This window comes from Capricornis sumatraensis, chromosome 1, assembly GCF_032405125.1.
Source record: "Capricornis sumatraensis isolate serow.1 chromosome 1, serow.2, whole genome shotgun sequence".
In the NCBI taxonomy this organism is placed as follows: domain Eukaryota; kingdom Metazoa; phylum Chordata; class Mammalia; order Artiodactyla; family Bovidae; genus Capricornis; species Capricornis sumatraensis.
In genome coordinates, this window is record NC_091069.1 from 81,177,968 (window position 1) to 81,449,327 (window position 271,360).

The following is a 271,360-nucleotide window of genomic DNA, read 5'->3' on the forward strand; positions in this document are numbered from 1 at the left end:
GAAAGAGAATCCATGAAGCTAATCTTCAGAATCAGAGACTCAAACATTAGCAGACCTCTTTTATTATTATTAATTTATTTTTATTGTTGGCTGCACTGGGTCTTTGTGGCTTCCTGTAGGCTTTCTCTGGTTGCGGCGAGCAGGGGCTACTCTTCATTGCGGTGCACGGGTTTCTCAGTGTGGTGACCTCTACTGTTGGAGAGCACAGGCTCCAGGTGCTCAGGCTCAGCAGCTGCAGTGTGCAGGCTCTAAGGTGCCTGGGCTCAGTAGTCGTGGCTCACGAGCCCTACAGTGTGGGCTCAGTAGCTGTGGCACGTGGGCATAATTGCTCCATGGCATCTGGGATCTTCTCAGACCAGGAGTCAAACCCACTCCCTTCACTGGCAGGCAGCTTCTTATCCCCCATTCCTTCCCTGGTCGGGGAACTACGATCCTACATGTTTTGCAGCCAAAAAAACAAAACATGAAACAGAAGCAATATTAAAACAAACTTAATAAAGACTTTTTTTAAAAAGACTGAATATGTCTACTCCTTTCATGAATATTTGAAAGAAAGTCATATATCCCTCTTCAGCCTGCTCTTCTCTGGGACCCATATTCCTTGGAGTCTCAATCCTAGTCATCACTGTTGGCTTATTGTTATGGGAAATAAGAGGAACATCTAGGCACTTGGATCATTAAGGTCAGGAGTCGTCAAAGGCTCCGTGGGGAAAGGCAGGGAGCCAAAAGAGGGGGACAGATCCTCACCCCACCAGGCTTTCGGGGTTCTGTTTCCAAAGGGCCCGCCAACCAACAGGGAACACAGAAACACTTAAAGAGAATTCAGTTTTACAGTTTACATTAAAAAAAACAAAAAACAGACAGCAGCAGATTAATAAATTTAGGATAAAAAGTTGAAAGAAGGCTAAGCGGAAATGAATGCAAAGACCAGGTATGAAGGGAAGGGTGTGTAATAAAAGTTAGAGAAGGAAATCTACTCATTAACCAGAGTATTTAAAAGAACGAAATAGTTAAGACAGAACAAATTTTTAAAGATAAGAATAATTAGGAAATATGAAGAAAATAAAATGATAATTGGCTAAATAAAATGATTTTTTAAATGATTGAATATTATAAAACTAAAAGGCTCAACAGAGATGGGTTACGCTGAAGGCAGCAGGGCAGCGTCTAAGGGTCAGAAGGTGGAATCTTGTGGACTTTTTCTAAGCCTGGGTTCTCTCCAGGGCAGCCCTGTAAGGTGAGGTCCTCGGCCAGCCATGCCTTATGTCAGGGCCTCCAGTAAATGCCACTTCCTTAAATAACCACTGGGGAGAGGCACTAAGTGGTGTCTCCCCTGGAACTGGAACTGGAGGACATGAAAATGCCCCATATAGCATCACTTGGCCCAGGTCCTTCAACCATTGCTCTTATGATGTGAATTCTAGTGGCGTCATACACATGGATCATCATATCATAAACCCTCTTTAAAGATAATTTTACATATATAATTTTATATACATATTATGCTTAGTTGCTCAGTCGTATCCAGCTCTTTGTGACCCTTTGGACTGTAGCCCACCAGGTTCCTATATATGTTATATATATGTATGATATTACATTTTATATATAAATTACTATATATAAAATTAAATATAATCATACATATTTATATTTTATAAATATCCAGTCCTCAGACCAACAATCCCACATATAGAATCTATCTCAAAGATAAAATAGCAAAATATTCAAAACTTTGTGAACTTTATTGCAGCATCATCTACAAAACCAGGAGACTGAAAACATCCAACTGTTCATGAGTAGAGGACTGGCTGAATAAACAATGCTACATCCACAGGAATAGAATACTATGCACTGTGATAAGGAGTGAGGAAGAGTCCTATTTACAACTTTGAAATAATCAGAATACACTACCTGTGGAATCAGCAATGAATATAAGAGCTTTTGAAAAAAGAAGGAGAGGAAGTGGAATACAAACACAGACGTGTCTTTGTTTATGTTTTTTAAGAATAAATAATGGAAAGATATATCAGTTCAGCTCAGCTCAGTTCAGTCGCTCAGTCGTGTCCGACTCTTTGCAACCCCATGAATCGCAGCACGCCAGGCCTCCCTGTCCATCACCAACTCCCGGAGTTCACTCAGACTCATGTTCATCGAGTCAGTGATGCCATCCAGCCATCTCATCCTCTGTCGTCCCCTTCTCCTCCTGCCCCCAATCCCTCCCAGCATCAGAGTCTTTTCCAGTGAGTCAACTCTTCGCATGAGGTGGCCAAAGTACTGGAGCTTCAGCTTTAGCATCATTCCTTCCAAAGAAATCCCAGGGTTGATCTTCAGAATGGACTGGTTGGATCTCCTTGCAGTCCAAGGGACTCTCAAGAGTCTTCTCCAACGATGTATCAAGAAAGCAATTTTTAAGTTATCACCTATACCAAAAAACAAACAGGAAAACAGCATTAGGGGACAAGGTTTAGACTTCTAGGAATAAACCTTGTTTTGTAGTTTTGAGTTTAGAAGCATGTAAATATTTTAGATAAATAAAAAGAAAAAAGGGGAGGATATATGTATACCTATGGCTGATTCATGTTGATGTATGGCAGAAACTAACACAATATTGTATAGCAATTATCCTCCGATCAAAAATTTAAAAAAAGAGATTCCTAAAAATGTAAAACAAACTCAATCAAAAGGTATTTATTGAGTATCAAGTTGATAGCATAGCCACAGAGAAAAATTACTTTCAGCTTAATACTTCAAATACTGTATTTTGAATATGAACTAAGGACAAAAGAAATCACAAAGGAATCTTAAACTGTAAGCAATAATCTTATTATGAGAAATAACATATAATAAACTATTATGTGGTATGATATAGCAAATAAATAATTATGTAAGAGTTGTAAAGAACTAGTATTTTTAGAGCAAGAGAAAAGCAGTACAAATATAAAATCAAAGTGTATAAATTCTGTAATCTTACATTTGAATTGGAAATATCACTATAAACTCGAGCTTTATTTTTCTCTCTTTTTTAAAAATATTTATTTATTTATCTAGGCTGCACCAGGTCTCAGTTGGATCTTCACGCAGGATCTTCGATCTTCATTGCGGGATATTTAGTTGTGGCACGCAGGATCTACAGTTGTGGTAAGTGGGATCTAGTTCCCTGACTAAGGGTCAAACCCAGGCCCCCTGCATTAGGAGTGTGGAGTCTTAGCCACTGGACCACCAGGGAAATCCCTACTTTTCTCTCTTCAAAAAAATATGCATGTCCTAGTTCTGTCTCTTGGAAAAGCTTGGAAATATGACAACCACAGAGTAGCAGTAAGGAACTCTAGCACACAGATTGTGCTCACCTAAATAACATTTCCCACCAAAAAGAACCACGCTCTTAGGAGAAATGGCCAATTCCAGGATTGAGAGAAGACAAGTACAAAATGCACTTTGAAATGTCTTGTTATGCCAGAAACATATCATATCTCAGACTTAAGATTATGTCACAAAGACCTAGGAGCCAACTTAATGGGACTTACCCTGGCCAAATATGGGACAAATTAAGCATCAACAATGGTAACAGGGTCAGTTATAGAATATAGGGTCAGGTAACAGAATCAAGAGTTCACAACAATTGTAAACATTTATAAGGCCAGTAACAGGGCCTCCAACAACATGAAGAAGGAAAAGATGGAACTAAATGGTGAAACAAGAAAATCTATCATTGCAGTTGGTTATTATCATGCCCTTCTCTCAATAATAGCTAGAACAAGTAGGCAGAAAAGTCAAAGATATGGAACGTTTGCAGAACTCTATAACCAATTTGATACAATTGATATCGACAGAACATGCTGCCCAACAGCAGCAGTCTACATTCTCTCCAAGTGCACCAGAATCAGATGAAAATCAGGAAAGCAATAGAAAAAAAAAATCTATGAAACAAAAAACTAGATATGTGAAAAGATAAATAAAACTGGAAAACATCTTCTGAGTTTCATCAGGACAAAAAAACACACAAATGATCGATATCAGAAGTTAGAGGGGACATCACTACAGATCCTAAAGACAAGAAGTAAATATTATGAATAACTTTATGCCAATAAATTCAACAAATTTAATGAAATAGATACAAACTTTTCTAAAAGACACAAAATGCCAAAACTCATTTAAGAATAAATAAATAACCTGCATAGCCCCCATATTTATCAAAAAAAAACCCACAAAAACAAAAACTGAATTTGTGGGGTTTTAAAAAATTTTTCCTACAAAGAAAACTGCAGGCCCACAGTACTTTACTAGTGAATTCTGCCAAATATTTAAGGAAGAAATAATACAACATTATAACACTGAAAACTATAAAACATTGTTTAAAGAAATTAAAGGCCTAAATAAGTGAAGATACACATCTTATTTATGGAATCAGAAGGTTCAACATGGTTAAGGAGGCAATTCTCACTCAACAGATTCCTTGTAAAAATCCCAGGATATTTTCATACAAATTGGCACACTAACCCTAATGTGTGTATGTGTATATATAGTGTTATGTGCTGATTACTATAATCATATAAATATATATAACTTTATATGTGGTATGTATGTATTTGATTACGGTAACCAATACGTGACACCACACTGACATATAGCTCATAAGATAGAATGAAGTCCAGCAAAAGACCAGTACTGCTGCTGCTGCTGCTGCTGCTGCTTAGTCGCTTCAGCCATGTCCAACTCTGTGCGACCCCACAGAGGCAGCCCACCAGGCTCCCCTGTCCCTGGGATTCTCCAGGCAAGAACCCTGAAGTGGGTTGCCATTTCCTTCTCCAATGCATGAAAGTGAAAAGTGAAAGTGAAGTCACTCAGTCATGCCCGACTCTTCGCGAACCCATGGACTGCAGCCCACCAGGCTCCTCCATCCATGGGACTTTCCAGGCAAGAGTACTGGACTGGGTTGCCACTGATTGCCATTCTTGACAAGCTATGAAGTCAGTTCAATCAGGAAAGGGTATGCTTTTCAACAAATGGTGCCAGAATTGGATATCCATACCCCAAAAAAGAAAAATTTAGACCTCTATTCACATCATACACAAAAGTGAACTCCTAAAGGTAAGAGCTAAAACACAGTACAATCTTGGTGACTTTGGGTTAAGCAAAAATTTCTTAGCTGTAACACCAAAAGTATCACCCATAATTGAAAAAAATGGACAAATTGAACTTCATCAAAATTTAAAAGTCTGCTTTTCAAGAGACACCATTTAGAAAAACAAAACTCAAATCACAGCTGAGAGAAATTGTTTACAAAACATATACACAACAAAGGAATTATATCTAGAATATACAAAAGTCTTATAACTCAATAATAAAAACATGAATAACTCAATAAAAAACAGGCAACAGATTTTAAAAGATAATTCACCAAAGAAGATATCTGAATATTTAACAAGCACTAGAAAAGCTACTCAACATCATTAATGCAGTTCATTGTATGTCAAACATACCTTTTTTAAAAAGCTGTGAAATAAAAAACTAATTGGTCACCTATGGGAATTGTTAGAGCACCAATAGATTATTCTAAAGATTAGTAGAAAAAGCAAGCATCCAGCAATATTATCTAACCTTTTCTATGTGAATTGTGCTTTAGGAAAACCAAGCATTCAATGGAAAAAAAGGTTTTTTGTTTTTTTTAAGGTATCACAGTCACAAATACAGAGGGAATAATAGAATTAGAAAACATTATTGAATAATCCTTAATATAATAATAAAGCTAGACAGAGCATCAACAGCTGCTAAAATCATTAGGTCAGAGGCTGATGTGGCATTTCGTAATGCATGGACCAGGCTGACCACACCTGAAATCGTCAGTAAAAGCAGAACAACCAGCCATTATGTACTTGCCCTCTTGTGATACAATAGTATATAGTACCACCTATAATCTTCTTTTTTTAATTGAATCTTAATATTACCAAGCTTCTAGATCTAAATGTCAGGGGGACTGAAGAACTTTTGAAATGATGCCTTGTTATTCAATTAGTCAAATTCTGTGGGAAATTCTATAGATCAACAAACAAATATCAGGGAATTCCCTGGAGGCCCAGTGGTTAAGACTCCAGGCTTCCACTACAGGGGACACAGATTCAATCCCTGGTGGGACAACTAAGATCCTACATGCTGCAGGGCCAATAATTTAAAATAAAATAAATAAACATCATAAAAGAGAATGGGTAATTAGTATAAACAAAAAAAGAGAGACAGATTTAGATATTTAAGATATATTGATCAAATTTAGTGTGTGAACCTTGCTTGGCTCTTGATTCCAGTAGACCAATGGTAAAAAATATCTTTCAGAGCTAAGTGCAGACATTTGAACACAGACAAGGTGTTAGATGATGTAGGGGCACTATTATTAATCTTGTTTGGTATAATAATGATACTGTGGTTATGCTCTTTTAAAAAGTGGCTACCTGTTGGGTATACAGAGTGAGGTATTTACAAGTCAAATTAAACTATAGCTGGGATTTCCTTTAAAATATTTTGGTGACTATGATAGGGGAAATTGTTGTGAGAATGGGATAAATGACAATTCTCAAAAGTAGTGATGGATGGATATATATTAAATATATATATATTCTCTACTTTTAAATATACTATTTTTTTCTACTTTGGATATGTTTGAAATTTTTCATAACAAAGAACTGGGGATTTTGTTTGTTGAATTTTAAATAGGTTGTGTTCACACAGGTTATAGCCATCAGGTTGAGTTCAGCATGAGTGTTCCCTATCTTTACCCACACCCTCAATGACTGTCGGTCACAAATGAGAGGAGTGAGTCAGTGGTGAAGAAAACAGCAAAGCAAGTGAAGTGGGGAGACCAGTGGCAGCTGGTACCCACCTCTGTGTTTGGGATGAGTGGGGAGTTATAGGACTGTGACAAACGGAAGATCACAAACATGCTCATCCAAAGGGGAGGAAAATGTTGGCATGTGGGAATAAGGGCTCGGGATGGACAAGTCTTCTAATTTTTCATCGAAAACTTGAAATCTAGGCATTACAGTAAAATCTCCGGATGTATAGGCAAATGATTATAATTTTTTCAACATTTTACAAGTCAGCGCTAGAAATGCAAACAAAACCTGTCTGGAGGCTAGATTTGTTCCACAGACTGCTGTCTTATGATCTCTGACACCACACCATGTAATGCATTATGTAGTAATGCGTTAATAATCGGATGATATTCTCAGCAATTGAATCACAGGGCCAGGACGACTGAGGCTGTGCATATCCGATATGCCCAGATTCTTTATATGCAAACAGCTGTCAAGCCAGGCACTGACCACACTGAACTCTGAACTGAACACAGGCTTACAATTATCTCTATCAAACTGCATCTTGTCACTTGTCAGAAACATTTGTCTCTTATTCTAGCTTCAAATTCTACTGAATTTGCACTCCCTTCCAGCTCTATCACACACAATTTTAATTAGCCTGTTCAAAGCCATCTACAAAGTTAATGTCAACCTGTGTGTATGGTTCAGTGGAGTTCAATGGGTGGGTCAGGCTTCCCTCCAGCTAGACGTCTACAGATATTCAGCTATAAATTCACCCTGCCTTCTGAGTTTATCCACCTCATATTTATCCATCTTCCTCCCTGCATACAGGTCTAATCCACTAGTTTTGTGGTGACAGGAATGCCACCTCCTTATACCTGTATATGTAGTACTTTATGGTTTTTATAGCATGTTTCCATAATTTTCTGACTTGATCTTTATCACTCTTCACAACCTTTAAAAGTCCTATCAACTTCACATTAAAGACACTGACCTACAAATCTGCCAGTGGTCTATTTGTTTGTTTGTAATCCATGAATACTCTATCTGGTGATTTCTAGCTTAAATAGAACAAAGACAACTAATTTAGCTTACCTTCCCACTTCACCGCGTCACCAGAAAAAGAGTTCCCCAAACCACCATCATTCCAGCAATAACCTGAAGGAACAGTAACAATATTTAAGAAGAAGAATGTTCTAACCATTAGAGTTGACAGAAAGTGGAACACATCACCTTGAGAAGAAATGGCATGCTGATGCTAACACTTTTCAAATAGGAGCTGGGGTTTTGTAGAAGGGATTCCCAATGTGGACAGGTGGTTGGGCAGAATGATCTTTCTTTCATTTATTTCTGTCCACCTTGGGGGCCCACTCCATGCTCAACTCTTGGCTGAGCTCTTGGAAATATCTGACCAGTGCTTGCAATGATAACCTCTGAAAGTTAAAAATTACACACTTGGCAAATGTGACTGTTTTTACGCTTTGTACATTTTAACATTAATATCCTTTTAAAAAATTTTTCAGCAAATGTTTTTAAAATGCCAGCCTTTTCTCTATTCAAAATTGAGAAGAATCCATACAATGCAATATTATCCAGCCATAAATTAAAAAAAAAAGAAAGTACTGATACAAGGTAGGACAGGACGAATCTTGAAAACATTGAAAGAAGCCAGTCACGAAAGACCACACATTATGATTCCATTCATATGAAGGTCCAGAAAAGGGGAAATATAAAGACAGAAAGTAAATTAGTGATTATTTAGTGGTGGGGTGGGGTCATAGCTGAAGGATACACGATTTCCTACTGAGTTGATAAGAATGTTTTAAAATTGACTGTAGTGATTGATGGTTGCACCTATCTGTGAAAGCACTAAAATCCACTGAACTGCAAACTAAGTGGGTGAATGGTAGGGTATATGAGTTTTATCTCGATGAAGCTATTTTTTAAAAAATAACCCAATTTTTTGTGTCGGGGTGGCGGACAGATATTTGTTTCCAGGCTGGCTAGATTTCTAAAGGGGAGCCCTCACCATCTGCAGAGGATGAGCCTGTGAGCGGAAGCGTCTGGTCCAGCCAGGTTAGGTGACGTGGGAAGACTTTCTCACATTCCAGGTGGTGTGGGGCTTCCCCTTCGGAACTGGGGGCTGGGGTTAGCAGTCGAGGAGACAGACAAGAGCTCCGCCCACTTTCTCAGAGCTTTCTAGGTCTTTCTTCTCAGCACTCCTGGTAGTATTTCCATCCCAGGAGTTTACTAGCACACCCCATAAAAACAGCTGAAAACACGCGTATGGGAGAACGTGTCCGGGAGGCCTCTCATCCCAGCTACTCTTGGTCTCCACTTCGCCCCACCTCCCGGGGATGTGGGGCGCCCCCCACCCACCCATCCGCAGGCAAAGCGGCCCCCGTGCCTCAGGGGTGCGTTCACGTGCTGGAACATTCCAAATCCAGCTGGCAGATATCCTGCTTAGAGGGGGTACTTCTGAACATGGGGTGTGCGGCGGGCAGGAAAGGGTATCCCTAGAAAACGTCTGTTCTCCCGTCTGCCAGCGAATTCCACCCGTCCTGTCTGACACCAGGGAGAAGGGGCACAAATAGGGAGGAAAACGCCCAGGCAGTTTTCCCAAACTCCGCAGATCCGCCCAGGGAGGCCTGGAGGCCTGAGGAGGGGAGAAGGGCCCGCCGTCTAGGGGCTCTAGATCCGAGGGAGGGGCGACGACTAGTTAGTAGTAGTTAAAAAGGAGGACAGCGACCGCTCCTGCTCTGGGCTTCGCGGGAGTGGTCGCTCGGCTCCCGCCCCGCCACCCAACGCGCACCCCGCCGCTCCTGGTCCTGGGTGAGGGGCAGCGCCCGGGAACCGGCTCCGGGAGCTCGGGCAAGCCCCGTAGAGAGGGCGCCGGAATTTTCGATGACGAGACCCAGGTAGGGCTCCATCACCGGTGCAGCGCCCCTGCGGTCCACATCCCCGGTACCGGGATCCAGGACTGGGTGCCGTTAAAGGAAATGCCTAGGGAGAGGGAGCAGCAGGTAAATGTCCGGGTTCGGGCGGCTGGATGGTTCGCGGGGGCAACAAGCAGCTTGGAAAGCAAGTAAGAGGAGCGGATACGAGCGGCTTCCTGCCTGCAGCGGAGCAAAACACGCAAGCAGAGCAGTCAAGAGACAGGAACCGAGGAGTGTAGAGAGACTGATTCGTTTCCTTGAGCACGGAGGTAAAAGTGGGGAAACGTGCGGGTATCCAAAAGGGTCATGCTCCAGGTGAGGCTCGAACTCACAACCTCGGCATTGCTCTGCATGTACTGCTGTATAAGTACCGCGCGCTAACCGATTGCGCCACTGGAGCTCTGCTTACCCCGCCTCGCGATGGCTCTATCAGGGTTTACTCAGGCCCCGTGCGGGCCTCTGCGGAGCATGCGCACCTTCGGCTCGGCACGGCGGGAACTAGCCGGGGCCCCGAGACCCCGCAGCTTCCGGTCCAGCAGCTCCCGGCCGAGTTAAGGCGGGGAGGCTGCGGAAGTCTCCGTCTGGAATGGCGGGGTCGTGTGGCAGGGCCTTGTGAAGAGCTCAGCCCGCCTCCCTGAGCAGCGCGGGAGGAGGAGCCCTGGCCGCGGCGGTCTGAAAACCACCTCCGAGTCCTCGGTGTGGAGCTTCGCCTGCCGGGAGCAGACCCCGCGAGGAGCCGGTCTCACCCAGGAGACAGGCTGCGGCCGGCGGGCGGGCCCTGTTGCGAGGGATGGGGCGGCCTGGGCTCCGGGGCCGTTTATGTCCCGGACGACTGTCCCTGCCCCCTGCTCCAGCCTGCCTGGTGAGCGGGAAGACTCCACCCCCTAACCTGCGCTCCCTGGAAGTCGGTGGGAGCCGGGAAACCCGCGAAAGAGCGAAGCCGGTTGAGGCTCCAGAGAGTGCCGGGGCTGAAGTGGCCTTCGAGCTTCCAACACCGGACGGGGCGGGGATTTTACCGTCAGACCCTTGTGTCCGGAAGGCTTTCTACTGCCCCTTACTCTGTCCTGAGTGGGGTGCTCGGGCACTCAGGCTGAAGAAGTGTCCCCGAAATCTAGTCAAGCCACGGACGTTCCGGGGACACGATGATAGCCCGAGTCTTCAAGAGGCTGCAGCCTAGGTTCCACGTCTTTTGTTGGGCCACACAATGTATGTTTTGTTTAAAGCGAGTTCCTAATATGTAAAATCAAGAGGTCTCATACAAATATCTGGATATCCATTTCTATTTTTAAAGCGGAAAGTGTAAACCGTACCCAGGACTGAATTATGACTGTCCCGCGCCTTATGCACTTCGTCTTAGTGGGCCCCTTTCTGCATTAAAAAAATTTTTTTTTTAAATTATGTTTTGCTGCTATAAAACACAAATATAATCCAGGCTGGATTTATCGTTACATTTATTATATTTTTTCTGATCTCAAATTTTAATGTAAACATTCTGGAGAGTTCTAGGCACTGTGTCTGTTATCCTTGATTGATAACTCTAGGGGGGACCTTTGGGAGTTTATCAGCAGCCTCCTCCACCAAGTCCCCCGACCCCTTCCCTCTCGGATTCCCTCCATCGATTGTCGCCGGCGCCTCTGTTGGCATGTTGGTCACCCTGTTTGATGACCTCTGCTTTCCTGGGAGAGCCAGGACAACAAACAAGAGAACACTATGTCAATAAATTTAAGAACCATCACGAGCAAGGGATGGGGGCAGAATAATGATCATGCATAATCACCGTGTTGAAGGGAAGGTAAGTGTTAAGTTGCTCAGTCATGTCGGACTCTTTGCGACCCTATGGACGGGCTCGCCAGGCTCTTCTGTCTTTGGGATTCTTCAGGCAGCAATACTGGAGCCGGTTGCCATTTCCTTCTCCAGGAGATCTTCCCAACCCAGGGATTGAACCCCTGGTCTCCTACCTTGCAGGCTGGAACCTTTACCATCTGAGCCGCCAGGGAAGCTTAATCACATTGATGGTGATGACTGTCATTAACAGGTTGTGTTTGGGTGATGAAGTCAAGAGTAGGATTGTAGAAAAGCCTTGAAATTGGAGCAGAAAAGACTGGAATGATCAGGCAAAGGCTGAGGTGACAGACACAGGCTCTGTGTAAGGGAGGGGCCTCTGAAGGGGGTGTTTTCAGGAAGGTCAATGCTTTGTGCATACTGTGGTGTGCACCCAGGGAAAGGAGATAGGTAAGCCTCTCCAGATGGTTTGTGAACTATGGGAGATATGCATCCAGAGCTCTGGAAGGATGGTGAACACCCCTGCAAGATCCCTTCAGGCTGATGGTGGATGCAGAGCTGTTTACAAAATGCCAGGATTAGGGCTCCTTGGAGCCAACTTTGCTGGGTCCTTGGTAAATCAAGGACAGCAGAGAGTGAGCCTTTGAAATAAGTTCCTCCTAAAACACAGAACAAACTCTCAAGGTAAAGGCATGATTTGCCCACAGGTGGGAATAATTTTTCCCCTAAATTGAAAGGGGTTAATTTCCTGAAAGACAAGAAAATAAGTTATGGACTCAAACACAGCATCTGCTCAGATCCAGTAGCATTTGCAGAGTCTGCTCTTTCTTGCTCCTAGCTCCTTAGGTAGAATATTTCTGGTGAACTATAAGGAGCAAAGATAGCCCCTGGTGGTCCAACTTCCCTTTCCATGCTTCACTTTCAGATCTTGTATTGGTTCACGGAGATACTGCTTTGTATGAGACCCTTTACAGTTTTGGTTCAGCAAATATTAACTGACCATGGTTGCACAGGAACGGAAGGCAACACCTAATACAGCCTTTTAGAACTAAAATAGTTTAATCCCCAAGGAAATTAGGGCTCTAACGGAGGAATCTGGTGAGGGCAGTGCTGAGCCTAGAGAGGGTAGTGTCAGAACCTGTGCTACTAGAGAGATTTTTCAGCAAGAACGAGTATACTGAGACCTTCAAATCACTTAACCTCATACACACCCATCCTGAAGAGCACTGAATGAAGAGTCTGAGTCTGGCCCTCCCCGGTTATGTGACTTTAAGTAAATCTCTTACCCTTTCTGGGCCTGTTTCCTCATTTGTGAACTGAGGTCTAAACCAGAGTTTCCTATCCTATCTTGACTGGAGAATTCCTTTTACCATGTATACCCTTGACAACAGCTTGTGCTGATTTAATCATGTAATAATTTGTGTGATGTGGAACAAAGAAGTGATTCTTAAAACTTATTTTAGATATATGTATGATATTAAAATAAACGAGTAATATCCATAGTATCATAAGACTAGTTTCAACTTCCCATTCACCATGTAATGCAAAATGTTTGATTTAATTATGTAAGGGAAAAGCATGCTTTGTTAACAGTCTTTAAAAGAGCATATACTGGTCTTAGGACAAATGTATATTAAAATGTATGAAATGTAATGACTCATTGTAGCATCGAAAATAGACACAAACTGCTTTCCTAACTGAATGTTTAGAATTTATGCTTTTTGCACTTTAAAAACTGGTTTATTTTTATTACTTTCATGTTTTTTTTGTGTCTAAATGATAAGCTAAAACAGAAGGGTTCCGGCTGCTGTGTGTAAGCACCATTCTGCAAATAACATGAAGCGGGCGTGGCTGGTCTTTATTCCTAATAATGAAAGACCAAATTGGATATAATGATCACCATATTTTGTCTTTTTGGTTTTTGCTTCTGACATACAAGATAAACATTTTGATTAGCCGAATGCAATTTGCACATCAAGTAAATGAAGACCATCTTGAACTAGATTTGTAGAATTTTCATTTTATGGTCTTCTTTTACTTTATTTCAGCAAACTTTTTATATTTTATGTTTTTAGCCAGCATTCCATTATGGTTGTATATGAAGCAATATATAATTTTAGATAGGTGCTACAGAGGAGCCAAAACTCACCACTTAGGACCCGCGACTGCTGCTGAATCATAAACACACATCTGGTATTCACTGCAGGTGCTGGTCAGCAGGCCTCAGATGTTCCCAGAGTGATCTCACATTCATGGGGCAAGAGGTTGAATGAAGAATTATTTTATTATTTTTCTAAGTAGAAATAGAGAAGATGCTCTATCACCTGTAACAGTGAGAACCATCTTGAATGTCTTTCAGAACTTCTAGGATTTGGCAATATCTAAAATCCCTTCCTATCCTAATAGTCCCTGATCCTTAGCAGCACCACATGGAGAATGACCCTTTATTTGCCCTTTAGAGGAGAAAGATGTATCAGTCTTATGGCCCAAGCTCTAGGGAAGTGTGATACAGATTTGAACCAATTAACACACAGGAGAGGAACATGATAATTTGGGAAAGTACAGATTCCCTTGACTCTGGATTGAAGCTGAAATGACATGGTGAGAGCCTGTCAGAGGAGAAAAACATTTAAAGACTGATGGCATTTCAGTGTTAGTATGGGGAAATGAACACTGTTCAGTTTTTTTGTTTTTTTAAGACAGTTAAGCGGAATCTATCAAATACATGTCCTTTGACCCAGCAGTTCCACTTCCAGGAATCTCTGCCATAGAGACATTCAAACATGGGAACAAATATACCATATTTCATCAAATCTAAGTTGCCTTATCCTATAAAATGTACCATGACTTTATGTGATATTAGAGAAAGAAAAGATGCTGCCATTTTAACAACACTGTGCTTTCATGTCAGACTTTTTATTTTGTATGTATTAAAAGAGCTCTTTTAGACAAACCCAGATGTACATTTTAAAAATCATATATCACTCTTGAGAACTGTTTCTTTTGGCTCAGCTTTTCAGCCTCTTAGTTTCTCCCACCTACAAACCGAACAATGCTTCACGGAGCAAAGCAGCTCAGGCTGCACTTCTTCCTGAATCTGGACCCCTCCATACCTGGGCTGTCTTCAGATTTGCGTATCTGTATCTATTGTGTTTCTAACTGTTACCAGTGGGAATAGTTTGACAGAAAATAGTATGTAAAGAGTTCGTGTGACCACGTTTTTATCCTCCAAACAGGGACATTCCTTAGAGTGAAAGGGGATGTTGTAATAACATCAGCGTGACGGTGACTGCAGCCGACCGCTAAGAGCACAGGGCTGTCCTAACCATAGGCTGCTATATACTGCCTGTTGTTTGGTTGCTAATTCGTGTCTGACTCTTGTCCTGTAGCCCACCAGGCTCCTGTGTCCATGGGATTTCCCACGCAAGGATACTGGAATGGATTGCCGTTTCCTTCTCCAGGGGATCTTCCCGACCCAGGGATCAAACCTGCGTCTCCTGCTTCGCAGGCAGATTCTTTACCACTGAGCTACCAGGCTATAAACACATAAAACACAAATAGAAAGGATTCCCTATGAAATGTCGTCTAATTATGAGAATGTAAACAGGGTGTGTGTCAGTTGTTAACTTAGTGCTTCTCTGCTCGAAACACACCATCTCTGCCCTGTGGTCTCGCCAGCCAGCGCCACTGTTGTGCCCCATCAGTGGATGGAAGGTGCCAGAAGAACGCTGAAGGGTCTTCTCTTCCTCCTTCTACAGCACAGCTGCCAGTGGGCGGCTTCCAGTTAGATTTTGCCATCCTCCCAGCGCAGCTTCCTGCTTGCCAACCCCAGCCTGCAGCGCCTCGGCAAGCTTCTCTGCCATCCAGTGAGCCCCCACCACGCACCCACCAGAGAGTTCCGAGCCTCAGCTTCGGTGGAGAGGGAGGGCCCTTTCCAAGTTTATCCTTCCGTGGGTTTTCTCTGTTATCTCTGGAGGTAGAGGCTGCTCCCTCTCTCCGTTATTCCTGTATCCTTTAGGATTCCTTTTACCCCACTTAGTAGTTAACAGCTCTTTATATTGAATTTTCCCTGTTCAAATTACTGCGTCCTGAGTGGATTCTGGCTGGATCCTAATTATTTCTTTCACTTGTCATATGAGAACAAAATCTTTCAAAGAATATGGAGAACATGGGGGCAGGTCAGTTAAAAAAAATAATAACACACAGTGCTTACCATGTGCCAGGCAGTGTTTAAGAACTCAATAGCTTATCAACCAGTTTAATCTTCATGCCAATCCTATGATGTAAGTAGTAGTAGTATTTTATTTTACAGATGAGGAAACTGAGGCACAGTGAGGTTACCTTAGTAAGTGGTAGAACAGGAATTGTATCGCTCAGGCGTCCATACCGTCACCACTCTACAGAGTACAGTGCTCACTGTGCCTTGGAGAAAGTCCCATGAGAGGGTCACCCTCAAGAGAGGTACCGATCAGGGCTCACAGAGTCATGGCATGATGGTGGCCAAAGGGTTCCAACTAGAAATATGGGAAAGACCAGGTAAAGCTAGGGACACTAGAGATGAAAACTGGCATCCAGGTATGCTGGGAACCCAAATAAATGCCCCCTCCAAGCCCTCCTGCGGAGAAGATGAGGGAGTTCCTCTGTCAGTTCTGGCAACAGCTGAACCCAGACCTACTGGACCAGGTACAGGATGTCAGGTCTTAGAAGCTAAGCACAGATAATGATGGGAGGCGGGGAGTCTTCCCTTTGAGAGGAGGAAGGGAGAGTCTTAGCAGAGGCAGCTGTGGAACTCTGGGGTTTCAGAAACATTCAGGGATATCCTTAGGTCAAAATTTTGGAGTTTAAGTAGGAAAATTCACCCTGTGAAGTTGAAAAAAGGTAAGGAACTGGAGTAAACCACCTTTGTGCATATCTCTGTTTAGCCACCAATTGATTGAGTGGCTTCAGTAATATTTCTTTACATATATACACCACAGTTGGTTAGCCATTCTCCTGTTAATGGACATCTTGGGTTATTTCCTGTTTGGAACTATTATAAACAAAGCTGCTGGGAACACTCTTTTACAAGTCCTTTTGTTTTCATTTCTTTTCAGTAAATAACAGGAGTGAGATTGCTGGGTCGTAATATAGATTTTTTGTTTTGTTATTTGGAAGATAATTGCTTTACAATGTTGTGTTGACTTCTGCCATATAACAACATGAGTCAGCCATAGTATACACATATCCCTTCCCTCTTGAGCCTCCCTCCCACCCCTCGAGCTCTTCACAGAGCACCTGGCTGAACTCCCTGGGAAAGGGAAAGTGAAAGTGAAGTCGCTCAGCCGTGTCCAACTCTTTGTGACCCCATGGACTATAGCCTGCCAGGCTCCTCTGTCTATAGGATTCTCCAGGCTATTCTAGGTGCCTCATATAAGTGGAGGAGAAGGCAATGGTAACCCACTCCAGTACTCTTGCCTGGAAAATCCCATGGGTGGAGGAGCCTGGTGGGCTGCAGTCCATGGGGTCATGAAGAGTCGGACACGACTGAGCGACTTTACTTTCACTTTTCACTTTCATGCATTGGAGAAGGCAATGGCAACCCACTCCAGTGTTCTTGCCTGGAGAATCCCAGGGACGGGGGTGCCTGGTGGGCTGCCGTCTATGGGGTCGCACAGAGTCAGACACAACTGAAGCAACTTAGCAGCAGCAGCAGCATATAAGTGGACTCATACACCATTTATCCTGTTGTGTCTGTCTTACTTCAGTTAACATAAAGTTTTCAAGGTTTATCCATGTTGTAGCATGTGTTAAAATGTCATTCTTTTTCCATTGTACGTATATACCACATTTTGTTTATCCATTCATCAGTCAATAGACAGTCAGATTTCCTCCGTCTTTGGATTATTGTGAATCTTGCTGCTATGAAAGTGGGTACACAAATACCTGCTCAAGGTCATGCCTTCACTTCTTTTGGATATTATTTACAAATATTCCCTATTTTGTGGTTTGCCTTTTCACTCTCTTAATAGTGTCCTTTGATGCACAAAAGTGTTTAATTTTGAGGGGCTGTGCATACTTATCAACACAGTATTGGCAATCTTTTTAATTTTAGCCATTCTATTGGGTGTGTAATAGTATTTCATTGTAGATTTAATTTGTATATCCCTGATGATTAATGGTATAGTGCATTTTTGAAATGTTTATTGGATATTGTGAATCTTCATGAAATGTTTGTTCAAATCTTTCACCCATCATTTTGTTGTTTTCGTTTTGTTTTTGTCTTTTTTTTGTTTTGGAGGTTTTGATCATTTTTTAAATTAAGTTATAGGAGTGGCTGATATTTCTGTTTCCTCTTCTGTAGGTAGTAAGTATGAATTCCTCCATGACACCTGGGCTACAAGAAATGCCAAGTTCAGCCACTGTCCACAGTGTCCTGGACTCATAAGAGCCCACATATGTCTATTCCTGTCCACGGCTGGAGATCCATGCTTGGAAGAATGAGGGAGATGCCCCAGGATGTTGGGGAATGGGGGAAGAGGGCAGTGGGAGTGTCTAACACAGAGTGATTTGAAAGGAGGCATTATTTGTGGCTCCTGGCAAAGAGGGAAAAGAAGACCCTGTGGAGAATATCATCTCCACAGGAGGAGGGAGGGAGGAAAGGGAGCAGGGAGAGCTCACTGGCCCTCAGTCAGAATAAGGAAATGCAGCAGCTATATAAGCCAAACTGAAATCTCATAGCAGAGCTGCCCAGTGAATGCCTCCCCGAAGACCCCGTCTTTGAGGTGACAAGGAGACACCAACTTCCTGCTCTGTTTGCAGCCCTGAAAACTAACAGTGACCACCATGCACTGAGAAGGAGGATTTTCTTCTCAGTTGCCTTGCCCTGCCCTTCCCTGTCCAGTGGGGTCTTAGCTGAGGTTGCAGGCTGCATCCCAGGGCCAACAGCCAGCTTTGATCACATTAGAGATGCACTATATTGGAGGGTTAGCCCCTTTAAGATCTGATGCCCCAATCTTAGAACCTAACCCTCCCTGTGGAGAAGGAAATGGCAACCCACTCCAGTATGCTTGCATAGAGAATTCTGTGGATGGAGGAGCCTGGTGGGCTGCTGTCCATAGGGTCACACACAGTCGGACACGACTGAAGTGACTTAGCAGCAGCAGCAACCCTCCCTGAGTTGCAAATCACAACCATAAAGAAGTCTTTTAATATAGAGAATGAGGCTTATTAAAGTATATCAGTCAGGAGACAGAAATCATGCCAGTTATTTAACAAAGAGAATGTAATACAGAGAATTGTTAACTAGGTTTAAACTTGCTAACTAGTAACTAAAAAGTAAAACAAAAAATCTGCAGTATCACAGAGGTAGCAACTGTAAGAAGCAGTTTCTATCCCCTAGGGCTGAGGGAACCAAAGAAGTTGAATTACTAAATCTTGGAAGGTGGAGGAAGACTTCCACAGAATTGAAACTCAGACCTCTGAGAGGTCACTCCAGCCTCTGGAATTGGTATCTCTGATGGGGTCACTTTAAAGCTGATTCTGTGAAAACTGGAAAAATTGCAAATTGGATTTAGAAACTGCTAAAGGAAGAAGCCAAGGTGATGAGCCCAGGAGCCACAGGCAGACCAGAGACAGACAGGAAGCAGTCAGGAAAGAGCGAGTCCCTTCTCCCTCCTCCATTCCCACAATCTCCCTCCACTCCCTCCACTTTGCAGTGGAGGTAAAAATAAAACCTAATAAATATCATCTCCACAAGAGGAGGGAGGGAGGAAAGGGAGCAGGGAGAGCTCACTGGCCCTCAGTCAGAAGAAGGAAATGCAGCAGCTATATAAGCCAAACTGAAATTTCATAGCAAAGCTAGCCAGTGAATGTCTACCCGAAGACTTTCCGTCTTTGAGGTGACAAGGAGACATCAACTTCCTGCTAATAAAACTTCCTTCCTAATAAAACCAGCTGGTAAAGCCTAAATGGAGTTTGCAGAATGCCAGCCCCTGTATTATAATGCAGAATATAGAAAGTGAATTTGGGGCTGAGAGACGATTAATAACTGGTTAATACATTCAGTTCAGTTCAGTTCAGTCAGCACGCCAGGCCTTCCTGTCCATTGCCAACTCCCAGAGTTCACTCAAACTCATGTCCATCGAGTTGGTGATGCTATCCAGCCATCTCATCCTCTATTGTCCCCTTTTCCTCCTGCCCCAAATCCCTCCCAGCATCAGGGTCTTTTCCAATGAGTCAACTTTTCGCATGAGGTGGCCAAAGTACTGGAGTTTCAGCTTCAGCATCAGTCCTTCCAGTGAACACCAGGACTGATCTCCTTTAGGATGGACTGGTTGGATCTCCTTGCAGTCCAAGAGACTCTCAAGAGTCTTCTCCAACACCACAGTTCAAACGCATCAATTCTTCGGCACTCAGCTTTCTTCACAATCCAACTCTCACATCCATACATGACTACTGGAGAAACCATAGCCTTCACTAGACAGACCTTTGCTGGCAAAGTAATGCCTCTGCTTTTGAATATACTATCTAGGTTGGTCATAACTTTACTTCCAAGGAGTAAGCGTCTTTTAATTTCATGGCTGCAGTCACCATCTGCAATGATTTTGGAGCCCCCCCAAAAATAAAGTCTGACACTGTTTCCACTGTTTCCCCATCTATTTCCCATGAAGTGATGAGACCAGATGCTATGATCTTCATTTTCTGAATGTTGAGCTTTAAGCCAACTTTTTCACTCTCTTTCACTTTCATCAAGAGGCTTTTTAGTTCCTCTTCACTTTCTGCCATAAGGGTGATGTCATCTGCATATCTGAGGTTATTGATATTTCTCCTGGCAATCTTGATTCCAGCTTGTGCTTCTTCCAGCCCAGCATTTCTCATGATGTACTCTGTTAAATAAGCAGGGTGACAATATACAGCCTTGACGTACTCCTTTTCCTATTTGGAACCAGTCTTTTGTTCCATGTCCAGTTCTAACTGTTGCTTCCTGACCTGTATATAGGTTTCTCAAGAGGCAGGTCAGGTGGCCTGGTATTCCTATCTCTTTCAGAATTTTCCACATTTTATTGTGATCCACACAGTCAAAGGCTTTGGCATAGTCAATAAAGCAGAAATAGATGTTTTCCTGGAACTCTCTTGCTTTTTCCATGATCCAGCAGATGTTGGCAATTTGATCTCTGGTTTCTCTGCCTTTTCTAAAACCAGCTTGAACATCTGGAAGTTCATGGTTCACATACTGCTGAAGCCTGGCTTAGAGAATTTTGAGCATTACTTTACTAGCGTGTGGGATGAGTGCAACTGTGTGGTAGTTTGATCATTCTTTGGCATTGACTTTCTTTGGGGTTGGAATGAAAACTGACCTTTTCCAGTCCTGTGGCCACTGCTGAGTTTTCCAAATTTGCTGGCATATTGAGTGCAGCACTTTCACAGCAGCATCTTTCAGGATTTGAAATAGCTCAACTGGAATTCCATCACCTCCACTAGCTTTGTTCGTAGTGATGCTTTCTAAGGCCCACTTGACTTCACATTCCAAGATGTCTGGCTCTAGGTGAGTGATCACACCATCGTGATTATCTGAGTCATGAATCTCTTTTTTGTACAGTTCTCCTGTGTATTCTTGCCACCTCTTCTTAATATCTTCTGCTTCTGTTAGGTCCATACCATTTCTGTTCTTTATCGAGCCCATCTTTGCATGAAATGTTCCCTTGGTGTCTCTAATTTTCTTGAAGAGATCTTTCCCATTCTGTTGTTTTCCTCTATTTCTTTGCATTGATCACTGAGGAAGTCTTTCTTATCTCTCCCTGCTATTCTTTGGAACTCTGCATATCTAACTATTGCCTGTATGGAACTTTTAAATAAGAATTTAAAATATCAGCATAGAAGTTGCCAGTGGGGAATTCCAGCAGGGAGTTAAATCTTGTCCAGATTCCTTTGTTCTTGTCTTGATCTAGGGGTGGATACAGATGCTTGTTAACAGTACATGTTAGAAATTACAAGTTTACATTCATGCACGTTTAGAGAATAACTACTATGGGACTTTCCTGGCAGTCCAGCAGTTAAGCCTCCCCACTTCCAATGCAGTGGACACAGGTTTGATCCCTGATTGGGGAACTAAGATCCCACATGGCTTGCAGCATGGCCAAAAAAACCAAGTTTTTTCAACTAAGAATAAATGCTAGACACATTGGAATAGAAGGTAGAGGGGGCAATGGCTCAAAGGAAACAGTAAAATCCAAGAGTAGCAGACATGGTTCGCTACCTTCCGAGCATCATTCCCTGCCTCTCAGTCATGAGCCTGACTGTGTGACTACCCCGCCCCTCTCATATGCACACAGACTTTGAGGGAAGCCAACTCTGCTTCCAGCTTCAAGTACAAATTTTAATTTGAATAAATCAATCAGAACATCCCTCCTCTCACTCCAGGAATTGGTTCAGGTTGGGGTATGTGAACCTTTATTGCCAATAAATACACCTGGTTCTCACTTGCAGGCAATTTCCCCCACCCCACGGGGATCTGGCAATGTCTGGAGACGTTGTTTGTCCTAGCTGGGGAGAAGACACTGGCGTCTGGTTGGGAGACACCATAAGTGTGCTAAACGTCCTACAGTGCAAAGGACAGCCCCCCACAGCAACTTTCCACGCAAAATGTCAGTGGTGCCAAGGCTGAAAACCCCTTATTTAAAGGAAAAACTGGATAGTTTACATCTCTTGACCCTTTGGGGGCAAGCCCTGGGAAGAAGCTATGCTGCAGATAGCAGATCTGAGGAATGGAAAAAGACAGGGTCTATGATGACACCACTAGGTCACAGGCTCATTCTGCCTCTGAGTATCCAGTCACATAAGTTTAACTTTCTCATGGTTAAGCCACTGTTTAACTGGGGTCCCTATTATTTGCACCCATGAGCACCTTGATAAATTAGGAAAGAGATAATTTGCATAACACAAAAGGTTAGGCTAATAGAAACATTTATAACTACATTCTAAGAAGAAATCAGTCCTGGGATTTCTTTGGAAGGAATGATGCTAAAGCTGAAACTCCAGTACTTTGGCCACCTCATGCGAAGAGCTGACTCATTGGAAAAGACTCTGATGCTGGGAGGGATTGGGGGCAGGAGGAGAAGGGGACGACAGAGGATGAGATGGCTGGATGGCATCACTGACTCGATGGACGTGAGTCTGAGTGAACTCCGGGAGTTGGTAATGGACAGGGAGGCCTGGCGTGCTGCAATTCATGGGGTCGCAAAGAGTCGGACACGACTGAGCGACTGAACTGAACTGAACTGAAGCAGAAAAAACACATTCACAAAAATTGACCATAGACTAAGTTGCAAAGGATATTTTAACACATCCCCCATCCCCAAATAATACATAGACCATCTTCAGTCACCACAATGCAATAAAATTAAAAATTACAAACAAAATGATAACTGAACAAAACACAACAAAAATCCCTCAAACCAATCATGTAACTAAAAATGTAAACGCATTTGTCAATAATACAAGTAAAAGAGACTGCAGGACCAGAGCCCAAATTTCCAAATAACTAGTACAATTCATGATCTAGCCCTCATGTTTGTTCTTAAACAGTTGCCGAATGAAAGGGAGGGAAAGCGGGAGACAGACAGAGACAGATCAAGGTGAGCTCAGATAGGATCGGCTGGAGAAAAAACTTCTGTTCATTAAGAGACTGTTAGCAGCAGTCAGACTTAGTAAAGCCTAGAAGCATCTACTGATTTTAGTGATCTGGGCAGGCAGCTGCCATCCAGGGGAGACCAAAGCCAGGCACCAGCAACCAGGAGAGGCTCTGATGAGCTCTGGTCCTAAGGCAGAGACGGCTTCTCACACCATGGTGCAATGAACTTCTGTGTGCAGAGGGGAGAGATGGCTGCTATGAGCAGGTAAGATCCAGAAACTAGAAGGAACTCATGGGTCAATAGCTGGAAGCAGTCCAGATGACCGTGACCAAACAATGCCAGAACACATAGATAAAATTTAAATTGTTGAAATTCAAATAAAATTTGAATGGTTGAAAATCAATAAAAATTGATTTTCTGAACATTGGATCAAATGGTGCCGAACACCCAAGCTAGGAGGCTTGCCAATTGAATGGACATGGTGTTTTATCTATGCAGCACAAACTAAATGGCGTATTTGACAGAAACCATGTGGCAAATTATCTAGCCTGTATTTAAGGTTCATTTCGATGGTTTAGACCTCAAACAATCAATTGTAGCCTCAATTATCCATATTGTTTGACTAGTTAGGTTAAAATGAGAGTGTGTTTCTGTTTTGTTAATAAGTTTATTTGTATGTCTTTTTTTTTTAGATTCCACATACAAGTGATATCAATTGACATTTCTCTTCATCTGACTTACTTCACTCAGTATGACAATCTCTAAATTCATATAAGTCCGTGCATTATTTTACTCTTCTAATGGCTGGGGAATTTCCCATTGTATGTATGGACTACGTCTTCTGTATCCAGTCTTCCGTCGATGAACATTTAGGTTGCTTCCATGTCTTGGCTATTGTAAACAGTCCTGCAATGAACATTGGGGTGCATGTATCCTTGCAAACCATATTTTTCTCCAGACACATGCCCAGGGGTAGAACTGCAAGATTGTATGGTAGCTCTATCTTCAGTTTCTTAAAGAACCTCCATACTGTTCTCCTCAGTGGCTGTACCAATTTACATTCCCTCCAACTGTACAGAAGGGTTCCCTTCTCTCCACACCCTCTCCAGCATTTATTATTTGTGGCAGTTTTGATGATAGTCATTCTGACTAGTGTGAGGTGATATCTCATTGTAGTTTTTATTTGCATTTCTCTAATCATTAGTGATGTTGAACATCTTTTCATGTGCCTCTTGGCCATTTGTATGTCTTCTTTAGAAAAGCGTCTGTTTAGGTCTTTTGCCCGTTTTTTTTTAATTGGGTTGTTTTTTTGATGATATTAAGCTGTTTGTAAATTTTGTAGATGGTTACCAGGGGCAGGGGAAGAGTAGTGGGGAGGGATAGTTAGGGAGTTTGGGATTGGCAGGTACACAGTGCTATATTTGAAACGGATAACCAAGGTGAACCTACTGCATAGCACATGTAAGTCTGATCAGTGTTATGTGGCAGCCTGGGTGGGAGGGAACTTTGGAGGAGAATGGATACATGTATATGTATGGCTGAGTCCCTTTGCTGTTTACCTAAAACTATCACATTTTTAATTGGCTATACCCCAATACAAAACAAAGAGGTTTTAAAAAATATTATATAACAAATGGGAAAAGAATTATAAAAAGAATAGATGTAGGTATATGTATAACTGAATCACTTTGCTGTACACCTGAAACTAATATAATATTGTTTATCAACTATACTCCCATATAAAATAAAACGTTTAAAAAATAAGATGCAGGAAAACTGTCATTGTTTTCCTTGAACTACATATCAGAACATCTGTTGGGCTGAAATCATGGAGTTTTTTGGGTTTTGCTTCCCCTTTTAGTGGGAATTCATTCATGCCTTTATCCACACACCCACCCACCCTTCCATTTAACAAACATCCAAAGCAAACCCCACACATCCTAGATCCTTGGTGTTTCACGTGTCATTGTTTACATCTCCTCTGCTTACTTGTAGATGAGAAAGATAAAGAAGATGGTTTGAGTTATTTTGGTGCCAAACAAGAGTCTAGAAAGAAACACTCAGCAAAAAAAAAAAAAAGGTTCTAAATAAATAACTAAAAAGAAAAAGGAGGGAGAAAGGGAAGAGGGTGCGTGGAGAGGAAACAGGAGGGGCCCAGCGGGGGAGGGCAAGAATCTTGCCTGCTACCTGACTGGGTTTTCATTTGCACCAGGAGCGCTGTGACTGAGGACACTGAGAAAACCCGCCCACCCTACGTAGCAGGGAGGGGCCAAGATGGGGTGCGGGACAGGAGTCGGAGGAGTTTCGAATTTCTTCTAAACTCTCCAGTCTAGATTCTGGTGTCAGCTCTGTTCCTTTCCTCTTGGCCACCACCACCTGCCCTCCCGGCCCTCTTCCAACGCGCGCAGTCTTCCCAAGAATTCTGGGTCTGGAAGAAAGAGAAGGAAGCAGGTGTCCAATTGGTCTTCCCCGCCTCCGCACCCACACAGGCAAGCCTCGCGTCTCCGCCCGCTCGCGAGGATCCAGGTTAGGCTGGAATCATCAGCGCATTAGGTTTGTCCGCCCTCCCCACCTCACCTCAGATTCCCGGTCCCACTGCCTGGGTCTGCATCTGTGAAACTCCTCGTAAATTGTGGTGTGACTTGAGTACGCCCCAAGACACGAAAGGAGCTCAGAACAGCGCCAGGCACCCTGTCTGCGCTCTGCCTGCCACCTGCGAGCGTAGGTGAGGGGCCGACCCCCAAGCCCGGCCTGGCGGGTCCCTGTCCAGCATCACGGTCTCCCAGCAGTGCGCCCCCTGCCTCTCCTCCGTCCTCTCTCCAACCAGTCACTGACAGAGCCGAGCAAATGGCACCCAACACATCTGCGGGCTCTGGCCTGATCTCTGTCCTAGTGACCGGACAGGGGACCAACATCAATCGGGGCCTACGGTGGCCGCTGTGCAACCCCGGCATTCCCAGTCTACAGATGAGGAAACTGAGGCCTCAATCCAGGGTCAGCAACCCAGTGATCAGGCGCTTGGGTTTCCAAACCCGCCTTCTCCTCCTTACAGGATTTCTTAGGGGGTCTCCCTGGGTCCCAGGCGGAAAGTCTGGGGACAAGGGGCCAGGAAGGTTCTGGATCCCGTGTCCTAAGCCTGGATCGGGCGCTCCACTCTCACGCGGGTGGGCAGAGAGCCCGGGATGTGGCGAGGGGCCCGGCGGGGCGGCACCGAGCGCGAGGTGGGGGGTGGGGGGTTCCCAGACCAAAGTCCGAGAGGGGCCACAGAGAGTCCTGGTTGTTGCCCCGCCCTTTGACCCTCAGGATGCTTATTAACCAGGCGGCCAATAGGTGGCCGGGCAGAGGCGCGCCCTTTCGACAGAGCGGAGGACACGCTCAGGAGTGCGGCTCCCGGGAGACCATGGAGCGCCCAGTGAGAGTGAAGGCGTGGGTGGAGGAGAACCGGGGCTCCTTCCTGCCCCCGGTCTGCAACAAGCTCCTGTGAGTCGCACGCACGCCCCCACCCTCCTGCCCTCTGTTCTCACTTCCCTGCCATCCTCCAACTGCTCCCCTCAACCTCCGAGTTCCTCCTCCCAGAAGCTTGCAGAAGGGGGATGCCGTCCTCGTGATGATCACAGGAGGGTGAGGACGGACTGTTACGGGTTTCCCCACCCTCTGTTCCTCTTTTTGGTGACTGCGTGGAGACGACGGGCCTTGTCGTCTGAGGAAGCTGGGTGACCTACCGAGACTAGAGAGATGCAGGTGCTAATAGCCCTGCCTTCCAGGGCTGAGAAGCAGCGCTCCAACCCCAGCTGCCTCTCAGAAATTGGGGGCCGGGGAGGTCGATACCCCAGAATTATAGTAGAACCGAGGTCTGGGAACTGTTCAGTGTTACACCCCTACTGGGCCCAGGAAGCTACAGGCGGAGGATGAAGTCAGGGTCAGCTCCTGGGGCAGGCTCTCTGGTGCTCTTCCTGGCCCCTTCTGCAGCTGGGCGCACACACAGACTCCCACCAGGCCTCCCTAGCCACCTCTGCCCCCAGCACCCAACAGGGCTGACCCTGGTCCGGCAGTCTTCCTCCAGCTGAGGCCTCAGGCCCTCCCTGTGGCCTCCTCACCTCCTCCCCCTCAGTCACCTGGGGTGTGGGGCCTTCTGCGCTCCCAGCTCCAGGGTCACAGTCTCGCGTTTGCTGGGTCCACAGAACATCAACAAGGTAGCTTTTCAAACCGCCCAGCTCCAGTCGCTAACACCTTGACTAGTTGGAGACTACCAGGCGTTTTCACATCGTCTCATGTAATTCTCCCAGTAGCCCTATGAGGTGGAATTTTTTTTCTTAATATTTATTTATTTGGCTGTGCTGGATCTTAGTTACAGCACTTGAGATCTGTGGCCTGCAGGATCTTTAGTTGTGGCATGCGAGATCTAGTTCCCTGACCAGAGGTCGAACCCAGGCCCCTGCCCTGGGAGCATGGAGTCTTAGCCACAAGGGAAGTCCTAGTCCAGGGCAGGGAATCTTAACAAGGAACTTTGCCAATGTCACAAAGCTAGTGTGGGGCACGGTGCAAGCCCATGCAAGAGTTTGACTCCAAAGTCCACCCTCTTGTGACTGCGCAATACTGCAGTAACAGTCAACATCCCCCACCCCCAAACCTTGTCTCTTCTAGTACTTTTGTCACCCCCAACTCTCTCCTCCACTTCATCTCTATCCTCAGTCGTCCACCTCTCCCCCTCATGGTGACTCACATTCACCCGCTCCTCTCCAGCCCCACGCCGCTGCTGTGGTTCCACCCTCATCACCCTGGGCACTTCCAGGCTGCAGCAGCCTCCAGGCCCCCACCGCGCTCTCCAGCACTGCCCTGATATTAGTAACCACAAAGTGCAGGTCCTCCCCTCACTCATTCAGCAGATGTGCGCATGTGAGCACCAACCACATGCCAGGGACAGTTCTGGACCCTGGAGATACACAGGAAGAAACTGGCGGAAGCCCCTTCCTGGTGGAGAGGACATTCTGGTGGGAGGAGGCAGCCAATACGTAGAAACAAACAAGGGGTGCAGGTAGGCAGGCAGGCAGACGTGGTGAGCCGCAGAGCAGAACGCAGGGGAAAGCCCACTAGGGCTGCTGTGTCCCCTCGTGCTGGGAGGGAGACGCTGCTCCGAGCTTCTCCTTGATCCAGGAGGTTTGGCTGCAGTCTTTGCACTCCTTGTCGTTTGCAGCATCACTCTGCTCTCTGCCTTTTTCTTCACATGGCATTCTCCTCATGAGTGTGACTGTGTCTAAATCTTCCAGTCTTCCAGACACCAGTCATATTAGGTTAGAGCACTCCCCCCACCCCCATGCCAGTATGATCTCATCATAGCTTAACTAATTACACCTGCAATGACCCTAGTTCCCAATTAGGTCATATTCTGCGGTACTGGGGTTAGGATTTCGACATATGAATGAATATAAGGCAGAGAAAACATAGGAAGCTCCTGGAAGGTTGCTTTTATTTATGTGGCTGCAACAGATCTTAGTTGCTGCATGTGGGATCTAGTTCCCTGATCAGGGATCAAACCCAGACCCCCTGCATTGGGAGCGTGGAGTCTCAGCCACTGGATCATCGGGGAAGTCCCGGGCTTGAGGGTTTTGAGCAGAGGAAGGACATGGGCACACACACGGTCACAGACACACACACACAGACCCTCGGATGCACACGCAGATGGAAACGGAGACTCGGGGACAGTGCCACAGAAATAGCCTTCTCCCTCTCCCAAGTGTGGGCCTCCTCCAGACCCCCACAGGCCCCTGCAACCCTCCTGTTCTCTCCCATGAGCCAGTTGAGGACCTCACCCCCCTCATCCATTGCAGGCACCAGAAGCAGCTCAAAATCATGTTCGTGGGGGGTCCCAACACCAGGAAGGACTACCACATCGAGGAGGGTGAGGAGGTAGGCCTGGGGACTGCCCCCTCCCTTGACCCAGCCCTGAGGGAGGGTGACTTCCCCTGCCGGGACCAGAGCCTGTGGATGAGGGGGAGGGGGGCACAACTGAAACCATGGTGCGGAACTGCTGCCTGGAAGTTGTGGGCACCAGCGACACCCTTGATAGCTCCGTCCTCGGAGGAGCCCCGCTGGGGAAGCCACAGGAAAGAGCCCAGGCTTTGCGGGTGTGAGAGGCTCCAGATGTTGGGCATCAGCCCCCGGACACAGGGGCCATCCGTGGTCCAAGGGGATGCCCAAGTCCCCTCACCCCCAAACCTGAATAATGCAAGATTGGCCTCCAAAATGGGACCCAGATGCTGAGAGGGACCTGGGCGCTCCACTCTGGTCCCAGGAGCCAAGTTCCTGGAGAAGGGTTAGGACTGGGAGGGCCCCCTCCTCATCTAGAGGGCGCAAGGCACATCAGTTGCTGGGAGCTATTTGATGAAGGGGTGCGCAGGTGGGAAGGGGGATTTGTACTGAATACCCTTTTGTACCTTGAATTTTGAGCTGTGTTTCTGAGTGAGTAACCAAAAGTAAATCAAAAGTAAAAAGATGGGTCCCCTTGAGAGACATAGATGGGTTCCCAGCTCTCAGAATCTCTGGTGGCAAAGGATCGTCATGATTGGGGGGCGCCTATCTTCTCGGAGGACCTGCTGCTAGGGTTCAAGGTCCAGGGTTCAGCTTGCTCACCAGACTCCACCCCACCCACTCTGGTGGACGAATATCCACTTAGGGGTCTAAACCAAGCCCTGACTGCTGGCTTGCTAGCTCGTGAGGAGGGATGACTTGAGCAGGTGTCTCACTCTGGAGGGACACTCAGGTGGCTGGGAGGAATTTGGCTAGAGGTTGTTTTTGATGGCTTGGTTCCGCCTCAGGTGAGGGAGAGGGCCAGCCACAGGTCAAACCCTGGAAGCCACAGGACTGTCAGTGTGCTGTCCCTGTCTGTCCTCACCCAGCTGGAACAAAGGAGACTCCAGGGGCCAGGCCTCTTCCCAGTGAGGGAAGGGAAGCCACTGAGCTGAATTTTTCTCCTGGCTGAGCTCAGGCCTCTGCCTTTCAGGTGCCCAGGCTTCAACCACCACACACGTTCCACTTAGCCCATTCCTTCCCTTGGAGTGAAGAGGTGCAAGAGAGCCTGGGCTGGGAGTCAGGTGGGCCTGGAGTCTGCCTCTTACCAATCATGTGATTTGGATGGGCTTCCTTGATAGCTCAGTTGGTAAAGAACCCACTTGCAATGCAGGAGACCCCGGTTTGATTCCTGGGTTGAGAAGATCCCCTGGAGAAGGGAAAGGCTACCCACTCCAGTATTCTGGCGTGGAGAATTCCATGGACTATATAGACCATGGGGTTGCAAAAAGTCAGACATGACTGACCGGCTTTCACTTTCACTTTCTTTCACCTCCCATCACCAGGAGGCTTCTCTGGTGGTAGCGGGATAAAGAATCCACCTGCCAATGCAGGAACTGCAGGAGACTTGGGTTTGATCCCTGAGTCAGGAAGATCCCTGGAGTAGGAAATGGCAACCCATTCCAACATTCTTGCCTGGGAAATCCCATGGAGAGAGGAGCCTGGTGGGCTATGGTCTACAGGGTCACAGAGTCGGGCACATCTGAGCACACCTGCACACCACATCTCTGAACCTGCAGGAGTTTCCTTGCAGCTGATGGGGGACCTCAGCCCTGCCTGGCAGAAGGATGCAGTGTGTATAGGGTATGTGCACAGAGCCTGGCACAGAGCGGAGGTGCCTGGGTTCTCGGCACCCTTAGCCCCTCTCTGGCCCCGCCTGCCTGTAAGGCCTTTCCAGGCTGTGCAGGCCAGATTTGATTCAGCAGCAGCTTGAGCCGGTACAGTTAATATTCTAGTTAGCCCCAGGCCCCAAACATCATTTACTTCCAAATAGAGCATCATTCCTTTTGGATTGCCTGTGGCTGTTTGGGATATTTTGCTGTTCAGGATCTGCACTTCTGCTGATGAGGCCTGTCCCTCACCATAGGTTGTGGTATTGTTTAGTTGCTCAGTGGTGTCTAACTCTTTTGTGAACCCATGGACTATAACCCACCAGGCTCCTCTGTCCACAGAATTTCCTAGGCAAGAATACTGGAATGGTTTGCCATTTCTTTCTCCAGGGGATCTTCCCAACCCAAGGACTGAGCCCAAGTCTCCTGCATTGACAGGTGGATTCTTTACTGCTGAGCCACCAGGGAACACCGCCCCCCCGCCCCTCCACCACCCACCGATGACCATAAAGTGAAGTCGCTCAGTTATGTCCAACTCTTTGCAACCCCATGGACTGTAGCCTACCAGGCTCCTCCCTCCATGGGATTCTCCAGGCAAGAGTACTGGAGTGGGTTGCCATTTCCTTCCCCAGGGGATCTTCCTGACCCAGGGATCGAACCCGGGTCTCCCGCATTGCAGGCAGACGCTTTAACCTCTGAGCCACCAGGGAAGCCCACCCATGACAACGCAGGCCTCTAAAATTCCACTTCCTTTCTATGTTTTTGTTTAATGGCCACCAACACCTTGTAGCCTGCCAGAAAGGGCTTGACTTTGGCCCAGCCCCCCACCCCCACCCCAATTCCTGTTTTCCCTGATGTTTGCAGGGCCTAAGGGCTACAGCCCTCTCTCTAGAATTCTCTAGGCTCTTCCTCCTCTCCCTCCAACCATGAAAGGACATCTCCCCACATACATACACATAGAGGTTTTCTCCTAGCTGAAGGGGTTTGAGGGAGTTGGCAGAATTGTTCCTTAAGAGAGACTGATAGGTTTTTTCTTATTTGTTTTAAATAACTTGCATGAATTATATTAAATAATAAGAGTAAAGATTGTTTATTGTAGAAAATGTGCAGAATACAGAAAAGACAAATGTAAATATGTACCTCATTCATAATCCCACCACTCATGGGAGCACCATGAACACAGCCTGGTTTACACATGTATTATACACTATGTAATTAGAATTCTCAGACACAGTCTAAACAATAACAGTAAATAGAATCCTGCTGGTGTCATTTTGAATCTTGCTTTAATTGGATAACTTTAGCATTTTTCCATTTTACTGACAGTTATGCAAAAATGTAGCTTTTAATGGCTGCATAATGTTCCATTTTGTCTCTATCATAAAATAATGTGATTTCCCCTGTTGTTATTATTAGCATTAGTTTTGCTATTCTTTCCATCACTAATATTAATAGCTAGAGATTACTGAGTGCTAACTATGCATTGTCTATTTTTGTATACAGCATCCTGGACAACATTCTGAGTAGATACTGTCATTTTATAGATAAATTAATGGAGGCATAGAAAGACTAACTGAATTGGCCAAAGGCCCATGGTGACTGGCTGAGCTGAGGACCAGGTGATGCCTTAAACTACCACACACCGTGATAAAACAGCCATGTATGTCCACCACAAGGCAGGTGCATTTCTGACTTACTGAAGCCACTTTTCTAGAGATGGAATGACTAGGTCAAGTTCCCAGTTTCAGCATGAAAGGTCTGGCATTCCAGAAATCCTTATAGAGGCATGAGCTGTGAAGGCTCTTTCTGCCCTTTGCCAAATTGCCCTTCAGGGGTGTTGTGTCAGCTTGCCTGTGTGTCAGACTGTAAAGCCACATTTCTCTAGTTTTCCTGAGCCCACTTTTAGTAGACTCTGGGACAAGAACCTCTATCTCCTCTAACTCCTTACATGATGATAGTAATCGTTATTATTAATAACAATCCTTCAACTATTTGGCTGGGGTCTTTAACACCCATGCAGTGTGTGACTGGTAGAGAGAAAATGTGTCTTCCTCCTCCTCCTCCCAGTGCCATGGGCGGTCTCAGTAAACACATCAGTTAGGGACTTAGGGTGGAGGAGGGCAAGCACAACAGGAGCCCTGCAGCGCCACCGGGCTGCACCCCAGGGAGACAGCAGGAAATGAGGGCTTCCATCCCCAAAGCCCCTGCCACCCCCACTCCAATATCCCAGCTCCCAGCACTGAGCCCAACATCTCCATGGCCAGCCGATGTCCAGAGGGGTTTGGACGCAGCCCAGCCCCTTTCCAGGGCTCACTGTGGCCAGAGGAGCCAGCCCTGGCTCCAGAGCTACACTCAGGCCCACACGGCTGCTCCAGGACTAACTGTGTAAAACCTGGGGCAAGTCACTTCACTCTCTGGGCCTCTCTTTTTCTTTTTTGCAGAATGGGGCTAACAATATTTTTGGAGGTTGTTATAAAGAGTTCTGATAATGTTCAGGCACACCTCAGAGATAGTGCAGGCTCAGTTCCAGACCACTGAAAGAGAGCAGATATTTCAATAAAGTGAGCCATGTGAATTTTTTGGTTTCCCAGCGCATGTAAATATTTATACCATGCTGTAGTCTAGTAAGTGTGCAATTGTATTATGTCTAAAAAAACGATATATATACCTTAATTTAGAAATAATACTGTTGGGAAAATGGTATCAATAGATTTGCTCAGTGCAGGGTTGTCACAAACCTTCAGTTTGTTAAAAAAAGAAAAAGGCAATATCTGGGAAATGCAATAAAGCACAGCACAATAAAACAAGGTCTGTCAGTCACGTGCTGGCCCAGCCCCGGGGACACAGTGAAGGGGCGGTTCTCCTTACCTGGGTAATGGGTCCCTAAATTACCCAGTGGGCATCTCAGCCAGCCTCCTGCCCCCGAGCCAGACACCACCTGTGATGTCCTGGGTACCTTGGTCATCACTTTAACGTCAGAGTATTAGACGCTTGTGTCCCCAGCATGTTTATCTACGGCCTGTGTCAGGGGAGCTGGGGCCTCAGGCAGGGGTGACCAAGCTGCTCATAAACTCTGAGGCTTTCGGGAAGTTTCTCAGGTTTTCTGGCCAGAACTCAGGCCAAAGACCCGGAAGAGGGAGTGGGGAGGTCAAAGCCTGTCCGCTGTCCTGTCTCACAGGTATTTTACCAGCTGGAGGGGGACATGCTTCTCCGAGTCCTGGAGCGAGGGAAACACCGGGATGTGGTCATTCGGCAGGGAGAGGTGAGGCTGGGCCCTGGAACAGGAGCCCACAGTGCCCACTTTCCTGGCTTTGGTGGAGTCTTGTCTTCCCAGACTTTCCTGCCCTCCTCCCTGCCCGAGCTGCCTCAGCCCCATCCTCAGGCGCTCCCTCATGCCCATCTCAGCCCAGCCTGACATCCTCTCTGGCTCCTGGGGTGGGGGCTGGGCCGGACCGTGGTCAGCTGGGGAGGCCCGGGGCGCTGCAGCACTGAGGTCTCCGTGGGGACCATACACTTGCTGGCACCTTGTTCCCACCCATGCAGATCTTCCTCCTGCCTGCTGGGGTCCCCCACTCGCCGCAGAGGTTTGCCAACACAGTGGGGCTGGTGATTGAGCGGAGGCGGCTGAAAACAGAACTAGACGGGCTCAGGTAAATGGGTCAGATCTGGGGGTCTGGGGCAGAGTTAGAGGGGAAAGGATCCTAGGCAGACCCAAGAAAGCCACTCCACCACCACTGAGAGGGTTGGTAGCAATGGAGATCCTGCATTTGCTGGCGGATGGGGAGGGATTTGGGTAGGTAGCAGGGTGGGTCTGATGATGCAGGGGAGGGTGTATTCTCTGTGATCCCCTGGAAGCCCATTAACCTGATACCTTATGGCCAGGCCCAGAACGAGTGGGATCTTAGTTCCCTGACCGGGGATCACAGCCACACCCCCTGCATTGGAAGCACAGAGTCTTAAACACCGGATGCCCAGGGAAGTCCCAGAGCCCATGCTTTCTGCACTGAAGTCTGCTGGGGGAGGGCCGGGGCCGGGACGCCAGGGCAGCCTGGAACACTGCTGCTTCTCCCAGCCTCCGGTTCCAGAGTTTAGTCTCCATTAGTGCGGCCTTCTGCTTGTTTCTCCACCCCAGCTCATTCCACACTCAGCGCTGACATTTGTATAACATTTGCTAACTGTCGGGCACCACTTTATGCTTATTCCTTTAATCCTCACAACACTCCTATCACCTTATCCGGCGGGTACTGTTATCATCTCTACAGATGAAGAAATCGAGCCCAGGGAAGTTGAGTTTGCTAGAAAGTGGCCCATCTGGAGCTGTAGAGAAATACAGAGTTTGGGCCAGGACAGACAAGAAGGCAATGTGAGTCAGCACCTAGGAGGGGACGAACGTGGGTACAGAGACGGGTGCTCTGTTTATACAGCTGAGTTCACACCTGGTTCCAGTCAGTTACCTGATTAATATCTTCTGAAAGGAGGACTAAACCTGTGGCTCATTATTCCAAAAGCTAAGCAATTTTTGAGGTACTTTTTAACTAGGAAAATTAAAATTTCCCAACAAGCTACTGAAATCAGGATACTTTGCCCCACATCTTCTGTTATAAAGGACATTTTTAAAAAATGTTTCCCTTTTTATAATTACCAAAGTCTTACAGGTTTGCCCTTGAAATCTGGAAAAATACAAGAAAGCAAAATGAACAAAATTTGAACCACTTGTCAGGAAAAGGGTAAATTTTATAGTATGTGAATGGTATCTCAATAAAACAAAAATAAAGAGAAGACACACAGAAAAAAAGTCTTCCCACCAATGAAACCTAACAAAGCACTTTCTATATCATCTTTTTTCCATGCATATCTGTTCCTTAAAACATTGTAGTTTTATCGCAAGTATGGGTTTGAGTTTTGCTTTTGTTTACATTAAAAAAAAAAAATCATGAGTACTTCTCATACTATTAAATGCTTTGCAAAAGCCACAATGTTAATGATTGCATGCAAACCTACTGCAGAATAGTCTTGCAGAAATAGCTGCCTGGCCTTAAATGTGAAAATAAAATTTTCAGTGGGGCTTTATATGGGAGTCTTTAGTAATGGAGAAGACAGCATCTTCGGGAACATTTTTACAGCAAAGTCAATAATAGATCTTATCTGCTTTTGACCTTTAATAAAAGCCAGGGGCTCAACATTAAAATGCCACTCTGAAGGCACTTCCTGGAGGGCATTGAGGTCCAGTTATGAGGCTTTCTGGTAGCCAGCTCCATCCCAGGATAGGTCTTAGCGTGTCAGGCGGGGTGGACGCACTGTGTGTCTATGAACCGTTGTCTGTAAGCAGAACCACTTCTCTTTTTGGGAGGAGCTTAAGAGCAGAGCTGGCCTGGTCCTGGGACCTAAGTTTGGGGATTAGGCATCCAGTCAGTAAAGGCACTACCTACACAGGGTCCTGAGGCCCGGCCCCAGTGCCAGATACTCCTCAGGCCAGTGGAGTTGCCTGCCAAGCTGGGCTGGGGGCCTGGGTGGGCTTCAGGGAGTCTTGTGTGCATGCTCAAGTAGCTCAGTTGAGTCCGTGGGTTTTGTGGGGTCTTTGTGGCCCTGTGGATTGTAGCCTGCCAGGCTCCTCTGCCCATGGGGTTCTCCAGGCACAGGGAGCCTGCTAGAGACATATGGTCCTTCCTCTGGAGAAGAGACACAGCACTTTGCTCTAGTTCTCAAAGGCATCCGTGATCCCAAAAGGAGACAGACCCCTCCCATCTGGGGGGCATCTGTGGCATGCTGGATCCTTGGGGTTTCGTGTGCTCTGACCTAGACTGCCAGCAGGCAGGTGGGAATCCAGCTGCAGGGCCAGAATCGGACTCAGCCTCAGCTTCTTCTTTTGGAAAAACACTTGTCACTGATGCTCTCTCGGCTTCTAGGACTGTCTCCAGTCCTGTTTTGGCCACTGACAGGTTGTGTAATCCCTGCCAAGTTGCACAGTTCCCCGCTGAACCTCAGAGCTCTATCTGCTTGGTAAAGGGTCATGTTTGGCGAACATGGAAGAGCTATGGGAGTGGGGTGGCTAACAGCCCTCCCACGCTGGGGCCACACAGGGCCTCCAGGGAGAGCCGGGTGTGGGTGGGCGCATCGGCCACTAGGTCGCGCTAACAGGATGCAGCAGGTGGTCAGCTCCGCGGAGCCAGCCGGGCCCAGTCATCCACAAGCAGAGCCAGGCCTCAGGGACGCTGCCCTGCAACGCCCAGGTGAAGAGCTGGGTGCCTGTCCTTTGTTCTGGCAGGTACTACGTAGGGGACACCACAGACGTCCTGTTTGAGAAGTGGTTCTACTGCGAGGACCTCGGCACGCAGTTGGCCCCCATCATTCAGGAGTGAGCCCCCAGCCCCTGCCCCTTGCTCTCCGGAGGCCCTGTGCTCTGGCTGGGGGCAAGCAGACCCAGCCCAGCAGGGCTCTGGGGGCGCATCCACCAGCCTGGCGTAATGATGCCCAGGATTTAGGGAGAAAGTCTGCCCCTCCCGGGATGGTAGGGCCCCAGATTGGAAAGCCCCTTGCGGAGTGGGGGCAGGGGAAAGGAGGGTGGATATGCAGCAGATCACGTGAGGGCGCCGTGAGTGTGTGTGGGCTCCTGCACCTCGGAGTGTATGTGTGTGCGTGTGTGTGTGTGTGTGTGTGTGTGCACACATATGTCTTTAGCCCCCTTCTCCTCCCCCTTTGTCCCTGCAGGTTCTTCAGCTCTGAGCAGTACAGAACGGGAAAGCCCAACCCTGGTGAGGCCCCTGGGAACCATCTTTCTCTCTCTCCCTCCCCCGACTTTTCCCAGGGAAGTGTGGGTCTTGGCCCCGGTACCACAGAGTCTCCTTTCGAGTACTCTGCCCTGTACTCAAGTCACAAGAAGATGGTATGAAATATACCCCCACATGGCTACTTGGTGCCTGGGCTGGAGACAGAGCCCGTTCCAGTGACTGGGAGCTGGGACCCCTGGGAACCCGGCCTGCTGGGACTGGGTGGAGCCAGAGGACACTGACCACATCTGTGCCGTGGGTGCAGACCAGCTGCTCAAGGAACCACCATTCCCCCTGAGCACACGATCCGTCATGGAGCCCATGTGCCTGGAGGCCTGGCTGGATGGCCACCGCAAGGAGCTGCAGGCAGGCACACCCCTCAGCTTGTTTGGGGACACCTATGAGAGCCAGGTAATGCAGCTTTGGGTCACCCAGGGAGTCAGCCCTGGGTAATGGAACTAATCAATCACACATGGACACAGACACACTCATACACAAACTCACACTCACAGTCTAGTTGTGGACACAAGCATAGGCCTTCTTGTTTCCTCCCTGACTCCGAGAATGATGGCTTTGCTGTGAGTAGAAGCCCATGGAGGCTACATGGTCCCCAGCAATCTTTCTTTGCCTTCAGAATAGGGATTAGGGGGTTGCCCAATCCACTGAGGGATTCCTGGGAGTCTGGGGTCATCCCCCTGCCAGGACCTCTGGGCCTTTGGCCAATCATAGCCTTGGGAGCCGGGAGGGAGAGAGATATTTGGGGGTGAGGGTTAGGTGGAGAGTTGCACAGAGACCCAAAGCTGGTCTCCCTTCATTCAACATTTACTGAGTGTCTATTATGTTTTAGGCTTTAGTAGGAAAATAAGATAGAGTCACTCCCTCAGAGTGTGTATGGTCTGATAAACGATCGCCATGATCATGTGATATGTTCTGTGGTAGAGAAGCTACAGAAGTCATAGGACGATAAAGGAGGAACCAGGCTGTGAGGGAAGACAGCTTCCTGGAGGAGGTGATGTCTAAACTGAATCTTAAACCTATTGTAGGAGTTTGCAAAAGGAAGAAAGGGAGATGGAAAGTGCATTCGAGGTGAAGGAGAAGCCTGGGTAAAGGCACGGAGGCTTGAAACAGGTTGGCACTGAAGATAGCTGAGGCTGGGGAACCAGGACAAGGGAGTAGGCAGAAGGCACAACTGCTAGATGGCCAGAGTAGCAGGCAGTGCCCATGTGCTGGCAGCTCCCCTGGGCTGGGCAAGGTGCAAGGACTATGCTAGAGACAAGCGAATTTTATCTAAGTGTGGAAGCAGGACGGTGATCAGACTGGAGTGGTAGTTCAGAAAGATCACTGTAGCCTGTGTGAGGCCCAGACCAGCAGGGCAAGTGTGGCAACGAGGAGACCTGCCAGGGGGCTCACACTTGCTCGTGCTCTACAGCTGGTCACTGTCACGTCCCTGGGAGGCTGCCTTAGACACCCCTGTGGAGGGACGCTCACTGGGTGCAGACCTGCCCCAAGAGGCCTGGCCAGCTCAGCCCTGAGCTCCACAGGGCCATGAGAGCCAGCACGCCCCACCAAGCCCCTCCCGCCCGTTCTCTCACCCCCTCCTCCTCCCTGCTTCAATTCACTCCAGCAGATAGCTACTGAGGCCCACTCAGGGCTGGCAGGAGCATGGCCCACACAGCGGTTGTGGGCTTCCAAGGTGATAGAGGTCCAAGAGGCTCAGCCTCCCTCTCCCTCTTGCTCATCCCCTCTCAACTCCCTCCACCTCCTTAGGTCAGACTCCTGGCATCACACAGAGGAAGGAGGAGGGCATCCTCTGGGGCTCTGCCCTTCGCCACGTTCACACACGAGCCTAGTGTCTCCCTGGTAGGCGTGCCTCTGTACCGGTCAGCAGTAGTTGTGTCGAGTGTCAGAGGGAGCAGATGTGCACGTGCGTGTGAAGGGCAGGCACGTGTGACCCCCAATAGCAGGTGGCTGGGACGGGATCGGGGTGGCAGGGCCTGTGGCCTGGGCAGCCTTCCTCTCTAAGACCAGGCCTCTGCTCTGCATACGCAGAGGCTGCGTTGTGGGCCCCCCACCTGGCCCACACAGGGCTGGTGTCTGGGGGCCAGGTTCAAAGCCCTCTCCTGCATGGGGCAGGATGCACCAGAAAGACTCGTGTCACTTCCCACCAGGTGATGATCCACGGACAAGGCAGCAGCAAAGACCTGAGACGGGACGTGGACGTGTGGCTGTGGCAGCTGGCAAGTGGGGTCTGGGGAGAGGGTGGCATGCCTCCTGCCTGCACCTGGGGACCGGGCTGCTCTGGGGCCTTGGATGCCCACAGTATGGATCAGTTCCCAGGGCCTCCTTGCCAAGGCTGACTCAGGGATGTTCGGACAGCCGCTGTGGCCCAACAGGCTCCATTTACTTCTCCTACTCCTCTTTCCCAGGAGGGCTCCTCAGTGGTGACGATGGAGGGACAGCGCCTGAGCCTGACCCCTGATGACAGCCTCCTGGTGCCAGCTGGGACTCTGTGAGTCCTCGGGGAGGATCTACCCCCTGCCGTGGACCTGGCCTCCTTTCCCTGGGGCCCCAGCCTTATCTGACCCTGCCTACTTGCATCTCCACAGGTATGGCTGGGAGCGAGGGCAAGGCTCCGTGGCCCTGTCTGTGACCCAGGATCCCGCCTGCAAGAAGTCCCTGGGATAACTGATCCTCCCACTGTGGGCCCAGAGCACCCACCCTGGCCAAGGAACTCTTCCAGCCCCACTGTTTCTACGTACACCGCTGCTCAGAGACTCAGCATCCCCTGGACTGGGCCCTGGAGACGATCATCACCTCTTCTCCTCCTGTCCTCTTGGCTAGGCTGCCAGGTTCCTGGGGGCCGCAGCTCCCCTTCTCCCCTAACAGCCCTCAGCCCACTGCCCTGCGTGGTTCTGCCAGGTGGACTGCTGCTGGGGGCCGGCCCCTCACCGCCCTCCATCCACAGGCTCAGCGCAGCTCTTGCCTGCCGCGAAGAAGCCCTCAATAAAGGCTTGCTGGCCGACAGGTGCCTGCGGGTCTGCACACACACGGCCTGTGGTCTCTGTCAGACACTGAGTGCTCCTATGACTGTGTGTGTCGGGGTCTGGGCACCAGCTGACCATGGGCGTGTGGAAGGTCTGGGATCGAGCCCCCTGCGTGTTTAGAGAAGTGCTCGTGCTGTGTGCGCCCCTCCATGCGTGCTCCTATGCCTGTCCTGGGGGCACAGCTGAAGTCTCTCTGCCTCTTTCTCACTTTTTCTTTTTACATAACTTTAAGAAATAGCATCTGTTAGGATTTTTCTCCCCAAGAACAGAAATGATTTGTGCTCATTGTAAAAAAACGTAGAAATACACAAAAACACAAAATCCCCTGGGTGGAGTTAACCACGGTTAATACATGAAGGTTGTGACGAGCCTCCGAGGGGCTTGGTGGTGGGGGAGGGCCACCTGGCCCCCTCCCCCTGCCTCCCCCTCACCATGTACAGGGCCCCATGGGGCCCAGGAGTTTGCGAGTTGAGGATGCAGCAGTGGGTCGAGATGAATCATGGAAGCTGCAGCAGGAGATTGGGGTTCAGTATCCTGGGGCTTCAAGGAGAAGTCGATGAGGGGTCACTTGCTGGGGGAACTGAAGCTATGTCTGGATGAAACAGGTCCCTGGGTAGAGTCTAGGCTTCCTCTGGAAAACCTGGGTTTGAACCCTGCCTCCCCTATCCCTGCCTCCCAGCTCACTGCTTGGATCCCCTCCACTGACAAACCGGCAAAGGAGACCCTGACTTTGCTGAAAGACCCTGAGGGGTGTCCAGACCTTCACCCACCACCCCTCTAGAGGACTTGCTCTCCTGCCACACTCTAGGGCAGTGACACGCTCCTCTGTACAGGAGCTGAGGAGGGAACATCAATGTCGCAAGAGGCACCCCCAGGCAGTGTGCCCAGATGGCCACAAGAAGGGCCCCCTAGTTCCAAGGATGTGTCTAATCCAAGACAGAAAATCATGAAAATTAGGTTCCCTGTTTTTCTGACCACCAACTCTGTGCCAGGGGATTTGCCAGAAGTTTTTACAGAAATGACCTCATTGAATCCTTACAACTGTCCAAGAAGGTGGTGGCACCACATTTTACAACTGAGGCTTAGACAGCTTTGGAAGGCAGGCAGCTCTGTTTCCAACCCAGGCTTGTCTGCATTCAAAGCTCAGGCTGGTGGTCCCACCACCCTACACCCTATCTGCCCTCAGCCTTGGCCAGTGGGAGCCCAGGGCAGGGGAGAGGCTTGTTGGGGTGTGTCTGGGGAGAGGGGCCGGCATCCACTGTCCGAAACCCCAAGACTCTAGACTGAGCTGGCAGCACGGGGCCTTCTGCTGACCACAGCCATTTGGCACAGGGGCACCGGGGCAGGGGAGGGGGAGTCAGATCGTGGAGCCTGGAACCATAGCCTTTCTTGGTGCTGTCCCATGTTACCCCATCTCTGCCCACAGGCCTGGCCCCATGGACTCATGGGAACACCACACAGTGGGAGAGCAGGATTTAGACCTTGTCTGAAACCAGCCCTAGCCCCCTGCTCCCCTCTCTGCAGTGAATACTGGGTGATGGCCCGTCAAGTGGGATGAACAGTGGCAGGGCAACTTGAGGATTCTCAGGATGGTTCTGTTTGTGGGAGAAGCCCCCAGGTCCCCAGGGCATGGCAGTAAAACTTGGCAGGGGAGCCCTCTGCGCATGGGATGTACTTCATCATGGATGTGGACCTGGGACCATCACAGACTCTGGAAGTGTCAGGAATCTGAGAATCAGGACAGCAGGCTGTTCCTACTAGGCAGTGAGCACAACGGTCAAGGTGTCAACTGGACCCCCGCCTCCTTCTCCCAGGACATCTTGTTGGCTCCACAGTCCTTGCTGCCAGAGTTGGTGGGGGCAAGGAGCCACCTAGTCTGTATCTGTGATGGGAGTGGGGTGGGGGCTCAGGGTGGCCTGCATGGTCTCCAGAGCTGTGCGTTGTCAGGACCAGCTCCTGCCTTCAGGCAAGCAAATGTCTGACCACTCAGGGCTGTAAACACACTCCCCAGCCACACCCCAGCCAGGCCTTCCTCCCGCTTCAGGGTTCCTCTGGGCCTCCACTCACCTTGCTGAGCCCTCATTCTGGTGTGCCAGAGGCAATGCAGATTCCAGTCCGAGGCTGGGCTTAGAGACCTCACAGGCTGGCCACTCTCTACTCTGGGGAGGTGGAGAGTGCAACTCTTCACTTGCAGTTGGAACACAGGGTGTTTCTTGGCTGCAAGGATGATGATGAAACCCCCAGGATACTGAGTCATCGTGCTGGCCAGCTGATAGCGAGCACTGACCCCTGTGCAATTGCTGGAGAAACGTCTCTCAGGTCCACGGCCCAAGCAGCCCATGGGATTTCCTAACCTGAGCCATCCCTCTCCCCTTCCCTCTCTCTCTCCCTCCTGGCTCCCTCTCTCCCTCCCTCCCTCTCCCCCCTCCTCCTCTCCCTCTGCCCTGACCACTGCCTTGGGGTCACCTGGAGAGGCCACTGCTTCTTGCCACCCGGCCTCCTCCCCCATAGTGTCTGCCATCCTGGCGCCAGTCCTGGTTATGGAGCTTGTCCTGGGCCTGGTGGGGAACAGCCTGGCCTTCTTCATCTTCTGCTTGCGCACGCGGCCCTGGACGTCCAGCACCGTGTTCCTGGTCAGCCTGGTGGTCGCGGACTTCCTCCTGATCCTCAACCTGCCCCTTCGTGTGGATTACTACTTCCTCCATGAGACCTGGCACTTCGGGGACACCGCCTGCAAAGTCAACCTGTTCATGATCGCCACCAACCGCACGGCCAGCGTGGTCTTCCTCACGGCCGTGGCGCTCAACCGCTACTTGAAGGTGGCCTGGCCACACCACGCGCTGAGCAGGGCCTCGGTTGGGGGCGCTGCCCGCATGGCCGGGGGTCTCTGGGGGGCACTCCTGCTCCTCAACGGGCACCTGCTCCTGACCACCCACTCCAGCCGGTCCTGCCTCAGTTACCAGCTGGGCACGAGATCCTCGGCCTCACTCATCTGGCACCAGGCCCTGTTCGTGGTGGAGTTCTTCCTGCCGCTGGCGCTCATCCTCTTTGCCATCGTGAGCATCACGCTCACCATCCGCCGCCGCGGCTTGGACGGGCAGGCGGGCCCACGGAGGGCCATGTGCGTCCTCGCCGCCGTGGTGGGAGTCTACACCGTCTGCTTCCTGCCTAGCGTGGTCTTCGGCATCGCCTCCGTCGTGGCCTTCCGCCTGCGTGCCTGCCGTGCCCTGGATGTCTGCTCGCAGCTCTTCCATGGCTCCCTGGCCTTCACCTACCTCAACAGCGTGCTCGACCCCGTGCTCTACTGTTTCTCCAGCCCCAGCTTCCTCCGCCAGGCGTGGGCCCTGCTGGGCCTCACCCAGGGCTGGCAAGGCTCAGAGAGCAACAAAAGCACCCACCATGCCGGGCGCAGGTCGTGCTCTGGGAAGGTGGCGGCCACAAGGAAGCTGCAGGTGGACGTCTCGGAGGAGGACTGACCAGGAAGGCCCCTCCCAGAACTTGGACTCTGCTGTGGGTGCCTCAGGACGGAGGAACGCCTGGCTCTGGGCTGGAGGGCCAGCAAGGGTCCCTCAACCAACCAGACAAAGGACCTCTGCAGGAGCCAGGTGGGTGGCAGGGAGAGAAGAGGGTCTGGGCTTGGAGTCGTGTGTCTGATGTTGTGGGGATGATGTCCCGACAGCACAGAGCACCTTGGCAGGTGGAAACAGCCAGGGACTGCCAACTCAGCAGAGGGCCACAGCTGCCTTGTCCCAGGTCAGAGCCAGGGATCTGTGAGAGCAGAAGTCTTGCTTTAGAAATTTTGTTGTTGTTCAGTTGCCAGGTCATGTCCAACTGTTTGTGACCCCATGGACTGCAGCACAGCAGACTTCCCTGTTCTTCACTATCTCCCAGAGTGTGCTCGAACTCATGTGCATTGAGTTAGTGATGCCATCCAACCATCTCATCCTCTGTCACCCCCTTCTCCTGTTGCCCTCAATCTTTCCTAGCATCAGGGTCTTTTCTGAAATTGTACAGCTGTTTTTTCTATTATCTCCAATTATTTTTTTTTCCAATACTAATAAAATTCCTTTTGAAAAATGCAAGCCTATCTCAACCGATCTAAGGAAAATTAGTAAGTATCTGCAGGTTCATCTGGCATCAGGAGGGTTCAAAGTGAGTTCCCCAAGATGAAGGGACACTGGGGACAGAGTGGAGAAGCTGTCCAGGGCACCATCCTTCCACAGGAATCCTGGAGCCCCATATATCCTTAAAGTCAGAACACTCCCCGGGAGAGGTCCCCATGCTCCCAGGATGGGCGGCCCACCTGGATCTCCAGAAGGCCCCCACCCTGCTATCCTCTGGGACGATGTGGGGATCTTCAGCCTGGGAGGTTATCATCTCCACCCAGGTCAGGCTCCTGGACCCCCTCCCCTGGCTTTCCTTAGCCCCAAGAACCTTCCCCTGGCCCTGGAACCTGTGGTGGCTGCTACCCACCTGGACAGGAAGGGGCCTCCGGTCACCAGAGCCAGCTTACTGCCCTCCCTCAGGACCGGAGCCATCTCGCCCACCTCTCCTCCATCCTGTTCTATTCGATATGCCTGTGTCAGCGACTGAGACCATCTGGGCTAACCCATCTGTTGACCTGGGGCTCCCCAGGCACAAGGTGTGTACCTGGCATGAATTAAGGGTTTCTTTTGCGGGTGGGGCACGTGTAGTGGTTTTCCCTACTGTCCACAGTGGAAGTCATTTTGGGTGCATGGCTTTCAAGGCTTCCAAAGGGCTATTCAGAGGTCACTAAAGCCCCAAATATGCCTCTCCTGAACCCCATGCGTCCCCAGTCCCAGCCATCTCAGGAGAATGAACATTTGCCCCCAGTATACACACCCTCTCCCCAACAAGGGGGACAGAAGGGCCTGGGATAGGTTCCCTACTCATCACCCCAGTCACGGACCCCTGGCCCTCAGATACAGGGTTTGACAATGGGGACAAGCCCCCTCTCCCCACCTGTTTTCATCCTCTCAGCCCAGCCCTCTGATATCATGGACAGGATGCCCTTCCTCAGTTAAAAGTTTTCAAGAGTGGTGGTCAGGCCCAGGAGAGTCACCCATGTCCCAGGAGGGAGGCACATGGATGCCATATGGATGTTGTGGTGGGAGATAGAATGTGTCGGGCAGGGGGAGATGGCCTGGGGAACAAGTTGGGTGGGTATTAAAAGCCACCTCCTGGTGTGTCTCCATCCACTTTTCCCATTCCTGAAAACTCACCAACTACTGTCAGAAACCCACAGAGATACTGAGAACCCAAACCAAGTGGTGGAAAGGGCTGAGCCACCTGGGTCCCTCCAAGGGACTCCTCGGGCATTTCTGCCCTACATGGACCCTGCTCCATTCCTCTGCTCTGCTGTTGCCTCTCACTGTAGAGCCACTCCTAGGAACTCCCCACCTTGCCACCCTCTGCTGCCACAGGAAGGAGCTGGCCAACCTTGGCCTGAGATTCGTCATTTCTAAGTCAGACCAAATGCTCCTGGAGTCTGGGATTTAAGCACTTTCTCGTGAAGCCCCCAGCTCCAGGGGGCATTAACATATACTGTGCTCTGAGTGAGCACCCGGCACCTTCCTTCTGGTACCATCTCTCCCCACGTTTGCACCTGTCTGGTTGCTGAGCAGTCCTAGTGGCCAACAGGGCTCTCTCTGCCTCCTTTTCCTTGGTCCTTCCTTCCCGGGACCCTTCCCTTCAACACCGCCATGCCTTCTCACCCCTCAGGAGCTGGGCTCACTCACCTGACTTCATCTAAGAGAAATGACCTGATGGTCCCTGTAGCCTGTCTCTTCCCCTCGAGGAGTCCCAGGTAGATGCTGATCACAAGGTTTGGGCCCACAACCCCGAATCTGCCCTGGATCCTCCCTGCCCCTCACCTTGAAGTTGATGACTGTTCTCCCCACTGACAAGGAACTCTCTAAAGGGGGTCTGGGTGTCCCCACAAGAGACAGAAGCAGGGCTTCGGGCTTCTTCCACAGTCTCCCTGCATGGAAGGACCCCTTGGTCCTAACCTTGGTCCCAACCCACAGTAAACCCCTCTCCTGGACTTGGTTCTCCATCTGTGAAATGGGAACAGTGATCCTGGCCCTTGCTCAACTCCAGGGGTTGGAGATGGAAATACCCCATACGCTGACCACTGAGTGAGTACAAGAGTTATTATGGGGGTGAAGGGAAGGGAAGGGGGGTAAGAAAGGATGGGGGAGGTGGGAAAGAGAGCACACTGTTGAAGGGCAGGGTTTTCTACAGATGGGAGCGTAGCCACCACGGTGGTATAAGGTAGGCTGGGGACAGGGTGAGTAAAGACCCTATTTCCTGCATTTGGGCTCCAAGCAGCATTTTGGTCCCTTGGGGTGGACTGCACTTTCCAGTGTACATGTTAGGCAGCACGTCTCGCTCCTCTTTCTCATGTGACCTGCTGACACCTTAAGGGATGAAAAAATGGCTTCCATGACTTTACCCCAGGAACTCGTGTGCAGGGGGCAGGCAGGCATGATGGGGCTCACAGGCCTGAAGCCACTTATCAAGCATTTGCTAGGCACACACCATGGCCCAGACCCTAAGCCACAAAGGCAGATGATACGCCTTTGACCTTGAGTGCCCCCAGGCCAAGCCTGGGAGAGACAGACTGGCAAACGGATCAGAGGCAACCCAAGCGAGCGGGATCCCGAGGAAGTAACACACCAATGACAGCAGACAGCACAGGCTTGGGGTGGGAGTGCCAGGAGTGAGGGGGTGCATGTGGGCTGAACGGGGAGGATGAGGAAAGGAGCTAAGGGAACACATCCACGGCAGAGGGAAGGGCGTGAACCAGGGCACGGAGCTGCGAGAGGAGCCGGTGGGCCTGGGGAGGGTGAGGGGAGCAATGAGCCAAGGGAGCAGGAAGCCTAGGGACGGAGTTAGGAGACAGCGGGAGAGGCGGGCTGGGCCCTGCAGGCTCAGGACAGTCCAGCAGGAAAGCAAGTGTGTGCGAGGTTTTCAAGAAGTCGACGATGATCAGCCTTGCTGCTTTTCCTTTTTGGCTGGGTCTTCAACGCTACACTCGGGCTTTTTCTAGCTGCAGCGAGCGTGGGGCTATCCTCTAGCTGCGGGGCACAGACTTCTGATTGCAGTGGCTCCTCTTGTGGAGCATGGGCTCTAGGGCATGGGCTCAGCAGTTACGGCTCATGGGCTTAGCTGCTCGAAGGATTTCAGAATCTTCCTGGACTAGGGATCGAACCTGTGTCTCCTGCATTGGCGGATGAATTCTTAACCCACTGAACCACCAGGGAAACCCCGGTCTTAACATTTTGATCAGTTACTCTGCTAACAGTGTGGACAGCCTCGTGAGGGGTAAGGGAAGACAACCTGAGTAGGAAACGGTCTGTGTTCCAAGCAAGGGCAGCGGCAGACAGGACACAGGTACAGAGGCACAGCCCAGGTCGGGAAGAGAGGTGACTGTGGATGATGGGTGGAGAGTGCACACTGAAGAAACAGGGGCTGCAGCAGGTTCAGAGGAGAAGATACAGTTAAGACACGTTGGAGGAGCTTGGAGGACCTGCAGGCAAATAAGTACAGCAGTGCGTTTAGGGCTGGAAACAGCATTTCAGACTCTTGTTGCTATCGGGAGCTGACCTCTTACAGGGAATGGATGAGGTCACCTGGGGAAGAGTGAAGAGGACAAAGAACCACCCTTTAAAAAAAAATCCCCACAAGTAAAGGACACACAAAGGAAGACCCAGTGAAATGCCCAGAAGAAACCTTTAAATAGGAAGAAAATCAGGAATGCAGCAATTTTAAAAAGAGCATGAAAGAAGTAAAAAAAAAAAAGAAAGGAATATCCTAGAGCCATCTTTTATGAGGGTAAAAGCCGAACATAAAATACCCAGACAGGCTGCAAAGTACCTCAGTATTTTCAAAAGTCCTAATTGCATGCTGAAGAAAGCTGATGTGAGAACCAACGTGTGTGTCTGACACTGTCTGGTCAAGCTTCCTGTACTGACACTCTGGATTAACACAGCATGGTCTGTGCTATTAAAAATAGCTTTTGGAGAAGTGATAGGTTATCATCTGCATAAAATTTAATTATATGCAAAATGTTCCATATTGGTTATGGATTCATACATATGTAGTCATTGTATAAAATCATACACTGGGTTGAGAAACACCAAATTAAGGAAAGTGCTCTCTTCTAAAACGGAGGAACATGGAAAGGCGGTACACAGGGGACTACTATTCTGAAATTTATCTTTGTAAAAAATCCTGGGAAATGGCTCTAAGTAATATCTGAATGTGGCTCAGTGTTGTTCTGGGTAGAGAATAAAGGAGAGAGTGTAATGAAGAATAACAAAGACAAGTAACATGATGGCAACCATGTCGAGTGCTCAAGAAAGCTCAAAGAGGGTGACTGCAAGATGGGCTGGATGTGGCAATTAGGAGGTCTCTGGTGACCTTTTGAAGGCAATCTCAGTGGGTGGCTGGGGTGGGGCAGAATGGAAGCGATTAAGGACTGTACTGTGTTGAGAAATTAATGAGACTTCAAGAAACGGACAAGTCTTTCTTCTTTAAACAAGTTTGCTAGTAAAGGGAGATAAGACAAGAGCTTCAGGCAAAGCTGAGAGAGGACCTGTGGTGGTTCGCCTGTTTTGTTCTATTGAGTGGATGGGGAAGTTTAAGTGGCCTGAGAAGGGAGAGAGGGTGAAGATGAGGGCAGCGGGCAGAGGATGACGACAGAGCAATAACAAACACTGTCCCAGGCCCCATGCGAAGCACTTTACACACACTAATTTAGTTAGTTCTGTGAGGTACATACTATGATCCCATCTTACAGATGAATAAACTGAGGCACAGAGAGGTTGAGTAACTTGCCCAAGGTGATCCAGTAATAAGTGGCAGTCTGGCCTGAGTCAGGACACTCTACTGCAAGCCTCTAAGGAGGTGGGGGCCAGGAAACGATCCAACATGTGGGTACCAGGAGGGTTCTCCAGAGGCCGAAGAGCACCTGCACGGGCTGGTGGAAGGTCCTGCAGTGAAAGGGGAACACAGGTGAAGGGATTCTTAGAAGACTTGGCCCTCAGCGGGTGAGAGCTTCAGGGGTAACCAAGGGTTAGAACAGCTGGTTCTGGGAATAAGAAAACAAGCTCCTAAAGGACATATAAATGGGCCAGCTCAGCAAGCAGCCCAGAGAGGCCTGGTGAGGGGGGCGCTCACATCTCTGGGGTGGTCCCTGCAGGCTAAATGGTTTCCTCCAGTGACCCCCTGCAGTTAGTCCAGGAGCAAGAGCAGAGCAAATGGAAACCTCTTAAGAAGTCTGACTGTGAAAACCCAGTCCTGGCAATGGATCTTCAGGCTCTTACCCCTTGAAAGACAGGGCACATGACACTCTATTGGTGAGCTTCCAGAAAGAGGGAGACACTTGAGTCAGGATTAAATCTTAATAAAAAGACACCAAGAACCAGGGCGTTAGGGATTTCACAGCGACGGGGCTGCCGGCTTGCACTCTGAGGGCCCCTCTGCTTCCACAGAGCCTGCCCTGTGGCATCCGGCCTCGCTGAGCCCGCTTCTGCCTCTTCTACAACCTTTTCCAGGGTCCTGTAACCTCGCGCATGGATGTCTTGCTTCTCTAATGAAACTCTTGAAGGAATTCAATGTCTTTTTTTTTTTTTTTTTACCTCTCAAATCTCAGCAAACAAGGGTTGCAAACAGGCACACTTTACAAACAGGCTGGAGGTGCCCAGGGAGCCTACAACGATGGCCCCAGTACAGCCACTGAGGCAGAGTCTACACCGTAGTCAAAGCAGTAAAATACTCAAGAGAGTAATTCCTACCAAGCTGGTTTCACACTCGGGGGCCTGGGAAACACTGAAGGATGCTAGGCATTCAGATCAGGCTCCCGATGCCTTTTAGGGCAACTCAGACATGTTGGTTTCCAGCTCTCAGAGCTGAGGAGGGTTGGATGTAGAAGAGGGCGCTGGGGGCCTTCCTGTCAACCCCCTGGATGGAGTGCAGCACACTCCCTTAGCTCACCGTGGGAGCGGCCCCACACTCGTCTCCGCCACCTGGCTCCAGCACAGCAGTGCGAAAGGGATTGATGGAGAGAGGTCTGCCTGCGGCTTCTCCCACCTCCAGGCCTAGAGGACACAGGGTCAAAGCCACCCCTGGTGCAGCTCAGCCTCATGAAACCGCCATGTGCTCAGGCTATGGCTTATGAGAGAGCAGAAGAAAGTGCCAACCTTGGGGAAAGGCCTCTGAGCACCTACCTCCATGTAGCTGGGGCGGGGATGTCAGACTCATGGGCCTGGCCCCAGAGCCACACGGGGAGGAAGCACCTAGGGCTGGGGACTGGGGTGGGGCCTGCCCCTGGGCCCAGCCTTATAGCTGAGCCACTGTCCCAGCAAAGGGCGGCATAAAACCAGGCAGAATTTCTAGAAGTTTATTGGAAACAGGATACAAATTGATCAGTGGATGACATCTACTTAGACAGACCACTCTGTAATAGCACACGCTCAATGAATTATCCTGGGGAAACACTCATGACCACTGATGTGTGGTCTGGGTGGGTGTTCTCCAGCAGGGAAACCAGAGACTGGGGGAAGAGGAATGGGCCAGGGTGGACAGAAAACTGGGACACAGCCTCCCTGAGGGGAAAGGCGAGGTGGGGCTGCTAAATGAGTAAATTCCCCCAAAGGAGAACTGGGATAAATGTTATGAATAAAACCCCTCCCCCACCTCCCCAAAGCACTTTCCTCCCAAGCAGAGTGACAGAGAACCTACAGAAACCCACCAGGGCAGCTACCTCCACCTCCACTCACCGGGGTCTTAGCACAGCACGGGGAATCCACAGTGGGCCTGGACATGGCAGAGAGGGGGCCAGGGCCACGCGTGTCCTGGGACTGCTTGGCCTCTGACCCACCACTCGCCTTCCCCTGCTCCGCTCTGGGGACTGACTGCCTGACTGCAGTTGGCCTATCCCCAGCTCCCAGGTCAGCTGGCTTCCAGCTGCATTAAGCTAACGCAGAAATCTGGAAGGCATGGGGAAGGGAGAAGCCAGGCTATTTGTGCTCCCGCTTTGCCTGGGGTGGGGTGTGGGGGGGTATGTTTCTGGCAGGGCCCAGGTCTCCTCATGGCTTCAGCTCCCACCACATAGCCCTCTGCAGGCCCAGGCTCCACCCAGTGTCCTGACCCCCAGGATCTGGTCCCACCAGCTCTGTGGTTCCCTGTTTCCAGTTACCCTCAGCGGCATCTCAGGTCTTCTTATTTCTCATTAAACAATTTCCTGGATTAAAACCCCTCTGTTTTAAATATATAGACTTTTCTGGTTTTCTTGGTTGGATGCTGACGGATAGAAACCAGGCTGTGGACAAGGCAGAATCATGAAAGGCAAGCTGAAAGCAGTTGGGGCCTCCCCTGCACCACCTCAGGGGGGGCGGGCGATGACGGGGGAGGACGACTCTCGGGCTTCAGTGTCCTTATCCGAGGGTGCACAGCAGCCCTGGGCACGTCTGCTGGGAAACGTGCAGATGGGCGTTGCATGTCACCCCACAAGCTCGCTGCTCACAGTGCTGACATGCCACTGACACCCACGACAGTGACACCGTGGCCCCAAGAAAGGGGGGCGGCCGGGAGGGCCTCTCGGCACCAACTGCTCATTTGGCAAAGAGAGATGCTAGAGGCTCCTTGGCATCCATCCTCCAGTCCCTGAAGGTTCAGTGCTGGGGGGACTTTCCCGAGATGAAGTGGGAGCCTGAGGCCTTAGCCAGCAACCTTCCTACAGGAGGGCGGGGCTGCAAAATTGGGAGTTTTCACCACACAGTGAAGGGAGAGCTGTCAGAGTGTGCCTGTCCCACAGCAAAGCATGGACTGGAGCCGGCCTGGGCCTCCCTGTTCTTCCTGCAGCCCTGGCCTGGCCCCAGTCTCCAAAGCTCCTCGCCTGGGGAAGGAGGGCCTCTCCCCAACAAGCTGGCAGAAAAGTCACGGGCAGCTAACGGCTCCTTTAACCACAAGTCATGGTTCCATGTGGGTCAGGAGAGGACAGGGAGAAGGTGAAGGAATCATTCCACGATCTGTATCCATCGCACAGCAAATCCAGGGCAGGGCATGGGGATACAGCTTGGTTGCATCTCTTTCTTTAGAAGACGTGGCGCATGGCTGGTGAGGCAAGAGCCGGCTGCCTTCTCTCTCCCTGGGGCTTTACAGAAGGAGCTTCTCTGTGGGACCCTGAGGGCAATGTCTGCCCCCCGACCCGGCTCACTGAGACCCACTCATGGGGCCCCAAGCCAAAACCTGGAACAGCTCCAAGAGTTGGCAGTGGTGAGAATGTCCCGGGGATCATCCCTCAAACACTAAGACGAGAACCAACCCCTCCTGGGGAGACTGGGGAGAGAAGCCACAGTGCCTGCGAGGCTGGAAAAGGAAAAGGCAGCTTGTGCTTTGAGCGTCACCCTCAGTGATCACGCATCACGTCCTCTGCTGAGCTGAGCCCAGCCTGCGACGACCAGACATCTGGAGCATCGTGGTCATTGTAGGGAAACCTCACTCGGCCTGGGGGGAGGGGGGGCACTCAGCTCACTCAGAGCCACTCTGTCCTGCAAGCAGCTGGCCGTTTGAGGCACCTGCTGTCAGCCACCCAGCTGTCTCCCGGCCGCACGCCCCAGGGACCACAGGGAGGCCACACTCCCACTGTCTTTCACGGTGCTGTGACCCTGTGCCCTGCAGCCTGTCCCTGCAAACAAAGGCAGGGAAGCAGCAGATTCACATCTGCTTGGGGAGCAAACGGGGCATTAAGGTTTTCCTGTCCCCACAGCTGTGTACACACAGTGGCAGAGTGGCCCACCTGTGACGCCAGCAGGGCCTGTACCAGGGCAGACAGCAGAAACAGGGTCACAGACAGGTCTCCTGGGGTCTAGGCACAGGTGCTCACAGAAACGGCTGGGTTGCCAGGGTGGCGGAGGCAGGGCTTCCACACAGACTCACCTGCAAACACAGCTCTCTCACTTCACCCTTACAGGCCACACAGACTCCACCTGCTTAAAATTAACCTGGATGAATGAGAGTCCTAGAAGGACCAACCTGGCTGCAGCAGCTGGTTTGGCTGTGAAAGAACAGGGCAGGACATGAGAGCTGGTCACCATGATACACACGCTCAGCTCACGTTACTATCTGCTCTCGCTGGACGGCCTGGGACTAAGCAGAACCAAGAGAATGCCAGCCTCTTTCCAACAACAAAGCACGGATGATGTAAAGAGTCCACAGGCTTCCCAAAGACGATCTGCTTATCTTTTGTCAGAACCGCAGGTAACTCTGTACCTGGGAGGGATGAAGGTAGGGGGACAAATGCAGGATGCAGGAGGTGGAGGACAAGATTTCCCCACTGAACAAATGGGGAATGAAGCCTACTGAGAAAACGCCGAGGGACAGTGACAGCTGGGATGGGGGGGAGCATCCTGAACTACATCAACACTGGCACATTTCTTAAGAAAAATCCGTGTAGAAACATGCCGTATCCCTCGAGTCCACACTGACACAGCCGGCGACAGAGAGAAGCTGGCACATGCAGGGCGGCAGCGGCTCTGAGCCTGCAGCAGCCCCACTGCCCCGGAGCCGTGGTGCCCGGGGTTCAGAGCGCCGGAGAAGGAGGTCTCGGAGTAGCTCCCCCAGCCCCTCAATTCCCCAGGCAGGTCCCGTTCTGGGGCAGCGAGGTCTCTAGAGGAAAGCAAGGGGACACTGATTCACAAGAGGAGATGCAGCTTCAGGGACGGGTGCTCCTGCGGTCTCTTCCCCGGCCTGGTCAAGGCTCCGTGGGGTGCACGAGGAGGTCTCCCCCGGGATACGCTGGGAATGGGGCTGCCTCCTTCCCAGGCATGGCTATGGACATCAGCAGGACAGTGTAGCAAGTCTTGGATTATAGGATTAAACAGCAATAGCTCAGTCTGACACGCAGCATGTGAGTTCTGGAAAAGGAAAGAAACAGGGTCGAAGTTAGGTGCTGACGGCAGAGGCGAAGGGAGAGGAAGGATGGATCAGACCTCCCACCACCATCATCACAGCCTTCAAGGAAAGGAGGCTGGGCACTGATTCAAATAACGCTCACAATGTCGTTGAGGGGTGGACCAAAGGAAAGTTTAACTGAGGCCACGAAAATCTGTGAGTGACACTGAGGTATCTTGAAAGCTGGAGTTGGGAAGGGCAGGTGCAGTGGTCAGCAGCCAGGCAGGCTAGTGCTGACATGCATACTGGAGCAACGTCGTGGAACCTCTCTGACCGGATGCTAGGGAATGGGGAACGCAACAGGCCTACAGGAGGCATGCCCTGATCTCAGGTAACCATAATTAATCATACGGTGCAGGCACTCGGAAGCTAAGGACGTGTTTTTCCGTAGGAGGGGAGTGACCCCAAACACCCACTGTGTCACAATGCCCCTCCTTCCCAGTGCCTCCACTTCCCCCTCAAACCTTCAGCTCTCCTGCTCCAGAGCTGCGCATCTAGAGACTCTCAAGGGAAACAGAGGAATGAGAGGCAGAAGTGCCGGCCAACTAGATTGGCACCATCTGGTGTCACCCAGTAGCTTGTGAAAACTTCTGCTTGTTTACTAGCTAAGTGGCTAGGAGGGAACTGGGGGGTGTCTGCTGAGACGGGATCAGGGGCTCGGGCCAAGGCAGGGCCTGGATACTCTCTCTGGTCACATGCTCTGCAACCAGGAGAGGACACGGGGTTAGGGGACAGGGACGCTCACCTTCACAGCTTCCCTCCATCCTGAGGAAGGGCTGCAGGATAGAGCACAGCCGCACCTTCACTTCATGAGCCTTTCTAGAATGGGGAGATATATGCACACAGCCTGGTATTGGAGAGGGCTCAGCAAGTATGTGTCCAATTAAAACCCAGCCAGTTCAGTTCAGGACTGGGCTAAGCTGTTTTATTCCATAGGTTATGGAACAAGCTTTCACCAGAACCTTGTGAGGGTAAGCAAGGTTAGGAGCTTGCTCAAGGCCGCATGGCGAGTAAGTTGAGGAGTCAGGATTTGATCTTCTTAATTTAGGTAGAGTTTTTCCCGCTACTCTAAGCTGCCCCATTCTCCATCCATCCCAGTGAGAGCACACGGCTCTCTTCAGTGTCTAAATTACAGGTTTTGTGTGTGTCAGTATCACCAGTATTTCTCAGAAGCCTCTCTCCTTTTGTGTGTGTGTGGAGGGGGGAAGAGGTGGGGGGCGGGGGCAACTCTGCCATTCATTTATCCACCCACCTATGGAATTAAGCCATCTGCCAGAAGAGTCACTTGTAAATAGCTCCCAAAGGTTCTGGGCTACCATGGTAAATTGTGCTTTCTTCTATTTGAGCTAAACTTACCTGCTCCAGGCTTGAGAGCAACCCTCTCCTCCCACCAGCTCAGGATCTGGCACCCAGGTTCACACCTGCTTTCTCCACACTGGCCATGGTTTTAAGCTGAGATAGGGCACCTCTTGCATTCTGGGCTGAAGCATCCCAGTGCTTACCACCTGTGCTTGCAACACCAACATGTCCCCCTGCTCAGAGCTTCCTCAGCCCCACTGCATTTCCTCGAAGCAGGGAACCAGAGCCACATGAAGGGTCCCAGGTGCACAGGGCCCCAGAAAGAGATCGGCGCCCATTCTCAGGTCTCCTTCCTGGATGATGTAGCCCAGATCATTTCGGTTTACACTTATAAATAAATTATCATATGCATCAATCCACATTTGCTACTTTTGTCTATACTAACTCCAATTTATAAGCACTTATTATTTTTACAAAAATTTCCCTTTTGCTTTGACTATTAGTAAGTACTTGAAGGGCTTCCCTGGTGACTCACATGGTAAAGAATCTACCTGCAAAGCAGCAGACCCAGGTTCGATCCCTGGGTTGGGAAGATCTGCTGGAGAAGGGAATGGCAACGACTCCAGTATTCTTGCCTGGTAAATTCCATGGACAGAGGGACCTAGTGGACTGCAGTCCACAGCGCAAAGAGTTAGACACAACTGAGCAATTCACACACACACACACACACACACACACACACTTGGAGGTTCTTTACTCTAACCAACTGCTGCAACAGAAACAATCTTTTTTGTTTTGTTTTGTTTTTTTTAAGGTTTCCAGCTACCAGTATCTGAGTTAATTTCTTCCTCTTCTGAAACCCAGAGGAGAAACCACCATCAGGATTCTGGAGTCTGGAAAACAGATAAACAAGTGATAACAGCCCACGCATTCAAGAAAGCCAAACCTGAAGCTGGCAGTGTGAAAAGCTGCGAGTCCAGTGTGCACAAAATAGCTCAGGAATGGATACCAGACACCTCGAGGGGGGCGGGGGAGGGGAGACTGCAGCAGAGATCAGTTGAAGGCTGAGGTTGCTGGACTCCTAGAAATGCTCCTGACTCCACACCCCTCAGCAGCTGCCCACCTCCCACAGGTCTGGTTAGTTATTCTCTAAAGAGGACCAAATAGGGGGTTGCAGGCCTAGGGAGCACAAGGCGCCAAGCAGGGCTGCCAGTCCCCAAACTGAGGGATCACGTGAGCGTATATCCACTGAATGGTAAGTGCTGGGAGCCAGTGTGAGGAATCCCGCCCGTGACAAGGTCATGAGGAAGGAAGCTGACATACGCAAGGCATGCTCAGACTTCAGGGACCCCTCTGGAAATTCCTAAGCATGTACCCCAACAAAAATCTGCTGGCTTTTGTGCTCTGCTTTTCCACTTTTCTGATATTCTCTGGAAAAAAGTCAATTCAGGGTTTTAGTCTTCTGCATTTGAAAGGGATGTTTCAGTTAAACCCCTCTGATAGCTCTCTAGCCTGCCTAACAGGTTCCCCAGACCTCTTGCAGCTTGTGAATTGCTTACAGCCCCCTAACCGCGGGAGGCACAAAGCTTAAAAGCATCTTAAAGATACAGAGCCTTTTCTAAAGAGTTAAAAATTATATTGGTAGAGGGTTTTCACTGTTGACTCAAGGATTGCTGCCAGACCTCCTTATTCTTTATCTTTTAGGCACCTGGAAGGATGTTAATGTAAGCAGGATGTAGAAAAAGATACATAGTAGTTTTGATGTTAGCAACACTAGACTTTTGAGTTAATTGCTTCTCTTTTGCTGTAAATCACTGTACTCCCTCGACTTGTTATAAGTTGCTGTATCCTTGCTGTGTAAGAATGTAACTTTATTTAGTGCTTTCTGAGAGTGGCACCAGACCTTGGGAAGATCAACACAAATAAGTCTTGTGGTTGACAAACCCTTATCAGAAAAAAGGCTGTAAAATGTTAATTGGCCCTTTTGGCTGGAAGATGATGTAAATTACCTAAGACTTGTGTATACAATTAGGTATGCAGAGAAAAAAGCCTGGTTTTGATAAGAGTCTGGACTGCTAACGCTGCATAACTTTGTGTTACCCATTGATCTCCATGTTTTATCAAAAGTATAAAAGGCCTTTTGAACAATAAAGGACGGGACCAGATTCTCGGACCAGTTTCTCGGACTAGTCTTGGCCTGGTTTCTTGGAAATCTGGCTCCCCCCGTGTCTCTCTCTCTCTCTCTTTTTCTCTCCCTTTTCTTCCCTCTGCTCTTTACTTTAATTTCAGGCTGAATTTCCATCTGGGGCGCGGAGGCTCGCCAGGTCTACTTATTTGCCCTGGTTATTAAGATCCGCGCGAAAGGGAGCTTAAGGCGAGGCACCCTTAGATATTCAAGCGGGCACCGGTGGCCCAACGTAGATGGTGCAAATTCCTTGTCTGGAATTTTATTGGTCTTCCGCGTAAACCAAGCTATTCAGCCCTCTTTCTCCACTTAATCTTCCTACTGCACTATAGTTTCTTAATCTAATCTTATATTAATAAATAAACAAGTCTTTCCACGCCAACGCCGTCCACCCTTCGAATTCCCTGGATCCACCGGGGCTGGACCCCGGCAGGTAAGACCTCCAGCCTTCTTCCCCTTGAGCTCCCAGAAAGCAGGTAGCCAAAACTTTATCCTCTGAAAAAGAGACTATGCTGTGGTCTGAATGTTTGTGTCCCCACAAAATTTATATGTTGAAGTCCTAATGCCCAATATGACAGCATTAGAATTCAGAACCTTTGGGAAGTGCTTAGGTCATGAGGGCATAACCCTTATGAATGGGACTGCTGTGCTGTGCTCAGTCATATCCAACTCTTTGCAACCCCATGGACTGTAGCCCGACAGGCTCCTCTGCTCATGGAACTTTCCAGGCAAGAATACTGTAATAGGCAGACTTCCAGGGTGGTCCAGTGGTTAAGACTTTGCCTTCCAATGCAGGGGGTACAGGTTCCATCCCTGGTTAGGGAGCCAAGATCCCACATGCCTTGCAGCCAAAAAAACAAATGGAAGTAATATTGTAACAAATTCAATAAAGACTTGAAAAAAATAAAAGAATGCTGTAATAGGGCGCCACCTCCTACTCAAGGGGATCTTCGCGACCCAGGGGTAAAACCCCTGTCTGTGTCTGCTGCATTGGCAGATGGATTCTTCGCCACTAGCAGCTCCTAGGAAGCTCATGAGTGAGATTAATGTTCTTATAAAAGAGACCCCATATGCTCCCTAGTTCCTTTCATCATGTGATGACACAGCAAGAAGACAGCAGTCTGCAACCCAGAACAGGCCCTTCATCAGAAGCCAATTATGCTGGCACCCTGGTCATGGACTTCCCTGCCTTTAGAACTGTAAGAAATTTCTGTTGTTTACAGTACCCATCTGTACTATTTTGTCACAGGAGCCTGAATGGACTAAGATAGATGGAAAGCATCTCTGGGAAATCTGCCCAGCCCACAGAAAGGACCTGAGGATACCGACCCTCGGGCCACTCAACAAGCAGCCTGGTCTGATATCCTTTCTGTGAGGTGCACTGCAGGCTGAAGCACAGAGCTTTCATCCGATTTTAGTTTCCTACTCTTAAACACTATTACACAACCAAAGGTCATCAGGAAGAAACCTCTAACACAAACGTTAGAGACCAAAACAGAGAAAAATGCAAATTGGAAGAAATGGATTATTCATGGAGAAGAAAACTCAAGAAACAGAAACCACTATCATTAATATCCTCAGACAGGTAAGGAAAGATACAGTGTCCACAAGACACAAACAGTATTGTATTTCAAAATAAACTGAGAGAACCAACAGAGCTGGCAGGGAGCCTAGAGAAGGACTGAAGAGTTCTGCTTCCTATTGTCGTTGTCCAGTCATTCAATTGTGTCCAACATTTTGCGACCCCTTGGACTACAGCATGCCAGGCTTCCCTGTCCTTCGCCATCTCCCAGAGCTTGCTCTGATTCATGTCTATTGAATCAGTGATGCCATGCAACCATCTCATCCCCTGTTGTCCCCTTCTCCTCCTTCCCTCAATCTTTCCCAGCATCAGGGGCTTTTCAAATGAGTTGGTTCTTCACATCCAAGTGGTGTGAGCCAAAGTAGTGGAGCTTCAGCTTCAGCATCAGTCCTCCCAATGAATATTCAAGGTTGAGTTTCTTTAGGATTGACTGGTTTGATCTCCTTGCTGTCTAAGAGACTCTCAAGAGTCATCTCCAGCACCACCGTTCAAAAGCTCAATTCTTCTGCTTCCTATAATGGTGGGCTAATTTATATTGGGTTAACCCTCCAGCCAAAAACAGTGATAAATTCTATATAAAATATAAAAGCAAGTATTTGAAGATAGTGGAGAGCAACCAAAATCAAGCATAAACTGGAAGAGAGATGACTTGAAAAAAGGCGAGACTAGGTGAGATTCACTGTTAACAGTACCCCTGTGAGCAGTTCCATGCCGTACAAGAGGGATATGGTTCCAGCAGAAAGCTGCAGTCTGACTGAGCTAAGGAATCAGGAACAGATCAGAGTTCAAGGCTGCCAATACAGCTGGAAATTGGGGGAAGAGATCCTAAAAGGAAGGACACAGGTAAGGTGGAGTCCCCAGATCAACATACACACCCCTCTCAAATCATTGGCCGATTTCAGAACTGCTCACACACAAAATGAGACTCCAAGAAGCCCACTGGAAAGGTTAAAAGAGGCTAAGCAACAACCTCAGCAGCTGTCCAGTGCTGGGAAGACAGAGTTCAGAATTCAAATTCTACCAAGTTAGAAGGACAGGGCAAACAGCTTGGTCTTTCCACTGAAATCTCATGGAACTAGGAGCATAACTGAAATAGACAAGCCCTAATAAAGCCAGGTGGTGCTAGTGGTAAAGAGCCCTCCTACCAGTGCAGGAGACTTAAGAGGTGACCATCAAATTTAATTGCTTGCTAGAAGATATCTGAATACTCTACAGAAAAACAAAACCAAAAAACTCCATTGAGGAAAATAACAGAATCCTGAGTCTCCACAACTTATCATCCACACTGACCAGTACTCATTAAAAACTGTTAGACCTGGGAAACAGGAAAATGCAACCCATAATCAAAAGAAAAAAACAGTCAGTAGAAGGTGATTAATGGATGATTCAGTTGTTAGAATTAGCAGATATGGACTTAAAATATTTACTATGTCTTAAAAATACATTGGAAAAGATGGATGTGTGGGGGACAATATGGTATATTCAAGGAGAAATATCAAAGACGTAAATGCGAATTCTAAAACTGAAAAATACAAAATATGAAATGAATAATTCATTGGATGGATTAACAGAAGATTCAATACTGCTGAAAAAATAATCAGTGAATTTGTAGATCTCCAAACACTATTCAAACTGACAAATAAAGAGTAAATACTGCATGACTCCATTTAATAAAATTCTAGAAAATGTAACCTAATCTATGGTGCTAAAAAGCAGATCAGCAGCTGCCTGGGATGACGTGGGGGTGATAGGGAGGACAAGAGGGCCAATTATAAAGGAGCAAGAAAATTTTTGAGGGTGACAGGCAAGTTTATTATCTTGATTATGGTGATGGCTCCTGGTATGTGTGTGTGTGTATGTTAAACTTATCAAGTTGAATATTTTAAATATGTATAATTTATTGAATGTCAATCATGCCTCAGTAAAGCTGTTTTTAAATTCAATGATAATGGAAAATAGCTTAATAAGGAATTTAAAATATGTGCTAGAACAACCTGTGCTGACTTTAGAGATGCGTTAAGAATCATTATATTCTGAGTTTACTAAAACTAGAAACATTTTCTAGTTTTAGTTTTTTTAATTCATTTAAAACACTAAAAACACAGGAGAAAGAAAACTGGTACATTCATTTTAATATCAGACAAAATAGAGGAACATTAACAGAAGTAAAAAGGATCATTTCCTAGTGATAACAAGATCAAAAAGACATAAAAAAGTCCAATGACATATATATCCAATAACAATTTCAAAATTACATGAAGTAAAAATTGGCAACTTTTAGGGAGAAATTAGACAAGCCTGGTTGGAATATAAAGTAGGGTAAAGTAGTACTCTGCAGAAAGTAGAGTAAAAAGACACCGGGGAAGAAAACTAGAGGAAAACAAGAAGAAAATCAGAAAGCAATGTAGGAGGTCCAGTATCCAGTATCTTGATCCTTTTTCCTGCTGTCTGGTCCCAGATACTTTAAATGTAACCGCCCTGTTTCCCCAGGACTCACTCATGGCCTTGCTCAACAACTGCCCCCAAAGAGCTCTTGTAGGCACTCAGTGAAGCTGCAACCAGACCATCGTGGGAAGGGTCTTTGCACACATCTTAGGGAGCTCATCTAACAAAGCTGCCTCCAAGCTTGTTCCTCAGTTTTACATGAGTGACTTTTCATATTCATGTATATGTAAATAGTTGCAGATAAAAATAAATATTTGGTTGAGGGAGGAAAATGCTATACGTTATAACTCAGATGTTTTCTGAGCTTAGAGAATGCTCAGTCATCTGGAAGGGAAAACAAGAAACACTGAACGAAAATAATGAGCAAGGCTGGGAAGCTTCACAAGAACCCAGTGGGAGTCTCCCAATCAAGAAGGCTGTGAGTCGTCTGGAGTCATTGCCCTGGGGACTCTGCAGATTCGGAAGACCTCTCCTCCCTTCTTCACCAGGATCTGAAGAGGCTGGGCAGGGGGATGCCTAAAGCAGCTGGCTTCTGGAGCTGGGCTTCACTTTCCTGGGGCATCTAAATCTAATGCTGACATCCCGCTGGCTTTCACAAAACCAGCATCAAGGAGCCTGGACTGCTCCTCAGGTGAACGAGTCCACTCTCTGCTGAGGAAGCTTCGCTTCTCAGGGACGAAGCTCCCTCCCTCTGCTGACTTCCTCCCTCTCCTTCCCCAAGCATCTACCATTACCCCTCAAAATAGGGACTGTTTTTCAGTCGGAGGTTTACTTCCTTTCTCAGAGGTTACCCCTCTACGTCACTGAGGATGGGAGCTCACAGGGATAGGCTGGTTACAAAGGTAACCAGCTGTTTACCTGAAGGTAAACAGACTTCCTGAGGGAGCCAGAGCTGGTTCTCACACCCGCTGACCTCTGAGTAACTACCAAGGACTTGGGTCTCTCTTCTAAAATCTCCATATTGCTGGTGGTGGTTTAGTTGCTAAGTCGTGTCTGACTCTTGTGACCCCGTGGGCTGTAGCCTGCCAAGCTCCTCGGTCCATGAGATTCTCCAGGCAAGAATACTGCAGTGGGTTGCCATTTCCTTCTCCAGGGGATCTTACCAACCCAGGAATCAAACCAGGGTCTCCTGCATTGCAGGCAGATTCTTTACTGACTGAGCTACAAGGGAAGCCCCCCATATTGCTGAAAGGGTCTTAAACCTAGACCACTTATAGGCTCACGCACTAGCAGTTTCCTCAGGGGCAGGATAGAAGAGTATTCTCTGGGAGAAACTGTGATATTTACTAGTAAACCCAGCAATGGACCCTGAGGTGGCCAGTTTGCCATCATTCCAGAATACGCCAAAACACCAAGGTACTGATTACTCACACTTAAGGTACTTGGGCCGGTCTTCCTTCAGAACCCCTACTCCTATGAGAGAGAACACCCGCTGCCCTCACATAATGCTTTAACCGTCCTGAGACTCTCCAGACACATTAGATAATCTTCTATAACTGCTTCACGTTCAATAAACTGGGCCCATAATAATCCATTATAAAAACTGAAGAAAAAAAGAAACTCGAAGGTCCTTTAATATATTTAATCAGGTTTTAACATTATAGCTTGAGAACAGAAGACCAGAGGTGAGTCCAGGAGCACTCAACGTTCTTCCATAAAAAAAAATATTTCGGAAGATTCGAAAAAAATCATAGTCTTTTGAAATGACATAAAAATGTTTGACAGAAGGCAGCCAGGGCCTAAGCATGCCTAGGAGTGCCATCAGCTGCTCCCGGCAGCCTATTTTTATCGGGATTTGTGAAGACAGCAGATGCATTTCCAGAGCTCTCTCACTGGTACAATGGCCTCACCTCCACCCATTTCCCAGGGTGGGAAGCAAACAGTTGGAACTCTTGAATCACTGATTTCAGAAGTAAGTCATCAAAAGGACAGTCTTCACATACCAGATCATAGTATTATACTTAGAGGCATCCCCATCAGATACCCCCTTCATTGCATAAAGACATTGAGAAATGATATTACTCAACGCAGCAAACAAATAAGAAAGATAACAACCTGCGGTATACTCACAAACCTCAAGGGAAATAAGCCAGAAGAGAGCAGATTAAAAAGAAGTTTATTGTACAATTCATCATTTCCTTGGCTCACATGCCCTGACTCTGTCCCACTGAAAACTCACCTCTCTTCTGAGCCTGCTGCTTTGGTTTTACTGACACACTGAGTCCTGTTTCCGTAGTACCCCTGGGACAAAAGCCATGCCATCTCAGAAGAAGGTTAAGAGCACCTCCAGCTGACGCTCCCCTGGTCTGTGTGACTATACAGCAGAAGCTGTTCTCAAAGCTCCGCATACGATAAAGATGGAGACACAGGAGGAAGTCCCCGTGTGCCCGTGCAGTGCAACGGAAGCTCTGCTGATACACCAACACACAAACATCTGAGCCTAGGCAGGGAGGGGGTCCTGGGGCGTCTCTTGAAATACCTGTACAGTCCTGGAGTCCTTTCTGACTCAGCCTTCACTCTGAGAAAGATTTCGCTGTCTCAGGATGATGCTGTTCTATCCCCTTTGCTCTAAGGCCTCTAATCACAGGAACCCACAGGAAACTAAATGAGCCCTCTTTATAAACTAAATTTTATCTTTAATGCTTTTCTAAGTAACTTAAACAAGGGCAGTTTTTCTTTATAAATACTGGCCCTGTCTATGTGCAAATATACACTGGAACATATCCATTTACCTTTAAGCAAATCCAAGAGTCATCGTTTTGAGAATCATACCTTTAGGTAAGAAATGAACGTAGTTATAAGGAAAGCATTGACATTATTCATATACAATCACATATGACTATAAAAACTTTGATTGGTAACTTAACAGTTTTCAAAATAAAACAATAACGGCTCTTCTTTAAAGGAGGAGATGAAATCTTCATGTTATGTGTGCGTGCTCAGTCGTGCCCAACTCTCTTGCCACCCCATGGTCTGTAACCAACCAGGCTCCCCTGTCCAGGAGATTTCCCAGGCAAGATGCTGGAGTGGGTAACTATTTCCTACTCCAGGGTAACACTTAATGAACACTCACTATGTGTCAGAGTCGATCCTGGAAATATAACTGAAACACATCTCACCTTTAGGTGACTGTGGGTTTTCTCTATTTCTTTTTTCTCCCCTCTCTCTGACACTAATATAGCTCCTACCCCTAAGTTCCAGAAAAAGGAGGGAGCAGCATACAGGCAGAGGAGCTGTGCAGAAGCAAGAGACAGAGCTGACGGCTTTGCTTATAGTTCACAATCTGAGCAAAGAAAAATGCCCTCTATGTTCCTCTCTGTGTTTACAAATACAAACCCAGCTTTGAAACACACACAAAAAAAACAGAAACGTCTCCCAGGTACGTGCTGTACTCAACACACAGATCAGGGATCCTTATTCACCCAGTGGAAACAACCTTAGATTTGGGATTTAAAATCTCATCTCTGCTAATTGCTAGCAGGGTGACTTTGGGCAAATCCCTTCACCTCTTTCAACCTGGGATTTTCTATTATTAAAATGAGGGTTAAAACATCTACCTCATAAAGTGTTTGGAAGACCGAGTGGTATAAAGCAGGTGAAAATTTTAAATCATTATAACAATTCGGTTAAGGCAAATTAAATCTGTATTTTACAGAAGAGAAGAAAAAAAATGGTTATGGAAACCAAATGATTTATCCAAAGCCACACAGGAAATTATCAGAGATGCTAGCAATTCGTCCCGTCTCACTCCAAACAGTCAGATGTTCTTTTTTCCACGGCAGAGACAAATCCCATTTCCCCTGCTGCCCTCCCTTTGGGGCTCCCAGACATGGAAAGTAAGGCCTCTTCTCTCCCCACTGGTCTTAGGGCCTTCTGTTCTCACAGCCCCTGGAGTTCCCCAAGTCAGCTGAATGTGGCAGGCGTTTGGCTTGCTGGCAATAAGACTGTCATCTCTAAGTCAGAAAAGGGGGCAGGATTTGGAAGGCACTCTGATGGCATGTGGCCACCACTGGAACTACCGCCTGACAACAAAGACTAAAATAAAGGGACATTGATATGGATCTGGGTAGGTCTGTACTGACTCCAAAATATGAGGCTTTTTATGTGTGCAGGTTTTGTTTTCACCCTTAGAATCTAAGTTCCATTAGGACAGTCACAGAGGTTTGTGGGTGGCTGGGTACCATGGGTTAAGAAGATACAGAATGCTGACTCCAAGGCCCTAGTCACACCAGGGCCTTTAAGGGGCCAAGGCCAGGTGAAAGACAGTGACTTTCAGAAGATAAGAAGAAGCTGCCCACTTGTGTTTGTTTGTTTTTTTTTTTTAAATGTCAGGTAAAAAACTGCCATGAGTTTGAGCAAGCTCTGGGAGTTGGTGCTGGACAGGGAAGCCTGGTATGCTGCAGTCCATGGGGTCGCAAAAAAGTTGGACACGACTGAGCAACTGAACTGAAAAAACTGTCTACCAGCAGGAATTCAGAGACTCTTCCCACCATGAAGAACCTCCAACTGAAGGTGGAGGCTGAGCAAAGGGAGCAAGAAGCAGAAGGAAGCAGCAGAAAGGAAGCCCCAAAGCTGAGAGGCCTGGCTGGATATTTCAGAACAATCAGGTTTTGCTCCTAGTTGGACTAGTTCTGTCCACCAGCATCCTGTCTGGTGTGCTCATCTGTCTGACATGCTGATAATTACATAGCAGTGCTAATTGATTTTATTATTGAATCACACAGGGTAAGACTCTTCCATGAATTTCTGCCTATCAATTCCAGTGTATAATGGTATTAACTCTCCCATGAAAATTCACTATTAGCCTAAGATTTTTTTCTAGTACTTTAGAGTTCACCTTGGAAACTCAGGTTAGTCAGTGTCTTAAATCCTAAGGAAGTAAGAAATAGACCCATTATCCCACGGAAAACGTCCACTGGGAATAAAAAAATGGGGATGTTTTCTAAAGTATGTATTTCTGTTACCCTCTTGCCTCTCAGCTACACATCCACCTACTTAAACTCGGCCTTGTGATGCGGGGTGGAGCTGGGACTCTGCAAATGCTTTTCTCCTGTGACATTCAGATCCCTGTTACACCAGTGGGGGCGGGGTGGGGGTGGGCTAGAGGGCACCTGCAAGGCTGGGCAGGAGACTTGCTTCTTCTTGTTCCTGTCGGCAGCAGTGAGTTTCAGTTCCCAGTTTCACTTCACACTCCCAGAAGCAGCCTCATCGCGGTTGCTGAGAGATGCCAGCACCAGCAGAGCAGTGCTCTTTCCTCAAGGGTCTGGGTCCCAGCTCCTTGGGCTTCTAGCTGTGATGACCCCAACTTCTCCACTTTGTTCCCCCAGCTCTAGTGATGGTGGCTGTTTCCTCTCCCCACCCCACTGTCCAACAGTGTTCCCTATTTACCCATTCTGTCCTTCAACATCGATCATATTGATTTCTCATATTAAATGAGCTGTTAAAATAACTTATGTCATCTCTACTTTGCTAATACAGCACATTTGAGAGCCACAACTTCATTTATAACAGTGGGTAAAAGAGCAGACTCTGAAAGCAGTCACACCTAAATAGGAACCCCAGCCCATTTATGCAACTTTGGTAACTTTGGAAAATTTAATTCACCTCTCCAGGTCTCATTTTTCTCAATCACTTTCATTCATTCAACTAACATTAACTGATTACCTGCTAAGTTCCAGGCACTATGCCAGGCAGCAGAGATACCATGGTATGCAAAACAGTCAAGGCCCCTGACCTGGAACCTTCTGTCAACTGAATCAGATGAGATAATGCAGGTAAGGCACAGGTAATCAGCCTTCCTCTCTGTACCACGACAGGGAAACAGACACAAATGGGTCTTGAGAAAAGTGCAACGGCTACGTTTCCTCTGAAACTGAGACAAGTGTCTTTTCCTTAACAAGGCTGAAGGTCTCGAGCAACATAACCCCGGGGATTCACTGGGCGCGCTTGTCTGTGCCTCCTGTTCAGAGCAGAGAATCAGTGCCCTCACAACAGTATCCATTCAGAAGGAAACGGGACGAATGACCCTAAACAGGGAATACTACATGGCGGCACTTTCTAGAAATTCCAAAGAGACAAGGTCCTGTGATACAAGGGAAGAACAGAAGGAGCTACAACGCAGGGGTAGGACTGGGGCCCAGAATGACCATCACCATGGGGGGTGAGTGGAGAAAGACACTCAAGAGCCACTGTTCCAACATCAGCCACACAAGACTTTTTACCATACAGAATATATAACTATAAAATAAACAAGAACTTACTTTCTGCAGGAGGACTACATACCTAGACTGTCCAGGGAGATGATAAGATGGAAAAGAAAGATTCTTGATTCCATTTAAGGCTGAATCTAAAGGTCCCATGCTGCAGGCAAGGACAAGTTGGAACGGAATCCCGTCTCCACATTTTGACACAATCCTTCCTTGGACCTCTGCTGACTAGACATCAGGCATATTGAGGCAAGGATGGCTGATGTTCTCATTAACAAGGAAGTATTTCTGCAAGACTATTGTGCAGCTAAATTCTTGAAAGCCATATCTGCAGCACATTGATACCCTATAAATGCAAACTAAACTCTTCACCCTCAATTTTTTATTCATCTTGACATCACTATGACCATCAAAAGTCATACAGAAGGAAAACAACCATGGGAAATTATTACTAGAAGGTCTCCTCCACATCCTTGCTCTAGGGCCTCATTATAAATAACTTACTGCCATTGACGGAATTTAGAGTCCCACAAGGCATGAAAAGCCTGGAGTTTTACTCATAAATAAATGCCAACATTTAAACAATCAAGACAGCTTCAAACTCTAGGACTATTGAAATGAACAATATGTACTGCCCAGATGATTTATAATGCTTGTGTTTATAGTCCGAATGGGAAGATAATTCAATTCCACCTGAAAAGTCATTATATGGCCAAGCCCAGGAGAAGTACTTTGGATAAGAGGTGATATTTCTCAGTTTTCCCATTTCAAACAAATTATTATTTCTGTATTTAGGACATCACCTAGGTAATTCTTTCCATGACTTATAGTACTCTTGAGCAATTAAGAAAATTTATAAGGTGAATGAAGTCAGGGACAAATGCCAAATTCAAAATGATCCGCAGAACACCAAAGAACCCCCCGGAGAGCATTGCTGTCTCAGACACGAGGCAAAATAATCCCTTCTGCTCAAGAAAACAGAGGTGAGCAGTGAGTGTGCATCACAGTGAGAGCATTATTATCCAGCAGAGGCAACCTGCTAAATACAGACTTCATTTACCAATCAGCCTCCTAACAGGAAATGGGAGCAGAAAGGTCCCTTCTGAGAAGATGGAGAAATAGCAGTTGGCAAAATGTCTTCACTGTGGCACACAGCAGCTTTCCCTTATATCCCCCTTTCCACACAGTCCAATCAGAGGGAAGAAGAACCTGTCTGATATACATTCCTGCACATGGCAGCCGACACTCCAGAGCAGTCAAGGGCAGAGAGGCCCTGGCCTATGGGATCAGCCCCCAGAATTCCTGGGCTTACATACCATCCAGGCCATTGTGATGACTGTAGTTTCTTTTCCCCAAAATGCTCAGAGACGTGTGATTCGGGGTGGCTAGCATCCGCTTGGTGGTTGGGGTTTGCAGGCTCGGTGTAGATCGAATTACATTAGGTTTCTTCGAAGGATGGATCTCTGACAGGGGGAAGAAAGGTTTCTCAACTCAGAACATGGTATTAAAAATCTGTGTGCACTTACCACCAGCTAACGGGCACACATCTTATTTCTTAATGAGCTGAGAGCCAGTTCCTTACGGACCAGCCTGTTTTCCCAAGGACTTGCATAATGAATCAGGGTCAAGTGCTGTTTCCATGGCTTTGTTTATCGAAAGGGAGCTGGTTCTGCCCCTGCTAGCTGAAGCTCTGCGCTTCATGTTGTGAGTACAAGAAGGAAAAAAAAAAGCCACTTCAGAAGGTCACTTAAACACAAGGTTTACTAAGGGAATAAGGCATCTGACTCTTGAAGGAATTAGAAATTCAAAGTCTATCTGGAGAGGCAGCCTCACAGAAAACTACCTCTGCACTCCATCACACTAGGAACAAGGCGTGCAGCACAGCTGGTGTGTGGCAGCTTTCTGAGAAAACAGGATTCCTCCTCTGGCTCTGCAACCAGAACACCAGGGTCAGTCATGCCCGGCCAAAAACAGTTTGATACAGATGAAATCTGACACCGAACTTCAAACACTAGTGTTAAGAAGTAACAGAAGGAAAGCTTTGACAGAGGATATATCACAAAACTGTAAGGTGTGTGTGCTGCATGTGTGTTTACGTGAAGTATGTTGCTGTCAGTCACATAGCCCTGCACTACTTAATACTTTTTGGATCAAGTAGATGGACATAAATTGCAACACCGCAGAAACTGGATTTAAGGACCTCCGTCTACCACTAAAACCAGGCGACCTCTTGTCTAAAGCTGAACCTGCTCACTGACCCTGAGTTGCCACCAAGCATGCCAACCGTACACAAGCCACCCCGTCTTCCCAGGCAAGGGCCAGGATATCAGGCTTATGTACTGAAATTCAGGAAGAGCTCCACTGTCTCTACCTGTATGCCTTCCTCACTAGTGGAGGATTTTTGAGGGAAAGGCCGTATTTCAAGGCCATATTCGTCTTAGTGTTCCCTAAATAACTTAGTGAAGTGTCTTGCACATAGCAAATACTCAGAAATGTGTTCTGTAGGGAAGTGGTTCAGTTAGTAAGGACAGCCCCGCTGTGGGTTTGTCTGGTAGAGACAGAGACCAGTTTGTCCATAGGAAGAACATATAATTACCTATGGAAATGCCAATATGCAATGTCATATTCTATTTCTTATGATCATCTTATGATCAGATACTTTCCTTTGCAAGGCGGGAGAGGCTTCTAGGATTAGGCCCTGCAAGGGAACATAGTTGAAAACTTCATGGACTAGATCACCACGAGTTAGGTCGTACCTGTGATAACCATGTGATATTTTAGGGGGATATCAAAGCAAATCTTTAGGCCCTGAAGGAAAAAACAGGAAATAAGGTGGCAAAGTAACATCAAAGAGGAAGCTGTGCACCCTGACTCTTAGGATGATCTGATAAGGACCAGATAATATACTAAGTTTAAGGCTACACTTTGATTTTTAAAAGACTGGACCTCTTAAGTCTGGACACTTCATAAGTATAAATCTTTCTGACAAAATAATAAGGTTCAATGCAACTCTGAGCACATACCTAATTTTTACTGAGAAGATGAAAAAGCAAGAATATTAGAAGCATAAAAACATGCCATTATAGCTCCTAGGTATAATAGGAACCGTTTTAGAAACCATTATTTCACAAATTATTTATCTTAAAACTCTGCCAAAAAAAAGTTATTTCTTGGTAATGTTACATTATTCTTAATTATTATATTTCAAGATATAAATGGAACTACCATATTTGGGGATTTTCAAGTTAAATAACAGGATAAAAACCAGAAAGCAATACTAATGCTCCCCTTTCAAGTAACCGTAATTGGCACATCAAAACTATAAATATTGTTTAAATGTGGTTTAAACACCAGTTTTCTCTCTTTTTATTTAAAAAAAAGTACATGAATCTTTCTCTATTTAAGGGAAGGGGTGAGGTGGGTTTGAAAATAGTGGAAGATTTATATCAAAATATTAAAAATATTCATCTTTGGGATTTCCCTGGTGGTCGAGTGGCTAAGATTTCACCTTCCAACGCAGGGGGTGCAGGTTCAATCCCTGGTTGGGGAGCTAAGATGTCACATGCCTTGGAGACAAAAAACCAAAACATAAAACAGAATATATTGTAACAAATTCAATAAAGACTTTAAAAATGGTCCCCATCAAAAAATCTTAAAAAAAAAATTCACCCTTAAGAATTCCCTGACATTCCAGTAGTTAGGACTCAGCACTTTCATTGTCTTGGGCCTGGATTCAATCCCTGGTCAGTAAAAAAAGACCCTGCAAGCCATGTGATGCAGCCAAAAAAAAAAAATTCATCCTTAATTTTATGATAACTTGGGATGGTGACAGATGGTAATTAGAATTATCATGGTGATCATCCTATAATGTGTATAAATGCCAAATCATTTGTGTGGTACACCTGAAACTAATATAACATTGTAAGTCAATTATATTTCAATTAAAAAAAAAAGAATATTCCTCCTCTAATAATTTAGTGATTCTCATTTTCCTCTTCTTGCTTAATCTGTACTTATATACATAAATACACATTACATTTTTATTCAATTATATTTTTAGGAAAAGTAAACCTATCTCTAACTCTGTATTATGTTCTCTGTGTGTTCTGGTAATCAAACATTTCTCACATAAAATAAATGGACTATTCATATGAAGGTATCCAATTTCAGCTACTCGAAAGGCTCACATTTAATATAGGTATGTTAATTTTGAGTAGCCGGTGATAAGATACAGATACTGTTCTCCAAGCTCTTCTATTAAAAAAATACCCACCTAAGTACCCAATGATACATGCCAAAGGCTTCCTAGTGCTTTTGCTTTTCAGTGGACTTCCAGATAGATCCGCATGTCTGTCTGCATCTGAGGAGAAAGAAACACGGAGACAACCAGTGAGGCTGATTTCTCTGCCTATGCTACACATACCACAGAAATAAAAGGTACAAGTGGAAAACAGTACAAAAATAATCCACCAGTTTCCTTCACAATTTTCTTTGGGGTTTAAGAATAAACTGGGTCCAGTTCTGGTTCCAAATTACTGAATGGGGTTTTACCTGGGGAACACTCGCTTTAAAGTCCCTTATGAAACAGCTAACACATCTTCCATGCACATGCTTTCTTTCCGTGTTCATACATCTGTAAATAGTGGAAATATGCTTTCTGTCTAGCCATGCCATTTCTACATTATAGCAGAAAAGCCTCCATAAAATATGAGGTGTTATCAGTCCTAATGTAAGATAGATCTGGCATGGAAGACAGAAATGATGGCTGACAAAGGCAGCAGATGTGACCAGCCCTGACCTCGATGGAATGAATCTCTATGGAGGAGCCTTCATCTATCTCGATTAACTTTCAGTTCCATTAGATGAGCCTCCCCCAAGTAAAAATGGGCCACTTGATTTTATCACTAGTTTTCTGTCCTTCATATCCTATTATGATGTCATTAGCACTGAGACTGACAAGGTTTCCTGTATGCAGACAGGCATTTCATCCAATAGTAAAATACTGTAATGGATATTTGTTCATAAAGTTCACATCACAGTCATTTCAGAGAAAAATAAAGCACACAACACAAACACTCTCTGTTTTAATTAGCTGTCATTAGGATGAAGAATAGATGTGAAAGATGGCTGCATCTCATACAAGAGTTAAGTTACAGAGTTTGAAGTGACCAAAAAACGTGTATTGAAATGGTTTTTAAATTTGCAGCTATTGTCATAAAGCTTAACAGAGTAGCTTCAGCAGATATGATTCTGCCATGTTTATGCCCTTTGTCAAAAATGTCCCTATAGATTTTCTGTAATTGAGACCACATTTCTAGCCCTATACACAGGAAGTTTTCTTTGACATCCACAGGGATTCTCTGCACAATTAGTGTTAAAATGTATAATTTAATCTGGAACTTCAAATAAATTAGAATTAAAAATTAACTTTTTCATAAGCTCTAACCCTCTCATCAAGGAAATTCTTCTCCAATAACTACTAAACAGAAAAAGGTGGGAAAGTAGCATTTTAAAATATTGAAATAGACAAAGCACATAACGCAGAGCCTGGAATCTGAATATGTATCCCAAGCACTGGCTAATTACTATGCAACCACTGACAACTATAAATGGTCCAATTTCTTCTCCTCCTACTCAGTTGATTTCCTTTGAGAAAAAATAAAATAAAATTACTAAGTTATGAAGCTTTTCACCTGTTGTTGAATAATAGTGAAGTTACAGGCAGAAATATAATAAGCATATTTTGGAGGAGTAATCTAAACAAACATTAACACGCAGCCCAAACCCTGCAAGGACTGAACACCTGTCACATCACTATGAATTAATAGTAATAATTCTTTCCTAGTATTACTAATTCATCAAAAATTCAAGTTCTACTTAGGAAGAGGACAGGAGGAAAATATTCTATTAATAAAATAAAGTTTCAATGAATCATCTTAGTATTTCCTCAATGTTTTGGACAAAAACCATTACTGTATTGTTAGTAGTAAGATTAACTTCACTCTTTACTCCAGTTTCTAAGGCCCAGAGGAAAACTGCCAAAGTGGCTCCAAGCAATAAACTCCCACATGACTGTCACCTTGACAATAATCAAAAAAACCCATCACGAGTCACCAACACAATACCCAAAGACCATTTCACTTTATATTAATCTGCTTTTAATTTCTCACTAAATCAGTAGGATTAATTATGCAGTGTTCTAAGTGGCAATTTACAGAGCACTTGAGTGGGAGATCAAAGCTCTTTAGAAGGATCCACCTTTCACCAATCATCATTATAAAGGAAGCAGTTGGTAGCAAGAAAATCAGTCTCAACCATGAATAAATCAAGATGAAAGGTGGGTGCTAAGACTATTTAACATAGAAACTGCAACCATTAAACGATTACACTGAAAACCAACAGAAAATAGAAAAAGCTTCTGTCTGGAGGGAATGATTATAAACATAGACGATCAGGGCCACACTTGAGCTGGTTATAAAACATTGTGATTTGTACTCAAGACCAGGCCAGTGGAGGCTTGTTCTCAAGTTACTCACCTAACTCTATCTAAAGAGGAGTTATTAGTATGTATTAAAAGCACACAGAGAAAGAATGCAAACAGAGAAATGCCCAAAGAAACCAGGAAGAATCAAAATCCAGCCAGAGCGAGAACACCCTCATCTCACTCGAAACAGTTGACCAAGCATGAGGCGTGTTTTCATGGCTTCTGGAAGGTCGAGCTCTACTTCCTTGAGGTAAACGTGGGGAAAAGTTACCCATTTCTGGGCAACGCACGGCCATCTTTCTAAGATGTTGTGGAAATATTACAGGGGAAAATAGAAAGCTTGCAAAAAGTACCTACTGAATCAAAATTCACAAAACTGTCTCACATGAAGGTGGAAGTCGCTCACACTGAGCGACCACATGGATTCCACAGCCCACGGGATTCTCCAGGCCAGAATACTGGAGCGGGCAGCCTTTGCTCTTCTCCAGGGGATCTTCCCAACCCAGGGACTGAACCCAGGTCTCCCGCATGGGCCTTCAAAATTGCTATCATAGTAAGACCACTCATAGAATTTTATTATAAGAAAATTTTCTTATAAAGCCATTTCAAACAAGACACAAAACAGATGTGCTATTAAAAAAAAAAAAGATTCAACTACTTAAAAAGATACAAAACAAAACCTGCTTGGCCAACACAGCATCAACAAAATCAAGGACAAAACGGAGGAAATATTCGGTTGGCCAAAAAGTTTATTTGGGTTCTGCCATACTCTCTTATGGGGAAACCTGAACAAAGTTTTTAGCCAACCCAATATTTGAATTGCAGATCAAGAGCTAACTACCTTAAAATACAGTAAGTTCCCACAAGCTGGTATGATTTTTAACAGAAAACAGGCCAGGGCAAAAACAGTTGATGAAAAAGGAAATACAAATGTTTTTCAAACATATGCAAAATGTTTTACCTTATTCAAAATGAGAAATGCAAGCTGATATAACTTACATGTCACTTACCAACTAGTTAAGGGTTTCAGAGATCAATAACACTGCTGGCAAGGCTCTAGAGAAACAGGCACTCTGCAGACACGGTGGTGGGAGAGTGAATCATAGTCTTTCTATGGGCAACTGGGCAGTGACTATCAAAATTCAAAGTGAACGTTGCCTGACCCAGATGTTTTACTGTTAGGGATCATATGGGATTGCAAAGAGCTGGGCATGACTGAGCGCCTGCGCACGCATGCACACACACCTGTAAGGTACATACACCAGTCTTAAAAGGTATCTATATAAGAATATTTGTTGCAATATTACTTATAATAATGACTGGAAACAACCTAAAGTGTTTTGAAACAGGGTAACTGGCTCAGGTTCAAAATATAGACTATTTTGCAGCTGATTAAAAGAAGAGGTAGCTCTCAATGAATTGGTATGAAACGGAATGGTCTCCAAGATCCATCAAGTAAAAAAGGCAAGGTACGGAGCAATGTAGACATTAACATCTGTACAAAAACAAAGAAGACACCTAGTTTTGTTAGAGATACACGTGTCATCTCTGGACACTTTAGACACTGATGACAACGGTTAGCTCTAAAAAAGGTATGAACGAGAATGGTGTTGATCTGGCCCAAGACTTGTAGCCATTTTTGTTCCTTTAGAAAAATTTACAAACATCCATTCGAAGATAAGTTTTTACTAAAATAACAGACTATCAAAATAAATAAGCCAGAACTGTTTTCTCCTAAAGTTAGAACTTAAAATTTCAAAAACTTTATATAATTATTAATAGTAACTTTTGCTGAGAAACCTCTAGAAAACTCAAAATATGTATAAACCAGTTTCTTCTGAATATGGGCCCCTGGGATACTTCTGAAGTTGAATTAGCATGTTCAGAGAAAAAGGGCTCCAGGTTCCCCTTTGAAGACATTCATTCTGGGGAATGGTGCTATCATTAAAGTCCAGTGTGTTATCAACTCAAAAACTACTTAATTATTCATGTAAGCTACAGAGGGGGCACCTAAGTCATTTGGATCCACTTCTCTAGGAACTTCTGCTTCATCTATTGAAAGCTGCTAACATATTGCTCATATTTAACCCCAGTCTCTGTATCTTAAGGCTCAGATAGAAACCATGTGCTCACCAGGTGTTGGGTGATTTTACAGATTTTTAACAAGTTATCCAGTAAACTCAGTGGTGATGTCTGATAACAGTAACAAAGGAGGAACACCATCATCACTACGTCATGGCACTTTTTTAATGAGGGGAGGGGTGTCAAGAGGGAGAAGAGACAGGTTATCTGAAAGCTGATGCTGTGTTACAGCCATGCAGTCGGTCTGCGAGTCTCATCCAGGACATCACACTTTTCTTTCTGAAGTGGTTTGGTTTTTGGTCCTGCAATCCATTTGTATTATTGTACTTGTACTATTTACACGGTAGAACTGGTTCAGCCTCTGTACTTATATTAGTAAGTTTCAGCACGGACTTACATAATCACATATAAAGGTATATTATTAAAATAAATAGGTATTTGGGGGTTTGGAATTATAAATCACTTTATATCTATATCTATAAAACACATGTTGGTTATACCATATGTTTATTTCAGGTTAAAAAAATTTTTAAATAGGAAATATATTCCCATGACTCAAAATTGAAAACGTTTAGAAAGATGAACAGTAGCAAGTTTCCTTCCCACCCCTTTCCCTCAGCCTCTCAGTTTTCCTTTTCGAGGACATTACTCTTACATTTTCCTTGAGATACTTTATGGACATGCAAACAAAGATTTCGCCTACTCACTCTACTGTAGTCTTTGACACCTGTTTCTTAAGGAAAATAAAAGTCAGAGAGTGCTGCTGTTAACAACAAAAATTCCTCTACACAAGAATTAACTTGTGAACTCAAAGGTATGACTATGCTCTCTCTCATGTAATTGAGAATGTATCTATTCAGCTCCCTACTTCTTCACTCTTACGCCATCTGTCATCCCATAAACTCTGGCTATGATATTGCTGTAGTGGTGCTGCCAAGGCCAGAAGCCACAGGCATCAACTTCTGCAGTTCTTACAAGAGGAAGAATCTCAAGTTCACAGGGAAAACTATTCTCCTTTTCCAACATTATGAAGAATTATACTAAACATATAAATTGGAGCTCTTGATCCATCGATACCTTTAGAATTATAAACTTTCACCTGATCTGAAAGTGCATTCATACTGCATCATAGTGACTTAACTTTTATGGGGAGGGACAGGGTCACCACTACCTTTGAGAAACCAAGGAAAGTTTATATAAAAAAAAATAATGATATAGCTTTACCCTCCCATTGGACCACAAACATGGTTGTGTACAGACATCAGGTTATTAACACCTAATCTTACTAACAAGCCAAGATCAAAGAAATCTGCTAAACAGGTTGTAACAAGGTACACATATGAGAAGATGATGCAAGAAGCAATTAGATGCTAGAAGAATTTATTAGCTGCTTGCTGGTTGCGGGGACCAGGACTGAGTACACGGCTGGTGAAACTTTTACATTTTAAGTTGTACGGTAAAATTATTCTGAGAATCTGATTCTATAAACTTGCTCAATGAAGCTAACTACAAAGTAAAATATGCCCCTTGAATTTCATCACAAAAAACACCTCTTTTATTATGATCATCATCATTATGATAGCTATGTTTGTAGAAATATAATACAGGTAATTTAATCTTGACCCTTTTTAGTGGCACAGCCTTTCAACTGCAACAAATCAAAATGAGGTGACAGAAGAAAACATACTTCACTGAAGAATCATCAAAATAAAGACAATTTGCAAATTAACTGAGAAATTAACAGAAGCTTAATGAGAAAAAGCTTTCTCAGAAGTCAATTAAGTTAGTGATGGTTTCTTTTCCATTCATAGAAACAAAGATGATCTTGGAGCCTGGCCAATTTTAATGGGAGAATTCCATTCATTTTCTTTCCCGTAACATTTTTTATTCCTTATATTTACGAAATTATTTATAAAAATATGCTTTTAAACCAGCTAAGCAGTTTAGGTAGATATAAATATTTTCTAGTTCCTTAAAATGGTAAGAAAATGATAACGTAAATCCATGAACTCAGAAACACTAGCACAAAAATAGCACAAAATGTCAGTATATATGCCTAAGTTCTCCAATATACGAGTCTCGTGTAGCGAGTTTTGCCCTCTATGGCACGCAGAGATTACTTCCAATTTCTACTCCCTTTACAAAGCACTCTTCTTTTAAAGCTTTTACCTGTATGTTTTAAAGCCTTTCAACTGTTCTGCTGAAAATTAGCTTCAGGAACAAACACCACTTTTCAATCATCACTCCTTTTACAGATACCTTCTTTAAATCAAAACGGAATGCCTCAAAATAATAAATTTCTCACGATAAAGTATCTACAGAATTTCTTTAAGATTTCCCATCTATTAAGCAACACAGCAAGTTTTCTTATCCCATAGGGGAAAAAACGTGCATGGCTCTAACATGCTAACCAGGAACGTAACTAAAAGTAACAAGGCTAGAATCAGAGCTCACAGACAAATTATGGACACGTTTAGGGGTACACGGTAATATAAGAACAACCTGCAATTCATTGGAACATATGACATTTGTTCTAACAACAACAAACATAAGCAAGACTAAATGTGTTGGAAATGTGAGTAATAAAATGATGTGTTACGTACTAATACATATGGTATATAATTATGAAATGGAAGCCAAACTGGACAAATAGAATGCTCAACCACAAATTCAGATACTAGCTTGTAAAAATTAAATGTTTTTCAGAAAATTCACCCAAAAGACTTTAAAATTCATTTATAGCTTGTTAAATCTTCTAATTTGTTATGAAACACTGAATTTCCAGAATATTATATAACTGTAAAGGGTTTGTGGGAAACTGAGAAGTTTACAAAGACGTACAATTTGTCATTAGTGCAAATTGGCAGGCTTTATTCTACCTTAGGGGTAAAGGTGCTTCCCCAATAAGGGCTTTTAGGCAACTCCATCACAAAACCCCATTGGGTAGGATCACCTCCCACCTATCTTTTGCTGAGCACTACTTTCTCACAAAGATGGCAGAAGTTTCAATGTTTCTTTTTCAGGTTGGCGTGATACAAATGGCAGCAGACAAAACAATGTTAAAAAAGAAAAAAAAAAAACCAAATAAAAGGCTGCACACAAGAACTTATGTTTATTGCAAACAAAAATAAAAACAGAGAGAGGGAAGAGAGAAGATGGTCAGAAGCACAACATATAAGGTTAAGAATTTAAAAGCATCTTACATTCTGCCCTAATGGCAGCATAATTAATAGGAACAAACGGCCGTCTTGCTGCCTGCCGCAGCCGGAGGGTATTTTTGCAGACCTGCCGAGCAAATTTTGTGAAATATGTAGTGTGAAGGAAGAAAGCTTGACGGGTCTTCACTGCAGACTTCGGGCTCCCAGTGTTTCGGACTGGCATCCCCTGCATGGCCTGGCGAGACATATGACTTCTAACTCGCGGGTCCTGTAAATCAGACAAACAGATGTGTGAAGACCAGAATGTGTCACATACATACTGCTTGCACTCTGCTCAAAGAAAAGGGCAAGTTTTACGTCTTTCACTGAAGAATATATGACTTAATACAGGGGGAGAGCATTTTAAAGTGTGTCCTTGGGAGTAGGAGGTGGGGACTAGAGAAGGAAACTGGGTGGAAGTGGGGTGTCTGCGAGCCTATACTTTTTCCTCCTAAACTGACCTTAGCAATCCCAAATCATATTCACAACAGTGAAAAACTGCCAGGAGTAACATTATTATTATTTTAATATTGAAGTGTGTTAGTCGCTCAATTGTGTCCAACTCCTTGTGACCCCATGGACTGGCCCACCAGGCTCCTCTGGCCATGGAATGCTCCAGGCAAGAATATTGGAGTGGGTAGCCATTCCCTTCTCCAGGTATCTTCCTAACCCAGGAACTGAATCCAAGTCTCCTGCATTACAGTGGATTCTTTACCATCAGGGAAGTCCCAAATATTGAAGTGAGGGTCCTTAAGGCTTGTTAGTTCTCAATAGGTAAATACCTATTATTTGCCATCTATGAGAATTTTACCAAATCATATTTAAACTGTTGTTCACCCCAAGATTGAGTCCATGCTTTCCTGTTATACCTATGATAGCTCAGGAACAGGAAGAATGATCAATTTGTATTTATTACTTTATGCAACATGCTAAAGGTTACAAACTGTTTCAAAAAAGCCATTAAAACCAATATTTAATTTGTAGGCTCTCTTCTCATGCTAACACCTCCCACACACATTGTTCTTCTTCTGTCTGAGTAATCTCTCAAGACCAATATTTTGAATACCTGAAAAAACTGGATTTGTCCCTGCCCCTCTCTCCACACCTACCCTGAACATTTCAGTACTATGGTTAGCTTTAATAGCTTTGCTTAAGTTTGCCTATACTCTACTTCCGTTTGCAAGGAGTGATTCAGGCGCTGAAAAACGTGCCATTTCTCAACACTAAAAAGACCACTGCTTGTGTACCTCGGTAGCTGGGCTAGGAGGTAACTTCTCCTCTTCCGACTGGGTGGGCATCTTCAGGCCTCCGTATTTTTTCCAATAGAGCCAACAGGTTGCACATAACCTACACTGCATATTAGGTGGGCCCCAAGAATACCACTGATGAGACTGTGTGGCTAAAGATGGAGGGAAAAATAAGTAAAGAATGTGATATAACTTGTAACAGCAACACATATACAGACAAACATTTGAAAAACAGTCCAAAGCCATCTTTAGTTTACAATCTTATTTTTCTTCTCCCAGTTTACCCAGCAAACAGGAACGTCTGATACATGCATGTATTTTTCAAGTCAGAATTCATTCAGCCGTTTATTTCTCTATATATCAAATGCCCTTATTAAGTGCCCTCTATTACACATTATACTGCTGAAGGAATTTTTGTTGGTTCATTAAAAACATCCTCTATTGTGTACATTTCTGGAGGTAAGTTATTAGGAAGGTATTAAAACTAAATCCTGGTTTCCAAACCTATGGTTCAGAAACTAGCTCAGGGTTTAAGGTGCTTAAAGGGACTCTCACAGATAAAGGTGGAAGTTGGACAGAAATAGGTTATCTGTTTTTCATTCCTTTATTTTAATCAATAGATAAAACAATTACTTTACTTCTTCTCTCTTTAGAAATGGAATCTGTTTCAAGACTGTAAGTCCCTATCAAGTGAGCACGTGCAGCAGAGATCGCAGCATGCTTAAGCCTGGAGAGCTCAGCTGATTTATTCCTGAGCCGAACACTACAGACCTGTATTATTTTGCTCTGAAATTTTAATTACTGCCATATAACAATTTAAGTATTCCCACAATGGATCTGAAGTTTAAGACAGAAAACACTGAATCTTCTGCCCTTGACCTGCAACGTTGCCTTCATCAGGTTAACATGTTCGAACAGCACATCAGGGTTATCAACTAACACTTCACAAGACACTGTCAAAAAGGGAAGATATAGTGATCACTATAGTCATACTACTTCTTATGAACCCCATCATGTGTTATTCTGGGGGGACTCCTGGCAAACAGTAACCTAAAAATGTTCCCTCTTGTAATTTAAAACCAAATAGTCAAATAAGTCAAGCTGAGTTTTTTAAAACACAAATTTTAAGAATCCTAAATATTAGGCATGGACTTGTTTTGGATTCTGAATATAAAATTTCACTTGTATTTAAAAAAGTATTTTTATCCAAATTAATCATGATATGTCATTTTAATATGTCAACAAATGCCTTTCTCTTTATACAACTAACTCAAATTCAATTAAAGACTGACAAACAGAAAACATCAAATTCTTTCTGTAAAGATAAATTTGGTATGTATATTATATTGAACTATAATTATAATAAGTAATTTAATACATGGACCTCAAAGATTATAAAATTAAAACTGCTTTTTTGTCATGCACATATAAAAATGGTGGAATAATTATTTAAAGGGATATGTGAGACTACATATAAGATGAAAGGGGGTGTATAAGACACTAGCATTTCTTTAGGAGTCTTTCTACTTTCATTTAAATATAAATGAAGTTCAAAATCTAAGATATCCCCCAATGCAAAAACAGCTATGCAATCCATGTAAAATTGTGACCAAAAGAATCTAATTTTCCACAAAGTGTTTCCCTTTGCACTCTCGTGGTACAGAAAATGGTTAGGCATGTGCTATTTCTATGAAGACAGCAATCCGTCTGGCTCACACCTTCCTTGATTGTAGGAAAGATAATTACATGATTTGGCTTTAAAAGCCTTTCCTAATGCTGGAGCCTGGTATGGGGCATGGAGGAGAGTCAAAAACTGGGCACCAAGTAGATGTTTTTAGTCAACACTGGTGTCCTTCCCTCTTCCACACCAGGCTGCTCTGACTGGAAGGACATATGGATGATTTTCAGTCAATATTGTGTCCTTCCTTCTTCCACACCAAGCTGCTCTGACTGGAAGGCCATATGGATGATTGTGTCACCACAGCCCCGTTTAAGAGACTATATTGTTGTTTGAGGTTTTAAAGAAATATAAAAAATGTATCTGGGACTTCCATGGCAGTCCAGTGGTTAAGACTCAGCATCACCACTGCAGAGGACGTGGCTTCAACCCCTGGTCAAGGAACTAAGATTCCACATGCAGAGAGGTACAGCCAAAAGAAAAAGAAAAAAAGTAGAAAAAGTATCGACTACTTAACAGTTCGTCTCACCACCTCAATTTAACATTCAAGGCAAATATAATGCGCCGGCATCAGGTAGTTTTTTTAACAAGGATAAATACTAATAAACACAAGAGTATCATAAACAGCATCTCCCAAGCCAGTACTCTAAGGGAACTGGTCTGAGGACTATAAATACCAGTTTCTAGCAGTAAGTCCTTCCTACAAAGTTATGTGGAGCCTTTAATTTGTCAAAATATACTGAGAAACCCACCAAAAGTGTACTGGTATATTTCGTGAGACCATGGTTTACACAAAGCTAGTAACAGCTCTGAATGCAGCTTAGCACGCACTGCTGTGGAATACTCAACAAACCCAGGACACCACAGAAGCAAATCAAAGGAACCTAACACCTAAATTGAGCGTCCAAGCGGAAGGTAAGGATGGGCATCTATTCACTCTGAGGCTACCTTATCCTGCTCTCCATGCAGGGCTGACTCCCACACCTCCCACGGATGCCGCCAGCACGGTCCCTGGGGGAGTAGAGGCTGGAGTGGGGAATAAGCCCTGCTGGAGAAAACTCACCGTAGCAGCTCTCGCAGGCTCGCCCGAGGAGAGGGTTTTGTGGCTGGAACGTGGTTCCCACAGCTCCATTCACAGCACCAGGTTTGCCATTGCTGGTGGATATTTGGTTGGGATTTGGTTTGCTGCTTTCAATGAAATATAAAGTGAAGTGATAAAAATGACTTGTGTAACAAGGTAAAAGGCTCTGCACTTCACTACTGATTTATCTTAACCACACATAAACATTTGAATGTTTGATGAAGAAGAAATAAAAATAAGGTGTTTAAATGAACCCAAACCATTTATCTTTACAAACCGAGGCTATGTAAAAACCAATCTCATAAGCATGACACTCACAAAATAAAGAGAGTCATATCTCTTCCTCACCCAGACACAATTTCCTTAGGATACTGTCTGAAATTTTGGAAGATGCAAGTTATTAAATTTTATTACTTATCATGACAAAATAATTTCTGGATTAAATAAATTAAGCAGTGTGCAGTGTTTAGGGAAAACCACTGCCCATCCTGCTGCTGGAGTGACAGCTGCTGACCCCACACTGGCTCTCAGGGAACTGCACAAAAGCTGCATGTCAACAGTGACACTGCGAGAGGTAAAAGCACTTCAGGAGGCTGTGGCCACTCATCCTTTCTATTATGCTTGAATTTTTATGAAGATGATTACAGAGCACTTGAAATTAGAAAACCCACTAAATGTATCCGAGGCATTTCTTTTTAAGAGGAAAAAGGTAATATCTATCAGATTTCCAGAAGTCATAATTCCTCAGAATCATGTAGCCTGGACTGTTTTGGTATTTACTGTGCCAACATGGTTTACTTTTTCCCATCTGGGGCAGCCTAACTGCCCTGCTTATCAGTCACACCCAAGAACACTGTCCACCTAGGTGTACACAGTATGTCCTCAAGTACACTCTTAATTTACCTAACATATATTTATTCAGGGTCCAGTAAAGAAAAGTGCTGACATCAAGCAACTTTCATTCTAGAGGAGCCTTCATGTCTATATGCTGGGCAGAAAATAAAATAAATTAGCAACTTATTTGTTAGCAATGAATGCTGAATGACTACATGCGGACTACATATATTCCTATGGCCAGTGAAGTAAAGAGAGCTCACAGCTGTTAAGAAAGACATTTGAAGTTTCAGCAGAGAGTAGACTCATGAGTTTCCTTTTTGCTCTTTCTCATTCCCACACTTACATTTACCAGTGAAAGCCTAATATGTAAACTTTACCTGATGACAAATTAAGATTTCTTTCTGCCAGTGATACTGTAACTCTTAAGTGAAACCAGCTAACCTGTGTGTGCACTGAAAACCCTATTCTATAAACAGGGCTATTATTTATACTTCTTATCTGTGCCAGCAATGTATTTTGAAGACAAATTGGTTTTAAAAACACATTTTACAACAGACAAAAAGTATTTCTCCTCTATAGATTTCAGTTGGAAACACAAAATTAAAAGTGGTGATTAACAATGACTAAGATTTCCAAAGGTCTGTAAAAATCTACTATGCATAGTCAGAAATGATACCCCTTGAAGTCAAATGGCTGATAATGTCAATTTCAGAAGATTTTCTCTAAATATGAAAATATCTGACATTTAACACAGGGACAAATATATATGTGTTAAAAGACAGCTAATACAAATTTAAAGTTGAGCAGCCTGAAAAAAGCGAGAGTAAACACAACTTCAGTTGTTCAAATTAATCTAGAATGTTATGTGGCTGAATAAACCACTGACTTTAATTATAATAATCACAAAAGGAAAATGAGTATGTAAAGGTGGAATATAGACAGGTCAACCACTAAACATACGCTTTTCAAAACCAAGAACCTATAGATTAATTCTCAGGGGACAAATGGTTGATGCTAATGTGATGATTTTAATAAAGTTTTAAAAGCTGCATTATATGAAGCTGCCCTTCCTTTTAGCTAATGCCCAAATCCTTCCTCCCTTCCTCTGTGCTCCAGACTCCAGCCCTCCTGCCCTCTTGAGAACTTTGTACACTTGATTCTCTCTCCTGGACCCAAATTTACCATGGAAACATATCTCTCCTATTAAAAAAAAAACAAACCTCCATTACTCTACCCATACTCAACCCTCAACACCAGGGATTTGCCTTTTCAGCCAATTTTCTTGAGAGCTGCCAATCTTCACTGTCACCAACCACCTCCATGTTGCTACATTCCCTGGCTATTTTCACTAGCATTTGACACTGTTAACCTCTTTCCCTCTTTGAAAGATACTCCTCTCTCGGGCTGTGTGATAATACACTCACTTGGCTATTCTTTTTTCGGCTATCAATATCTATCTGATATAGAAATACTAGATTTCCTCAAGTTTGGTCCAAGGCTCAACTTCTTATTACTCTAAGAAATCTGTAGTTTCAAGAACAATATTCTATGCAAATGAAGCTCAAATTTGGACTTCTAGCCCAGAACTTTCTTCTGAGTTTAAGAACAATATATCTGACAACATACTCAACACCTCTTTTTGAAGAAAGCAAACTCAAAATGACCCAACCTGGTTCTCTGCTGCAGCTTCTCATCATGGTGAACAGCACAGCAATCCACCTAATTAAGCTAGCCAGAAACCTGGGATTCAACATCTCCCCTCCTCCCCTCCATACACGTCAATCACCTCCAAGTAGCAGGCACTGTCCAGGCCACAGGTCTAGGTCAAGTTGTTATCATCTTTATTCTCCAAGAACTTCATAATTGGTGTCCTTACAGCCACTCCCCTGACTCCCCAAAATACAGCCAGTCATCTTAAAGCGCATACAAATCTGATGACACTTCCTTGTTTCAAACCCAATTCCAGCGTTCATCAGAGGGCTAACCCCTGGCCCCTGCCCACTATACTGGCCTCCCACGGCTCACCTCTCTCTTCATATCAGCCACACTGCCTTTCTCTCTGCTCCTTAACTATGTTCTGCCCCTTCCCATCTCATGATTCCATCAGCCCGGAAAGCCCCCATCACCCAATTAATCCCTTGCCTAGAGTTCACTCAAACTCACCTCCACAAGGAATCTTCCCTGACAGCATCACCTGAGTGTGGTCCCAGGATAAACTCTCACACAAGCACTTCCTCTCCACCACAGTACTTGTCACACTGGGTGACTAGCTGTTTGGCCTCTGTCTCCCCGACACTAGAATGCAGGCTCCAGAAGACCACCTGTCTTCCTAACTGACCGACTTCTAGTACTGAACACAGTGCTTCGCATACAGGAGACTGTCAGGTTCAAACAAGCAAGAGTGAAAAATAACTCTCGGTCCTGTGGTTAGGACTCAGTGCTTTCACTACTGCGGGTGTGGACTCATGTTCGACCCCTGGGGTGTAACAAGCCATGTGGTGTGGTCAAAAAACCAACTTAACCTACAATCTGTTTTAAAATAATATTTCAGAGTTAATTGGGAAATTGTTCAAAGAACTCAGCTTCTTTTCCAACTCAACAATACAGATTCATAACTTCTATTTACATATATGATTTACAGAACATGGCTGTTCTGTAAACACTTTATTTACCAAAACTGGTGGCAGGTGAGATTTGACCCACAGACCAGTCTTCAACTTAGATCAAGATTCCAAAGTCAATGCAAAACTGAATAGAAACACCAAAACTGTGGTATTTGGTGAATACTAGCCACTTTTCCTGTAATCTGACAGCACTGTAAAGTAGAGGAATGCTGATATGCTTGCTTTTGAAAATCTAAGACACATGAACCACAATACTGTTTTCTTTGGGGAGTTGCTCTTATATAGATCAGTCAAATAAAACATATAATTTTTTAAAATATTAGAAACCACTCTGCAGAAAGGACATTATAGCCCTGAATAAAAATTATGGACCTTATAAATTACATGTTATCTACCTTGAGAAAAAAAACTAATAAGAAATATAATAATTCATTGTCTATGAGGCCTCCTGTGTATTAAAATATGTATTAATGTATTGAAATTCAGTAAAGAAAAAGCTAGGTATATGATAACTGTACTGAACTCAAGAGTGAAAAGGTTTGAATCAGTACATAGAATTTTGTAGTGAATTTCATTTTAATCCCCAAAGAACCTAGAATAGCACTATATACATGGTATTCAATAAACTAAATCTGCTTGAACAAATAAATTGTCAAACTTATGACCTCAAAAAAAAAAGAGATAATTCATTTAAAATGTAGCAAATGAAAACTGGCATTCATTTTAATATATAATAATTCCTAAACCCAGAGGATAATGATAGAATGCTAGGCATCTGAAACAATCAAGACCGATTTATTATTTATCCAATATTTACAAAGTTTGGTTCTAATTACATTCCCTAACTTTCCCCAAACAAACAATGTAAAATCCTCCATAAAATAAAAAGAATCCTCAAAAGGGTAATACACATTACCCAAATAAAATACATTATACAATACAGAAGTCTCAAAAGTTGCTAGCTTTCTGAAACACATTTGCTTCAAATAATATTTTCATAAGTTAGTTTTCTAATACTTTCCCTGAAGCTTTGATGGCATTTTTGCTCTCTGGTCCTTTTGTTAGTCAAGCTGGGGATTCCCCCACGAGCCATTTTTCTTCCTAAAATAAAATCACTGCAGTGGCATTAAAATGGAAAGCAATTTATGCTTTGTAGGGGAAGAAAATAAGATACACAAAGAAATTCAAATCTGGCTGAAAATGACAAAAATGTAAATATTTTGTTTTGGATAGAATTAATACCATGGCAAATATTTTATAAGATTTCCATTACTTACTAAGTTGGGATATACACTTGTTTCAGTTTACTCTCAGCTTCTGCTGCCTTTAGACGTTTCTAATTGAAAAGATAGATGAAATATTTTACACACACAATGTCAAAATAATTATTACCACTTCATCTGTCTTAAAAAAATTTACAAGAAAATAAAACATTAAAACATAATTCAAAAACTGCCTTTTTAAGATGAGTTTTTCTTTCATGTACATGTTCTGAAACTGCAGAAATTTGTAAGGAAAATCACTAGATTCTGAGGTACAGAACAGATATTAAAAACATTTTAGACACAAATTTTAAAAATAATGCAATGAGCAACTCCATTTCCCATTCCTCTAGAAGCAGATAAATCAAACTTATAAGTAATCATCTTTACTTTTCACATTTAGTTTCTATTTTATTTCTTTTTTGCCTTTCTGGGAGGGATAAAAAACACTGATCTTTGCTTTTAGAAAATTACTCAGAGATGATTAGTTTCCAAAGTCTATGCAAAAGAAAGAGACAGTAACTAAGTCCAATTAAATAAGCATTTACCCTCAAAATCTTGGGAGGTATGCAGTAAACTTTAAAGCTTGATTGAACTCATGTCAGATTTTCAGGAACCAATTAGGAGCCAAATGTAGGGAAACATGGTGAAAAGATTACATAATCAAAGCCAGAGACTGATCACCACAACAGAAAATGCAAATCGAGAAAGAAAATACTGTATGGTGGACATTCAGAATTACGGCAAATCAGAACACAAGGGAAGAAAACAATGTACGGCGGATATTCAGAATTACGGCAAATCAGAACACAAGGAAGAAAACAATGTACGGTGGACATTCAGAATTACGGCAAAGCAGAATACAAGGGAAGAAAACAATGTATGGTCGACATTCAGAATTACGGCAAAGCAGAATACAAGGGAAGCCTCCATTTTCTCAATGAGAAGGAAATAAAAAAGGAGACAACTTAAAACTTTCAAATAAGGAGTTGAAATTTTTGGAAATAATTTAATTCAAACACATTTCAACCATCCTTGATGCCATCACTGCCACCATCTCTAGAAATTCTTTTCACTTTGAATAACACAGATTTCCAGAGCACATGGTCTTCACATCTACCTAAGTAGATGCTGGGGGTGAGGTGGGGGTGGGAGGCACGCGTGCAAACTTTATTTGGAAAGTCAACAACAGATGAGAAGATGGCAGACAAATGTTCTAAAGAACCATCTTACTTGGTTTTGGATGCTAGTTTGAAATAAGCACTTTCTGAATTATATATGATAACACTGGACATTTTTAAATAAGCCATGGGTATCTATTCACTATTCACAACCTCAACAACTCATTAGGGTAATTTTTTTAGTGATCCTTTAAATTGTATTTTTACAGCGTGTTAACACTTGCCATTGGGTGATCATATACTTAAGGAAAAAAGTGCCTGTTAAATCTATTTGCCCCTTTGTCTCTACCAGTTTTGACACGGATCTAGAAGAATATAATATACTAGGGCACCTGAGGAAAATATACTTTTCCTCCAAAAGTAGTAATTGAGAGAATTACCTCAATTTGGGACATTTAGGAAAGAGTGAAAAAATAAGTTAATCTCTGCTTTTAGAGATAATGTTTTGGGGAAAGTTCTGTACTTATGTACAGTAAACTTTAAATAGTAAAGACATTAAACTAGCAAAGACTAACTACTACACTTAAGGTCAAACACTTGATATAATCACACAAATGTCCAGGAGGTTTCAGAAGAACTCTTACACATCTGAAGTCATTTCTGTCAACTATACCAACAAAGAGATGAAACACCAGGCACGTACAAGGAAAATAATACCTCTCTGGTGGATCTTTCCCTGCTATCTTTTCAAAATTTATCATAATGGAATCTGAAGTAAAGAAAATATTGAGACTAAAATCTTAAAATGATATGCTAAAGATATGAAATTATATAGTTTATAGTGGTCTAGAAAAGATAAAGCAAACAAAACAAATTTAAAACTAAGTATATTGCTAAGAAATATTAATGTGTAAATAGTTTATTTTAATGCAACTATATTGGTAGCAACATGAAAAATTACCTGCTGCACATATCTGTCAGTAGTTTTCCACATGTAATAATATTCAATGATGCTAGTCAGTGATTTCCAAGGGAGCTGAAAAAATATGTAACATGATAATGAAAACAAGCTACTGTAGGAAATTATTTTCCTTTAAAACCATTTCTTAAAAATAATGAGGCAATAACCTACATGGGAGACGCAATCTAGTAGAAATGTTTGAGAAAACTGAAATTAATTCTGAGCAAAGGGTCCCCAAACAAGTTCTATTCAGCTAGAGGTGACGATACAAAACATTTCTCAGCCCCCATTTTGTTTAAAATTATAAACCTTATGACTGATAACATTTCATGACTTAATCAGTTTTTCTCGGGCTATGAGTGAGGCTGAAGTATAATTTTTAGAAACAGTATTTTGAAGTCTCGCCTGAGTTCTTTAACTTCCAAAGATGACATCCACAGCTAGGGGTCACTGGTCTGTAGCGTAGCACCTCTCACCTTTTCAAAAACTGCTCTACTTTAATCTATTTTGCTGTAAATAAAATGAAAACCCAAGTCTCCAAAAAACAGCCAAGTGTGGTACATATCAGAAAAGCAGGAAGCTTGTCTGCTCTTTTCCATAATTATTCAAAAATGGCCAAATGAGCTTCTACTTATGATACCCAAGATGGAAGAAAATATTGAGTATGTCCCTCTGTAAAGGGAAATCTGTTATTCACTCAAGAAGCCAATCAGGGCACTTCGAACAGAATGATAACATTCAACTGTCAGCTGTTGAGGCAGATTTACTGATGGCTGAGTCAGCACCCTCTGACTCTCATTGAGCTTGCTCTAATGTACCACTGGCTTTAAACAGTTCTTCCCAGACCCCAGTGCAGCTAGGGGTCTGTTTGTGACCTACATGAACACCATTCATGACATTCCTATCACCTCCATATTTAACTCACCTGTTTGGCCTGAAGAGAAAAATAAATGGAGTTTAGAAAAATGAAATTATTTTTAAGTTTAATTGGGTGCCACCTTCAACAAATGTGGTCTCCTTACAGGAACAGATCGGCACAGCTGCCGTCTCAATTGCAGTTAAAGCAAATATAATTTTCTCCAATTTAACATAAAGCAATCTAATGGAGCTGAAGGGGTCTGAGGGGCAGTGTTAAGGAGCTGACTGCAGCAAAACCCTAGGCATAGTCTCCTAGGGTTTTAAGCAAAGCAAGACTTCTTATCTCCTAGTCATTCTTTTGGGAAACAGCCCCTGGCACGCAGTTTACCTGGTAGTCTGAAAAAAGAAAACCAAGTGACATGTAACCCAAGCTTCCTCATGAGCCACATTTTATCTAAGTCCACCATTTTATCTAAGCTCAGCACCACCAGGCAGGCTCTCATCAAGAAGTGTAGGTCATGTCTGTGTCTACTCCTGATGAAGTATAATCTCTCCCTCAACCCTCACTCTGGCTTCATGGGAGTTCCCTAGGATATGCCAACTGAAGAGGAAAAAGTCCAAATGCAACAGATGGCTCCGCATGATGCTGGCACCAACTGGAATTAGACTCTGCAGCATTTCAGCCCCAGGCAGGAGTGCCTGAAGCACAGTGAAGAAGGGAGACGCTTGTGGAGGGCAGACCACTAGAGTGGACATCTGATGTTGTACTTTGAATTGCAAGAGAGAAGGCCAGAGGTACTAATCTGCATCCACCTGTGGACAATGGTCATTTCTTTGACACAATGATCAGAGACTTGAAAGGAATCATATTAGAGGACTAGTTGCAATGAGGCTTAGAAAAGAGATCTGTGGGACAGACACCTGGAGGGGGTCTGGCTGTGAGGATATTTGAGTCCCTGTGCTCACAAAGGTCCTCTGCACAGGAGGTTTCTCATTCATCTGCTGGCCAAGATGATCCCCTCTATGGCTGCCAGCCAGCCTCTTTTCCTAGACACCCAATGACTGCTCAAAGGACACAAACAAAACAGACACACATGTGGAAGCCACCACAGGGATCTCTCTTACTGATTCTGATCTGATTCCTCCAAGTGTCTAACCTGCAAGGAACAAAGTACACAGGGCCTCCAGCATGGGACCATTCCTAGTAAACCGTCAGCTAGATTAGACTCTCAGCATCCTAGAATAGCAGTTATCTGTTTTTATTGAATGGACAATTATTCTAGATACGATTTCCCTTTTTTGCCTGAAATGCATTGGCTAGTAATACCATACACAGACTTATGAATGACTTATTTCCACAGAACACTGCCTTTAGCCTGGGACTCAGAATCTGCAGGAGTGAAGGTTTGGGTCACCCCACCAGACCAGATGAACTCTGATCATCTAAGATGCTGTGTTGGCCTTTCTTTCAAATATCAGAGGGCGCGGGCGGCATCCAAACCTAGGTCTCTAGTCTTCCCAGAGATTTTATGAGAACTTAATATCCTATATGCCTTTTGGCTTAAATCAGAGGTAGTGAATTGTGTACTTAGCAACTAAGAAACCTAATATAATCAAAATATCTATCTTTTCTTCTAAACTAGGTGAGGTTGAGTTTCCCTCACTTCTAATCAAAAGTACTCTGATACAAAACTCGGTCAGGGGAGGCGGAGGGGGAGGTGTTCTATTTTGAATGACACCTAAGGCATCAGAAAGCGTTTCACAAAGGGAGAAAGGAAGACTAGAGAAACATCTATATTTCATTCCTTGCTCTGATTTTTCTTCTGCACCAACTTCCCTTTCTATTTTTATATAAAGTCTGTTGTTTGTGGTGTGTTTTTACCTTTATAATTTAGTGCAGAAGTTATAAGTTATAAAGACAGGGCTGTGGCTAAAACCAGAAGAGAAATAAACATCAGAGATGGATGCTGTGACATTAAATTTAAGCCTCCTCATTTAAGGAAACGGTACCATATTTTCTAATAATTCAGGGGTAATTGGTGTTATTTGGTCGCTAAGTTGTATTTGACTCTTTTGTGACCTCATGGACTGTAGCCAGCATCTGTGCTGACCTTTCTTTCAAACAGCAGAGGGCATAGGCAGCATCAAACCTAGGTCTCTAGTCTTCCCAGAGACTTTATGAGAACTTAATATTCTATATGCCATTTGGCTTAAATTAGATGTAGTGAATTGTGTACTTGGCAACTAAGAATCCTAATATAACCAAAATACCTATCTTTTATTCTAAACTAGGTGAGGTTGAGTTTCCCTCACTTATAATAAAAAATACTGTAATACAAAACTCGGTAAAAAGTAGTGTTCTAAGAATAGAGCCAAGATACATGGCACTTACTAACAGAGTCAGGGTAGAAGAGAATCAAGCAAGATGGGTGGGCAGAGGCAGTAGACATGATGGGGGGCTGGGGGGATTCCTGCTGGAGGGTGGCCATTGTGGGGTCAGGTAGGTTTGCTGGCTTCAGAAGTCCTGGCTATGAAGCATCGAAACATGGATCCCTGGCCCTTCTGGAGGTCTGTTAGCTTTCTGACACCCTTTAATAAATTTCTTCCTTCTCAAATGGGCTCACTCAAATGGATTCTACTGTCTCTAATTTTGACTTGCTCGGTATCCTTTCCAGCTTCCTGCTAATTCACTTTCTTATGCTACCAAGGCTAGATATCCAAACACAGTATTTCTAAGACTCTCCTGTGATTCATTTCTGCCAGTCAGATGTATATGCATAAGACAAGTTCAGAAGTAAATTAAGCAGGCACAGTATGGATGGTGCATAGCGAGGGATCCATCTTGCTGCAGCAAAAGTAAGAGGCATAGAATTGTTCTAGACCCCATGAGTCTGCCAGAGGTTTCCTGATCTGAAGATCGTGGCTACAGCAGTGTGACCCTGGCTCAGACATTAACCCAGCAGCTTCTCAATTCCCATAGTGGGCAGAGGTAACAGCTCACTTGGGGATCGTTTCTGTGAGATTATTCTGAGATCCAGCTTGAGCCTCCTTCTCCAATTCTATCAATGATTTTAAATACCTGATTTCTAAAATTAAACACCATTCAGTTTAAAACAGCTCTTATAATTTTCTTATCTGCAACTGAAGATTAAATGATACAATAGCCAGTAAATACCCTTCAATGAAAAGAGTTTCTATGGCAAAGGACTCCACTGTATGAAGGGGGATGGACTTTGCTACTTTGCACTTTAGATTTTTCAGTTCCTCTGCATATTTCAGGTCCTGTTTAGGATGTAGAAATCCACAAGAGAATGTCATCCCCACTCTAAAGATGAGGGAAAAAACAAAAAATTTTTTCAAAACCATACCAACTCTTTAGACCATCAGAGAGCTATGACAAGACAATCAGCTGAACTAAGGTAGATTCCCAAGCCACTGTGAAGAGAGATAGGACTCAGTAAATATTTTTACTTTGGCAGCGCATAAAAGAAACAAGTGATGAGCAAAAATAAAGGTTAAGAACAAGAAAAAACTTATCAAACTACTAAAGGTCAATAGAGGGCTAGAACAACCACTTAGTATCTGTGGAAGGGGAATTCAGACACACTTGCCACAGATCTCCATAAGCTGTTCATGAGAAAGAACTAGCCAGAGCAGGAAACCTGAGAAGCCCCCCACTGGTGGCGGTGGAAATTTGAATCACACAAAGAAACGAGGAGGGGCAGAAACGGTGAATTTAAAAAATGTAAGTAACAGTAAGTAAATAAATATTGTGGGGATTAATCACTTTTAAAAAAATCACTGATTGCCTAAAGCAAGAAACAGTAATAATTCACTGTGGAACTCAGAACATGGAATAAAGTGTATGGTAACGAAAGCAAAAGAATGGGAAAGAGGAACTGGACATGTACTGTTTCATGGTTCTTCCAATCTATGTAATCTAAGTATTTATTTGAAGGTAAACTGTGGTACATTAAAGATATATATTGTAAACCACTAAAAAAAAGTGTAAGGCACTAGGAGAGATAAAATGGGAGTCATAAAAAAATTATTAAAAAAAAAGGAAAAGAACAAGGGGACAAATGGAAAACACGATAAAATGATGGAGTTAAACAGTTAATTATATTGTTAACAATTATATTAAAGGCAAGCAGTCTAAACACTTGAAGTAAAAGGCAGAGATTGTTAGATTGGTTGGGGGGAGAAAAAAAGATTCAACTTATTATGTGTACAAAAAGCCCACTTTGGACATAAAAGTAAAACGGATGGAAACAAAATATATCATGTAAACAACAAAGCTGGAATGGTTATATTAATAGGAGAAAAATCAGAGTTTGCCACAAGGAATATTATCCCAGGGATAAAGAAGCATAATGTAAACAGTAAAAGGTCGATTCATCGCGAGAACATAACAATCCTAAAAGTGTATGTGCGTAACAACAGAGAGTCAACATATTTAAAGCAAAAACCTAATACAATTCATGTCAATGCATGGCAAAAAACACTACAATACTGTAGAGTAACTAGCCTCCAATTAAAATAAATGATTAAAAAAAAAAGAAAATTAGAAAAATCTACAACTCTATCTACAGACTTTTAATACTGCTCTCAACAAGTAATAGAACTCTCCAGAAGACTTGAACAACACTATTCATAAGCCTGGCCCAAGTAACATTTACAGAATATTATACCTAACAGCAAAATACCTATTCTTTTCAACAGCACATGGTGCAGTCACCATATACAGTATATACTACACCATATACTACACACTACAAACATACCATATACTAAGGCAGAGTTAATCAAATCTTCAAACTGTAAAGTTTGTGTGTGTGTTTAACAAAGTATGCTTTCTGAAAACAACAGAATTAAACTGGAATTCACAACCAAAAATATATACGGGGGGAAAAACCCTACAAGTATGTGGAACTTACTTCTAAATAACCCATGAATCAAAAAGGAAACCATAAGGGAAAATGAAGAAATGAAACTGAACATACAATTTATCAAACGTTCTAAGATGAAGCTAAATATAACAGCGCAGAGGGAACTGACACACCCCCTTTCTCCATCAGATATTTGGCAGAAAGAACTGGGACAGGACAAGCCAGCTGCCCGCGGCGGTGGTGTGGGTGTACACAGCGGCGACCTGCTGCCGCTGGCCAAGACAGCCCCTTGCTTCCCAGATCCTGCACTCATACAAAGCAGAGCATCTGCCACTGGAGATGGACTAGACCCGCCCCCCAGTCCCAGGCAACATGTACCGGCCAGTGGAGGGAGACTGGAAATCTGCTCACATCCAAGAACCCCTGCTAACAAAAGGCTGCCCAAGGCAGAGACTGGTCTCCACAAGGGAGCTGGAGAAAGAGCACAACTGTTGTGGGAGCACCACCACTGAAACACGGGCACAGGACTGGGCAGGAACAGGACAGCGAAGAAACCCCGAGCCCTCTCCATGGGCCACCACCACCACCCTACCACAGGGGGAAGGGCAAAAGGGCAGAGAAAGGCTTCACAGCGCAAGGCCTGCCAAGGATGGAACAGGCACACTGAAAAACAAAAAACTCTCTGCTTTCCAGGCCCCACACTACTAAGCTGCCTCGGTTGTGTGCAACTCTTTATGACCCCATGAACTGTAGCCTGCCAGACTCCTCAGTCCCTGGGATTCTCCAGGCAAGAGTACTGGCGTGGGTTGCCATTTCTTCCTCCAGGGGATCCTCCTGACCCAGGGATCAAACCCACGTCTCTTATGTCTCCTGCACTGGCAGGCGGGTTCTTTACCACTAGCGCCACCCAGGAAGCCCAGGCCCCACATTAAGCACAGGTAACACTTTGAAGTCTGTGGGTGTTCAGTTCACCCCCATTCACCCTTCTAGTGAGGGAGAGACCTAACCCTCTAACAGTGGAAGGTGGCCAGACATACAAACGTGACACCAGAGACCAAAAGGCGGACAGCAGTCACTTACACTCACAGCCCAGGGGAAGAGGACACTACAAGATGAAGGGGACTGGGACTGGAGAGTCCAGCAAGGCTGTGGAATGCGGTGCCACAAGAGGGTGAGATATTCCTGGTTCCGGAAGAAGGCTCCCACACAAGGATGTGATTGGCTTGTGTCAATGACTCTGCCTGCTGGCAGGGAAATGAAGCCCATTAGGTTGAAGGCTGGGGGTGGGGTGCTAGGTCCATTAGCCATATGAGGTGCACGAGCCATATGGCCCTCACCCTTTCCTGCTGGGTGGGGGACATATCTGGCAAGAAAGGGGAAATCCAGTTAAGCTTTTGGGGTCCTGTGGAGTTCAAAGACGGTACATGAAATATTAGGCCTTGCACGACAGCAGTACACTGAAGGCAGCCAAATAGTAAGGAAATCCAAGCCTAGCCAATAAGAGACTATATTAATATACTAAAGGATCTGGTTGAAAAGGTAGACAATACACGAATAGATAGGGAATTTATGCAAAGACAAAAAGCATAAAAACAAAATGTGAATGTTAGGAATATATGGCAGCGTACGTGAAGAATTCCTTTAACAAGTTCACCAGTATACTGGACATAGCCAAGAAAAAGAATTAGTGTACTAGAAGACAGATCAATACAAACTATACAAACTAACAGAGACAGCAAAGCTCAGCTCTAGGAAACTCAGTGAGCTACAAGGACAGCAAGTATACGGAAAAGCCTGCCAAGGGCACAGTGCAGCAGCAAAGCCTGCTAGGGACCCAAAGTGAAGAGACAGTCTTCCGCACAAGGAAAAAGAAACATTTTACATACACAGGAACTTCTCATCAGATGCTATGTAAGCCAGATAGAGAGACATCTCCAGAATAGTTAGAGAGAAAAAAAATTTAATATCTTTTCAAAAGGGACAGTAAAGTTTTTCAAACAAAGCGGAAGTCAATTCTCGGTCAAACCTGAATTCACTGTCAGCCTAAAGTATACTACTAAATAAATGATTACATTAGAAGAAAAGTTTCAAAGTAATGATCTAAACTCCAAGCGTACCAAAAAAAAAAAAAAAAAAACCCTAGGAAAACACTAAGAACATAAGCCCAGAGCAAGCTGAAGGAAAGAAATAATGAACAGAAAAGCAGAAATCAATGGAACAGAAAACAAAAAAAATCAATCAAATCAAAAACTGGTTCTTTGTAACGATCAATAAAATTGGTAACCTCCCTGGCCAAACTAAAAGATGGAAAAAGAAGAGCTAAATTACCAGTATCAGCAATCTGACAGGGGACATCATAACAACTCTATCCCACAGAACTTAAAAGTATAATAAAATTATGAACACCTTTATGACAACAAACTAGAAAAATGGACAGGGAGAGAGAGATGCCGGCAAGAGAGAGGAGGATGTACCAGTCTTGATCCAATAATTACACAGTTAGCAACAAGTGGAACTTGCCCTAAGAGAATACAAGAGTCAAATAAGAACCTGCAACAACACAGTGTAGCCACAAGTGGAGGATAACTGCACAGGAAGGATCACTGAGGAGATGGACTTCAGCTGAGACATCTGGAAATGGTGAAGAACAATGAAGGGTGGAGGACGTCGGCGTAAGCCACACGGCGGACACCACTGCGGTCACCAGCAGCCTGCTCTGCAGAGAAGACTGACAGCCCTGGTCACTGAGGACTCAGCAGCCCCTCAGCAGTGTGGAATATGCGCAGCTTGCACATTAGAAGATTCTGTAGTGTTTGCTGGAGTGAACCTCAGCAGCCTCCTCTGCAGAGAAAGCTGGCAGCTTCTGCCACCAACAGCACCGCTGCTGCTAGCCTCCTAGAGAAGGAGACGTTATTGCACCCCTCCCAGGAGACATGAATACCCCAGACCCCCGGCTCCTCCACATGAGCTCACATCCCATGCACCAGAACACATGCTTCAGTCACTTTGTGAGCACAGACACTCCACCCCCAGCTTCAGTGATCCAAACATGCCCCCACCTCAGACATCACTGCCACCACGGAGGCACTCCAAAGACAGACTCAGCACCAAGAGGGAGCCCCTTGCCCATGACAAGCACTGTGGGAGAAAGAGAGATCAGGAGGTCCCCAACAGCCCTCTCTGCTGCTGCAGACACCTTCACTCTTGGCTGCTGCAACCTTTACTGACACTGACACCTGCAGTCTTCTGACTTCAGCTCACGGGGCGGAATGTGTACTACACCAGTGGGCCTTCTTCCCAGGAGCTGGAACTGATGCACACCACTCACTGGTGCCCTTGCACCCACTGCCCACGAAAGCTAGTCTGCAAAGTCTGCTGTCTCCGCTCAGTCCAATGCACAGACATTGACACAAAGCTGCAAGAAACATGAAAACAAACATGACACCCCCAAAGGAACGGTAATTTTCTAAGAAACTAACCCCAAAGAAACAGAGATCTAGGATTCCATGCGCAAGAATTTAGAAGAACTGTTTTAAAGCAGTTGAGTGAGCTGTAAGAAAAATACAGATAGAAAATTCAAGAAAATTAGGAAAACAATGTAGAAACAAAACAAGAAGTTCAACAGAAAGAAATCATTTGAGAAAAGCCGAACAAATTCTAAAGCTGAAGAATACAATGAATTAAATGAAAAACACAATGACGATCATCAACAACAGACCTGATCAAGAATCTGTGAACTCAAAGACAGGTCATTAGAAATAATCCAGTCAGAGGAGGAAAAGATTAAAAAACAAACAAACAAAAAGAATGAAAAGGAATTTATTCCAATTATCAGAAAAAACAGATCACATCAGAAATAAATGAAGAAGAAACAAAGAAACAACAGAAAATCTATAAACTAAGAGCTGGTTTTTTGGGAAAAAAAAAAAAAGTAAAAAATAAAACAAAATCTACAAACCAGTGGCTAGACTAAGAAAAAGCAAAGAGAAGATTGAAATAAACAGAATCAGAAGTGAAAGCCCTTACAAATGACATCCAGAAACAAAAGGATCCTAAGTGACTGCTATGAACAATTACACCTCACCAAATTGTATAATCTAGGAAAAAATGAATAAATTCCTAGAAATATACAATCCAGACTGAATCATGAAGAAATAGAAAATGTGAACAGAAGACTGCATCAGTAATCAAAAATCTTCCAACAAAGAAATGCCCAGAACCAGATGACTTCACCAAACATTTAAAGAAGAATTCATGCCAACACATCTCCAAATCCCAACCAGCATCTGTCATCTCTCATTTAAAAAAAATAATAGGTAACAGATATGACGGAGAAGGCAATGTCACTCCACTCCAGTACTCTTGCCTGGAAAATCCCATGGACGGAGGAGCCTGGAGGGCTGCAGTCCACGTTGGTTGCTAAGAGTTGGACACAACTGAGCTACTTCACTTTTCACTTTCATGCACTGGAGAAGGAAATGGTAACCCACTCCAGTGTTCTTGCCTAGAGAATCCCAGGGACAGGGGAGCCTGGTGGGCTGCCGTCTTTGGGGTCGCACAGAGTCGGACACGACTGAAGTGACTTAGCAGCAGCAGCAGCAGCAGCAACAGATATGAGGCAACATCTCGTTGTGGTTTTGATTTGTACTGCTCTGATAATTAGTGATGGTGAACACCTTTTCACATACTTGCTTTTCACCGATGATGATGGTACCTGGAGGCTTGTCATATATTAAGTTTATATATTTCAAGTATAGGGTGGTGGAGGGGAGAGATATGTTAACAACACTCAAGATGGGATTAACAACTCCAAACTATTATATACAGAATGGATAAACAAGGTTCTATTGTATAGCACAGGCAATTATATTCAAAATATCCTGTGATAAACCATAAGGGGAAAAGATATTTTTAAATGTGTATGTATACATATATATATATATATATAATAACAGAAAGTAAAATTGTAAATCAACTATATTTCAACAAAAAGATAAGGCAAAAGCTACAATGATTAAAAGCAAACACCCAAAACTACAAAAAACTATTCAAAACTACACTAAACAAAAACTCTTTGAACAGTTAGGCTCCTGATGGTCTATCTTCTTTTAGGTTTTTGACATGCTCAGTTGCTTGATCGTATCCAACTTTTTGCGACTCCATGGACCGCTGCCCTCTGGCTCTTCTGTCCATAGGACTTTCCAGGCCAAGAATACTGGAGTGTGTTGCCATGCCGTCCTCTGGTGAATCTTCCTAACCCAGAGATGGAACCCACATCTCCTGCACTGCAGCAGGTTCTTTTACCACTGAGTCATCTGGGAAACCCAAGGTTTTTGACACTGGTGGCTAATTCCGATCTTCAAAATACAACGATCCTAATGTGGATTGGCTCATTGACAACCATTCTACCTACCTTCAGAAAAACTAATACATATAATGCAACAAATTTACAAGAATTTTATTAGGTCATGAAGGTCACAAAAACCCATCTAACAGCATTATTGCTGTTATGCTCATTTTCACACCATTATTTTACCTATGAATGCCAGCTTCTATGTCCAAGTGTGTTTCATTAAGCTGCTGTTGGGCGTTATTTCCTAGTCCTGTATTAAGTGCCCAGGAGGCCTGTCTACAAGTTTCACACCTCAGTGTACACCTGTCAATCTGCTATTCTCTCCTTTTACACATCAGGGGTCCAGCTGAAATGCCGGTAACTCCCTGAAGAGGCTCCTGAGTTGACTGGCACAACCGATAGCTCCCTTCCCACCACTTCCACAATACTTGTCCTTACAGCTGGAAGAAATGATTACACTATATTTTACTTGAGGGCTTATCTTTCAATCTCTTGATCACGACTGCAAATCATTCTCTGAGGTAAGGTCCACATTGCATTTCTGAGCACGCCTAGTGTGTTGCAGGTACTCAACACACATCTGTTGAACTGAACTGAGTTCAGAATGATTACCAGGACATAAAATGAGCACGTCACAGCCAACACAGGGAAAATCAGCTTCACTTCAGTGCTCCTCATCTTCTACTACTCCGTCAGATCTGCAGACTTTGTTCTTTAGGGGGTTCTGTTTTTGTGGTTTCTATTTAGTGGTGTAGTAACTGTATATTACATTAGTAACACTGGCCATCTGAAGCTAAATGCCACCAATGCATTTTAAATTACCAGCTGCACACCCTATAAACTGAAACCATGACATATAACAATCTGGGTGTGAGTGAAGTTTTGCCAAAACAAATGCCAGTGACACTAACAGCTTTAATTGTCATGTTTGGGATTTAATATATCAACTCATATTGATAAGTAAAATTTTCCTTCAGAATAATTTTAAAAAGATGTAGCAACATAAAAGACAGGATACTGGCTCACATTATATACTTCATGGTCTATTATAAAGAGTCTATTTTCATAATTTAAAAAAAATGACTGCTATAGAAAGCTATTTATGAACTTCACAAATAGAAATTTCTCCATTTCAAAGAGACTGTAAGCTTAATGAAAAATAGCAATTCCATAAGACAAAGCAAGTACACAATAGTAGACACAATTACCTAGTGTTTAAAACACAAGTTAAGATCATGTACATTATCAGGAAGAATAAAGATTGAAAACCCAAAAAGCAAATCCTCCTGCTTTGCTTGGTACTGGTTGTTTCTGTATTAGAGGTCTGTATCAAATTCAGGCTCAATGATTAGTAAGATAACCAGAAAAATACCCAAAGTCTAAAGGAGAACAACAAGCTTAAAAAGCAAAGATCAGAAGTATCTAGTGCAAATGGTTAGAAAAGCTGTGCATAAATTAAACCTGGAACTCAGAGAGAGGTGAAGAGAATGCATTCACACTGCCGACATTTATAACAAGAATCTGGGTTTTACAATTACTTCTCAGGACCAATGTCAATTTCTCTCTCCACAATACTGACCTGACCTGCATTCTATACTGAGCAGGCAAGGCTTGCTAATGAATAGTTTAAGGTTTACCAAATTTTTAAGAGAGAAACTATTCCCACTCCAACATTTTACTTAATTCACAATTTTCTACTTACAAAGTCTTGACGTATGTCATTGAAGTCCTTGCCATATTTTTCCAATGCCTCTTCAAATAAACTAGCTTCAGAGGCTGACCATTCTTCCATTTCATCTCTGCATAAAACAGGTCCCCCAAGTGGTACTAAGACACTAATTGCACTGCTCAAATCATAGCCGTGCCTATACAATGTATCCATAGCATGAAACTAAAAAAAATAAAGAAAATGAGAGAAGAAATTAGCCAGAAAGGCAAATTTTCTTGATTATTTAAGAACAGAGATATTAAAATGCATGATGGACTTAATTAACAACAATATACTTAGTATTTTTTAAGTAACATAATTAAGAAAAATTTAAACAACAGATTATTCAATTATTTAAGACATCACATACTGCTTTTAAGAAAATGATGATTTGTATCTTTTAAGATATGTATTTTTTTTTAATGTATTTTCTTAGAGCAACAAATGGCTAGATCTTCTAACCATGAAGACCTAGGACCTCCAGGAATTAAAATGGGAACCCAGTAAGTTTCACCATCCTTTTGGTTCAATGTGCCAGAGTTACTTCAGCTATCATATAAGGCTGGCACAGCCTTCTCTAACAAGGGAAAAATACAGAGGATGTATCAGAGAGTGAGAAAAAATATTTTCAGGTTGGATTAAGAGAATGATATACTAGAAACGAGAGATGGAAGAAAAAACACCATGAAGCTGAGAATGATGGTTAAGACAAAATTATACATCCATGTTAAAACAAAAGCTGAAAGTGAAGTCGCTCAGTCGTGTCCGACTCTTTGCAACCCCATGGACTGTAGCCTACGAGGCTCCTCCGTCCATAAGATTTTCCTGGAGTGGGCTGCCATTTTCTTCTTCAGGGGATCTTCCCAACCCAGGGATCAAACCTGGATCTCCGGCATTGTAGAAAGAGGCTTTACAAAACAAAACAAAATAACATATCCACGTAAAAATAGTTACTTGGTTGAAATTCTGTAAGACCAAAAACACATGACCAGGCTTGCTTGAAACAGCTACCTAGGCCAGTGTGGATTTCATACATATTCCAAAGGTGAGTGACTGAAAAGCAATTAGGAAGGGAGGAAATATAAATTTGGGTAATATAACTAGCTTTTTTCAAAAAGTACCTTGGGTCTAGCTTATTTTAAAAAGATCCGTTCACAATATGCACACATATTTGTATGCGTAGGAGGAAAACTCAGAACAGGACAGTCAGCTCTGTGTCTAGATTAGCATGTAGGTGTGGCGCAGATGTGGTTGGTGGTCAGATCCTTGCCAAATGGGAGCTAATTCTGTTTAAGCTTTCTAACATGTGAAGGCCATGTGTTACACCTTTTACACAAAGTATCTTCTGATAATTAACTAAAAATTTTATAAATGGGGATAGAGCCACATCTATGTTTTACTTTAGCCACCTGATGCGAAGAACCGACTCATTGGAAAAGACCCTAATGATGGGAGAGACTGAGGACAGGAAGAGAGGGGGACGACCGAGGATGAGATGGCTGGATGGCATCATGATGCAATGGACAGGAGTTTGAGTAGGCTCCGGAAGTTGGTGATGGACAGGGAGGCCTGGTGTGCTGAAGTCCATGGGATTGCAAAGAGTCAGACACGACTGAGCAACTGAATTGAACTGATATTTTTAAAATTTAGCTATGGTCCTGAAATAACTGGTAGGGGACAGTAGACAGTTCCCTACTGGTACAAAAGCATAAAGTAAGCTCAAATAGCAGCTGATATCTATTAAAGAGAAAAAAATTGGCTACAATATGACTAAAAAATATGTAACACTGTGATAACATTAAGATGCTGAATAGGGTATGGAATATGAATTTGTTGACAGAACAGGCGGAATTTAGGACATGATTAGGAACAGTAATTAACTGCTTTTACAAGGGTTAACATCTCCCCTCAAATCACTGTATTCTACACAACAAAAACACGTAGAGATTTCATCATCAATTTCCTAGTTATTATCTCAGTTGAGACCACACTGACCATGTGTGGCCTTTTGCTCTGTCACAGTCACAGAATAGTAACTTCAACCTGCAAGCGAATTTCTTCTCTTCTCATTCTTCTGCAGCAGGGGTTACAGAAATATTGGAACTGATCTTGATTCTTCACTTGAGTTCTGCAAACTTCAAAATCAACTCAGCTGCACCTTTCTAGATAACCTTTCAGTTGACAGATTCAGCAATTTAACTGTCCATACACTGTTAATTCACTCTTACACAATCCTTGAAAATAAAAAACTATTGTTTCTAGATGACTGATCTATGAAAATGTAAAGACAAATATCATTTAGGGATCTCTTCAGTTAATAATATATCCCATAAACGATTTTTAAAACTCCAAAATTTACAGTGCATAACTAAAAAAAAAGTTATTGGTATTCAAAAATCAATAATTATACAAATTAACTGTTGCTGAGATTCCTCAGGAGGTACAAGTGATATTTATAACACACAGGTGCTCTGAAACCAGAAGTCACTGAATTAAATGAGTTTCTCTCAGCTGATATTATACCAACCATTCAAAGCATGAATGGATTTTCAGTCATTTTGTTCATGTTAGATGAATGAAAATGCCTTTCTTATAGGTACTTTTTAAAATGATGATGGGCTAGTATCTAATAAAGCTTCAAAGTATGAAAAACCTCCTGGCCTCTATAAATAACAGTAACCCAAATCCCAAGTGATCAGGTTGTTTTAAAAATTCTGTTCTTTACAATGTGTTTATATCTCTAAACACTGAAGCAAAGCTTTGCTTTTGAAGACTAGCTCCTGCCTTGTGTCACAAATCAACTGGAAAGAATACGTTGGACTAAGGCTGACCATAGCTATGAAACCTCCAAGCCCATATTTACACCATAGCCCAGAGGAAAGTGCAGTTAATGATCACTATGTGAAGAAAATAAACATCCCATAAGACACAGGCATTGTGGAATGCCTAAGGAATAATTCCATTAAAATCAATGACCAGAGAGGATCACAAAGGAAACCAGAGGATCATATTATCTGTTGAGTCCATATTAATGCCATCTTTCTGACACACACAGAAGCATCTTCAGAATGAAATTTTGTATAGTTTAATCCAACCCTAAAAAGCCAAGTGAAGCACAAAATATACTAAAACAGTGGAGACAATATCCAGTGAAGACTCACAGAAATAAGCTGAGAAAAGACATAAGAGCATGACATATAACCAACAGCCCGTTGCTTATCAGTTAAGATAAAGACTCAAAGCTAGGCATGTAAGAGAACATACTGGCTGAGTCCATTTAGGTGAATTTTGGGGAAAATAACAATTTATGGTGAGAGAAGTCAGAATAATGATTACCTGAGAAGAGGAGATCACTGACTTGGAAGGAGCATAAGGGATCCTTGTTCATCACCTAGATCTCAGTGGTGGTTATATGCATGTACATACATGTAAAAATTTATAAGCCGGCATCTAAGTGTACTTAATATACTTTATTATATGTATATCTCAATCGAAAATAAGATAAAGCATTTAAAACTGAAAATCCTCCCTCAAGCTAAATACTTTGTGAAGACACCATCTTCTAAATAGAGGTACAGATACACACAGATACAGATACAGAATCCATTCAAAACTAAATTTTAAAAATCATAACAGCTCAGCACAAGCTTTTCTCTCTGCCAAATAGTGGTGAAGGTGTTGTCACATTTCATCTCATTCAAAACAGATGGACATGACAAACAGAACTATTTTAGGATAAAGACTGACAATGAAATCTTGGCAGTGGAATTCTCATCTTTTGTTCATCAAAGAGAATTCCATTTTGGTAAACCGGACTATTGATCAGCAAATATTCACTCCCTCTGTGAGCCTCCAAGGGAGTGTATTCTTCCACTCCGTTGAGGCTGGGCCTAGCACTGTGACTTGTGTGGCCAACTGGATGTTACGCTGCGCGACATAACAGAGCCTTGACATGAGTTTGTGCATTTAGACTTGTGCTACTGGTATTTGCCAACAGAAGAGGAGAGAGATGCACAGCAGGACCCAACCTACAGCTTCACATCTGAATCAGCCCAGTATAGTTCAGCAGAACCCGAGGTAATCTGTAGAGGGGTGCACAAGATATTAGTGCTTGTTGTTTATAAAGCAATGAAATTCTGGGCAGTTTAACCCATGTTTTTCCCTTTGGGGAATTAGGAGCTTATTCACCCAGTGCTACCAGCACTGTGAGCAGAGCCAACAGCCTACAGCTGCTGCTCCTCTTTGGAATGATCTCAATTTAAGCAAGATTCATCTCCCCCATCTCCCAGGGCAGCCTGCATCCAGTGACGCAGGAGTGTACAGGGTGAGGCCTTCATTCACACAGCATCAGAGCCCACCTTCTCCCTCTGTTCAGTTTTGCCTCCCTCCTTTCTCTTCCACAGATGTAGATCCCAACAGTGCTCCCTAAGCATTTCCAGCATTCAAATCTCATCGCAGAATCTGTTTCCCAGGTACCCAACATGTAACATTTTGGCAATGACAAAATGATACCCATATATATTCAGCACTAACTACTGATTTGTTAAGAGTTTTACAAAAATTTTATATGTATAACTCTAGCACAATATAGACCATTCAGACTATCAAGTCTATTTTAAAATTAATGAGCATATGTTTTTTTTCAAGTAGAAACAGAAATTCTCATGACTAAACCTCAAACCATGATCAAGGCAAAATTTTTTATATGTAAGTAGTATGCCATCCAATTAACTTTTGCTTCAGTGCACAGCCCTCAAAGGAAAAGCCTTCATTCATAATCAGATTTGTGGGAACCTGGTTGTCATTCACTCATATCAATCTATAAGACACCCAGAGACATGTTCTTCTGTGAACTCATACTTTCATTATTAGCAAGAGAAAGCTCTAGGAGTGGCAGGTGATTGAAACTCCACGGCCCTAATGTCACTTCCAATCTCACTTTGAGCATAACTGTGGGGTCTTCCCCCGGCTCTGATTCTAGACACAAACCAGACAAACACCGGATACAACTGTGTGGGGACACCTAAGATAATTCAGAAGGAGGAGGCATGAGAGGTGAGCTTCCACACAGATCTGAGCTTTCACCTGGAGGGCATTTTCTAAACTGCTACAAAAGAGAATAGACCAGTCAGCTTCGTACTACGCTAAGGTGAAAATGAGCAAGACCACTTTCACCTCTGAGGGAGCAAAACCATTGGATATTCCATGTATTTGTGAGAATTACAATATGTTAAAATAATTGGTATCATACATGTTCTCTGATCAGAAGCCCTAAAGCAATTAAGATAGATTTATGAACTTCATTTCCTTGGACATTAACTCCCAATCAACTGCAAAAGTACAAAGTAAATTAGGAAATACTTAGAACCAAGTGATAATGAAAGTACTATATATTAAAATATGAGATATAGAGGGACATTTATAATCCTAATTGCTAATAACAGAAAACTAGATAAATGATGTTAATGAGCTAAAAACTGGTCTTGTAAAGTTGGTATAGGAATATCAGGGTAAAGCCAATGAAAAGAAGGAAGAAAATAATAAATAGAAAACAAATATACAATAAAGAAAATCAACTAACCTAAAATCTCATTCTTTTAGACAAGAAAAAGAGCATTTTCTGGCAAAACTATCAAGGAAAAAAATAAGAAATGTGACACATAACAATAACAGGAATATTCCCATGTGGCCCAGTGATTAGGATTCCAGGCTTTCACTGCAGAGGGCATGGCTTAATTTCTGGTCAGGGAACTAAGACCCCACAAGCTGCACAGCATGGCCAAAAACAAAATTACTATGAAAGATTATGTTGCTAAATTTGAAAACCTAAGGAAAAATGGAAAATCTCCTGATGTAACTGACCAAAGGACTTGGACAGAATTAAAAACTTACTCTAGTTATTAATCAAATTATAACCATATCCCAAATCGAGGGATATTCTACAAAGTAAATGGCCTATACTCTTCAAAGTGCCATGGTCGCAAAAGACAAAAAGAGTGAAGAACTGCTCAGGATTGAAGGTAATTAAGGAGATAAGACAACTAAATGCAGTAAGTGATTCTCAAGTAAATCTTGGATGAGAAAGAAAATTTTTTTCTCCTGACATTACTGAGACAACTAGCAAATCTGACTAAAGCCTTTAGATTAGATAACCGTATTATAACAATGTTCATTTCCTGAGTCTGAAAACTGTACTGTGGTTAAGTGAGAAACAATCCTTGTTCTTTCAGGAAATACCTCCTCAAATACTTTGAAATAAAGGTACATCTATTCTGTAAGTAAGTAAGTGTTAGTTGCTCAGTCGTGCCTAACTCTTCGCGACCCCATGGACTGCAGCCCACCAGGCTCCCTCTGTCCATGAGATTTTCTAGGCAAGGATACTGGAGTGGGTTGCCATTTCCTTCTCCAGGGGATCTTCCCAACCCAGGGATCAAACCTGGGTCTCCTGCACTGGAGGTAGATTCTTTACTGACTGAGCTACAAGGGAAGCCCAAACTTACTCTCAAACAGTTCAGAAATAATCATATGAATATAGAGAAAGAAAGATAAAGGAAACATGGTAAATGTTAATATTGGGGAATCAGGGTGAGGGGAGGACAGGAAGTCTTAGTGCTATTTTTACATTATCTCAAAATACAAAAATAAAGTTTTAAGAAATGTAACAGCAAGCCTCCATTAACACAAACTTATAAATTAAAATCTCTTTACCATGAACCCTCAACAAAGAAGTCAAACCAATTTTCACTATATTTCCCCATAGCTCAATTGTGCGGTGATTTTCTAATGTTTCTTATATTAGTGTAAAATGCATGGGAGGAAAAGTCAAGTAAAAGGCAACATACACTGAAAACAAAAAGTAAAAACAAATTTAAGCTCAAATTTAAAAGAAAAAAAGAGATGGATAAACAGATGCTTAACACAAGGACGCAATTGCCCCCAAGACAGTTGGCAGTGTCTCTAAGGTCATTTGGATACTTTTGAACTGTGGTGTTGGAGAAGACTCTTGAGAGTCCCTTGGACTGCAAGGAGATCCAACCAGTCCATTCTGAAGGAGATCAACCCTGGGGTTTCTTTGGAGGGAATGATGCTGCAACTCCAGTACTTTGGCTACCTCATGTGAAGATTTGACTCATTGGAAAAGACTCTGATGCTGGGAGGGATTGGGGGCAGGAGGAGAAGGGGACGACAGAGGATGAGATGGCTGGATGGCATCATGGACTCCATGGACCTGAGTCTAGGTGAAATCCGGGAGATGGTGATGGACAGGGAGGCCTGGCGTGCTGCGATTCATGGGGTCGCAAAGAGTCGGACACGACTGAGCGACTGAACTGAACTGAACTAAGGTCGTTTTATATAATCTTAAAATTCTTACCTGCATTAGATCATCAGACAAAAAGAAAATGTGTTTAATGTAGTAAAGTACTGCCTTAATGCTGTACTTAGAAGGAAGGGAAATTTCATGCTTTGTCTCACTGCAGTGGCAATCCATTGGTTCAAATTCTAATTTTAGTCTCGGATACATGGATACTCAGAAGTACTCATAAGTTTTAGCAAAATGAGTTTTAAAAATTATACGAATTCTCATTTAATCAATTTTATGTTCATTGTGAAGACTAGATTTTTTAATGTAAGTTGATGCCTAAAATGTTCACTAGATTTATATATTGTACTGAGTACAATTTCTTTAAATGATGTAATGACTGTGCTTTCCAAACTGATCTCAATTCCCAGTACCCTCAAAGCCCTAAATGAAGTGTCTGATGTGAACAGGAATCACAAACAGTGAAGTGCATGGTCAACAGCTGGCATTTTAACAGAGTATCTGAGGGATAAAACTATTGTTGGTTAAATAAACTTTCTCTTATCAGAAAAATAAGTTATTTTTTCTAAGTTTTTCTTGATGGAAAAATTTTTTTTTGTAAAAAGCATACCTTGTTTTAAGAGGAAGATCTTTATAAGTGATTTCCTTGCAACAATTATGTTAAAATGGTTAAATGTATGGTTAATCATAGCCTAATGATCACGTTCAAACTTGATAATCTACTACAATGACAGTAAATATGGCATGAAAAAAACCCTTTCAGTCAATAATGCTATAAAATCAGAAGAAACTAAATGAGACTCATCAAAGATGGGGAGAAGGCAATGCATCACTGGCATCATCAGCTCAACAATAACAACTGATATTTACTGAGCTCTTATAATGTGCCAGACACTGTTCTAAATGATCTACAAATATTATCCTGTTTAATCCTCAAGTTGATGCCACAAGGTAAGTCAGAGACAGGCTTTTCTGGAGGCTGAAGGAGGACACTGAGGCATCGCCTGCTTTCTCTTCTAGTGAAGACGGGGCTACAAGAGCCAGATGAGCTCAGTATTTGTGAATATTACCTTAAATGAAGATGCAGAAACTGCTGAACACAATCACTTCTGGAAGACTGATGGAAGCTCAAAAAGACTTGTGACATAGCAATAAACAAGTTGCTTCCACCCAGTCTGGACAGTTAATGACATGGTGAGCTCTATGCCCCTCAAGCTCTATACCCAGGGGACCGGGCCCAGCCCCAAGGTATACTCTGGCAAGCCAACGCAGCTCCATCAACTTCTATATGATTGGATACATATATCAGCAAATAATAGGGGCATTGTCTGCATACCCTCATCTCCTCAATCTATAACCTCAGAGGAAGCTCAGACATAGTGAGGTTAAACAACTTGCACATGGCTATATGGACCAAAAGCTATAGGTCTAGAGGGAAAAAAAACAAAGAATAAAAAAAGCACATTCATTTGTACACTCATGTTCATAGCAGCATTATTCACAGTAGTCAAAAGGTAGAAGCAACTCAAGTTCCTACTAACAGATGAATGGATAAACAAAATGTAATATATACACACAATGGATTGTTATTCAGCCTTAAAAGGCAGGAAATGCTGATAGATACTACAACATGGATGAATTCTCTTGAAGACTGTTATGCTGAGCAAGCCACCAAAGGGCAAACATACGCTTCCATTTACATCAGATACCTAGAGTAATCAAATGCAAAGAGATATAAAGTAGAATGGTGACTGCCAACGCCTGGGGACTGTTTGTAGGATCTGGGTTTTTACCCTAACTGCAATGAAAAGACACTAAAGTAAATAAAGACACTATCTTATATAAGATAAGGGACAGCAAAATCAAAGTTGCATTTTTAAAAGATCAGAAATAATACAGAAATTAGAGATGTTCCAACATGTGATTTTCTCCCTACTAAGTCAACCCTTTCTCAGAACCAGACTTTAGCATCAGGAAACCTAAGTTTCTAGGTTTATGTAAGTTATTTAACCATTATCTCTAATACAGTCCATTCTAAAAGATTCTGCTACTGCTAAGTCACTTCAGTGTCCGACTCTGTGCGACCCCATGGATGGCAGCCCACCAGGCTCCCCCGTCCCTGGGATTCTCCAGGCAAGAATACTAAGGGCCCCTAAAACTGAAAAAGCTTTGAGTCCTACTCTCTCACATGTTCTGGCACTCAGAGTCCAGACAAAGGAGAAACCCAGGTACTTCTGCAAATACCTGTTCTCAGAGACAGAGGCTTTACTCCAGCAATGGCTGCCTAATAATGCACGTGGCACTTGGCCCTCCCAGCCACAAGCAGAAAGTAGCAGTCTAGAACGTCCACCAGCTATTACTTAACTAACCACTTCTTAGTTTACTTTGTTTCAAGGAATTTTGCATCCACAATGCAGGAGGAAAGGAGAGTGAATGTAGGGATTGTTGTAAACTGATTTTTTTCTTTCTCTGCATATTATACTAAATATATTTAACATTTTAGTGAAACGAAGGTGAAATCTATGAGGCCTCTGTGACGTCAATGTTTTAACAAATATAAATCTTATTATATATGGCTTAGACTAGTAGGGTTTGAAATTCACAACCCAGCTATGTTTGTAACAGGTCTCAAAACGAGGAAGTTAGATCCAACAGTCCTGCAGGCAGCACAATTACCTGCTCCCAAAATATTACTGGTGATTTGATAAACCGGCATACACTGCCCTGGATAAGCAGATGTGTCCCCTGAAAGCTAACTGTAGTCCTCAGAGGACAAGTCGCAGAGAAAACACCTGAACAGGGTGCCTAGGGCGCAACCGCTCCACAACCCTGCTCTGCTCTGTGCTCTCCAGATCCATGGTCTGGTCACCAGACAGAGAAAGGTACCAACCTGTGGCTCTGTGAACAATGAAAGCAAAAGGAGAACCCAAATCTTCAAAATTCAATTAAATGATGAAGCCATTTTCATTTAACGGCACAAAACAACTTAGCAACCTTTCACACATTATTCTTGGAAACAATCTGCAAAACTCTTATTATCAACATAATATTAATTTTAAACCACTGCCATTCATTTTTACAGAAATGCCTTAAGATCTCGTATTTTAGCATCAAAGTAGTAGGCCCAGATACCACTGGGCAAACAGGATTAAAGGTGAAGGCATGACCTTTGAAATAACAAGAGGCAGTAACTTCTCCCTGCTTTCAAGACTTCTAAAAGATGTCAATTTCATGCACCTGAAAGTAATACAATCTCAACACAAGAACATACAGAAGGTCCAAGTGAAGTTGAAGCTACACCAGGTAGAGCAGGAAACCAAGACGCATAAATGTTGTAGACAAAAAGAACCAGTCTTCAGTGCTGCCTGATCTGAGACAGACAACGACGATGTTTAGACTCAAGCTACTTTAACAAGAACAAAGCAGACGAAGCAATCTGACGGAGAGAACTCCTCAGAAGGGGTCAAGATCCAAATCCTGTCTCTGAAACCAGCTGTACAAACAAGCTGTTACAAACACAATTTCCTAAGCCTCTGAGCATACTGATGCGTAAAAAATTTACAATATAACACATAATTTAAGATAATAATGTAATTAAAAAGTGACTCCAAAGTGCTAAATACTAAACAAAATAAAAAGAGAAGAGATGATAACAACTGGAGGGTAGGAAAGTACCTACCTTGATGACACATAAGCAAGTATTAAAAAAAAAAAAAACACCATACACATACCATATATTTAAACTAATTAAGATATAAAGATTGTATTCCCTTTAAAATGTTTCTTTTTACAATGACCTTCAACTGAACAAAAACAAATACTGAATCCTGAAGACTGCCCTCTTCTAAAAGAAATTCATACGCTGTTCCACCAGTTACCAGCAGTGGGAAGCAGAGAGTCGCCGCAGCTGGGAGCCAAGAGCCCACACACCTGCTCTTCACCTGTCGGAGTGAACTTAAGGCAAATCCCAGCCCCAGCTGTATTTTATCACAAGAGCTCTGTCCCATCTCAGGAACTGGCTTTGCATTCTCACTCCTCGGTGTAGAGGGAATTTGCTGGATTACAACAGGGATAGCACCCCCTCCCCCTTAATAATCTGGGAACCATTATCTTATAAGAACACTGTTAAATCACAAGAGACTGACTACATAAGTAACAGTTTCTCTATACAAGGCAAAATCATGCAACATTAGAAAAAAATTTGCAGATTCTTATATGAAACAGTGTTATGTTATAGTGTTAGGAAAAACACGAGGTAGAAGGGAGGCACAGTATAAAACGCTCTTTTTAGATGACTTCAACTCTATGTTAAATACAAAGTCATGCGGAACTTATTATCAGGTATCAAAATTTATTATAATATGGCGCTTTCACAGGGACAAATAGGTCAATGAAACGAGAGACGAGATTAAGAATCCTAAGCATTTTTAGGATCATGAAATAAGATAGAGGCATTACAAAATTCTGAGGCAACAACAAATTCAATAAAAGATGCTGGAATAAGTAATTTTCCATATGGAGAAAAAAAATGAGACTGCTACCCCACCTCATTCATAAAAATATAAACTCCAAATGTATTTGTCTTATATACGAAAAAAACCTTCAAAACTATTAGAAAAAAACAATAATAATATAAGTGAAGAATGGACAAAGGATGCATTAATCTAAAATACAAAAAGAAAAAAATCTGAAGAGTCATTATGAAAACATGCTAAGCCTCATTAAGTACTCAGGGAAATATAAATTAAAATAAAATAGCATGAGATTTGGAGAAGGCAATGGCACCCCACTCCAGTACTCTTGCCTGGAAAATCCCATGGACGGAGGAGCCTGGTAGGCTGTAGTCCATGGGGTCACGAAGAGTCAGACACTTACTGAGCGACTTCCCTTTCACTTTTCACTTTCATGCATTGGAGAAGGAAATGGCAACCCACTCCAGTGTTCTTGCCTGAAGAATCCGAGGGATGGTGGAGCCTGGTGGGCTGCCATCTGTGGGGTCGCCCAGAGTCGGACACAACTGAAGCGACTTAGCAGCAGCAGCAGCATGAGATTAGTAAAAAATTTTAGTCTGAACATGCCAAGTGTCCCGGCGTTGAAGACAATGTAAGGAAATGGAGGTAGAAAGAAGTATAGTCATTTACTGTTTAAAGGATTACAAATTTCTAGTATGGTGTATAGAATAATTTTGATTGTGGTCAAACTCAAAATGAGCACTACCCTATGAATCACTACGAATAATTATTCCGATTTTAATTACAGCCTAGAAAGCTGGCACACATGCTCAGAAAGAACATGTGTTAGAATTCCCAATGCAGCATCATGTGTAATAGCAAAGAGAAAATGCTTTTCAAGCACTCCAGATGTTCACTGATTGGTAAAAGAATAAATATATAATATGGAGTAGTATTCTGTGAAAGTATACTGCAAGTATTACCAACCAGTAAAAGTGAGTGATGGAGGTATATATTTATTAACATGGTGCCATCTCATCAATAAACAAATAGCAAAATGTAACAAAGTAAATGTAAACACATGTAAGACAATGTTTATGTTGTTTTTGGAAACATCAATACATAGCACAACTAGAAAAACAGGACTAGATACACAGTACACTTGATACAGCAGCTGCCTCTTCTCAGGAGGCAGTGGTGATCAGGGTCAGAGGTACAGAGAAGGATGGGGAATAAGATGAGGGAGAGAGTGTTAGAGATTTCACCAATAATATAGTGCTAGAATGACTCATTGGAAAAGACCCTGACGCTGGGAAGGACTATGGGCAGGAGGAGCAGGGGACGGCAAAGGATGAGATGATTGGATGGCATCACCGACTCGATGCAAATGAGTTTGAGCAAGCTCCAGGAGTTGGTGATGGACAGGGAGGCCTGGTGTGCTGCAGTCCTGGGGTTGCAAAGAGTCGGACACGACTGAGCGACTGAACTGACTGATAGTGGTGGAAAAATCATTTACTCCAAAGATCTAAATAAAATACTAACATCTGCTTTAGATGGCATTGCATGGTATTTTATTATTATTTTATCCTCTGTACTATTCTGTAATTTGCTAGTATATTGTTTACAATGCACAGAAAGTGGCTGAAAGGAAACATAACAAAATGATAAGAATATTCTACTTTGGGTAATGAGGACAAAACTTTTTTTTTTTTTTTGGTTGGTTGCTGCTGTACTTTATTTTTGAATTTTTTCAGAATTGGGGAAAATTTTACATGTACAGATAGTGATTAGGTTCCATGCAGTTCTGATTCACATAAACTCACACATATACTTTTGCATCTAAAGGTGCTAAGCAACCAAAATACAAACCTATCTTGAAACACCTAAATTTTCATAAAAAATTAATGTAGAAACAAGATAACAAAACTCTTTTCTATAAACAATATTCTAGTCTTTGAGAAAGGATAAAGAAGAAAAAGGTTCCTTAAAGACTATAGACTATTAATGTTTACACCTCTAATTGTACAAAAACATAAGAAAGCTTTGTAAGAAACAAATTTGTCGCACACTCTAGTACAAGTTTTTATATTATCATGATAAATATTTTGTGTAAAACATTTGAAATTGGAGTATAGCAAGAAAGTAATAAAACCTGTAATTGTACTCCACCAGAAAATAAAATGCTAACTTCTATTTTCTGTAATGAATATCAAACAACTTAACCTTGTCAAACCTCAGTTTTCCCATTTGTACTAATAACGTGAGTATCATACCATGCCTATCTCAGGGGAGTGGAAATCAATACAGTAAGGAAGTTCAACAGGCAAAAATATGCAGGTCTGCTTTGTTGGAGGGTGCAGAGCAAGAAGCAAGTGCCAAGCTCTAGCCATAGCAGGCATCAGTGGTATAATTAAACTGAATGTGGAAAGCCTCATTTGATCACCAAGGGAAGAAAGGAAATAGTCTTAAAAGATAGCAACCATAATATAATGAAAACAGAACTTTTTGTTAATGAACAGACCAAAAAAAATAAATAAACTTTAAATACTGATACTAAATAATGACACAACAAAAGGATTCCTATAGCAATGGTTTCAAGAAATGGTCACTTTCACTTAAAAAATTGTAAAGCACTACATGTGAGCTACAACCATTTATGTACACAGACACAATACATCAAAAAAGCGCAAAAGTCGAGACAGGTGGATTAGAACATTGAACTGTTTTCTCCAAAATGTTTTTTTTTTTTTTTTAATCATTTTGTACCCACTCGGTGAATAGTCATTCTTGCTTGTCTCAGTTCACAAACAGAAGGGGGTGACTTAGAAATGAGACAGCCCAGTTAAGTGACCAGCCAAGCCAAATCAACCTAACAGCAGGGCTTAGAGCTGGGAAGTTCTCAGGTCTACAACATTGCTATATCAGCTTTTAAATTAAACAAGCAGCAGAAGAAATAATAAGCCCCAAATTTCAAACAGCATCTTACCAGGGTGATGTCTCGAGAAGCTGCAGCTGCACTCATATGCAAACTAGGCTGCCTTACGGAACTGCTACAATCAAGGGCTCGAGCAAATGTCCCAACAGCACTGGATAAACCATAACAACAAAAAGGAAAGGTTAAGGCACTGTTGTTCTTTTATCTCGGAAAAAAAAAAATCTGGGTAGTAAATGAACAATTGTAATAGCCAAACAAGTTCTTTGATGTTTAAGAATCAAATATCAGATTAAAAAGTATCTTCTTTACAATTTAAGAAATGACAAGCCAATTCACTATGCATTATAGGTCATTATAATTAAATTAAGCTTGTGTGGCATTAACAAGGGAAAGATCTATAGTGAAATTTCATGTAGTTAACAATTTGGTATACAACTGTGTTTCAAAAATGAGAAATATATTAGATGCAGAATTTGACTATTACTGTAAAGCAAGTTGTGACCACCTTTTTAGCCCAAATGGTGAAATTCCAGTAATGTTTTTCCCTTGAAATGAGATATCATCAACTGTAGCAACTTATTACAACTGTAGTTACATATTCCTTTGGGGAATATGAAACAGATTTCCATTTAAGGAAAGAAAAACAATTATCACAGTACTGATTTAAATTTAATGATTTAGAAGGCGTTCCCATATATAGAGAACTCTAACTTCAAGAAATAAAACATAAAGAGATTTCCTGCTTGTTGTCTATGCTTTAACGTGTTAGCTGAGGAAGATTTTTTTTTAAGGTTTTAATTAAAATATAAAACACGTGCAAAAAGTACACATTGTACCACTCTTTCGTTACCACTAAGTCAATGCATCCATGTCACCAGCATGCAGGTCGAGACCCGGATCCTGACAGCACTCAAGAGACTCTTTGTGTTCCTTCCCAGTCACTACGGTTCCCCAAGGGGAGCAAGCATCCCAGATTCTAACACCCAAGATGAGTTTTGCTCAACAGAGAACTTGAACAGAATCACGCACTGTGCACTCTTCATAACCAGCTTCTTTTGTTCAAAACCATGTTTGTGGGTTCACCCGTGCTGCCGGCTGTAGCTGTGTTCATTCATCTTCCTTGCTGTGGAGCATTACTTGGCATGGTGTCCCACCCCAACCCTACTGTTGATGAAGAGTACAGATAGCACAGCTGAACAGTACAGCTACTACAGATAGTACCACTGCTGCCATCTGTATACGTATCTTTTGGCACACAGATGTATGCATTTCTGCTGGGTATATATTTAGGACGGAAACCTCACGGATGTGTGTGTTAGGTAATAGTTTTCCAAAGCAGCTATACCAACTTGCACTACAACCAATAGGATATGTGGGTACTGGTTGCCCCACCTCTTCACCAATGCTTGGCACTGGAATGTGCAGTGGTCCTTAACTGGGTCTTAATTTGATTTTTTTTTTAAAAAAAGCAAAACTTGAAAAAGATACTGGGAGTATCTCCTTGGTGCCTCTCATGCTGGCTTCAAGAAAAAAGAAATCATGGCCCTTGGCAATCAGGAAAAGGAAAGAACAATAAATCTGAAACTGCAAAGCCTACTAAATAAACCAAACTCCAGGTAACCTGTCTGGAGACTCCAGCGACTCCACCAATGATTCAGTCCCTAATCTTCAGTCTCGTCTGTTTCACTGACTGGCTCCTCCCCAGCAATGTACACTAACCAAGGCTCTTCACCTAATCAGTTAGTGGCCAGGCACGTGGGCTCTGGAGTCTGAATGCCTAGCCACCAGTAACAGTGCCTAACTTCCATGGTGACCAACACTGTCAACAGTACAAAGGATGGCTAAGGGCTTCTGTCCTTGGCATTATGACAAACAGTCAACAAAAAAATTAGAGAATATAATGGAGATGACTAGAATCATGTCCAGATCTACCTCATTCTAATATTTTGCCATGTTTGAAGCAATAAGTGTATACTGTACAGTACAGGGAAATACAGCCATTACTCTGTAATAACTTTAGATGGAATATAATCTATAAAAATACTGAAACACTGTGTTTTACACTTGAAACTAATATACTATTGTAAATCAAATATATTTCAATAAAATAAATAAATCAAAAACTAAGCTAAAAAGATAATATTTTGTCACATCTGGTTCATTCTTTAAGGAAATAAATATTATAATTTCGTTAGAGCCCCCTATACATTCCCAGAACTCGTACATGCATACATAATATGCACATGCATACATAAGCCCATTAATGAAATAATACGCCATTGTTTGCATATTGTAAACTTTTCTTTTTTTAAAGTCTATTGAATTTGTTACGATATTGCTTCTAATTTTTTGGTGACAGACATGTGGGATCTTAACTCCCCAACTAGGTTTTAACCCACACCTTACTCACATGTGGCTGCAATCAGAGGGTCACATTATTATTTATACCTGAAAAGTCCCTCATGTGCCTAAAGGAGATCACTACTTTAATTAAAGATACGGGATTTCAGCTGTTGAATTTCTTCTTTATAATTTTTCGTAGTGCTAAAATTTTTACAACGGGCATTTATTTTCTTAATAAAAATCTATTTTCATTTTTAAAACAAAAACTAATGCCAATAAATCAATATTATCAAAATAAATCATAGTATTTAGGAAGTAATGTGATACATGTTAGGCTTTCTTACATAGAAGAATACAACCAATGAAAAAAAGCAGAACACAAAAGAAAGGAAAACTCATAAATTTTCTATGAATTCTTTTATATTACACATATGTGTGTGTCTGTGTGTATGTGTATCTTGACTAAACAGTGCCATACTCACCGGGCTACAACTAAAAATTGGTCAATCTGTCGGTCTGTAAGTGGGCTATTTGGGTCCCAAACTTTCACTTCCAATTTTGACTGTTCTCTCTCATCTGATTCTCCTGTCCAAGAACAAAGAAAACGGAGTCTTATTATTCTAAGGCACATACACTGTCACATACGATTGATGACTGTGGTCACCACGACACTAAAACTGTAAGGTAAATGTTCATGGTCTGTGTACATCTCTTCAGATAGCAGATGTAGAACACTCTGTAAAGAGAATGTTGATAACACAACCAAACTAACCATGTGATGTCTTCACTTAGTCTTGCCTGAGTATTCGTATGTGTGAGACTCCAAGCCTTGCCAAGGGAGATAGAGACAGAAAAGAAAGCTCTCTTGCAAGACATTCAAACAACGGTAAAACTTACTCATAAAGAACTATGATACAAATGAATAGGAATAGGTGTCACAGAGACATACACATACGACTGCAAGATTCTGAAGAGGAGAGAAATCATTTCAGGCTAGCTAGGGAATGATGTCATGCGGGAGGAGGCACTCCTGCTAAAAACCTGAAGGGTGTGGATGCACAGGCAGGGGGAGAGAACTGAAAGTAAATGAGAATGGGAACAAAGTCGTGGGGTTTTAAGATGTGGTAGGAAAGCAGCAAACTTTGTCAGGAATGCGTGTATCAAAGGGAACGAGGAGAGAGAGCTTTAAGAAGTGGGTTATAAAAATACCACTGAAGACGCTGCACAGGTTTTCTGGATAGATGTCTGTTCGGAAGTAATACGAAGCCCTTGCCTTCTTAGCAGGAGAGTGTCAAAACGAGAGCCAAATTTCACATCTCACACTTAGCAATGGAGTGATTTCCTCTACAGATACGTGATACAGACAGAGAGACAAGGTATTGACAGTGACAATAAAGAGCCCAGAGAGAAATTTAGGGACATCAGTGACAGACGGGTATCGCGGGAAGGTTTCCAGTCTTGAGAATTACATAGACAGGGTTGGCACTAACAGAAAGAAGGAACAATCAAGAGACTGAGGAAAAGACTGAGGCTAATACAAGATGCTTTCTTTTAGGAACGTGTCACAGGGAGAGAGAACCATCACGCAAGATTTCATGTTAGGACAAAGGATAGTAATGGACTTGGCAGACAACTGGATTCTAATTTACAGCAATGAATTTCCTATCAGGCTAGGGGCTGATCTGGGCTTTGTTTTGGTTTTGATCACGGCATCTTAATATCAAGCAGAATGACAGACTATGAGGCTGAACATCCCCTGGTGACTGATGAATGCAGGCTATGGGCTTATAATGGGTTCCTTCCTAGGCCAGGAGGAAGCAGGAGCTGACGTTCAGAAGGAGAAAGGGGGACAGCAGAATCCCCACCCACCCATCTGCAGTCTCCTAATTACAGTCACTGCTCTCAGCTGCAGGGTGTGGGGGCGGGCCTGTCCATCTCGCTCCCTTTTCAAAGGCAGGTATGTAACCAAAAAGTAAATTGCCACCACCAACAAAAGAAGCACAAAGAGACCAGGGTGAATACTAGTCCAGAGACATATAAGGTATTTAAAAGGATTTTGGTTTTCATTATTTTTTCTTACAATACATGCTGAGCTACAACATTTAACTGATTCATTAAAAAAAACCAGTTACAAACCCAGAAGTCTGTAAACATGAAACTTTTGAAAGAAAAATAAAGCAATTTTACTTCCTTGTATCTTCAATAAACACATTTTTAAGTAAGATGAACAGTAACAGTAAAATATATATATATTAAATCTACATTTGTAATCTATATTTTCAAATAATATAAAATGAAATGAAGATGATATTCAATATGAAGCCCCTTCTATTATATATTCCAGGATGTAAGGCTAATAAAACTGATATTGACTTTTAAATTCAAGTTAGTTAAATTGATAAACTTCAATCCTATCCATACATTTTGTAGCATACAGAATAAAGAGAATTCAGTATAAGAATTCTAAATAAATTTGCTATAAACAATAATAAAACACTCTTGAGTGTCTTTCTACTAATAACTGAAACATATAATACCATGGGATGGGAACAAAAATAACAAGAACAACAAAAATACAGCATGTTCTATTTAAAGTCACTCTAGAGAATTCCCCATTTTGGATTCACCACATAATACATTTATATCAGTTTAATCCCTTTTCACAAGGGAAAATCTTTTAAGAAGCTCTAGAATCTGTATAACCAAATACTCAACAAAGCTAACAGCAAGCTGGAGAAAGGTCTTGGGGAACGTACTATGAGCCTGAGACAGAACCAACATGAATTCTATGCTCTGGCCATGTCCATTCGAGTCACTGCAAGAATCTCACTTTCCTCCTCCGTTTATGATAATCTGGGCAATTCCAATCTGCTCCGGTCCCACATTCACCCGTGAAGATCTCTCTAATCTGTGAATTCCCACAAACTGTATTTACCAACTAATTACATGATTACATACAGCATCCTATCTTTTGCTTCATATGTTCCTCTTCATAATTTTGAAAAAATATAGATTCAGCAATGATTTTAAATGTTCGCTCTAACCCTTCAACTACAGTTTAAGATTTCTAGAAAGTAATGACAAACTACTTCTTTAAAATGCCCCCGAAGAGCCCAAAATGTTCTTCAAAGACTGGAAGAACTAAGGCTGTATGAAGATGGCATCTTACACATCCTTTGACGGACAATTAAGAGATATTCTTTGTTCTAAATATAATTCATTTTCTCTACAACAACCATCAGAATATATTATATTCAATTCAGAAACACAGATGCCATTTATCACCATTTTTATTAATGCTATAAAAGTTCTGGGCACTGTTTTAAGTTATTAATCAAAGGAATAAGTTACTAGAAACAAATACTATGTGATATAACGTCTATGTGGAATCTTAAAAGCCAAACTCATAAATACAGAGTAGAATGGTGGTGATAGGGGCTGGAACGGGGGCAGAGGGGAGAAGGGAGATTTTGCTTCAGGAGACACCACAGTACGTAATGCAAGGCATAGTGAGTACAGACAGTAATACTTTTATTATCAACATAAACTTCAAAGTTGCTAGGAGCCTAGATCTTTCTTCAGTTCAATAGTTCAGTCATGTCCAACTCTTTGCGACCCCATGAATTGAAGCACGTCAGGCCTCCTTGTCCATCACCAACTCCGGGAGTTCACTTAGACTCACGTCCACCGAGTCGGTGATGCCATCCAGCCATCTCATCCTCTGTTGTCCACTTCCCCTCCTGCCCTCAATCCCTCTCAGATCTTTGTTACCACCACAAAAAGAAGTAATAATTATATGACATGATAGATAGCTAATGCTTTGGTGGTAATCAAACTGCACCATATAAATGTAATCATATGAAAACATTGAACATACACTGTTATATGACAATTATATCTTAATAAAAATAGGTTTTAAAAATAAATTATAAGAAAAGTGAAAAAAAATGAATATACAAAACTGAATGTCATTCCAAAGAGAATGAAAACAAAAATGTGAAAAAATAAAATTAGATAAGTAAATCACATATATTATGGCAAAAAAATATAAAACAGTAAGAAAGAAAATTGAAAGTGAATTGAAAGAAAGAAAATTGAAAGTCTTTCAATTATGGCAGATAGGTAAAGAATCTATCTGCCAGTGCAGGAGACATTAGAGACATGGGTTCAAACCGCAGGGTCCAGGAGACCGCCTGGAGAAAGGAATGGCCCACTCCAGTATTGTTGTCTGGAGGATCCCATGGACAGGGGGGCCTAGTGGCTACAGTCCCTGGGCTCTCAGAAAGTTGGACATGACAGAAGCAACTTAGCACTCAGCGCTCATGTTTATATAAAGAAATTACAAGACCTTCAGAAAATATAAGATGACAAGTACAGAAGATTTAAAAACCCTCAGTTCAGTTCAGTTCAGGTGCTCAATCGTATCTGCCTCTTAGCGACCCCATGGACTCTAGCCCACCAGACTTCCCTGTCCATCACCAACTCCCAGAGTTTGTTCAAACTCATGTCCATCAAGTTAGTGATACTACCCAACCATCTTATCCTCTGTCCTCCCTTTCTCCTCCTGCTTTCAATCTTTCCCAGCATCAGGGTCTTTTCCAAGGAGTCAATTCTTCACATCAGGTGACCAAAGTATTGGAGTTTCAGCCTCAGCATCAGTCCTTCCAATGAACATACAGCACTGATTTCCTTTAGGATGGACTGGTTGGATCTCCTTGCAGTCCAAGGGACTCTCAAAGAGTCTTCTCCAACACCACAGTTCAAAAGCATCAAATCTTCAGCACTCAGGTTTCTTTATAATCCAACTCTCACATCCATACATGACTACTGGAAAAACCACAGCCTTGATTAGACAGACCTTTGTTGGCAAAGTAATGTCTCTGCTTTTTAATATGCTGTCTAGGTTGGTCAGAGCTTTTCCTCTAAGGAGCAAGTGTCTTTTAATTTCATGGCTGCAGTCACCACATGCAGCGATTTTGGAGCCCCCCAAAATAAAGTCTCTCACTGTTTCCCCATCTATTTGCCATGAAGTGATGGGACCGGATGTCATGATCTTAGTTTTCTGAATGTTGAGCTTTAAGCCAGCTTTTCCACTCTCCTCTTTCATCAAGAGGCTCTTTAGTTCTTCTTCACTCTCTGCCATAAGGGTGGTGTCATCTGCATATGTGAGGTTACTGATATTTCTCCCAGCAATCTTGATTCCAGCTTGTGCCTCATTCAGCCTACCATTTTGCAGGATGTACTCTGCATATAAGTTAAATAAGCAGGGTGACAATATATAGACTTGACGTACTCCTTTCCTGATTGGAACCACTCTATTGTTCCATGTCTGGTTCTAACTGTTGGTTCTTGACCTGCATACAGATTTCTCAGGAGGCAGGTAAGATGGTCTGATATTCCCATCTCTTTCAGAATTTTCCACAGTTTATTGTGATCCACACAGTCAAAGGCTTTGGCATAGTCAATAAAGCAGAAATAGATGTTTCTTCTGGAACTCTCTTGCTTTTTCAATGATCCAACGGATGTTGGCAATTTGATCTCTGGTTCCTCTGCCTTTTCTAAATCCAGCTTGAACATCTGGAAGTTCCTCGTTCATGTATTGCTGAAGCCTGGTTTGAAGAATTTTGAGCACTACTTTACTAACATGTGAGATGAGTGCAATTATGCAGTAGTTTGAGCATTCTTTGGCATTGGAATGAAAACTGACCTTTTCCAGTCCTGTGGCCGCTGCTGAGTTTTCCAAATTTGCTAGCATACTGAGTGCAACACTTTCATAGCATCATCTTTAGGATCTGAAACAGCACAAATGGAATTCTATTGCCTCCACTAGCTTTGTTTGTAGTAATGCTTCCTAATACCCATTTGACTTTGCATTCCAGGATGTCTGGCTCTAGTCCAGTGATCACATCATCGTGGTTATCTGGGTCATGAAGATCTTTATGGTATACTTCTTCTGTGTATTCTTGCCACCTCTTCTTAATATCTTCTGCTTCTGTTAGGTCCATACCATTTCTGTCCTTTATTGAGCCCATCTTTGCATGAAATGTTCCCTTGGTATCTCTAATTTTCTTGAAGAAATCTCTAGTCTTTCCCATTCTGTTGTTTTCCTCTATTTCTTTGCACTGATCACTGAGGAAGGCTTTCTTATCTCTCCTTGCTATTCTTTGGAACTCTGCTTTTCTTCTTTGCCTTTTGCTTCTCTTCTTTTCTCAGCTATTTGTAAGGCCTCCTCAAAAAACCATTTGGCCTTTTTGCATTTCTTTTTCTTGGGGATGGTCTTGAGCACTGCCTCGTATATAATATCATGAACCTCTGTCCATAGTTCTTCAGGCACTCTATCAGATCTAATCCCTTGAATTTGTCACTTCCACTGTATAATGCTAAGAGATTTGATTTAGGTCATACATGAATGGTCTAGTGGTTTTCCATACTTCCTTCAATTTGAGTTTGAATTTGGCAATAAGGAGTTCATGATCTGAGCCACAGTCAGCTGCTGATCTTGTTTTTTGTTGACTGTATAGAGCTTCTCCATCTTTGGCTGCAAAGAATATAATCAATCTGATTTCGGTATTGAACCTCTGGTGATGTCCATATGTAGAGTCTTCTCCTGTGTTGTTGGAAGAGGGTATTTGCTATGACCAGTGCGTTCTCACCACATGACAAGATGGTGGAGTAGAAGGATGTGCACTCATCTCCTGCAAGAACTCCAAAATTACAACTCGCTGCTGAACAACTATCAACAGGAAAATGCTGGATCCCACCAAAAAAAGATACCGCACGTCCAAGGGCAAAGGAGAAGCCCCAATAAAATGGTAGGAAGGGTGAAAGCACGTTTAGAATCAAACCCCTTACCTGCCAGAGACAATTGGAGGTTCAAACAAAACCTTGTGAGCACCAGGACCCAGAGACCCCACAGAGATTGAGCCAGAACTGTCTTTGAGTGTCTCCTGTGGAGGTACGGGTCAGCAGTGGCCTGCTGCAGGGACAGGGGCTCTGGCTGCAGGAGACCTGGTCACATGGCCCGTGGCATAAGCCCTCTTGGAGAAGGTCACCATTAACCCCACCATAGTGCTGCTGAGAGAAGACAACCCACAAACTGCAGAACAATTATAGCAAAGAGAACTCTTGAACTATTAAGAAAGTTCTGCTGCTGCTGAGTCACTTCAGTCACGTCTGACTCTGTGTGACCCCATAGATGGCAGCCCACCAGGCTCCCCTGTCCCTGGGATTCTCCAGGCAAGAACACTGAAGTGGGTTGCCATCTCCTTCTCCAGTGCATGAAAGTGAAAAGTTCTAGGACCCACAAAAGATTCCCCAACCTGGGGATCTGGCAAAGGGACTGAGAACCCCCAGGTAACTTGACTTTGGAGTGGGATTTGATTACAGTACCCACACAGGACTGGGGAAACAGACTCTTTGAGGGCACAAACAAAACCTGGTGCGTAACAGGACCCAGGAGAAAGGAGCAGTGACTGCACAAGAGACTGACCCAGACTGTGAGTGTCCAGGAGTCTCCAGGGGAGGTGTGGGTTGGAGGTGGCCTGCTGCAGGGTCACGGGCATTGAGTGCAGGAGTTTGTGCACTTTTGAAGGAACCTTTTGAAGTCTGTGCATTTTGGGGACCTTTTGAAGGATTACCTCCACCACAGTTTTGTCTCAGATCAAACAACAGGGATGTTACACAGCCCCACCAATCAACAGAAAACTGGATTAAAGATTTAATGAGCATGGCCCTGCCCATCAGAACAAGACCCAGTTTCCCCCACAGTCAGTCTCTCCTAACAGGAAGCTTCCATAAGCCTCTTATCCTTATCAGTCAGAGGGCAGGAAGAATGAAAACCACAATCATAGAAAATGAATCAAAGTGATCACATGGACCACAGCCTTGTCTACCTCAATTAAACTATAAGCCAAGCTGTTTGGGCCACCCAAGATGGATGGGTCATGGTGGAGAGTTCTGACAACATGTGGTCCACTGGAAAAGGGAATGGCAAACCACTTCACTATTCTTGCCTTGAGAACCCCATGAACAGTATGAAAAGGCAAGAAGATAGGACACTGAAAGACGAACTTCCCAGGTTGGTAGATGCCCAATATGCTACTGGAGATCAGTGGAGAAATAACTCCAGAAAGAATGAAGAGACAGAGTGAAGTTGCTCAGTCGTGTCTGATTCTTTGCGATCCCATGGACTGTAGCCTACTAGGCTCCTCCATCCATGGAATTTTCCAGGCAAGAGTACTGGAGTGGGTTGCTATCTCCTTCTCCAGGGGATCTTCCCGACCCGGGGATCGAACCCAGGTCTCTCACACTGCAGGCAGACACTTTACCATCTGAGCTACCAAGGAAGCCCAGACGCAAAGCGAAAACAGTGCCCAGCTGTGGATGTGACTGGTGATGGCAGTAAAGTCCGATGCTGTACAGAACAATATTGCATAGGAACCTGGAATGTTAGGTCAATGAATCAAGATGGCAAGAGTGAACATCAATATTTTAAGAATCAGTGAACTAAAATGGACTGGAATGGGCAAACTTAAAATCTTAAAGCTATTGTTTTTGTACAAGTATTTCAACTTAAATTTAACAAAGTTTAGTTTTGAAAGCCAATAAAATAATTCAAATATTAATCTCTATATACAAAGAATATTATCATTACTGGAAGAAATAATGAAAGATTATCTAAACTGGGTGGGATTATAATATACATTGACAGTAACCAAACCATGTTGTATTGGCACAAAGATAGAATCAAAACCCACAGAAATAAACCAGGTCATATAATTCATATTTGAAAATTTAAATATTTATAATTATGTAAAAATATTAAACAACATTTATTTTGTGCTTACTACGTCCCCATAACCCTTTATAATAGAGTTTCTCTGTAAATAGTGAATTGGGGGGGGGAGGACAATAACTGTTGGGTGGGTGTAATGCTGTGTATTAGAAGATATTCAACAGCACTCCTGATCTCTACTCACTAGATTCCAGTATCATCTCCCCATCCTCCAGCTGTGACAACCAAAAATGTCTAAAGCATCTATAGACATCATCTCATGTCCCATGGAAGACAAAATTGTCCTGGGCTACAAATTAGTACTTTTATACAGTTGCAACCAATTATCTACTTGCACTACTTGTGATGGTGTGATGTTTTCCAGTTGATTAACATCCACCACACTATAGGAAATACATTCTGCAAAATTACACACTTAAAAATAATAGCGCTTATGAAAAGATAGGATAAAACTTTAAAGACCTATGAACTTGGTAACCAGAGCACTTTAAAAAAAAAGTAGCAATCATATAATAAAAATACCAACACACTTAAATCTCTACTGACATTTGTACCAAGCACAAAGGTCAGTCAGTCCTTTATCTCATTAAACCCTGGACTTCTACTTCCTCCACTGAGATGTAGGTCACTGTGTACACTTTCAGCAAAATTGAAAATAAAATCTAGGGTGAAGGTTTTTACAAAAATTGGGGAAAATATTTTTCATCCATCTGTAACTCTAAGATGACACATATACTTTCAACACAGTGAAACCACCCCAGTCTTTGAGGCTACTACTTGCACTGGAGGATGGTACTTTAGTAGAATTTTATCTTTGTTTTTCTTAAACACTCTTCACCTGTGAGAATAACTGCTTGGAAAGGCCTCAGATAACTGACATCATTTCCACACTATACTGATACTTTTCTATTGACTGACTGTATATGGGTTAATTCAAGTTTTAAAAGCATATGGGACACATCCTAAATTCCCAAATATAGACAAGAGCTATTTACTTAGTAGCAGCAGGCAGCGGTGGCCCAGCAGAAGCAACTGTAGTAGCTAACACTAAGCAACGGGCGATGTGCTAAATGCATTACCAGAGTTACTTCCCTTTATCACCACAACACTCTGATGTGTTTTAGAAAAAGGAATAGGAACTTGGAGAGGTTAAATAATTTTCCCAAGGTTACTCAGCTAAAATATAGTGCAGACAGATTTCACCCAAAATTGTGAATCCAAAGTCATTTTTCTTTAATGATTTAATGTTATAATACTTTTCAATTTCTTTCTTAAAATTCCAGTGTTATAATACATCTAAATAATAATTCAAAACTTACTACATATGACATCTTTTTCTTTGGAAAATTCTTTAGGTATTTATTCAAACTCAATAAAGATTTTAAGTCCCAAAAGCAACTTTCACCTTCGTTTGCAAACTACATACTCATTTTTCCAGAACTTGTTAGACAGTGTTTGTTTCCAGAGTTTGTTAGATAGTGGGTAGCCGTAAATGAATTTCTAAATTCTGAAGCCACAAAAAAGAAATATTTACCATTGAGACAAATACCACAACAATTTCTTAAAATTCACCAGGATACGTTCACAAAGAAAGCAAGCCTGTAAAATATTCTGGCATGGGGCTGATGCTTCCACCTACTTAGGATATTAATTCAAGTTCTACATCCCATGCCAATGCATACTGGAATCTGGCCACTGGTCTAAACATACCCACTTAAGAGGAGCAAAAGGGTTATTAGTAAGCACAGACTGCATCAAGCCCTAAATATCTGTTCTTAAACATGATGTTTTCTACTACTTGATTTCTCTGCAAATAGGTACTAGCTGTGAATGGAAGTTTCTATGACGGCAATGTCTGTGTTTTTCAAATGTGTTTTAACTGACAGTGTATCTATCTGCCACCCTAACTCCTCCTCAGAAAATACAATAATTAGAAAAAGGAGGTTCTTAGGACTTCCTTGGTGGTCCACTTCCAATGCAGGCAATGCAGGTTTGATCCCTAGTCAGGGAACTAAGATCCCACATGCCCAGAAGCAACTAAGCCACATGCAGCCCAAGCAGAAAGAAGGTGGCATACCACAACAAAAGATCCCACATGCCCCAAAAAGAACCGACACAGCCAAAATAAATATTTTTAAACAGTGTGTTCTTCAAATCTTGCATCTAGTTGGTTGTCTGATGACAAGCGAAATAAACATTTTGGATATGTTAAATGCTTCCAGTTGAAATAAGAGTCCAAAGTGACTTTTATTTATGATGAAAAAGATGAGTACTTACAAATAAAGCTAATAAGTTACAAACTTTAAAATATTAAACTTAATAAGAAATAGATAAAATCTATAACCAAACAAAAGACTTCCACAAATCCAAAAGTAGTGTTCAACAGAGAAGGACATTTCAAAAATCATTAAAATGTCTGTTTTCCTTAAATTAACTTAAAAATTAACTGCAACTCACATAAAACTAGGAAGGAAGGTTTTTTATTTTTTTCAAGCTTGGAAAAGTAAGAGGGGGAATTAGCCTCACCAGATATTAAGACATACTACAAAGCTTCTATAATTAAAACAGTGAGTTATTAGAGCATAAACAGACCAGAATAATAGAATAGAAAACTCAGAAGTAGAACCATATACTGCAAAATATTATAAAATAATAAACCACCTCCCAAAGTAACATTAATATTAATACAATTTCAATTAGAATCCTAATGAAATCTGGAAAAGAGTAAATTGACAAATTGATGATAAACGTCAACAGTATGAAAAGAAACTATGACATGAGAGCCCACACTCCCCCCACACACAACCAAGAAATCTTAAAGAACAACTGAGGGAAAATTTGCCCAACCTTGAAACATACACGAAACAGATAAATGTGGCTCTATCACATGATGGAATACTGGAGAGAACATAATTTCATGGGTGTCTAAACATATTTATGTAACAGTCTGTGAGATCATGTTAAATTAGTAACTGGTTACTAGAGGGTTAGAAGGGGTGATCAAAGGGACGATCTAAGGGACTACTACTTTTTGTTCCCAGTATAATTACATTTTCTATCATAATTCATACTGCTTGCAATAAAATAAATTTTAAGACTTAAAAAATGAGAAGAAGAAAAGGGAAAACAGTGGAGGTTCTTCCAATACTATGTTCCAAAAGACTTCATAAGCATGTCTACCTGTGAAGACTGGGGGTTCTGACTGTGCCATGAAGAAATGAGATTCTTTTTTTTTTTAATATAAATTTTAAAAATTTTAATTGGAGGCTAATTACTTTACAATATTGTATTGGTTTTGCCATACATCAACATGAATCCGCCACGGGTGTACATGTGTTCCACATCCTGAATCCCCTTCCCACCCTGTACCATCCCTCTGGGTCGTCCCAATGCACCAGCCCCAAGCATCCTGTATCAAGCATCGAACCTGGACTGGCGATTCGTTTCACATATGATATTATATGTTTCAATGCCATTCTCCCAAATCATCCCACCTTCACCCTCTCCCACAGAGTCCAAAAGACTGTTCTATACATCTATGTCTCTTTTGCTGTCTTGCATACAGGGTTATCGTTACCATTTTTCTAAATTCCATATATATGCGTTAGTATTGGTGTTTTTCTTTCTGGCTTACTTCACTCTGTATAATCGGCTCCAGTTTCATCCATCTCATTAGAATTGATTCAAATGTATTCTTTTTAATGGCTGAGTAATACTCCATTGTGTATATGTACCATTGCTTTCTTATCCATTCGTCTGGTGATGGACATCTAGGTTCCTTCCATGTCCTGGCTATTATAAACAGTGCTGCGATGAACATTGGGGTACACATGTCTCTTTCAATTCTGGTTACCTCGGTGTGTATGCCCAGCAGTGGGATTGCTGGGTCATAAGGCAGTTCTTTTTGCAATTTTTTAAGGAATCTCCACACTGTTCTCCATAGTGGCTGTACTAGTTTGCATTCCCACCAACAGTGTAAGAGGGTTCCCTTTTCTCCACACCCTCTCCAGCAGTTATTGCTTACAGACTTTTGGATCGCAGCCATTCTGACTGGTATGAAGTGGTACCTCACTGTGCTCTTGATTCGCATTTCTCTAATAATGAGTGACGTTGAGCATCTTTTCATGTGTTCGTTAGCCATCTCTATGTCTTCTTTGGAGAAATGTCTATTTAGTTCTTTGGCCCATTTTTTGATTGGGTCGTTTATTTTTCTGGAGTTGAGCTGCATAAGTTGCTTGTATATTTTTGAGATTAGTTGTTTGTCAGTTGCTTCATTTGCTATTATTTTCTCTCACTCAGAAGGCTGTCTTTTCACCTTGCTTATAGTTTCCTTTGTTGTGCAGAAGCTTTTAATTTTAATTAGATCCCATTTGTTTATTTTTGCTTTTATTTCCAGTAGTCTGGGAGGTGGATCATAGAGGATCCTGCTGTGATTTATGTCGGAGAGTGTTTTGCCCATGTTCTCCTCTAGGAGTTTTATAGTTTCTTGTCTTACGTTTAGATCTTTTTTTTTTTTTAACATTTTTTTTTTAACGTTTAGATCTTTAATCCATTTTGAGTTTATTTTTGTATGTGGTGTTAGAAAGTGATCTAATTTCATTCTTTTACAAGTGGTTGACCAGTTTTCCCAGCACCACTTGTTAAAGAGATTGTCTTTTCTCCATTGTATATTCTTGCCGCCTTTGTCAAAGATGAGGTGTCCATAGGTGCGAGGATTTATCTCTGGGCTTTCTATTTTGTTCCATTGATCTATATTTCTGTCTTTGTGCCAGTACCACACTGTCTTGATGACTGTGGCTTTGTAGTAGAGCCTGAAGTCAGGCAGGTTGATTCCTCCAGTTCCATTCTTCTTTCTCAAGATTGGTTTGGCTCTTCGAGGTTTTTTCTATTTCCATACAAATTGTGAAATTATTTGTCCTAGCTCTGTGAAAAATACTGTTGGTAGCTTGACAGGGATTGCATTGGATCTATAGATTGCTTTGGGTAGTATACTTGCTTTCACTATATTGATTCTTCTGATCCATAAACACAATATATTTCCCCATCTATTAGTGTCCTCTTTGATTTCTTTCACCAGTGTTTTGTAGTTTTCTATATATAGGTCTTTTGTTTCTTTAGGTAGATATATTCCTAAGTATTTTATTCTTTTCGTTGCAATGGTGAATGGAATTGTTTCCTTAATTTCTCTATTTTCTCACTATTAGTGTATAGGAATGCAAGAGAAAGAAATGGGATTCTAAGAGACGTGAAGTACTGAATATGGCCTTCGAATTGACTCAGTGGGCCCATCTCTTCCATGTCACCCATAACAACCTGACTTTCTTATTGAAGGTGACCTTGTATAGTAAGAAAGGGCTCTATTAACTAAATGAAGTTTGTATACAAACCACCCAAACACTACCAAGACAAACACAATATTAAAGGCAATTAATACTTGTTAATGAATTATAAGATTTATTATATTAATGAACATTTCATCACATTTTAAATACAAAGAATGCCTTTGACAGGTAACTGGTGTAAATCCCCAAATGCCATAAGCTGTTCAGAATCACTCCTTTTACCTGAAACAAGAACCTCAAGATTCTCACCCTCAAGAACTTCAAATCCTCACTACGATATACTGTAGAATAACCTATTGCATTTTATATGTGATTTTATTTCCTTAAATTTTTTTTTTTTTACTTTAAGCTAGGTATATATGCTTTCCAATTATACCATTCTAACCAGCTTTATGCATCTCAGGGGCAATATCATATTTAAAAGTTTTTCACATAGGTGGGAACTCATGAGATTTTGTGAGCTGATTTTTCTGCCCACTATAACCTGATATATCCCAACTTTATTACTTGCTTCAGCATTTATCTTTACATGAGCAATTCATAAAATTTTCTAGGCTTTCTATACATTTAGGCTTATGCTCAGTGCCCAAGAGTGAATCATACACTTAAAAAAAAAAAAAAAAGAAAAGAAAGAAATTAGAGCATTCCCAGATGGTGAGGATTCTAAGCTTTCACTGTCACAGCCCAGGTTCAGTCCATGGTCAGGGAACTGAGATGGCACAAGCCAAAGCGTGGCCAAAATTTTTTTAAATTAACTGATTAAAATAAAAAATTAAAATATGTCAATAAATATATATATACAAATTTTAAGATGAAATTAAAAATACAACATTGTAAATCAACTATACTTCATAAAATATATTCAAATTTTTTCTATAAGAGAGAAAAAGAGCCACACAATCAGTAGCTCAGACAGACCTACATTTTAAAAAGTCAAATAAGAGACAGGGTGCTCAGGGCTGGTGCACTGGGATGACCCTGAGGGATGGGATGGTGAGGGAGGTAGGAGCGAGGGTTCAGGTTAGGGAACACATGTACACCCATGGCTGATTCATGTGGAAGTATGGCAGAAACCATCACAATACTGTAAAGTAATTAGCCTCCAATTAAAATAAATAAAAAAGGAAAAAAGTCAAATAATAAAAATAGTACAAAAGATTACACGAACAACACAATCTACATAGGTTTGAAAAGAGGAGAGATCAGAGTTCAGGGAGGAGTAACAAAGGGCTGTGAGGGGGTGGAGAATGTGGGCCAGGTGCTGCTGACACAATGCGGGAGTGTCCTGGCTCTTGGTCTATGTGGAGATGGACTTGCTGAATATCTCACAAAGAGCTATACATTTGTCCAAAACTCAGAGAACTGCACACAAAACTGGGAGAAATGCACTACATATAAAGTATACCTTAACTGAAACAAGGAAAAAAAAAATCTGTAAATGATTACTTGGAAGCGAATTGTCATTTTGTATAAAATTTCAGACACACCACCTTACAGCTTAGCAATTTCATTTCTGGGAACATGTTTTCCAGTTATATCCAGAGTACAAAATTATCCATTATGTAAAGGATAGGTGGGAATACCAGACCACCTGACCTACCTCTTGAGAAATCTGTATGCAGGTCAGGAAGCAACAGTTAGAACTGGACATGGAACAACAGACTGGTTCCAAATAGGAAAAGGAGTACGTCAAGGCTGTATATTGTCACCCTGCTTATTTAACTTATATGGAGAGTACACCATGAGAAACGCTGGACTGGAAGAAACACAAGCTGGAATCAAGATTGCCGGGAGAAATATCAATAACCTCAGATATGCAGATGACACCACCCTTATGGCAGAAAATGAAGAGGAACTAAAAAGCCTCTTGATGAAAGTGAAAGTGGAGAGTGAAAAAGTTGGCTTACAGCTCAACATTCAGAAAACGAAGATCATGGCATCCGGTCCCAACACTTCATGGGAAATAGATGGGGAAACAGTGGAAACAGTGTCAGACTTTATTTTTTGGGGCTCCAAAATCACTGCAGATGGTGATTGTAGGCATGAAATTAAAAGACACTTACTCCTTGGAAGAAAAGTTATGACCAACCTAGACAGTATATTCAAAAGCAGACAGACTACTTTGCCGACTAAGGTCCATGTGGTCAAGGCTATGGTTTTTCCTGTGGTCATGTATGGATGTGATAGTTGGACTGTGAAGAAGGCTGAGCGCATTCTAAAGGAGATCAGCCCTGGGATTTCTTTGGAAGGAATGATGCTAAAGCTGAAACTCCAGTACTTTGGCCACCTCATGCGAAGAGTTGACTCATTGGAAAAGACTCTGATGCTGAGAGGGATTGGGGGCAGGAGGAGAAGGGGACAACAGAGGATGAGATGGCTGGATGGCATCACTGACTCGATGGACATGAGTCTGAGTGAACTCCGGGAGTTGGTGATGGACAGCAAGGACTGGCGTGCTGCGATTCATGGGGACACGACTGAGCGACTGAACTGAATTGAAAGGATACTCAGTGCACTTTTGTAAAATTTAAAAATCAAATGCTTTCAAAAATAAAACAATGAAGTCTAAGATCAAACATTAAGGACTATATAAATATCCGAAATTATTTTGGGAACACAAATTGATTTGTACAGATCAGAATGCCAATAAATGTAATCTCTCAGCCTATAATGGAGAAGGAAATGGCACTCCACTCCAGTAATCTTGCCTGGGAAATCCCATGGACAGAGGAGCCAAACAGCAGCAGCCTATAATAAACCAGTTCACTACTTACAATCTCTTAAAACACACACACACACACACACACACACACACACACACCAAAACAAAACTTCTAAACACAGTTGATTGCAGACATGGCAATCTGTTCTCAAAGCTTAGTCATTACTGACTGACCTTTCCTGGTACTGAGTTCATAAAAATGCAGAAGTCTGCAACCTAGTGTTATCCACAGCCACCCATCTGCCCACCACTGACAATGATAACCCACCAACCACAGTGGCGACTATGGTTCACAAACTCTACCTTGAGTTGATTTAACTTTTCTGCATATACTTCCTATAGGAAAGCATGGTAAAGAATGCAAATTATAAAAACCTTAGGAATAATTTCTAAACCTCTCTATGACAAAAATTCTAAATTTCTGTGTAACAAAAATAAATAAAACATTTAAATATAATATCATTAACATTTTTTAAGTGAGGAGGTAACAGGTGTAATACTCACAGACAAATACTTCTATATTTGTTTACCTTTAATATGCAAAATACCCTTGCCAATACATATAAATAACCAAACAGGAAATACACAAGAAAGTTACAGAATAGCTAAAAATAAGTATGGAAAGCATAATTTCAATTTTAAAAAATAATAATAAAAAAGCAACAACAAATTAAAAGCTAATACAAAAATGTAACAAAATGGGGGTGCTAATAATCTATCAGTGAATGAATCTGATTTGCTCATACAAAAATTTCAAAAATTTTTGAAGAGCAAAGTGGCATTTTCAATACTTCCAAGAAGCTATGCTTGAAAAATGTTTATGCAGCATAAGTATGTGTAAAGATTTTCTAGCAGTATCATTTGCTCAAAATATGTAGGAACTTCCCTGGTGCTCCAGTGGATAAGACTCTGCATTCCCAATGCAGAGGGCCCAGAGTTCAATCCCTGGTCCAGGAACTAAGATCCCACATACTGCAACTAGGCCCTCGCACTTGAGAGCCCACACTCCCCAACTAGGAAAGCCTGAATACCACAATGATGAGCCTGCACACTGCAATGAAGACCCAGTGCAGCCACAATAAATTTTTTAAAAATGTAAACACCTAGATGTCTATCAACAGGGGTACTTGTAAAGGAAATAAATTATGGCACATCCATGCAGAATTAAGAACTCTACCAAAAAAAAAAAAAAAGAACTCTACAGTCACAAAAAGAATAAAGTCACTCTTATTCCGGAAGATGCAAAAGACGTGCCATTAACTGAAAGAAGCAGTTGCAAAGTGACCTGCAACTTGCCACTGCGCAAAGACCATTCCTGAATGATTATGAGCCACAGCCATTACCAAAATAAAATATGGGTTTTGGCTTTTCATTCTATTCATGGAGTTCTCAAGGCAAGAATACTGCCATTCCCTTCTCCAGGGAACCATGTTTTGTCAGCCTGCAGACATGAAATTAAAAGACGCTTGCTCCTTGGAAGAAAAGTTATGACCAACCTAGACAGCATACTAAAAAGGAGAGACATTACTTTGCCAACAAAGGTACATCTAGTCAAAGCTATGGTTTTTCCAGTAGTCATATATGGATGTAAGAGTTGGACCTTAAAGAAAGCTGAGCACTTTTGAACTGTGGTGTTAGAGAAGACTCTTGAGAATCTCTTCAACAGCAAGGAGATCAAACCAGTCAATCCTAAACGAAATCAGTCCTGAATATTCATTGGAAGGACTGATGCTGAAGCTGAAGCTCTAATATTTTGGCCACCTGATGCAAAGAACTGACTCCTTAGAAAAGACTGATGCTGGGAAAGACCGAAGGCAGGAGGGGAAGGGGATGACAGAGGATGAGATGGTTGGATGGCATCACCGACTCAGTGGACATGAGTCTGAGCATGCTCCAAGAGTTGGTGATGGACAGGGAAGCCTGTGCAGCCCAAGCGGCCAGAAAGAGTCAGACACGACTGGGTGACTACACTGAAGTGAAACACAGGTTTGGAAGGAAGAAAAGGGTGTGGTGTTCGTTTTCTATGTTATACTTTATTTTGTGTTTCATTTTTTAAATTTTAAGAATGTTTTACTTTTCAAATCAGAAAATAAAGGTTTTAAGTATACAAAAATATGACAGAAAAAAGAAAAATTAAGTCTTGCTAGGAAGATATGCTTTTAAAATGTAAAGTTTTGAATCTCTCTGGTCTAAACGTCCCAGTTCAGCCAAAATCCCCACCATAATATAAGTGCTCACTAGATTCCATGGCTCAGATAGATGATGTGAAGGCACAGAAAATCTCAAAGCATGAGTCTGTCACATTAAAATACAAGTTCAACAACATTAACGCTCTTAAAGTTGTATTTAAAAGAAAAACACAGGTAGAAAACTCATGAAAATGTGAAATGAAAAATGAATACTTGATCAAACAAATTATTTTTCATTGCTGCTTGTTGTATTTCTAAAATTGGAAGAGGTCATTACTTTTAAACTTTGGCCTGAAAGTTGTTTTTTCCATCTGATGAAAATACTCCAGTTTCAAGGAAATTTGTTTTCATAGGATTTGAAACTCAAAGAAAAACATACCTTCTAAGAGCATTTCTGGAATGTCTGCTTGATATCTAGGTCCCACTCTGATTTCACCTTTGTCAGCTAATAGTGTTTTCACTGAGGGATCATAGACCAATGAATAGAAAAAGGTATCCTGGAAAAAAAGATGACAGAAGACAGAAATAGAGACATAAACGTAATTCCTTCTACTTTTTATAAAGCAATAAATCCAGTGTCATAATAATGAAACCATAAAACTCCACAGAGCATAAAATTTCATCTTGGTGAATAAATTCATAAATCTTTAAGGAGAGCATAATGTTACTATCATCAGGTAAACAGTATAAAATTAAATGAAAACAAATAGCTTACAATCAGGGTGGATAATAAAGTGTTACTATTATTTGTTTAGTTAGTCTAACAGAAAACCATTAATTGCTCTAACAGTTAAGCTAAAGTCAAATAAAGACCACTGAAATCCAGTAATCATTTTAAAGCTGTAAAGCCCACACCAAACAGTAAGAGTGCCTTACTGACGTGTGACACTCTTACTTTGAGAGTGCCCATCCCACATTTTATCAAAAATATTAAAATGTAGACACATTTCACATTAAAATGATAGAACTTAGTTTATATGCAGTTTACTAATATGTCACACTGTATACACTTAATTACAATTATTTAATTACAATTACCCATTAATTATAATTCTGCAGTTGTCCTTTAAATTCTAAAACATATGGCTATATGGGTAAGCATATAAACATAACTATACATTCTATCATCACCAGCATACTACCTAACTTTCCATGATCACTTAAAACAGCAAACACCCTACTTACTGGACCTAAAGGATAAAATGACCTATAGTCACCAGTCTTTAGCTGAATTCTGCATAACCACTAGAAATCATCTGAAGCAGCAAAGTCTTGCCTTTTGTTCCCCCCAACCTCCCTGCCCCATGGATGTGAGGGTCATCTACTGCATGACTCTCCGTATTAAACCCTGAAAGGGCCTATTAAAGAACAGTAGACTGACAAAGGGCTGAGGTTAAAAAGCAAGAGGATAGGAAAAAAAAAATCCTAAAGACTTGGCAAATTTTCATCTACTACAATCCTCAGCAGATACAAATTGTTAACAAATTAGAAGGTAACAAATATCATCTTTAAAAAAAAACAACAGAATTTCCAAGTGGCCCAGTGGTGAACTCTCTGTACTTTCATTCAGTGGCCTGGGTTCAATCCCTGGTTGGTAACTAAGATTTCGCAAGCCAGACAAACACAGTGCAGCAAAAGAAATCCACTCTCCGAACAGCCAAATACAATATAATATACTAAAATATATTGACTATTTCTTTTTATTTCTGCTTCTGTGAATGAAAGATAATTTCTGAGCATCATCAATCCATATTATCTATCATTCTGTTCGACAGATTGACAATAAACCCTTCTTTTCCAAATTTCACAAGACTATTAGCCTTTTTTTCTGCCTTAAAGACTTACTTTCCTTCTAATTTTATTAGGCTTCTGGTACACAGTAGTTCTACATGTTTGCATCAGTCTTTTTCTGTAATTTTACTTCATTTGAGATAAGGGAGCAACACTTTCGTGCATAGAAAACTATTTTTTAAAAGAAAATATGTCCCTTTAATTTTGCTTTTTAAAATATATATGTAATAAAGATTCTGGGAAAACAAACACTATGAAATTATAAAGGTTAAATACTGAACCATCAATAGTAAAGTATTTTCCCCACAATAAAACTGATAAAAGCCACATAAAACTGCAAAATGTAGAACAGTCTGCTTACGAGAATTTCCTCCCTTCAATGGCGTCCATGCTCTAATTCAATTTCATAAAAATATTTATGACGTCTCTTGAAGGTTACAAAAAAATTATTCTTAGGTGACAAAGTTTATTAGGATTCTAGTGAAGAAAGCAGACCACCAATGGTAAAATTTTATCTTCAAAGAGCCTAAAAAAAAAGCTATTTACTCCCCCCGGCAAAAAAAAGGGAAGAGGACCAAGTATTTTTATTTATTTCACAAAGCCCAAATTAGCTTCTCCCCCCAAAAAAAGTTCTTTCACTACCAATTCAATCATGGGCTATACTTTCACCAACTTTTCATTACGAAGCAAAGACAGACAGACAAGACGTAGGAGTTTTTTCCAACTTTTATCTCAGTTAACCAGAAAAATGAAATTACCTGAATATATTCTAATCATGATACTTTTACCATAATATTGCTATCATTATGCAATAATTTGTTAGAAGAAGAAATAATACAAAAGTATAGGCTTTGTACGAAATAGAGAGGGAAAAACACACACAAGTATAATTGTGAATTACCTCTTTATCAAGATATGACAATACTGACTCTGTCTCATTCAGAAGGGCAACACTGCATTTCCCCCTGTTGAAAGAGAAAAAAAGTGAATAAATGCAAGAAAAGCCACTTTGCCTTCACAGAGATGATGTACACAAAGTTACGAATATTCAAAATGTAAAGGTAGTATTAAGAAACCAGATGGCAGTTGGGAACATCTAGACATGTATATACTTGGACTTATTCTACATCTTGGTGTTATGGAACCTAAAAATAAGGCTGTAGACATTTGTTGAGAGGCTAACCTGGGGAAGGAACAGTGTTAGGTAGCAAATCCTTATAAAATAAAACATTTTATAGGTATTTCCTAACTCTTTAGGAAGAAAAGAAAGAACAGTACAATGTAATCTTCAGACAAAGTTAGCTTCTGAATCTGTAAAGAGTTAATATGAGGCAATTTTATACAAGGGATTTTTAAAGAAATCACCATGTAAACCAGTGCCTAAAATAACCTTCAAATTTTATAGTAGCCACTGCATACAAGAACACAAAAATACACATTTCCATTAGGGTTACCTGATGTAACTATACCTTTATTGCTAACTTACCTTTATTGAAACTGCTCTAAAGATGAGTTAAAATTTAAACACAAGGAACTCCTATAGAGCAAGGGGCAAATAAAAATTGCCAGATTCATGGATCTTGAAGTCTCATGGCATTTACCTTTGATCATAGCTGGGTGTGTACTTGAAAATGAAATGCTGTTAAAAAAAGGCCTGTCTAGACCTGAGAAAAATTATGGTTATTCACGTAGTGGTATTTAATACCACTTTTAAAATTATCTTCCCAGTTTGAAAAATTCAGTACAGCTACAAATTTGACAGAATTCTGAGACTATTCAAGTTATAGATATTGGTCAGGGCTCACAAAATACTTTTAAAATGTTATAATATCACTTGGTTTTCTAAACAAAAATCACGACTTGCTCCCCACAAATTAACATGTAAAAACAAATGCATCAAATGCACATTACATAGGAAGTTTGTTGTTGGATTATCAGAGTGAAATACAGTTCAAAGGAAACAATTACCAAAAGCAAAAGTAAAACATGAATGCGTAAGTCAAAAACTACACTAAGCATTTTGCAACTGCATGTTCCTTAAACTTAAATTAAAAAAAAAAGTTTTCCTCTCATCAAAATATCTTTCTCTGTTAATCATCTTAGGTTGATATCACTTCAAAAGGTTTCTCTGAGAGTATGTGGTACTTCTTATACTATCCTGTCAAATCCATAATTCGGTTACTGGGAGTTATGAAGGTTTTCTGTTTTTCCAATGTATTTTATTTGTGCACAGTACTGAAGCAGAAAAAAATAACATCATTATTTCAGTGCATGTAACACTCAAAATCAATAATTACCTGATATGCTCATGCAAAGGACAGAATTACCAGAAGGGGAACTGCTCTGCCACTGTGAGCACATCTACGAGGGCCATAGAAGAACTTCTATGACCCATGAATATGCGCTCACGCATGCAAGAGTGCTTAAGGAACAAACGGGATTTCCAAACATAGTTTCATTTACTTCTCTTGCCTCAGTAGCAGCTGACAAAGCAGTATTTCTAACATTTAAGGCTTATTCCACCTAGAAATCATAAAATCTTTTTAAGTTCTCTATAGTCAGGTTTAAAAACAAAATAGGGAGGAGCAGATGTTATAAATGTTATTTTAATAGGCATCACTTGAATTTTATAACAGACACTGAAAATTCATAAAAAGAATGCAGCATAAAGGTGCCTCCATACTGTCTGAAATGATAAAAGATTTTTTTTAAAGAATTATTTATTTATTTATGGCCATGCTGGGTCTTCACTGATGCATGCAGGCTTTCTCTAGCTGCAGTGAGCAGGGGCTACTCCCCAGCTGCAGTTTACCGGCTTCTCTTGTTGCGGCGCATGGGCTCTAGAGCACAGGTGCACAGGCTCAGCTGCCCCGCTGCATGTAGAGTCTTCCTGGACCAGGGATCAAACCCCATGTCCCCTGCCTGCATTGGCAGGCAGACTCTTAACCACTGGACCTCCAGGAAAGTCCATGAAAAAAGATGCTAAACTGAATCAGTAAACCATTATTTTCATATTTATATCAGGAGGTAAGGAAACATTGGTTATACTGGTTTTAGAGGCCCAAGATGATTACAAAACCAATAAAAGGACAGCCATCCCAATCAATTTAAACTGTAAAATATCTTTGGAAATATAGATTTTATGCAAAAAGGAAAGGATAATAGACAATTTTAACTTATAATTTTTCTTTAATGTATTTATACTGTACCTTTCCCCCCATTAAAAACAAAAATGTGACACTTAAATTTTCATGTACATATATTAACAGCTAACAAAGTAAGAGACTGAGTCAGAATTATTTTATGAAGTAAACATGCATATGTAATTAACACATGTATCACCACGCCAAGAGATGTTGATAAAGTAGTTTAAAAAGAGATTTAAAGTGTTGGCTTCCGTTATGCTGAACAAATCTTGGCTCACAGAAAAAAACATGATAAATTTTAAGCTAACTGCAAAGTAAAGGAACTATTAACAAATTCTGAATATAGATAATGCAGTTGTTTTACCCTGAATCTCAAGCAATGAACCTGTGTCTCTTTCACAGCACTTCAGACCATAAGGAATAAAGATACCAAAACATTAACAATATAAAACACAGGAAGACTGTAACACTGAGAAAGGCCCATATAATCATTCATACTGCTTTTCGACAGGAAGTTACACAGAAGCACAGAATTTCTAGAGATAACATATTTTCCAACATATCATTCAAAATGGTTTTTTTTAATATATTTTATTTCAAAAAATATATACATATTCTATTTCAGAAACTGCAGAGTACAGGGACAGAGAAAAATGTAATTATTACAACACAATACAGTCCCATGTTTAATGGCAGGTACTGATCAGCCTAAAATCTGCTGTTTCCTTAACAAGATGTTAGTACCCTCCCACAGGACTCAAAAACCTTATGTAAAATGTGCACCCAGGTTATTTTTCCTCTTATCAAAAGATGTTACTACCCATTTGTACAAGTGGAAGTTTAAATTAGTATCCATTTCCCCCACTATCTATCTGTAGGCTTTCCTTCACTAACACACAGAAGTACAATGATCCAGGACCTGGAAAAATGAAAATTCTGAGTGTCGCACAAAGATAATTGAATCCAAATATCTTGGAAGGGCTCCAAGAATCTATGTGGTTAACAAGCATGACCAGGTGATCCTTAGGCATACTGAACATGAGTTTTAAACCTGCCTTGTTCACTGAAAGCCATTATTTCTTTATTAAAGAAAGGTATTTTTCCATTTTTAAAAAGGAAATCTTGCCATTTGCAAAAACATAGATAGTCTAGAGGGTATGAAATAAATCAGACAAAGAAAGACAAATAGCCATGTGATCTCTCACTTACATGTGGAATTTAAAAAAACAAAAGGAAAACAGACTCACAGAGAACAAACATGTGGTTGCCAGAGGGGCAGGGTTAGAGATGGGGGTGGGCAGCGGTACATGGGGGCGGGCCGTGGTGCATGGGGGCAAATAGGTGAAGGGGACTAAGAGGTACAAACACCCAATTAGAAAATAAATAAGTCATGGGAATGTAAAATATAGAGCATAAGGAATATGGTCAGTGATACTGTAGTAGCTTGGTATGGGGGACAGACAGTTGCTTGTCTTCTTGTGATCATCTTGTAACGTACGCAAATGTCAAATCACTATGTAGTACACCTGAAACTAACATAACGTTGTATGTCAATTACATTTCACTTTTTAAAATATGTAAAGAAATAATTTGCTGTTGTGGTGGGGGGAAGACTCTCAACACTCTTAGCCACGAGGAAAATGCAAAATCAAAACCACAGTGAGATACAGTTCACAGAAAACCACAAAGATGGGCTAAAATGAAAAACACAGACAATAAAATGGAAAACACAGACAATAACAAGTGTCGACATGGATGTGGCAAAACTGGAACACTAACACTTTCCTGGTGAGGATACAAAACTGTGTAATCACTTGAGAAAACAGTCTGGCAGTTCCTCAAAATGTTAAACACAGAGCTGCCATCTGACCCACCAATTCCACACGTGAGTATAATACCATGAGAAGAGAAAACACACATCCACACAAAGTCTTGTGCACAGATGTTCACAGCAGCATTATTCACAATAGGCAAAAAGCAGAACAATCCACATTTCCACCAACTGATGAATGAGCAAACAAAACGTGCAGTTCTAGTCCAAGTCCAAAGGCCTGAGAATCAAGAGCGCTGCTGCTATAAATCCCAGAGAGGAAGAAAACGAGGTCCCAGCTTAGTCAGTCAGAGACGGAGAATTCTCTTTTCCACCCTTTTGCTCTTTTCAGATCCTCAAATGTATGGAAGAGGTTTCCCTCACACTGGGAAAGACAATCTGCTTTACTCAGTCTACTGATTCAAATAACCTCTTCTGGTTATTTGAAAGCATCCTCATGGACACACACAGGGTTTTTAAACCAGACATCTGAGTGTGACTGGAGCCCAGCCAAGCTGACCACTACTTCAGCCACCACAATATCTCAATGAAGTCACTATTAAAAATATATACATTCTTCTTCATAACTATCAAGGTCATGAAAAACAAGGAAAGACTGGGACACTCTTACAGACCAGAGATGATGAAGACATGATGCCTAAATGCAATGTCAGGGTGAATCCGGGAACGGCAAAAGGACATCAGACAGAGACCGGTTAATGTCTGGATACAGTCTGGAGTTTAGTTCACAGTAACATATCTATGTAAATTTCTTAGTTTTGATGAAGATGACATGATTAAATGAACTGCAAACATTAAGCAGAAACTGAATGGAGAGCACATGGACGCTCTCTGGGCCATCCTGGAAGCTTTGTCTGCAAACCGGAAAGTACCCAAATCGAAAGGCTTACTTTTCAAGACTCCCTTCTTTAAAAAAAGTTGCATGTGTGTCACTGATTTTATGAGTCTGCTATTAGCCACAAACTGAATTCTGAACATTTTTTCATATCAAGAATCATGCCTGATTCTGTGACTGGAAATTCAGCAAATAGTTTTATACACCATTTAATCCACTAAACACAATGAACAAGTATTTTAGAATGAAATTCAAAAATGCAAAATGCTTTCAGAAAATTATGTTTCACAACAGCAGCAATGTAAGACAGGACAAAAGAAAAGATTCAAAATTCTGAGGGAAATTATTTCCAAACCAGAATTATATCCCTAAACAAATCATCAGTCAAGTGTGAAAAACATTTTCAGATAAGCAAGGACTAAAATGTTTTACATTTTAGATGATTAAGCAAAAGGAAAAAGGCAAAACAATTATTAATTCCAAGGAAAACAAAAGGTTGTACAAGAGACAATTATGTGAGGAATATTTATGTGCTCATAAAATACAGAGATGATTACTAAGTTAAATAAAACTGTGATATGCTGGAAACACAAAAGGGAATGGAGAAGAGGAAGCAAAGAGACATTTTCAAAATTGAAAATGAACAGTAGCAGTGTAAGAGTAGTATAAACGCCAAAGTCAGTGTTAGAGAAGTTGAAAATAACTGCAAAATGGGAACCAGGCACATAACTGCCTGAGAGAATATTAGACAGCCATATTCATATATTTAAAGTGAAGGGGGAGGGTCCTAATTAGATCAAGTACATAAATTTATGTGTATACACACACACACACGCGCGTACATACACCAAGGGAGCAAGAGTTATGATGACATTAAATCAGGTTTTCTCAAGCCTGGCAGCACCACTGGCTGAGTCAGTAGATGACAGAGGAGTCCTAAACCAGATACAAAAACCAAAACTGTCCAGACTTTTGTCAAATGCTCCTTGGGAGACAAGAGTGCTCCTGGATGAGAACATGATATTGACTAACCATGGTTTTCTTAACTATATCTTACTAACAAATATTTAAGGACTGCCTATATAAGCAAAAAAATATAATTTTATACAATTTTGTACTATTAAAAGGAGGAGACTAAAGGAGAAAGAAATCTGGACACTTTCAAGTGTTTCTATTCAAATATATATTTTCTATTGTTAATACTACTTTAACAGATGTTAACAAATAAAGGTTAAAGCAGGCCCCCAAGAAACAAAACAGAAAAGCTGAAACACCTCTGTGAGTAGGTGAGCTAAAGGAATCAAAAACCAAGAAACGAAGGTTGAGCTTAATCTAACAGCTCAGTGGCTTCGGTGAAGAAACACGACAAGCAGTGTTTTTTAGAAAGCCCCCTTGTGTTTATGGCATGTGGAGAGAACCAAAGCAACAAGATATGAATTCCTGATCCTGGAGATATGATAACAAACATGAAAGAAACTTTCAAAGAGAAATTCAAGGGAAAAGAATCCTCTCTTGGTGCCACCTTCCCTTTTATAACTAGGAGAAAGTGAAATGTTCAAAAGGCACTAGGAAGTTCCTCTTCTCCAAGACAAGATGACCCATAAATTGTTTTGATACTAAGAAAATCTCGTAAGCGTTTATTTGCACAACTATGTGGAACACCAGTACAAAATGTAGGCTACACTGTGGTATATACCCAGTGCTTTTCTTCATTATCCTTTTAGTTGCAAAAGAAAACACTTCAACCACCAAAGAAAAGATTACATAGCATAAACACAACAGTTGAGAAAAAATGTGCTAAACACGTAGACTTAAAAATGTTAAATTGTGGTATGATTTTTCTCGTTTCTGTTTTTCCTCTAGTCCTGCTTCTCCTAAAAACCTAAGCACGCTAAGTAACTTCTTTATGCTACATTCATCTCTTAAGTAGCACTACTTATGGTCTCAATAGCATTCTTTTGGCTAATTCAAATTTTGTTTACAGATACCAAGAAAGCCGCAAAAATCTAACATCTTAAAATAAAAATACTGGCACAACGAAATGTACAGAAAGAAAACTGCTTTTATTAGTTTCTTTAACATTGTCAACTCTAGAGAGAGACTGCTAACTCACAGTGGAGTTCTATTTTATTACTTATACACTTTAAACTTAACATTACTAAAACAGGAGGGAAGGGGGCAGGGCACAACCTTTAAAAGAATGACATAGCCCGAGGACACAACATGAACAGATTAGAACCAAACAAGTCCAAGACTGCAGACGGTCCAAGTCCACTAGACTTTGAGCCTCAGCATACTCTCACTGTAATACATGTATGCTCAGTCACTCAGCTGTGTTCAGCTTTTTGTGGCCCCATGGACAGTAGCCTGCCAGGCTCCTTGGTCCATGGGATTCTCCAGGCAAGAAAACTGGAGTGGGTTGCCATGCCCTCCTCCACGGGATCTTCCCAATCCAGAGATCAAACCCAGGTCTCCCACACTGTAGGCCAACTCTTGACCAATTGAGCCACCAGGGAAGCCCACTGTAACACATGAGTGAACTGAATGACACACCCACAGGCACCATGACATGTCCAAAGTCAGCCATCAAGGTCAAAAAGTGCATGGTGGTCCAATTTCTGGAAATCCCTACCCCTTGCCAAAATGGTTGGAATACTCCTTTCACTCATTAGCCTATGAAACATTGCCCCCTGCACCCCGCTCATAAAAACTGACCAACCCATACTCTGTGGCCCTCTTGCCTTCTGAAATGGAGTGTGTTTCTTTCTAAATAAATCCACTTCTTATCTATTACTTTGTCTCTCACTGAATTCTTTCTGCTACAAGACATCAAGAACTTCAGCTTCATTAAGCCTGATACAAGGTGCGTGATCTCAGTTAAAAAACAGTAAATTCAAATCCCAATCAGAGTTACAGTTTCATTACTACTTATTTATCAATAAACACAAGTCTGTAAAAATTTTTCTCTGAAGATTTTAAAAAGGTCTCCACAGAGATATCATAAATTCACAAAATACAAATCCTTTCAGTTCAATTCCCCTGCTTTGACCAATATAGAAATAGGAAGAAAGAAATACAAATACAAAAAGCATAATTAAGACATTTTCTACTATTTCACTTCATAATTTAATTTGTACACAGCCTCATAATTCAACATGTGAAATGACCTACCCACAAATTTGCTCTTTGAAGTATTATCTGTAACAGTAAAAGACTAAAATGGAGCAAATATCCATCAATTATTGGATTACGAACAAAGCGAGTGAAGGTGATAGAATTCCAGCTGAGCTATTTAAAGTTCTAAAAGATGATGCTGTGAAACTGCTACACATTCAATAAGCCAACAAATATGGAAAACTCAGCAAATGGGCACAGTAAAGGACAGAAACAGTATGGAACTAACAGAACAGAAGAGGTTTAAAAAAGGTGGCAAGAATACACAGAAGAACTATACAAAAAAAGATCTTCATGACCCCAATAACCACAACGGTGCGATCACTGGACTAGAGCCAGACATCCTGGAGTCGGAAGTCAGGTGGGCCTTAGGAAGCATCACGACGAACAAAGTCAGTGGAGGTGATGGAATTCCAGCTGAGCTATTTCAGGTTCTAAAAGATGATGCTGTCAAAGTGTTGCACTCAATATGCCAGCAAATTTGGAAAATTCAGCAGGGGCCACAGGATTGGAAAAGTTCAGCTTTCATTCCAATCCCAAAGAAAGGAAATGCCAAAGAATGCTCAAACTACCACACAACTGCACTCATCTCACACGCTAGCAAAGTAACGCTCAAAATTCTCCAAGTCAGGCTTCAACAGTATGTGAACCGAGAACGTCCAGATGTCCAAGCTGGATTTGGAAAAGGCAGAGGAACCAGAGATCAAATTGCCAAAATCCAGTGGATCACAGAAGAAGGAAGAGAGTTCCAGAGAAACATCTACTTTTGCTTTATTGACTACGCCAAAGCCTTTGACTGTGTGGATCACAACAAACTGTGGAAAATTCTTAAAAGAGATGGGAATACCAGACCTCCTTACCTGTCTCCTGCGAAACCTGTATGCAGGTCAAGAAGCAACAGTTAGAACTGGACATGGAACAACAGACTGACTTCAAATCGGGAAAGGAGTACGTCAAGGCTATATATTGCTATCTTGCTTCAGTTCAGTCACTCAGTAGTGTCTGACTCTTTGCAACCCCATGGACTACACAAGCTTCCCTGTCCATCATCAACTTATTTCCTTTAGGATGGACTGGTTGGATCTCCTTGCAGTCCAAAGGACTCTCAGAGTCTTCTCCAACACCACAATTCAAAAGCATCAATTCTTCGGCGGTCAGCTTTATCACCCTGCTTATTCTTTACATCACCCTACTTATTTAACTTATATGCAGAGTACATAATGCGAAATACCGGGCTAGATGAAGGAGATTCCACCAGTCAATCCGAAAGGAAATCAGTCCTGAGTATTCACTGGAAGGTCTGATGCTGAAGCTGAAGCTCCAAAACTCTGGCCACCTGATGGGAAGAACTGACTCACTAGAAAAGACCTGGATACTGGGAAAGTTTGAAGGCAGGAGGAGAAGGGGATGAAGAGGATGAGATGGTTGGATAGCATCACTGACTCGATGGACATGAGTCTGAGTAAGCTCCAGGAGGTGGTGATGGACAAGGAAACCTGGCGTGCTATAGTCCATGGGGTCACAAAGAGTCGGACACGACTGAGCGACTAAAGTGAACTAAAATGAAGCGCAAGCAGGAAGCAAGATTGCTGGGAGAAATATTAATAACTGTAGATATGCAGATGACACCAACCCTTATGAGAAAGCAAAGAGGCTAAAGAGCCTCTTGAGGAAAGTGAAAGATGAGAGTGCAAAAGCTGGCTTAAAACTCAATAGTCAAAAAACTATGATCATGGCATCCGGTCCCACCACTTCATGGCAAATAGATGGGGAAACAATGGAAATAGTGACAGACTTTATTTTCTTGGGTTCCAAAATCACTGCAGATGGTGACTGCAGCAACATTATTAAAAGACACTTGCTCCCTGGAAGAAAAGCTACGAACAACCTAGACGGCATATTAAAAAGCAGAGACATTACTTTGCCAACAAAGGTCCGTCTAGTCAAAGCTATGGTTTTTCCAGTAGTCATGTGTGGATGTTAAGATTTGGACCATAAAAAAAGCTGAGTGCCGAAGAATCGATGCTTTTGAAATGTGGTGTTGGAGAAGACTCTTGAGAGGCCCTTGGACTGCAAGGAGTTCAAACCAGTCAATCCTAAAGGAAATCAATCCTGAATATTCATTAGAAGGACTGATGCTGAAGCTCCAGTACTCTGGCCACCTGATGTGAAGAGTTGACTCATTAGAAAAAACCCTGATGCTGGGAAAGACTGAAGGCCGGAGGAGAAGGGGACGACAGAAGACAAGACGGTTGGATGGCCAACTCAGTGGACATGAATTTGAGCAAGCTCCCAGAGATGGTGAAGGACAGGGAAGCCTGGCATGCTGCAGCCCATAGCGTCACAAAGAGTTGGACACAACTGAGCAACTGAACAACAAGAATAAATTAGAAATGTGAAACAGCCATTGGACTGAATGAGACACATCTTTATGACTTGACAAGCACAACATAACAATGTCATAATTTATTTCACTATTTACTTAAAGACACTAACACACACACCTCACTGCTTCTATACACATTGTTTCTAGAAATAAACATAAGATTCTAGGAACATTAATGAGCTGGGGACTGTATAGGAGAGGAACATTTTATTATTTACCCCACATTTTTATTTCCGAACTATATACATTATGTATCCCTTCCCCTCAAAATGTTCAAGTTTATAAATGGGGGGCCAAATCAGTTTTCCTTAATCCTGACAACAAATTCACTGCTTTTGGATCATAGGTTAGTCCAAGCATTAATCCAAATTGGGTAACTATGCCCAATCTCAGTAATTCATAAATTCACTATGGCAACCTATTACCATCAACTTCCATCTTCTGAAACCAAGCATGGCTCAGTTTCCCTGAGTTCCCTGAATCCTAAAGGACACATCCACATAGTAGCTAATCAGGGAAGGGAGGAAATGCAGAATCAGAAGAGGAGCAGTCAAGAAACAACAGTGCAACCTTGGATCCAGATTCCACCTCAAGGAATACATACAATAATATTTTTGAGTATTTTTCAGTTCTTTTGTAGGCACCAAGGCCCCCCACACCCATGTGGAGGATGGCAACTTTAGGCTGAGTGCAAGATTTCTGGAGCACTGCTCTGGTGCCAGGGAATGTTTAACGGGAGGATTCCTACATGCTGTTTCTCAAGGATTCTCTGTTCCTTATCAGTTCCTATTCCAGGAACGAGTAGAGCTGCACTCAGGACTGAGATCATGAGAAAGGGTATCTGCTTGGATTCCTTTCTGTAACTCCCTTCAGTGACTCTTTTCAGAGTCAGTGACCTTGTATGTATTAGATTATCCATAATGTGGCTATTGATAAAATTTCATCCTGTGTAATAGCTTAGTAACCATCTTACAAAAGATATATAAGCCTGCATTTCTGCTAATAAAGCACCTTTGCTCCATCAGAGCTTGGGTCCCCGTGTCTGTCTGTCTTTCTGTCTTTCTTTCTCTTCCTCTCTCCCTCCCTCCCTCCAGCTCTCTCTTTCACTTTCTTATCATGGACTCTGGACCACCAGGTTCCGGTCCATTGAAGGACCCCAACACTCTGGTACCTCACCATCAACCACTCGGAAGAAAACCACTGTATGCCCTGCAGCCCTCACCCCAAATTCTGCTATAAAACTCCCCACAATCCACTGGGAAGTTCTGGGTTTTTGAGCATGAGCCACACTCGTTATCCTTTCTTGGCCCTACAATAAACCTTTCACTGCTCCAAACTGGAACCTTTATTCCACCCCACTATTTTGGGTATACAAAATAGTTTGCATTTTGTTTGGTAACACTACTAACTATAGTTTTACAGTCTTTGGAATATTTTTTTTTCTTTTGTCTTTTGGCCACACCACATGAGGGATCTGAGTTTTCCAATCAGGGATCAAACTTACACCCTCTGTAGGAGAACCACTGGACCACCAGGGAAGTCCCCATATTATTTTATTTCTAAAAAGATTCTTCATATAGCTGTTTTCTGTTCAATTATTAGTTTCTGGTATGTATGACCACCTAGAGGAAAAGTCTACCTTCAAAAATTAACTACTCAAGGTAAAGCATGAACCAAAAAGATTTTCAGATTACACCTCTTAAAATGGATGAAAACATTTTTTTTAATGTTGAATAACTTAGAGTCACAAAACATTTCCAAAACAATTTTCTAACTAGTTTCACAAAGACATACAAGGAGATAAACCCCAATACTGCAAAGTATTTTCACTTGGAGTCTCACAATAATAATGAATTAATGACAGGCAAAGCCCAGGGGTTTATCTCCTTTTTTCTCAGATGCCTTTAAAACTATAGCAAGAGCATTAGAAACAAAAGAACCTAAAATCAGTACAATAAGAAGGTCATCAGCACATGAAAGATGTCAAAAAATTCTTGAAGATGGACAGGTAAGACAGACTGAGCACAGCAAACCAAAGCCCAGGATGAACATTTTATTTACTAGGAAAACACTAGAGAGATTTTCACTAAGATCATAATAAGGCACAAATGCCCACTTAACATCATTACTATTAAACATAGCACTGGTCATTTTACTTAATACAATCAGACAACAGACAACAATTGAGACAAGGTCCAAACCATGCACAGTGACCCGATGCTAGGGAAAATGAAACTGATCTACCCAGCAGAGCCCTGAAGAAATTCCAGTCTTATCTTAGGAACATATCACCCAAAACACACCCGATCTCAGAAGCTAAACAGGGTTGAACCTAGTTAGTCCTTGGACTGGACAGTGGAACAAAGCAGGGCTCTGCAGAGCTCCTGGGAACAAAAGCCTCTGAGTCCCCTGTTGCTTGTTTGCAGGAACAGACTCCAGCCTCCTTGACCTTCCCTGAGTTCCAAAGGGCAGATTCAAACAGTTGCTAATCAGTGAAGGAAGGCTATACACAGACAAGGGAGGCACAGTCAAGAAACAATAGCACAGTCTTGGGGCAGGTTCCACCTCAAAGGATATATGTAACAAATCACTTTTGAGCTCTTTACAGAACTAAAACCCCCCAAATGGAAAGTGCCAGCATTCTTCATTCCAGAGTAGACCATCTGCCTGCTAAGTTGCTTCAGTCACATGCAGCTCTTTGCGACTCCTCCAGGGGATCTTTCCAACCCAGGGGTAGAAACTGTGTCTCCTGCACAGGCAGGCAGGTTCTTTACCACCTGGGAAGCCCCAGACCATCTGAGACCAGATTAAAGGAATCAGAGCAGCTCATCAAGACACTACCTGAGACCAGATTAAAGGAATGTAGGCACTGCTCCACACCCTAATCTTGTCAGCAATCCCATCCTTAAACCACTGCCATAAAACCCCTCATCAGATCCTTCCAGGATGGGACACACAGTTTTCGAAGGCAGGAGTCCCGTCTCCCCACTTTGCCTAGAAAAACAATAAGGCTATTCTTTTCTATCTTATCCAAAACTCTGTCTCCAAGATTCAACTTGGCACCAGTACACAAAGGCCAAGTTTTCAGCATCAAGACTGCCAGGAAATACCGTGGGCTTTTACAAAAAGAAAGAGAGACCAGAAAGGAAAATTCCAGTCTTAAGAACAGAACCTGGAAAAGCCCATTATATAGCCTAACAGAAAGAAGTCTACCAGCAGTCTGTCCATATAAATGTAGCTCCTGTTTGGCCTCACTATTCCCTTAGTTTTAAAAAAAGTATAGACAACTATGAATCACTTAGTATTTGCAAAAACATTACAGAACAAAAGATAAATACAAAAAACTTTTTTAAAAAACCTGAAACTAGAGGAAACAGGGGTGACTTACAAAACAAAGAGAAATTTGAAGATACAATCAGAATGTTTAAAAAATTTGTGAGGATAGTACATTCATAAAACAAAAAGAGGATGTATTGAAAAGGAACATGCAGAAGACAAAAGGTTGAGAACTTTTAAAACTATGGTTCCAAAATTAAAACATCACCAGATAGACGATAAAATTCAAAGATCTGGCTCAAAACCAAAAACAAATAAGCAAGTTTTTAAAAAATAAAAAAACAAAACAACAAAAACAGGAGACAATCAATCCAGGAGATCTAATGTAAAAACAGTTGAGGGAAAAAAAAACACTTAACAATTTGATTAAAAACCAGGCAGAGGAGATGAATCTCAAAAGAAGACATAAAGATGGCCAACAGGCACATGCAAAGATATTCAACATCACTAATTACTAGGCAAAAATAAATCAAAACCATAATGAGATATCAACTCACACATGCGAAAGCTAGAATTGCTATCCTCAAAAAGGCAAAAAATAACAAGTGTTGACAAGAATGTGGAGAAAAGGGAACCCTCATACACTGTTCATGGGAATCTGTGCAGCCACTATGGAAAATATTAACTGTTAACTGTTAATTGCTCAGTCACGTTCAACTCTTTGCAACCCCAAGGGCTGACTATAGTCCGCCAGGCACCTCTGACCATGGAATTTCAGGCAGAAATACTGGAGTGGGTAGCCATTCCCTTCTTCAGGGGATCTTCCAGACCCAGGGATCAAGCCCAGATCTCCTGCATTGCAGGCAGATTCTTTACCATCTTGGGTTGGCCAAAAAGTTCACTCATCCATAAGATGTGATGGAAAAACCTGAAAGAACTTTTTGGCCAACCCAATAGTATGTTGATTCCTCAAAGACTAACAACAGAATTATCATGTTATCAAGCTATTCCACTTCTGGGAATTCATCCACAGATTATAAAAACACTAATTTGAAAATACGTGTATTCCCCACTCCTTGTTCACTGCAGGGTTATTTATAATAGCCAAAACATGGAAACACCTGAAGTGCTCATCACCAAATGAATGGATAAAAATGTATGATATTTATGCAATACAATATTAATCAGCCATAAGAAAGAAAGAAAGTGCTAAGTTGTGTCCAACTCTTGAGACCCTATGGACTGTGGCCCTCCAGCCTCCTCTATCCATGGGGTTCTCCAGGCAAGAGTACTGGAGTGGGCTGCCATTGCCTTCTCCAGGGGATCTTCCTGACCCAGGAATAGAACTCAGGTCTCTAGCATTACAGGCAGATTCTTTACCAACTGAGCTATGTGGGAAGCCCAATCAGCCATAAAAACAGATGAAAGCTTGCCACCTACAATAACATGGATGGACTTTGAAGATACTGTGAAAGTGAAATAAATTAGACAAAGAAATATACTGTAAGATTTCACTCATATGTGGAATCAAACAGATGAACAAAAAAACAAAATAAAGGAACAAACCAAACACATGGATACAGAGAAAAGAAGAGTGGTTACCTGAGGGAAAGGGGCCTGGGGAGGCTGAAATGGGGAAAGGGAATCAAGTGCATGGTAACAAAAACTAAATTTCAGTGGTAAGCACATTGTAGTGCATAGTGAAATAGAAATATAATATTGTACATAAGAAACTCATATAGTGTTAGATGCCAGTGTTATCTCAAGAAAAAAAACAGTAATAAAACAAAGGCTATACTAAATTAAAAAAAAAAAAAAAGGCCAAAACCACTGGCAAAGACAAAAAAATATATAAAATATTAGGGGAAAAAAAGCTCAGCTATAAAGACAGTTGTCTTCCAAATAAAATCATCTACCTCACCACCAGGGATTCCCTCATAGCTCAATTGGTAAAGAATCTGCATGCATTGCAGGAGACCTAGGTTTGATTCCTGGGTTGGGAAGATCCCCTGGAGAAGGAAATGGCAACCCACTCCAGTATTCTTGCCCAGAGAATCCCATGGACAGAGGAGCCTGGCAGGCTCCATGGGGTTGCAATAGTCGGACACGACTTAGCGACTAAACCACCACCTCCACCTCATACCAAGGTCATCGCTGAAACTGCAGAATACAATGGGTAAGAGAATTTTAAGCTTTCAGTTCAGTTCAGTCGCTCAGTCGTGTCCGACTCTTTGCGACCCCATGAATCGCAGCACACCAGGCCTCCCTGTCCATCACCATCTCCCGGAGTTCACTCAGACTCACATCCATCGAGTCAGTGATGCCATCCAGCCATCTCATCCTCTGTCGTCCCCTTCTCCTCCTGCCCCCAATCCCTCTTAGCATCAGAGTCTTTTTCAATGAGTCAACTCTTCGCATCAGGTGGCCAAAGTACTGGAGTTTCAGCTTTAGCATCGGTCCTTCCAAAGAAATCCCAGGGCTGATCTCCTTCAGAATGGACTGGTTGGATATCCTTGCAGTCCAAGGGACTCTCAAGAGTCTTCTCCAACACCACAGTTTAAAAGCATCAATTCTTCGGCGCTCAGCCTTCTTCACAGTCCAACTCTCACATCCATACATGACTACTAGGAAAACCATAGCCTTGAAGGGAAATTTGGGTAATATGCAGAGTGTGGAGAACCTATGTAATATAAACTTTCAATGACAATAGATGTTTGAGGACAATGGGGTTAGTCATCTTCAACCCAAAATTCAATTCCAAGCCAAATTATGTACCACATGTGTAGTAATAATCTATGAATTTCATTTCACAATAGCATACGAAGTTTCAAAAAATATGTAAAACAGAGATTGAGTCTGATAAACTTGATAGCCTCTGCTGTTGTTATACCAGAGAAGGCAATGGCACCCCACTCCAGTACTCTTGCCTGGAAAATACCATGAACGGAGGAGCCTGGAAGGCTGCAGTCCATGGGGTTGCTGAGGGTTGGACACAACTGAACGACTTCACTTTCACTTTTCATTTTCATGCATTGGAGAAGAAAATGGCAACCCACTCCAGTGTTCTTGCCTGGAGAAGCCCAGGGACAGGGGAGCCTGGTGGGCTGCCATCGATGGGGTCTCACAGTTGTACATGACTGAAGTGACTTAGCAGCAGCAGCAGCAGCAGCAGCAGCTGTTGTTATACACTAAAATATAAAACTAAAATTAAGAGTCATAACTAAAAACCACAGAAGCCTTCCAACTAGTATATGAAGAGGAACAGTATAATCAGAATATCACCACTCCATACGAATTGTGATTAATGGAATTCCAGGTGTATACGTGTGGCAGTCACTCAGTTGTGTCTGAATCTTCACAATCCCATGGGCTGACTATAGCCTGCCAGGTTCCTCTGTCCACAGAATTCTCCAGTAAAGAATACTGGATTGGGTAGCCATTTCCTTCTCCAAAGGATCTTCCCAACTCAGGGATGGAACCTGGGTCTCCTGCATTGCAGGTGGATTCTTCACCCCTGAGCCACCAGGGAAGCCCGCATTGCAATGGAGCTTTTGTGAAATTATCAGCTTCTGCTATGTATGCAGGTCAGTCCTGGCTTTTCTATTCTACCCCACTGGTTTATTTCACAATCCACTTACCCATACTGTCCTACATTAATTACTGTAGCTATGCTGCTGGTGCTGCTAAGTCACTTCAGTTGTGTCCGACTCTGTGCAACCCCATAGATGGCAGCCCACCAGGCTCCCCCGTCCCTGGGATTCTCCAGGCAAGAACACTGGAGTGGGTTGCCATTTCCTTTTCCAAGGCATGAAAGTGAAAAGTGAAAGTGAAGTCGCTCAGTCATGTCGACTCCTCGCCACCCCATAGACTGCAGCCCACCAGGCTCCTCCATCCATGGGATTTTCCAGGCAAGAGTATTGGATTGGGTCGCCATTGCCTTCTCCAACTGTAGCTATACAAGTGTCTTAATATCAAATGATATAAGCCTCTAACACTTTTATTCTTAAAGACTGACTTTATCATGATTCTCAAACTTTTAGACCTCAAGATCTCTTCACATTTCTAAAAATTATTGAGACCTCAAAGAACACCTGTCTTTGTGGGTTATATCTATCAATATTTACCTTAGATAGATATTAAAATTTTAAATTTAACATCAACTAATTTAAAATAAAAATAAATATTACACACTAGCAAATATTTGCTATTAATAACTACTATATTTTCTCCTCCAAAATTAATCAGAACAGTGGCATTATTTTACAGTTGTACAAATCTCTTCAATGTCTGGCTTAACAGACAACTATGTTTTCACATGAGTGACTAGTTTACTTCATCTCCAAAAAACATCCACCAAATGGTCATGTCTTAAAAGAAAAACAGTTCATCTCTCAGTGGCTTTTTCAGGGAAACATGGTGTTCCATGACAAAGGTGGCTATTTAATAGTTCAGCTCATATTTCAAAGAAGACCATGAGTTTTCTTCTCAAGATAATCATCATGCTTGCGTATACAACAAAAGTGATTCATGCAGACTTCTCATTTCAGTACATGGAACACTAAAAAGATGTGTAACCTCTTTTTGTTCCTTTCAGTTTTATGGAGGTATAATTGACCTACAGTGCTATACACGTTTAAGGGGTAGAGCACAGTGATTTGACTTAGATACATCGTAAAATGAAGATGTGTTATCTCTTGAAATAGGGAGAGGCGATGGGTTGCACATTATCAGTACCCTGAATGCCAATGAAATATACCCTGTATACTGTACAATATTTAATATGCTGTGTGAATTTTTCTTCAATTTTTTTAAAAAAGGCATTTGAGACTTATTAAAATTAAAAAACTGTACTGTTTGGCAAAGGACATTCTTAAGTGTAACTTGCCTCTTTTTCCCTTTAGTTTTTATTGCAAATACATACAATACAGTGATAACTACAGGTTGGTGACAATGACTTGATTACAGCTGGCTTGGTGCCAGCAGTTGACCCACCATTGCTTTTGCACATGGTTTTGTTTTGGCAAAATCAATACACGGAAAAGGTAAGTAACATCTTACTGTTGATATGAAGATAGTTTTGATCTCACAAGGCCCCTCCTGAATGTGTACGGGGGGACACTTAGAAGAATACAAACCATGCTCTGAAACATTCTTGGTCCTTTCCATTACCACAGATTTTGGACTCAGCTTCTTAATTTACACACACACACACACACACAGGACCCTGCTAAGTTTTTATTTGGAATTACACTGAATCTTTAGATCAGCTTGGGAAAACAGACATATTGTTACACGTTTACTTTACTAAGTCTTTAATTCCTTTAGCAATACTCCATAGTTTCTATGTGGAGTTTTCATACATCTTTTCCTTTTCTTCTTCTTTTAAGACATCCTTATAATTTATTCCTAGGTGTTTGACATTGCTTGATGATATTGTAAATCGTATCTTTTTAAACTTAGCTTTTAACTGACCTCTATTCACACCATATAGATAAAACAGACCTAAATATAAAAGGTGGAACAGTAAAACTTCAAGAAAACAGAATATCTTCATGATCCTGAGAAATCTTGGCCCAGTCCAAGACAGTAACACTTGGATTGGTTTCTAAATGAGCACCAGTCTTTCTGAATGACAAAGTATTCTCTTTTTTTGCGCGGGGAGGGGAGGGGGGTCCAGGACACACTTATAGCAGTGAAAGCACCAAGTCCTAACCACTGAACAGCCAGGGAGTTGCCCAAAGTATTGTTACTCTCATTCTGCTACTTCAGATATATCAAACCTATCAGGCATGTCTGTTACTGTCTCAAGAATGGAAGTTTTCCAGCCTTTATTTAAGTGTCCTCCCCCTCTCCTCCTACTGTTCCATCATTCATTTTGCAATCATATTTCTCACAGATTTAAAAACAAACCAACCTAGAAAGAGCAAAGATGACAATAGCAGCACTGAAGAATAAACACCGCTTAACAAGGGAGGAAGCTGCACTTGGGGAGTGTGCATACCCAGAGAGCTTCCCATACCCAGAAACTCCCAACAATGCACAGTCCAAACAGCACACAAGGCAAGAAAAGAAAACACACTGGAGATACACCAAAATGTCAGTGCTGCTGGGTGGAGAGATTACAGGGGTTTGTGTCTGCATCTTTTTTCATGGTTTTTTCTTTTTCCCCCCATTTCAACAGTAAATCATAATTCTTCCATTATCATAAAATAAACAATAAAAGTTTATTTTATAATTTTAATAGGTAGTAATATGCAATTTTAATATGAAGTATTTTTCAAAAAACATTCAAATGGGCATATTCATAATGTACTGTGATGGGAATATGAATTGACAGAATAATTCTCGAGGGAAACAGCATTTTGCAAAAAATATTTGGAAAATGTACCCCTAAATTAGAAATAGGTCAGCTATCCAATGTAGCTAATATAACAGTAGCTAATGTTACCACTTTACTACTACTGGGGAAGGGGGGATAAAGAAGAGTTTAGTTTTAGTAGATTCCTGCCTATTCTGTCTTCATTAAAACCAGCCAGGCTGTCAGGCAACGCATGGAGTGAAAAGGAACAGAAAACTGGCATTTTCCCTATCTAATATACAAATTTTTAAGTAATACTTCTTCCATTATATGCCTAAAATGTTCTCACTTCAAAAAAGGTAGAAATATAGAAAAGCATAAATATGAAAGTTGCCTGCATTTTCTGATAGTAAAATAATCCTGAAATCTATCAAATACCAAGTTCCTATTTATATTTATGATGCAGACTCATACTTAGGAATGAAAATCTCATTTATTTGCAACAAATATCTTTAAAATTCAATACACAAAGTAATTCTTCAATGAATGTATCAGTATATATATTTCTACACCCTTTCCTAAGAGCCTCTGTTAGATAAAATAAAAAAGTGGAATTGCTCGATCAAAGGATATTCACACATTACAATTTTATTTCTCTGACTATACTAACACTTGAATAACTATGAGTTATCTGTCTCCCTACCCTCATGATCACTGGGTGTTAAGACAAGAACTTCAGTATTCCACCCCCCAAATACCTCTTATTGGCTAGAAATTCTTGCATTTCCCCCTTTCTCAAGCTTGCGATATATGGCTTGTAAATTCATTTTGTTTGGTGAAGAATAATATGTATACAGTATAGACTTCCTATGCTCAGCCTAGCCCTCCATGTAAAAGCTCGATGTTGACTCTGAATATCTCACTTTCCCTCAGAGTCCTGAGCAACCTGGAATTCCATACATCAATCTTTAATTTTCACGAACAGAGAAAGGCACACAACCTAAAACTTCATTGAAGGTTAGGAGTACTTGAGAGAAGATTGTTCTGTTGATGACTTTTATTTCCTTAAAGACAAAAATAAAATTAAATGAAAACTTCAAAGTCTGACTGACTGTTGGGTACTGTGTTCCACATCAAGCGGGAGAAAGAAAAGAGACAATGAGTTTCTAGAATCTTACACTCCAAGATGATGTCTGACGTGAAGAACCAAGACAAATTACGCATAAAACCCAAGATTTTTAACAGCTGCTAAAGGAGTTGAACTGTGAAGAAAGCTGAGCACTGAAGAATGGATGCTTTTTCACTGAGGTGTTGGAGAAGACTCTTGAGAGTCCCTTGGACTGCAAGGAGATCCAACCAGTCCATTCTAAAGGAGATAAGCCCTGGGATTTCTTTGAAGGGAATGATGCTGAAGCTGAAACTCTAGTACTTTGGACACCTCATGCGAAGAGTTGACTCACTGGAAAAGACTCTGATGCTGGGAGGGATTGGGGGCAGGAGGAGAAGGGGACGACAGAGGATGAGATGGCTGGATGGCATCACTGACTTGATGGATGTGAGTCTGAGTGAACTCTGGGGGTTGGTGATGAACAGGGAGGCCTGGCGTGCTGCGATTCATGGGGTCGCAAAGAGTCAGATACGACTGAGCGACTGAACTGACTAACTGACTGACAGTGGGTAAGAATCGGCCTGAGCAGGCAAGAGACACAGGTTAGAGCCCTGGTCTGGGAAGATCTGGACACGACTGAGCGACTGAACTGAACTGAACTGAAACATACTTTTTTAACCGAATTAAGAAAGTTCCTTATTTTGGAGGTGAGAATGCAGAAGCAACATAGCATTGCTTGAACCAAGAAAAGTTCATTATAAACTGTAGCTGTAGCCAGTCTTCTATGGGGCAATGATGGTGGGGATAGTGTAACCATAATCGCGTGCTGGAATCCCAAGCTAAAAATTGTTTAAGAGGAAAAAGAATGCAAGGTTTTCTCTGAAGCACCCTGTCATTAAGAGACAGCTTCAACACTATGTGCACCCATATCTTTAAGACCTACTGTGTTGTCCTGTGCTTAGTCACTAAGTTGTGTCTGTGTCTGACTCTTCGGGACCCCATGGACCTCAGCCCCCAGGCTGCTCTCCAGGCAAGAATTCTGGAGTGGGTTACCAGGCCCTCCTCCAGGGGATCTTCTCAACCCAGTGATCAAACCCAGGTCTCCCTAATTGCAGGCAGATTCTTTAACAACTGAGCCACCAGGGAAGCCCTGAAAACCTACTGCTGCTGCTGCTGCTACGTCGCTTCAGTCGTGTCTGACTCTGTGCGACCCCATAGACGGCAGCCCACCAGGCTCCGCAGTCCCTGGGATTCTCCTGGCAAGAACACTGGAGTGTGTTGCCATTTCCTTCTCCAATGCATGAAAGTGAAAAGTGAAAGTGAAGTCGCTCAGTTGTGTCCGACTCTTAGCGACCCCTACCAGGCTCCTCCGTCCATGGGATTTTCCAGGCAAGAGTACTGGAGTGGGGTGTCATTGCTGACACTAAATTTAGGTTCTGTAAGAATTTCTCTGGATTTTGTCAAGGTTAAGCAATGAGGAAGGCAGGATCCTCACCAGTCATGCTCTGAGTGAGGGCCAGGTCTAACAACACAGATATAATGCTTGCTCTATCACTACTCACTGCTCATAACAAGACTTGGAGAAATCATCCAGCCCAAAAGCCCTTATGACAGGACGCGTTGGAGCCAATAATCAACAGGTACCTAACAAAATCCTTTTAAGACACAATGAAGCATGACTTCAAAGGCTGTGATCCAGATCCCAAGGTTGGCAAGCAGGAAAGGATTGGCGCTAATTAAATATGACTAACTGGCTACACTAGAGGCAGAGAAGTGGTATTAATCACTACATATACAATGCTGTAATTAGCTTTTAAGAAAACAAGCTTTGTGCTTTCAAGGTAAGGAAAAAGTGACACTGGACCAAATGCAAGGCACATCCACAAACTTAGGCACTAAATCAAGTCGCTAGTTCCCAGTCACTATTTATATCTCTAACACTACAATAGTATAGTTTATGCTTAACTCAGTTTTTAATTCAGTTCTGACCATTCAACTTGAGTAAACAAAAATATCATTTGAAAAAAGAAATAGGAAATTAAAGAGCCTCTCTACCCAACAAGCTACCAAAACGTAGCTTGCTTTCTGTCTCTGATATGCACGTTACAAACTCAATGTGAAGATCAAATAAAATACACGTAAAGCAAATGGAATAACACTTATCATAATGGCTCAATAAATATTACAATTTTTAAAAGCCAAGTTCAATAAACATGGACTGTATATAACTGAACACTGTGTTTTACACACACACACACCCCACACACACACTGTGATGGGTCTAGCTAGCATAAAAATAAATTTTACAGTGCTTTATATAACCCATGCAGCATACAATCTATTATTAGTGACCTAAGGCACTATGCAGGAAGCATGCTATCTCTTGCCTTCACTCCCCAAATAACGTTCCAAAGGAATTCTCATGTTCAAACCCCACCTATCTCACAAACAAAAGGTGAATCGCTAACTCTCCCCAGAACTGTCCTGGTCCTATTCATTCTCTTTCAATAAAATGAAAAGGAAGTCCTGAAAAGCTGTCTCTTCCTGCCGCTTTGGAAGTTTGTAGCATCTGGCTAATATTATAGATCACAAAAACTACAAAGACCTTAGGAATGCCTCAGTCAGGTTTTCTCCTCTGTTCCATACAGCACCAAGCAGATTCTGGGCACTCGACAATGCCTCTGAGAATAAAAAGCCAGTATTCATCAAATTACCCCTCTTTGCTGCCAAAGAACAATGGGACTTCAGTAATTTTCTCCTGTTACAGCACAACAGATAGGGCACGACTTCAACATTAGCAAAATGTCAACATCACTCCAAAGTGCCCTTGCTCTACATCAACATGAGGGCTGGTGAGCACGGTGCCATGCTTTGGCCAGAGACTGCCCCTAATTTCATTCTGCTGTTTGAAAATGAGAGCCAAAGGTGAGAAAACACTACAACCCCTCAACTCTGAGAACAAAAAAATTCTGAAAACAAACGCCTCAAATGTCTATATCTCTTTCCCATAATTCGAAAGAATGGCACAGGGTAAATTCCTTAAGTTTACAAGCTGGGGACCCTTGTCTTTTTTTTAATCAAGCAGTTAGTGAGCTCCCTAACTGAGAATATATTCAGAAAATGTGTTCAACATGACTGAAGGATCATGTAGTCTATGTAATTTCCATGTTCAACAAAGGGATGTCTTGATAATTCCATTGCAATATACTGTCTCAGTCCTTGTGAAAGATGAAAAATACTTCACTAGTTTTTCCATTCCAAGCAATCTGTTAAAGGAAACCAACATTTCTTATAAACAGATTCCAAGCTATCAGGAGGGTAAATTAAAAATATACTTGCGTGTTTTGGATACATTTTTAAAACCATTTGTCAGATTCTCATTCTGGCAAGAGTCTTATGACTGGCCACATAACTTTTTGAGCTTAAAATGAATCTTTATATTCTAGCTTCTTCCAATTAAATGATAAATGCATATGGCTCTTCAGCATTTATTAGTTACCTGTATCTTTAAGAAAATTATAAAATATGTATTCATGTTTCATCTCTTTCAGCAAAAAGTAACTTACTTTCCTATTTTTTGAAATACCCCTATTTTTAGCTTAAATGACTGTTCCCACATTATCTGGCCTGATTATCTTTTCTAACAAAGGACCCTAAGTCACACAGAACATAGTAATACTAACTCTCACCAATCTAAGCACAGTGCTCCCTAAAAAAACTAAAAAAAAAAACAAAAAAAGAAAAGAAAAGCAATTATATATGATGTTAACTATTGAGGAGGATCAAGCTATCTCTGAAAAGATTTGGAAAAAATGGGTTCTAATATCTTTGTCATACATTTTCTGTCTTAGAAGATCTCTGTGTCCATTTCTGAAAAGAGAAGTACAAGATACACAAAGGTCAGGGGAATTGTGGAGTGTTGTGAAGACCAAACCAGAGTTTCAGGAAGTCTCCAAACATGTTTGAGCCCGAAGAAGACAGACTTAGATACAATACAGACATTCAGGACTAAAGAGGAAGGGACAATTTTTTTAAATAAACAGTTATTACATTTTATTTCTGTATATAAACAGCTTTAAAGACAAGCATAACTAGTGAAGGGTGAATAAAAGAATAAAGATTGTGAACAAAAGTTGAAGGAACTTCTTTAATACAAGGGGACAAAAACACTGCATTCCCCGACACCCACCGCCCTAGACAAGCTGCTCCCTGCCCACACTCATGCTCACCTGTTTCCTTTTACCAGATGCCCCCCCAATCTCTCAAAGACTGAGTAAATGCCAACTCCTTCTGAAGCCTTCCTGACACCGAGAGTCAGTAACTGCCTGTTTTCTGAGTTCAAACATTCTGTTATACCTCTAAGATGCACCTACTGCAGACAGCACTTACAAAGACCTTAATCTATGCCTAAATCTTACCACCAGCAGATGAAAAAGACCACCACCATTCTCCCCAAACTACAAACCAGGGACTGAATTTCACTTTTCATTCCATCAATGTACAGAGCAGATTCAAGTGAGTGAGCAGGCATTTTTCGTTCCAGAGGCCCTCCAAAATAAATAAACAGAAGGTCCTGTATCCTACAAGGTCAAGAGACACTTGTCTGGGAACCAGATCTTGGGTTCTAGTTCTTGGACCCTAATAACTATATTTTTTCCTAGGAATCTGGAGAAGACCAGCACTTCCCAAAACGGTGTCTGCTGGACACTGTTCTGCAATACGCTAATAGATAACTTAAACGATTGGAAAAGTCCAGATTAAAACAAAGCCAACATGGCTACCTGACTGCATAACATGTGCAGGGCTTTAAAATGCTAATATAAACTATAAATTTTCAAGGTAAGACTACATAATGAAGCCCTTAGTGAACTGATTTGAGCAAGATTGTTGAGTTTGGAAAATGCTTCCAAAAGGTTGTTTTAGTTTTGTTTCTTTCAATTGTCATAGTATTTCTCAGAACATCAGACCAACATCTAAAAAGTTCTTACCTGATATGTGTGGCGGGCAGAGATTCGTATTGGCGTGACAAAAAGAGTTCCCTATGTTTCAACTGATGTTTCTGTTTATCGGTCAAGTCAGCCTCAACTGTTGTTTCAGATTCTTCCTCAATTTCTTCTACACAAATAAAATTCAAAAAAGGCATTATTACAAACTGTATTATCTATTTTGGTTATTAAGATAGACTGAATCAGGCTTTAATTCAATACTTTGTTCAAACTAATTGATTTCAAGCTTACACATTTAACTTGTAATATGAATTACAACCAATTTAGTTACCTAGGCCTCAAAGGAAGAACTCCAATTTTAAGATGGCAGATGAAACAATGCATATATCTTACGTATCTTTCTTCCCCCAAGAAATCACACCAAAATAGCAATGAAAATATACTAACATTTCAATGACAATAAAAAATGAAGCAACAATGGAAGATTTTCAACAAAGTTTTAGAAGATGGAAAGGAGACGTTAAAAAAATTAAAAAACACTACACATAGTCAAGAGGAGGAAGTGACAATCTATGTGTGTACAGAAAGGTTTGCTGTGGAGAAGTGTGGCACAAGGCATGTACTGACTCAGTCCTCGAAGATGCCAAGTATTGCGAGAAGGGAAAAGTGGGGTGAGATCAAAAAAGCAGGAGAAAAGCGTCAAAAGTCTGTCTATAACACAATAAATGAATCCCAGAATACTCCATTTAAAAATAGTATAATAAGAAAACAAATAGTGTAACACATTTCAAATTTGATTAACACAAAAAAAAACTAATAGAATTAGAGGACAACACTAATGAAATCTCCCCAAAATTAAGACAACTGAAAACCAAAAGATTAAAAAATTAAACAAGAATTCATGTGGTCCAACATCCAACTAATAAAAGTTCCAGAAAGAAACAATCGAGAAAACAGACTCTCTTATGTCTTGTGTGTGTGTGTGTGGAGGGGGAGTGGTGCAGGGAGGGGAAGGGGATAAGGAAAGACTTATCAAAGAAATGATTCAAGAAAATTTCCCCTTACTAAGTGTCCAGTAAGAATGAGTGTCCTGATTGAATTACCAGCAAACTTAACTTTTTTTTTTTAAGTAATGGCATGAGAAGACTACCACCATTTACAGGAACAAAGTATAAGCACACCAAAGAAACCAGAATCTGCACTGGAATCACAGATGAACAGCAATACCGCATGCTAAGATACAGAGCAGCGCCATCCAAGAGGAGACATGACATGCAACCCAGAACTACATGGTAAACTATCAACTCTGAAAACAGCAAGGTCAAACTTGCATCACTGAACGAAGTTCACCTCTGAACAATGTGAGCTTGAACTTAACGGGTCCACTTTTATCTAGACTTAAATACAGTATACTGGAAATTTTCTGGAGGTTTGCAACAATTGAAAATATTTGCAGATGAACCCGGTAGCTTAGAAATATCAAGAAAGGACTTCCCTGGTGGCTCAGTGGTAAAGAATCCGCCTGCCAATGCAGGAGACACAGATTCACTTGCTCCAAGAAAATCTCATATGTCATAGGGTAACTAAGTCCGAGTGTCACAACTACAGAGCCCACGCTCTGCAACCAGGAAGCCCACATGCCCAAGAACCTGTGCTCCACAAGAGAAGCCACCGCAATGGGAAACCCTTGCACCGCAACTACAGAGTGGTCCCCACTTGCTGCAACTAGAGAAAGCCCTCGCACAGGAACAAAGAACTAGCCAAAAATAAACAATTAACTTTAAAAATAAAGAAAAAACAAATATCAAGAAAATTAATAAAAACAGTCATCAATTCATAAAACATGCAGATACTAGTCTAACCTTACACAGGCATAAGGTGAGGGATATTTAATAAAAATTAATACTATGTTAGTTTTCTTAGCGTTTTACAACATTCCTTTCAAAGAATTACATTACCATTCATTAGGCTACACTGGGGCTTCCCTGGTGGCTCAGACTGTAAAGAATCTGCCTGCAATGCAGGAGAGCCAAGTTCGATCCCTGGGTCGAGAAGATTCCCTGGAGAAGGGAATGGCTACCCACTCCAATATTCTTGCCTATGGACAGAGGAGCCTTGTGGCTACAAACAGTCAGATACGACTGAGTGACTAACACTTAGGCCTCTCTCCTGTATTTGGAAAAACTATTCATAAGCATATTATAACAGGTAAGTAATTTTTTTTAATGCAACAATGTTTCCAATAGTGTACTTGCCCTAAGTATAGGCTAGGTTCCTGTGAAGCAATCACAATCACAGGAGGCTACTATAAGGAATCATACTGCTGCTGCTTCATCATCAATGCATATATTATTATACCCATAAATAAATATGAATTTTTTTACAATTTTTTTTTCATTTCTGATGTCTAGTGTTAGGAATACAGACATCCGTTGGATCACAGAAAAAGCAAGAGAATCCCAGGAAAAACATCTACTTCTCTTCATTGATTATGCTAAAGTCTTTGACTGTGTGGATCACAATAAACTGGAAAATTCCTAGAGACGGGAATACCCGACCACCTTACCTGTCTCCGACAAAACCTGTATGCAGGTCAAGAATCAATAGTTAGAACCGAACATGGAACAATGGATGGACTGGTTCCAAATTGGAAAGGAATACGTCAAGGCTATATATTGTTACCCTGCTTACTTAACTTATAAGCGGATTACATCATGAGAAATGCTGGGATGAATGAAGCACAAGCTGGATCAAGATTACTGGGAGAAATATCAATAAACTCAGATATACAGATGACACCATCCTTATGGCAAAAAGCGAAGAGGAACTGAAGTGCCTCTTGAGAAAGTGAAAGAGGAGAGTGAAAGTTGGCTTAAAACTCAACATTCAAAAAACGAAGATCACAGCATCCAGTCCCATCACTTCATAGCAAATAGATGTGGAAACAATGGAAACAGTGACAGACTTTATTTTCTTGGGCTCCATAATCACTATGGATGGTGACATGAGTTTGAGCAAACTCTGGGAGATGGTGATGCAGCCTGACATGCTGCAGTTTGGAACCACTCCGTTATTTCATGCCTGGTTCTAACTGCTGTTTCTTGACCTGCATACCGGTTTCGCAGGAGGCAGGTCAGGTTGTCTGGTATTCCCATCTCTTTAAGAATCTTCCAGTTTGTTGGGATCCATACCTGCAGAGGTTCAGATGCTCCGCAGCCTTCCCTGGACCAGACCAGACTGTGTATCTATGGGACCAGACCAGACTGTGTATCTATGGGAACAGGACAGACTGTGTACCTATGGGAACAGGACAGACTGTGTACCTACTGAGAACTCAAGAGTCAAGGAAGGGGTGGCTCACTTCTCTCACAGGAAGTAAAGCCCAAGGTGAGGCCCCAGAGGCTTTAAGTTTTGGACGCTGACTGGCAAAACACGCACCAACAGCAACACATTTCTGCTCCTCATAACCTTTTCTTACAAATTCCTTACATAAGGATCCAGGACTGCAAGAAATTTTATCATATGTGACCCTCTAGCTGTTGTTCTTTTAAATGGTATGAGGGCAATGACTAGACTAAGTATCAAATGTTTTCTACCCTCAAACATTTAAAACTCTGAATTGAAAATGAACTTGCAAAAATTAAAAACTGATTTAGAAAAAGATCCACCAAGTTCAAAAACTGAATAACGTGATTTAAAATTCTTTGAATGGAGAGCTGAAGGCATCTCTGCCCCCAGACATACAACGTGCACAGAGATGTGCCCGATAGCGCAGGCACGTCCACCACCTACCTGTGTGGGGTCAAGACCAACATGAGGACCATTGGTGTAAGTGCAGCCCCCCGCTTCGACCAGTGCAACACGACACGTGGGAATGAGGTCACATCTGTGATGAACCGGGCCAAGAAAGCAGGGAAGTCAGTGGGAGTGGTGACCACCACCAGGTCCAGGACGCCTCCCCAGCCGGGGCTTACCCGCACACTGTGAATCGAGACTGGTTCTCTGACGCCGACCTGCCTGCCGATGCCCAGACGTATGGCTGCCGGGACATCGCCACTCAGCTCGTCTACAACATGGACATTGATGTGATCCTGGGAGGAGGCCGAAAGTACATGTTTCCTGAGGGGCCCCCAGACCCTGAATACCCAGATGTGAATGGAATCCGGAAGAACAAGCGGAACCTGGTGCAGGAGTGGCAGGCCAAGCACCAGGGAGCCCAGTATGTGTGGAACCGCGCAGCGCTCCTTCAGGCAGCCAGTGACTCCAGTGTAACACACCTCATGGGCCTCTTTCAGCCAGGAGAAATGGCCTATGACATCTTCCGAGACCACACCACGGACCCATCCCTGGAGGAGATGACGGAGGCAGCCCTGCGTGTGCTGAACAGAAACCCTCGGGGCTTCTTCCTCTTCGTGGAGGGAGGCCGCATTGACCATGGACATCATGCCAACATAGCTTATCGGGCGCTGAATGAGACGATCATGTTCGACAACGCCATCGCCAAGGCTAGCCAGCTCACCAGTGAAGCAGACACAATGACCCTCGTCACCGCCGACCACTCCCATGTCTTCACTTTAGGTGGCTACCCACTTCGTGGAACCTCCATTTTCGGGCTGGCTGATGGCAAGGCCGGAGATGGCAAGTCCGATACCTCCCTCCTCTATGGCAACGGCCCGGGATACCGGCTGTACCTGGGCTCACGACCCGATGTGAATGAAAAGCAGAGCATGGACCCCGAGTACCAGCAGCAAGCCGCAGTGCCCCTAGGGAGCGAAACCCACGCCGGTGAGGACGTGGCAGTGTTTGCACGAGGCCCGTGGGCACACCTGATGCACGGCGTGCAGGAGCAGACCTTCGTGGCGCATGTCATGGCCTTTGCTGCCTGCGTGGAGCCCTACACCACCGACTGCAACCCTCAGTCCCCCAGCGGTCCCTCGGACGCTGCCCACCAGGCTGCCTGCCCATCCTCACTGGCACTGCTGGCCGGGGCCCTACTGCTGCTGCTGGTGCCCACCCTGCACTGACCCCCACCCACCCGGGCCTCAGGGCCTCCTCCCCACCCCCAACCCTGATGGACCGGAAACATCCCGGAGGTTGAGGTCCTGACTTTCCTGTGAGAGCCACAGTCCTCAGTGCCCCAGACCTCGGTGGTCTCGGCTATTTTGAGGAGCTGCCCCATATTCGAGGATATTCTAGGCAGGGCCGCAGACCACCCAGTCTCTTCTCCCCAACCAATAGCCCTGCCTGAGGACGAGGCTAGCACCAGAGGTGTCCCCCACAGTGGACCAGGGCCTATCAGACCCCCACTGGGGGCTTCCGGGAGGCGTGGCTTCTGGTTGCCTGCCTTCCGGGAGGCGTGGCTCCCGGGAAGTTGTGGCTTCCGTCCTCCTGGAACGTCTCGCTGGCCAAAGAGACATCTGGGGCCAGGAGTGCCGGGCAGCCCTCTACAGTCTTCAGCGGCCCCTTCTAGGAACCCAGCGGTATCTTTACAGCGACATAGAGGAGGAGACTTGTCCCAGTCTCTCAGCTGCTGTGAGGATGGCCCCGGTGCCCCTGGGAGATCCCAGGAACAGTGGGAGAGCTGGGGGTGGGGACATAGGCCCGGCCCTCCTGGGAGGGAGGAAGCAGCCCTCAAATAAACTGTTTCGAGTGTGAAAATAAATAAATTAATTAATTAAATAAAATAAAATTCTTTGAATGTTCGTTATAATTAACTACTCAAATAGAAGTGCAACACTAAAAGAGCCATTTACTTGCAAGTATAATAACATTTCACCAGTGGAGATCAATGACGTTATCACTGCACTGGCACCATTGGCACCAGCAAATACCACATACGAAGTTATACTCGTTACCTAATTAGGATTTGATACATTGTTGTTCCATAAAACACAGTAACTGAATTATAATGTATACCCTATAGGGCCAAAATAGCAGCAAACTCTACAGATAATGGTAACAACAGCAAATCTTATTTTCTCGTACAATCTCTTGATATTGGGTGAAAAGAATAAAATTTCTTAAATTGAATCTAAGCAACACAGAAGTCACCAAAACAGCATCTAAAACTCATTTTCTCAAGTTTACTAGTTAAATTTCATTTACATTTTTGTATAAATTTATATTAGCTTCTGAACAAGAATGATTCCCATCCCATTAACATTCAAAACACTAAGCAAACCATAATGGCAAAAACTGACATTTTGACAATGAAAAATTTAAAAGATCAAATATGACTATCATCAAAAACCATGTCCATGGTAATACATTTATAATTTTTTCAAACCATTTTCCAAGTTTGATGGAATATCAAATTTGCTACCTTATAAAGTTATTAAAGTAGAAGTCCCACATAAACAGGACAGCAACAGAAGAGACTGACACCAGGTAGCAACGCTTCAGGGCAGTTTATTAAGCATTAAGGCACTAGGGTCATAAACTGGAGACAGAGTACAGAAAGAAACCACACCAAGGGACTGTGTGAAGTTTTAACAAACAATAAACACAAATTTATTTATTTATAAAATAAGTATCACTGTACTTAACTGAGATCAACCCAGCAAGGGTCCTACAAATTTCAAAGCTTTAGACTGCAGGATGAGAAAGAACCCATGGCCACAGAGCTCAGCAAGTTAGCACTACACACACAGCCTCAAAGGGGCTAGGTAAGGCTAGCAAAAACTATGTCCAGAAAGCAGGTGTCAGAGAAGAAATCAAACTAGCTGAGTAGTGAAGAAAGAGAGCATCCAGGTACGGGGTACAGACCAATCTCCACAGCAGGTTACAGTCATGGACTCAAGCAAAACTTTAGAGAGACTGAGCATGTGACATGTAACTGGGCCAGAAGAGGCAACAGACAATTTAGGTATCTGAACAAAGAGGGTGAGAACCTAGGCAAGGAAAAGTCTTTACTGTTTCTCAGTTCTTTTCCTGAAAGGGCTTCCCTGGTAGCTCAGTTGGTAAATAATCTGCGTGCAATGCAGGAGATCCCGGTTCAATTCCTGGGTTGGGAAGATCCCCTGGAGAAGGGAAAGGCTACCTTCTCCAGTATTCTGGCCTAGAGAATTCCACGGACTGTATAGTCATGGGGCCGCAAAGAGTTGGACATGCCTGAGTGACTTTCACTTTGTTTGCCTGAACTGGGTATTTTTCAGAACTAATCAAAATTATAATTTCTACATGCTAGTTAGGATGGGGGGTGTGGTGCGGGCAGGTAGGAGAGTTTTCCACAGGTTATTCAACATCCTCAAGTCCCCATTTTAATGAACTATCCACCAACAATGATGATGTGAGCTGGTACAGAACATACAGAAAAGCAGGTGGTTAAAATTTTGTCTAGAGACACATTTAAGAAGTACTAAAATGTTTGAAGGCATATTATTTGACTGAAAATAGCTCAGTATTGATGCAACTCAAGCCTGCCTGGTAAGAGGGAAAAAAAGAAAAGGCAAGTTGAATAAAATTAGGATTTTTATGACAGTTGAGCTTTCAGGGAACTATCTGAATGAAGACAAAGAAAAGGTTTGGCAGGGACTTCCCGGGTAGCCCAGTGGCCAGGACTCCACACTGCCAATGCAGGGGACTTGGATTCAATCCCTGGTCAGGGAAATGGATCCCACATGCTGCAACTGGGAGCTTCATCATATGCCTATAACTAAAGATCCCACATATTAAAAAGCAGAGACATTACTTTGTCAACAAAGGTCCGTCTAGTCAAGGCTATGGTTTTCCAGTGGTCATGTAGGATGTGAGAGTTGGACTATAAAGAAACCTGAGCACTGAAGAATTGATGCTTTTGAACTGTGGTGTTGGAGAAGATTCTTGAAAGTCTCTTGGACTGCAAGGAGATCCAACCAGTCCATCCTAAAGGAAATCAGTCCTGGGTGTTCACTGGAAGGACTGATGGTGAAGCTGAAACTCCAATATTTGGGCCACCTGATGCGAAGAACTGACTCATTTGAAAAGACCCTGATGTTAGGAAAGATTGAAGGCAGGAGGAGAAGGGGATGACACAGGATGAGATGACTGGATGGCATCACCAACTCAATGGACATGAGTTTGGGTAAACTCCAGGAGTAGGTGATGGACAGGGAGGCTTGGCGTGCTGCACTTCATGGGGTCGCAAAGAGTTGGACACAACTGAGCAACTGAACTGAACTGAAAGATCCCACATGCCACAACTAAAGACGGAAGATCCCAGGCAGCCAAATAAATATATAAATATTAAAGAAAGAAAGAAAAGATTTGGCAATCTAGAAGCAAATGATCAATAAACAAACATCAATGATAGTTTCATCAATAGCACTGAATAATTCAGACTGAAACTAAGGATATTTCATTTACAATAGCGTCAAAAGGGAAAAAAAATACTCAGGACTATATTTAACAAAAGACAAAACTCATATACTAAAAATGACAAAACATTCTTACAAGAAATTTTAAAGACACCTAAATAAATGGAAAAACTATGCTCACATATTGGAGGATTTAATATGGTTAAGATGGCAATACTCCCTAAATTGATTTACAGATTCAGTGCAACCCCTACCAAAATTCCAATAGCCTTTTTCACAAAAATTGGCCAACTAATTCTAAAATTCATATGGACATAAGCAACCCTCAATAGCTATGAACAAATTTAGAAGGACTCACACTTTCAGATTTCAAAGCTTACTTCAAAGCTACAACCACCAGTGACTTCCCTTGTGGCCCTGTGGTTAAGACTCCACGCATCCCCTGAAGGGGGCAAGGATTTGATCCCTGGTTTTATGTGTGTGTGTTTAGTCACTCAGTTGTGTCCGACTCTTTGCGACCCCACAGACAGTAGCCTGCCAGGCTCCTCTGTCCATGGGGATTCTCCAGGCAAGAATACTGGAGTGGGTTGCCAAGACCTCTTCCAGGGGATCTTCCCAACCCAGGGATCAAAACAAACCCAGGTTTCCCGCATGGCAGGTGAATTCTTTATCGTTTGAGCTACCAGGGAAACCCTGTTGGGGAACTAAAACCCTGCATGCTGTGTGGCCAAAAAACAAAAGATAAAAGCTATGACAACCAGGACTATGAGGTACTGACATAAGAGCAGGCATAGATTAATTAGAATATACCTGGCAGTACAGAAATAAGCCCACTCTTCCTGTTAAATGATTTTGGACAAGAGTGCCAAGACAATTCATCGGGGGAATGAAGGTGCATGTGTGCTCAGCTGCTCAGTCGTGTCCAACTCTTTGTGACTCCACTGGACTCCAAACAGTTGTGTCCAACTCTACACAACGAGTCGTGTCCAACTCTACACAAAGAGTCATGTCCAACTCTTTGTGTAGCTCACCAGGCTCTTCTGTTCAGGGGGTTTCCCAGGCAAGAATACTGGAGGAGTTGCCATTTCCTTCTCCAGGGGATCTTCCCAGGGAGCGAACCCATGTCTCCTGCATTGGCAGGCAGATTCTTTACCACTGAGCCACCTGGAAAGCCCAGGGGAATGAACAATCTTCTACAAACAGTGCTAACAACCACCAGATACCCACATATAATGAATAGAGCTGGACTCTCACACCATTAATTCAAAATAGGTCAAAGACCTAAATGCAAGAGCTAAAAATTTTATAAAATGTTTAGAATGAAACACAAGTGTAAATCTTCATGACCTCAGACTAAGCAATAGTTTCTTCATTCAGTTCAGTTCAGTCGCTCAGTCGTGTCCGACTCTTTGCGACCCCATGAATCACAGCACGCCAGGCCTCCCTGGCCATCACCAACTCCCCCTAAATAAATCATAAGAAACCAAAGAAAAGACAGGTAAATTAGAATTAGTGTTAATTTTTTTGTGATTAAAAGGGTACTCTCAAGAAAGCAAAGACACAACCCATAGAATGGGAGAAAATGTCTGCAAATCATGTAACTCATAAGGGTCTAGTACCCGGAACAAAGAACTCTTGTAACAATAAAAAGACAACCCAGTTAAATAACGGGCAAAGAATGTGAATAGACATTTCTTCAAAAAGATACACAAAGAGCCAATTAGTACATGAAAAGATGTTTAACGTCATTAGTCACAAGGGAAATGCAAATCAAAACCACCATGAGATTTTTCACATCAACTAGAATGACTATAATCAAAAAGATAATAAGCAAAAATGTAGAGAAATTGTAATCTTTGTACATTATCCGTGAGAATGTCAGATGGTGCAGCTGTACTGTAAAACAGCTCAATGCTTCCTCAAATAGCTGAACAGGGTTACCATGTAACCAAGCAATTCCTTTTCTAGGTACATACCCAGGAGAACTGAAAACATGTCAACCCAAAACTTGTATGTGAATGTTTATAGCAGCGTTATTCCTAACTGCCAAAAAGTAGAAGCAACCAAAATGCCTGATAAATGGATAAATAAATGTAGGATATCCACACACTGGCATATTTATCACTCAGCCATAAAGAGGAAAGAAGGGCTGATTCATGCTACAACATGAACTTTGAGACATTAAACTAAATGAAATATTACAAAAGAGAAGGACACAAAAGGTCACATATTACATGACACTACTGATATGAAAAATCCAGAACAGGCAAATAGAGAGGCAGGAAGTAGACAGGCAGTTGACAGAGGATTAATGGAGGGGGAACTAGAGCAGGGACTGCTCGTGGGCATGGGGCTTCTTTCTCGAGTAATTTTTTTTTTAATGTCCTGGAATTAAATAATAGTTATAGTTGCATAAATTTGTGATTATACTAAAAACCACTGAACTGTACACTTTTTAGAGTGGTTAAGTGGGGATTTTCCTGGTGGTCCAGAGGCTAAGACTCCAGGCTCCCAATGCAGGGGGCCCGGGTTCGATTCCTGGCCAGGGAACTAGATCTGGCATGACACAACTAACCATTCACGTACCACAACTGAAGATCCAGAGTGCTGTAACTGAGACCCGGTGCAGCCAAATAAATAAATAAAAACAAACATTTTTAAAAATTAAATGAACAAAAAGTGATGTTATATATGGTATATGAATAATATAAAAGAGAACAAGCTAAACCTGGAAAAAAGGGCAGAAGGGAAATGAAACGCAAAAAGAACAATAAATTTCAGTATAGTTATGTAATGAGCTTCTACTCAGCAGTTAAAAATTAATGAGTGAATCCACACACCAACGGACTGCAAAAACTTGATATTGAACGAGAAAGCAATCTGTAGAGGGACACATATGTAAAATATCATTTTTTAAAAGGCAAAAACAATGCTCTAGGTAAATACGTACATATGTAAAAGTTATAAACAGATGAATGGAAAAAGATACACCAAAGATGAGATAGCAATCCACCTATGGGGGAAGCAGGAAGGCAACCGGGCTGGGAAGGGATGCCCGCAGCACTCAAAGAATCTAGAGCAAATGTGGGCTACAAGAGAGGACAAAGCTGGCTGGCAGGTTCATAGTTAGCACATTATTCTCTTTTCTGGTTCCTAGAAACTTCAATAAACATTGAATAAAAATTAAAAAATGAATAGAACTCAACAGAAGGAAATCTGTAACTAAACTCTAATCCATGGTAAACTTTTTTTCTTAATGAGACCACCACTGCAGTTGATAATCATTTCATTATCTGTATTTCTTTCTCTACAACTTTCTATCATCTTTCCAAAATATAAAATTCAAGTGATATTCTGTATAACATTAATTTCTGAAATATACACATGATTACAAATACACAACTAACTTCTGAGTTTTGAAGATTAGAAAAGGAGAGGAGCAAAAAAAGAAAAGTGGCCTATTCTGGAGCTCAAAACCAGGAAAGCACCAAGAGTTTACTGCTCCTATAAAGAAATGCATGACATAAACAGGGAGATACTGCAAGTGGATGAAAAGTTAAGAGAAGTAAGAAAATCGCATATGAAATTGAAAAGAGTATAAAACACTAATTTTAAAACATTTTGGGGGAGCGCAGAATACCTATACCAGCTGTTCTCAACCTATTTAGTCTCAGAATTCCTTTATCTCTTCAATCCTATCAAAGACTTCAAAAAAGTTTTGCTTACATGGGTTATATCTATCAATATTGTGTTAGAAATTAAAACAAATTTTTGAAAACACAGGAAATCACAAGCACATACTGAATTATCCCGAATGGTGATGTCATCAACTTGTCATACAAGTGCAAAAGCTCTGCCATATACTCCTGAGAGAATCAGGAAGACCGTCTAGTGACAGCTTAGTCTTATCATAAAAACGGTTTTCACCACATACACCCTGAAAGATATTCAGGAACAACTGACTTATCCAAAAGAAATATGAACGCAAAGTCTAATTTGAAGAGAGAAACATGAACTGGCTGAAACACAGCTCTTTTACTTTACTGGGTTTAAGAAACCTGTCACAGAAATTTTAACTTCACATAGCGAGATACGATGACTCATAAGTTGTTTTATAGCAAGTTAGGATCCCATCAGAAATTTAAGCTATTTCTGCTTTACATTTATTTATTCAAAGAACACTGCATCTGGCAAAGGCTGCCCAATCTTATAACATATTCAAAGTCCATCTGGAATTTTATGCAGCCTTAAAATGCCACCATGCATTTTCCCATTTGCTATCAATTTTAAAACTTAAGAAACAAAAGGATTTAGAAGTAACCAAAATTTCCAGAACCCCAGGCCCATCATCCTCTCCCATTCATTACAGACACAGCAGCCAGCATCTTCCTACAACACATTTCTCTCTTGCTTTGATTTTAAGAAGTCTCACGGTTTATAAATCTTCTAATGATCTGCCCTGCCATATTTCACCTACTTCCCCCCCAACAACCATACCCTATCAACCAAGAGAAGAAAAAAAAAATTTATTGATGTTCCTACCAATATGTTGTGGGGATATCTATGAGGAAGACATAAATGTCCTGCTCTGATAAAGATTTCAAATGAAAATATGCCAAGTGTAAGGTTATATAAGGTATTTCATAAATACAACAAAGGAAGTTAACACAGAGGAAATAGCCCTGAGAGGCCAGTTGACCCTTCTCTGAAGAAACCCAGTTTAAGCTGAGATCTGAAAGAGAAAAGGTGGTGGAGTGAGTGGAGCCCTGTCCTTCCTGACTAGAGAACACAACCACTGGGTAGGGCCTCGTCTGTACTTGGGTTTGGCTTGGACCTTGTGAATTTCCTGCTTTTACCTTCACATTCTGCTGCCTAAACACACCGAGAGCCTCATTTAAGGAACTATCCTGGTTTTAAAACTAGAAGTCTTGGGCTTTCTGGTGGCTGAGCAGCTCAGCCTGCTGATACAGAAGACACAGGTTCGATCCCTGGCCTCGTGGCACCTAAGTCTGTGCACGATAGTTACTGAGCCTGTGCTCTAGAGCCGGGGAAGAGCAACCGCTGAAGACTGTGCTCTCTAGAATTCTTGCTTCGCAGCGAGAGGCTACTGCAGTGAGAGGCCGCGCACAGCAACTGGAGAGCAGCCCCCACTCGGTGCAGCTGGACAACAGCCCACGCAGCAACAAAGACCCGGCACAGCCATAAAGAAACAAAACCGGAAGTGAGAGTCGCGCAGCTGCGGCTGCTTCTGTGACCCCCAGGGACCATACAGTGCGTGGAGTTCCCCAGGCCAGAATCCTGGAATGGGAAGCCGTTCCCTTCTCCAGGGGATCTTCCCAACCCAGGGATGGAACCCAAGTCTCCCACACTGCAGGTGTATTCTTTACCACCTGAGCCACCAAAAAACAACACTAAACTCCTACATGCAGAGAATCCCTCAGTCTCAGGCAAACCAGGAAAATTGGTTACTTCAGCGCTCATATTACTTAACCTAAGTATTATGCTTTGGCCTCGTAAAAGAAAACCTGCTGTCTCATAACAGCTAAACTTTGAAAGCCTGAAAATGCCAAGTCTCTTCAAGAATATAGACCAAGAATTCACATACAAAGTGAAAAACTGGTTCAACCACTGTGGAAATCTGTTTGCAATATACTACTAAAGTATATTTACACCTGCCCCACAAACCAAGAATCCTAACCCTCAGTGTTTACCCGAGAGGAATGCGAGCTTAAGTATACCAAAAGAATGTTCACAGCAGTTTTATTCACAGGAGCCAATACAGGAAACCACCTGAATGTCTATCAACATGAGAATGAATACTACTGGACCAAAACAAAGAACAAGTGATACAAGCAATAACATAGACGGATCCCACAGACACCGCAATGAGTGGAAAAACAGTCAAGCGAAAAGAGTAAATACTATAGCTACTCCATTGAGATGAAGTCAAAATCAGAGACCAGGCAAAGCTAACAGGCAGTAACAGACATCAGAGAAGCGGTTATCTGAGTAGGAAGAGGGTACTAATGAACACAAAGGAATCTGCTGAGGTATTACAGAGTCTTCTATCTTGATCTGAGTGGTAACAATAGAAATGTATACATCTGTGAAATGTATTGACCTGCACTTTACATATTATACTGTATTTTATACCTTGACTTTCTAAATATTTTTAAAGAAAACTAGGATCTTTCCTTCTAGACAATGTAATAGGGACCCTCCTCTCTGAAACAACCAAATTTTATAAATTTGGTTTGTTTTTTTTTTTTTTTTACAAATTTACTTCCCCAAATCAAAAATAATATACATGAGCATCAGGCCACTGGCACATCAGGCAACGAAGAACAGTAAACCCTGAGACAGAAAGCAAACAAGGTGAGCCCTAACACTGGCCCTATTTATTGCCTTGGCAGAGTTTCCTGGCAACAGTGAAGGAAGGGAAACTGAGGCAGAGCCTGGGTAACTCCCAGATGAGGAGAAAAAGGTGAGAGGCAAAGGAGACCAAAGTAATCACCCTTCAGAAGATGAGAGTACCGCAGTGAGAAAACCTGGAGATCACAGCCAATAATCCTTGAGCATAGAACCCATCAGTGAATGCAAGTGAGGAAACTGCCATAAACTAGGGAAAGAATCAGCAGAACAGTGTCCTGTGCTCACATTGAGCCACGAACAGTGCTTGTTTTCAAACAACTACACTCGTAAAACTCATAATTCACGGTGTATTGGGTAGAGTACACAGAAAGGTCTTGCTAAGTAATAGGGAACAAATGAGCACTGACTGCTCTGTACCCACTTAACAAATACACATTAAGTCACAAAGCCAACAACCAAAAGGACCAAACTGTTTCCAAGTAACTTAAGTGCATCACAGAACAAGGCTCAAGAAGATTTACAGGAACATAAAAAATCCTGTAACATAAATATTACAGGACACAAGAAGGTAAAATTTACAATGACTGCTACAAGCCTATTAGGATGCCTAAAATTAAAAAGATTGACTTTAGGAAGTGTTGGCAAAGATGTGAGGAAACCATAACTCCCCCACATTGCAGATAAGCATGTAAAACAGTAGATTCACCTTGGAAAACAGTTTGCAGTTCCTTTTTCTTTTTTGAGTTCTACCAGTTAACTGCTACCAACCCATCTCTCTCCACCCTCATGCATGCATGCTCAGTCATGTAACCCCATGGCTACTCCATTTCTTATAAGGGATTCCTGCCCACAGTAGTAGATATAATGGTCATCCGAGATAAATTCACCCATTCCAGTCCACCTTAGTTTGTTGATTCCTAGAATGTTGACATTCACTCTTGCCATCTCCTGTTTGACCACTTCCAATTTGCCTTGATTCATGGACCTAGCCATGAAGAGATACCCTACGTCCAAGGTAACTGAAACCCAAGTAAGACGGAAGGTGTTGTGAGAGGGCATCAGAGGGCAGACACACTAAAACCATAATCACAGAAAACTAGTCAATCTGATCACACGGACCACAGCCTTGCCTAACTCAATGAAACTAAGCCAAGCCATGCGGGGCCACCTAAGACGGGTGGGTCATGGTGGAGAGGTCCACCAGTGGACCTGTCAGAGATCCACTGACAGAACGTGGCCCACTGGAGAAGGGAATGGCAAACCACTTCAGTATTCTTGCCTTGAGAACCCCATGAACAGTATGAAAAGGCAACATGATAGGATACTGAGAGAGGAACTCCCCAGGGCGGTAGGTGCCCAATATCGAACTAGAGACCGGGGAGAAATAACACCACAAAGAATGAAGGGATAGAGGCAAAGGAAAAACAGTACCCAGTTGTGGATGTGACTGGTGATAGAAGCAAGGTCCGATGCTGTAAAGAGCAATATTGCTTAGGAACCTGGAATGTCAGGTCCATGAATCAAGGCAAATTAGAAATGGTCAAACAAGAGATGGCAAGAGTGAACGTCGACATTCTAGGAATCAGCGAACTAAAATGGACTGGAATGGGTCAATTTAACTCAGATGACCATTATATCTACTAAGGTGGGCAGGAATCCTTCAGAAGAAATGGAGTAGCAATCATAGCCAACAAAAGAGTCTGAAATGCAGTACTTGGATGCAATCTCAAAATTGACAGAATGATTTCTGTTCATTTCCAAGGCAAACCATTCAATATCACAGTAATCCAAGCCTATGCCCCAACCAGTAACGCTGAACAAGCTGAAGTTGAACGGTTCTATGAAGACCTACAGGACCTTTTAGAACTAACACCCAAAAAAGATGTCCTTTTCATTATAGGGGACTGGAATGCAAAAGTAGGAAGTCAAGAAACACCTTGGGTTACAGGCAAATTTGGCCTTGGAATGCGGAATGAAGCAGGGCAAAGACTAATAGAGTTTTGCCAAAAGAACACACTGGTGATAGCAAACATCCTGTTCCAACAACACAAGAGAAGACTCTACACATGGACATCACCAAATGGTCAACACCGAAATCAGATTGATTATATTCTTTGCACCCAAAGATGGAGAAGCTCTACACAGTCAGCACAAACAAGACCAGGAGCTGACTGTGGCTCAGATCATGAACTCCTTATTGCCAAATTCAGACTTAAATTGAAGAAAGTAGGGAAAACCGCTAGACCATTCAGGTATGACCTTAATCAAATCCCTGATGATTATACAGGGGAAGTGAGAAATAGATTTAAGGGCGCAGATCTGATGGATAGAGTGCCTGATGAACTATGGATGGAGGTTCCTGACACAGTACAGGAGACAGGGATCAAGACCATCCCCATGGAAAAGAAATGCAAAAAAGCAAAAGAGCTGTCTGGGGAGGCCTTACAAATAGCTGCGAAAAGAAGAGAGGCGAAAAGCAAAGAAGAAAAGATATAAGCATCTGAATGCAGAGTTCCAAACAATAGCAAGGAGAGATAAGAAAGCCTTCCTCAGTGATCAATCCAAAGAAATAGAGGAAAACAACAGAATAGGAAAGATGAGCGATCTCTTCAAGAAAATTAGAGATACCAGGGGAACATTTCATGCAAAGATGGACTCGATAAAGGAAAGAAATGGTATGGACACAACAGAAGCAGAAGATATTAAGATGAGGTGGCAAGAACACACAGAAGAACTGTACAAAAAAGATCTTCATGACCAAGATAATGACAATGGTCTGATCACTCACCTAGAGCCAGACATCCTGGAATGTGAAGTCAAGTGGGCCTTAGAAAGCATCACTACGAACACAGCTAGTGGAGGTGATGGAATTCCAGTTGAGCAATTTCAAATCCTGAAAGGTGATGCTGTGAAAGTGCTGCACTCAATAGGCCAGCAAATTTGGAAAACTCAGCAGTGGCCACAGGACTGGAAACGGTCAGTTTTCATTCCAATTCCAAAGAAAGGCAATGCCAAAGAATGCTCAAAACAACACAATTGCACTCATCTCACATGCTAGTACAGTAATGCTCAAAATTCTCCAAGCCAGGCTTCAGCAAAACGTGAACTGTGAACTTCCAGATGTTCAAGCTGGTTTTAGAAAAGGCAGAGGAACCAGAGATTAAATTGCCAATATCCGCTGGATCATGGAAAAGGCAAGAGAGTTCCAGAAAAACATCTGTTTCTGCTTTATTGACTATGCCAAAGCCTTTGACTGTGTGGATCACAATAAACTGTGGAAAATTCTGAAAGAGATGGGAATACCAGACCACCTGACCTGCCTCTTGAGAAACCTATATGCAGGTCAGGAAGCAACAGTTCGAACTGGACATGAAACAACAGTCTGCTTCCAAATAGAAAAGGAATACGTCAAGGCTGTATATTGTCACCCTGCTTATTTAACTTACATGTAGAGTACATCATGAGAAACGCGGGGCTGAAAGAAGCACAAGCTGGAATCAAGATTGCTGGGAGAAATATCAATAACCTCAGATATGCAGATGACACCACCCTTATGGCAGAAAGTGAAAAGGAACTAAAAAGCCTCTTGATGAAAGTGAAAGACGAGAGTGAAAAAGTTGGCTTAAAGCTCAGTATTCAGAACAATAAGATCATGGCATCTGGTCCCATCACTTCATGGGAAATAGATGGGGAAACAGTGGAAACAGTGTCAGATTTTATTTTGGGGGGCTCCAAAATCAGTGCAGATGGTGATTGCAGCTGTGAAATTAAAAGATGCTTACTCCTTGGAAGAAAAGTTACGACCAACCCTAGATAGCATGTTAAAAAGCAGAGACATTACTTTGCCAACAAAGGTCCGTCTAGCCAAGGCTATGGTTTTTCCTGTGGTCATGCATGGATGTGAGAGTTGGACTGTGAAGAAGGCTGAGCTCCAAAGAATTGATGGTTTTGAACTGTGGTGTTGGAGAAGACTCTTGAGAGTCCTTTGGACTGCAAGGAGATCCAACCAGTCCATTCTGAAGATCAGTCCTGGGTGTTCACTGGAAGGACTGGTGCTAAAGCTGAAACTCCAGTACTTTGGCCACCTCATGTGAAGCGTTGACTCACTGGAAAAGACTCTGATGCTGGGAGGGATTGGGGGCAGGAGGAGAAAGGGACGGCCCAGGATGAGATGGCTGGATGGCATCACCGACTCGATGGACGAGTTTGAGTGAACTCCGGGAGCTGGTGATGGACAGGGAGGCCTGGCGTGCTGCGATTCATGGGGTCGCAAAGAGTTGGACATGACTGAGTGACTGAACTGAACTGACGGATCTAACATTCCAGGTTCCTATGCACTATAGCTCTTTACAGCATCGGACCTTGCTTCTATCACCAGTCACATCCACAACTGGGTGTTCTTTTTGCTCTGGGTCCATCCCTTCAATCTTTCTGGAGTTATTTCTCCAGTGATCTCCAGTAGCATATTGGGCACCTACCGACCTGGGGAGTTCATCTTTCAATGTCCTATCTTTTTGCTTTTTCAGAATACTACTCAACAATAAAAAGGAAGAAGCCACTAATCCATGTATTCATGGATTAGAAGACTCAGTATTTATTTTTGTAAAAACTGACAAGCTGATTCTAAAATTATATAAAAATGCAGAGGATCTAGAATAGCCAAAACAAGTCTAAAAAAGAACAAATGAAAGTTGGAAGGCTAATATTACTCGATTTCAAGTAGTAGTAGAAAGATGTAATAATCCAAAGTCCGTTGATGGTGAAAATGGCAACAAGAGCAACAAGTGGAGGAAAGAAACAGAAGAGAAAGGATAGAAATAGATGCACATATTTAAAACCAACTGAAGTGACAGAGGCACAAAAGCAATACAATGGAGAAAACATAGTCTTTTCAACAAGCATCGCTGAAACAACTGAACACAGATGCAGCGCCCCCAAAAGGACCTAAACATGAGCGCCTTGCACCATAACACAAAGACCAACTATAAATGATCACAAACTTATAGTTAAATAGAAACCTATGAAACTTCCATAAGAAGATATAAGAAAGGACAAAATGATAGCGAAGTATGGAAATAAACTGATTCATACTTTCTGGAAGGCTCCTTAGGAACATATTAAAAATCGTAAGAATTATACGCACCCTCTGATCTAATCATTCCACCACGTAAAGAGAGACAAAACAGGTAACTTCAAGAAAATGTATGTTAGACCAGTCACACGCATTTCTTTTACTCCATTTTCCTGTCAACTACTAAATAATCTAAAATAACTCTATAATGGTACATGTTATTTAACACTGTAAATTATATGATATATGAATTACCAATATAAGAAATATGAGCCATCACATACTATAGGATAATCCTTTCAAAACTTTAATAGTCTGGAAACCAAGTGTCAGAAAACTTACAGTCTAGCATGGACAAACTAGAAACAAGAATCAATCAGGATACAGGATTACAACTACATTTCTGCAGGATATCTCCTCCTGGAAGCCTTTCACTAATGAGTTTCATAATTTTTAAAACTTTCATCTAATCCAGTCATCCTTTCCTGTCCTATATATAATGAAAGTGAAGTGACTCAGTCGTGTCCGACTCTTTGCGACCCCATGGACTGTAGCCTGCCAGGTTACTCCATCTATGGGATTTTCCAGGCAAGAATACTGGAGTGGGTTGCCATTTCCTTCTCTAGGGGATCTTTCTCACCCAGGGATTGAACCCAGATCTCCTGCCTGCGCAGGCATACTCTTTATCATCTGAGCCACCAGGGAATCTGTCTTACTTATAGTTCAGTTCAGTTCAGTTCAGTCGTGTCTGGCTCTTTGCAACCCCATTGAATCGCAGCACGCCAGGCCTCCCTGTCCATCACCATCTCCCGGAGTTCACTCAGACTCACGTCCATCGAGTCAGTGATGCCATCCAGCCATCTCATCCTGGGCTGTCCCTTTCTCCTCCTGCCCCCAATCTCTTCCAGCATCAGAGTCTTTTCCAATGAGTCAACCCTTCGCATGAGGTGTCCAAAGTACTGCAGCCTCAGCTTCAGCATCATTCCCTCCAGAGAAATCCCAGGGTTGATCTCCTTCAGAATGGACTGGTTGGATCTCCTTGCAGTCCAAAGGACTCTCAAGAGTCTTCTCCAACACCACAGTTCAAAAGCATCAATTCTTCGGCACTCAGCCTTCTTCACAGTCCAACTCTCACATCCATACATGACCGCAGGAAAAACCATAGGCTTGACTAGACAGACCTTAGTCGCCAAAGTAATGTCTCTGCTTTTGAATATACTATCTAGGTTGGTCGTAACTTTTCTTCCAAGAAGTAAGCGTCTTTAAGCGTCTTCTGATTTCATGGCTGCAGTCACCATCTGCAGTGATTTTGGAGCCCAAAAAAATAAAGTCTGACACTGTTTCTACTGTTTCCCCATCTATTTCCCATGAAGTGATGGGACCAGATGCCATGATCTTCGTTTTCTGAATGGTAAGTTTTAAGCGAACTTTTTCACTCTCCACTTTCACTTTCATCAAGAGGCTTTTTAGCTTCTCTTCACTTTCTGCCATAAGAGTGGTGTCATCTGCATATCTGAGGTTACTGATATTTCTCCCAGCAATCTTGATTCCAGCTTGTGTTTCTCCAGTCCAGCGTTTCTCATGATGTACTCTGCATAGAAGTTAAATAAGCCGGGTGACAATATACAGCCTTCACGTATTCCTTTTCCTATTTGGAACCAGTCTGTTGTTCCATGTCCAGTTCTAACTGTTGCTCCCTGACCTGCATACAGATTTCTCAAGAGGCAGGTCAGGTGGTCTGGTATTCCCATCTCTTTCAGAATTTTCCACAGTTTATTGTGATCCACACAGTCAAAGGCTTTGGCATAGTCAATAAAGCAGAAACAGATGTTTTTCTGGAACTCTCTTGCTTTTTTGATGATCCAGCGGATGTTGGCAATTTGATCTCTGGTTCCTCTGCCTTTTCTAAAACCAGCTTGAACATCAGGAAGTTCACAGTTCACATATTGCTGAAGCCTGGATTGGAGAATTTTGAGCATTACTTTACTAGCATGTGAGACGAGTGCAATTGTGCGGTAGTTTGAGCATTCTTTGGCATTGCCTTTCTTTGGAATTGAAATGAAAACTGACCGTTTCCAGTCCTGTGGCCACTGCTGAGTTTTCCAAATTTGCTGGCATACTGAGTGCAGCACTTTCACAGCATCATCTTTCAGGATTTGAAACAGCTCAACTGGAATCCCATCACCTCCACTAGCTTTGTTCGTAGTGATGCTTTCTAAGGCCCACTTGACTTCACATTCCAAGATGTCTGGCTCTAGATTATTGATCGCATCATCATGATTATCTGGGTCGTGAAGATCTTTTCTGTACAGTTCTTCCGTGTATTCTTGCCACCTCTTCTTAATATCTTCTGCTTCTGTCAGGTCCAGACCATTTCTGTCCTTTATCAAGCCCATCTTTGCATAAAATGTTCCCTTGGTATCTCTAATTTTCTTGAAGAGATCTCTAGCCTTTTCCATTCTGTTGTTTTCCTCTATTTCTTTGCATTGATCACTGAGGAAGGCTTTCTTATCTCTCCTTGCTATTGTTTGGAACTCTGCATTCAGATGCTTATATCTTTCCTTTTCTCCTTTGCTTTTCACTTCTCTTCTTTTCACAGCTATTTGTAAGGCCTCCCCAGCTATTTTGCTTTTTTGCATGTCTTTTCCATGGGGATGGTCTTGATCCCTGTCTCCTGTACAACGTCACGAACCTCAGTCCATAGTTCATCAGGCACTCTATCTATCAGATCTAGACCCTTAAATCTATTTCTCACTTCCACTGTATAATCATAAGGGATTTGACTGAGGTCATATCTGAATGGTCTAGCAGTTTTCCCTCTTTCTTCAATTTAAGTCTGAATTTGGCAATAAGGAGTTCATGATCTGAGCCACAGTCAGCTCCTGGTCTTGTTTTTGTTGACTGTATAGAGCTTCTCCATCTTTGGCTACAAAGAATATAATCAATCTGATTTCGGTGTTACCATCTGGTGATGTCTAATTTATACAAAAAGATATACAATCTTAAGCAAGTTAAAAAGTCTGTTAAAATAGGGAAGAATAGGGAAAACATTCCTCCAACTGTATAGAATACTGAGTAATCTGAAAACAATGTCAAAAGAACAAATGGATTTGCTGCCTGAACTATGAAAACTCAATAAGAGTCAACCATATTACACCTTCAAGGCAATACCAATTATTAAAAAGAAAAAGGAAATAAAATATTTTATTTATCTCAAGAGATGTCTAACACCATAACCTTCAATAATTTTCTGCCAAGTTCTAATTATTTCCTCTCAGGAATTGCAGTTTCACCTGCATGAATTATGGATACTCTTATATGTAAAGCAAGTTTGGCTAACCAATGTAAAAATATTCATGTAGCTTTAAAGATTATTTTAAGTTTTATACACTGGGTTGAAGCCAGAAGGAACAAAAGACAAAGCCAAGGGATCATGGGGAAAAAACTGTGTTAAGAGAGAAATTTTATAAACATAATTATGGGAATTCCCAGGTGGTCCAGTGGTTAAGACTCCACGTTACTGTACAGAGCACAGGTTCAATCCTTGGTCAGGGTATTAAGACCCTGCATGTCATGAGGCACAGCCATAATAATAATTTCTGCCAAGAAGCTGGTTAGAACCAAGATAAGGCAAAGAAGCTGGTTAGAACTAAGATATTGTATCACATGGCATTTGAAGCTATACCAGGGTTCAAAGTCCTTCCTGAGAACATCCCCTCTACCACAGCATTTTCTATACTGCAGTAAAACAGCTTCTGTCTGTAACCCACAGAACTAAGGCTTTCTGAAAGCAGGGACAGTGTCTGGTCACTATAAATATTCAGAGCACCCAGAACAGCCACCTGCTCAAACTGAGATGCTCAGTGAATTATTTAATTAATATAGAATAAAATATTAGAAGGTACACAGCCCACTGAAAAATAACTGGATTTGGAATTTCCAGTTCTAGTTCTAAAATGTTACCACTTGATACATTATTCTGAATGAGGTATACTAACCATGGCAATAATAATCCTTATCCACCAGCAACACTATCATCCATCTTAATACCACTGTAGTAAATATTCAGATTTTCTCAACCTCCTTCCCTCCCTTTGGAGAGATCAGAAAGCTTAGACAGGGGCCATCTTCCTGAGACTCTTAGCCGTTAGCAAAGTTGAGAAGGTGAGGCTTTTTATGAAGCAAGGTCCATTCTCCAAGTTCCTAGATGTCAAGAATGCAGCAGGCATCAGCAGCTTCTTGATAAGACTTCTACAACCTTGGACGAGGCTTTAGGAGACCATTTTCCAACTTCCTGGCTATGTTGTCATTGTTTAGTTGCTAAGACATGCCTGACTCTATGCGACCCCATGGACCATAGCCTACCATGCTCCTCTGTCCATGGAATTCTCCAGGCAAGAACAGTAGAGTGGGTTGACATTTCCTTCTCCAGGGGATCTTCCTGACCCAGGGATCAAACCTGTGTCTCTTGCACTGGCAGGCAGATTCTTTATCAATGAGCCACCAGGGAAGTCCCATTCTAAATAAAGGGCAATATATAAAGATAAAAGCCTAGTAGAAATAGACATAGCAGTAGGAAGTTACAGAATTCAATATATATACTTCAGTGGAAAGATTTTTCTTTAAAGATAACCTGTGGAAAATTTTAGATTAGCTACTCTAGCTACTCTTGACTACAAAAATGATATTCCTTCAACCAGTCGTATGAAAATATAAAACATGAAGTCTATATCCTTCCAGCCCGCAAACTAAGCTAACCCAAGGCCTTTAAAGAAGTTTAAGAGTATCTATCGGATATTATTGGAATATCCTCATTTAATTACTGGAATGCCTCATTTAATAATCAATAAGCAACATGACATCAATTTTAAAGTATTAATATAGTACTTGCTTTAAAAAGATAATAGCAGCCATTAACATTCAAGGTAACAGATCAAAAAGAAAATGTGTATCATAAAACATAATTAACTTGCCAAACAATATACCTCTGTAATATTTACAGTTGATAACAATCTGGTTAATGAGACAGAAACCTGCCGTTATTGCTAATTGTAAAATGTCACTTACAAAAATAAAAAACACTATAAAACAGCAAGAGAAAAATGTCCTTATGAACGAATGTTTATTACTTTTAAGGCAGTGACAAAAAATAGATCTTTGTGCCAACTCCAATGAACCAGTAGTAGCTGCCTGGAAAAGACTAAGAAGGTTCTCCAGGGACAGATGGAGTCAGGACTCCGTGTCTCAGACTAGCCACACTTGGATGTAGGTTCAAAAAAGAAGAGTGCTGGCACCTCTCTGGCAGCCCTGTAGTTGCGACTCCACACTTTGATGGTTCAGTTCCTGGTTGGGGAACTAAGATTCCACATGCCAGGCAGCATGGCCAAATTTTTTTTTTTTTAAAAGGAGAGTGTAAGGCTGAGGTCTATGCTCCTACATACTTCACAGTCTAAGACCTATGGGCTATGTACTCATATCGTGAAACTACACAAGAATATACCACAAACATCTAGAAATCAAATATGTTTAGCCTTATTACTGCTAATAACATTTGTGGTCAAAGCACAAAAATTGGAAACAAGAAAAGGTTCTCTGAATACCAGGACAGTTTTCTGTTATTGCTGTATTTTCCCTTCTCTCTTCCAACAGTATCGCTCTTGGAAGTATCTACTGATAAATATATGAACAATTAAAAAGACTTCATTTTCTCCAACCCTTGAATGGTAATCAAAAAATACACCACTCCTGGGACTTCCCTGTTGTTCCAGTAGTTGAACTCTACACTTCCAATATAGGGATCCCGGGTGTGATCCCTGGTTGGGGAGAGAGGGGAACAGTGTATATATCACTGTATATATATAAGATCCCACATACAGTGTGTTGCAGCCCCAAAAAGAGAAAGAAAGAAACAACAAAAAACACTTCTGTGAAAACAGTCTCAAGGGGGAGGGGAGGGAAAGAGTCTGTAAAAAATGCTGAAGCCCTTAGTCTACCACAGCAAGGCTCTAAGTGTTAACCAGGAATCTATCTTAGAATTCAGGAGATGGTTGCCTTGGGGACGCACAGTACTCATTTATTAAAATTGGAAAAACGAGGCTTTCTGACAGAAAGGGTGATCTAGCTGCCTGGTTTTTGTCAATAAGGACTGGCTTTGCCATTAAAGTTTTACTGGTAGTCATTTTCCACTGAATAAATGAAATCCACAGCTCCAACGATCTGATGAAAATATATTAAATACAGATCATATTATGCTCTATTCATCAATTTATGTTATATATTTAAACACGTAAGTACAAACAGTGCGTGTGTGTGCTCAGTTATTAGATCCAAACATTTTATCAGAGTAAAATTTAAAATGCAAAGGTATATTCAAATGAACATTATTTCAACTTCCCCAAACTTTTCTGAGCATACTGGTTTAAATAAGGTTCCTATATGATGGTTAGTTTTGTGTGCCACACTGGCTAGGCTATAGTCCCTAGCTATTTAAATTCTAATTAGTTGTTGCTGTGAAAGTATTATGTAGATACGATTAACATCAGCTGAATTTGAGTAAAGGAAATTCTCCTCAATAAACTGGGTGGGTTTCGTTCAATCAAATGAAAGGTCTCCACAGCAAAACTCAAATTTCCGTAAGAAAGAAAAAATTTCACCTGGCCAGCCCCACAATCATTTAAGTGAATTACTTGCAACAAATCTCTTTATATATTTATATAAACCAGCTGGAGATTACTTTATGTGTATAGGATATTATATATTTTTCTATATGTAAAATCTCCAACTAGTTGTTTAACTGGTAGACCCTAAGTGATAATATCTACACAGGTCAAAGAGTAAGAAATATAATTAACAGTCATTTGCTAGGTCTTTGGTAAAGCCTTTTCATTCTGCTTCTCAGAAAATGAGACCGTGAATAACTGATGACTGGTTAACAAACCTCTTCCAACTCTGCTGGTTTCAAATTCTCTGCTTTGACAAGACTGAAGGAGGACATAATTGAATTGTCAGCTGCTAAATCATTAAAAATAACTTTTGATGTAAAACCACTATATGATTTTTCACATACAACTCAGAAGAACAAAGAGACTCTGAGGGCAGGGATTTCTGCTTGTTCAGTGCTTATCATCCAAGCTTAGAAGGATGTCCATAATGTAGGAGGAGCTCAAAATATATTTGAAAAATGAATAAATGAGCAAAATGCCACCATTCTCATCTATTTAGATGAAATAAATTTGTCAGAACCAACATTTATAAACATAAAAATCAGGAACAAAATACCAAACCTCTCATTCTAGCAATGCAAGGATTCCTTAACTGAATGAGGTGAGAGGAAGCCCCCACCCATCTTGATTTCCAATGAAAATGTACTTTTGTGTTTAGTAATTATGAACTTTAAATTATGAACAATTACATTTTTAGTAATTATTTATACTATAATTATAAAAAGTCCAAAAGAAATTAAGACTCTGAGTCTTACAAACTCAAGACATACAAAGTGGTTCTAAATTTTAATTAATGTAAAATTTTTGTTGCAGAAAACAGTATGATATAAACAAAACTTTCAAGCACAAAATACATTAGGCTAAAATTCTGCAGAGAAAGCAAAGTGGAAATGAACTTAAGGAGACAAATGGATCACATAAAATTTCAAACTGTTTAAGAGCTTCTTCATGCTGTTTTTTTTAACCTGTGACAGTGGGCAAATTGTTTTTCTCTTTTTTTGGCCATGTGGTTTGTGGGATCTTAGTTCTGTGACCAGGGGTCAAACCCAGGCCCCCAGCAGTGGAAGCACAAAGTCCTTACCAGGGAATTCCCTAGTCATTCATTTTTAAATGTCACTATCTGCAACACACCAGATACTTTCTCTCTGCAATTTTTTGATGAAAAATTTTAGATGTCAACTTTCAAATGTATTAAGGAAATAAAACTTTTTAAAATTATTAAGGGAAATTCTAAAGTAAAAAAATATGAAAGCCACTGTACTATACAATCATTTCTGTAAAAAGAAAAAAGTTGGGGGAAAATACATGTATACACATACGAATGATTTCCTTCTATGAACACTGACTTTCTGTGGAAAAGACGCTACAAACTAGGAATAATGGTGTTCTGTGGGGGAGAACTGGGTCTTCGGAGACCTGGTATGGGGAGTTTCTGCATTGAATATACTTTCGTCTTTTTTTTTTTTCTAAGATTTCTTTATTGTGATGGGTCTTCAGTGCTGCGCGTAAGCTCTCTCTAGTTGCTTCTCATTGTGGAGGCTTCTCTTGTTGCGGAGCATGGGCTTTGAGGTTCAGGGGCTTCAACAGCAGAGGCATGTGGGCTCAACCGCTCTGGCACACGGGCTTAGCTGCTTCATGCCATAGCTAATGTCCCCATGGCATGTGGGACACGCCCAGAAGAAGGATCAAACCCATGTCTCCTGCATCAGCAGGTGAATCTCAACTACTGCAAAAGTGCCCCACTTCTGCACTTTTTAATTGTCGATTCATAATCAAATATTACCTTTCTAAAAGCAAAAAGGTTTAACAAGTATAATTAATAAAAATGTGAGGAAAACTGAAGACTACAAATAGGATGAATACCTCCCTGACAAATAGACAATGTGATAAAACCAACAGAAGGAAGGAGAAAATACACATACATATAAAGGAATTAAAATGTAACTACAAGTAAAATGATTAAATGTTCTAACTGAAGTTCAAGATTCTCAGAACAAGTGTAAAAAGATAAAAAACAAACAAACAAAAACCCAGCTTCATGTGGTTTAAAAAGCATAATATTCTTAAAAAAAAAAAAACACCTAAGAGAATTCAGGTAATTTATATCACCATATGTAAAACAGATGACCAGTGCAAGTTCCACAGCATAAAGCAGGGCACTCAATAGCCAGTGCTCTGGGACAACCCAAAGGGATGGAGTGGGGAGGGAGGCAGGAGGGGGGTCCAGGATGGCGGTGGAGGGGGTGGTGGAGACACATGTGCACCCCTGGTTGACTTGTGTCAATGCGTGGCAGGGGCCACCACAATCTTGTGAAGTGAAAGTGAAAGTGAAGTTATGTCCAACTCTTTGCAACCCCATGGATGGTAGTCTACGAGGCTTCTCTATCCATGGGATTTTCCAGGCAAGAGTACTGCAGTGGGTTGCCATTTCCTTCTCCAGGGGATCTTCCTGACCCAGGGATCGAACCCAGGTCTCCTGCATTGCAGGCAGACACACTTTACCCTTTGAGCCACCAGGGAAGCCCTTGTCCTCCACTTAAAATAAATAATTTAAAATAATAATAGTAATAAATTTTTAAACCTAAAAAATTAAAAATAAAAAATGTATAAACTAGACAAATGCTAGTAACAACAAAAATGGGAATAGCAATAACATTAGAAAAGGGAATTTCCTGGCAGTCCAGTGGTTAAGACTCTTGTACTTCAACTGCTGGGGGCCTGAGTTTGATCTCTGGTCAGGCAACTAAGATCTCAGTGCACATGGCCAAAATAATAACAGAAAAAAATGGAATTCAAAGTAAAAAGCATTAGTGAAAAATATTTTCTATTATATTTAAAAAGAATCCATCTCAAGACCAAACTTTTTAAGCATCTAGCATCTTTACTTCAAGACCAAAATCTATTAGTAATGCAAGGACAAATGGACCAATAAAATTGACAGAAATAATTAAGATTAGTAATAAATAGAACAGACAAACTAAGCCTATTCATATAAATAAATATTAGGTTAAAAAAGATGTATTTACAGAGAAAGTATGTGCTGAGATTTGAGTTGGGGTCGGAGGTGGAGAGAGCAGGGTGTCAATGAAATAAGCTTATGTTGATTATCTGTTGAAGACAAGTGATGATTAAATGCAGCTTCATTGTGCTCTTCTACATTTGTTTGAAAAATTCAGACAACTCAGAAGTGAATGATAAAGCATTACACAGCAAAACCTAGGGGAGATGACCACAGGTTCTCAAAGAAAACCTGTATGTAACCTTAAAAGCATTTACCAGAAAACATAACAAACCTTTTCAGCTTTCTGCTTTTATTCTTCTCCCAGTATATGACAGAAGCACCTTGCCAAGTTCCATACAAAATCCTACCAGGATTTTGACTGGGATTTCCTTAAACTAACAGATTAACTTGGGGAAAAATTAATATTTAAAAAACCAGCTTGTGATTTTGTAACTTCTACATTTTTCCCTATTTCATTAATTTTTGCTTTTATATTTAACTCCTTTTGTTGCATTTATTTTTCAATTCTACCTTTGAATGCCTGGCTTTAATAGTTATTTTTAGTCATTTTATTCAAGCGTTGCTTTGAAGGCTATAAATTTTCTTATGACTCTGGCCTCAACCCAGAGGTTTCTAAGATAACTATTTTTATTGTCATTCGTTTTGGAATCATTCACAATTGCAGGTTTTATTTCTCCTTCAACACAAAGGCATACATAAACATGTTTCTGAAATTACCAAACTGGATTGTCACATAGCTTATTTTCCTTTTATTGTTACTTTTATTTTTTACTTCCTTGCCTTTGAACAGAATATTATTTGTGAGGAATTCCCTGGCAGTCCAGCTCTTTCACTGCTAAGAGTGCAGGTCTGATTCCTAGCTGAGGAACTAAGTAAGATGGTACAAGCAGAGGCTGTGGGAAAACAACTGTGTGTAGTTCCTGCTTTCACTACTGGTTAAGGTTTTCTTCAGGCATCTTTTGCATATGAGTGTTATGAATTACCAGTCTGTCTCTTAACAGGAGAATTCATGCCATTCACGTATTTTGTCACTGATAGGTTTGGACTCATTCTGGTCCTCTTTTGTTACTTGATTGTTCTCTTTCCTTATTCTGTTGAGTGGAGGCCTATTGAGGACCATTTTAACCTCAGTGGTGGCCAAGAGGAGCCACCCCGCGCCCGAGGCGATGGACGGCTGCCAAGAGGAGCCGCTCAAACCGGGAGGCCAGGGGCTTCGGCCAGGAGGAGCAACCTGAGGAGCAGCAGCTGAAAGGGCGCAGGAGGGCCTGGAGGAGCTGTCCCACGTTGAAGGTCAGGAAGGGCAGCGGTAAGAAGATACCCCTCGTCCAAGGTGAGGAGCAGAGCTGTGCTTTGCTGGAGCAGCCAGGAAGAGATACCCCATGCCCAAGGTAAGAGAAACTCAAGTAAGATGGTAGGTGTTGCAAGAGGGCATCAGAGGGCAGACACACTGAAACAATACTCACAGAAAACTAGTCAATCTAATCACACTAGGACCACAGCCTTGTCTAACTCAATGAAACCAAGCCATGCCCGCGGGGCAACCCAAGACGGGCGGGTCATGGTGGAGAGGTCTGACAGAATGTGGTCCACTGGAGAAGGGAATGGCAAACCACTTTAGTATTCTTGCCTTGAGAACCCCATGAACAGTATGAAAAGGCAAAATGGTAGGATACTGAAAGAGGAACTCCCCAGGTCAGTAGGTGCCCAATATGCTCTGGAGGTCAGTGGAGAAATAACTCCAGAAAGAATGAAGGGATGGAGCCAAAGTAAAAACAGTACCCAGTTGTGGATGTGACTGGTGATAGAAGCAAGGTCTGATGCTGTAAAGAGCAATATTGCATAGGAACCTGGAATGTCAGGTCCATGAATCAAGGCAAATTGGAAATGGTCAAACAAGAGATGGCAAGAGTGAACATCGACATTCTAGGAATGAGCGAACTACAATGGACTGGAATGGGTGAATTTAACTCAGATGACCATTATATCTACTACTGCGGGCAGGAATCCCTCAGAAGAAATGGAGTAGCCATCATGGTCAACAAAAGATTCCGAAATGTAGTACTTGGATGCAATCTCAAAAACGACAGAATGATCTCTGTTCGTTTCCAAGGCAAACCATTCAATATCACAGTTATCCAAGTCTATGCCCCAACCAGTAACACTGAAGAAGCTGAAGTTGAACAGTTTTATGAAGACCTATACGACCTTTAAGAACTAACACCCAAAAAAGATGTCCTTTTCATCATAGGGGACTGGAATGCAAAAGTAGGAAGTCAAGAAACACCTTGGGTAACAGGCAAATTTGGCCTTGGAATGCGGAATGAAGCAGGGCAAAGACTAATAGAGTTTTGCCAAGAAAATGCACTGGTCATAGCAAACACCCTCTTCTAACAACACAAGAGAAGACTCTACACATGGACATCACCAGATGGTCAACACCAAAATCAGATTGATTATATTCTTTGCAGCCAACCATGGAGAAGCTCTATACAGTCAACAAAAACAAGACCAGGAGCTGACTGTGGCTCAGATCATGAACTCCTTATTGCCAAATTCAGACTCCAATTGAAGAAAGTAGGGAAAACCACTAGACCATTCAGGTATGACCTAAATCAAGTCCCTTATGATTATACAGTGGAAGTGAGAAATAGACTTAAGGGACTAGATCTGATAGATAGAGTGCCTGATGAACTATGGATGGAGGTTCATGACACAGTACAGGAGACAGGGATCAAGATCATCCCCATGGAAAAGAAATGCAAAAAAGCAAAATAGCTGTCTGGGGAGGCCTTACAAATAGCTGTGAAAAGAAGAGAGGCGAAAAGCAAAGGAGAAAAGATATAACAATCTGAATGCAGAGTTCCAAAGAATAGCAAGGAGAGATAAGAAAGCCTTCCTCAGCAATCAATGCAAATAAATAGAGAAAAAGAACAGAATGGAAAAGACGAGAGATCTCTTCAAGAAAATTAGAGATACCAAAGGAACACTTCATGCAAAGATGGGCTCAATAAAGGAAAGAAATGGTATGGACCTAACAGAAGCAGAAGATATTAAGAAGAGATGGCAAGAATATACAGAAGAACTGTACAAAAAAGATCTTCACGACCCAGATAATCATGATGATGTGATCAATAATCTACAGCCAGACATTCTGGAATGTGAAGTCAAGTGGGCCTTAGAAAGCATCACTAAGAACAAAGCTAGTGGAGGTGATGGAATTCCAGTGGAGCTCTTTCAAATCTTGAAAGATGATGCTGTGAAAGTGCTGCACTCAATATGCCAGCAAATTTGCAAAACTCAGCAGTGGCCACAGGGCTGGAAACGGTCTGTTTTCATTCCAATCCCAAAGAAAGGCAATGCCAAAGAATGCTCAGAACCATACAATTGCACTCATCTCACATGCTAGTAAAGTAATGCTCAAAATTCTCCAAGCCAGGCTTCAGCAATATGTGAACCGTGAACTCCCTGATGTTCAAGCTGGTTTTAGAAAAGGCAGAAGAACCAGAGATCAAATTGCCAACATTCACTGGATCATCAAAAAAGCAAGAGAGTTCCAGAAAAAGATCTATTTCTGCTTTATTGACTATGCCAAAGCCTTTGACTGTATGGATCACAATGAACTGTGGAAAATTCTGAAAGAGATGGGAATACCAGACCACCTGACCTGCCTCTTGAGAAATCTGTATGCAGGTCAGGAAGCAGCAGTTAGAACTGGACATGGAACAACAGACTGGTTGCAAATAGGAAAAGGAGTACGTCAAGGCTGTATATTGTCACCCTGCTTATTTAACTTCTATGCAGAGTACATCATGAGAAACGCTGGACTGGAAGAAACACAAGCTGGAATCAAGATTGCCGGGAGAAATATCAATAACCTCAGATATGCAGATGACACCACCCTTATGGCAGAAAGTGAAGAGGAACTAAAAAGCCTCTTGATGAAAGTGAAAATGGAGAGTGAAAATTTGGGTTAAAGCTCAACATTCAGAAAACGAAGATCATGGCATCCAGTCCCATCACTTCATGGGAAATAGATGGGGAAACAGTGGAAACAGTGTCAGACTATTATTTTGGGCTCCAAAATCACTGCAGATGGTGATTGCAGCCATGAAATTAAAAGACGGTTACTCCTTGGAAGAAAAGTTATGACCAACCTAGACAGTATATTCAAAAGCAGAGACATTATTTTGCGGACTAAGGTCTGTCTAGTCAAGGCTATGGTTTTTCCTGTGGTCATGTATGGACGTGAGAGTTGGACTGTGAAGAGGGCTGAGTGCCAAAGAATTGATGCTTTTGATCTGTGGTGTTGGAGAAGACTCGAGACTCCCTTGGACTGCAAGGGGATCCAACCAGTCCATTCTGAAGGAGATCAGCCCTGGGATTTCTTTGGAAGGAATGATGCTAAAGCTGAAACTCCAATACTTTGGCCACCTCATGCGAAGAGTTGACTCATTAGAAAAGAGTCTGATGCTGGGACGGATTGGGGTCAGGAGGAGAAGGGGACGATAGAGGATGAGATGGCTGGATGGCATCACGGACTCGATGGAGGTGAGTCTGAGTGAACTCCAGGAGATGGTGACGGACAGGGAGGCCTGGCGTGCTGCAATTCATGAGGTCGCAAAGAGTTGGACATGACTGAGCGACTGAACTGAAGTGAACTGAACTAACCTCATCTGGGCTTCCCTGATAGCTCAGTTGGTAAAAGATCCACTGGAGAAGGGATAGGGTACTCACCCCAGTATTCTTGGGTTTCCCTTGTGGCTCAGCTGGTAAAGAACACGCCTGCATTGTGGAAGCCCTGGGTTTGATCTCTGGGTTGGGAAGCTTCCTGGAGAAAGGAAAGGCTACACACTCCAGTATTCTGGCCTGGAGAATTCCATGGACTTATAGTCCATGGGGACACAAAGAGTCAGACAAGACTGACTGACTTTCACTTTAACCTCATCTATTAATCTAGTAATGTAGATGAAGTATTGTAAAATCAAGTGATTTTCCTTTTATCAAATGATTTTAACATTTACTTATTTGGCTGAATTGAGATTTAGTTGCAGCACTCAAGATCTTCACTGATGTACATGGGATCTTCATGAGCTTTTTTCTCTCTAGTTGTGGCGGGTGGGCTTAGTTGCCCCACAGCATGTGGGATCCCAGTTCTCCAACTGGGGATCAAGTCCACATCTCCCACTTTATAAGAGGGATTCTTAGCCACCGGACCATCAGGGAAGTTCCTCATATGATTTTATCTGCATCTTTCCATTGGTTATCCTTAAAAGTTATAACTAATATGAACTATCTCAAAACTTTCTAAGAAGTTTTAGAAAACTTTTACTTCTTCCCTGTTCTCAAAATGTCAGACTTTTAGAAGACTTTTATTTCTCTTTCCCATTTCTAATGTTTGAATAGTCTAGAATTTTATTCCTAAATTATTGATTTATATAATACTTATGTGTTGAAAAATACCTTTATGTGGCAACTCATAGTTATTGAATTCTCAACTTTAAGTAACTTGCTCTTCTAGTATGTACTGAAGAAATCTGATCCTCATTCCTTCATTGATAACTTTCTCTATAAAAACTTTAGGATCCTCAAATTTTCTTTAGTGTTCTAAAATGAAGTATCTTTCTTTTATCCATTGAATCTAAAGATTCTTGCCCTTTTCTAGAGAAGTGTACTACTTTTTAATAATTTATTCCTTTCTCTCATTTTATTACTTAAATCTAGTAGTATTTACTATTCATTCACTATTTTATTTCAATAAGCATTTCAATTTCTCAAAACATTTCCTTATTCTGAATATTCTTTAGAACTGTTTTTGTTTTACAAGGTTAATATGTACATGAATACCATGTACACATACATATATTGAAATTCACACATTAATGTTTATAAAATTTTACTTTATATTTGTTTCAAAGCTAGAGTTATATCCTACAAATTCATCTAAACTACTTAATTCAATTATATATTGTGCCATCTGTCCATGATGATACACACAAATCTATGTATTCATTTAAGTGGCTACAAGGCACTCCAGAATATAAACAAAGTTGATTTATTACTTAGTTCAATATCTTACCGCTGGACACTTCGCTTCTCTCTTTTGCTGTTACTGCTGTTATTATCAAGGCACACTTCTTTGGGCACTTGTCTATGATTAGTATGCAGTGATAAAAACACTGAGCTTTAATTTGCCAGGCACTCCCAAACTCTCTTTTACCTTCCAGGTCAAGACAGTATCAATCCTAGCTGAATATAAATAACTTTAACTTTTTTACTGTTTGCAACTTTAATCTTTAATTTGGGGGAACTAGGGAAGATATTAAGAGTTTTTTGTTGTTTAATTTGTACATACCGAGTAGCTTCTATGGTTCCAGTATTATGGTGAACATTAACAAATATATTAGTCAACAATGAGCTACAACTTTTGTTTTATGAAAATGTGTTTAGTGCCATGGTTCCACTCCATAACCCAAGGACTCCTTTGGAAAGGGCGAGGTGGGCGGACAGTACTATCACAATGGGAGCAGTATTAATATTTCATAGACAGAAGACAAGGATGTTAGATATCCTGTAGACATATAGGAATACAGCAAAGCACAGTCCATGATTCACATGACTTTGAAATGTCCCTCTAGACATTTTCTTTTTTGGGACATTTTAAAAAATATTTATTTATTTAGCCACGTTGGGTCTTAGCTGTGGCATGCAGAATCTTTTTTAGTTGTGGCATAAGTAATTTTTATTTGTGGCATACAAACTCTTAGTTGCAGCCTGTGGGATCCAGTTCCCCAAGCAGGGATAAACCCAGGTCCCTTGCACTGAGAGCTCAGAGTCTTAGCCACTGGACCGCCATGGAAGTTCCTCTGCATGAATTTATGTAAGTGAAAAACACGATTCTGTAATCTGAGACTAGAGCAAATTCCATTTTATGTATGTGCTTATTCACTCAGTCATGTCCAACTCTTTGCAACCCATGGACTGGAGCCCACCATGCACCTCTGTCCATGGGGATTTTCTCTAGGCAAGAATACTGGAGTGTGTTGTTATGCCGTCTTGCAGGGGATCTTCCCAACCCAGGTACCAAACCCACATCTCCCACAGTGCAGGCAGATTCTTTACCCTCTAAGCTACAGGGACTATATGAGAACACAAAATATTTGAGGTATGGTTTTAATATAACTGACTTTTCCAGCAATAAAGCCGTCAACGTAAAAAGAGCAAAGACTGTATTTTGTTTTGTTCAGAACATACCAATAGTACCATTTTGAAAAATTTCAGCAAATACTAGAGTTCCTAGTACAAAATATCAATCTAATTTATAACTGCTGCATTGCTAGTAATTCTGTACAAACATTTCACAATTTCATTGTATCTTCCACTACTGTCATGCCTCAGCATTCACGCATATTGAAATACAGTATACGTGATCCTATTATATTACAAAATATTCTATTAGTACAAATTTTTTCTCTTTTTAAAGTTTAGAACATAATACTGAATTTTAGTTTTGTTTTTACATTATAGGTATGTTATATGATCAATAAATTTCACTACAGGATAATAAAGAGGGCATTTTTTCTAATGTGCTCAGTGTGGCCAAAAATCATTTGTAAGGAAGGAGTAAGGCACAGGGGCAAGATCTCTTCATTTAATCAATCTGTCAAAAGAAAGTGAAGTTTATGTAAAGAAAACTAATAATTCATTAAATACTTTTAGTAGGCAGTCATAAGCTTAGACATTGATTTTAAGCTGTCCCTGAAAATATGCCATAACAGGAAAACTTATTATGAGCCTGTTCCAGTTACATCATCTATTGTTGAGTTACAAATCACCCCAAAACTTAATGGCACAAAACAACCGTTTTCCTTTCCTCACATGTTCAGTGGGTGAGGAATTCAGACAGGGCCCAAGCACAGAATTCTTGTCTTTGCTCACAGTGACTGGGACCTCCACACGAACTCAAATGGCTGGGGCTAGATCAGCTGGTGGCTCCTCCAGGCATATGTGTGGCACCTGGGCTCAGACAGGTCAACCATGGGACCTACAAATGGCCTCTCCATGTAGTCTGTACAGTGCAGACTCCATGTACTGGCAGAATAATGGCTGAGTTCCAGCAGAAATATCCTGAGAGCAAACATTACAAGAAAACCAAGTAGAAACTGCATGGCCTTCTATGACCTAGCCTTGAGAGTTACACAGCATTACTTCTACAACCTCACCCAGATCCAAGGAGAGAGGACATGGACTCCACCTATCGATGGAAGGAATGCCAAACAAGCTAAGGGCCATATTTTAAAACCACCACAGATTATTTTCAGCCAACCAAGATGCTAAATCAAAACAACTGGTAGCCTGGCTGTTCTTTAAATCTGTTCCCCTGTTAAATTCAAAGCTACAAACACTTTTGGAGCAACTATAATGAACAAGACCCATGAACGCTGTAAAGATAACCAAAACCATGGTCTCAACATTAAAAAATTTAACACTAAGCATTCAGAATGCACAAACTGTGTGCTAAAGCCAGGAAAGAAAGTTGGAAAGGACAGAACTCATGTATTTAAAACATCCAATTTTGGTACTATCATGTAACAATCAATTGTGATTACTGGCTCTAAATCTTTTAAAAAGAAATGTCAACTTTTTAATAAAATCCCATTTTAGTCCACAAATTCTGTCAGACATTAAACATTCTACATCTTTTTAATAACTCTGACTCATATACTTCATGAATCTTAAAAGACAAAGTTCCCAATATGCCCTCTGACACCAAAACATTTTGTAAGAGCATATGACTCAGACTAGGTGGTGATTAGAACTAGGTATAGAAGTCACCTCACCTTTCACCTTCAACAAGTCACAACCTTACTGCCTAACAATATCATATCCCATAGCGTCTTATTATTTAAAACTTTAATGTTAACCCTGCTTTCTGACTAGATTTACAATAACACAAAAGTGTCAGAAATATCAGTAAGTTGATAAACTTTATGAACAGGACTTAACGTAGGCAGGATCAACTCCCTGATTCTCTCCAACAGCTAACTGTGGTTTTACAAATCTGAGTAAGAGTAAAGTCTTCCCATTTTCCTTCCTTTTCTCCTTCCACAAAGCTCCACACATGTGGGTGTTGGAGTGGAAAAGTAATGGCAAACAGAACAAGCACTAGAAAGTAAACGAACCATCCTCATTTGAGCCAATTTTCCCTGTCCGAACTTCAGCCCAGAGTGAGTGACACAACTGAAGAGTTGGGAAGAAAACTCTAAGGAAGGAAGAGAGCTGCAAGTACAGAAAACACTTCACCCTTTTGCCTGTCAGGTTAAAAAGGAAAGTGAAACAAAGTTTAATTTTCTAAAGCTTTACATTTTAAGAATCACAATACATAATAAGAATTTGTCAAAAACATTTAAAATAAGTGAAAGAGTATGGATGAAATTCTTCATTTTCAAAGAATCCATCCGTCCTGAGAACCAGATCCATACCAAACTGATATCACTCATTTAATGAAAAATTCCATTTCTTCTAGATTAAGGGAACGACGGCTGCTTTTAAAACTCAAAAGTACATATGCTAGCTTCCAGTGAAATTACCTTAGAAAAGAAGAATCAGTAACAAGTACTCAAGTAGGATTTCTTTTGCTTCTGAAGTATATACCACAAAATAGCACATTCTGTTAAATGCACAACCTAGGAACAGCACCACCCTCTCTCAAAGATCCATCCTTAATGCTCAGACTGTGGTCTCCAAGGCCATTTCCCAGTAAAAGCAATCAGGACTCTGGAGACAAACGTTCAGGGCAAGAAGCATAAAAGATGAGCCTGAAACATTTTATGATATCAGAAAATAAGATAATAAAGACCACTGGGATCATTTCAAAATGACTCCAGGACAAACCGAAATAATCCCCACTAGCTAAAGATAAGACAACTTGAGTGTCAATGAAGATAACTGATAATAAATATCAAATATAGACAAACACTTGCACTCATGATGAAACTAAAAAAGTAAATTGGTGATCTTTGGAGAATGCCAGGAACCACTTTGTCCTGCGTGTTTAGTTGCTCAGTCGTGTCCAACTCTTTGCAACCCCATGGACTGTAGCCCACCAGGCCCCTCAGTCCATAGGGATTCTCCAGGCACGAATACTGGAGTAGGCTGCCATGCCCTCCTCCAGGGGATCTTCCCAACCCAGGGATCGAATCTGGTCTCCGGCATCTGCAAGTGGATTCTTTATCAGCTGAGCTACGAGGGAAACCCAGGAACCACTTTACTATTTTTGAAAAACTGGTAACTAAAAAGGGCAAAAACCTCATCAAGCATTTAACCTACCTTTCTTTTAAGATCTAAACCAGAAGAACAACCTGATAGTTTAGAGAGGTAATATTTCTCTTTATAGAAATATTCCACCCAATACATGAGGGAATGATAGTTTTAAACACATAATTTTTACAGCCTTGATGAATAAATGAATTAAAGTAATTATCAATCAGTCAATGATTTCAGTTCAGTCGTTCAGTCATGTCCAACTCTGCGACCTCATGAATCACAGCACACCAGGCCTCCCTGTCCATCACCAACTCCCAGAGTTCACTCAAACTCATGTCCATCAAGTCAGTGATGCCATCCAGCCATTTCATCCTCTGTCATCCCCTTCTCCTCCTGCCCTCAATCCCTCCCAGCATCAGAGTCTTTTCCAATGAGTCAACTCTTTGCATGAGGTGGCCAAAGTATTGGACTTTCAGCTTTAGCATCGGTCCTTCCAAAGAAATCCCAGGGCTGATCTCCTTCAGAATGGACTGGTTGGATCTCCTTGCAGTTCAAGGGACTCTCAAGAGTCTTCTCCAACACCACAGTTCAAAACCATCAATTCCTCAGCGCTCAGCTTTCTTCACAGTCCAACTCTCACATCCATACATGACCACTGGAAAAACCATAGCCTTCACTAGACGGACCTCTGTTGGCAAAGAAATGTCTGCTTTTTAATATGCTATCTAGGTTGGTCAGAACTTTCCTTCCAATGAGTAAGCGTCTTTTAATTTCACGGCTACAATCACTATCTGCAGTGATTTTAGAGCCCCCAAAAACAAAGTCTGACACTTTCCACTGTTTCCCCATCTATTTCCCATGAAGTGATGGGACCAGATGCCATGATCTTAGTTTTCTGAATGTTGAGCTCTAAGCTAACTTTTTCACTCTCGTCTTTCACTTTCATCAAGAGGCTTTTTAGTTCCTCTTCACTTTCTGCCATAAGAGTGGTGTCATCTGCATATCTGAGGTTATTGATATTTCTCCCAGCAATCTTGATTCCAGTGTGTGCTTCTTCCAGCCCAGTGTTTCTCATGATGTACTCTGCATGTAAGTTAAATAAGCAGCGTGACAATATACAGCCTTGACGTACTCCTTTTCCTGTTTGGAACCAGTCTGTTGTTCCATGTCCAGTTCTAACTGTTGCTTCCTGACCTGCATATAGGTTTCTCAAGAGGCAAGTCAGGTGATCTGGTATTCCCATCTCTTTCAGAATTTTCCACAGTTTTTATATCTCCACAAAAAAAAGAAAATTAAAATTTCTTTATTTTTTGTTATAAAAGGCATTGGTAGGAAATTTTACAAAATCTGAGTATGTTCATATATCATCATGCTGGTGTTAGGAAAGAGAATGTCCTCATTCTTAGAAGATACACACTGAAGTTATCTTTAGGGGCTAGGGGAAATATATCAATTTATTTTCAGACAATTCAAATATATTAATATGTACATAGAATTAATGGGCTTCCCTGGTGGCTCAGTGGTAAACAGTCCACCTGCCAATGCAGAAGGCACAGGTTCAATCCCTGGGTCAGGAAGATCCATCCCCTGGAGAAAGAAATGGCCACCCACTCCAGTATTCTTGCCTAGGAAATCCCATGGACAGAGGAGCCTGGTGGACTATAGTCCATGGGGTCGCAAAGAGTCAGATATGACTGAGTGGCTAAACAATAAACAAGATAGAATAACGGAATAAATATAGTAAAATTGTTAACGTTTGGGGAATCTGAATGAAGAGCATATGGAATTCCTGGTAATGTTTTTAATAATTTTTTTGTAAATCTTAGATTATTTCAAAGTAAAATGTTATTAAAAAGAGACAGGCAACAATATATTATAGACCTCATAACAGAAGTACACAATGCTACCCATTAAGTGATCTTTTACCCCCACTCCCATTCCACAAAGAGAAAAAAAAAAAGAAAAACCCTAGATTCCTGACCCTCTAGAATCTGGATCTAACTATCCACGTACTGCTAAACATAGCAAAGGCTACAACAGAGACGCAGTCAACAAACTCCAAGGTAAAGACAACTCAACAGGATGAACCACCTGGTATCGTCCACAAAATACTGAGATAGAATGTGAAATAATATGTATCCATAGATTAAAAGACTTAGGGATGTCCCTGTAAAAACTTGTACAGAAATGTTCACAACAGCATCATTCATAATTACCAGAAAGGAAACAATACAAATGTCCATCAACTGGTGAATAAACAAAATGTAGTAAATCCACCCAATGTGATATCACTTAGCTATAAACAGGGATGAGGTAGTTCATACTATAAAAGGGAAGAAACTTGAAAACATTATGCTAACTAAAAAGCCAGATACAAAAAACACACAAACTATATGATTCCATTTATAAGAAATGTCCAGAAAAAGGCAACTCTATAGAGACAGAAAGTACATCAGAGGTTGCCAGGGATTGACAGAAAGGGAGAATAGGGAGTAACTGGCTTCTTTTTTGGGGTGATGGAAATAATCTGAAGTTAGCAGTGGTGATGGCTATAAAGCTTTGAGAAAACCACTAAATTGTGCAGTTTAAAAGCTTGTATTTTATGCTACATGAAGTATTTATCAATTATTAAAATGGATGAGGAAAAACAAAACTTAAGAGTCTTACCAACCAATCACCTTATTCTGATCCTGATGTAAACAAATTATAAAAATGAAAAAATACTGTAAAGGAAAAAATGTGAAAACCAGCTAGGTATTTGAGGATACCAATGTTTACAGAATCCTAAATGATCAATGGATGCTAAAACAAGTGCTAATGTTGGACCAAAAGCAAGATATTTACATAGTTGCCAGGTGAAGTGAAGTGAAGCTCAGTCACATCCGCCTCTTTGTGACCCCATGGACTATACAGTACATGGAATTCTCCAGGCCAGAATACTGGAGCGGGTAGCCTTTCCCTTCTCTAGAGGATCTTCCAAACCCAGGTCTCCCGCACTGCAGGCAGATTCTTTACCAGCTGAGCCATAAGGGAAGCCCAAGAATACTGGAGTGGGTAGCCTATCCCTTCTCCAGCAGATCTTCCTGACCCAGGAATCAAACTGGGGTTTCCTGCATTGCAGGCGGATTCTTTCCTGATAGCAACTGAGCTATCAGGGAAGCCCAGTTGCCAGGTACCTCCCTCAAAATAACTTACTGGATACAAAGGAACACCACCTTAACCAAGTAATCAAACCTAATACCACCATTATGGATCGAGGACACATCACTACAGCATCCCTACAAAAAAAATACATAACCTGAATCTAATGATGAGGAAACATTACACAAACACAAACTGAACCATATTCAACAAAATAACTGACCTACTTTCTTCAAAAATGTTAAGGTCAAAAAGCACAGAGACTGAGGAACTGGTCCCATTATCAAGGATACACAACAATAAAACACCGTGTGATTCTGGATTTCATCCTAGACTAAGGAAAAATACATAGCTACTCAGAACACTGTTGAGACATGAAATCTGAATAAGGACTGTGAATGAGATAATAGTTTTGTTGTAAATACTAGGTTTCCTGAGACCTTTACACTAAACTGTGGTTATGTAAAAGAATTCTAGTACATTTAGGAAAAACACTCTAAAGTCTCCACTTACTCTCAAATGGTTCAGGAAATATATATATATTTTATATATATATATATAAAGAATGATAAAATGTTAATTGCTGGATCTGCGTCAAGAGCATCCTGAAGCTCCTTGTATATTCTTGGCATTTCCTGAAAGTCTGGATGAGGCTGTATCTTTTAGAAATATATTCTGAAATATAGGCAGATAAAAAAGTAAGATATCTCTGATAAGCCTCAAAATAATGGGACAAGTAGGGGTCTAGATGAATTAATTGGTCATGTATTAATAACTGTTAAAGCAGAATAATGGAAAACATCAGGTGTATTCTACCTGTACTTTTATGTTTGAAATTTTCTGCAATAAAAAGTTTTAAAGAAGTCCACAACGAAGTGGAAAAACTAAGATTCAGGAAAATTAAGTGGCACCCACATCCAGGACTCTGTTTTGTCGTATGTTCTCTCCATTAATCCCTCCTTAAAAACCTCTTTATACAGCATGAACTGTTCAGGCAATTTCTATTCTCTTCGTGTGAAGGTTTAGTCAACACTGAAACAAAAGTACAGTTGATACTTCTAACTCTATTTTACATGGATATACAGTTGACCTGGAGAATAAAAATCAATAAATAATGGAAGAAAACAGGTAAATGCACATAGAAGTAATCCATCCAAACAGATGATCTACAAATCACTGAGGGGGAAAAACCGACATTTATTAGGCACTCATTATAAGTCATTCCTTGAGTCATCACATCATTGCTGGCATAATTTTTCCCTTAGTCTTTAATTTCTTCCCTTAAAGTATGCAATTTTAGTTTAGTTTTTTTTTTTTTTTTGGCCATGCCATATGGCTGTGGGATCCTAGTTCTCCTACCAGGGATCAAACTAGGCCATCAGTAATGAAAGCGTGGCGTCCTAACCACTGTACTGCCGGGGAATTCCCTCCTTTAATTTTTTCTTAACTGTGATAAAAATATAATTCAAAATGAGGTGATTTTTTTTCAACCTCATTTTACAAATAAGGAAACTGCAGATGAATGAGAAGTTAAGAATTTTTGCCAAGGCAAGCAGCAAGTAAGCAAGCAAAATCTGAACCCAGGTCTTGCTTTAATCTGCATGACTACCACTGTGTAGTTTGACTGATTCTTAATTTTCTTAGATTTTCATTTCTATGAGCCAATATAAAGAGCCTAATCAATTCTGAAAAACCTGATTTTCTATTTACAAGCCTAAAATAGGCAGCTCCAAAAGGCAGCCACGCTGAGACCCCCCGCAAACGGTCAGCAGACTCCCTAACAATCTTGACACCTCACTACCTTTACAATGACAAATCACACTAGAAGCTAAACTAAATCCAAAAGTACATCAGTGAGACATTTTATGTTTCTTAACGTTATGTTGTAAATGGTGAATAAAATCCAAGTAGTTTTGCATGCTTTAATGACATCTGACTTTCTAAATTTCAGCTACAGATAAATAACTGATTAGTACGTCATTTTAAAAAGCAATATTCTGATCTCATACATGAGGAACAAATACAACTGCCCTGAATCTGTCAATATATAATTTGTAAATACTACAGAATAACCCATATCATAATCAACACTTTCTCTACAAAAATGGAAAGAAATTTTTTAAAAAATATATAAAACTACAGCAGAAAATATAGTAGGAATTTAACTTACAGACAACCAATCTGCTTGGTTAAATTGGCAACACAGTGGGGAAATCTCAGACAGACAGAGAACCAACCTGTCTGCACAACAGCCTCCTTTCCCCCCTTACCAAAGCACTTCACAAGCTTGAGGATCCTCAAGACCAGAGTCTGACACATCACAGTATTAAACTGAAAAATACACATACATATAGAAAACGGAATGGAACCCACTCCAGTACTCTTGCCTGGAGAATCCCATGGACAAAGCAGCCTGGCGGGCTACAGTCCATGAGGTCGCAAAGAGTCAGACACGACTGAGCAACTAACACACACACATACATATCCTGATCTCATTACATGTTTTGTAGGACGAAAATGGCTTTTAAGACAAAGTACTTAAACTACTTTACTTTGTTTTTAAAATTTAAATCACTTTTTTATTGATCCTTTGTTGCTTTAAAAAAAATGGGGCAGGGGGCTGCTAGGATGTGTCAAAGCTGTTGACTGGGAGGAGAGAGCACACAATGAAAATTAAACTGCAAAGAAATACTCAGAGTTGCTATCTTCAAGAATTTTCCATTATCACCTTGCACTTCTTTCTTTAGCAAACTTTTTTTCCCACACATACCTACTACTACAAACATATAATACCACTCAGAATTTTACAAACTGTAAATATAACCCAGCTGTTTCATAGAGGAGGGGGAAAAGTCCTCCAAAATACCAGTGAAGTATTCATTTCCTCATATTCAAAACTTCAAACCACCGTGAAAAACGGGAGATGAGAAAACACTGCCCTGATTGTCTGCTAAAGCCTATTTGCAAAGACTTCTATTTCAACCTTTTGACTAATTAATAAATGTATGTTGCATCCTAAAAATATACATACTAAAACCAAGAGTCACCCAAAAAACCTACTCCCATCTAAACTAAGAGGAAAACAAATGGGAAACTAAAAAGTTACAGGTAACACAGTGTTTTTCCTAATATCACGAAAAAAAGAGACTCAAAACACATTTTAAGTTTTTTCCAAGAAAAAGACAATTAACTTACTAGCATGCTTGTCTGCAAGCATTATAAGCGTGTTGGAAATATCTCGTCGTCTATAAAAGCACACTACTTTTGCTTCCACGTTGCCAGTTGCAGTCTAAGAAATAAGAAAAATAAAAGTCATCTGGACTGAATATTAGACTCAAGTAGTTTATAAAACAAAACTAGAGACAGCACAATTATAAGATCACTCTCACTTACTGTGCCAACCACAGCTGCAGGATAGAGAGCTAAAAAATTCAAATAAGGACTAGCAACATTTGTAAAAGTTCCAAGTGAAACTGAAATGTCAAACATAAAATAACTCACTGGCATCAATTAAACTAAAGTGATCAGACAGCTTTAATGACTAAAGCCAGACATAGTTAACTCTGATTAGCCTTAAGCAACTAATCCCTCAAATTTAAAAAGCCACAACATAACTTAAAACATTTAAATGTAAGTCCTCCAAACCCTCTCCCAGAGGCACAGACTAAGCGCAATGTCACCCAGCCCCTCCTCTTAGACACCCCTGCGTTCGACAGATGGTGACACTCTGCAGGTGCAGGGCAGGTCAACAGATGAGGTGGACCAGAGAGCTTGGGAAAGCATTCTCAGCTCAAGGGAGTCTATGAACCCATAATGCTCAATATTCTTGGTAGAACTTAGTCTATCTTCACATATGAAAGTATTAAAAGCCTTGAGTTATGAACACTGAAGTGCTTATTTCTTTTTGACTACAGTCTAGAATGCAATCAATATTCAGTTAGGCTGTAATTTACTGCAGCTGGGGCCCAGGCTCCTATCCTCCAATTCTTTATGAATTCTGAGAGCTTTCAAGGTCAATCGTTCACTACAAAGTTCACTGTAAAAACACATAGATTACAATAAAATGCTCTTGTGACTTCCAATTTCAAACAAATTTGAGAACAAATTTTCAGAATTTCTCTGGGCTAACTGATATACTCAGACACAAAGAAATAAGAATATGTATGTGCTGCAGTAAATGTGTCAATTTTATGAAGTTCAGCAGCAGTATTCTAGAGTGAAGAATAGTCTTGTAGAAATATTGCCCCTTAAAATTGAAATCATATTAAATCCTAACCAAAGTGCTTCTATAATTCACAATATTGTGATCAAATACATCCTCCAGAAGCAATGATCCCACAGTCTGCCAAATGAACAGGCCAATATTTCCATGTAAATAAAATCTATCAATGACTTCAATTACCCATATTTTATCATTTTTTCTCTTTTTGAGACAAAAGCATATTAAAAACCTAAAGCAAGAGTTTTAAGATTAACATTTTTTTCTGCCTCACTGATGAGTTCCTTCAACAAGGATACTCTATAAAGCCAATTAAATTCTTATTTAAACCTGCTTGTGGTAGACAGGCATAGTTCAAAACAAATATTCTCTCCTGAATCATGTATACATTTGGCTATTAGGTAGTTTACAGCTACAGTATTCCTCTTCTCTATTATACACACACGTGCGTGCATGTACACACACACACACACACCCTTCAAGCATTCCTCTAAAGTTGAACTACTGAAACTGCAGTCTAAGGCCCAGTACACAACTGTTACTGTGTAACAGAAATCAGTACAGATATTAAGTGTATTATAGTATTTGAGAGTTAATTTCCTATCTCTTGAATCTAATAACAAAAAAGAGGGCTTCATTTTTATAAGCCTACTTTAAATTTAATTTTTCTACTCTCATTTAAATTTTACAAAAGCAGCCTAAGATATTGAAGATTTTTAAAACTCCTCCACCACAAATAATTTAAGAAGCACAGCTCTGAAGACCAAGGCTAAAAGCTGGTGTATACACAGTCACCAAAGCTCTTTTGCCCTCTTCTTGTGCCTCACTCAGCATGTGCTAAGCACTAGGGATGCCAACCCTCTGCATGGTGCCCACCCTCATGTAGCCTCCACTCCAGCAGAGATGCCCGTTCATATGTTACCTCCTCTCCAACCTTCCAGAGCCCAGCAGGCATCATGTCCCTCGCCCAGAAACCTTCACCAGTTCCCCATAACTTAAGGATAAAAGTAGAACATTCCTGACAAATTACCAACACTATTTTCCTTTACTCCTTTCTTTTCCCCTCCAGACTCCATTTCTTACTCCCGGAGGCAGGAAGTAAGGAAAAAGCAGAAAAAGTTTTTTTCCTGGGGAAAAAGCAGAAGTTTTAAGGAGGAGGAAAGGAGTACAGGGTCCTTAGTTGGCTAGAAAAGAAGAAAAGTCCAATAGGTGGAGCCTGGAGGACAGAGCAGTCTAAGAAAAAAGAAAGACCTGCACAAACCCCCGGGTTGGAAAAGTGGAGACAGGTATAAAGAAGAACATATAATGAACAGCAACGTACTATGTTCTTTTCTCCACTTAGGTTGCAGCCTCTTAAATCTCTAGTCTGTCAAACATGGTTAGAAAAACATCCTCCAGCAATAAGGGGCTTTGAGTCCACCTCATACTCATGTCCGTTTCTATCCTCAACTTAAGAAAGTACATTCTTAAAAAACAAAATAACCAAACACTTTCCAACATGGAAAGTCCACAGTCTGCTTCAACTAGAACAAATGGAAAGGAACTTTCTTTTCCCAATTTCTCTCCTTATTCCCAACAAATCCTAAATGTCAGGAGGGGCCTTAATTTGGGTTCCATCAAAAGGGCTTTGAGGGGATCTCCTGAAATTATGTGTAAAATCTTATATGTGCAAATATAGATTGGGATGGGGGACAAGATTAGATGCTCAAAGAAGTTGGTGGCTCCCTTCTCCCCACCAAAAAAAAAAAAGACCCTAAACATTAAAATAAATCTCAGGGCAAGCTGGATGTCTAATAAAATATACAAAATATGAAGATACACACAAATTATACAACATAATACACCCAAAAAATATATCCATAGCAAATAACATCAAATTTACCCACAAGCATAATTTCCAAAACTTCCTGAGACTGTACCCTCATTATTACAGGCACAAAGCTTTCTTTCAACATGTGTGCAGACTGAATCTTTAGAAGAGCAACACCCAAACTAGACTGACTAACTAAAATTTTCCCAAAGCTGTTTTCTATTCTAACTTTATAGTCTTCCTCCAAAAGATCACCACCAGTCTATCTGAGTACAACTTACAGAAGAGGAAAAGAGGGAATAAGATAACAATGTTGAACTGTTTTCATCAACCCATTATTTAGTTTTGCAACTGAAAGTTCTGGGGGGGAAAAAAATGAGACAAAAATCTATTCTTTAATTCAAAAAGAGAAAATACTTAGTTCTGCTTTTTAACTGACAAGTAACATCTCAAATAAGATTTTTTAAAAAAGGAACTATCAACCTATAAAAGTGGATTTCATATAAAAATAGTGACAAACGCTTATCCTAGGAATTTTGTTAAAAAAAAATTATATTTCTTTTTCTTTTTTTTCCTTTGGTCATGCTGTACAGCTTGCAGGATCTTAAGTTCCCAGAGTAGGGACTGAACCTGGGGCCCAGCAGGGAAAGCACCACGTTTTAACCACTGGACCAGAGAATCCTAAAACACATCCTAACTATTTAGAAGAAAGTTAATAAAATACGTTAATGTTCTTTCTCTTAGCTTATCAATTAAAATGTATCAAGCATTCTTAAATTCATTATTTGGATTTTTCCAATCGTGTTAAATTTCCCCACTTGGCCAACTTGACCTCTGACCCACTCAGGGCATTTCTGGAACTCTTATGGCCCCGATCCCAAGACTACCTCCTTCTCATCCTTTAAGCTTCAATTTCAATGTCCTTAAAGTCCAATCCCTACTCCAAGGAAGCAATCTGTTATTCTGTCAAGACTCTTGCTTATTCCTTTGTAGACATTAACACCATTTATAATAATTTTCTTTACACCTGTGCATTGATCTTCTGTGTCTCCCTCATGAGAATGTAGACCTTGCGTGGGTCCACACTACGTAGACCAAAGACTAGGTCCATAGCAAAGACCATGTCCGTATTGGTCACCGCAGTATCTCTGAGCCTAGCATGGTACCTGCTGTATAATAAAAACTCAAGAAATATTTAATGAATTACTTAAAATGAAATCTATCTTTCACATCCCTTCAGAAATAAAGGTCCTATGTAAATATCTAATAATTAATTACTCAATCACAGTTCCTTTTAATCAATACTCCATCCACTCAAATTGTCATTCTCTGAAATTATAGAGAGTCTCATCTCTCACAATTCGGTGACCCCTAGTCCCCTAAGGACTGTTAGTATATTAACGACTTCCTATGAAAGCAGAGGGAGAGGGAGAAGGTGAGGATGTGGAGGAGGAGAGGGACTTTCAAAGTAAACAGTAATAAAATGATGGAGTCTGAAATAATCCGGTTCTAGCTAAATGTGTAACCCAGACATTTAAGTTACTTAACCATGGGGTGCTTCCCAACAATCCACGATGCATCTACTTTAAAAGTTTAAGGTACTGTGAGGCTCAAGAGGTGACAAACTTGAATCCCTGGATTATATGCTTCCAGTGCACCATGCTCTGGTGTTTGTAAATTTAGCACAGATCCAATTTTCCTTCTTCTTGTGGAATTATCTGGCTGATGTCCATCTTCACTACTAGACCTATCTCATTCATTCTTCAGTTCCTAAAAATGGGTATCTAAAAGTACCTGGCAGGTAGCAGGCTCTTACAAACATTTGTAAAATGAATGAACCAAAGTACTTGTAACCAGTAAAGCCATGTACAAGTATTAACATCAGACATCTGAGAAATTCACCAATTCAAGAAATATTTACTGAATGCCTTAACTATGTGCCAGCCACTATTCTAAAGCACTTAGGATCCATTAGTGAATAGAAAAGATCACTACACACCTAGGGCTTTCATTCTAGTTTGCAAAATCAGGCAATAAAAATACAGGGACACCTCATTTTACTGCACTTGGGCTCACTCAACTTCACAGATACTGTGTTTCTTTACAAACTGATGGGTCAAGCAAGTTTATCAGTGCCATTTTTCCAACAGCATTTGTTCACTTAAGTGTCTGTCACATTTTGGTAAATCTTGCAACATTTCAAACTTTTTCATTATTATGACCCATTTGTAATGGTGACCTTTAATATATGTTATGAGTCACTAAAGACTCAGATGACAGCTAGCATTTCTTTTAGCAATAAAGTATTTCTCAATGAGGCATGCACATCTTTTTTTTTTTGGCTGCACTGGGTCTCGGTTGCTGCACGTGGCAATCTTTAGCTGTAGCATGAGAACTCTTAGTCGTGGCATGTGGGATCATCCCTACACCAGGGATCAAACTCATGCCCCCTACACTGGGGACCTCAAAGTCAGCCACTGGACCATCAGGGAAATCCCTGCATGTACATCATTTTATACACATAATAGACTACAATATGGTGTAAACCTAAATTTTACATGCACTGGGAAACTAAAAAATTCATGTGACTTGCTTTACTGCAATATCTGCCTTACTGCAGTGGTCTGAACCGAACCCACAATATCTCTGAGGTATGCCTATAAACACATAAAGTATATTTGAAGGTTATAAATTATATGGAGGAAAAAGCAAGGGACAGGGAACTGGAAACAACAAGACAGTACTAAGGTGAGTGCCTATGAGAAAGAGCCGAGATGGCCCAGTGATTAGGACTCTTTTCACTGCCATGGCCTTGGATTCAATCCCTGGTCAGGTACTAAGATCCCACAACACACACACAGCGTGGCCATAAAAAAACAGTATCAGCCAAGAAAGAGTTCACTCCACTTAGAGCCAAATGAACAAAGCAGGGAGCAGCCAGAGAATAGCAATCTCACAGGCCAGTATTTTTCTTTAAATCCTAGTTAATTTTCTAAATAAACTGATACCGTAAACAGGGTGGAATTGCCTAAATCTTTATTAAGCCTTTTATTTAAAACAATTTTTTTTTTTTAATTTTTAGCGGCACTGCATGGGTTACAGGATCTTTCCTCCCAGACCAGGGATGGAACCTGGGCTGTGGCAGTGAAAGCGCTGAGCCCGAACCACTGGACTACAAAGGAATTTCCTGGAATTGCCTAAATTCTTAAACCTTACATCAATAACATAAAAGAGAAGCACTTCAGGAAGACATCTCAACAGTTTCCACCCACAGACTGACCTAACCCTGCAGCCATTTGCTTCATTTGGTGGTTGGCGATCTCAAAATTCTAAGTTTTTAAAATGCAACATCGCCAGGGTATCCCCAAAAGTGAACCAGGACGTCCAAGCTCTTAAGTCAGGCATGCCCTTGGCCAGACTTGGCTTCCAGGGACTCAAAACTGGACCAGTATCCAGATGGTATTTTGGGGGAAAAGTATAAGCTAGATAGCCCCCAAACATTTTGATCGCAAGAATCCTCACCAGTTACACAGACAACTCTCAAAACCATCAGAAATTTATGGTCAGGTCACTTATGACTATTCAAGTGCCTCCGTTGTAAAAGCTGAACTATTACCAACAGTCATTATGCTGCTGCTGTCCTGGACACCCTTGATCATGGACAAAACAATGGGTAAGTTTTATTTATTCCAGCCTACAGTACCAAAAAAGCCACTTTATAATTATACCAATACTGTAATTCTTATTAGTTAGCCTAGTCTAGAATTTTACAAATTCCCTTAAATATTATATTTCCTAACTTCTTCCTTCTCAAGCTGAAACAGGAAAAAATTAATTCACTAAAAAGGGAGAAACACAAATTATGACTTCAAATATAAAAAGAGACTGAGTTACTGGAGTGGCCTGCTCAGAGAAGCTCCCAGCAATTTAAACGAATCTGCAGATGTTATATATTCAATATCAATATTTAATATCAGAGGTAATTATAAAAAGCGAAATATTTGGAATCCTGCATAATTCTCTAATCTGAAATCCATACTTTCAAAGAGTCTGGAACTGCAAGTAAAATCACCTCTTATGCCCTTTACCCACTTATCCTTCAATAGGAAACAAGTATTTCTTAATATTAGAATCAAGAACACTCGCTGTATACCTTGTTGAGTTCTTCTATCCTTCTGATGAGGTACGGATTGCTTGAGGAATTCTCAAAGTAGACATAATCTGTAAGTAAAGGAAGTAAAGAGCTTAATCTTTTCAACAGAAAGTTCACATGTGCCAATCTGTGACTTTTTATATTAGGTAATTCACATTCAAAATGAAGCACGCCCATAATTCATTCCCTTGTAAAAGCAAACTTAGTAATGCAAACTTAATATATTCCCTCCTGTGCCTACCATTCACAGATCCTTATTTTCCTGGCATTTTCACTTCCGTTCATGTTTTATTCAAGTTCTCCTAGACTCTTGTCCCACATGTGTCAAATTTTTAATAATAAACAAAAAGACACCTCTTATCATTTAGTCAGGGCTGACTAAACATGTGTCTTTCATACTGTAACTGCTTCCACATCTTTTCACTCCAATCCATTTGCCCTGGAGTATGCTTCTCACATAAAACTATTGACCTAAGACAAATTCAGAGCATCTTGAAAGGCTTAGCAGCCCAAAGTACATTTCAATCACCAACTTAAAAAAAAAAAAAAAATCAGGTGAGCAGAGGAGAAGCACACGGACCAACTTTTTCACAGCTCTATCTAGGAGGGTGGGGGCAGGGAGAAAGGAGACAGGTCACTTTTTGAGAGGCAGAGCTCTCTGGAGGTGATATCGGTTTTTTTTAATACCTCATTTAACAAAGTTAATCTAGACCCCTTTAGGGTCTTGTTATAATGAAATTGCTGCAGCCCTTCAACCAAAAGGATAAAAATTTTCAAGTGTGGTTTTTCCTGTCATCTAATAGGCTCACTGGAAACTCCCCACTGTGTGTTTATTTGAGAGGCTGAGCTGTATTGTCTATCTTAGTGGCTCTTTCCCTTCTCCCTTCTGCAAAGTGGCCTCATTTAGCCAGGCCATTCTCACCACCATCCATCAAGAAGCTCGGCTAATGAGCAGAAGAGCACGTCTCACACACAAACACGCCACTTATCTGAATTATTATTTCACCAGGAAAGAGACAGGAGGGCGTCGTGAGTAGGGAGAAAGTTTGTTTGACCTTATTTCTCTGTTCTGCAGAAGGCTGGGAAGGAGGCAGACAGCAGAGCGAACGTCCAGGCAGAGCTCAACTCCCCAGACTAGGCTGCGGTGCCCTGGCCCCTCTAAGCCCCATTATTGGGGGAGAGGGGAGGGGGGCGGGGAGGAACCGGACAAGAAACCGAAGGGAGAGTGACGACGGAGAGGTGTAGGGCCCTGTCCCCGCAAACAGGCCTATCCAGCTGTGCCCCTGGCTGGGCCCCCATCGCCCCCACCCACACCCCCAAGGAAGGGGAGGTATAGAGGAGGGGGCGAATGTCCCTCTACCCTCTCCAAACCCCCAATGCCTAGATGCCACGCGAGGATGAACCACCCTCTTAAGGGGCTTGACGGCCCCCACCCCCGTGTGGGTTTCATGGGTGGGGGGTGAGGGTAGGGTGCGTGATAATTCATACCCTCAAGTACAGGCTTGGCCCCAAAACCTTGGGCGGGGCGCGGGGGGTGTGGATGGGCCCCGGTCCCTTTGCGGGCCACGGTGGGGGAGGGGGAGGGGCGGGGGGCGGGCAGCCCCGGCCCCCACCGCAGGGCCCCAGCCGCCTGCGCCCTCAGCCCGGGCGCCCGTGGCTGCCAGCCGTTAGGCTGAACTCGCCCCGACCCCCCAACTCCCGGGGCCCGCTCCCAGACGGGCCGGGTCGGGCCGAGCCTTCCTACCTCCGACCCGGTACATGTTGGCCGCCATGTCCGCCCGCCCGCCCGCGGAGCCCGAGCCGAGCCCCGCCCGCCGCTGCCGCCGCCGCCGCCGCCACCGCCGCCGCCTCAGCCTCGGCCGCCGCCGACTCCTCGCCGCGGGGGGGGAGAGAAGGGAGGGAACAAGGGGAGGGGGAAGTGGAGGGGAGGGGACGCCCAAGGGTGGGGGCAGGTGCCCGCCCCCAGCGCAGGGCTAGGGAGGGCCGAGTTGCCCGGCCAGGGGAGGCCGGAGCGCTTGGGACCAGCAGGGAATTGGGGAGCGGGGTGCGGCTTGGGGGGACCTTGCTGGAAGTGGAGGGTCCTAGGGCAGGGGTCCTGGCCCAGGCCGAGGCCTGCCGCCCCAGCCAGCGTACTCCAGCACCTGCCCACCCCCAGACTGGGCTTCCTCTCCCCGCCTCTGTCCCTGGAGACCTCCAGGCTCTGTGACCTCCAGCACGTGAGCATCAGTCTGGATGCAAACACTTGGATGCAAATAAGTGCTCGCAGCAGGGCGCCTTCCTTTAGGTGAGGTTAAGGCAACCGGCCTGGAGCCCGAAGGCTCTGGAGCCGTGGGGATGCCAAGTGCTTGCAGCTTCTCAGGGCAGAGACCTAGAGGATGGTGGAACTAGGAAAACTGACCCCCTTCCAACTCCACCCTAACTGCACTGGCGTGCCAATCCGCGTTCACCCCAAAACCAGGATGAACAGAACTCACTCCCCACACCTGGAGGCCTTGCCTCTAGACAGGCCATATATGCAGTGCAGCCCGGCTGGGAGAAGAGACCATTAGAGGAGGGGGGCTTCCTTTGCCGTTAGGGGAACAGGGCCCTACAGTTCATGTCACCACAACTCCTCAAAGGAAGAGATGGTGCCAGTCAGCTTTGCTGATGATGGACTGTTAACTGGTTATGTGCCAAATGCTTTTAAAGTTATTATTTTCCCAGGCAAATTCTCTAGACAACCCCTGTTTTCTCAGCCTTCAGACCCTCACAGAAACAAAGAGCCAAATTGAGCTGAATCTGAGCTGGTTGTCCCCTAAATGAACACAAACAACTTTCTTTAGGGAAGCCAATCCATTCTGAACTACTCCCAGATATTGTTGGGTAATAAACATGAAGAGGATCCCTTACTGTCGTGGGTTGTTTGGAGTTTCTGGTGCTTTACAGCCTTGTGTTGTTGACTCTGGGTTTGGTGGCTGTGGACGAGAAGTGTCCCCAGAAAAGAAGGCTGTGTTCTGTCTGGTGATGGCATTTGTGATTGTCATTATCACAAATTGAGGTGAAAATAGTTCTCTGGCTAGCTAATGGAAAGCAAAAAATAAAATATAAAGCACTTTAATTAAAAAAAATAAAGCATCTTTGCCTGAATTACCTTGATTGTGTAACTCAAGTTTCTTTAAGTATAAAATGGGGACACACTAATTGCACCTCACAGGTGGGGTAAGGAACAGTTGTGATTATATCTTAAAATGCTTTGTAAACCATTCAGCAAAGAGCACTATGCAAATAACAGGTGTCTGCCGCTTTTTTTTAAAACTCAAGCAAGTTTCAGATTCCCAAAGGTTTTACGCTGTGAGTCAAATTGTGATCTCACGTCAACTCTTTTGACCTAGAGAAAAAAGTAAAGCTGTTCTGTTATGCACACTGCATAGCTATTATTTACCATAATCCCTTTACTGGAGATTCCACAGAAAACATATTGTGACGTATCTGACATCACTCTCTCCATTTCTGAGCTGACACGTAAATAGGCTGCATAATTTAGCTGGAGTTAAACCATAAACTGGCAGCAGTGTTGGGATAATTCAGCCCTTTCCTTTGGCCTAGAATTCTCTAAACCAGGAAGATTGTCTCCAAGTGGAAAGGCCACCTGGAAACCATAAACTGCAAAGGAACAATAGGTTGCAAGCTCTATTAAAGGGTTTTCCCATTATTTTTAAATAAGTAAGCAGTTTCTCCCCTTCAAAATATCTCTGTATTTCTGATAGTTCCTTGCCTGCCTGTCTCATTTCCCCAGCTTTGTGCACCTTACCAGATACTAACCACAATAATGGGCAAAAAGTGCCAAGAAAACGTCTTCCATCCATACTGATCTCCTTAGGAACAGCCTTATCCAGAAGCCCCAACCCACCCCATTCCCCCATGAAAGGCCTCAGAAATTTGGGGGAATGGAATTAATGATGGTGGAAGTAATGATGGTGGAAGTAATGATGTGGCAGAACCCAGGCTCTTTCCTTCCTCGAGATTCTGTGTGTATAACCTTTTGCATCTCTAGCTCCTGGGCCAGTGTCTTCTACATAATAGGTGCTCAGTATCTGGAAGAATAAGTGCCCATGAATGATGGACTTAACATAGTTAGAGAACCAGGTGCAGAGTTAAATGCAGGGACTTTTGTCTATGAAACTTTTATACTTCCAAATAGCAAAGAAGTATGCATATAAAAGAGTTCAGCAAATGTTTGTACATAGAAAGAAAAAAAAAAAACATACAAATAAGGGTGGAAAAGCCGTAGCTTCAAAGAACCCAAGGCACTTCTACCTACTCAGGCTGCATGGTTCAGATCACAAACGTCACCAACTAGCCCAAACTTCACTCCTAGCTTGGCTGTTAGGCTTTAAAAGTTGCTTGACCCTCTGATCCTCAAGTTCTACAAATCACGACTAGCTGCTGACACCTAATTCTAACACTTGTACTAAAAAGTGAAATATACAAAGTTTGGGGCACGTGTTAAGCTTTATACTTATTAGGTGCTTTCTCTCTATTCCAGTCATCCTCATTACTAAAACAGAGGGGTCTCTCAGATTGTGCCAGAAACTCCAGGAAAAGTCCAGCCTCTCCATGGGTAAAATTTCCTGGCATGACTGCTGTGATTAAAGAATCATGATAAGGGATTGCCAAAAGGCCCAGAATGTTCTCTGTGTCAGTCCCCAGAGTCCCACAGCTTAGCTGAAAAAGTGGATGCTGCAAGGAAGCTATAGATAAGACAGAGTGTTAGTTTTTGCTTCAACATCAAGATGGAGTTTTTATATATGGGAAAAAAAAAAAAACAAGATAGGGCTGTCCAGAGTCTGGGAGTTTTGTGATATTGAACTCAAGAAAAGAGCCTGAACGAGAAAGGAGCCTGGGGGTCTAGAATGTAATTAATCTGGAACCAGATAACAGGCTTTAGATAAAGTACCATAGCTTGTCCTTTGTGCTTTCTTTGATCTGTTTCTTTTATTTTTCCTTTCTTTTCTTTCATAACAAAACTTATGTTGTTATTTAGCAAAATTCTATTGGAAAAATGCCAATCTGTCTCAGCTATTCCAAGGTGGTCCCGATTTGTACCAGCAGATGACTATTCCAGAAGAAAGCAAGAATCAAAACAATTGAGCCCCTAAGGGAAAGAAAACCAGAGTCAGAGTTTCCTAGCTTCTTCAGTCCTGGCACCTTCTCTTCCATTGATCCTCTGGGCTAAAAACATGAAAATCCAAGGCCAATCTCAGAAAAGTCTTGACTTTTGAAAGTGCGTATTTTAGGAGTCTATGGTGCTCTCATGGTCTCAAAGGAGAGCAAGCTCAGCCATTTGGTGGCATCCACAAAGAGATTCCTTCTCTAGGTTCAGCATTGCCTCCAGGTCCTGGAAAAGGGACTGGAAATCACAAGGTGGACAGGGATGAGCCTTTGGAAGGGTACTCTAAATGATTTAAGTGTGTTTTTGTTTTGTGAGGTGTTTTTGTGTTTTTTAACCTATGGAGCACTAGAGTGCTGTGGATTTGAATGGGAGATAGCAACAGCATATGCTGTGGGGTCAGGAAGTAGAATCCTAAAAGGCAATGGGAAGTGTAGAGGGAACCTTTGTAGGAATGACACAGACCACAGCAAAAAAAGATCTTTGGCCACCTAATGCAAAGATCCTACTGATTGGAAAAGGCTCTGATGCTGGGAAAGATTGAGGGCAGAATGGGAAGTGGGGTGACAGAGGATGAGACAGTTGGATGGCATCACCAACTCAATGGACATGAGTTTGAGCAATTCCAGGGATGGTAGAGGACAGGGAAGCCTGGAGTGCTGCAATCCATGGGGTCTCAAAGAGTCAGACAGGACTTAGTGACTGAACTACAACAAGGGCAAAGAGAGTGAACTGGAGATGGTAGAGAGTACAGGTTGGGGGAAAGGGCTGCTGAATAGGGTAAGAGGTCATGGGGTATGAGAGATGTGGATTGGTTTGAGAGAAACCCAGAGGTGTGGGAGATGCAGGATCTGGTGCCTTTGGGGAGACTTAAAAAAGGTAACAACTGGGTGGAAAGAGGTGTGATTCAGTGAGCAGACAGTCTGGGAGGGGAGGCAAGTTGGGGGAAGAGGGATGGTTGACAAGTTCAATTTTAGAAAAGTTGTGTTCCAGGTGCCTTTGGAAACATGCAGGTATGTTTCCTCATTAGAAAAGAGGTGGATGAACAGACCCAGAGTTTGAGAGATCTGGGCTAGAAATACCCTCTTCTATGTCACCATCAGCTCAGAGCCCGGTCTGTCTTGTTTGAGGAGTAAGCCAAACCCTGGCCCCAGGGGAAGAAGCAGGTTCCCTGAATCCTTCAGCTTGGGAGAAAACAGGTTTAGCCGGTCTCGGTCCAGGAGATCAGAGTCCAGGTCCAAATGTGCAACAGGCAGGGTGTAGGCAGAGAGCCACACAAGTCACCACCAGGACAGATGGTGAAGACAAAGGGGCATGCCCCAGGGCTGACCTGCCACAGGCAAAATTCTCAACTAGGGAAAGAGAAGTCTGCTCTCGGAGTGAAAAAAGCAGCTGGGGTGGGAGGGTGGGAATGGGGGAAGAAAAGAACATGGGGGGAAGGGAAAGGACACAGCCTGAAAAACAAATCTGTCTCTTCCTACCTCACCCTCTTGCCTCTAAGATGGTATAGAGGGTTACACAGTGGTCCTCCCAAATATGTCTACCTGGAACCAGAACCTGCGAATGTGACTTCATTTAGCCAAAGGGTATTTCCAGATGAAATTACCGATCTGAAGATAAGATCATCCCGAATTAGGGTTGGCCAACAACAAGTGTACTTGTGTGAAACAGAAGAAGAGAGGGAACAGAATGAAGAGAAGGCGTGGAAAGGTGGAGGCCAAGATGAGTGTTATGAGCTACAAGCCAAAACAACGCCAGACACTGCCGGCAACCACCAGATGCTGGGGTAGAAGCGTGGAGTAGATTCTCCATCAAAGCCCCCAGGAGGAATCAAGTTTGCAGGCACCTTCATTTCTGGCTTCTGGCCTTCAGAACTGAGACAATACGTTACTGTTGTTTGAAGCCACCCAAGTTGTGGTAATGAGTTACAGCAGCCCTAGGAAACTCATACAGATGGTAACCACCCCTTGATTTTAAGTAAACATAAATTCAGCCAGAAAACACTGAGCACTATATGCAGAGACTAAGGAACATGGAAGCTGAATAAAAGAATAAAAGAGGGGGCTTTTCTGGTGGCTCAGTGGTAAAGAAGCCACCTGCCAATGCAGGAGACACAGGTTCCATCCCCGAGAAACCAGGAGAATTCCACATGCCACGGACCAACTAAGCCCGTGTGCCACAAATATTAAGCCTGTGCTCTAGAGCCCGGGAGCCACAACCACTGAGGCCCGTGTGCCCAAGAGGCAGTGCTTTGAAACCAGGGAGGCCACCACAAGAGAAAACCTGAGCACCATGGCTAGGGAGTGGCTCCTGCTTGCCACAACTAGAGAGCCTGTGCAATAACAGAGACCCAAAACACCAAAAAATAAGTAAATAAAATGAAAATTTAAATATTTTTTTTAAAAAAGATAGAGTTACACAGAGAGAAGGGGCCCAACACCACTCCACTTAAGTCCTGCTCAAGTCCTTTAGACATGGTTGCCTTAGTGCTCACAGAAAAGAACACCCAGATGCTACGCCCTTCAGCTGTCAGTGGAATAATCCTTCTCCCCTTCCATTTTTCCTTCCCCGCCACACATGTAGAGTATCACACATTCCCATAAGCAGTAACAGATTACCAAGAAGGTAATACACAAATTCACCCCTCCATTCCTTTGTCAGGAAGTGCTCTGGCTCCTCAGATCCCAATCAATGCTTCTAGAGTGGAGAGTAGAGTAGGGGCTTTCAAGAATATAATCTTGTCTACAAAAATGCCCTTTTCATTCACCAAATAAGTAATGAGCACTGTTAAAGGCATTAAGGACACACCAGTGAAGGAGATAGACAGAACACCTGCCCCCTGGAGCTTATATTCTTGTGAAGAAGTCAGAGAATGACCAGATATAATAAATCCATCAAGAGATGTGCTAGTATACAATGATCAATGCACTACCAACAGTAAATCAGGATAGGGAAACCAAAAATGATGATGGTGGTCAGAGAAGACTTCTTGGATGTAAGAACTCAAAAGAGACCTAATGATAGAATGGAGTGAGCTGCTGGGACATGTGGGGAGCAACATGCCAGGACAAGGGAAGAGCAAACGCAAATTCCACAAAGCAAGACTCAGCCTGACCTGACTGTGACCTAGGAAGACCAGTGTGAGTAGGAGATGAGGTCAGGGAAGTGAGCAGGGTCCAACCATGTAGAGCCTGGGAGGCCCTGGTAAAGTGTTTGAATTTTGTTCTAAGCATACTGGGAAGGCTTTAGAGAAATGGAATATTTCCTGCCATATCAGTAAGCAAAGGATGTCAGAATCATCAGCAATTGCAGCCACCAAGGAAGGTAAGCTCGTGAACCCTGAGTGAACTCAGGAAGGAAAGAATACCTGCTATCTAGCAGCCACCAGACTGCAGGCACTCCCTAAGGTGAACCCTGAAAAACACAGGATACTGGCCCCAGATAGCTGAGGTTCCTATCAAAGGAATGATTTCAGTAAGCCCAGACTTCCGCATCTTCTCATACAGAGAAAAGCACTAAATTCCTTAACTTGGGATATCTGGTTTTCTTCAATTAACAATACTTTTTTGATGTTCAGCCTATCTGCCCTTTGTTGCAACACTTCTATATAACAACCAGGCTCCCCCTTCCGCCTCTTCAGAGTTTTCTCAGGGTCACTTGAGGTGCTGTCTCCTGGGCCTGAATTCCAACAAGTTCCCCTGAAGAAAGCATAACTTGCAACTTTTATGTTGTGAATATTTTTTAAGTCAACTCTTTCAGCAGAGGAGCGACAGGAATCTGATTGACGTTTTTAAAAGATCGCCTGGAACATGAAGAACACAAGATAGAAAGGGGCCAGTCTTGACTTACAATTCAGAAAAGCATGCCTGGGGACTTCCCTGGTGGTCCAGTGGTTACCACTCTGCACTTCCATTGCAGGGGACCTGGTCAAGGAACTAAGATCCCACAGCTTCAAAACAAACAAAAAACCAAAGCAGCATGACTGTGTTCTCTGGAGGCATCAAACCTCCTCTGAGCACTAGGGATTCAAAACTCACCAATCTGAAGTTTATGTACTAGAAAACCAAAATTCCTCCTGTATTTCATTTGATGTGATAGTGAAAGAGACCCCTTCCAACTCAAACTGGGGTTCTGAGACCTGTGCTAATAATTAATGACTGTGAGAGAAATGACAATATACACTGGCTACCTTTTTAAATCCTCTTCCAAATCATATTGGACAGCATCCAGTCGTGTAGGCTGTAGTTAGTTCCCCTCATGCCTAATACTGTCACTGAGGTTTTCCTAGGCCGTTCTCCTTTCTTTCAGCTGAACTCCATCTGGGTCACAGGGAGCATGTGAATTCCATGAATATGAGCCACTTGCTGCATTTTTTTCATCTTAAATAAAGTGTCTTGGTTATAAGTGATGCCTTATATAAAATATATAAAATATCATGGTTGAAACAAAGCCTCCTGAAAGTTTATACACACACACAAACACAAACCCACACTCCACTGTGGAGAGTGGAAACACAGAGACTTGCTTCGAGGCTAACATACTTCAATACAGAGTAGGGAGCTAGGAAAAAAGTCTGAGAAGCCCAGGTTCCAGGACCCATGTGATAAATAGTGGGGTCCAATGGTGATAAACCAGAGCAACCAATCGATCACTGGATTTGACAATATGGTGGTCTTCAGAGACCAGCTCCCTTGCCGTCTTCTCTTTAGGTAATTCCTGACTGTCCAAATCCTAGGCAGTTTGAACCAAATTAGTAGGGTCTGGCCTTAGATATTCTACAGCGCGGATGGCTCCAAAGAGCAGAGAAGGGGCTCATGAATCCCCCAGAATGAAAGTTGAGTACTATAATTTGCTCTTCCATCAGTCCCAGTTATCTTTATTCATAGGTGGGTAGCTGCTGCCCTTTCTGCAAGAGACCAAGGGAAGTTTATTTGCAGTCTTGATTTCAAAAAGGACAGAAAATGTTGGAGAGCTCAAAGTGAAACTTTGAACTCCTGGATAAATAAATGGTTGTTTATGTTTCCTTTTATCTCTGTGAAGTTTTGGAGGATAAACCGTGAGTAGTTCAGAGCTGCCCCAAGGAGCTTCTTTTACAAAGCCAGGCCAGGACCATATTATTAGTGGCAACTAATGCAATGTTTCCCATTTAATTGCACCAATCAGAGCATTGAAGACTTGGCTTCAAATAGAGGGCACCTGGAGGCAGCTTAACCTTTTTGAAGTTTTGGTAAAGGTTGCCCAGAAACTGTCCAGTCAAATCCCATCACTGGTTGCTTTCTGCAAGAGGAGATGAAATGTCCATCACTGGAAGTCCTAACTCCCTTCCACCTTCCCACAGGCTTCTGATTTGGTGGGTGAAATTTGGACTGTGTTCATGGAATAGAGGATGGAGAGGGTGGAGCCCTCCTCCCAGTTAGGAGTCAGAATTCTGGAAGTGAAGGGGAGAGAGAAGGTTCCAGCATTTCACTGAGTCTTCTTCCTGTGTCCTTAAACCTGGCTGCCTCCTCCTGTCAAGTGTCCCCAGTCTCTTCTCCACATTTACACAAAACCGAGGTTGGACCCTTTCTGTTGGTGGCCTGAAGTCTCTCACTAGGTAAGAGCAACTTCAAAGGCAGAGAGTCTGAGGACTGTGTGACTGTGGTGTTCCCAAGTCTTCCCACCAACACACACCTCTGCACACCCCCACGAAGTCCCTCAGATCTGGGCTGGAGTAGGGGACTGCTTGCCCATCACAATTATTGCCTCCAGAAGATTTGAGGTGAAGCCTTCAAAGTTCCATGCCGACTTCTCCATGGCAGCCAGCTTCTCCTAAAGCAACTGCAGTCGAGGGCAGGCCCCGAGATGTGAGGGATGGAGCAATTCCCAGCCAGTGGCATGTTGCTGGTATCTGATGCATTATTTATGATGCTGGTGTCAGCGAGGCTCCCAGGCACCAGGGGAAATGGAAAAGGCACTTGGGCCTGTGCTGATGAAACTAAATATTTAAACAGGAATCATGTGTTGAGGTAAAATCCATTTTTCTTCAGTAAAGCAGAGAGGGCCACAAATAACTTCAAGGTTGAGAACTTGGTAAACACCAGACCATAGGGGAAGGCTGGGGGCTCCCGGTCCACGGCTTTCCTCCACTCTCAGATCCCAGTTCCTCTCCAGGGCAGATGTAAAGGGTTGGCAAGGCACTTCGGAGTTGAAGGAGGAAAGGGGAGTTGGAGGAGCAGAGGAATTGACTCAGTCATGGTCACCCTATTATGGCTCTGTGGGAATGAAATTTGGAGGCACCAGAACAAGGTCCAACCGGACGCATTCCTCTGTATCCTTTTTGTCCATGTCCCTGTTTCCTGAGATCTGGTCTATCGCATCTGCTCAGCTGAGCGCACTCACCTTCTGATTAGCTGGAAGAAGGATGATGTGATGCTGGGCAACCATGAACCAACCCTTTTGTGTTGATTCTTCTTATCCCACCTGAGACAGTCCCAGTTAGGAAGCCATCCTCCACCCACTGCACACAAACCCAGAGGACATCCTGTACAGAAAGGAACACGGGGGAGTAGCGTCCTCCACTAAAAAAAATTTGGGGGGGCTACACTGGGTCTTAGCTGCAGCATGCTGGAGTTTGAGTTTCAGCAAGGAAACTCCTAGTTGAGGCATGTGGGATATAGCTGCATAAATAGGGATCAAACCCTGGCCCCCTGCATCGAGAGCACCAAGTCCTAGCCACTGAACCACAAGGGAAGTCCTAGGGCCCTTCATTTTTGATATACAGAAATCTCCAACTATGAGGAAAGACAAGGTCTCCAAAGGTAATTTCCTGGTGGAAAGAAATAGTTGTGGTTTGGCCTGGCCTCTTCTGCTGTGTTTTCCCGTCTTGGTGGGATCCTTCACTTGTTTTTCCATAGCAGTCACTGTTCCTGGTCCCCAGGGATGTGCTTTTTCCCAGTCCCTGCATGAACAAACACCTTTATCTTCCTTTCGTCTAAAGACAGCTGAGACAGGCTGACATTTTCAAAATTAACTTTTATAAGAACTTAGGAAATAAAAGGAAGTAATTGCAAAAAGTACAAAGACAGAAGTTCAATTCAGTTCAACGTTTATTGAGATCCTGTGTTTAGCTGATACTCTGGATTATTGTAATAGATGAAATGGATTTCTGATCCTCAAGGAGTTCACTGTCCAATGGGAGAAGCAAGCAATTTGAGTATGATGAGTTGTAATCTAATAAAATAAAAGCCATAATTACCCTGAGTTGGTAGCAATTAATATGCCCTGCTGTAAGGGCAGGGCTGGTCAGAGAAGACTTTGAGAAAAGGTGCTATTTCATCTGAAGCATCAGTTAAAAAATAAAATCTTTGCCTGGTAAAGAGTCGGAAAGGACATTCCAGACAGAGGGAAGAATATGTAGAAAGTACATGGAGGACACATGAGAATCAACTGGAAACTTGGTTCAAAGCCAGATTGCAAAGGCCTTACATGCCGGGCTAAGCAGTTTGACCTAATCCTATAGGACCTAGAGGCAATGGGACCCGAACATAGTTACATTTATATTAAGTTAGAAGGATAATAGTGGCTAAAGTTGAATAAACAGCTTTTTTTTTTTTTTTTTAACTTTTGGCCACACCCCTGGACTTGGAGGATCTTAGTTCCCGGACCAGAGGTTCCCCAAACCTGTGCCACCTGCAACGGAAGAGAGAGAGTCCTAACCGTTGGACTGCCAGGGAATTCCCAATAAGTTGGCATTTTAGCTTTTGTAAGAGTTTCCTGTGAGTTAGTTAAGCATAAACTCATAAAGTTTCTGGGCCTCCAGAGCTGAAAATAGAGATGGGCAGCCATGTCCCCTGTAAAACTTATCTTTAAATTCAACAGAGAGAAGTGTTTTAAGAGACAAAGGGTAAATTAGAGCTCATTGTGTGAGTTCCTTTTTTGTTTTTTTTTAATAACTTTGGTATTATGGACTGAATAATCTTTGTCCCTACAAAAGTCCTATGTTGAAATCGTAACCCACAATGTGACGGTGGTAGGAGGTGGGGGCTCGCAGGAAGATACTTAGGTCACAAGAGTGGAGTCTTCATGAATGGCATTATAAAAGAAACCCCAGAGAGCTCTCTGGCCCTCTGCCTGCCATGTGAGACTACAAGTCTGCACTGCAGAAGAGGATCCTCATCAGACCCTGATCTTACTGGCACCCTGATCTCAGGCTTCCAGCCTCCACAACTGTGAGCGATAAATTTCAGTTGTTTATAAGCTTCCAGCCTATGGTATTCAGTTATAGCAGCACAAGCTGTCTAAGAAAATTTGGGGGCAGTGGGAGGGGAGTTGGGTATAACAATGCCAAAACTTACCTATGGAGGGGGAGAGAAAGAGGGGCTTCCCTGGTGTCTCAGTTCTGTCTCTGGGTCAGGAAGGTCCCATATGCCCTGGGGTGATGAAGCCCATGGGTCACAACTATTGAGCCCACGTGCCATAACTACTGACATCCATGCATCCTCGAGGCCAGGCTCAGCGACAAGAAGGGCCACCACAATGAGAAGCTCCAGCACTGCAATCAAGAGTAGCCGCTGCTTGCCACAACTAGAGAAAAGCCCCCTGACAGCAACAAAGACTCAGCACAGTCATTAAATAAATAAACTTTTTAAAAAAGAAAGAAAATTTGGAAAGGTGAAAACGACTCAAATATGAAGAGAAATGGTATTATTGCCTGAGGACCCTTCCGATATGTTGGCTCCCACTTCCAAAATCCCAGCTGTCTAGTGTCTTACGGGTCATGGACTAGGAAGTCCCCTATGCCCTCGAGAATTCTTGTCAGGGAGAAGCAGATGAAGGTTTGGGGGCTTCTGTGAGAAAAGATTATTTAGGTTGAAGAAAGGGAGAGAGGTGATTATTCAGGCCTGTGAGACTTTCAACAACAGGAACTTGGAGATGTTTAGAAACCAGGAATCGTGCAAATTTGAGAAACGTGAGGACTGAGTCTGCCCAGGCCTTTGGAAAATTAACTGAAGAGATAACAGATGGCAAATTATAACAGTTTTTTAAAAAGTAAATATTAAGCAACTTGAAAAGAAATGTTGGCTAAGGACTGACCAGAATTTATACTAGTCCCAAGGATACGGCCCTGTGTTCCCTCGGCCATCTCTCTCTGGGCACTAAAGATAGAAGAATTTGCACCTCCAAAGTAGAGGCACCCTGAGCCTCTTTCCTGAATCAGGTATAGAAACACACATTTTAAAATTTATTTGTTCACAGAGACAAGGTTGGACATTTCCAAAATAATTTAAATGTCTAAAAAATTTAGTAAAATACCCAACCCCTCACCAAAAACAAAAGCTAAGAAATGTATTAAGTGAAAAAAAGCAAGCTAGATTAAAATACATATGGTACAATTGCATTTTTGTTGTTGTTGTTTAGTCATTAAGTCATGTCTAACTCTTTTGCAACCCCATGGACTAAGCCTGCTAGGCTCCTCTGTCCATGGGATTTCCCAGGCAAAAATTCTGGAGTAGGTTGCCATTTCCTTCTTCAGGGGATCTTCCCTACCCAGGGATTGAACCCTGGTCTCCTGCATTGGCAGGCGAATTCTTTACCACTGACCCAGCAGAGAAGCCCACAATTACATTTAGGAAAAACAAAAAATTAGATATATGTAGTACTCTTGCCTGGAAAATCCCATGGGTAGAGGAGCCTGGAAGGCTGCAGTCCATGGGGTCCCTAAGAGTCGGACACGACTAAGCGACTTCACTTTGACTTTCACTTTCATGCATTGGAGAAGGAAATGGCAACCCACTCCAGTATTCTTGCCTAGAGAATCCCAGGGACGGGCGAGCCTGGTGGGCTGCTGTCTATGGGGTCGCACAGAGTCGGACACGACTGAAGCAACTTAGCAGCAACAGCAGCAGTGTAAATATATAGACACATAAATGCATAGAAGATTGGATAGATCTGTAACTAACAGTAATTACATCTGGGGACAGAGAGTGGGAGGCATGCGAAAAACAACTCAATTGTCATCTGTGTACTTCCATACTGTTAGAAGTATATTACAATGTGAATGCATAATATTTTCATGAAAAACATCTTTTTTTTTTTTTTTAGTTCTACCAGTTTATTGCTATCAACCCATCTCCCTCCACCCTCACGCATGCATGCTAAGTCATTTAACCTCATGGACTGCAGCCCGCCAGGCTCCTCTGTCCATGGACTGTTCTAGGCAAGACTACTGGACTGGGTTGCTGTTTCCTTCTCCAGACATCAAAAACATTTTAAATTTTATTTATGATTATTTTTTAGCTTCAGGATCTTAATTCCCTGACAAGGGATCAAACCCATGCCCCGTGCATTGGAAGCATGGGTTCTTAACCACTGGACTGCCAGTGAATGTACTCCCAAATACAGTTTGTTTAAGTTAATGAAAAATTTTAAAAAGTAAAGACACAGAAAATTATAAAATGACACTTTCTGAAGCCAAGTTGATTATTCACTTCTCTTGGGTATCCAGCCTGCACCCCTATTCCTTGCATCAAATCAATTTTCATTTATTTTCCTTAAATAAACTTAGTTTACACAAACAAACAAAAAAACCCAACAACAAACAGAAAAGCAATAAAAACTACTATAACTAAGATGATACCAGTTCATGAATACCTGTGCACACTGGGCTAGGATGAAACTTTATCATTCTGTGGAAACTACAGGGAACCACTGAAAGATTTTAAGCAAGGATGTGTGCCAGTCCTTTTAAAAATATGTCTCAGAACCAGGAAAGGAAGACCTATCTGAGAAGGACCAGACTGAAGCAAGGAGTCCAGTTACAAAAAGCTTTTTCAATAATCCAAGTGAAAGATGTTTTTAAGACAGGCTTCTTCATATTCTGCCCTAAACTTGCTGATTGACTTGGATTCACTCGCATTCTGAATTATTTATTAATTTACCCAAGAGACAGAAGGAAAGAATCACTGAATCCCTATAATGGTTTTAAGAACTCACAGAATCCTATCAAGGTATGGGTGTGCATAAAAGTAACCTTCTCTGGTTCTTCATTGTCTCCGCATTCGAGTCTAGACTCCTCAGCACAATATTCAAGGCTAGCCCTTTGCAACCTGGCCTAAATCTTCCTTCTTGGTCTTACATCCTCCTCTTCTCCTCATGTACTCCACCTACTTGGAGCTACCCTCAGCTGCTTGAGCAGGGCAACATTCAGTCTTGGCCTCAGCTTCTGTATCTGTGTTTCCATGACCTGACTTTCCTTCCTTCTATTCTACTGGGCAAACTTCTTAACTTAAACCTAAGTGTGTCCCTAAAGCACTAACACCACCAACACACCGCTCTGCTATGACCCCGTGGTTATTTGGGCCTGTCCCGTCACTGCACCAATAGACTCCAATGGGTGATTATCAGAAGCACAAGGCAGTTTGTTTCTTGTTGTTGTGCTTTTAAATTTATTTTATTGAAGTATAGTTAATTTACGATGTATTAATTTCTGCTGTACAGCAAAGTGACAAAGTTATACATATCAGTTCAGTTCAGTTGCTCAGTTGTGTCTGACTCTTTGTGATAGTGTCAGTTGCTCAGTCGTGCCCGACTGTTTGTGACCCCATGGACTGCAGTCCACCAGGCTCCTCTGTGCATGAGATTTTCCAGGCAAGGATACTGGAGTGGGTTGCCATTTCCTTCTTCAGGGGATCTTCCCAACCCAGGGATCGAACCTGGGTCTCCTGCACTGCAGGCAGATTCTTTACTGACTGAGCTACAAGGGAAGACCATTTGTGATAAGTTATACATATACATACATTCTTTTTCACATTCTTTTCCATTATGGTTTATTACAGAATACTGAACATAGTTGCCTGTGCTATACAGTAGGATCTTGTTGTTTATAATAGTTTGCATCTTCTAATCCCGTTTCTAATCCTTCCCTCACTCACCTCCCTCCCTCTTGGCAACCAGGAGTCTGTTCTCCATGTCTGTGAGTCTGTTCCTCTTCTGTAGATAAATTCATTTGTGTCATAGTTTAGATTCCACAGTTAAGTAGTATTACATGGTATTAGTCTTTCTGACTTACTTCACTTAGTATGCAAATCTCTAGGTCCATCCATATTGCTGAAACTGTCGTTACTTCATTCTTTTTCATGGCTGAGTAGTATTCCAGTGTCCATTTATCTGTCCAAGGGCATTTAGGTTGTTTCATGTCTTGGCTATTGTGAAAAGCACTGCTATGAACAAAGGGGTGCATGTATCTTTTTGAATTAGAGTTTTGTCTAGATATAAGCCTGAGGAGTAGAAATTGATGGATCATATGGCAACTCTGCTTTTAATTTTTTGAGGCGCCTCCCTACTGTGTTCCATAGTGGTTGCACTATTTTATATTCCCTCCAACAATGTAGGAGGTTTCCCTTTTCTCCATCCCTCTCCAGCATTTCTTATTTGTAGATTTTTTAATGATGGCCATTTTGACTGATGTTTTTCACTAGACTTCCAGAGCCCACCCAGAACTACAAAATCTGATTCTTTGGGGGACGGGCCAGAGAATCTGTTTGGTTTTTTTTACAGCCCTCCATTGACTATAGTCATCACCAAGAAGAGTGTGTGTGTGGGGGGAGGGGGGGCGGTCCTCCATAGTTCATAAAACTGTCGACTGAAAGAAATGCACAAACTAGAAGTTGAAAATTATGTATAATTTGGTGGATAAAACTGAAGCCCAGAATGCAGCCTCTCAGTGGACAGAGCACAACATTATGAAGCTTCCCAGACTGACCCCACTGGCTCCCATATCACCTTGTTCCAACTTGTGTACAGCTCTTGCCATGGGATCCACGTGACCTGTGTCCCATTCTGCCATATTGTATACTTATTTGTCTACGTGTCCCTCCCAAGATCACATTTCTGTCTCCAGCCTTTTTCTTTTCTTCTTTCCTTTCTTCTCCCCCTATTTTGCTAGTTGGCTCCACAGACGCCTCCTCACTTGTTTCCCATCCAAATGTGAGCCTTTGACAGCAGGGAACCCATCAAGTACCACAGATTCCATGTACATGGATCCTTGGGGAAGATTTGCAATATGCAAAAGGAATAACAGCAGGAAAAAATTTCTAGCATGCAGTACATGTGAGAAACTACAAACAATTATTTTCAAGTCTCTTTGGTTTGAGTAGGGAAAAAACCTGATCAACAATCTGGTTGCCAGGCTGGACTGTTGGTAGAAGCCACCCCTAGAGTTGACTACATGCATGAGTGTTCTGATGTGTCCCACTCTTAGTCAAGAAGACAGAGGAGTGCTAGAACACTCTGGGCCCTGGACTGCCAAAGACTTCGACCCAGAGTGGGGCCAGGCCACACCCTGCACTAATCTCCCCATAGCCTTTGTTTGAGTGAAGCCACTGATGAAGCCTAAAACAATGGAGGCAAGCAAGGTGCCCTCCCATTACCATTTACATTGAAGTGCCCAACAATCACCAGGCGTCTTTGCTATTAGTTGAAGGTAATTTTAAGGCCCTTCTTCTCTCCCTCCCTTCCCCCAACCAGGCTATCTACGCAATGAATTTCCAAAACACCCTAGAGGAAATGGCTTCTTTTAAGTACTACTATTATCACTGTGATTAGCATTATACTGAGCCCTACTTTCACATCTTGAAATCTCTCTGGGAATGCAAGTTCAAGATTTCCTGCTTAAAAGAATTTAAAAAACCAGAATTTCCAGTTTGAAAGTATTTCCAAAGGCATAGAAGCCTCAGGCAGAAAGCTGGGTCTGGGATCTCAACCCCGCCAACCTCTGACTTGGGGGAGCTGGACCCTCTGGGCGGCCAATTTCCTATCTGTAAGTTCTCTGCCTTGGATTCCATACTTCTGAGGATCACGCAGTCTATGGAAAACGGTTTATCAACTTTTCGTGCATGTGTGCGTGCTAAGTTGCTTCAGTCGCTTTGCGACCCCATGGACTGTAGCCCACCAGGCTGCTCTGTCCAGGGATTCTCCAGGCAAGAATACTGGAGTGGGTTGCCAGGCCCTCCTCCAGGGGACCTTCCTGATCCAGGGATCACGTGCGTGGGGAGACCCCATTGGTTTTAGAGTCTGGTGCCTTAACCACTCAGCCATCACTGCTCTTAACAACTTTAAAACTTCTGAAAAATCTGCCAAGCACCAGGCACAAAACCACAAACTTAACACATTTTATCTAATGAGGGAGGAATTATATTACACTCTTATCTTACATGTAGGAAGCTGGATTTCTCCTTGACACTCCTTCCCAGGCACGAGTGTTCCCTCTGCCCCTTCATTTTTTAATAACTCCAATTCATTGATTCTTTCTGGGAACCCTCACTCTCCTCTCCATCCCAGAAACTTGTCCTTCAAAGCCCTAGGTCTCATCTCACCCAGAGCATTTCTTTTTGGAATTAAGGACAAAGACTTGCATTTTTTTAGGTTCCTTGTGCCTCTCCAGAGGGATCTCTTTGTTCTGCAAGTCTCTTCAAGCCTCCCCTAATATGCGCCACTGCCTTATATAAAGTTTAGCTGGGCTAGAACAATCACCATTCACTTGCCTCCATCCCCCACTACACACACTCTGCTACTCTACTAAGATGCTATACTTTGAAAGCTCCCTTATGTTGCTTGCACCTTAGTATCTGATGCTGATCATCTCCCCTTTGACTCCACCCGGTAATTCCTACTCTGGCCTTACAAGTACTTCTTGCCCAATCACGTAGGCTGATGGCTGCTCCTCCTCTGGGTCCCTTAGCACTAGTGCGTAGCTCCATGATGGCACATTACATGTCTGTTCATTACTCTGGAATACATTGGGTTGGCCAAAAAGTTAGTTTGAGTTGTTCCATAATCGTGCGATGGAGAAGGCAATGGCACCCCACTCTGGTACTCTTGCCTGGAAAATCCCATGAATGGAGGAGCCTGGTAGGCTGCCTTCTATGGGGTCGCACAGAGTCGGACATGACTGAAGCAACTTAGCAGCAGCAGCAGCAGCATAATTGTGCGAAAAACCCAAACAATCTTTTTGGCCAACCCAATATATTCCGGTATCTAGGTTGGAAAATGCTTGTTTGGGGAAGGATGAGAAACTGATATTAATAGGGTATAAGGAGTAGGTGAGATATGACACCTGGCGCATATAGTAGATGAAGCTGGAGAAGCAGAAGCTTTCCAGGTGGCTCAGTGGTAAAGAACCCGCCTGCCAATGCAGGAGACATGGGTTCGATCCCTAGGTTGAGAAGATCCCCTGGAGAAGGAAATGGCAACCCACTCCAGTATTCTTGCCTGGAAAATCCCATGGATAGAGGAGACTGGTAGGCTACAGTCCATGGTATAATAGGAGGGAAAGGAGAAGGGCACAATTTTATAGCCCAAGGATATCACATAAACCCATTGAAATCAAATGGGTCCAAGATGGCATAAAAGTCGACTTCCACTAGACCTTGATCCTCAATCAGCAAGCTACACGACATACCCAGAAGTGCCACGACAATTCCAGTCAATTCAGTTCAGTCACTCAGTCGAGTTCGACTCTTTGCAACCACATGGACTGCAGCACACCAGGCCTCCCTATCCATCACAAACTCCCGGAGTCTACTCAGACTCATGCCGATTGAGTCGGTGATGCCATCCAACTATCTCATCCTCTGTCCTCCCCTTCTGCTCCCACCTTCAATCTTTCCCAGCATCAAGATCTTTTCAAATGAGTCAGCTCTTCGCATCAGGTGGCCAGAGTATTGGAGTTTCAGGTTCAGCATCAGTCCTTCCAATGAATATTCAAGATTGATCTCCTTTAGGATGGGCTGGTTGGATCTTCTTGCTGTCCAAGGGACTCTCAAGGGTCTTCTCCAACACCGCAGTTCAAAAACATCAATTCTTCGGCTCTCAGCTTTCTTTATAGTCCAACTCTCACATCCATACATGACCACTGGAAAAACCATAGCTTTGACTAGATGGACCTTTGTTGACAAAGTAGGTTGGTCATAGCTTTTCTTCCAAGGAGTAAGTGTCTTTTGATTTCATGGCTGCAGTCACCATCTGCAGTGATTTTGGAGCCCAAAAAAATAAAGTTTGACACTGTTCCCACTGTTTCCCCCATCTATTTCCCATGAAGTGATGGGACCAGATGCCATGATCTTATTGTTCTGAATACTGAGCTTTAAGCCAACTTTTTCACTCTCCTCTTTCACTTTCATCAAGAGGCTCTTTAGTTCTTCTTCACTTTCTGTCATAATGGTGGTGTCATCTGCATATCTGAGGTTATTGATATTTCTCCCAGCAATCTTGATTCCAGCTTGTGCTTCTTCCACCCCAGTGTTTCTCAATATGTACTCTGCATATAGGTTAAATAAGCACGGGGACAATATACAGCCTTGACATACTCCTTTTCCTACTTGGAACCAGTCTGTTGTTCCATGTCCAGTTCTAACCGCTGCATCCTGAAATGCACACAGATTTCTCAAGAGGCAGGTTAGGTGGTCTGGTATTCCCATCTCTGTCAGAATTTTCCACAGTTTATTGTGATCCACATGGTCAAAGGCTTTGGAATAGTCAATAAAGCAGAAATAGATGTTTTTCTGGAACTCTCTTGCTTTTTCCACGATCCAGCAGATGTTGGCAATTTGATCTCTGGTTCTTCTGCCTTTTCCAAAACCAGCTTGAACATCAGGAAGTTCACGGTTCACATATTGCTGAAGCCTAGCTTGAAGAATTTTGAGCATTACTTTACTAGTGTGTGAAATGACTGCAATTGTGTGGTAGTTTGAGCATTCTTTGGCATTGCCTTTCTTTGGGATTGGAAGGAAAACTGAGCTTTTCCAGTCCTGTGGCCACTGCTGAGTTTTCCAAATGTGCTGGCATATTGAGTGCAGCACTTTCACAGCATCATCTTTCAGAATTTGAAATAGCTCAACTGGAATTCCATCACCTCCACTAGCTTTGTTTGTAGTGATGCTTTCTAAGGCCCACTTGACTTCACATTCCAGGATGTCTGGCTCTAGGTGAGTGATCACACCATCGTGATTATCTGGGTCATGAAGATGTTTTTTGTACAGTTCTTCTGTGTATTCTTGCCACCTCTTCTTAATATCTTCTGCTTCTGGTACGTCCATACCATTTCTGCCCCTTATTGAGCCCATCTTTGCATAAATGTTCCTTTTGTATCTTTAATTTTCTTAAAGAGATCTCTAGTCTTTCCCATTCTGTTGTTTTCCTCTATTTCTTTGCACTGATTACTGAAGGAGGCTTTCTTATCTCTCATTGCTATTCTTTGGAACTCTGCATTCAAATGGGTCTATCTTTCCTTTTGTGGTGACAGTTCCAAGGCACTGCCAAAAGACCAAGAAGTGGGCGTGGGCTGTGGCCCAGTTCCTGGAGGCAGCCCAATTCCTGGAACTCTCCACCCTTTCCCCAAAAGAATTGGAATAATTCTACTTGTTAGCATATGAAATTACCCAGCTCATAAAAACTAACCATGCCACATTTCACAGCAGCCATACTCACCCTTTGCGATGGCCCACACTCTACCTGTGGAGTGTGCTTCTCTCTGAGTCTAAAGAAATCCATTTCTTACCTATCAGTTTGTCTCTCTCACTGAATTCTTTCTGCGATGAGACATTAAGAACCTGAGCTCCGTTAGGTCCTGAAACCAAGTCCTGTGGGTTTTGACTGGGTTCAAGTGCCAGCTGTGTGGATTCAAACCCCAATCTGAGGTAAACAGTTTCAAGAGTTTGCAAAGAGTTGGACATGACTGAGCAACTAAGGGCGCATACACAGGGAAAATCTTAAGAGCCTTGATTGTTAAGAAACTTTGAGTTTCACTCTGTAAATGATCATGTTTTTAGGAAGGGGGCAACAATGCTCATGTTTTTAATGAGATGCACTGGAGCACAGAGAGGGAGAGAAAGTAAGAAAGTTAATGAAAAGGCCATGGCAACTGTCCAGACAAGATATAAGAGTGCTTAACTAAAGGGGGCAGTTCTGAGGTTGGATAAAGGGGCCAGATGGAGAGGATACAGGAAGGTTTCCAGCTTGGCAGTAGTTATTATACAAGAAATGCTGCTAAGAGACTTCCCTGGCAGCCCAAAACAATGATTAAGAATCTGTACTTTCACTGCAGGGTGCATAGGTTTGATCCCTGGTCAGGGAACTAAGATTCGGCCTGCGGTGTAATGTTGAAATATGAGGGAAGGGGACAAAGTGCAAACTTGAAGAGAATGACATAAACTGATTAGAACCAATTAGTCCAACAAGGTCAACGTCCACTAGATCCTGAGCCTCAGTATGTGTTCATTGTAACATGTCAGCAAATTAAGTGACACACCCACAGGCGCCACGACAGTTCCAAGGAACAGGAAGGAAGGAACGTCGCTTAGTTGTGTCCGACTCTTTGTGGCCCCATAGACTGTAGCCTACCAGGCTCCTCTGTCCATGGGATTTTCCAGGCAATAGTACTGGAGTGGATTGCCATTTCCTTCTCCAGCGGATCTTCTTGACCCAGGGATCGAACCCGGGTCTCCCACATTGTAGACAGACGCTTTACCGTCTGAGCCACAAGGGAAGTCTGACAGTTTCAAGGCTGACCACCAAAGACCAAAAAGTGTATGGTGGCCCAATTCCTGGAAATCTCCACCCCTTCCCCAAAATAGTTGGCATAAACTTCCCACTCATTGAAGTGAAGTCACTCAGTTGTGTCCGACTCTTTGTTACCCCATGGACTGTAGCATACCACACTCCTCCGTCCATGGGATTTTCCAGGCAAGAGTACTGGAGTGGGTTGCCATTTCCTTCTCCAGAGGATCTTCCCACTCATTGGCCTTTGAAATTACCCAGCCCATAAGAGCTAACCACACCACATTTCAAGGCTACTCTCTCTTTTGAGATGACCCACTCTCCTCTGTGTGTAGAGTGTGTTTCTCTCTAAATAAATCCACTTTTTACCTATCACTTTGTCTCTCACTGTATTCTTTCTGCAATGTTATTGTAGTCAGTCACTCAGTGTCTGACTCTTTGTGACCCCATGGACTGCAGCACACCAGGCTTCCTTGTCTATCACCATTTCCTGGAGCTTGCTCCAATTCATGTCCATTGAGTCAGTGATGCTATCCAACCATCTCATCCTCTGTTGTCCCCTTCTCTTCCTGCTTTAACTCTTTCCCAGCGTCAGGGTCTTTTCTAATGAGTCAGCTCTTCGCATCAGGTGGCCAAAATATTGGAGCTTCAGTTTCAGCATCAGTTCTTCCAATGAATATTCAGTACTGATCTCCTTTAGGATGGACTGGTTGGAACTCCTTGCAGTCCAAAGGACTCTGAAGAGTCTTCTCCAACACCACAGTTTTAAAGCATCAATTCTTCAATGCTCAGCTTTCTTTATGGCCCAACTCTTACATCCATACATGACTATTGGAAAAAGCATAGCTTTGACTATATGGACCTTTGTCAGCAAAGTAATGTTTCTGCTTTTTAATATGCTGCCTAGGTTTATCATATTTTTTCTGTGATGAGACATCAAGAACCTCAGCTTCATAAAGTCCTGTAACCTGGTGTGTGATCTCAGTTGGAAGACTAAGAAAAAGTCAGTGCCATCGAGCGCTTGGTTTGGTAATGTGGTAAGAGAAAATTTGTGGAGAAAGATAGTTTTGTTTTGGTCATAATGAATTTGGAATGTTTATGGCTGGAAGTGGAAATTATACGTAGAGCTGAGTTTTAGAAGTGAGGGCTATGGTTTAGATTCGTGAGTCTTTCCTACGGAGATGACACTTAAAAACCATAAAAAAGGAGAGGATCACTGAAGGGTAAATTGTCAAGAGAGATAAGAATCGAGCATTCTTTTACCCGTGTCTCTTATTATTATTATGTCACAAATCCATTAATCAAATGACATTGGTTAATACACCAAGAAGTCACTTTAAGGACAGCACTTTTTATTTTTTGGCTGCACCCTGTGGCATGGCAGATCTTAGTTCCCTGACCAAGGATGGAACCTACAGACCCTGCACTGTGAATGTGGAGTTTTAACCACTGGATTGCCAGGCAAGAAGGACACCACACCATGGGGTTGAAGCTCCTGATGGTCTTATGACCAAGCTGTTTTCTGTTGTTGCTCTCATCTCTGGGAACTGGAGTTCTAGAGGCTTCCCTGGTGGCTCAGAGGTTAAAGTGTCTGCTTGCAATGCGGGAGACCTGGGTTCGATCCCTGGGTTGGGAAGATCCCCCGGAGAAGGAAATGGCAACCCATTCCAGTATTCTTCCCTAGAGAATTCCATGGACGGAGGAGCCTGGTGGGCTACAGTCCATAGGGTCGCAAAGAGTCAGACATGACTGAGCGAGACTTCACTTCAATCTCTGTGAGACCTAAACAAACCTTTATGCTGATTAACCAACCAGAGGCTCAAGGTCAGATATCAGTTGGTCATCTAATACTGCTGTTGCCATGAAATTAGGCAAGAAATGCACAGAGTGGTCCTTGGTATTCAGGACTATTCTCTTCACACTTGGAGATCTGTAACAGGAAGTTCTCAGGCAGATTCTAACAACGGAAGCCCAAGCTTGCATTCTCTGAGGACTTACCACACTCCCAGCCTCCACACAGAGCTAGGACCAGAGACTCTGTTCCCCTGACCACAGCTCACTGGAACAGTAGACTCCTGACTCGTGTGTGACAGTTACTCAAGAACCTGTGGATGAGGTAAGTACTTGGGAGTCTGTGTACTTGATCCAGGAGTATATACACCTTTTGGAATAGTTATCTTCCCCATGAACACAGAGAAAGATCATATGCAGAGAAAGCAGAAAAAAGGCAGGAGTCATCGGTGTAGCCCAAAAAAAGAGAGAAACAAAGAAAGGAAGGAACACAGAGAAAAATGCCTGCCTTGGGATCTCAGAGCCCCCTATTTTCAAATTTCAATCCCTCCTAAGCCCAGTTTCTTAAAGGCATGAATTCTGTCTTCCTTTCTGCTTAAGTTGATCTGAACAGGCTTCTGTAATTTACAAGCAAGGAGGCCTCATTAGTTGACAGTAGCCAACTGGGTAAGAGCCTCAATAGGAGGAGTGGCTAGAATAGATGTTACTGAGAAGACTTAGGAAATATCTAAATCCTATCAAGAGTCTGAAGTATATCCTTAGGACTGAAATGGATTTAGTGAAAGCTGTAACCTAATCAACTGTTAACAGGACTGAAGAAAGGCTACCTAAGGACACTGGAGTCTAGGACACAATGAGTGCTTTGCAGTGTTTACTGAATGACTAAAACTTAAAGGCAAACATCAAATTGGGGGACAAACTCACAACAAAGGGAGAAGACTTTTTCTACCTGTATCATTTTTACCCCTCATTTAAGATTTCTACAAAGCTAACACACAATATTGGCTTTAATGAGCACTGTTTTGTCCATCCACAATTAGACTTCCTTGATCAGACTTAACCCCTGATGGCTAGATAAGGCATGTGATGTACACCAGAGCCTTCCCCTAGCAGTTGTTGTTTTTTTTTTTAACTGCCAGCCAGAGAAAGGGAGGCTGACATGACAGACAAATTTCCACTTGAACAGAAGAAGCCATTCTTCACTGGGAAGCAAAGATGCTGACAATGCAGAGAGAAAGTGACACTTGAGTATCTGATTCCAGTTGCCTCTGAAGCCAGCTGCCTCTACCCCTCTCATAGTTTGGTTACATGAACCAATAAAGCCTCTGATTGGGACACCTATGCTCTGGTCAAACATGGGCCATGAAAGACCACTCTAAATTCCTAATCACCCCGTCCATCTGGAGGCAGAATTGCCTTGGAGATAGTCTACAACCTTTCTCTGTACACAGACTTGATTTACTCCATGCCCTCTTTATTGTATGAGGCCCCAGGGAAGGTCTTTGGAGGGTCAATACTCTTGTGGCTTATTTTTTATCTACATGTCCATGTCGAAAGTTCCAGGACTACTCTCTGGGTCCTGTAAGAGAGATGCATGTCATCAACATGTACCCAAAAGGTACAAACGTATTGCTTAGGCCAATATTTTTCTCTTCCTTCGTAGTTGCCGAACCCTGATTTTATTCAAGGCAGCAAGTCACCTATCTAAAAGGCATTTTCCATTCTCTCTTGGAGGTAAATGTACCGTGTGACTGAATTCTGGCCAATGACATACAAATAGAAGTGTTGTACGGTACTTCTGGGAGTCTCCTTTTTATGTATTTATTTAGGCTGTGCTGGGTCTTCCTTGCTGTATGCGGCTTTCTCTAGTTGCCGCGAGCGGGGACTATTCTCTAGTTGAGGTGCATGGGCTTCTCTTGTTGCAGAGCATAGGCCTCTCTGGTTGTGGCTCGAAACTTCAGTAGTCCCAGGGTACGTGGAATCTTCCTGGACCAGGGATTGAATCAGTGTCCCCTGCATTGGCAGGCGGATTCTCAGCCCCTAGACCACCAGGGAAGTCCCACTAGACCACTAACAAGCAGAGACCAAGCCCTGGGACTCCAGTAGAGGATTTTGATGTTTCATTTATCAAGTAGTCATCTGGAATCATGATAGCTCCAATGATAGCTCCACTGCCGCCCAAGACTTGGGTTCTTTCTACTTTGCTGTTCACCTTCATTAGCTCATTGTCTCAAGGTCCAAGACAGCTGTTAGAAGTTCATGCAACACTTTCAGTTGCACATAATTGACACAGTTTTTAAAAAGTGTATGCTGCTGCTGCTGCTGCTGCTGCTGCTAAGTCGCTTCAGTCGTGTCCGACTCTGTGCGACCCCACAGATGGCAGCCCACCAGGCTCTCCCGTCCCTGGGATTTTCCAGGCAAGAACACTGGAGTGGGTTGCCATTTCCTTCTCCAATGCATGAAAGTGAAAAGTGAAAATGAAGTTGCTCAGTCATTTCCGACTCTTAGTGACCCCGTGGACTGCAGCCTACCAGGCTTCTCTGTCCATGGGATTTTCCAGGCAAGAGTACTGGAGTGGGGTGTATAAGCAAGATAAAAGTGCATAAGTTGATATCTCTCTCAATTTTTTTTTTCTTTAAGAGAATGTTCTGGGACTTCTCTGACAGTCCAGTGGTTAAGATTCCTCGCTTCCACTGCAGGGGGCTCAGGTTTGATTTCTGGTCCAGGAACTAAGATCCCACATGTCACGGGACAACTAAGCCCACATGCAACAACAAAAAAAAAGCCCTTACGCTGCAACAAAGACCCAGCTTGGCCAAAATTTAAAAAAAAAACAAAAAAACTGTTTATCTAAAGAAAGCAAAACAAAACAATTGAAAATGGCTGAGATATAAGAAGGCAGATGCTCAGAGAAGGTAGGTGATTTTCCTAAGATCACACAGCTAACCATAGGTGAAGCCAGTATTCAAATCACCAGGTCTATCTACTAAAGCTGAGCTCCTTTTACAAGAGAACTAGACAATCTCTTTGGTTGACTGTAAAGATATGGGCTGTTTAAGGAAAAGAGAGAGAGAGAAAGGGGAGAAGGAAGAGAGAAGAGAGAGACATGGGACTGTTGAGAGAGCCCAAGAATCATGGGACTGTGGCGAGAGCCCAAGCTATTTCATGGACGGATGGATTTTTAACATGTACTGATAGTAACTAGACACTGCAAACTTTCTCTGAGAAAGCGACTGGCACTAACAAGCAGAGAGGAAGTGATGGGACTCCACGAGAGAATTTTGACATTTTATTTATCAAGAAATGGCACTTTTTCTATGAAAAAGAAAAATGGTTTGAAATATATAAGATTTCACTTCCAAGGAACATACCTTCCCTGGGCTCTTCCAGCTTGTATTATCTCTGTCTACCTACAACACCTTGGAGGTCAAGAGGACTTATGCCTTAAAGCATTCATAGCTGCATATCAACATGGTCTCAGGATCACATCCAGTCATTCTCCTCTCAGTCTGAACATTGAAACACTTTTTTTCGGAAAAGAAGGGAAGAAAGAAAGGGAGTGAGAAAGAGAAGAGAGGAAGTGGGGGAAGGAAGGGACAGATGGAATGACTAACGAGACTTAGTTAAGCAGGTCTCCTTTGTATGCCTCCAACACACTAAGCATGTTGCTGCCTCGGTGCTTTGCACGCCTTCCCTGTTCTCCAGAAATCCTCACACTTTACTCCTTTCCTTCGCTGAGGTTTCTGCTGAAAGAGAGGCCCTCCTTGACCACCCTACCTAAAAGAGTGCCTACCACTGTGATCCTGCTTAGCACTCATCAGCAACTAACATATTGGATGCTGACTTGAAAATTACTATCACTAAATTTTATTCTACAGTTGCAAGGAGCTGTTCTGGGTCTTCGCAGCTGCGTGGGCTTTTCTCTGCTTGTGGTGCTCAGGCTTCTCATTGTGCTGGCTTCTCTTGTTGCAGAGCATGGGCTCCAGGGCGCACAGGTTTCAGTAGCTGCGGCCTGTGGACTCAGTAGCTGCAGCTCCCTGCTCTAGAACAGACTCAGTAGTTGTGGCACATGGGCTTAGTCGCTCTGAGGCATGCTGGGATATTCCCAGGCCAGGGGTCGACTCTGTGTCTCCTGCATTGGCAGGTGGATTCTTTACCACTGGGCCACCAGGGAAGCCCTGGCAGGTACTGTGTATATTTACTCTTTTTTTTTTTTTTGGTTGCACTGCACGGTTTATAGGATCTTAGTTCTCCGATCAGGGATTGAACCCAGGCCCTGGAAGTGAATCGCAAAGTCCCAACCAATGGACCCCTAGGGAATTCCCTGTTACTTCCTTTTTAATGTATCATTTCCTTTTCTCCACTTGAATATAAACTCCCAAGCTACAGAGGCTTCATTTTGTTATACTTTCAGATAATAGAACAGTACCTAGCACATAGAAATTTCTCTATAAATGTTACATAGAAGAATAAAAAAAATAAACAAATCATAGTCCAGACATAATGGGGGTTTGGAAATAAATTCTAGCACAGGCCATCTTCCAGGGTGCCCAGAGATGAGGGTGAATGTGGCTATCATTTGTCTGGATTCACAGAGCAAAGCACAGTGAGTATTGGTAGGTCCAAGAGAGATTCCATGGAATGCATCATTCATTTTGGCAGGACCCTGGAGGCCTCCAGAGAAGTGTGGGACACAGGCAGAGCCATGAATCCTGGCCTCACCCAGAAGGGCAAACAACCAGCTAAGGGACTTGGCAGAACTCCTGCAGCTGCCTTTCTTTGGGGCTGTGTCTGGGTGATGGAGCTCCTGGGTATAAGATTGGTGTTTGTTCTGGGCAATGATTTCTAGGTCTGGATGGAGTTATCTGCCTGTGGATTTCTTCAGGGGGCATTTGGAGTCCTGGGTACTCAGGTTAGCTGGGAAAACATGGATTGACAGCAGTTTGTTCTCTGTGGCAAAGGAGAGGTTAAAATTGAAATGCAGAAGTAACTGGACTCCATGCACCTGCCAGGCCTCACCCTCAAGAGACCCAAAAGGGCTTCAGTTCAGTTCAGTTCAGTCGCTCAGTCATGTCCAACTCTTTGCAACCCCATGAATTGCAGCATGCCAGGCCTCCCTGTCCATCACCAACTCCCAGAGTCCACCGAAATTCATGTGCATCGAGTCAGTGATGCCATCCAGCCACCTCATCCTCTGTCGTCCCCTTTTCCTTCTCCCCCCAATCCCTCCCACCATCAGAGTCTTTTCCAATGAGTCAACTCTTTGCATGAGGTGGACAAAGTATTGGAGCTTCAGCTTTAGCATCAGTCCTTCCAATGAACACACAGGACTGATCTCCTTTAGAGAGATCTACTTGCAGTCCAAGGGACTCTCAAGAGTCTTCTCCAACACCACAGTTCAAAAGCATCAATTCTTCGATGCTCAGCTTTCTTCACAGTCCAACTCTCACATCCATATATGACCACTGGAAAAACTGTAGCCTTGACTAGATGGACCTTTGTTGACAAAGTAATGTCTCTGCTTTTGAATATGCTATCTAGGTTGGTCATAACTTTCCTTCCAAGGAGTAAGCATCTTTTAATTTCATGGCTGAAATCACCATCTGCAGTGATTTTGGAGCCCCCCAAAATAAAGTCTGACACTGTTTCCACTGTTTCCCCATCTATTTCCCATGAAGTGATGGGACCGGATGCCATGATCTTCGTTTTCTGAATGTTGAGCTTTAAGCCAACCTTTTCATTCTCCTCTTTCACTTTCATCAAGAGGCTCTTTAGTTCCTCTTCATCTGCCGTAATGGTGGTGTCATCTGCATATCTGAGGTTACCGATATTTCTCCCGGCAATCTTAATTCCAGCTTGTGCTTCTTCCAGCCCAGCGTTTCTCATGATGTACTCTGCATAGAAGTTAAATACGCAGGGTGACAATATACAGCCTTGACGTACTCCTTTTCCTATTTGGAACCAGGCTGTCGTTCCATGTCCAGTTCTAACTGTTGCTTCCTGACCTGTATATAGGTTTCTCAAGAGGCAGGTCAGGTGGTCTGGTATTCCCATCTCTTTCAGAATTTTCCACAGTTTATTGTGATCCACACAGTCAAAGGCTTTGGCATAGTCAATAAAGCAGAAATAGATGTTTTTCTGGAACTCTCTTGCTTTTCCCATGATCCAGCAGATGTTGGCAACTTGATCTCTGGTTCCTCTGCCTTTTCTAAAACCTCCCAATTTTTTTTCACTTCCACCAATTTTAGGGCCTTAGTGCTTATAGAGTCTGAGAGAATGTAGCACCAGTGCAAGACTGGAGGCATCTATCTCTAGTATAAATTGTGGATCAGAGTCTGTGGGCATAGACTTAGGGATGAAGAGGGTCTTAAACTTCCCCCAAATGATGGACGTAACCATTCTGGGTGAATAGAAAGCTTCCCCCACCCTCCTCAGAAGATCAATCAAAGGGAAGTTGTGGGAAATAGAGGAATTAGATCAGAGATATAGTCCACCAAACCCAGGAACTGTTCTGTGTCTTTGATGCCCTGCAGAGATTCCAATCTAGAACCATGATCACTTTTACTAGAGTCAGCATGCTCTGATTAAGGAAGTACCTTAGGCTGGCCACCTGAGGTCATGATAACACTGAATCTCTGTTAATGGAGAGGTGATTGTATTAGTTTTGGGAGTGGGGGTTTCTAATGACTACTCAAAAGAGAATCCCCAAATTCAGTTGCTTACAGAGCAAAGTAGCTGATTTCCCTCTTACATAATATCAGAGATGATGTGTGTAGCAGGTAACTTTGCTTTTTTCTTTTTTTGTAGGTGACTCTGCTTCTTGAGGTCATTTAGGGGCCAGGTTCTTTCCTTCTATGGCTCCTCCATCCACTGTGTCTTACCTTATCTCCCTGGTTGAAGTGGGGTTTTTGTCTTCAAAGGAGCTTCTGCCTTCACCAGGATGTGTTTGGACCAGAGGGATGAACGGAGGCTCTATCCAGTCTCCATTTTACCACTAAGATCACATCATGGCTTCGTGCCCTTTCCTAATTTGCCTTGTCCAGATTCCAGCAGCAGGGAGGGAAGATAAGTCCCTGTGTCAGCCCACATCCTTTTTTTTTTTTTCTTTTTTGGTCACACTGCTTGGCTTGCAGGTTCCCTGAACAGGTACTGAATCGCTCCCAAACCGCTCTCGCAGTAAGAGTATGCAGTCCTAACTACTGTACCACCAGGGAATTATTCTCCACCCCTGCCGCCCTCCTTTTTTTTTTTTTTTTAAACATTTAGCATTTTGAAGCCATGTTCAAGGTATATAGATTGAACAATGCACTCCTTTAGGAGAAAGATTGATTAAAAAATAATCTTTGTATCCCCAGATTCCTGGAATCAGCACAGTAACTACACATAAATGGTGCATATGTTGAACTTCATGTTAATTAAGTTTCTTTTGGTTGCAAGAAAATATTATAGAGAGTTTAGTGGAAGGCTTCTCTAGAATTGAAATAAAGGAGCTAAGTAATCAAGTCTTGGAAAGAATAGGAGCTAGCATAGCTTCAGAGACCTCGGCAGCTAGAGGTCATGGACACATTCTCTAGGGCAATAGTCTGGATTCAGCTCCCCAAGCCCTCAGGCTTGATATTGATTCACTGAATGTTCCAGAGTTGCAGGCCGGAGAACATGACTGTTCCAGGCTGGACCAGCTGTCAACCCCTATCAGCGAGCCCCAGCCAGGAACAGGGAGGAGAGACATGTACATGACCCCAGGGTGCCACCTAGGTATCGGATCTGTTTCCAAGGAAAGGAAAACTGTCACATGCATTATTATCCAAATACCTGACCACATCCTGGTTCAGGAAGCCTTACAAGCTTCAGTTTGTTAAGTGCTGATGCCCAGTAGGGGCGATCCAGCAGCCAACGAGTAGGACAGGTTGGTTATTCAAAGTAGCTGAGCCTTGCAGGTGGTTTGGAAGTTTGGAACACACAATGGGCAGCGGTCATCTTGGTTGAGTCCCAGCTTGCCACTTTTATGCTTTACAACTTTCCCAGGAGGCTTTGGGAGGCACTCTGAAGGTTTGATAAATTCCCACTGTAAGCGTGGTCTAGAGGCTTCTGGAGGAGTTTCTGCCTTCACTGGCTGTGCTTAGCAGAGGGATGAGTGGAGGCTCAGTCCAGTCTCTGTTTCACCAGTAAGACCACACGATGGCTTTCCGCCCTTTCCTAAGCCAGAAGCAGGGGACCCCTAGCTCGGCCAGGCAGGTTGCCTAGGTATCTTATTCCAGAGGGGCTGACCACTCCTTCCTGAAAGTGGGTGCCAAGAACATTATTCCAGAGCAGGCACAATACCAAGAGCCACAGCTCACCGGCCCCGACCCTCCCAGTGATGCCACATTGTTCTGACTCCATACTCTTGAAACAAACTGGACACACAAATGTCTTATATCTGTGCAGGGTAACCCTTATGGTAATATTGCATGTTGGAGTTAGGAAGGAAGCTAGCTGTAACTAGCTCCACCTATCTCCTCAAGTGTGTTTAAGAATAGGAAAAATACTCTGTTGGCCCCCATTACTCAGCTGGAAAGAGTACCACATTATCTATTGGTATAGGGAACTTGGATAGCTAGACTTGGCTGCCTTAGGAAGAATCGGGTACAATTATCTGGCAACTAGCCAGCCTAGACAAAAGGCTTCACCAGTCTGACAAAAGGCTTCACAAACTGGCTTGAATAAATAAGAAAAGGGATCCACCTGCTCTTGAGCTTCATTCTTTCCTTCCGTGCGCCCTGGGTGCATGGCCCTTTATAATGATATCTGGTGCCATTGGGCTCTACTCAGTTTGGTAGTACAAGGCTCTGGGAAGGTACTGGTTATCTATTACTGTGTAACAAATTAGTAATCCTCAAATTTAGTAACCCAAAATAACAGCTATTATCTCAGTTTTTGCTTTTTGGCCATGCCACACGGCTTGAGGAATCTTAGTTCCCTGACCAAGGACTGAACTTGGGACACCGCGATAAAAAGACTGAGTCCTAACTGCCGGACCACCAGGGAATCCCCAATTATTTCAGTTTCTGTGGTCAGGAATGTGGTCATGGCTTAGCTGGGTGCCTATGGTTCAGAGTCTTTCACAAGGCTGCAGTCAGTTTCCTGGCTGAGGCTGCAGTCATTATGAGGTCCTACCAGGGGTAGGATCTGCCTTCAAGCTCACTCACATGGCTGCTGACAGACTTCGGGTCCTCTCTGTTGGCTACAGACATCAGTTGCCAAAGCTAGGAGCTGAGATATCTGGGTGGAGAGGCCAGGCAGAAGAGGAACCCAAGAATGAGGCTGAGCCAATAATAGATGTGGCTTGAGATGGGAAAAATACAAAGGATTCGATGAGGCATGGAAGGATCAGTTTTGGGAAGCCTGTTTATAACATATAGACGTTCTCTCTCTTTTCTTAAAGATTTTGTTTTAATGTGGGCCATTTTTAAAGTGTTTGTTGAATTTGTTACAACAATGCTTCTGATCTCTGTTTTAGCTTTTTGGCAGCGAGGTATGTGGAGTCTTAGCTCCTCGACCAGGGATTGAGCCCGCACTCCCTGCATTGGAAGGCGAAATCTCAACCACTGGACTGTTAGGGAAGTACCACACAGATGTTCTCTTATGCTTATGGGTCAGAATCTTGAGGCATGAGGCTGTGCAGAACAGAGGCAGGTGGGTGGTGGTACAGTTACACATGGTGGAAATAATGAGAGTCACTGATTTGTTCTGGGACAAGCTGATTTGTAGTGCTATGGAACTTCCAGAAGGAGATGTTCTCTGGGTAATTGAAAAAGGATGGAAGATCTAAAGAGAGCCCGCATCCGTAGAGTTGGGAACACAGTTAGCCTTGGGGGCAGAGGAGAAGCAGCAGCCATCAAGGTAAGCTGAGGAACAGTCAGATCCTTGGACAGCTACTACTAGAAATGTCTTAGACACTTAAATTCACCCTTTGAGACCTGTCATGAACCTGCTACCCTGATTTGTGTCTACGTTTTTTTGAATTCCACTGCATTTTTTTTAAAATAATAAACTTTACTTTTAGAACAGTTTGAGATTTACAGAAAAATTGAGAAAGAAGCACAGAAAGTTTCCATATACCCACACTCAGTCCCTCCTGTAATGAATAACTTACACCAGGCTGCTACATTTGTTATAGTTAATGAATCAATACAACACATTGACTATCAGTCCATAGTTTATTCAGGTTTCTTTAGTGTTTTAACCTAATGTCCTTTTTTCTATCCTTGGATCCCTTCCAGGGTACCACAGTACATTTAGTTGTCATGTCTTCTTAAGTTCTTCTGGATATGACAGTTTCTCAGACTTGTCTTGTTTTTAGTGACCTTGACAGTTTTGAGGAATACTAGTCAGGTATTTTTAGAATGTCCCTCTATTGGGATTTGTCTGATGTTTTCCTCATGATTAGACTGAGGCTGTTAGTTTTGGGGAGAAAGACCATAGAAATGAAGTTCTATTTTCATCAAACTAATATCGTCGGTGATGTTGATCTTGATCACCCGGCTGAAGTTGTTTGCCAGTTTCTTCCACCTACAGTTACTCTTTTTTCCCACCTTTCTATACTGCATTCATTGGAAAGCTGGGACTATGAGCAACCTACACTTAGGAAGCAAGAAGTTACCCTCCACCTCCTTTGAGGGTGGAGCACCTACACAAATTATTTAGGATTATTCTGCATGGGAGATATGTCTTTTCTCCCTATTTATTTATTTAATCAATCATTTGTTCATATTAGTATGGTCTCATGGATATTTCTTGCCTGGAAAATCTCATGGACGGAGGAGCCTGGTAGGCTGCAGTCCATGGGGTCGCTAAGAGTCGGGCATGACTGAGCGACTTCACTTTCACTTTTCACTTTCATGCATTGGAAAAGGAAATGGCAACCCACTCCAGTGTTCTTGCCTGGAGAATCCCAGGGACGGGGGAGCCTGGTGGGCTGCCGTTTGTGGGATCGCACAGAGTTGGACACGACTGAAGTGACTTAGCAGCAGCAGCAGCATGGATACTTATTACATACTTTGGGTTATAATCCAATATTACTTCATATTTTTTACTCAAATTGTTCTACCTCTGGCCGTTGGAAGCTCTTTCAGTTTACTTTTCTATTGCTTTTACATACCACCATCTTTGTGATAGCTGTTTTATTTTGGGGCTGTGCCTGATCTTCCCTGACCAGATGGAACTTGTGCCTCTTTGCAGTGGGGGCTCAGAGTCTTAATCACTGGATCATCAGATAAGTCCTTTGTGTTTTTTAATACTTCCTTACTTTCTGGCAATTTATTGTGCGTATTTTCTGCCCAAGCCCTAGAGTCAGCCTTTTCTTCAAGGAGTCCTGATTCATTTTATTGGAGAATGGTATCAGGAACTAAGACTTGGGTACTGGGTGGGTTCAACTGTATTTTCGTCCCTCATTATTTCCTGACTTAAAGTAACGCGTACTATATGTTTAAGCCTACTTTTGTTTCCATTTTGGCTTCTAATTTCTTCGTATACTTTGCTACCCATTGTCTCATTTGCTTTCTCTCTACATTTTATTTATTTAAAAAAATTTGACTTTGCCATGCTTTTGAAATCTTAGTTTCTCGAACAGGGATTGCATTGAATCCTAATCACTGGACCGCCAGAGAATTCCCATCTCTCTACATTTTAAAGCTGTTTTAATGGGCTTTGGCTAGACTGATGTCCATGAAGAAGATTGAAGACTAGACTCTTCAATCACAATAACCGTTTCAAGTCTAGATATAAGACCTCGCAGCCATTTTCTTCCTTCCTAATGTAAAGGTATCGCCATTTTATAAGTAAAACGATAACATTTGCCTTGAGTTTGTAAACCTGTAAAAATGAGAACTTTATAAAACCTTTGTCGGAGAAGGCGAGAGGGAGTCATCTAGACACCTAGAGAGCTGGGTTGGGTTGGGTTTTGACTCAACCAGAAAAGGCTTGAGTTTCACAAACATACATCCATTTTCTGTGCTTAATGAAAAGCCTAGACTGAAAGAAAGGGGAGCAGTATTTATGGTGTTTTTAATAATTTATCTTTGCTGCTGCCACCCTGAAAGCATGGCCAAAAATTCCTCTCCCTTCAGTTTAACATAGACTGAACTTTTACAGAGAGTTTCTTAAAATACACACACATATACACACAGATGAAAAAGTATAGATTTTTTACAAACAGTATAGAAATAGTGAGCTGCGTACAATTTTCTTATCCTAAGATAGCCATAATTTGCCCAATTGTCATTACTGCAGACCTGGGGTTCTTCAAGCTTTCACTTCCTCCTCTCTGAGGTGGAGCAAGAGGGCCAGGGTTGCTGGGTCTGATGGGGAGTCTGGGGTCCTTCCAGGGCCTTCCTGGGCACGGGTCCCCATTTGCCTCTCGGACCAGCTTGGGATATCTGGCCCTCTCAGGTTCTCCTAATCACCAGCTCACTGACTCCAGGATCATCAATCATCTGGGCTTCAAGTCAGCTGAGTCTAATTTTCGAAATGTCCCTCCAGGTTGCCCTCTCCCTCTGCCCTGAAAGTTCTACCCTTTTCTCTATCCTATGTAGCTATCCAAAGAATACTTGTGAAGGTCCTGATAAGCCTGGTTATGCTCTTCCTTAGTGCTGACTCTCTGGCTAGCTTTAGGTGTAGTGTCACAACTGGCCACTTGGCCTCTGGAGGCCATTGCCTTCTTTTTAAAAATTTTTAAAATATACTTTTTAAATGTATTTATATATTTTTGGTTGGGCTGGGTCTTTATTGCACACAGATTTTCTCTAGTTGCAGTGCACAGGTTTCTCATGCAGCGGCATGGGCTCTGGGGCACACGGGCTTCAGTAGTTACGGCAGGTGGGTTCCTGGGCTAGAGAGCACAGGCTCAATAGTTGTGATTCATGGGCCTAGTCGCTCCACAGCATGTGGGATTGTCCCAGATCAGGGCTCGAACCTGTGTCTACTGCATTGACAGGTGGATGATTATTACTATTATTATTATTATTATTTTTTACCACTGAGTCTGCAGGGAAGCCCCTGGAGGCCGCTGCCTTCTTAACTGAGAGTCCATCCCTTTTCTGTCATGCTGTCACTGCTCTTTTCTTCCCATGCCTCCCAGAGGTTCTCTCAGGAAGGTTCTTTTCTGAGCTTCTGAAATGCTCAGTTTTAATGATACTTGTTAAACCAAGAAGATTGACCTACTCATGTTCAATGACTACAAATCCTTTCTTCGTCAAGTTCTGAATAGGGACCACGTATTCCAAATAGTTTTCATTTTATCCCTTACAATCCTCCCAATCCCAATTGGCTTTTGCAGTATAAATCACTACAGTTCAACATCTAAAAACCACTTTAAACATCTGACAAGGTGCTTGCTAAGGCAAAGATAAAATGGAGTATCCACTGAAAGAGTAGCTGAAAACACTAGCCTCTCCTATGTGCCCCACTGATTATGTAGTAGGTGAGAAGCAAGGGTAAAATAAACATTCTTCTGGGGGGATCTCATGGTGACCGAGTCATATAACATGGCAACATTACTTGCATAATTGACATTTTTACAGTCTGGGAGAACTGTGTGGCATGATTAAAACTAGAGTTTTCTGGGACTTCCCTGGTGGTCCAGTGGTTAAGAAGCCATCTTTCAATGCAGATAACAAGGGTTTGGTCCCTGGTTGGGGAACTGAGATCCCACATGCCTCGGAGCAATTAAGCCCTTAAACAATTAAGCTCATGTGCTGCATCTAGAGAGCCTGCGTGCCACAAGTAGAGAGTCTGTGTGCCACAAAAACAAAAGATCCCACACGATGCAATGAAGATCCTGAGTGCTGCAACTAAGGCCCTGATGCAGTCAAATAAATTACAAACAAAATACTAGAGTTTTCTTAAGGGTCCTATAAGTAAGGGGAAGTCTCAATAGTGTGAATAATATTTAATCTTCATGGAATATAAATGTCAACATTGAGTTGGTTACTAGGCTGAAAGTACAATGAACTATAAATTGAAAGCCTTGACTAATGTTGATTCAGCGGAAGTTGTATTCACAATTTCTCCCTTTCCATAGTACCTGCCGGTATTAAGGTAAACCAGTAGTTCAGTCACTGACATTGTCAAAGTTAAAGGCACTCTCTATCTAGAGAAAACAATGCCTTGTCATCATCAAAGGAAACATGGTAAACCTATTTTCTTCTTTCTTTGTAGATTTATGTGGCTATTTGCTCTGCTGCCATTGTTCTTGCAGTTTCATCCATCACAATAGAAGCTAGTGAAAGGGTATAAAAAGCTCCTCAGTGTCTTTTGTCACAAAGATTTTTATTTGTGATTACTTTGCTCTGAAAAGGAAAAATCCTACTTGGAAGATCTAAGGTACTAGCAAATCTTAAGCAGAGGGCAAGTTTCCTTGCAGGCAGAGGAAGGTCCTGTGGGGACAAGATCCAAGGCTGCACGTCCACACGAGCACATGGAGTTAAAGCCGACACTTATTTCAGCATTTTTTGCTGAGCCATAGGCTCTTTCTATGACCTGGGCCTGAGACAGGCTTATACCAACCTAACTGCTTCGGCTTCAAACCTCCTTTTAAAACTGCAAATCTTCCAGATTTCAATACCTTTTAGCTTTCCACTAGGAGCGTTTTTTTTTTTTTTTTGCTAACCTGTGAGAACATGTATCTCAGGGAAAACTAAGGCAAATGCCTGAGGTTTTTGCCATAGCAGGGTAATGGGATCACATACACCAGTTTTTAACTGGAGATAAAATAGTCTGTATGTTAAATCCTGTACCTTGGAGAAAAATGCAATTGCTGTTGAAGAGTATATCAATTATTAAGTGCAGAACCAATGCTATTTTGGTTGCATCTACAATGAGAAGATCATTTCCAGGAATATCATACGCTTTGCTTCAGTCAACCCCAGCCCCAATCTTTCCTCTGAGGCAGAAATAACAGCACTGAGCATAGAGGGGGAGGGAGGTTGGATTGTGGGGCAGGGAATAGATTGTTACAGGGACAGAAGGCTAAGAACAGCAGGTGTTTTGGAAAGCTGACTCCTAAACCAGTTATTAATAATTTTGGTTCATTAATGTTGATAAATGTAGCTCTCCTCCTTGCAGAATGGGTAGAACACAGCAGGGAACTTTCCATTCATTTTGAAAATGTCTTTGATTTTTCCTGTGAGTAGAATCCTCTCTCAGGCTGTATGAAAATGCTCTGTGATGTGACAGGGGGTAGAGTGGGGGAATCCCTTGCTTTCTACTCGGCCCTCCCACCTCTTTTCCCTCTGGGCTCAAGACCCGCTTTGCTGAGAAGCTTCACCTCCTGATTCTTAGCGCCCAATCAGGCAGTTGGGTCTCTAGATGTCCATCTACCACCAGGACAACAGCCTTTTAAATTTCTTTTCAAGTTTCCTATAGTTTGTGAGCCAAGACACACAGAACTGCCTAGATCCACATCCAATTCTTTCTGGACAGTTTATTTTTTGGAAACAATTTTATTGAGATAGAATTCACAGTGAGCCCCACTAAAGTGTTTAATGCAATGGCAGACAGTTCTTCTTTCCTTGCAGTCCTTGCCCTGCTTCCACATTCTTTCCTTCCTCTAAAGAGAGGTACGGGTGGATGGTGGAACCCAGCCATGACTGGAGCTGATTCTAAGAACTCTTCTAACTAAAGCACCTGCTGGGTAAGGTATACAGGGACACCCACTGACTCAAGGTTAGGGCTGGCTAAGTCAGCAGGGTTTCTGCAGGAATCTGGCATATGCCGTGGTCCAGGGGGAGAGCAGCGCCAAGATCTCTGCCAGAATGCCAACCATTTAACAAAATTGAAGTGGTTTTTCAGAAAGAGCCTGGATTTCTCAAGTTGGTCAACTCCAGCCTCACTATATGCATATACAGATATTGCCAGTTCAGCACTCAGAGAACACTTATTTTAAACAACAGTAGTGGTCATTCATTCCTTCACTCAACAAATAGTTATTGAGCTTCAACAAGGAGACTGGCACTGTTGCAGGAGCTGGGGACACCACTGTCAACTAGACCCATAGTCCCTGCTCTCAAAAGGAGTGAGCAGAGTCTGGCAGAGTGACAGATGACAAACAGGAAACACATGGATGAGCAGTGACTTTTTTTAAAAAAGTAACAAGGGAGTAAAAAAATAGGTTGAGGGGATTTCCTGGTGGTCCAGTGGTTAGGATTTTATGCTTCCACTCTTGGGGCCCTGGGTTCAGTCCCTGATCAGGGAACTAAGATCTTGCAAGCCATGCGGGATCTGGCCAAAAATAAAATAAAAAAAAGAATCTTAAAAAGTATATAGGTTGATATGCTAGAATGGTGGTCAAGGAAGGCTTCTCTGAGGAAATGACATTTGAACTGACACTTGATTGACAAGAAGGCTGCTGCTGCTGCTGCTGCGTCGCTTCAGTCGTGTCCGACTCTGTGCGACCCCACAGATGGCAGCCCACCAGGCTCCCCCGTCCCTGGGATTCTCTAGGCAAGAACACTGGAGTGCGTTGCCATTTCCTTCTCCAATGAATGAAAGTGAAAAGTGAAAGTGAAGTCGTTCAGTCGTGTCCGACTCCTAGTGACCTCATGGACTGCAGCCCGCCAGGCCCCTCCGTCCATGGAATTTTCCAGGCAAGAGTACTGGAGTGGGGTGCCATTGCCTTCTCCGTGACAAGAAGGCACAGGCCACATAATTCGCTGGAGTAGGATATCCAGGCTGAGGGAATAGGGGCATGGCCCCAGATGTAACTGAGCAGAGGCGGAGGCAAGACACAGCAAAGATGGGCCCAAGGAAAAAGAGAGAACTTGGTAACAGACTATGTGCTGAGATTTTATTTCTTTCGTTTAACTACTTAAAAAAAATTAACTGAAAACATAATACTTTCAGTGGGGGCTTCCCTGGTGGCACAGTGGGTAAGAATCCACCTGCCAATGCAGAGGACCTGGATTCGATCTCTGGTCTGGGAAGATTTCACATGCCTTGGAGCTACTGAGCCCCAGATCTAGAACCCAAGAGCTGCAACTCCTGAAACCCGTGCAGAGCCTGTGCTCTGCAACAAGAGAAGCCAAGCAATGAGAAGCCCTTGCACCCCCAAAAGAGTAGCGCCCACTACAAGAGAAGGTTCGCAAGTAGCAACAGAGACCCACCGAAACCAAGAAATTAGCAAGTTAAAAAAAAAATCCTTTCACTGGGCTAAAAAAGAAAAAAGACAGTGGGTTTAACACAACCAATAACCAGCAGATCTCATTTCTACCTAATTTCTTCCCAGTCCTTTAACCAAGAAACAACCGCTCATATTGTATTTTATGTATCCTTTCAGAAATCTTATAATGTATCTACAAATACATCCATATCTATATGTCTTTAATATAAAGAGGGAATATTTTATTTTATTTATTTATTTTTTTTTAAGAGGGAATATTTTAGTTGCCAGTTTAGGAGCTAGGCTTTTTTGTTTAGCAATGTGGCTTAGAATTGATTCTGAGTCTATCCGAATAACAGTATTAAGTTCATGAATATGCCATTATTTAAATAACCAAGGACAATGAGGCTGTTTCTAAACTTTTGTTATTGTAAACAATGCAGCGATCCTTGCCTGTATGTCTTTGTGAAATATGTGACTATATGCGCAGGTTAAACTGCTGGTGTTAAAATTTCTGGATCACTAGGTGCATGCATTTAAAATTTTAATAGATATGGTCAAATGTACCAAGTTTTTCTATACTCTGGAGAAACTGAAGGGATTCTTCATGACATATTGTGAAAGAGTGCACTCAGTTCTAGTCTGAAGGAGTAACTGTCAACATTCACAAATAAGCTTAAATGAAGCTCAAGGTTTCAAAAAATTTTCTTAACTTTTTTTTATTATGGAAAATTTCAAATGAATACAAAAAGGGAGACTAATAGACTGAGCACTATCACCCAACTTCAACAGTCAATCTTATTTCATCTATGCTCCCAACCCGCTTGCCCCTGCCCTTGGTTATTATTTTGACGCAAATAGAAGGCATTGTATCATCTCTCTCTTAAACATTTCAGGATATGAAAGTGACTTATTGACGTCTGGTTATCTTGTAGAATGACCCACATTCAAGATTTGTCAGATAGCTCCCTCTGGTATCACCTAACTTGTTCCTCCCTTCCCAGGGGTGTCTGACGCTGGGTAGAGAGCCGAGTTGGTGATGAGCCAGCATGGGAGGCAAAAGAGCCTGTAGAGACTTTGGGTTTCATTCCTGGGTCTGGTGCTTACTAGGAGCTGGGGATCCTAGAGCTAGTCTAACTTCATGAAGCCTCATTTCCTTATCTGGAGAATGACAGTAATAGTAAGAGCGTTTTTTGTGGAGAGCTGAGCTAGTGGTGGCAAGCAGAAAGAGCGCTTGGGCACTGTAAGAAGTAAGAGACTTGAGGACTTCCCTCGTGGTCCAGTGGTTAAGAATCCACCTTGCAATGCAGGGGACACGGGCTTGATTTTTGGCCTGGGAGCTAAGACCCCACATGCTACAGGGCAACTAAGCCCAAGCGTCACAACTACTGAGCCTAGGCGCCAGATCTAGAGAGACTGTACGCAGTAACAAGCAGCCCGTGGGCCACAGCGAAGAGCCAGTGCAGCCAAAAAAAAGAAGCATCAGCAAGAGGCCTGGAGCGATGGTGGGCAGAAGGGCCATCACATCCTAATGCAACGTAGCAACAGAATGGGTGTGAGGGTTCAGTTTAGTTCAGTTCAGGTGCTCAGTCATGTCCGACTCTTTGTGACCCCATGGACTGTAGCCTAGAGGCTCCTCCATCCATGGAATTTTCTAGGCAAGAGTCCTGGAGTGGGTTGCCATTTCCTTCTCCAGGGGATCTTCTTCCCAACTCAGGGATTGAACCTGGGTCTCCAGCACTGCAGGCAGATGCTTCACTGTCTGAGCCACAATAGGCCACCCCAAAATGTGTCACTTTTGCATAAAGATTATTTTAAGTACTTAAAAATTCAGGTACAAAAAGGGTGCTCTGACCCTCCCCCTTTTCTTTCTAAAAGCAGGAGATAAAACTCCCATTTGAAAGATGGTCTTCCATATACCAGGAGGAAAGTACCATTCTTATCATCAAGGACAGAAGCTGAAGCTGAGAGAATTCTGTATAAATGTACTTTGTTAAGATAATTCTTATCTTCCTTTAGCCTTGCCATATATTTTAGTTACTTTTCTATTGTTGCCTCTCTGTTCAACCTCATATAAAAGCATTTAGGTTCTGCTATCTCTATGGGTCTTCATTTCCTTCTGGTGTTGATGTAAAATTTACAAGAAGTAAATTTGCATGGTTTTCTCCTGTTAATCTGTCTTTATGCCAATCTAATTCTCAAGCTCAGTCAAAAACCCTGAGAGGGTAGAGGTAAAATTTTGCCCCTCACATAAAGATTACACAGTGACTTTCTCAAGGCTGGACATTTAAAGAAGATAGTGTTCCTTTTGCTTGCATGAGGGCACAGAGTGTCATGGAGCAGAGAAAAAGGCAAGGACTTTGGTGTGAGATGGGGGTGAAACATCCCTTGGTGGCTTCTCATCTTTAAGAACACGGTCTGTGTGGTGGGACATTTCTGAGGGCAGTTTATTGAAAGCTGTGGCTTTCCCTTCTACAAGGGTAATTGTGCATAGTGGATGAAATCATTAGTGTCTTCCTCTTACATAAAATCAGAGACACTGGAAGGTTATGTGAAAGTTGCTCAGTCTCAACTCTTTGCAACCCCATGGAGTAGTCCAGTCCATGGAATTCTCCAGGCCAGAATACTGGAGTGGGTAGCCTTTCCCTTCTGCAGGGGATCTTCCCAACCCAGGGATAGAACCGGGGTCTCTTGCATTGCAGGAGGATTCTTTACCAGCTGAGCTACTGGGGAAGCCCATGGAAGGTTATGTTTCCATTAAAAGAGCTGACTGTTTAAAGGATCCACTGTAGATGCTGAGAAATAAAATGGTGTAAACACAACCCCCTGAAAATAGAAATGAATGGCAGAGCCAAGGCTCTTTTTTTTTTTTTTTTGAGTCAGGGCTTTTTAAAGCACAGTTGCTTAAGTAAGTTGCAAGGACCAGTGGTGCCCACAGGGCATTTCAATTTATAAAGCTTTGGGCAGGGTGTTGGGAGCCCTTTCTGTGTGGCACCACAAGCTCAGCTTCCCCCAAAACTCTTATTATTACTTTCACTTTCCAGATGAGGAAATGAAGCTTCAAGAGGTAAGACCTGCTCAAGGACTCTGAACACAGCCAGTTGTGCAGTGCAAGGTAATGGAGGAATTCATGTTCAGTCTAGACTCAGCAGTAAATGGGTCACAACTTTTCACTGAAATTTTGATGGTTCGGGTTATTTTTTGTGATTGGTCACATTTTTAGATCAATCAATTCACTTGTCTGATTTGAGGAAGTGTGAAAGTGTTAACTGTTCAGCCATGTCTGACTCCTTGCAATTCCATGGACTGTACCCTCCCAGGTTCCTCTGTCCATGGAATTTTCCAGGCAAGAATACTGGAGTGGGTTGCCATTTCCTTCTCTAGGGAATCTTCCCAACCCAGGAATTGAACCCAGGTATCCTGCACTGTAAGCTGATTCTTTACTGTCTGACCCACTAGGGAAGCCCCTGTCTGATTTGTATTTAATTATAACCCAGTAGTGAAAATGAGCATGACCTGCTTGGGCTGGTAGAGGCATACACAACATGAGATTTTTTTTTTTTCCCCCGGTGTCATGCACAGAGGCATATACCACTCTTGCATCATTTCATTTCATATCACCCCTTTGATGGAGTCATGTAACTGCCATTGTAAGGATGAGAAAATGGAGCCTTAAAGAAGTCAGGGAATTTGTTCCAGGTCACTTAGCAAAAAAGTTGTGCAGCCAGGATATGAAGCTAGAGATGGGCCTAAGAACCAGTGTGGACTTTATTTCCAGGCCAGTTTGTAACTGTAGAGATCCTTAGCCACTTTTGATTCTTGAACTGGGGAATGACTTGATGAAAATGAAGAAAAGGAAGAGCTGTTCAGTGGCATGATATAGGATTCACAGATGGAGGGAAGAACTGGAGTGCAGAGATCAGACAGGAAGCTGTGGCAGCAATGCAGGCCCTGGAGACCGAGGGTTTAGGGTTTGGAACTAGAAACTGTGGCTCCAGCTGTGTCTCCACCGTGATGTTGCTGGGTGGGGAACCTTGGGCAAATTATAGCCACATCTCTGAAGCCTTGTTCCTCCCCCCCCCAAATAATGGGCTTATAAATTGACACAAGAAAATCTCTTTCAAACTCTAAAATTCTGCCTGATGCCCGATGCAGTCTAAAGATTTACATATGAAGACCCTAAATATCATCTAGAATCCAGAGAAGAATTTAAATGTAATAATTCTCAACAACAACAATATCAAATCTTAACATATTTTTTCAAGTACAGAGGAATAAAATTGTTTTTAAGAATGCTTTTTAAACCAGATTATATTGAGACAAGCCAATCATTTCTGCATCTTATTGTTTTCTTTGTTTAAGAAAATGACTTGGGTTATTGTTGCTGCAGTAGCAGTTGACGATATTAAAATCAAATAAGAATATTACTCTTGAAACAAATGAAGTGATTTAAACCTATCTCTCTAAGATATTTCATGAAAGTATACCTAGGAGACACAAATTATACTGTCATCAAATTAATTGGTTTTCTAAGCTCAAATGTAATTTAAAATATGATATTTCTTCGACTGGTCCTATCAACAGACTTTAAAGGGATTTTAGATAGAGAACATTGGAAATAAATATAGTAATGTTGAAGCAAATAATCAACAAAATAGTTGTTCTGTGTTCTGTTGCCTGTACAGCTTCTAGAAAGTATTTTTAACGACTCCCTGAGGAATCAGCTCTTGCTGGTGTGAAGCCAGTCTCTTCACTCCACTAGCAGCAGCAAACTTTTCTTCATCCTCATATTCTAGAACAAATCCATTTCCAAGCTGTGCTGAGTCCTTGGTTTCAGGGTTTCTCAGAAATGAACCCTTTCTTATCTACAGAGATTCAGGGGTGGGGTTCCCACTTCTTGGCTGCAGAAGTGCCTCCTCCTTAGAACAACCTAAGGGGCAAATGACTTTTCCTGAGATCAAGTCAGTTCTATTCTTAAAAGCTTCAGGGATCCCATTAGCTTCCTGGATGAAAGCTGACTTCTGGTAGTGGAGATCCCCATGCGTTCAGCCAACCGATGCATTAGCTTTCTTTCAGGCTTTAATCCTCCACACCTGTGATTTTGCTATTAGACATGCTCTGCTCTTTCTCTGCCAGTTCATGGCCATCACTTCTTTTGATTCTGTCTTGAAACATTTCCTTCAGGATGTTTTCCTAGTTTAGTAGCAGCTTAGCAAGTAAACAACTCCCATTTTTGAGTTTTTAGTTACATTAAATGCTTTTAAGATAAATTATCAAGTCTAGATATAAAAAATTTATAGAGATTTGCATTCTTTAAGAAATCACCCAACAAGGAACTATATTCAATATCTTGAAAATACTTTTAATGGAAAAAAATTGGAAAATTGTATATAGTGTCTCTACATATTTATCTCTATATATCTGAATCACTTCGCTGTACACCTGGAACATTAAAAATCAAGTATGCTTCAATTAAAAAAAATAGGGCACAAAAAACCACCCAAAATGATTTTACTTTGTGAGCACTCCAATTTTTAGGTGTCTGCTTTTTCGCTAAGACTCCACACTAGAATCAGAGCAACACGACTCTTTCTGGTGACCTCTAGTGGGCACTAGATAACCCTACACAATTATGAAAAGTGAAGGGCAAAGTAAAACGCTTCCCAGTAACCAGCTGGTGTACTCCGAAGCCAGATCACCGCATCCCACCTCACCCCACCACACTCTTAATTTTTCTTTTCGTATATTTTGCATTTAACAGTTAGCCTTACAACTCACCTGTTTCGCCTCTGGCGGGTACTGCTCGAGCAGGGCTGCCTGTGCCGGAGGTCGTGTGAATTGCTTGGAGCAGTTTAAAATAATCCCTGCCCAGTGGAGCCCACTCCCAGGGCATCGAGCAGTGCCCAGGGAAGTACCCTTCGCAGAGCCTGAAAGGGCTCTTCAAGCTCGAGGGCCGGTGCTGCAGCCAGCTCGGAGGTGCACAGGAGAAATTAAGACATGAAAAGGAGGATGCAGACGAAGATCAGGCAAAATTCTGTTCTTGCCAGTGGCAAGACAATTCTCCCCAGACTTTCATCCCACTCTACAGGGAGCGTCACAAGGGGGTCCAGGGGCGCTAAGCTTAGGCGCTCTCTTAGGACCGGCGCCCCAGAAAGCGGGGGCTGGAGCCGCTCCCCTCCGAGAGAGGCGGCACGGAAGCTGGGTGCTGGGATGTGTGGCCGCCTTCGGAGCACGCGGTACGTGGGTCTCCGCGCCGGGAGAGGAAGGAACAAAGTCGGCAAGAAAAGAATTGCTGGCGTGCCTTCTCTTGAGAAACCCTGTGGGGCGGTCTCAGAAACCTAGCTGGGCTCCGGAGAGTTTCTGGAAAAAGCTCTCCCAGAGCCGTCCGTCCCCGCCCCTCAAATCCTGCACCCCAGTCCTCACTCCTTCTTACCCTCCTGCAGCCTCCTTTAGGGGGGCCGTTAAAAGGGCTCTTGGGGACTCCCCAAGTCATCCCGATGGTCCGGGGAGGGACGCGGGAACTGAGACCCTCAGGCGCGGGGCTTTTCTACCCCTTCCACTCGGGGCTCCAAGCTCGGCGCATCCCTGCTCCGCGGACCCCTCCCGGCCACTGCAGGCGAGAGCGGAGGGGGAGGACGGCGTCACGAGGCGGGGAGCCCGAGGTCCAGGGCGGGGCGCCGGGGAATCCCAGCCCGAGCGAGGTGCGGGCTCGGGTGGGAAGAGGAGGGCGGCGCGCGGAGGGAGGTGAGCGGAGCGGAGCCAGGAGGCAAGGAGGGGTAACCGCGAGGAGGCCCCGCCCCCGCCTCTCGGGGCCGGCTCTCTGCCGCCTCCGAACCCGCTCACTTTGCCTCTTGCCTCTGGACGGCGGTGGGGCGCTTGCCGGAGCCGTGGCCAGAGGGAGCGCCGGGGACCCGGAGCCATCCAGCGCCCTCGCTTCTTCTCGGCGCGCACGCCCCCGGGGCGGGGGGGAACAGCGCCGCCGCCTTGAAAGGGCACCCCGGCCTCGGAGGGAGCATCCCTCAGGCGCGAGGGGCGGCGGCGCTGGCAGCCTCTTTCTCGGCCAGTGGGGCGCAGCGCTGGCTCCTGAGGGGGCTCCCCGGC

The 271,360-nt window shown here is 42.4% G+C and overlaps 4 protein-coding genes, 1 long non-coding RNA gene and 1 other non-coding gene across 7 annotated transcripts; 3 read left to right on the forward strand and 3 right to left on the reverse strand.

Annotated features, from left to right (window-relative positions):
• Positions 1-1,822: 1,822 nt before the first annotated feature.
• LOC138090381 (uncharacterized) lies at positions 1,823-10,546 on the reverse strand. The gene is made up of 3 exons (XR_011145871.1): positions 10,152-10,546; positions 7,902-7,964; positions 1,823-2,420 (listed from the first exon to the last, which is right to left on the reverse strand). It is a non-coding gene; the product is annotated as an uncharacterized lncRNA (long non-coding RNA).
• TRNAI-UAU (transfer RNA isoleucine (anticodon UAU)) lies at positions 10,050-10,142 on the reverse strand. The gene is given in 2 exon segments: positions 10,050-10,085; positions 10,105-10,142. It is a non-coding gene; the product is annotated as a tRNA-Ile (tRNA).
• Positions 10,547-26,452: 15,906 nt separating the features above from the next.
• Positions 26,453-40,803, forward strand: HAAO (3-hydroxyanthranilate 3,4-dioxygenase). The gene is made up of 10 exons (XM_068971526.1): positions 26,453-26,613; positions 28,962-29,040; positions 33,988-34,071; positions 34,353-34,459; positions 37,075-37,164; positions 37,518-37,561; positions 37,842-37,987; positions 39,745-39,813; positions 40,003-40,085; positions 40,183-40,803. The coding sequence occupies exons 1-10, from the start codon at positions 26,534-26,536 to the stop codon at positions 40,259-40,261; spliced, it is 861 nt and encodes a 286-aa protein (XP_068827627.1). The 5' UTR covers positions 26,453-26,533; the 3' UTR covers positions 40,262-40,803.
• Positions 40,804-42,959: 2,156 nt separating this feature from the next.
• On the forward strand, positions 42,960-44,096 carry OXER1 (oxoeicosanoid receptor 1). The gene has a single exon (XM_068966995.1). It carries the CDS (start codon positions 42,960-42,962, stop codon positions 44,094-44,096), a length of 1,137 nt encoding a protein of 378 aa, XP_068823096.1.
• Positions 44,097-80,061: 35,965 nt separating this feature from the next.
• On the reverse strand, positions 80,062-223,426 carry MTA3 (metastasis associated 1 family member 3). 2 transcript variants are annotated; one of them, XM_068993871.1, is made up of 14 exons: positions 223,399-223,426; positions 221,655-221,722; positions 214,668-214,761; positions 168,630-168,756; positions 142,489-142,552; positions 140,176-140,293; positions 121,232-121,334; positions 118,458-118,557; positions 103,694-103,882; positions 90,892-90,966; positions 88,825-88,883; positions 84,069-84,190; positions 81,328-81,479; positions 80,062-80,309 (listed from the first exon to the last, which is right to left on the reverse strand). In XM_068993871.1, exons 1-14 carry the CDS (start codon positions 223,424-223,426, stop codon positions 80,064-80,066), a joined length of 1,545 nt encoding a protein of 514 aa, XP_068849972.1. In that variant the 3' UTR covers positions 80,062-80,063. The 2 variants fall into 2 exon arrangements, with proteins under 2 accessions (XP_068849972.1, XP_068849891.1); XM_068993790.1 differs by having other exon boundaries at positions 84,069-84,193.
• LOC138090644 (intestinal-type alkaline phosphatase-like) lies at positions 169,054-173,611 on the forward strand. Its single transcript, XM_068986340.1, is given in 3 exon segments — positions 169,054-169,206; positions 172,326-172,530; positions 172,533-173,611. Coding segments are annotated over 3 exon segments (1,437 nt in total).
• Positions 223,427-271,360: the final 47,934 nt, after the last annotated feature.

Coding starts and splice junctions, on each gene's coding strand:
- HAAO (XM_068971526.1), top strand. CDS start 26,534: ATGGAGCGCCCAGTGAGAGTGAAGGCGTGGGTGGAGGAGAACCGGGGC. Junction 37,988..39,744: donor GGGACACCTATGAGAGCCAG/GTAATGCAGCTT, acceptor ACTTCCCACCAG/GTGATGATCCACGGACAAGG. Junction 40,086..40,182: donor CTGGTGCCAGCTGGGACTCT/GTGAGTCCTCGG, acceptor GCATCTCCACAG/GTATGGCTGGGAGCGAGGGC.
- OXER1 (XM_068966995.1), top strand. CDS start 42,960: ATGGGATTTCCTAACCTGAGCCATCCCTCTCCCCTTCCCTCTCTCTCT.
- MTA3 (XM_068993790.1), bottom strand. CDS start 223,426: ATGGCGGCCAACATGTACCGGGTCGGAG. Junction 214,762..221,654: donor GGATAGAAGAACTCAACAAG/GTATACAGCGAG, acceptor CTTATTTCTTAG/ACTGCAACTGGCAACGTGGA. Junction 118,558..121,231: donor CAATTTTTAGTTGTAGCCCG/GTGAGTATGGCA, acceptor TGGTTTATCCAG/TGCTGTTGGGACATTTGCTC.